Raw genomic sequence first — 259,888 nt, 5'->3', positions numbered from 1 at the left:
AAGAGGCCGCGCCCACTCGAAGCCACTCCTGTTAAGTGGTTGGACGTATCTGCTAGATATGGGCGGGGCCCAAAACTAAGGCTAAATTGTGATTGGGCCTTCACGACGTCCGTCTGCTCGCCGTCGTTTCATTCGTCACCTTACCAGGGGATTAACGCGAAACCCCTCTGCCCCTAATGAATCACAATGGAGACTAAATAGGAGCTCGAGCGACTTCGGGCGTTTTAATTCATGTATGACATAAAGTTAGACTTTTTACAAGTTGCGACGGAAATCGCTCGCATTCACACTTTGACGCGTCGTCCTCGCCAGTGAAAGGGAAGTTGCGGACAGAGCCGCGAAGTGTTCCCACAAGTGTCTTTTTCGAACAAGGAAATCGTCTCCGGCTAACGCTATGTAGCGAGCTAATCTCACTCGTCCGCTCGCGAACTCTGCTAGCTCTCGTCCCCACAGGCTGCGATCGATCCCCTCGCCGAGGTAAGTGCGTCCAAACGAGTTGCGCATACTCCGTTTTACGCCGAGTCAGTGAACCACGAGGAAGAGTTCACACGAAGGCGAGTAACGTCAGCGGGTAGCTGTTGGATCTGGGTCAGTCTCTCTCTCTCTCTCTCGCCATGTCAGTGCGGGGAGGAGGAGCAGGGCAAACGTCCACCGGGCTTGTGTCTTCACCTTCACCTTGCGACTCGCCGACTCGATCGCCTGTGCGCCGTTTAACCTGTCGACTCCCTCCCGTGCAGGCATGACCGAGTACAAACTGGTGGTGGTGGGGGCCGGGGGCGTGGGGAAGAGCGCGCTCACCATCCAGCTCATCCAGAACCACTTCGTCGACGAATATGATCCAACCATCGAGGTGAGAGACCCACTATGAAGTCGTGTCCACCAGTACATCACATACATCTGATGCTTCTCTCACTGTGCCATAACACAAGCTGAGGAGGAAGAAGTGGTGGAAGAAATGCTCACTGATATATATTCACAATGTTCTACCGGCAGGACACGTTTCTGTGTTTGCAGTCGAATTATTTGGAATAAGGAGTCGTATATTCATGAACCTCTGCAACAGCATTGGTGGTGTCTTTTGTGAGGTGTCCATTTGTGTGTGCATGACACAGTGAGCACATGTAATAATTTTGATTCAAAAGTTCAAATGAGTCCACATCAAAGTGTAGAGGTTTTGTCCTTAACTGTTGAAAGTGAATTCGTTCACGCCTGTACGTCATAATTATATGTTACATCATAATAGGGCAAGTTGTTTGGTCCGTGAAATGGTGAAAAATGTTGTTTCCCGAACCCCAAGATGATGTTTTGTTTTGTCCACACACAAAATATTTTTAGTTAACTCACATAGAGCAAATTAACCAGAAATTATTCACATTTAAGAAGCTGAAATTGATAGATTCTTGCCGTCTTTATATTCTGCTGGACAATCTGTAATAAGCATTGGCAGCTTGTACCGTCACAAATCTACAGCATCTTCAAATGCACCAGAATCTGTTTAAATCTGCCAGAACCCTTTCTATTGAATCTTCATTTATAACTGCCAAGTACAGATATAATACAACACTGTCAACTCTACTGTGAAATCTCCTGTCGCTCACAGTGTTGCGTAAACATCACCACCAGCTAATGTTCTGATTTCATATTTGAGGTTTACATTTTTTTTTCATGTTTCAGAGAGTTCATTGCAAGATATTTCATTCAACAAGGTCTTGTTGCTACACGACTTGTCAAAAAAAAACAAAAAAAACAAAAAAAAGCTCTGGAATATGTATGACGCAATCCACTGTGGGATTTCTCGGCAGACATGTTGGGCCCTGCTCGCGAACGATCACGCTCGTGCTGTGTTACAGGACTCGTACAGGAAGCAGGTGGTGATTGACGGGGAGACGTGTCTGTTGGACATCCTGGACACTGCGGGTCAGGAGGAGTACAGCGCCATGAGGGACCAGTACATGAGGACAGGGGAGGGCTTCCTCTGTGTGTTTGCCATCAACAACTCCAAGTCCTTTGAGGACGTTCACCTCTACAGGTGAAGGACACGCTGAGCAAAGAAGTTGACCAAGAATTGTCTATTTCAACCATTGCACCATGCTGTAGCATTGCAGGTTCACACGGTTAATTTCTACGTGGCAACTTCCTGATTAGAAGGAACTGCATTTGCAATTGTGTGTAACTCATTTGTACGTACATGCTGTGAGTGGTTACAAGATTTTCAGCGGATGCCCCCTCTGATTACGAGGGCAGGCGATGGAGCTGGGCCAAGATCTCCGACTGTAACCCACTGTTCAGACATACATCTCTGGGTGGCATACATCTCTTAGGTGCTGTTGCATTGTGTCTCCTCCTCAGAGAGCAGATCAACAGGGTGAAGGACAGCGACAGCGTTCCCATGGTGCTGGTGGGGAACAAGAGCGACCTGAGTACCCGCACTGTGGCGACGCAACAGGCACAGGAGCTGGCGCGGAGCTACAGTGTGCCGTTTGTTGAGACGTCAGCCAAAACCAGACAGGTATTTAGTTTGCATGTTTGATTCATTAAGACATCGGTGTGTAAAATTAGACTTGTATTTCGCAAAATAACATAATTTGTGAATGTGTCAAATGTGCATCCCTCTGTTTTGCAGGGTGTGGAGGAAGCTTTCTATTCGCTGGTACGGGAGATTCGAAAATATAAGGAGACCAACCGCAGCAACAAGAAGAGCAAGAAGAACAATCAGAGACGTTGCTTAATACTATAGCAAACCACACACAGCACCAGCTTCCTTTAAGGCACTTGTTTCAGGCTCCCTCACACACTGCAACTCCTCTGTCACTATGGAGACCTTACAGTACAGCTCCAGTCCAGACAGGGTAGCAGGCAAAATTCATTTTTTACTGCTGTCAGTTTCCGCTAACAGTATGTTGCTACAAGATTCATTCATCCGACGTGCAGTTATCTATGTGAATTCGGCAGGTTGTTGTTGTTTTGTTTGTTCTGATGAACAACCAAATAGAAGCGCTAGTTTTAAGAGGTATGTCTTTCTTTTTGGTGAAGGTCAGCATTTGTGAGAACTTGAATTGCATCCTTGGTAGAAAGGTGTCTTTTCACAAACCTGTGAGAAGTCGTCTATCGATATTTCTGATTATATATAATCCGGCCGGTGTTTTCAGCCCCTCTTGACTTTAAAGGGGCAGTAAGCAATTTTAATCGAAGGGAATAATTCAGGGAATAATTCCTCGCAGTCCACTAGCTGTTGGTTTTGTGTGCGCCGATAAAAATCTGGGTTTTTCGGCACGGACTGCACCACACTACACTAGTGTGCGGTTTCTAAAACATCACATGGCTACTGCTCAGGGGTTTTGGCCTCGTGGTTAGTGCGTCCGTGGGTACCGTCCGAGGCTGTGGGTTCGAGCCCAGACCAGCGTGGTCAGAAAATCAACAACAAACAATCTTTCTCCTAAATCGCTTTTAAGGGTCAAGGGTTCACAGTGGTGCATCACTCCGCTTTGCAGTCACATCAGGTAACGATTTGAATTCAGCTTCGAGGATTCAACAAACTGTTCAAGTGAATTGACTTCGGACTAAATGGGAAAACAGCATTCTATTGATTTGGATACTTTTTTGTTGTGAAAATATTTTGCTTCCAGACAGATTTTCTTTCTGTCTTCCCCTGGTGTTTTTTCATAGGATGGTGTGGGTCCTCTGGGGCTTGAAACACAACAGCAATATAGTTGGGTTTATATTCTCCTCACAAAGATCATATGTTAATGAAAACACTGATGTATGATAGCTTCACCACAGTAACAACATCTTCAAAATTGTGTTCCAGACTCCTTGGTGCACTTAATTCATTTGCTGTAAAGTGTTTATTCTCATAGAATTTAGGATTAGTGCTAGTGCCAGTTCAAAGGTTTACTCAGGAACATGTTTTGTCAGAAACTGAGGAATAACAGTAGTGTCAAAAGATTGGTTGTGATCTGATATAATTCAAAGAATCAGGCGTGCTGTTTGTTCAGCCCACACAGTCGCACTGGATCCCAAAGTCCACTTTACAATGATTTTTTGTGTCAGTCCCAGTGTTGGTGGTGGTTTTAGTTGTGAGTCGTCGTGTCCAATCACAGCTTATGCTACACATAACTCTACCAGATGATGTGTGTGCAAATATCCATATATGGTAATATGTAACCAATGTTTTCACTTAGCAGCCTCACAGTGACAGACAGTCTTGGGATCTTATCGTACTTGATGCTGGGCATAAGCATATTCAAAAGCATAAGCATTTTTTTATAGCAGTGTTTGTCTTTGATAATTACCATCGCTCTTAAATGTAATAGATTTTAAAATTTCTATTTTTGTAGCATACCAGATTTCCCCAATTAAAAAATATCTGTATTAAAGTAACTGCTGTCCACACAATTACTAAAATAATATCAAAGTTCAATGAGCTAGCATTAGCCCAGTTGTATTCTGCTAACAGAACTCCTAATACCCATCTCATCAACTGGACTAAATCTCATTCCTTTGTAGTAAAAAAAAAAACAACCCAAAGGAAACTACAAAAACATTATTTGATCTGAACAAATCTGTTACTGACGGCTATGTTCAATCTGTAATGCACTCTGATGTAACAAACAATTAAACGACTAGCTTTTACATGTTGTCTGTCTTGTTTATCCAAGCTGGATCTTGGTGAATGGGTTTTCAAGAGGATAGAGGTTTTCTCAAAATGGACAATAGACATTACATCCAATTACCCTCATTTTGTGCCATTTAAAGTTTAGGATGACAAGGGTTTTTGTTCTCAGGCACTGATTCAGTGAAAAGAAAGGGATGTGGTTTGAGGTTGGCCAAACATTGACGGTGCAGAGAAAGACAATCTAGTACATCATTTCTGTAAAATAGATTGCATTTTATTTTATTTTACAAAAAAGATACTACTCATTAGAAAATATAGAAATAGTGCCATATACATGTATTCTTACAAGCACTAAAAGACGTAGAAAAAAAACGAGTCCAAAAATGAGGCAAAAGAGGCTTGAGGAGTGTGTGCGCCTCTTTCTCACCATCCAAAACGAGACACCAGCTTGCTCTGGTCATCCAAATCTTTCTGAACCTTCTTCCTCATGTAGAAGATGGGACAATCCCGGCTGTAGGAGAGAAGAGGGACAGCGTTACTGGATTTGAAAGGCCTGCCGGTGTGTGCTCGGCCAGGATCCTGCAATAAACACAGTTATACTAAACACGCGCTCATGTAGTGTACCTGGTGCAGAGCACGTCCTCGTGGAGGGAGCCTTGACAGCGCTGACATTGAGTCCACAGTCTCGAGAAACGTTCCTCCAGTGTGCTTAAGTGAAAGATCTGTAATTCACAACCTAATTGTTAGCAGCACCTTGGACATTTGTTGTCAGGTATCAGGAGCCACTAGCGGGAAATATGACAATAAACACTAGAGAAGCTTTTCTTCAAACATATTCAGAGCTGACACTGTTAGGCAAGAATACAAATGTATTAAAGTGCAGTCATTTAGCATCTTTCCTACCTCTTTTTGGTACAGTTCAGACTCCTTCCTCTTACAGAAATCACACACAGCCCCTGCAATGACACACAATTGTAAGATGTTGCACACATGTACAACTGTACAGACAATGAAGACGAGCTATATACCAAAAGCAAAACATTCTGTTGGGGAAAAAAAGTGTAATCTAAACTCACAGAGGAGACAGAGAAATAGAGAAAAATCACTAAGTGTACATACCGTCCGTCTTGAGCACAGCTTTGCAGCCAATACACGTGCTCCTCTTCTGAGCAAACGCCATGAGGCCGCCGACCTTGGAGGTCAATACAGTCTTACAGCGTGTGTGGTCCCCCTCTGACAGACATCATGCAATCAAAAGCAAAATGATTACACAAACTATGATTAGTCTATATATCGGTGTGTGTGTTTGTGTGTCTTAGTACTCACTGAGCAGGACGCTCTCGGCCTTGCTCTCTCCCAGGATGGGCTCAAATATTCTCAGCAAGGGCTTGGACAGCTGCTGTTCCAGGTAGTATTGCGTGTCAATGGGAATGTTGTTCTCCAGCACATAGATCGGGTCCTGAGGCAACACGTGGAAGAATCAAGATTATTATAAGGATTTAATACTTACTACAAACATGCACATTGAACACAATCAGAGCAGATTCTACAGACCTCTGACTTCATGTATGCTGCTACTCCCTTCGCTGCCTTGATGATGACATACGGAACTCGGTCTCCCAGGTTTGGGGCGCTGCCGGCATCTCTTTTCCTCATCCTGTAACCCATCGGCATTAATGAGTGAGTTCAACCATATGACACACAATATTTTCCCTTGAAGCATTATTTCAAAATAAAATGTCTCTGTGTCTGGTAAACAGTTAATCAGACCTTTCGGCCAGCTCCACGTGTGCCTGTTTGCCAGCGTACTCCTGGGCGGTGCGCGTTAGCTCCTTGGTAATGACCAGCTGGCTGATGTCGATGCGGTTACACAGCAGGTCTGAGATCACTTCTTTGGCATGAGCCACTGCGCCCTGCGGATCCCTGACATCACATCACATCAGCTGCGATTAGATTTACACCGCATTAAAAGCTCTGGTTAAGGTTCAACAAGTTAGGCTGCATCCACATTAGTACGTTTTCATTTCAGAAACGCATCACTACTGCTACTTCCATTGCATGATTCTATTCAGAATGTCAAAATGAAATCAAGAAGGGATGAAATCAAAAGATTACTGAGGAAAATGATGTGTGATGAGAATGTATGTACCGGTCTATGAGTATTCTCTGCAGACAGGTGCCGATAAGGTTCGCCACCAGGGGGCAGTTGTCTCTGCGGACAGTCTCAATGCCTTTACAGTCCATCTTCTCATGTGTGTCTGGACTGGAGGAAAAATACAGGCCTGCGTAGCGCTTCTTGTTGATCAGCAGGTATGGGTAGTACACCTGTGGAGGTGATGAAAAATAAACCCTCATTAGTCAAGAGGACGCCTCCACCTCCCCTGAGTTCCCAAACCCTGATTCACAGCACATCTGAAACAGCCGCCTGACTCCTATATACACATTTGACAGTAAGTGCTGTGGAACGTCTAATTCTTCCTTCGAGTTCAGATTAAACACTAAACAGTTTTCTCCACCCACTGCAGGATCCATGGAGCTAAATTTTAGAAATACCACATAACTGAAACCTAGAACTAGTTCCAGTCATACTGGTCAAAGAATGAAAAATTATATTTTGTTGTACATCAAACACTCAGTAAGTAATTCTACTTACTCAGTAACAGAGAAACAACTCAAGTAGCACAGCGTGCTGATAAATGAATTGGACTGAAATTGTACCTTCTCAAACTCCAATTTGATTGGCGGCGTGAAATGGGAAGACACCCACTCTGCTGCCTCCCTTCCGATATCCATGGCCTCCCTTACTGTTGCAACCCCCAGCTTAACCATTACGGAGTCTGTGTCCCCATAGATTACCTTAACAACAAAAACAAACAAACACATACACACGTATCGGTGTTTCAATTACAGAAAGGAAAAAATCTGTTATGTTGACGGATGTTTGACGTGTAAACCAGAAACAGGGATGTTTCTGTGTTAATGGAGGGCAGCGACATGTATTCCTCACCTTGGCATCACCTTGGTAACCACTGGAAATTGTGTACTTGGACTCCACCAGCTGTTTGGTCTGTTCGATCATCTGCCTTCCAAAACCTGTGACACTCTGGATGAGACGAGAACATGTTTAAATTATGTTTAATAAAGTGTTTGAATCATAGTAGAGATGAGCAAAAACTTCAGCCACATTACAGGCCATGAGTTTCAATGACAAGGAAAAATATTTGCAACTGGCTAAAGCTGCTCATGGAGTTGTCTCAACTCTCTGCAAGGTTGTTGTGTATCTAACTAGGTCAACTGTTCACAAAACAGCATCGAACAGTGTGTTCTAGTTCATTTTTACACCTACAGTAAATTCTTCATTCTATGTCGCTTCCTTCATCTGTTCTGTGGTCTCTCTTTTTCAACTCAAATCTTTGCTCTGCATCTTTGTCGTTTAACACTTGTGCTCTGACTCACTCTGGCAAGAGTGGCAGTAAAAGAGAGACGAGTCAAATAGGGAAGACTTCATTAAGGGTGACTGAAGAGCCAAAATTGTAAACATTTGATAGGTTTAAAAGCGCAACAAAACAATCATATAACCTTTCACCCTGATTTTGAGTGCGTACACAGATTAGTTTTCATAAATCTATTTACCCGTCACATTTGAAAAAACAGGCCCCTTTATGCTTACCGTTGTAATAAAAGTGTAAAAAAAAGGCCACTGTGTTCTTGAGCTGAAGATCGTCCACACTAACAACTGTATATAATCACTGTACGTAAACATAAGGTGCAGGCACTTGTATCAGGTCGGAAACAAGATAGTTATTCCAGAGTTGTCGTGCAGAGTCCAGTGCTCACCTGGGAGATCTCCAGACAGGGCAGCTTGCCCACCTGGGCCCCAGTGAAGCCATACACTGAGTTTGCGCTGATTTTGAGGGCCAGCTGTCGGCCGTCCAGCACCTGCTTCTTGAAGGGGTCCGTTTCCTTCTTCAGCTCTGTTTTGGCCCTGTGGAAAGACAGAGGAAGGAGCTGAGACCGAAGTCACATGGGGCTGATTCATGGGCACACCGACAACATGTTTATCTGCACTCTATCTTTTAAAGATACAAAAATACAATTATTTTCTCATGGGTTTGTTTTGGTACACCCAGTCTGTATTTTCCCAGAGTAAATCTGAATCTGATTGAAGCAAAAATATGTAAAACACTACTTGTGAATCAGAGGAACTAAAAATTAGGCTTAAGCAGTAAACTCAGGCGCCATAGTACTGTAGCTATGCACTGAACTGCTAACTACTCACTTGAGTTGAGCTCAATTTGTTGTTATGATTTATGTAAACCAACTCAAACCTCTTTCTGGCAGACAGCAGGTTCTCCAGGATTTCAGGTAGAAGTCCTTTCCTCACTGAGCTCTTCACAAACCGGTCACCAGTTGGGGTCTTGATGAAGTCCTCGGGTGACAGGCTAAATAAACACAACAACTTCAGTTATTAGTTTGCACAGGTAATACTGGACATAAATGTATTCAAAAATTCTCAGTGTTTCAGGTAAAAAAGTCTGTCGGGAGGTTAAACCTCACATTGTTTAATGAAAACAAAATGCTCACCCTAGTTTCTCGACTGAGCCCTTCTGCAGCAGGGTGGTGTAGCACAGATTGTGAGCCATCATGATGGACGGATACAAGGAGGAGAAATCCAGAGTGGCAATGGGAATGCTGTAATATCTACACAGAGAAGGGGTCATTAAAATAAATATGACAGGCTTGCACTTACAAAACCACTAAGACCAAGACCAGAGAGGAGTAATACACTCACATAAACAAATACTGCACATACCCTTTCTCTGGCTCAATCACAGTTGCTCCGGTGTAGTCTTCTCCTCCTTCAGTCTTTACAACAGGCATGACCAGGTCCTGCTTCATCGCCTAAACGTATACAGACACTTTGAAGTTTTCACCTTTACGTCTACGTGCATCCAGGAACTGACCCGTGTGTTTGCCTTCGTTACCTGTCGCAGCAGCTGAGAGACGACTTTGATCTGCTGTCCCCTCGACAGCAGGTAGGTAAGAGGCACACCCGTCACTCTGGCCATCTCCATGTAGTTAATCACACACATGAGCTTTTGAAGCAGCCGCAGTGGGAGATAGGCGTCTTTAAGGCAGTAGACAGCCAAACGTCTGCGAGTCTGTTCGTTGCCATTCTGCGATTGAGGACACGGGGAGCGAGTGACAACATCAACAACAACTCAATACAAGGTTTTTTAAGGTGCTTACATTGACTTAAAGAAAAATTGCCCAAATGTTTAAATATTGATTTTAGAGGGCAGTTGAAGATGAAGACCTTTTAAAAACAGACAGCTTTCTTGCACCAGCAGGTGCAGGACAGTTACCTGCAGATCAGTGATGATGGAGTGCTGTACATCCTCCTTCTGCTCTTGTAGGAAGTGGAAACTCACTGCATTCAGTGTGTACGAGCGCAGTTTATAGTCCCGGAGAAGCACCTGATAAGATAGACACACCAGTCGATTCAAATTCAGTCTGTCTTTTCCTGAAAACATTCCTATCTAACCAATGCACCGCACATTACCTGTATGGCAGCTTATCTATCGCTTAACTATGATCCACAATAGTACGTACCTGCAGCAAATCAAACTGAACCCGTCCCTCCATGTTAGTGGTCTTGTTCTCTCTGCGGCCCATCTGCTTGCTCTGGAAGTTCAGGTCTCGCAAGACTGACTTGATTCCTCGCACTCGGCCCAAGTAGGGAAACAGATTCACCTGAACACAAAAGGACAACAGGGGACACAGGGATTCTTAGTCCAAACATAAAAGGTAGATATTATTCCTGCTACAGATGCATTTTACAGTGGTAGTTTAGGGATTTTATCTGCCCATAACACTTTAGGCTTTGGTTATGGATGAAAATATTAAATGAATCTGGCTCCATCTCACCTTTAAAGCAGCTGCTCTGTTGAGCAAGTACGGAAAGTCAAAGTTTTGAATGTTGTATCCAGTAATGATGTCTGGGTCTACCGTCCTCAAGAACTCTGCCCAGCTCTGCTCACACAGACGTTACCAGACACAGAAATACAAAACATTAGAAAGGGAAATTACGAAAACATGAAAAGGGTTTGTTTTTTTCCACAGCCTTATTGTAGCGGACATATTTACCTGCAGTAGCTGTTTCTCCTGTGTGAAGCACAAAATTTGAGAGCCTATAATGCTGGCACAGGACTGGAGGGTGAACACAGTGCGAATGAAGGGCTCTTTCTCACCCTGACGCTGGACCATAGACGCTATCTGGATCACAGGATCTTTATCTGCCTCTGGGAAGATTCCTGGACAGAAAAGAGTTCACATCAAATTCAAGCTCTGCATTATTTTTCTATTAGCACTTTGATCAGGCCTTGTTCACGTGTCTAAAACTTGGGCTGGGGTAATAAATTGCACACTTTATAATAAGAATCCCAGAGATAGAGAAAGAACCTCACCTTTTCTTCCAGCACACTCAATGTCAAAGCTCAGGACTCTGAGTGGAGCGATCCTCTGCCAATCTCCCTCTGCTGGGTGACTTATAAAATCTGTCCATCCCACATCCACCTCATACTGACACAGGGACTCCTGAAGGAGGAAAATAGGGCTAGAGACTTTACTGTATATTATTCTCAAGTTCTATATGTGGTTGCATTCTTGTTTTCTTTATTTACTGTAAAGATTATGGTTAAACTCTTAAATATCAAGTCTCCACAACATTTATTTGTCATAAGTGGTAATGACATAGGTTACAATCTATTTTCTATTTTTTTTATTTATATCGGTCAATATGTTGGTATCTGACATTTCCCCTCCCCCCCTAATATCAGTATCAGACTCAATTAAACTCCATATTGTTCAAGCTCTAATAAACAAGACCTACCTTTCCCGGGTAGACAGAATCCGTGTGCATCATGCTCTTCTCCTCACGCACTCTGAACTTGCCTTTGGGAAGTTCAATCCAGCAGCATCCCACCACATCACTGTCTACCATAAACCTGACAACACAGAGAGGTTCATTAAGCTTTAAAAAAATATATAGCATCATATTTAATAATGGTAAGACAATTATTACATCTTTAGTTACAACAAATCCTTGATCACATTTTCAAGACTAAAAGAAGAGATTTCAATCGCGTCCCTGCATATAAATGTAAGCTGGCTTATGATAATATAATAATGTTATTTTAAAATAAACCACACGTTATATGAGTCTGGCTTCAGCCAGAAATATCAGTGAGTAGCGAAGGATTTGAATAGCGTACACACCTGATTTCGAAATCTATGTTGGCCTCGTAGGATTGGTAACTCTGGATGGGAAAAGGTCCAAATTTGAAGCCCTGCTCCAGCAGTCTCTTTGCAGGGGCAATGAGACGAGGCATTGCCATGGTTATCCGCAGAAAATCTAAACTGCACTTCCCATGGTAACCATACATGCCTGTAGGAAAAGAAAAGGGCTTAGATCCACAAATGATGATGAAAGCATAGAATAACTGCATCTTATTTTATCAGTGTAATAAAAAAAACAATGATAACGGCTTAATATTTTCATCAACTTATAAAAGTCCTTTGTAACAAGGATGAGCTTTCTCAGTTTACAGTGAATGGTTCAAAGACCATTAATGCGAGTGTCTCAGAAACATTTTTTACATGCTTCTATAACAACTCAGCAACAATCTCTTGTAAACATTCGGAAAATCACTTGTCCTCACTCTCTTTGTGGGTGATGTCCACAGCCAACACTGTGACGGAGACGTTGTCCTTATTAGAGCGCATGTCCTTCAGCACAACAGAGTTCAATTCTCTTTTAAATTCACCCAGGTAATCCGATTTGAACCCTTTTCGAAGGAAGCAGAAAGATTAAGATCAGGAATTCGCTCAGAAGGATAAAACAGCAATGCCTAAAAATAATTGTATTGAGAAAATATGACAGATACATTTATGTTGTTCCGACCACATCAACATATTAACAAAATAACAACTACTTACCACTTGGTGCTGGAACATAGAAGTAAGGTGCAAAACCGTGAATGTGGCAACAAACGCTGTTGCCGCCGTCCGTCACCCCAAACATCCGAATGATCGGGACTTTTCCCTGCAACTGTCCCGGCATGCCAGCCACCGCAGCCCCTGAGTAACACAACTTTGTTACTTTGAACTTGCATATGCAGCAATGGAGATTTTGTGTAGGAGTATATGTTCTACACTCAAATTTTTAGAACAACTGTGATTCGTTCATTTAAACAAATTTTTTTTTAATTACCAAAAAATCTATGTGAATCTGGAAGGGCAATACATAGAATTAATACCATTATTTCTATACTGTTAACAACCATATATATATATATAATCTTTTAATCCTCTTTGATAATTACCTAAATAATAGTCCAGGTCAATCTGCTGAAACACCAAAGTATCAGATGATGGTTCCAATGAAGGGGCATGAGGCCGCTGCCAGCGAGGGTTAAGGTTTGCAGAGAAGAGTTCGCCTGACAGAACAAGGAGGTAAGACAGACACAGAGAAAAAAAAAATGTTTATTATGCGATTGGTAGAGAATTATCAAAGCTGAATCTACACATTAAGAGTACTTTCCTGGGACGATCGTTCACTAGTTCAATAGTTATTATTGGCACGTAGTTGCATTATTCACACTGCAAAGCAACACTTGCTTCATTTACTCAAGGCATGACTGGATTACTTAACAATACTAAATCTATCCATCCAGCCTACTAAATCTATCCATCCAGCCTGATTTGTTAGAGCTACCATAGAATGTGATTGCTCTACAGGTAGTTAAGTTCTGAATGATTAATTGTGTGTATAGTTGTGCTTATTTAAGAAAATCATAACCATCAGTTTGTGAGCTATAAAGCTCACAGAATGGGTGCCCTGCTACTGTACAGCTTAAGCACTTCATTTGGTTATTGAGTTATGGCGACGGTAAAACTTAACTGTAAGTTATTAGCATTTGTGAAACAGATCTACATGCCATTTACACATATCTATCTCTTCCAATGCCAAGAAAAGCATTTCACTTCTTCCACCAATGACTGGTTGATTATTTCTGTGCAACACTCACCTACAGGAATAACATCATGGCCTGCCTGTCCCTCCGACTCCTCTGCATCCATATCCACTTCGTCAAACATGGACAACTCCTCTTCGAACTGCGACGGACTATCCTCCCACTCACCTGCCGTTTTACCCCGTTTCGCCTGAGACGCACCGCCCACAAAAGGGCCACCATTGCGCCTTTTAAATTCCATGCCTTCGACAAACTCTGTAAGCAGAAGACATGTTAGGGAAGATGATTAGAGAGAGAGAGAAAGAGAGAAATAATCTTTTAATAATTACTATAGAAGGTACTTAATAATAATCCATTAAAGTTAGTGCTTTCGTATATTGAGAACATGGCAGGACTATCAAAACAACAGGTTCATAATATTAATATACACAGTACTACTTTAAGAAGCCAGCTTAAGGTTAGATAGAACAGAAAAGAAACAATGACTTGACTACACTTGTCTTTATATATCTTGTACTGACAACATATGCATATCTTTGGAAGCTGTGCTGGATATGGTGGAATAATGTTAGTGAAATGTGTAAATTACAGTGCTGTCAGTGACAAGTATGTCGTAGGATACAAGATCACAAGAGCAGAATGTCAAGTGCAATTAAACCATAGAGGGAAACATAAACAGGTACAGTATGGAAGGTAAACGGCGGCACAGTGGATGTAATCCTTAATGCATTAAATCCTGCTTTGTGGGGGACATGTTATGGACTGGATGCCATGTGGTTGTACTACTGTGCACATACTGTAGCACATGATGTCGTCCAGAAGGGATGGAACTCGTGTGGTTGTTAGGTTACAGGCACCATCTCCGCTGTACTTAGCCACAGTGCGTTGTAGTTGAGCTATTTCAATCAAGTGCACACACTTACAACATGTTTCTGTTAGTCGTGATGTCTGTGTAAGAGTTAGATTATTCCAGTGGTTAAAGTTGTGTCGAGTTAGCTCAATCCAGGACACCTGCTCTGGTAGCGAGCTAAAGGCAGCGAGCTAGCGAGCACGAGTGTAAACACACAAAACAGTCTCGCGCCAAGGCTCATCGTACCCAACCGGTAGTACTGACCTCTGTCTGTAATCTGCCAACACCACTGCTGCGGGCGGCCGGTGCGTTTCCGACGGAGTTATCAACGCCAAAGTATCAAAGACACTTCTTCGCTGCGACCCCGGTTGACAACAACTCCCGCCACTCTCCTTTAATTTGTGAACTTTCACCGGACGAAAGCGCGGAAAAATTCCTGTTTGGTCACTGCGCCCAATAGAAAAGGAATGGACAGTGACGACACGGGTAAGGCGGAAACTCGGCTACAACAAGCAGGAAGTACGAGGCGACATGGCAATACCTTGAACATTGAGAAGACCGTGTGCTCCCGGCAAAATGACGTTAGAGTGTACGCAGCAGCGAGGGAGGGAAAAGGCTCCTGAGAGCAACAAAGCCTTTTTTTCTAATATATTATGTGATATAATATGATATAATATGATATAATATACATTTTTATTATATAATATAGTTTTGTATTGTATTGTATTGTAATGTAATGCAATGCAATATTATATCATACTATATCATACTATATCATACTATATTATAGTATTATAATATATTACATTATATTATATTACATTATATTATATTATATTATATTATATTATATTATATTATATTATATTATATTATATTATAGATACTGACACTGTCTGTCCCTGTAAGTTGTCACTGCCTTCTGCCATCCCCTCCAGACTTGTGTCTGGAGGGGATGGCAGAGGTCATTTCCCGACAACCACACTAGTTACATCCCTTTAGGACTACATTGTGTGCAGGCCCCTCACTTATTTTCATCAACCTTACTAATATAGAGCCATATGGGTTATCCTATGCACAGGCGTAGCACTTTTGCGGCTGTTATCTTCATTAGCTGCGCGTGTTGGAGGGCTCATTCAGGGAGCTGTTTCACAGATTTGATCAGATCAAAATCACTGAAGACGTCGGTGCAGTGGAGAGTGCAAGGCATTGAATGTCTGCCCAGTGCGCATGTCACTATAAGTGACAAGTTATGTCATCGACGACCCATTTCAATCTTCAATATATTTTTGTTTTTTAAAGAAATAGGAATGTCAAACCACTGCCATTATACAGAATGACAGGTGATAAAAATGAAAGCTTTGCATTTTCAATAGCTCATTCATAAGAGACTGCTTATGTATAGGGCCCAGAATTTGGTATGACACCAAGGATCCCATGTGATCAGGCCTATCCTGGTGGTGGGGTCAGACAGTATAGTGGGAAATAGCTTTAAGGTTAGCCCACCGAGACATGAGGAGGGGCTGGATGTCTTAATGTCACCGGTCATGTTGTATTCTCCGTGACCCTTTAGAGGACATTATAAATAACTGGTCTCCCTCCAGGGGGGGTTGCTCATGGCTGCTCCCCTCTTTTGAATGGATGAAACGACCCTTCACCAACCACTGCAGCTCCCTGTAGCCGCCGCTCAGCCAATCGTGTCGCTCAGCTGCAGAAAACACCCAGTTCCCCCTCACGTCGCGTGGCGAGGGGGCACGCAAAGGAGGCGAGCGAGGCCAATGAGAGCGAAGAGGCTCATGAATAATGTCCCACATGCCCGCTCTTCCCCTCGCATGGCGGCGGGCTGTGGGCGGAGTGCCGTCCCTTAACATGACAGCGAGCGCACCAAACCAATGTGAATCGCTGGCATTTAACCACGGCCGCCGCCCCCCTTTTCCTCCACACGGTTGCCCCGTTGCTCCCGGAACGACCGCGACAGCTGCCGATGTGTAGCTCATCTTCGTGAAGTTGGGACAAGACCGAAGGGTGAGCGCACGTCTGTGTTGTGGGGTTTTGTTTTTTGTTGTTGTTTTATCGTCCACATTGACAGTGGCCGACTACTTCCTCGATAGACGCGGACGCGCACCAGGACTCCGTGTCCTCTGCGCGTGTCCGCCGCTGCGCTGTGTGCCTGATGTCACGTTCGCCCCGCCACTTGGGACAAAACGCGCAGGGTGCATGTTAAAAAGCATAATGCATATTCAGCCGAGGCACCTGCTGTTGTATGCCGTGATACTGTGAACACTTGTGCGTCCCACAAGGCTTGGCCTGGGACGCCGTGGGGGTTCCTGTCCTCTCCCAGACCTTTAGGCCCAGCGTACAGTGCAAATGTTAATGTTCATAAAAGTGGACAAGGGCAGGATGGTGGTTCATTGGTACTGCATAGTAGAACATTAAAGCCTTTTCCCCAAGCAGGTGAATGTATCCCCCGCACTTAGCCCCCAGGGAATCCCGGGGGTCCCCAGAAGTCCAGCTCCACTGTGCAGTGGGACACCAGTTGACTGTCTCCACAGTCATTTACTGGAAGGGGAAGTGTCTCTGTGTTCACCGTGAGTTTGACTTGAAGACGTGCATGTGTGAGCAGGATTCTGACACAAGTTTGCGAGCCAATCATAGTACAAGGGTGATGTGGAAACTTGAAACTGCCAGAGCACATCCTCTGCCAGTAGATGCTTCAGTGAAGTGGGAGACATCTTGTGCCCAGTAGTTAATCTCTGGAAAGTATATATATATATATACACATGTGTGTGTGTGTGTTTGTGCGTATTTTTAAAGATATCTGCTTGTCCATTAATTGGAGATTTTCCAATGAAGGAGAAAGAGTAGTAAATTAGACTTAAAAGGATCTGTGAATGTTAGTGGTGCCATGTGAATGCAGGGAAGACGTCATCAACTTGAACAGCACTCCCCTACGAGGCTCTGGTCTACAGTATCCAGGCTTTTATCAGGTTTGGGCAGTGATGGGCTGAATGTGACGAATCTCGTGTGTGCTCCTTTTATCCACTGCTGTCTGCAGCAGCTCTGCATGGCCATTTAGGAATTTGAGCTTGGCTCACGAGCAGAATATAAGCAGATTAAATTTCTGACAGATCTGCGTACAAATATTATAGTTTTGTACAGGTAGAGGAGTATTTCCCCCGTGTCACTGTCACTGAGTCTGGCGTAGCCCAGTTCTACTCTTTCTTTTTTCTTTTTGTGGTCTTTCACACGCCTCAACTTGAATGGATTGCGTCATGTTTGTGCATATCAGTATTTGCCACATTGTTAACGGCTGGTTCAAGTTTATACCTGATCTGTGCCCTTGTCTTTTGTTAAAGAGGGTTGCATTAATGGGAACTAGTGACATTAATGATGAGAGGGATTTTCTGACATCAAGACTAGCTTGAAAGCCAATCATGGTACATGGTACATGGCACCCAGTAGAGTGCCTTCTTCTGCCAAGGCCCAACAGTCCCCTTAAATCCAATCAAGCTGTACCAAGTTGCTCACATTCACAGATAGCAGTTCTCTAAATATGCCCTTTTTTGCCCTATCTCGCAATGTTAAAGAACTTGATAAGAAATTCCCATGAGCTTCCCCTTGTCTTGATCTGTGCCAAAATTTGGTGGGTTCTTTTTTGCCCCATGTCCCGTCCTTCCACCAAGTTTTTTGTGGATATCTGTTCTGTACATTTTGTGTAATCCTGCTAAAAAACAAACAGACAGGGGTGAAAACATAAGCTCCTTGGTGGAGGGAAATATCAAATACAAACAAGGGGTTCGTTTTAATATTAAATCACCGTATTAAAATGTGAATTGCTTGCACCGCTGGAGACTTTCGTAGCATATTTAGTCAGTATAGTATGTGAAAATGGAAATATCTGAGATCATGTAGTGTGTATATGCAGTTTTCGGGTGCTCCTGTCTCAAGAGTGTGCTCTTTGTTTACCCAGCATGCCGCTTGCTCGAAGCCTCTCCGTCACATCCCTCTCAGGACTGGAGGAGTGGGACGAGGAGTTTGATTTAGAGGACGCTGTCCTTTTTGAAATTGCCTGGGAGGTCGCTAACAAAGGCAAGTGTTTGGATTGTGTGTATTTGTGTATGCACTTGATCTTGAACGTACTTGGAAATAATTAAATCACACATTTAAAAATAGTTATTCTTACTTTAACTTAACTTGACATCAAATGTTTACACAGGTCATTCCAATCCTGTTAAATGTAGTTTTATGAGAGACTTAATCATGGCAATGTGTAATATACATGTACTGTATATATATATATATATATATATATATATATATATATAAATATATGTCTTTGTCTGGATGTTTGCTGCACATGTGAAGTTGGAGGCATTTACACCGTCATCCAGACCAAAGCCCGTCTGACCTCAGACGAATGGGGGGAGAACTATTTCCTGGTCGGTCCCTATGTGGAAAGCAACGTGCGCACTCAGGTGGAGCTGATCGAGCCCACCAACCCTGCGCTGAAGAGGACCATTGACAAGATGAACTCCAGTGGGTGTAAGGTACTACCACACGTACACAGTGAACACACACACACACACAAACACACGCCTTCTGAGTGAAAGTTGTGTGTTCCACTCAAGGAACCCATTCTTACTCCACATGACTGGAGTGATCACAGAGATGAAGTTTGTGAGTATATGCCTTTCAAAGAACATCCTCAGACTCTGCTCAGCCCTCTGTCCCTGACCACCTCAGTAAACACCATGACATTTCCAAAGGTTAAAGGTTGTATCACTGTCTCTCTGTCCTCTCACTCTTTCATAAAGACACACTCCAGAAATAGCTGCCTGTGTGTGTGTGTGTGTGTGTGTGTATGTGTGTGTGTTTGTGTGTGTGAGAGCTAGAGCTAGTTTGTATATTATTTTTAAACCTTTGTGCCTTGTCACTGTGGGAGTGCTGTGGAATTATGTGGTCAAGGCTAGGACTGGTCAAGCTGCAATTTTAAAGGGATAGTGCAGCCTTTTTTAACGAAACCGATCTGGATCACCTTTGAATCACATGAAAGTCGTGTTTTAGTGCGTTGAAACAGCCAGTTCCACTTCAGTCATACTTAAAGATTGAAGCAACATACTTTGATTTGTGATTCTATATCAACAAGACAAACTCCAACAGGGTTAATCTTCTGACATGAGAGACCGTATGAATAACCCATTTAATTACATGTTAAAAATGGTAAAAATATATAACTGATTAATGCTCATAAACATAATAAGAGTTGCTCTTGCAGCTGTTACAAAGTTAAACTTAACGTGTTCCTTTAGTTTTGAGTGGTTTGAACTATTTCTATTGTAAAATGATGGTCCATCAAGTGATTAATCACAAACCATGTGTCATTTCTCATGTATAAGAATCAAACCAGCTATAAAATCAAAGGGGTTAGAAATATAATAATAGTAATAGTAAGGTGTGGCATGAAGTCACTTTTCCGCTTCTCATCCTTTTCTCTGTTTTTTCCCTCCCGCAGGTCTACTTTGGGCGGTGGCTTATCGAGGGCAGTCCCTACGTTATACTGATTGATGTTGCGTTCACTGCCTGGTCTCTGGACCGCTGGAAGAGTGAGCTTTGGGAGTTCTGTGACATCGGCGTGCCTTGGTTCGACCGAGAGGCCAACGACGCTGTGCTCTTCGGCTTCTTGACGGCCTGGCTCCTGGGAGAGGTCAGCGGCTCATGCCAAACATGAAATATGAAATGAAAATGTTTTAACTGTGTTGTTCAGTGTGTGTGTGTGTGTGTGTGTGTGTGTGTGTGTGTGTGTGTGTGTGTGTGTAGTTCACATTGACCCTGTGTTTTCCCTTATCGCAGTACGCAGCTCAGTGTGAGGAGCCTCCACACATCGTGGCCCATTTCCACGAGTGGTTGGCCGGCCTGGGCCTGATTTTGTGTAGACAGAGACAGCTGCCTGTTGCAACCATCTTCACTACTCACGCTACACTGCTGGGACGATACTTGTGTGCTGGAAATGTGGACTTCTATAACAAACTCGCGGAGGTGTGTGTTTGTGTGTGCATACATGTTTATAAGATAAACAGGAAAGAATAGCACTATGCAATATGTTTAATGATACAACAAGTACATAATCAGACAGATAATTTGTATTCTAAGAAGCAATGGATCATGTGTTCAGCAAGCAGTAAAACCTCACTATGCTCTCTGCCGTGTCTCCTTCAGTTCAACCTGGATAAGGAGGCAGGCGACAGACAGATCTACCATCGCTACTGCTTGGAGCGGTCAGCTGCACACTGTGCCCACGTTTTCACCACTGTGTCACAAATTACAGCGATTGAGGCGGAGTACCTGCTTAAGCGTAAACCAGGTGTGTGGACGGGAACTGATGTGTGAAGTTGCATTCAGAAACGCCCTCTTTGTTTCACTCAGTTCTTCTCTACCGCTTGCTGAAAGAGCTGCTCCGGCTGAACTTGGTTTTAATATCTCACTGTTTTTAGTTTTTTTACTGACTGTCTTAATGTTTCGTTGTTTGAATTAAGCTACAAAGAGACTTAATTAAAACAGATTTTTCACTGCCTTCTCTCCGTCTCCATGTCACACAGACATCATCACTCCCAACGGGCTCAATGTGAAGAAGTTCTCAGCCATGCACGAGTTTCAAAATCTCCATGCTCAGAGCAAGAATCGGATTCAGGAGTTCATCAGGGGACATTTCTATGGGTCAGAGACAAAACGACACACTTATCACAACACAGTCCAAACACTCACAGCATGTAAATTGTCTTTGAGCATTATTAAAAGCACTATATAATATACTACACTATAAAAGAACTATATGAATGTAATATGTATGATTATTTTTATCAGTATCAAGATAAGATAATCATTTTAGTCCCACTACAGGAATAGATAAGGCACATCTATAAAAAGGTAAGGAAACATAAGGAAAGATGCAATAGAAGCACAAGAAAATATAAAAAAGAAATGGCATATTGCTTATTAGGGTATTATAGTAAAGAAAAGTTAATTACTGATAATAAATACATTGTCACTGTTCCACTCATCCGTATTATGTGACATGTTTTGGTTTGTCTTGACCATTAGGCACCTTGACTTCAACCTGGACAAGTGTTTGTTCCTCTTCATAGCTGGAAGGTATGAGTTCTCCAACAAAGGCGCTGACATCTTCTTGGAGGCTTTAGCCAGACTCAACTATCTACTGAGGGTAAGTGCGTTTAGGTGTAGTTGTGTCAACTGATAGTAGAAACATTTACGTGTGTGCGTCTGAGGGGGGGGGGGGGATCCCAGGTGATGAAATTTCACTCCATACTACTTTGGGCTGTCGCAGGTCAACCACAGCGATGTGACTGTCGTTGCATTCTTCATCATGCCAGCTCGAACAAACAACTTTAATGTGGAGACGTTAAAGGGCCAGGCAGTGAGGAAACAGCTATGGTGAGGTTTCATTTTATTTTTTAAAAGGTGAAGCATCGAGATGAGGCATCCAAGTAAAGGTGTACACTGTGAGTCCTGAAAGTACCTGAACACGTGTTTTGCTTTTATCATATAACTTTTGCATTCTGGTTATTTTTGTGTCTGACAGGGATACTGCTCAGACTGTGAAGGAACGCTTTGGAAAGAAACTGTATGAGTCACTTCTAGTGTAAGTCGACCACTTTCAGTCCACTACATTAAACCTGCAAGATATGGAATAATCTGTGTTATTACACTATCAAAATCAAAATATAAGAGTTGGTCACACAAAAAATCCCTGTCCCAAATCCAGATACATTACTAACAAATATTTCCTCTATTCAACAATTCTAAATGTTTTATTTAGTGGGCAGCTGCCAGATATATCAAAGATCCTGGACAAAGAGGATTTGACCATAATGAAGCGCGCCATCTTCGCAACTCAGAGACAGTGCCAGCCTCCAATCTGCACCCATAACATGCTGGAGGACAGCGGTGATCCCATCCTCAACTGCGTCCGCCGCATCGGCCTTTTCAACAGTTCTGCTGACCGTGTCAAGGTATGATCCATAAGTAGCCGAACTGTCACAAATATGATTTCTTCTCATCTTTTTAGGTATTTGTGTTTCCTGTCTTGTATTATTTCTTATTAATCCGTTGGGAGGAATCCTAAACACAGCTAATAATGCATACATTTTTAAATCTGCAGTTTAATAATTTGCCAATCACACTCTTTGTTATAGAAGTCACTGAAAAGCATCTCTGTCTGTTAGATAATCTTCCATCCAGAGTTCCTTTCGTCCACCTCTCCTTTACTTCCAATGGATTATGAGGAGTTTGTAAGAGGCTGTCACCTCGGTGTCTTCCCCTCTTACTATGAGCCATGGGGCTACACACCTGGTAGGACACACTGGAATGTTGACCAGGTGTATGCACGTGTGTGTGTATCCATGATGTCAAAATTTTAATTTGATCTTTCCCTTTCTGTCATTGTCAGCCGAGTGCACAGTCATGGGAATTCCATCAATCTCAACCAACCTGTCAGGCTTTGGCTGTTTCATGGAGGAACATATAGCCGACCCCTCGGCCTATGGTGTGTTTTCTTATGTATGATCTTTTAAATTAAAAAAATTCTTGAAAAAGAAAAACAGGGATTACAGATTTTCTCTTTTCCATCATGCTGTTTTCCTTTGCAGGTATTTACATCCTGGACAGGCGGTTTCGGGGGGTCGATGAGTCTTGTAACCAGCTCACTTCCTTCCTGTTCCAGTTCTGCAAGCAGAGCCGGCGTCAGCGGATCATCCAGAGGAACCGCACTGAGCGCCTGAGTGACCTGTTGGACTGGAGATACCTCGGCAGGGTGAGATTACAAATCCCAAAGATGAACTTTATTCATGCAACAGCTCGGAAATGTTAATGTTGTATCTTTTTCCTTTTATTCTGCATCAGTATTACATAGCTGCTCGTCACATGGCCCTGGCTAAAGCTTTCCCTGACACCTACCTATACGAACCTCATGAGCCCACCTCTGTAAGTAAAAGTTTACTTAACATTATTATTTATTCTATTTCAACCCAATGTCAGCTGGGATTGGCTTCAGCCCTCCACGATGGAAGTTAGGTCTTTTCAGCTCCCTCCGCTGACAGAATTGTGATGCTTCTGTTCTCGTTTTCAGGCCTCAGGCTTCCGTTATCCCCGACCTGCCTCTGTGCCGCCATCTCCTTCTCTGTCCCGCCACTCCTCCCCCCGCCACAGTGAGGCAGAGGACAATGATGAAGACGAGCGCTACGACGAGGATCTGGAGGCAGAGAAGGACCGGGTAAACATCCGCCAGCCCTTAACCATGCCATTCAAAAACAAGTCTCCTGCTGTCTATGGGGCCAACGGGAACGGCGATGGTGTCTAAAGCGAGAAAAACTGAGACGCACACACATAGACACACATACAGGACATACAGTATACGCATCACATGCTAAACTTCACTTTGTAAACCTTGATCTGTGGAAATCATTAAAGTCATCCATGTACCATGTAGAGAAGTTGTGAATGCGAGTGATGAATTTAATATTGGCTTGTTGTGAAAGATTATATCACTGTCAGTGTCTTCCCAACCTGTGCATACCTCAGAATTTTAAAAAACATATCTGTAAGTTCAATTTTCTTTCAGTTACACCAGCAGTGAAACCAGTGTCTTGCTTTGTGGAGTGAATGCATGCAGCAGCTAGAAAGGGCTAAACGACAGCTCAACATGGAAAAAAAAATCAGGATTGCTTGAGTACTAACACTGGATAGCATACTGTACAAGCATTGACATAATAATTTAGGATTATTAGGAATCTCTTTAGGAGGGGTTTTATACTTGATTCAAAGGTGGGTCAGAGGAGGGGACACTCCTTTTTTACCAGCATTTCCTCTTTACACATTGAAAACAGGATCAGCTACTTTCCAGCTAAAGACCGATTTAAAGACAGTGTCAGTTGCTCTGAGTATCCACATGTTAAAGCGCTTATTCTTATTACCTGCGTTTGGCTTAAAAGTGTGATTATAATCGGGAGCTTCAAACTCAACTGTCCACCTTTTTTTGTAGTGTTTTTGTTCTGTCTTTTGAAGGCCTTATTTACCACACCACCTCCCAGAATGGAAATAAAATGTAAAAGGCAAATTTTTTTCTCTTACCTTATTGTATCACAGCTTTTCAGTGACGATCATCAATGAACAACCTCACACTCTCTGTTTTTATTTATGTCTGTGTGTGCTTTTGTGGAGATGGATATTTCTGGGTTTGCCTTTTATTTATTTTGTGAAATGAAAAGAAAGGAGAAAGAAAAGAATATTTCCTGTGATGGTAACCAGGTTTTCAGGTGAAAGACAAGATAAATGGGCTGGAAAATCTGTGTTTTTCCTGGAAGAAGGAAAATAGTTTTACCAGGCATATACTCACACACCCTGTAACAGTTTCATTACCCGTTCAAAACTTGCACCGGATTAATTTATAATAAAGTTGAAATATATATGTATACGTACTGCATATACCTGTTAGTGTTTTCAAAATGATAACTTGCTCTTCTTTCTCTGTGTGCATGCAGTTTATTGGAACACAAATAAGGGCTTTCAAAATTCTTGGTAACATACTGATCCAGTGATTCACCACAGACCATCTTATTTATATCTGAATTTTTCTGTGGACCCTCTAGTTGCAGGTTTTCCTCCGGAGTCCTCACCTGCTTCAGCACAAGTAAACTCGGCCCCCGTGACCTTTGCAAGCTGAGAAACACAAGAAAAGTACTGTTTTTAAATACAAATTTCAGTTACTATTTGTTTGGTTCCAATTATACTACATTATACTTCCACTTTACTACGTTTATTTCAAAACATGGCAGATTGATCTATGAGTTGTCATCTATGTTCTACGCTTTGATGCAATTGATTATCAATGATCAGAAACCCCTATATTCAGTAATATATCAGTGAAAGGGCTAATTATCTGCTCTGTGAGTACTTTTGATACTTAAGCATTAGTAGAGAGCAAAATGGATTATGGATTATGAATCCCTTAAATGTTGTATCCACAACAAAGCAGCTGGCAAAAGTTTTCACTGCAGTTAAAATCCACTCCAACCCTGATCAACCTAGTTGAAAGATTTTGTCTGTCTGTAAGAGTGACTGAACCATGACAGAGGTGTGATTAGAGGTGCCTTATGATTGTGCTTTACATCTGGATCTTCGCAAAAGTGTTAGAGAATACAGGACTCACCGAGTAAACTATTCCAGAAGGAGTTGTATGTTGCACTGCCAGTCACAGCTCCAAGTCTGGCTGGATTTCTCCTCACCGTGTGTACTGAGAAGCCATTAAGTCCAGTCACCTCCACCTCCACCACATGATAGTCACTTAATCTGGGGGATAAAGAGGTAGGAAACTGGATGATTCAAGCAAATTCAAAGCAATGAAAGGCTGCATTCGGGCAATCAGATTGACCTATTTGAAACTCACGCCGTGTCAGACACAATCTCTCCCTGAACACCTGTGAAGCCGAGTGCTCCTGCTGCCACCGCTGCTGCTGCCATGGTGTTGACATTGTTAGGAGCCAGTGGGCACAACTCTGCCACCGAGCCTCTGAATAAGACCCGTCTGCCCTCTCCCTCCGCCCAGTCAGAGAGGACGTCTCCTGTCAGCCGGAAGCAGGACGGATGCTTGGACATTCTTATAAACAAAGCCTGAAAACAAGCAGACACAAGGAACACAGTCATGTTTGCCAGAGACATTCATGACCATGTGATGAGTCACATTCAGCCAAATGTTCATGTCACTCAAGCAAAAGCAAAAATCTAATCAATAGTGATGCTCCAAGAGCTGCTGGGTGTCCAATCAGCTTACAACAAAACTTTTTAAGAGTGGCCACTGGATACCTTCCTGTCTTCTTGTGTAACTCCACACTGTATTAGCCCTGTTTTACCTTTAAGGTCCCACTATCATTCAGCCTCTGGATGTCCTGGCCTCCCCATAATGCACCGCTGGGGATGTAGAGTGTCCTCCCATACTGCTGAGCCGCCTGACGCAGCCTCTCGTTCAGATCAGGATCAGAGAGGGCAGAGGGAGAGCCCACCTGAGAGGAGGAGCAATAAAAACAGGATTTACCCATGTTCTTTTAGCACACATTAATTGGCACATCAGGGTTTAAAGTGGACATCTTCCAACATTTATTACCCACAATCAAACATTTCTATTGAAGATGATAAAGGTGACGCTACCTTGGTGAAATATATTCCTTATCAGAGACTACAGTTGTCCAACTGCATTTGAAAATCCTAAATTGAACAAAACACTAACTGTAATTCCTCCTTTGTATAGGAAATTGTAAAGTGATTTAATTAATCAGTACATTTCATTTCATTCTCACACAGTCTAAGCCTAACACAATATGAAACCGCTGTCTCTCAGTGGAGATATCACTTGAGTTAATAAGAAAAATATTCTGAACACGAAAAATGTAAATTGCTTTTGCATTTTCTCACCATGAAATGACACTGAGACAGGAAGTGGAGGCCAAATTCTTTCACTATCTGAGGATGGCATACTTCTACAATCACGTCACATCGCCTGCAAAGCACACAGAGTATTTATTAAAGTTTAAGAATGATGTCATGCAGCATCAGACACCACAGGTATTATAAGATCCTAATAGTGGGTTTTGCATATATATGTATTTAGATTGCTCTGTGTGTGTGTGTGTGTGTGTGTGTGTGTGTGTGTGTGTATTTTTGCACCTGTCTGCAAAACATGATAGATCACCAAGTATGAGCTCATCTGGAAGTAAACCTTTGATCTTGTCCACATTTCTGTTCCAAACAAAAGCCAGAGTCAAACCAAAAGCAGCTCCATCTTTGAGGATCCTCTCCACCAGGTACTGCCCTAAGACACACACACATGCACGCACGCGCGCACACACACACACACACACACACACACACACACACACACACACACACACAATGAATGGATTTAATCAAATCATTCATAGAGTTTGTGATTTGGGTTAGGAGGGGTAATTCCAACCTAAACGTCCATATCCTATGACTCCGATCCTTAGCAAAGAAGAACAGCTGGTTGCCATGTCCTGTGCTGAGAAAGTAAACAAGGTAAGAAAATTCACCTACCATAGGCAAACACACACACACACACATAGACACACACATACATAGGCACAAGAGGCTATCAGACAGGTAGTTCACCCCACACACACACACACACACACACACACACGCACACACACACATACTTGCATTTGACCATACATTTATTGCTCTACTCACCCGATAATATCACTCGCCTCCAGAGCTGTGAGTCTCCAGGCTTGAAGCACAAACACCAGCCCACGACTGCAGGAATTGTGGGAAAGCACAGTGCAAAGTTTAACTACGAGAGGCCAGAGTTAATTATTGTCTGTTCTTCAGCGCATGTAATTATCTCTGCTTAAACAATTAAACTAAACTGTGATCAGACATTAATTGATTCTTAAATTACAAGACTGTACACTCTCCTTCTATAAACATGTTTACATTAATTTTATTTGTCCACATGCGAAATATAATTCATAACATATTGTGTTTTGTTTCATTACAAAAAAATATTTTTTTGGTATGTTGCTGCGCTTGCTTTCTTTTTTTGAAGAAATGTAAAGTAGTATGGCTATCAAGTGAAGAAAACCAATACAATGTGAAATCCATATTTTTCTTTATTTAAATCACAACCTCTACAAATGAGTCATATATTGCCTTTACAAATTTGCTGACAAATAATCCTGTTTAGCAGCAGAACTTTTGCTTACTCATTAAACAGTTTAAGTTTTTAAAGTTTACCAATGTTCAACACGTTTAGATATGTGTAAGAATATGGGGATTTCCCCATACTCATCTATCAAAATCCATGCAAACTGTAAATGTCTTAATAACAATCAAATCAAATGTAAAATTAGAAAACAACCATTATCATATGTGACGTTTGCTTTCCGCAGCTTTTCACCGCCCTCAACTTTGCCCCTTCAAGTGTTGATGTCAATGTATTTCGATTAGGGAGGTCAAAGGTCAGCTGTTTGTCCATGAGAACGCAAAACAGGGATTGATTATCAGAGAGCAATTACACAGTAAGGAGCAGTCTAAAGTTCATTGCTGTGGAATAGCGACAGACTGAAACACACTGCAGATTCGACACGAAGGGAACAAAAGAACAAGGCAAGAAAATTGCGGATTAGATGTGTTTGTAACCAAGAAGAAAAAGGAAGGTGCCTAACAACACAAGTTCACCCAACTGTCCGAGCCTGTGAGAACCCACGCCAGCGCTGACTCTGAGAACATGGACATCCTCGAGACAGCTGCCTATGACAGGCGGAAGAGGAGAAATATGGTAGCTCAAAATCCCCTTTACTGATACTTAGTGATTGGTCAGTATTTGTTTGTATTAGTTAATACTGCCTTTTCAGTTGTGACGTCTCCCCCTCTTTCTCCTTACTCCTCCGTCTCTCTCAGTCCTGTACCCTACTTTTCTTTCTCTTGCCTTTCTTTTTGTCCTCAGCCCTGTACTTCTACATGTGGACTCCTGACTCGCCGGCATCCATCATTGCTGCAGGTGTCAAATCGGCACCAACCCTCCTATTGGCTGCTGCAGTGCTGAGCTGGAATGGAGGTCAGAGTCTCCTGGGCGTTGCGGGAGGACTGCTCTTCTCTGCGGTCGGCGACTGTTGCTTGATATGGCCTGAGCTTTTTGTGCACGGTAAGATCCTGGTCTGTACAGAAGTGAAGCACAATTTGGAATTTTCTAGGTGCAAATTACAACACACTGCTCACTGTTCAGTCCACCACTATTATCACTAGTGCCTATAAAAGCTGCAGATAATTTATTCGGCTCATTTTGAATATGTCCTGAACATCTCATACATCTGTTGCAGGAATGGGTGCATTTGCTGTGGCTCATCTGATGTACTCCGTTACCTTCCTCTCCAGTCGTTATCCAACATATTCTTCCACCTCCTGGACCTTTTTTCTATATTTGATCATGCTCATGATAGGAGGAGGTGCCTACATGTACCTATATCCATTCTTGCAGAAGGCACCAGACTCAGATCTACTAGTTCCCGGTGTGGGGGTCTATATTGCCTTGATTTCTCTAATGGGCACATTAGCTATTAGAACCCGCCACACAGCAACACTGTTAGGAAGTTTGTCCTTCATCGTGTCTGACTTGGCACTGGCTCTGCAGGTTTTCAAGGTCACACCACAACTAAAGCATGGACACATAATTGTAATGGTGACATATTACTTGGCACAGCTACTAATCGCTGTTGGTGATATAAAAGCAGTGGAGAACAAGGAGGATTTTGGAAAATGGAAGAGGTCCTAACAGCATCCCTGTGGCATCCCTAAAATCAGAACAATCTTTCCCCCACTTAGCTATCTGATAAAATCCTGTTAGTACCATTGAATTCTTCTTGAAGATCTTGATTTTTTTTTTTAAAGATCCCATCAAATAAAGGGAAAAAAAGAAAAATAAACTCATCAAGGACAGTCTCCTTCTGGTGCCACTTGATAGCGACGTTTCCAAATTGTATCTCATATTTCAGTGATCATACTGTCACAACAAATAAGGCTATTAGCAAGGCTGAAAGTAGCTTAATCAATATCAGTTTAGAATAACATCTGTACTCTGTGATTTGTTCCAATATTTAAATCAGTGATCTTGTGAAACATTAATGTTTTAGTGTAGGTCGTGCATGTGTTGGTGATTGTTTTCCACATGGGAAAGGGTCATTATATGTATATCAATACTCCTTTTTGTTTTTGGTAATAATAAATAAATACGGTGTAAAAAAACAAAAACAATGATTTCCATAATTTTGAGTCAAATTCTAAAAGACAACTGAAAATAAATGAAAGTACTTTAGTTCAGAGACTTCAGACAAATCTAACCTTAATTACAATTTGATGCACATTGAACTGATATTATGTAAATATTATCATGACATTATACATACGACCTGTGATGGAAATGCTGGGTATAACATTTAAAAACGCACAGGACTGGGGTGACAGCTGACTGAAAAAAAGTATCAGTTATTTACATGGTAAAATCCAGCTCCTGGCGTACATGCAAGATATGGACAGCAACTGTCGTAACAGCTGAGGACGATGCTAAACATCCATGATGACTGTGAAAAATGTTCCGTTACATGGGGTAAATAACTCTTCAGCGATCCATCCCACTGTCATCTGACTGCTGCCCACGGAGACACATCATTCTCAAACGCTCGCAGAAGTCCAATTCTTCCTGTTGTGAACAGAAATATGACTTCAAACCATGTTTTCTGTACAAGGATTAAACCCATTCCAAAACTATGTATATCTTTTCATCAATAGCCTAGAATTTTAAATCATTTTTATACATGGCATCTAGCATAATGCACCTGCTTAGCATGTTAAAATAAACATGGATACAAATCTGTGCGCTTTATGTTTAGACCTACAACTTTACAAAAAACAACTTTCCTTATAACATCTATTCTGCTTGCTTTAGCAAAAGCACAATTTCAGGGTTAAGTGATGACAAACGTTTTTATACAGTCTTGACTTTGTATTTTGCTAATGGCTCCATTCAAACTACCTGACTTTCTTCCTTTCCGTGGAGCTCTCTGGCCCGTTGTTTGAGGAGCTCCTCCAGACCCAGAGAAGGAGTCATGCAGTCTTTGAGAGCCTGTGGACAGTCCTCCACCAGACTAGACAGACAGAGTAACAAGCACGGCCATTATCACTAATGAGAACCATGAATTCATGTAACCTTGTCAGTGCTGACGACTGCTAGGTTAACGGCGCTTTCTTACCAACAGAGGGCACCAAGCACTTGTTCATGGAAAGATGAGTGTGGTGTGCGGAGGACAGATACCAGCTGCTGCACCATACCCATGGAGACAACTGTGTCTGCAGGAAAGATTCAAAAAAAGGAATACGCTTTACATATATCTGACCCAAAATGAACTAGTAAAAGGAATAAGAGAGATAGTGCACCCGCAAGTACAATCTTGGAGGGTTTTTGATGGCAATATTACAGAACAGACCTATGCTGTTTAAATGCCAGTCTCATTCATACCTTTCTGTTCAGGATGTGATGTCAGCAGGTTAAGAAGAAGGAAAGCGGACTTGGTGCTGAGCTTCTCATTCTCTGACTGCATGCCACGCATTAGCACTGAGAAACCATCCAGGGACAGGAACGCCTGGAGTCCTACCTCCTGCTCACGAACTAGACCTAAAGTCACAACAAGTGTGAACTGAAAACCAGTCTGCATGAACTCGCAGACAACTTTCAATCTAGTTAAAAAGTCCAGCAGTGAATTGCTCCAGCACGCATCTACCTGTGAAAGAAATCACATGAGATACTCACACGAGGCAGCGTAAAGGGCTTTCACTCTGACGGTGGGGTTGGGGTCCGAGTCTGTAAGCTGCAGCAGCTTTGGCAGCGCCCCGATGCTGAGCAGGTAGACCTGCACCTGTGGCATGTTCTGAGCACAGGAAGCGATCACCTGGGCAGCACGCCACCGTAGACCACTTTGGACATGAAACAGATACTGCGAGAGGCACAACTCCAGTCCACCCAGAGTCATTAGGTCTGAGAAGCAGAGAGGAGGGGACAGAGTCAGGACAGATAAAAAAACAAACTGCATTCGTGCTCATAACCTCTTTATAGCTATTCCAATTAAAGCGAATATTAAATCCTAAATGGATTATTACAAACCTCTTGCATTGTCCAAGTTCTCACAAAACTCTGACAGCGTCTCAAGGGCCGATTCCCGCTCGTCTTCATCCTCCTCGTCATCCCTCTCCTCCTCTCCCTCCCTCTCACTTTTGCTCACTTCCTCTTTGAGTAGAATCGCCAAGCAGCGCTTCATCTGCTCCACTTCATCCATCTGCCCTTTGCAAACTTCTGCAAGAGCTTCTCTTAGCCACGTTTTCCTCTGGGAACAAAAGGTAAGTAGGACAATGGTTTGTCAGTTCCCTTTGATGCAAGATGGAGGTAATTATGGGTCCCAAAGAAAACCTAGTAATCAACCAATAAGGAGGCAGTTGTCACAGTCTCAACCCAAACTAACATCAAACTCGGTTAACGACACACACATAAACACACAAATGGACAAGAGAAAGGAATTTTCTTTCATTATAGCTTATCTGTAACTGCTTTTGATTTTGTTGAAGTCCAGTGACTGTGATAAACATTTCAAGAAACAAAGGTAAATCGCATCTTACATTGTGTTGGTACATTGGCTTCAAACTGTTCTGACCATGTGTGTCTCATGCTACAACTAAGGATTATTAAATTAACATTTAAAGCTCTTTTTAACAATATCCCACAGCACAAGTTGCCATTTTGAAGTAGCTGTTTTGATCCCTGATTTTCAGTCAGTCAATCAACTAACTGCACACTTGTATTTGTCTGGCTCTGCTCCTGTCAAAGCCAGAATCTTTATGATTCCAATGATAATGTGCAGGAACTCGTACTGCAAGAGTTGAATTGGAGGAAAAAGAAAACAGGTGGAATATATGTTGTTTTTAAAAATCCGACTGTGGTTAGATCCTGAGGTGAACTGGATCCACCAAGGTGTGTGTGTGTGTGTGTGTGTGTGTGTGTGTGTGTGTGTGTGTGTGTGTGTCATCTGTCCAAAGCCTTCTCAGGTTTGAACTCTATAACAACCAGGCACTTACCTCCTCTGACATGGGTTCCAGAGGAGCAGGTCCCTCTGCAGCTGATGCAGCCTCTACTGCCAGCCTCAGGACCCCCTGAAGGTTCGGGGGATATCTTCTGTTCTGACTGTTTTCTGCCATACTGTTTACAGCTGGGGGGGGGGGGGGAATTACAGAAAGTCAGCTTCTTGACTCAATCCACAAGATCACCTCTTTACTCTCCACATCTGACAGGCTAACATTAAAGCTTACTGCGGATAGCATGGTATGTCTATTATTGTCCACTTACCGTGCACACGGGAGTTAATTTGACGGACACAACTTGTAAACAACTTCACTCCTCCTGTAAACCACCGACTGTCTATATGAAGCTGTGATCTCACAAGCACGAATGCACCAGAAGGTTCTAGCCGTTAGCTGATCTCACGAGCGGCATGGAGGCTGCCATGCTGTACCGTAAATCTCCCAGCAAACGGGCAAGAGAAACATGTTCGACCCGTGCTCTTTTCTCACCTCAGGGCAATTTCAGTCTTCACGTCTTCTACGTCAATCCAGTCCTTCCCAATTACAATATAGTAAAACGAGCAGGAGTCGAAAGGAGTCTATTTTACTGTGATTTAATTAGTCACGGAAGCAAAATAACCCATGTTCGTACAATTACGGTAAATCGGTGACGTAAGTACATGCGACGTTCAGAGAGTCACAGTACACATGAGAGGAGTATGTTAAGTGACGCTCAGAAACCGTGAGCAGTGTTCAAGATGAATAAGTACGAAAATATTACGTACTGTTATAATTTGTGTGATTTTTTTATATTTTATAACATGCAGTACATCAGTGATGATGAGAAAATATCAAAACCTTGACAAGTAATTGAAAACGCTAAACTATTTTTCCTTGGAATGTCAAATAGTTGGCGAAAATAATTTTTAGCTCAACCTGTTTTGATATGTTACATATCTTCTTTAATTATTTTTGATATTTGCTTATTAATAATACTATTATGATTGTTGTTGTAGTTTTAGTAGTAACAGTTCATACCTACCGGATGTACGTCTTCTTGTGTAACCCTTAGAGCAGGCTATGTACTGGCGGTGTATTATCTTGACCTTTCCAAGGCCTTTGGTTTGTCTCACCATCGAAGATGGCGGCGCTTCTGGGCTTGCGTGCGTGTTTCTCCGGTAAAACATTTTAATTCTTTGTCACCTTCTGGCTCTGTGAGCTCTTCTGTCAGTTTCTCGGTCGATAGCACGTGTTCGTGTTGTTGTGGGATAAGTTCGCTGCGCTTGTTTGCAAGAACACGAGCAAAAGAAAGAATGATGCAGTCTCTTCCCATAGCAGAGCAAGGTCACGTTACCAATGAGCGTTAGCTAAAGAGGCAACTAGCCACGGATGAGGTCTGACTGGTGGGCGATTATTTAGATAATATTCATATTCAAAGAGTCGAGTCTTCCCTTCAGGCTCAAGGATTTGTTGACTCCATGTTAGCTGCTTCAGAGCTGCTTTTAGCTGCTACAAAATATCTATCTATCTATCTATCTATATATATATATATATCTATCTATCTATCTATCTGTATATATATAATTATAACTTTAGTCCTTCATTGATGGACATTGATCAGCGCAGGTACAGAGCAGCTGTATTTCCCCATGCTAATATCACAGTTTGTAAACATTTAAATGACAGTGATATTTTTACCCTGTTGCTTTTTATTTTATTTGACAATTGCCTAAAGAGATATTACGTTGTAGCTAGTTATCTTTGTATCTATAATGTAATGTGTGTGTGTGTGTGTGTGTGTGTGTGTGTGTGTGTGTGTGTGTGTGTGAGAGAGAGACATCTCAAGGACTGTGGGACATGAATATGTTTTGCAATGAGACTGAAAAATTAAAATGATTATGTCATGGACCTAAAATAACTTCACACAGTTCCAATGCTTGTATTGGGACAAAAACAACAACAACGCACGATCAACTACACTGGATTGTCAAGCCAAATAATATTGTATTTAATTTATTAATATCTGATATTTTAATCCATTCTCCTCAGCCCTTCAGCTTTCTCAGCCAAGCCTCCTGCACAGCTCCTTCAGATTGGTGAGTGTGGACACAAACTGCAGTCTACAGACGGTTCAATGGTGATTCTCTGACAGTCTAATTCCTGGCTTTTGTCTTTGTCGCATAGTGTGCTGTGCCTCTGAGCCGGCGGACCTTTGCTGCAGAGGCGAAGAAGACGTACACCCGAGAAAAGCCCCATGTGAACATCGGAACTATTGGCCATGTTGATCACGGCAAGACCACCCTGACTGCAGCCATCACAAAAGGTAGAATCGACGATGAGCAGGCTTTTACTCACACACCGGCTCAGATGAATGTAACTGCAGCACTTTTAATGATTAAATTCAGTCCAGATTAGACAAGGGAAAGTGAAGACTCCTAAGTTTCTCAGTGTTGAGACATAATGTGACCTCCCTTCCTCAGTGCTTTCTGACGCTGGTGGGGCCAGCTACAAAAAGTACGAAGACATTGACAATGCTCCAGAGGAGAAGGCCAGAGGAATCACCATTAATGCCTCTCATGTAGAATACACCACAGCCAACAGACATTACGCTCACACCGACTGCCCTGGTCATGCTGACTACGTCAAGGTAATCTGCATTTTTCTTGCCAACTGCATCATGGCACCCGACCAAGAAAACGCATAACATGACGCCGCCTTGTATGGTCACTTGAATTAATCAGAATAAGGGCTGCTACCCTCTTTCAGAACATGATCACAGGCACTGCTCAGATGGATGGGTGCATCCTGGTGGTGGCAGCCACCGACGGCCAGATGCCTCAGACACGCGAGCACCTTCTGTTGGCCCGGCAGATTGGCGTCGAGCATGTGGTGGTTTTCATCAACAAGGCCGACGCCGTGGATGACAAGGAGATGCTGGAGCTTGTGGAACTTGAGATCCGCGAGCTGCTCACAGAGTTTGGCTACGACGGCGAGAACACACCCGTTGTGATAGGCTCTGCCCTCTGTGCCCTGGAGGTGAGGGGGGATGCTGGCAGTGATTTGTGAAACAAAGCAGCGAATACTGTGCTGAACTGATGATTGTATCTGTCGTTTTCACTAGAGGCTTACGGCTCTGTCAGTGGGGTTTGATCGATTAGCTGCAGTTGAAAAAATATGACTGATTGAGGTACATTTGAAGCAATGTGATTTGATTATTTTCTTTCTTTGCTCCACCTCAGAACAGAGTGCCTGACCTGGGAGTGAATGCAGTGATGAAACTGCTAGAGATTGTGGATGAATACGTTCCTTTGCCCAAGAGAGAGCTGGAGAAACCTTTCCTCCTGCCTATTGAAGGGGTTTATTCTATTCCAGGTAGGGGGGAAATTCTTACTTACATTGATCTTAAGGGTTAAACTTAATTAAAGAGGAATATTGGTGGTGTATGCTTCTTGAAATACATTTTTTTTGGTAAAAGTTTTCTGTGTATTGCGGTGTTTAAGGTTTACTGGCAAAATATTATGCCTGTAAAATGCTGTATCTCAATATTGCAGATACTTGACTCCTGAGTTGTGATGCACAGAGACAGTGGATGACTAGATCTAAAAAAAAAAGATTGTTTTCTCTGATCCTGAGCGTCATCTACCGTGTCTTTCAGGCAGGGGCACTGTGGTGTCGGGCACCATGGAGAGAGGAATCATCAAGAAAGGAGACGACTGCGAATTTTTGGGTCACAATCGCAGTTTAAAGTCTGTGGTCACAGGTGAGTGAAAGAAAAAAGCAATAAAGTCACAGAGAAGTTTACATAGTTTCATAGAATATGTGGGGAAGCGTCACAAATAAACGGAGGGATGGCAAATAAAAGGTAAACGATCAATTAAAAAGTAGAGAAACAGAATGTGGCCCAAAATGTATGTTACTAAACACATCTGCCGATTGAGTCATTAAAAAAAAGAGTAACACACTCGTCTGAGTATAACAGGGCCTTCAGACTGTGCTACATCATTACGAGAACAAGTCAGGATGCCCAAAAATGTTTAACTGTATGAGCATCAGTGAGTTTGACCTTGCCACCTCTCCTCCACGGCTCAGGTATCGAAATGTTCCACAAGTCCCTGGATCGGGCAGAGGCGGGAGATAACCTGGGTGCTCTGGTCCGAGGCCTGAAGAGAGAGGATGTAAGGAGGGGGATGGTGATGTGTAAACCGGGATCCATCATGCCTCACCAGAAAGTCAAGGCTCAGGTCTGAGAGCACAACAATGTTATCGATTAACTTGCGGGATCTCTGAACAATCAGTGACTCTATTTTTTGATTCATTCTGTTTCATAATGAAACACAAAACTGAATGTATCCAGTAACAGAGACATTTATGTGTGTACATATGTCTGCCTCCTTTGTTACAGGTGTATGTTCTGAGTAAGGAGGAGGGAGGCAGACACAAACCGTTCGTCAACAACTTCATGCCCGTCATGTTCTCTCTCACCTGGGACATGACCTGTCGAGTCACTCTACCTGCTGATAAGGTGTGTGTGTGTGTCAGTATATGGATATTTGTCAGTTAATGTGCAGAAAGTGCAAGTATTAGGCTGTGTTGTACTTTTTGTAGCTACATGAGTGTGATGGTCTCTAATGAGTCATTGTCTTTATTAACTTAGAGATCAAAGAAAATACTCTGACATTTATGGTCATTGTACAATCAGTGTGTTTTCATGTGCTGTTTCAGTGCTGAATTTTGATATGTGAAAGTTGTGGTTGTACAGTGGTTTACATTATATTTTTCTGATAATCCAATATATATTAGTGCGTCTCTGGCGTTGGCATACCACAGTTTCCCCATTGTAAACTGGTGCCGTTTTAAGCATCTTATGTTTGTTAATAATTGTGAAGAGTAGTAATCAATCTTCTGGGTTTCTTGTCCTATTTCAGGAAATGGTGATGCCAGGAGAGGACACATCGTTGGCTCTGACTCTCCGCCAACCAATGATTCTGGAGAAAGGCCAGAGATTCACACTGAGAGACGGAAACAGAACAATCGGCACCGGCCTGGTCACAGACACCCTGACTTTTACCGACGCAGACAACTGCAACTGGGGCTGAAGGGAAACTTCACAAAGAGGGAGGGAGAGCTGGGGAGATTGTGGGATGGGGGGATGGCAAATGAGTGAATTCTAGAAATAAACAAATACATGAACACATGCATAGATAGGACTCGAAAGAATGCATGACTCTGTTGTTCAGTTCCACCCAACCAAAATACCTGTTAAGCACTATGTGACCAGACTGTCATAAATCAAATGTCATTTGTGTAATAAAATGTATTTAATAATAAAATGCCTTGTTGGGGGTTTTGTAGATATTTATCTGAACAACGCACACACACAAAAAAACATTTACAAGAAAATCAAAACAGTTTTGCCGTTACATTCATGCAAAATCATGCATGTCACCTGTATTTGCCACACGAGGGCAGCAGAGAGAAGCTTTCAAGAGCCATCTCGGGCAAGTAGCTGTAGTTGTGATGGCAAACTAATTATTAAATAATGAAATAATCCATACTGCTTTTCAGTATGGTTTGGTACCTGAGAGATGATCGTAAAACTGATTCCTCCAAAAAACGTCATATGATATTCACATAGAACATGAAAACAAAATCTGTGTACCAAGGCCGGCCAAAGAGTCATTGATCGAGGTTTATTCGATAAAACACAAAATGTCTTTGATCCAAATGTGAAATCTGCACAACTGCAAGCTGGAAATCAATCCAGATGGGAAGTACAAAAAACAAACATTCAAAGTTTTATTTACAACAGCCATGTTTGTACATGTTACACTAATAAAGATGGGAATTTCACAGAGACACTTAATGCTTATATACTTATATACTACACAGATAAGAAACGGGTTAATATGGAGTTAATAGACCACAAGCTATAGAGTCAGTATTGCACATCATCCATGTTTTAACATCTTGTGTCCCCATCATAATGTTATTTTTATGTTATGTCATAATATGGGCAACCCCAGATACACCATCTGTCTGTGTCTTGTGAGTTAAAAATAGTTTTTTCTTTTTTTTACACCCAAACAGTCTGTCTTCTGCTCCTTACTTTTTTTGTTAAAGTTTGAAATGAGATATGAGAAGAAGAGATAAGCTGACAATAAAGCAGGACCCGTCTGTCAGATGGCAAACAGCATCAGCCTGAGAGAGACATAATCCTCAAGTGAAGAGATGACATTGACGATTGGGATGTTGCTGAACGGGTTTTGGATCATTCCTAACAGTTTTTGACTGTGGAGTTTAACAGGATCATGTCAGTGTGTTAAGTCAGGCTGACAGGAAGTCCTCCAGTTGCCCTGTGTTTGCTGCAAGTATCTGCGTCCGTGCCTTCTGTAATCCAATCAGCCTGTTGCTGTAATCAAATACTGTCCGTCTGCGTGAGTCAGGATGGGAGCAGCTAGTACTACTGAGTGACGAGCTCAGCTGGAGGATGAGGGTCTCCACAGGCAAAATAACTTAAAGGGATAGAAGGAACAGACAGTAGACACTTGTGTGTACTGGTGGCCAGTGGCACTGGCCTTAACCTGTCACTACACCATTACATGAGATTCAAACCAGCACCAATATCTTTAAACCTGTGAGCCATGTGTGCTGCATCATGTGGAGACAATCTGCTGGCAGTGGGGAGATATTCATGCCACCTCCTGATCAAGCTGCTCCGTTTACATGTTGTTCCTTTTGACGACATCCTCAGAGCATGTAGGCACAGCAGAGGAACATTACAACATGATTAGTTTGACTGCCTGAATATCAGAAGAAAATTCAACATTTAATAATAAGGAATATAATGAAATAGTTCAACTATTATTAATAATATTACAACTCGCTAGATGCAGTTGAAATATAATGTTGTGTAAAATACTAAAATGAAACTTTTATTAAATGTTTATAGTCCAGTTCACATGAGAAATATGAATAACTGAAAAATACATTATTTAGACTACACTACACCGTAGTGTTGAGCGTTTGTATACTGCTTGTAAATATGAAATAAGTGGGTTAAAGTAAACTGCAAACAGATACGACATTTGTCTGTTTGTACATTTTTTGTCCTTTTCCCGTAATTGTCACAAAGTAATGAACAATTCACACGGTCTTCATTGCACAGATTCACTTGGGGCGGTCAGACATGGGTTTCAATTACAGTCTCATCCACCCAGATTCCAAAAAACAGTTTCCTTTCTGTTATTCCTCGTCAGGGCGGGTTTTTTCCTAACAGCGATCTTCCATTCACAAGTTCATTCCTCTAACCTTTAAGCTGTCCACACCCCTCAAAAGAATAATATGAGACTGCCTCAGCTATCTGATTTTGTCTGTGAATGGAAATAGAAACTGCAATGTAATATCATGAAGATTCTTAGATTGGGGGGTTTTACATGCTCTGGCCTGTCCCCGGGCCCAAGGAGGGCAAGATTAAGACATTAGACGCCTCGTCTAAACGGGTGGTTACATTCCCATAAGGAACACATCTTCCATAATTTCCCACATTTTCAAAGTTCATCCATGACAATAATTAACCACATTAGAGATTGCAGATCATATTAAGCCACAGATAGATGGATGGATGGATGGATGGATGGATGGATGGATAGATAGTCGGTACCTGAAAAGTTGAAACTTTGGAGGTGCAACATTTTCACTCATCAACAGCAGAAATTTGCTCTAACGTGACACAACTGATAATTTGTGATTGTTCATAGAAAACCCTGCAAGAATACGATCTACAGGTCTAAAATGTCTGTAGTTATGGCTTGAGGTAAAACCAGTGCAGCTGTTGCGTCATGTTACTTTTCCTCCAGCCTCCTCCTTCTAGCAGCTGAGGGAAACCAGCAAAGAATAGAGCTGCTGCAATTAGGGCCGAATTTTCCTTTCAACAACCCACTCTGCATGTTGGTAGACTGACCCTCCTCGGCTTCATCCTCCAACACAGGAGAGTGGGTGAGAAGCATCCCAGTTTATTCTCGGTGCTCCTTCCATCAGATAGCACATACATCTCAGAGGACGCAGTGCTCTCAAAGTGAGAAATTATACTTTCATTTGGCACAGAGATGAATCCCTGCAATTAATTGCACCAACATCTACTCTCATGTCACTATGAGAGTAGAAATGTCACTATATGGTTGATTTGCTGTTGCCAGAATATTTCCCACTCTTTGGCATTTTAGCTAACAGGTCATAAGTTACATGGTAATTGAATTGAAGTAGATCTTACAGTAATAGCATTATGATCGGATAGACATGGCATATAGATGATAGAACATAATGATTCAGTATTTCCCCTTAAGTAGAATGGTGATTATACATTTGAGAGTTGAAGAGAGTGAAAACAACCTTTGACACTAATGGTAATATCACAGTCAATCTCTGTCATTTATTTTGGTTATTGATTACTGTATGTGTTAAACTTTCTCTGTTTTTTTAGCAACAAAACACCGTGGTCTGATATAAATTAAATTTAGTATCATGTTGCACAAGCTGTTGGCCCACACAGATTTCTAACAATATTTACCAAATCTATTCCTAGTTCTGAGTTTAGTTTCTGTGGTTCAGTGTGTGTGTGTGTGTGTGTGTGATCGAGCGCATGTGATATCTTTTTCCAGTCTTCAAGGTTACAGGACAGGGAAATCACGTGGGACTGCAGAGTCTTGTGTGTACATTTGCAAAGACGTGCCTTTATGATTGCATAAGAGTGAAAGAATACACCTCTGACCCCAACCAGATACCGTCCCACCAAATTACAGCCATAAATTACAGTCCACTTCTCTCTGTTTACCAAACGGCTCCTTCTTTGCCTCCCCGCCGCACTTAGTTATAACTCTATAACAAATGCATTCAGCAGATTCTTACTATGAATTATCACTGTACTTTGTGTCTCACTGCCATGAAGGAAAAGGAAAACTGTTGGCTTTTGTGAAATGTATTTTATTGTGGTAACCAACAGTAGATTCTCTTTTACTTGTCTGTCAATTCATGAGTTGTTGTCTCACACAACAAACTAAAAGGTAAAGGTCAGGTGCAACTGAAGCAGTTTTCAGACATGAAAATTCTGAAAAATTGGGTCTCTGTTGGCCGTTTACATGATGAACACGGCAGGAGTTTGTCAGAGTTACATGTGTTCACAACCGCAGGAAAAATTTGCGAAACATTCAGGCAAGGGGTGACGTCTGGGTAGAGCGCCCACTCGCTCGCTGCGAATCATCTGGAGATCTTCCTGCTGTATTCTCACATTTGTCAGAAATTTTTACTGGGGGGCTGGCAGGAGAAGTTCCGGAGCAACATTTGCAGACGTTTACGTTCCCACAGACAGCCCCTCCGCAAAGTTCAGAAGAAATGTCCGGACTTCGGTGCATGTGTGAAAGCTGCTTTCAAGATTGCTTCAAATGCATTGGAAGACAGCAAGAAGAGGTCAACGTCATTCCGTTCAGCAGATGTTATTTCAGTCCCAACAACAACAACAACAACAACAAAAATTATATATAAATATTTACAATAAAGACCTGAAAAATGTACAAATTAGAGTTCTTCATGCAGAAAGTCCTTGGCCCTGTTCTTGGTGCATACAGCAGTGGAACGTCGCTTGTTTTCTGGAACACGCCCGAGTCAGCAGAATATAAATGTGCTGGAACCTGCTGAAATTGCAGTCCCGCGTGAAAATGAACCCACGTGGAGCTATTAGTTCGAAGATGCGGTGAGTGGAGGGAAAACCAATTCATCTCACCTGGGATGAGTGAAACAGTGGCACACAGACTGACCTAATAACCTAATTACTTGTCCTATTGATAAATTCTATGAGGACATTTTCATTACACTATACTGCACCTAAATCTGGGTTGGAGCTTGTTCAAAGTTCCTGATATTGTCAAGAATCATTAATACGTTGTCAACTATCAATAACTTGAAGAGATAGGATTTAGAGTATATTCTCAGTATGTATTTGGTGTTGTGTGTCAGGGCTTCCCTGTTTGATTCTCTGGATTTGGCCTTCTAACTCAATATAGAGCATAGATGTGACTCGATAGTACTTCACTTTGCATCCCACGGGTCATGCATGTGACAGGGTTTCATTGCAGATGACTTTAATTAGACTCTATTGCCTGTTGGGAACCTTCTGGCTGTTGGTTTTATGTCCTGAGGTCACACACACACACACACACACACACACACACACACACACAAACACACACATAGAGGTGTGTGCGTAACTGTGAAGTGTGTTATTTTTCTTTGGTTATTTTTGATTTTATATTTTTAGAGTCACACTTACTGCACAACATTTCAAAGGAGAAAACATCTGAGAAGAAGTGCAATTGATACAAAACTATGCTATTGTCATGCACTTTATTCCTTGGATTTGCAATTTGAAACGTGGCAGTTTTTTGTATCCATTTGATGCAGCTCAATAACCATCGCAGGGATGCAAAAAATCCCATCTCATCCAATGTTGAGTTTTAGTCTCGCTTGTCTGATGGAGTTGATGGTTCTGCTGGTCCTCCACCTGCTGCGGTAATGTTTTCAGTGGTGTCCTCATGTCAGCAGAATGACAGTCAAAGGGCTCTTCACAAGACAACTGCATTGCCCTGCATTCAAAAACAAGCAAAACAGCCTTGGGTTAAATCTCTGATTCTCTACTGGAAGACATTTGCTCACCTCTAGAAGTGGTCAGTTTATTCACCAGCTCTGATGAGTACTTCATCACTCCCTCTTTCTCTACATCTTCCTCGTCCTCCTCATCTCTGCTGATGAAGGCCAGTTCATTCTCATAGCAGAAGGAGTTGGCACTGGATTTTGGGAATTTTCTCTCCTCCATTTCCTTTGCACTGCATCTAGGGGTGGATGGTACTTCAAATGTTTTGTGAAAGTAGTCATAATCTATCCTGTACTGGTTCTTCTCTTCAAAGATGACAGGCTCAAAGCGGTGACCCCACAAAATCTCAGAGGACAGGTAAGAGCTGCGTGCCTGTGTCGTCATGGCTGTGGCCTCCACCATCCCTTCAAGAATAATTACTATCTCAAAGTCAGATGTTTCCAGATCTTGCTTACTAATGCCAAACAGTGGACTTTCTTCATCAATCTCATGTATGACAGTGAGCGGTGCGACCAGGAAAAGGCGGTCTGTGCCTTTGTCATAGCCCACGTTCATGTCAATCTGGTCCAGGGGGATGTACTCTCCTTCCTCGGTGTAACGGGGCTTGACGAGCTGGGCACGCACATGGGCTTCCACAATGTGGCTCTTCCTTAGATTAGCAACCCGAAACATGAGGCACATCTTCCCATCCCGCAGAGCGATGACTGCGTTGTGGCTGAACAGTAGAGTCTGGGCACGCTTTTTGGGCCTCGCCATCTTCGCCATGATAGCGCCAATCATAAAGGCATCAATGATGCAGCCCAAGATGGACTGAAAGACCACCATGAAGACAGCAGCTGGGCATTCCTCTGTCACACAGCGAGCACCGTACCCGATGGTCGTCTGAGTCTCAATCGAGAACAGGAAAGCTGCAACAAAGGTGTTTACCTGCATGACACAAGGAACAAAACTGTCGTCCCCTTTGTGATGGTCCATGTCACCGTGCAGGAGGCCAATGACCCAGAATGCCAAGCCAAATGTCAACCAGGACACCACAAACGCCAGGCTGAACAGCAGGAACATGTATCGCCAGCGGACGTCCACGCAGGTTGTGAAAATGTCCGACATGTACCGCTGTGACTTTTCATCCATGTTTGAGAAATGGATGTTGCACTGACCAGTCTTGGTGACAAACCGCCCATGGTATTTGCGTCTCGTGTGGATCTTGCAATTGCCAAAGCTGCCCACGGCAGGCATGGTACTTAGTCTCAGGCCTTCTTCTTCACAAGACACGAAGCTGTGGTGGTGGGCCCTTCCCACACTCATGCCTCAGTGGAACACAGCCACGTGGCTTCAGACTGTCAGCCCGGCTCATACAAATCTGACCACGCTCACGGAAAAGGCACTGCTCCGTCCAACACAGACTCAGTGTCAACTGGAATTGAGAGGTGAGGCACAGCCGTAGTTTGCTGCAAAGAAAGCACAGGTGAAATATTAATATACAATGAGTGAATGGGCATTGAAAGGAAAAATGGATACATATATTTACTCTTTTTTTTTTAAGCTAATGATACTGTAACCCCAGGATGATTATCATCCCATGTCTGATATATCATTCATTCATTCAAAAAAATTTTGAAAGCAGCTTCTTGCAGCTGTGGAAAACAACAGTATTTTTGAAAGGTTCTTGTTTGGTTTTCGCCCAAATCACAGTACAGAGTTCTCCAAGTCACGCATGACCTTTTACGGAATGCTGACAAAGTCACGTGCTCAATTGGTAGACTGCTCGATTTGGCATTGATCACGGGCACTCAAAAATCCGATTCATCATCATCTTGTTCAATAAGATGTTCTGTGTCTCTATTTACGACTTTGTGTCGTCCTTTTCGCAGGTTGAGTATGGTGTGCCTCAAGAGTCAATTTTAGGTCAAATTTAGTTCTAATCATTTTTTTTTTATCACTGAGCCAAAGCATGTTGTATTTGTATGACTTAATCATTTTTAAATGTTCATTTTGTAATGACTCTTTTGTTTACTTTCTTTCTAATACCACACTACATTGCATTTCATATGTATCATAGCATATTTTTTATTTTCTTACTTCCTTTTTCTAACCTCCATTTCTCCCCTGCTCTACTGGAAATACTCTGGTATATAAGTTACATTTTTTTCTCTGATCAACAAGGTACAGAAATAGCCAGCTAATCCAATACTCTGCCATTTTATGTGACGGATCTTCTGTTTCCTCCAGCTGGTACAACTATTAGAGTCAGTGATAAGGCTGTGTGATTCCCCTGTGATACTCAATTGGATAATGATATGGGCAGAAAAAAGAGGGGGCATCGAATCGGAATGGAAGAAAACAACCTCAGACACAAATGGTTTGACGGTAAGAATCAATGGGTTCACTTCAGGCACATTAATGGAAATAATATTTTTTGAAAAATTATTGATTGGTAAATACTCATATTTTAGTTTCTATAACAGCATTTCAAGCCGTATTGATAGTGCAAGCAGCAGCCATATAACAAATTATAGCAAGAAGACCTATGATATAAAATGTTCAATTTGGTCCTGTTGACATTTGTGAATGATGCAAGTACGATAAAGTGGCATTTCTATGTTTATATCAAATACAGTCTTCACCTAATCTTCAGCTTGAGGGATCACAAAAGTTATTACAGTTTGTTCTTACGGGAGCAAAATTGTCTGAACTGAATTCGATGACCATTGATGAATAGTTGTCAAGATGTTTTATTTGAAAACACAAATGTCAACCTCATGGTGACAATGGAGGAAAAGTCAGGGGATCGCCAAAATTGTCTAGGGACTGTGAACATATCTGTCAAAACTTTTCATGGAACTTGAGCTACTTGATCTAATAAAAATAATCCTTCTGTGGGAACCATGAATGTCAAAATTGAACCCCAATCCATTTTTGTAGCTGTTGAGATATGTCAGTCATTCTCATAATGATTTGCCAACTTTAGCTTCATTCAGTTTGTTTCTTTCTGCACTTCCATCTTATGTTAACTAATCATTTGGTGATATATCATAGGTTATAAAAGAAGTCGAGGTTCAAGTGTTTTCGCTCTGAAGGGAACTTCACTCGAGTCGTTAAATAAACGCTCCCACACCATCACACTGCAGACTCAAGGGAAGCACTACGAACACATCTCTGCACGTCAGCACAGGGTGACATGTTTCTCTTTTAGGACATCCAGGAACACTGTATAATCACAACATCGGACTGAGGTGAAGCTCCTCAACACGAGTGTTTTTGTTGTTTTTCTTCAAGAAGCAAGAAGCAGTGAAACACTAGACAGTGTACAACAGTGCCGTTAGAGCTGTTGGATGCCATCTTTTATAAAAACCCTCCAAATGGGGTCAGAAGGGCTGCCGTGCAGGTGTCCCACCATGGATACTCTATAGCTATGAATAGAATGACATCTATACCCTACATACACAGCAGGTAATCAAATAGGATGCTGGATGTGTACAGACTGTAGGATGACAATCACTGGTAACAGATTTTTTTCAGTTTTATTTACACAGCAGTTGTTGTTTTTCATTTCTCTAGTTGCTAGGAGGCAGGATGTTAAGTGTCCAAGAGATATTAATATCTAATATTCTTTGCGTCGACTCCTCAGTTCTCCCAGGAGCCGCGCTCTGCCTGCTGGGCTGTGATCTGAGCGCCAGAGCTGAAACTAGTCTGCTTCTCTTACTGCTGTCTAACACTGGTCTCATTGAAAATATATTTGAAGTGAACAATGATAAACTGTCCCTCATTCTAAGGAAGCTGTTGACTACAGTAATGCATTTAAAGGGCTTCCTCTGTAAACAGTAAAGTATTTAAAGGCTTCCTCTCCAAAATGACGAGCAGCTTACCTTGTGTGCAAGTGTTTCTGACAAATGTGGATTTCCAGCTTTCCTTTTCAGTCGTCTAGCCAAACTGCTGCATGGTTCTCCTCGGGCGTGCTTCAGTTCTGTTATGGGTAGAACCACTCTATCCTCCTCAGGCACAAAAGTGGATGTACCTTCATGTCTACGTCTCGTAGTTTCAGCACATCTCTCTCTCCACTCAGTGAGGAGAGCATTACAATCACTCCTGTTGTCAAGTCCTTCAAATTTGCTGCTCGATTGATGTCCAGTTGGTGAGAAACTGACCAGAAATTAGAAAAAATGACTGCAATGAAGCACCAAAATGGCCTGTAGGCTCCGATCCAATCAACAAATCAGCTCCTCACAACTCATTATAGAGTCACGGGCAGTGGACGGTCTCTCTCCTTCCGTGTCTCACACTTTCTTTGCATATCGGCTATCTGATCTTGTTCTGCTGCAGATCCCACTCTGTATCCCACATCAAGTGAACTATTGCTCACTGCTCAGCTCTCCTCCTCCCCCTCCCTTTCACCACAGTGTCACTGTAGATACTTGGCATTTGGAGACTACGTGCTCTTCCTCAACCAAATGTTGCACCAGTGCTGGTCAGCAATGCTCTGAGTCGACAGAACCGGCTGGTTTATTCAGGACGGATGTGATGTGTGCTGGACAGAGCTGAAGTGGCCAGAATATAAAGACATAAGTTTAACCTATTGGGTTCAGTTATGTTTTTAATCTGAAATAGACAACTCCTGGATGCGCAGACCAATGTTTGTAATTGAAACTTTAAATTCACTTTATTTCAGAAAAGCCAGAACAATAGACATTGTTCCAATTCATCCTTTCATTCTGTGTCATGTTTTTATCTTCTAACTAAAAAACTGAACAGATCAGAGAGTGGGTGGTGTGCTTGCCATTTTGACTCATTCAGAACGCAAACCATCTTTTGTTGAACACGCCAGATGATAAAAAAGCCCATGCAGGCCCTTTCAAGAAGAGCATCACTCATTTCTCATCTCATGTGTGTGTACACGCCTGGATAAAGGAGGCAATCTGTTCATTTCTTGTGTATCGCAGTTTCAATGAGAGTCTAGAGCAATGCTAACATCCCCCTGAGATTATATTCATGCACACGATTGCTTTGGGGATGTCATTAGTGCTGCAGGTGTTTGGTTACAAGCCACATTTTGTGCCAGCCCATGTAGGTATTTAGCAGAACAAGTGAATAATGTTGACCGCTGGTGGCATTAGATGAAAAGTCGGGGGCTCACCAAAGTCGGTAGGATTCAATAATCTGGACACTAAGAATATCTGTACTAAATCTCATGGCAGTTCATACGGCAGTTGTTGAGATATTTGATTAAAAAACAAAAAAATGCTCTGCTCAGGAGTTAGTAATTCTTCCCTGAGTTTCACGAGACAGCGCTGATGAATATTTCTAGTACTGTCCCGACCCAGATTCACTGGAGGCCGACCGAGTAAATACATGATTGAGTGTGACACTGCAATACGACGGCGTCCTCGGAAGCAAAGCTTCTGATTACAATAGAAATGATATTTGACCTTTGTGAGTAAGTGCCGTGGATATGCATAGCATATGGGATAGGAAAATGTTTATGAGACATACCTGTGTATTGAGAATCTATCTGAGGTCAAATTGAGCATGACGTGACACTGCAGATCATGTTTGTGCAAATGGTTCCATTTGTTGGGAATGACCTTTCATTGTTGTTTTCATTGCATGAGTGAATCACACTGTTTATAAGATCGAGAAAATATTAATTGAATTAGCTTAAAATGTATTGAATATAACATTTGGTGGAAAGCACATTTCCAACCTTGAAATTCAAAGTTATTTGTTTGTGTTTTTTCTGGCTTTGCATCCACACTATGTTACTGTTACTGTTACTGTTACTGTTTCTGTTACTGTGATGTCAGGTCTGTAAATGTGTTTTGGGTCCAGTTAGGGAATGGAGGTCCAGGTGGGGACGTGAAGTGTGCTATGGGGACAGAGAGAGCCCAGAGCCCGACCAATACCTTGCACCCTGCGAGTTATTTAAAGGTCGTCTCACTGTGGCAGGGCAAAGTGGTCCAAGGCTCGACCACTCTCACTCGACCGGAGCTGCAGCATTTGATCACCTTTCAGATTGTCAGCACACACACACACACACACACACACCCCCCGATTCATTTCAAGTCTTACGTCATGTTGTGGTTGACGCTGTGGGGCACAGGGGACACCAGACGGGGCGGCCGAGGATATTTACTCAAAGCTCAGTCAGACGTGAGCGTAACTGGTTCTGGCAGGACACTCACGGTGACTCTCAGCAGCACTCCTGTTGCTCATGCTCACTGTGGTTCAGTATTCTAAGTCCACCCCCATTTATCTGCATCGTTTTTAAATTGCCTCTTGTTATGGGCTTGCACTTGGAGGTAAGACTCTAACGAAATAAAAAAGTCCATGAGTAAGTTTGAGGGAACATAGTCACAGAACAAGTTTTGGTTCATGAGAGGTTGGACGAGTGAGATGATGCCACGGTCATTCATCGTCTTTCTTGTGTCTTGTCTATTTTACATTGTGGTGCATTACCTCACATACTGAACTGCTGATGATGAAAATAGGAGTTTCTTTATTTAATGTTCACAAGGCGTCAGTGCTGATTCATCGTTATTACACTGACACTTCTGTGTTTCCGGGTAATAAATACCAGTGTGTAAATTTGACAGTAATTGTAAAGTGATTTAATGTCTATTATTTTATTTTGCTCTGATATTAACCTGCTGTTTGACCGATATTACTTGATTATTATGAGCAGATTAGCCACAGGCTTATTATCACATAATTAGTTATTGCTTATAGTTACATTGTCAATTCCAAGATATCCCCACCATACATACAATATCACAGTTTCACCTTGTTCGGTTTCGCCCCAGTGATTTTTTTTCTTCTTCAACTTCTGTGGATAACATTTGTTTAAAATAACAACAGAAAAAACATCTTCTGTTTTAGGAATAAAGCTAACATAGTTGCAAGGACCTCAAACAAAATGGTTGCAGGCCTGCGAAACACAGTGATCAAGGAAGAAGGAGAACAAACACAAAAGTTTAGAGATACAGTAGACTGTTGGCAGCCAACACCGATAAAATCAGCCTGTGAGTGGGGTAGAGAGGCGTCGCTCACCCACCCAACACAAATAAATACTGCACATGCACAAGACACAGGGGTTTTTTTAGGGAGCTGCTCCAAACGCCCTGCTCCAGTTCGGCAATATGCTCCAGAGCAGCCTAATTAACATCCTGTCTCATAATAAAAGTGAAGTGTCCTCACCTTGTGGGATAACACAGGGAGGCCATACAAAAGGGACTGGAGGTTTAATCCAGGTCCCCTAGTTGCAGAAGACAAATATGCACTCAATTTTTGGGGGGGGGGAATGAGATTTTACAGATTTTCATGCAAAAATTGGAGTGTATGGATATTTTCAAACACAAACAGTGTTGTAATCCCCCCGCCAAAAAAGTTTAACACTGTGGTCTGATCTTTGTCAAAAGATTTTCATCAATCCCATTGACTATGATAGAAAGAGAACGTTTTAATACGCAATCTCAATATAATATTTTGAAAGTTTTTAAACATGTGAGTCGTATCACCCGTTTTCTGTTGTTCCAATAAAATTATACAGGATGATTTCTTATGGCCTTTTAAGATGTCAAAATCAAAATAGAAATATTCACATCTTCACATCTGTTTTTGCACATGCTTTCATTGTTGCCAACACATTTTGCTTGCAGCTCATACAAGAGTTGACTGTGTCAAAGTGCTTCCCTGGATAGCAATCAGCCCTGTCGTCCTCATCCTCATCATCTTCATCGTTCTCCCAATGCCGAGGCCTGTGTTGCCTAATTGATGTTTGTGCCAAAATTGATATTCGCCTCAGGTGAACAACACAGCTCTCATCCGTCGTCATGGAAACGCTGACAAATTTGAGTTCAAGCAAACAAGTTGCATGTAGGTCACACGCCTCTGGACCTGGTTTTGTAACAGTGTGATCCAAATTATCGTGGTGAAGCTGGAAGCATACAAAAATCTGTGCAGCTCATGGCTGCTCACGGTGATTTGAAAAATAGAAAACACAGACCTGTGTCACACGTGATGGGGAAATTAATCAGAGCCCAGGTCCTGTCGGCTACAGAGCAAACTGTCTCAAGTGTATTGAAGCAGGCGGTGCTCGCCGATCAGAGCAGCTCCAGTGGTGGTTGCTGCATGTAATTGATCTTTGCATGACTAAATGGGCCACTTATTTTTACAGCCCGAGCAGGTGCACCTGTGTACTGGTGTTTTCACATCGTCCGACTGATCAGTCATGAGGACCGGGGCGCGTTAGTGGGGCAACTCGCCTCAGAGCAAACCCTGCAGGTGCACACACACACAAAGGAGCACAGAAACAGACTGGAATCACTCAGAGTAAATGTAACGTTATTATTAAAAATTCATTGAGAGTAAATTATCTAGAAACATTTATTAAAAACATGTATCCATGACAGTAAATGAGAAGCAGGCCATGAGAAAACTATTTATTGATTAATATGTTAGTCAAAGGTTTTTAACATTAGTTTTAGTTAGCCCATATTTCAGGTACCTTAGTCAGTAGTATATCCACTGAGGCATCAAGATTATGAAGAAGATTTTATTATTATTTCAAATCTAAGCCAGCAAAGTGATGTATTTTCAGCTTTTGCAGAAGTTGTCATTCAGTAATTGTATCCATCTAGTTTGTAGAATAATTTCTAGCTGTGTAGGGTATTTTGGATCTGATATGGCATTGCTCTTGTATAATGGTATCTGATAGTGGCTCAGTGTCTCCTATTTGGTTTCAAATTAGAGTAAAATTTGGTATTAATGTGTCTAAATATAGTATATTTTGGACCAAATATGGAATTATATCCAGTGTCTAATTACAGCATCATTCTAGGTTCATGTATTGACCTTTTTGTTACGCTGCAAAATCTTTTTCTACAATGAGAATGGTTAACAATTTAATTGTGAGATGTTGGAGAAATTAATGTGATAATTAAGGGTGAAGTGAATTAAAATATAGTCTACACAATGACAAAATGAATCTCAAGACAGGGTCCAATTTAGAGCTTCTGATCTAAGCTAATGATTATTTTTTAATCACTTTTTGAATCATTGATTTGAAAAACAATCCAAAATCAAGAAATATAAAAATATTCAGTCTACAATGATATCAAACAGAGAAAATCATCACATTTAAGAAGCTGGAACCAAAGAATGTTCACCATTTTTCCTGACTGTGATGAAATTGTTCATCAAAATAGTTTCCATTGACTCTTCTGACTCATCTGTTACAGCTCAGCTTCAGGTCTTTACACCAAAGGACTTTGAGTTATGATCATTTAAACTCCAATGTCCAATGTGAGGATTGAACTTCCAAGTACAATATTATTCCATTATTTTCGCAATAATAAAAAAAAATTGTATTTATCCTTTCATTTAACCAGGAAAGTCCCATTGAGATACAATATCTCTCCTGCCAGGGAGTCATGGTCAAGGTGGGCAGCAAAGTAAAAAAAGTTTTATACACAAGTAGGGACAGGATACTTAAAACACACAGAACAGACACAGAAACATATGGGAATCAATGGAAAAAAATATTTATGGGCAACAAAAAGCACATGACATTGTTCTATGACTGTTTTTTTTTTTTTTAAATGTAACAAATTTTGACCCTCTTGGATAAAACTATATAAATTCAACTGTCACTTCATGTCAAAACCTGCCTGATACAAAAACCATGTTAGAGAACAATTGAAGACCTGGTATGTTGTTTCAATTATCACAGTAAGCCATAATACCTCAAAGGTGCAGAATTAAATCCATGACGGGTTACAGTAAAAGTCAGCTTTGCTCTTTCTAAGTGTCGGCTCACAACGCCCCACATGAGCGGAGTTTCACACGCACTCGTCACAGGAAAGGAAAGATGAGTGTCTGGTTTTAATGAGGTGTGATATTCCTCTTTAGGAATGTGACTGCAGGGAGCAGAGCAACATCGGGTTCATCTGCAAGGACACGGGGAGCTGTTATAATTTACACAGAAATCGGATCTCTGGAAATAATTCTAGGTCTACCCATATTACTCTTCAGGGGTCATCCGAGGTGAGCAGAAGCCCACCTCTCAGTGATGTGAGGCTCACAGTGTACTCGTGAAAGACAGAAGCAATAGTAAACAATAAGACTGTCATTCGGAAGTTATCGCAAAATGTTTGGGATCTTTGAAAGTAGGGATTTTTCTGGCTCCTCTCCTTCTGTGTGACGGGTGGTATCATGTTGCAGACCCTGCCGAGGACCACTGCTCTGTGCAGACTTGAACAGTGTGTGTTTCACATTAGAGTAGACATCAGCGTTTCCCTGTGTCCCGCTCCTCGTTTGCTGCTGCTCCTCCTGTTGTAAGGTGCTCACATATTTTACAACATAACTGAAATAATTGTAATAACTGTTACAGTAAATAAAGGGTATTTACTGATGCTCTCATAGATATTTCCAATTGTCTTTGGTATTTGGTTTGCAAACAAATGCAAAATGCTTTATTTAAACATACATACATTATGATGACTATTTTCATTTACTCATCAGATAAATAATAACCCCTCAAAATTTATTTTGCAGCTCAAATCATTTTTGGTCATTAGACAACTCCATAAAAGTGATTTTATCTGCAGCAGTAGAATAGATATCAAAGTTTAAAAAGTATAAGAGAGTAAATGTTGTATAACGCTACATCTAGTGGTACAATATCTGCATAACAACTTTTATGCAACTGGTGCAACCCACTGAGATTTAGTTTAATGAAAACGCAAAGTGTGAACATAAGAGCAAACATTTAGAAATGTTAGAGAACTAGTGTTTGCCCTCCCTCTAGTGGTATTCTGATGCTTTCTCTCTATCTATCTCCCTATCACATACACACACACACACACACACACACACACACACATGCTTATCTTTTCCAAACCACGTAGTACATGAACAACAAAACAACACATTAACATTTCAAACAATAAAAAAACATGCACATAATAATAACACATACTGTGTAACAACGAAAGTGACAGACACACATAATAGACAGACATACACACATACTGTACATACAAGCCCTTCTGTATTTAAACTGCACTCGACAAACAGCCGTTTTCCGGTGATATGCAGACTCCAACTTCTGGTCTCCTTCAGATCAAAATGACTCAAATAGCTTCATTCTTTCTTGAACAGAAAGGCCATCCTTCAACCTCTGCAAAGGCACATTAAGGAAAGAAGATATATTTAGAATGATGGTTTAAAAATGGTTCATATGAAGGGAACATTATGCATTTTATCAGTAGGTCTAGCTCTACTTTTTATTGAAAACGTCTACTCTGCATTTTCTTGTGTGCTTGATTACAATTACTTTCTGATGTGTTAACGTTCTTGTGTGCTATTTAACTTACCTTTTCATAAAAACCTTAAGTCTAACAAATCTATAATAGGTTGAAGTTACACATGAACCATATAATTGCAGACATGGATACTTTAATGTATTTGGCAGATGAGTGGAAAACCTTCCTGTTGATGCACCAGCAACTTTTACCTTCGAACTCACTCTTCGGATCTGACCCGTGAGAGATGATTTCTCTGTTTTCCTCAGAAAAGCAGAAATACTTGAGTTTGTCATGGAGCTCTCTGAGAAAATAAGAGTGTAGAAAAGACAGGGGGGTGCTATTAATGGAGAAATTGGACATTCAGTTCATATATCAAGCTATATAAATGATGTGCTGCATGTGGCTTCATATTGAATTTACAACCACGAGAGCTGTCTCTTCTCATCCAACTCTCAGCAAGAGAGCACATTTCCCAAAATGTCAAACTATTCCTTTACAGTGCATCCAAACATTTTATCTCATTAGCCATGTGCTGAAAAAAGACATCAATGTGTGATTGTGTGTGTGTGTGTGTGTGTGTGTGTGTGTGTTTGTGTGTGTGTTATAGGATGTACACAAGCTGAAAAGTGTCTCACTGATGCTCTTTGTTGATACATCTCTGTCTGGAGACCAAGCGGTGGATTTGAAACCTTCACTGAGTGTGTTGACATCATGATGCGTCTCGTCCTGGCTGTTGGTAAAGAGGGCCTTCAGCTTGTTCTGGGCGTAGATTTTGTCCTGTTGCACACACACACACACCCCCACACACACACGCACGCACACGTCGATGTAAATCCCAGAGAAATAGAGAGAAAAGAGTTGCTCTCGCCATATACATAATAAATACAGGCCACAGAAACAACTTGTTTAGGTTTACAATTTACATTGAATAAAGAGTCAATCAATAAATAAATTATCAAACTAACAAATGGAGGAATCAGTCTGCCTGTCTGTCTGTCTGTCTGTTCGGAGATTTCAGTACCATTCGAGCGATCTTCAACTCCTCCCTGAGTGAACAAGCCTCCTGTCGGAGGAACTGCATTTCGGCCTCCCTCGCCCGCAGAATCACCTGTTGCATGATAAAGTGCATCAATGCAGTTATGATTAAGTAAATGATAGGGTTCTACAATAAAGTGACAATATTTATTAGATATATTTATCTTGCCAAATGCATACACAAACATTATCACTTCTTTCTACACAGAAAGTTTTAGGAGAGAGATGTTTAGGAGACTTAATGACAGGGGACATAGATAAGGTTTTTCCAGACACTAACCTCCATCTCATAGAAGTCATTGGTTTGTGCGGCCACATGTGACTGTTTCCCATTTGGCAAGAAACGTAATTGAGGCATTTCATCTGTCGCTCTCTTTAAGTATGACACACACACACACACACACACACACACACACATACACATACACACACACACACACACATACACACACACACACACACACACACATCAATATGTGGATATGTTAAGTCAAAACAAATAAAGAATATTCAGCTTCATCGTCTGAGTAACCTTTGAGAAAATACAAGATTATTAATACCTGCTTGTGTTTGAGCTCCTGGTTTTCTTTTTGGTACTGCGTCGAGGATTTTCTCTCATTCTGCAGCTCTTGGCTCAGCTGAGAGTTTTCCAGGCATGTCTGAGTGTGCTGCACTGACAAGACCTCCAGCTCCTTGTGCAATAACTGCATCTCCTTCCTGTGACAGAGAAGCAGAAGTACAGGTGATGTTGTACACTGAGCAGCACTTTACAAAATATAAATATTTCAATATTTGGTTAAAATATTAACTGGGGAAAATCTCCCACCCCGGCACAGGCTAGTAATAGTAATTACTGATGAATTCTTCTGACAAGTGTTGACACTTCAAGGACCAGAAGAAAATTTATCTTATTCAAGATTCAACACAGCAGTATCAGAGTGGAGCTACAACTGAAGTGATTACTCTGAATCATGGAACTAGTGTCCAAATGCTTTTGGTACTATTATTAAATCTTGATAAAGATTTAAATAAGAATAAAGAGAGCATTATATTTTATTATTTTATTAGAACTTGTGCATGTCCTAATCAGTTGTTCTAGGCATCAACATTCTTCCAACCCATGTAAAAAAACAAAAAAACATATTTGACTCTTTAGTTGCTAGGGTAAAACAAACATTGTGAAAAGATCAGTTAGTTACTCACTCATATTCAATGTGCAGTAGTGTGATTTCAGGGCTCTGCCTGATGTGCTGAGACTGTCGGCTCTTCTCCAGCTCCTGTTTATGGGCTCTCCTCATCGCCACAATTGCTGTAAAAAAAGAAATGTGATGACTCATAAATAAACCTTATCATTCACCACTGTTCTCCTGACTGACGTGATTTGTGTTGATCTTAACTTTAGTTTTTTTTTGTAATGTGAATTGATTCAAACATCTGATGAATGTTCCCACGATCTGTTCCCATGTTATAACGGCGATGTCTTTTATTTGCCGCGGCAAAACTAAAGCCCCTTGTTTGGCAACCACCAAAGTGCTTTTACTTTGGAATGTCTTGCTGAAGAACATTTACCTGCCATTGTGGCAGCGGTCTCCTCCTGCAGCAGCTGGTCTTTCTCCTTGATAAGCGCTGCCACCTCCATCTGATGCTGCTGCTGCATATCGTCGAGCAGCTTCCTGTGCAGTTCCTCCATGGCAGTGCAACCCGGATCCTATGTTGAAATTTAGAAATAGTTCTGCATTAATATGAATCATGTCAATCCAGTTTTGTTCAATCGCACTCGTACAAGAACTGTTTCTTTGCAGTAAATGATTTTTAGTGTTTTGATGAGTCAAGGTTTATATTCAATATAGAACAAATGCACATGAATAACCTTGAAAAGATAAATAAATAATAATTAGTTTGTTATTCATTATAGTATGTTCATAGTAAGTTGCTGCATATTTGTATAATTATTAAGTTGAGATGAGATTTAAGAAATGAAAATATATGATAGGGTCTTTGTTACCTCAAGCTCAAGATTTTTCTGGTAGGCCTCTGTCACTGCCAGTGCGTCGCCTCCAACCATCTGATTCCCAAGCTCCTCTTTTCTTTTTCTGTCCAACACAGCCTGGTCTTGTGGGGAGGAGTTACTTTCAGTGAAAACTGGTGCCTCTGTGCAGGTTTTGGTCTGTTTCTCTTTGGTATAGTGGCCATGCAAGTGTTTCATCTCCTCTTCGTGGATCTGCTGAAGTTCACTTATCTTTTCTTGAAATCTTGTTTCCAGTTGTTGCATCCGCTCCCCGTGATAGTCCTCAATTTTCTGTATGTCCTCCAGGAGCCTCTGGTTCCCATTCTCTACCGATACGATCTTTTGCTCAGCACGCTCGAGTTCTTCTCTTAACTCGCCGTTGTCCTCCTGAAGCTGACATAAGGTGTGATTAAAAGCTTCCTGCTCACCCATTAATGTGGTGTCTCGCTCTTTGCGCAAAGCTTGCAGTTTGTTTTGCAGCGTCTCACACTGGTGCAACTCCTGTTCTAAATCCAAGTGCAACCTCACTGACACATAAATCAATTTTGCCTGCTCCTGCATCCAGTTCATGACCTCTTCTGAATCATCCCCCCCGCTGTAGTCCATACTGCACTCCCTGACCGGTCCGTCAGAGGTCTCCTGGCAGAGTTGGTTTAAGAACTCTGCTCTTGTTTGTAGCCGGGATATAAGTCTCTCTAACCTTTCTGGTCCTTTCATGGCCTCCATCTTTTTGACATCAGATGGATCTTTCTCAACTGGTTCTGTAGCTTCCTCCAAACCACTGCCCTCTACTTTTACTTGCTCCTCATAAGGAGCCAACTCCGGGGGGTTGATGTCTGCCAGATCCACTTGTCGATTATCTACTTTGGTCAGGCTCTCAAATTGCTCCTGAAATTTTAAGGCAGCATAAATGAGCTCGGCTTCAGCACAGACTCTACCAATGGCCGTTTCCAAAGGTTCACCTTTGTCATATTCTGCTTTCATAGACTGAGTCATTTTTTCTGTTTTTAAGGCTAATATTTTGGACATTAAGCTTTTGTACCTGTGTGCCACATCCCCCTCATCTCTTCTTGCTGTTAAGGATAGTTGGCCAATGTCCTTTCGATTCTGAAGGACGGATACCATTTTTTCTACTACAAATAGTTCCCTCATTAAGCACTTCCTCACACTTGCCATGTCATCTTCTGAGGGAAATGTATTAGTGACCTTACTTTTAGCTCTTATGCTACTATGAGCGCCAGCTAATGTCTCATCATTGAGGATTTTGTCCTCTCCTTTGCTGGCATTATATGATTCATGCTGTTGCTTCTCTGCATCTCTCTCTCCTTGCTGAAGGCAGGCGGCAACAGTGGCTAGTTGCTTCTCAAACTGGGCAATATTAATTGGAGAGGCTTGAAGCCGCTCCCTGCAGGCTTGTAAGATGTGCAGAGCGACCTGGAACCTGCCAACCAACACCCTGCAGCGGCTCTCAGTCTCCTGGGCGAAGCGCTGACTCTGCTTGGCCTGACTGTGAAGCAGCAGGCTGAGGTGCTGGGCGGTGGCTCGACTCTGAGTCAGCTGGGAGTAAAGGTGTGGGTCCTGGTAGCTGGTGTGACTCTGGTGTTCCTCCAGCCTTTGCGTGATGTCCGTAAGCTTCTCCTCTGTCACATAAAGCTTACTTTCAAGTAACTGGATCACAGACATAAACCTGCCGGGCTCCTCTCCTGCGCTGGCAGTGTACTGGTAGGACGGGTCAATGGAGCGAGACCTGTTTCTTGAGCGGCTGCCGTCCACCTGGACAACATCTATGCTATTTGAGCTGTTAGACAGTTGATCGCTGTCAATCTCCTTTTGCGCGATGTCATTTACAGTGAGAGGCTCATCACGAGTAGGCTGTGACGACTCAACCTTCAGCTGAGAGGAGGCACAGTTGCAAACTTTCAACACTTCACTCAGCTTCACTTCTGTCTCCTCCAAACTATTGCCCAGGACCTCCATCTTCAACAAAACTTCGCTCAGCTCTTGCTCCTTCCCATCAAGGAGCCTCTCGTATCCTTCTCGTATGTCCTGTGTTTCAGACTCCCATTGCTGCACCTTCCCCAGAGCCACCTGCAGTTCCTCGGAAACTTTTTCATACGAGTGCTCAAGATTGTAGTAATGTGTCTCCTCCGATTTCAAGCGGCTCTGCAGCCTGCTCACCTCTCCGTCCGCCTCAGACAACTGGTTCTGCAGTTCTTGACAGCGGCGGTCAAGCTGCTCTCTCTCGTCTTGAAGTTTCTGTACAGCAGATATTGTACGTGCTAGCTCCTCTTGAAGCTGCTGTTGAGCCTCCTCAATCTCTCTGGTCCAGGTCTGCGTGTTATGCAGGCTCTCCACCTGCTGCTGAGCCCTGTCCAGGCTCTCCTGGAGGTCTCGTGAGTGTTGCTCAGCCTGCTCCAGACTAGCAGCCAAGCTCCTGCGTTCTCTGTCCTGACTTGCTTGAAGGAGCACGAGGTGCTTCTGCAGGCGAGCCTCTTTTTCGGCCTGTGCTGCCTCGTTGGAACAAAGTTGAGTTTTCATCTCTTGGAGATGTTTCTGCAAGCAACCGGCCTCCTGCTGGATATTGTGATAACTCTGCAGCTCCTGCTGCAGCTGTAACAGGCGGGACTCGGCCTCCCTCCTCTGCTCCTCGCTGGTGCTCAGCTGAGACTTCAGGGAGGACAGACAGCGCTCCCACTCCACCTGCTGCTCACGAAACTGACGTCGATCTTGCTCCAGATGAGCTTGTGCAAGTGCTGTGGCATCACCTGTGACCAGTAACTGAGCTTGTTGAGCTAAGAGATCAACTCTCCGCTGTAGTTCAGCTTCCCTGGCCTCCTCGTGACTGCTCTTCTGTGCCTCCAGCTCAGTACGGAGGTCGTGGTTTATCTTCTGCAGCCGCAGTAAAGCCAAAGGTTGTTCCGAAGAGTTTGAATGAAGATCATTCTACAGGACAACAGCGAGCTTTAATTAGGACAACCCCTGCCTTACATGCTGAAATCCTATTTCCTTAACTACTAAAAGTCGTGAATATTTTAGCGTCTTCAGTTTTACAGTACCTGTGGACAAAATGATTTTCTTGATTGTGTCTCTCTCTTATTTTGTAGTTCATCCTGCAGATTCCTGTTTAACTGCTGGAGTCGTGACAGCTCCTTCTGTGTTTGTTCCAGCTGTGGGTAAAAAGTAATAAAAGTTCATTTTTCGTATATTAAATTCTTAATTTCATTTGCGCACTTCTGAATCTTTGAGTTGCTTGTAATTTCCTTCTTGTTATGGCTTTTTCATGAGGTACGAGAAAACAACTTAAACTACGTCATTGTCTTTTTGGGTTGATTTGCATAAACCAACACACACACACACACACACACACACACACACAAACACACACACACACAAACAGACGCGCATGCTCACAAAGTCTCACCTCTTTGACAAGCTGGCCAGTTTGCTGCTGCTCACTCAGCAGTGTTTCCTTGTCTTTCATTGAAACATCTATGTCTGTGGAGAAAATTATTATTGGTGGTAGGTGCAAACCGGAAAAATAATAAGAGTCATACACACAAAGCAGCATTTTACACTCACGAATACAAACTCATGAATTTCAGTATAGGGTTTTATCCACGTGCAACTGACTGATATAAGGAATAAAAATAATAATAATAATAATTTTAAAAATTTAAACTACATTTCTGTACCCTGAAATATAAATAGTAGGGATACATATTCCATTTGTACTTTTTAAATTGTAAAGGCAATTACTGAAAAAAGTGCCTCACCAGTCTGTGTGGTTCCAACAGGAGGGCACTGATGAGAGGAAGCACCGCGGCTCTCATCAACCTGCTGCTGAGGACTGGCGGGAGGAGGAGCAGGGTCTCTAACAGCCGAGCTCTGCTCTTTCTCCAGCTGCAGTTCCATCTCCTGTTCTTCCTGCTGTTGATGTGAATCCTCTTCGCAGTCACTGGTGTTGTGCTCTTGCAAACAACTGTTTGGGTTTTCAGATTTCCTCTCAACCTCAGCTGATTCTGAGTCCGGTTGATGTGACTTCTGTTGAGTCTTCTGCCCTGAAGGGGAGCTGTGAGGATTACAACATCTTTACAAAGGGTCATTCTTAAAGTGCTCATAAAGTTGGCCTTTAAGGATTTGAAGAACTTTATCCAACCCCACTTAGATCCCACCTAAAATTTGTTATGCTGTACTATTAGAAATAAAAGAGTTCTATTTACCTCGTGACCTCAGCTGTGAGACTGGGCCTCACGTTCTTCAACACTGCTTGGACCCAGTTACGTCTCATCCCAGAGGTCATTGCACAGAGAGTATACACACCATCTTTAGTCTGTTAAAAAAAACAAAACAATATTGCATCATCTAATGAAAGATCTGTTGGCTTCAAATGCTATTCTACATTTGTATCGTAGCTTGAGTCATGCTTCCGTCCTCTCTTTCATCCAATATCCAAATAAAAGGTATAATCACATGTTTTATGGTTGTTGTAGAAAATGTGTGTTGCACTAATGAAAGATAAGATGTCCATTAATAATTGCTTCGGTCTCACCTTGGCAAATGTTCAACCTTTGAAATGGCTGTGTCAAGTGTTCCTTCAACATTACCCATCAAACACTGGGCAGGCAAAATACAACAATAATTGCCCTTTAGAGATTTGTGCTGTGTTGCAGATATCCATGTTATATAACAGCAGTAAAGACCATTGACATGAGCCATAAAGATGTGTTTAAGTAAGTCATCATCTTTGTCTTGAGATCAAATAAAATCCAGCCAAGGATGCAAAAAAAATGCAGAGAGATATATGGTTAACTAACTGTAGAGGCAGCAGGGGGTTTTCAAGGAACACTCATGGGACCATACAAAATGAACTGCCACATATGAAAATAAGTACATCACTCCTCCAACATGGATTACAAAAATAGACAACACATTTCCAGAGAGATGACAGCAAGTCATGAAATACAGAGATGTCTTAATGTGAATCAATGCACCCAACTTTTAAGACTCTAACAGTTCGTAAGGCAAAGTAAGCAAAACCAACTTTGTCCAAATTATTACAGACTCAATGCAAAACACAATTGATTTGCTGTCAATACCAGGTCCAAAGTAGCCTCTAAAGAAATGTCTCACGAAACAATGTCCATGTAGACAAGGAAATCCGGCTCGATGCTGTGAATATTGAATGATGCTAACAGATCAATACTTTAATTTGTTATTAATTATCTATGTTTTTGACAAGCAGGTTAACTCAGGGACTGGGTAATTATAGCCACTGCAATATCCACCTAATTGTGGAGGGACCACATGACTGGTTTACAAAATTACTATTAAGACAGATGGCCTGAGATCCTTACACATTAACTTCCTGATATCTGTAGCCTGTGGCGCATCAATTACAGCATCAGCATCAAACAAAATGTACCTGTTCTTTTACTTTGTTGCAGTGTTGATAACATGCTGCAGTAGCAACTGAAGGAGATGAAGACTCTTGATGTTCAGAGGAGCTGCTTGTTCTCATTTTTGCCGCATTATCATCATGACGCAGGTCCTTGTTATCCCTTAATGACAAAAACATAAGAGTAGTGGACAAATTCGATTTTAATGACTGAACATTAATACCATTTTAGTTCAGTGTGAATCATAGCATATTGCAGAACAATAACTACTACAACAACAAACCTGGTTTGCTCTTCAAAGGACGACGTTCGGCCAGCATCCAGGATTTTCTTTTGTGAAGTTTGCTCTTTTTTAACTTGTGAGCTTGGAACTGCAGGGTCTGAATCTGTTTTAGAGACATCAGTAAAGAAAAAAATATGTATGTGAAGCTGTTTGAGATGCTTATTGAGTGACATTGATCATCATTTGCTTAAAAAAATCATTGGAGCATTTTCTTTTTTTGTATTCGTCACCTTTTTTTTGTTGTGATGCAAATTAAGACATGAGCCACCACATGCAGATATTTAGTAATATATAGGATCCCTGCCTGAAATATAATCGAATTCTGATTTGTGCCAGAGAACTGCAAAGAAAAGAAAAGAAAAGAATCATAAATGAAACATGAGTACATTCACCTTGTCTGGTGGATCTCTGGTCGAGTCTGCTGAGGGAGCGGCTGCTTCTCATGAACGGAGCAGCCGTGAGCGAGCGGGTGTGGAGGGACGAGAAGCTCCGGCTGCTGCAGAGGCGGAGAGCTGTTCTTCCTGGGTGAGATGCTTGTCTGGTGCCCTGGGGGGCAACGCTGCCTTGGGGGCTGTGGCTGCTTCTTTTCAAACTGCCACCAACTTTACTGGCACTCGCAGCCGAGTCACTGCCTCTGCTGCCTTGGCTGCTGCTCCTGCCACAGCTGACAACAGGTTTAGACGCACTGCTGTCAGCCTTCTTACCACCACCAGATACTGGTACTGTCAGTCGGTCCTTTGGGAGAGAGAGAGAATGAGAGTGACAGCAGACACTTAGCAGTGACTGTAAAAGAAAAGAAGCCACAAATAGACAGCAGAGACTGCCGTTGTGGGGATGGCAATATTTGGATGTCAAACATCACACCTCCCGCTCACCCCCATCCCACCTTGGACTCTTTGACACATACAATCCAATCACCACTGGAGACAACCTTTTAATCCTCACAAGAGCTCTTAATTTGCTTAAGTGCCATCTGACCGACTGTGATCGAGGACACACACACATTAAACTTAATCACACTTGAGCATCGGGGAGCCATCAGACATGTAGGCTGTCTATTCCAGTCTGAGTAGATGCAACCCGACCGACTGCAGAGGCAATTAATCAGTGGGCGGAGCACACGACAGAGGAATCAATTAGAAGAGGGTTGGAGAGTCCTGACTTAGCGACTTGTGCAGGTTTTAACTGCGCTGACTTGATTTCTGTTATCAACGGCTGCATAAATCAGGTCAAGTGCAAGCAGAAATGTCCCCCCACTCGGAGGTGAACTGCATCCACGTTCAATGAACAATGCGGAACATTTGAAACGTAGCGCAATAATGTTAGATTTAAAAAAAAAAACCAGTTGATATTAGTTACTCTATGCTGCATGGAGCAAGCTGTTAAAGCAGTAAGATGCTGTACCTCAGACTTTGCAAAAACAGATCAGCAAAAGTCGTCTGCCAGTGAGATACAAAACAGATCATAAAAAGGAGCAACTATATCTAAAAAAAAAATTCTGTCATAACAAAACCAGTAAAACTGAACACAATCTGTAGGCCTTTGTTAAGTTTTATTTGATTTTTTTTCACAAAATGAAAGAACAACCTGCGGAATTTAATCAATGGAGACATTATGTATCATCTTCACACTTGCTAACAATAGCTATAGACTTTCTTGGTACATGAAATTTAAGATGTGCAATAAATAAATTGGGCAGCGGTATCTCTGGGAAGATGCCTATTGAGACAAAACTTCTGAGAGTCAAAAGCATCACTGAATAACCTGTCCCGCATTTTCTGAATTCCCAGATGAGTTTGGTGCTGTACTTACCTTTGCCGCTTTCTTCTGCGTAGATGTGTTGGTCTTGGAGTTTACCATGGTCTCAGGCCACCTGCCGATGATGAGATTGAGGCAGTTCCGCATAAATCACCAACACTAAATTCAACACTAAAAATGTTATTTTTCTTATGTGTAAAGTTAATGAACATATTATATAATGGTGCTGGTTGTTTTTCTGTCTTCCAGTACAGGTTGAGACGGTAGAGGACGACAGATACCTTGGTGTTAACATCGACAACACAATGAACTGGAAGACCAACAGCATGGCTGTGTACAATAAGGGGATGAGCAGACTCTATTTCTTGGGGAGCTGATATCCTTCAATGTGTGCTGCGGGAAGTTTGGAAATTTCCTATCTGTCTTTAATGGCCAGTGCACTGTTCTTCACCGTTGTCTGCTGGGGGAGCAGCATTGAGGCCAGCAACACAAACAGACTTAACACACCGATTAGAAAGGCTGGCTCTGTAATAGGCTGCAAGCTGGAGACATTTGAAGTTGTGGTGGAAAGGAGGACACTGAACAATCTGTCATCCATCATGAAAATCCTCTGTTCCACACACTTGACAGACAGAGGAGCTCCTTCTCCAAAAGCCTAACACAGCTTCGCTGTTACAAGGACCGTAACAGGAGATCTGTACAACTACTCACCTCTGTCTGACAAAGGACACTCTGGATTTATAACTCAAATTGTGCCTAATACCTGCTGCTGAAAAAAGGTTCTTTGTGAAGTAATAGGCAATGCATAGTAGCATAATTATTTAAGTACACTTCAGCAACATGCTTACTGTATGATGCTACTAACAATGAACAAAAGATTCAACCTCATTTGGATGAAGTGCTAAATTCAAGTTAGTGATATTTTATGTCCTCATGTCCTGTTAACTCCAATGTTATGGGGTTTTTTTCAAAATGCAAAATCTATATTTCTCTGATTTAACTGACACTGGGTAAGGATTGATTTTACAATTTTATATAGTGAATTAGCTCATTGTATTAGCAGGATGGTGCCATGGAATATATCATGATTTGATTGCCATGTGAGAGTAATCTAGTGGCTGCCAACTGATTCTAAATAATTCTACATCCATCTCTTTCACTTCTCTTTAATATGAAGAGTAAATAGTATAAGAAGACATCCAAAAACAGGTCAGGTTATACATGGACACAATATGTACACTGCAATGTGAGGATACTACTACAGTTATAACTTTAATAGTCCCAGCAATACATTAATTTCCTTGAATTTTCATTTTAACGAGTTCATCTCAGCAGATTATCCTACAAACAGAGGCACTGCCCTACAAATTATATAGCACTGTTTACATCTATCTTTGCATCAGCTAAAAATGAATAAGTTCATTAATAGAAATAAGTGCTGACTTACCTTGGCTTTCTGGACATCATTCTCAGCAGCAAGTGTGCTCCCTCTCAGTCTGTTAAACACCTTCAAATTACAAGGCAGTCTGAACAACAGTGTCCCAAAGAAACACCGACACATACAAGTAATCCAACAGAGTTAACAAACTTCATTAGAGTTTTGTGGGATTAGGACAGCAGCTTAACAGGATTACCACACAGTCATTTTTAGTGAACTTGATGTTCCTACCTTTATTGTCTTGAAATATATTCCTATTCCGTGAAGTCCATGTCAAGATGCTGTATTTTTTTCATGAGCGCAGGACAAAGTAGCAGCAGTTAACACTGGAACTCGAGTATGACTGCGAGGGATCTGACCACTGACTCTGCATCACTGCGACACAGCTGTCGCCATGGATCTGTGAAATGTGAAACATTGTCTTAGATACATCACTTGTCTGTTTTTGTACACCAAGAATTTAAAAAAAAACTGGATTACAGGTCTTGACAGATCATAAACCAATGGAAACATGTAATAATACAGATAAGGTGCATTGATGACAACAGATAGACAGAGCATCCGCTGTCCTCATGCCAAACCACAGCCCTGCTGTTGTTGTTTGAAGACAATCGGGGCCTAATAGGATGTAAGTTTCCTATGGGCTCCTTGCTAAAAGACAAAAACAAAGATCTTCAAGAGGTGTGAACTTCAACACGCTACTCATCCACTGTGTAATGCTAGACACTTCGTCTGACAGCCACATTAATGAAATACATCCCCTAGTGCAGAAAAGCAGAATGTTATGACTTTTAACTGAATATATGGGGGACTATCCATGCTCATCGTCTGACCACTTGTGTCATTGATATCTTTGAGGGCATCTTCACGAAATTTGGGATGTTTTTAGTTTTTTTCATGAAACTGTGCCATTCAAACTATATGTAACTGACTAATATTAAAAATGATCTCAAACCCGCCCCTCTCCGGCAGCGCCGGCGTTGATTGGCTGGGCGTCGCACGTGACCTCACAGCTGATTCCCTCGGCTGGACCGTGTTTTGCTTTGGCAGTTCATAATTTCATGTTAGCCATTTCTGCTCCGCGGTCTCCGTCGACTTTAGCGAAGCAACCATGGCGCAGGCGGCCCCGGCGAACGTGTTCGACGCGAGCAGCTCCCAGATCCAGGTGGAGCACGACAGGAAGCGTCGGCAGTTCGTCATCAGACTGAATGGTGAGTTCGGCATGTAAACATTAGCGTGCTAGCTGGCTAATGCTAGCCCAGCGGTCGGTGTGTGGATGTCTCTCCGCCGCTCGACGTCGCGGTGGTCGTGGCGGTCGTGGCCTCATCGTCGGCGGCTCCAGCTGCTCCTCTCCGACACAGACGCGTTGCTCATTTCCCGTGAGCGGAATGTCAACGTCTCATCGCGTAGATGCTGTTCCGTGTCAGGGACTGAGGCAGGCGTCAGAGCTTGAGTCAAGCTGCTAACTTCCTCGACAGAATTTCCATCAGCCTTGTTTTGTGGTCGGCACGGCCGCAGACACGTCGTCTTCTCCACTCCCTTGTTGAAATCAAACACGCAGCCTGTCAACAGCCGGTCACAAAAGACAAGTCCGATGGACATGTATGAACGTGGGCTCAAACGTCCCAGTGGATTGCCCTCGTGACAACATGGTTCCTCTCGACCCAACCTGTAGAAGAAGCTCGAGACACAGTTGGTTCCCATCCCAGAGTAAAAAGAATTCATTGTATTGTTTTCTTCAGGCCCACATATCGACTGTGGCACTTTACTCTCTTCTCCAATTTGCATTTGCATCGTATGTCAAAGAAAAACATAGGTGCTTTGGATAGTGTGTGTGTGTGTGTGTGTGTGTGTGAGTGTGTGTGTGTGTGTGTGTGTGTGTGTGCTCGCTTGAAAAGGTCAATTTCCTTTAACCTTTCACTGAACTTTATTTTGCTCATATTGGAATTTTATCGGCCAACTTATGGGAAATCTTGTACTCCCTAATATCGATGTCGGCATCGGCCCCCAAAAAGCCATATCGGTCAGGCTACGTGGTATTAAACCAGTGATCCTCTCGTTTTGAGGCGATTGAATGCTCACTGCCTGAAGCTTGCCATGTCTTATTGAGCAGCCACGTTGTAGCATTAAATGTAGTATGGAAGTTGCTCGTGCAGTTTGATAAGTAACTTAGGCAGTTGGCTCACACACAGCTGTAAATCCCCACACTTTATAGTTAATCTAGCATAGAATTCTGTAGCATGTAGTAAGTGTTATTGTAGTTGTCACAGCTAGTTTTTTTTATGAATCTGCTATATAAAATGACACCCTAACTACCCTAACCTCGCACTTTTAAGTATTAACAGTATAAACAAAGTCAAGTTACTACATGCAAGCGGAAGGAAACTGGGTGGGGCGGAGACGAACCTTATACAACCCAGAGAGCTGTAACTTGTGTCTGTCCTCAGGATCTCATGATCGTGCAGTTCTTCTGTATGAATATGTTGGGAAAAAGACAGTGGACTTGCAACACACCGAAGTTCCAGATGCTTACAGAGGGAGGGGAATTGCCAAGCACCTGGCCAAGGTAAAATTCAAAGAGCAAAGAGGAAAAACTTGTGATTTGTCTGTAGCTCAACTAGCTGTAGCTTCAAATAATAATCATGTGTTTTGAATGTTGTTGGTTTGATGTAAATTCCTGACATGAAAGGGGTCTTATTTTGACTTACTGTATATCTTGCAAGCGCACACTTCACATAGTTGAATTCTGAATGTTGTGTTGGGTTCATATGAAATATATTCCCGATAAAGTCCCTGTCAGAGAAATTCAAATGTGGTTTTATGCTTGTGTGATGCAGGCAGCCATGGATTTTGTGGTCGAAGAGGATCTGAAAGCCCACTTGACCTGCTGGTACATTCAGAAATACGTCAAAGAGAATCCTCAGCCTCAGTACTTTGAACATATTTATCAATGACCCCACACCATGGCTCCAACAGAGAAGAGGAGGAGAAAGAGACTCCCAGGAGATAAATACTGTGTGGTGACAGCAGCAGCAGCAGCAGCAGCATGTTTTGAAATTACAGGCTGATATACAATAAAGGACCTTCCAGGCATATTGAGTGAATCCAGAGACAGTGGATCACACAGGGACGATGTCTGTTAGCTGAACGTCGAGTCTCCAGTCCTGTCCACAACACACGGACGCACATTCACCAGAAACAGGAAGTGAATCAGCTGGTCGTGACTTGTAAACATGAGCAAACGAATCAACCAGGACTGAAGCCTGTTACCTCAGAAAGAAACCTCCAGGTTGTATAACCCACCCTCCTCTGAACTCACTGGTTGTGAACAGCACTACAAGATAGCCGACCCAGGTGTCTTTCTCTGTGATGGCTTGGATGGAAGCGGTGATGGCCTCACTGGTGCTCAGATGATGATGACGACTTTTATATCTCAACCCCCTTTTGATATTCTTTGAGTTGGTTATTATTATTTTTATTTGCTTTCCACTCTTAGAAATTGCGTTTCTTAGGGCTGAAATGCTAGTATAGTAGGTTTTTAATGCTAAACGCATCTTTGAAACATCAACCTATTTTTATTTCTTTAGCTATGTAACTGCAAAGACGTATAGGCATACATTTGGCTGGTAAAGGAGTAATAAAAACATTTAAAAATCGTATCTGTATTTTAAACATTTATTTCCCAAATTCTCAATTTGGTTCCATTGTTACTTTGTCCACTTCCATTCTTCCCAGTAACGTAAGCTTTCTGTCCAATATTTGAGTTATAAATTGAAAAGTCAAAGGTTCATTCATTTGAAAACCAAAGAATACAATCTTATGATTCTCATGCTCTGGCGGCATTACCGTTTTCTCCATTGTATGTGTTAAATGTTACAGACACAACAAATAAGGTCTGAAAGCTTTGTCACTGTGGACTTGGATCAATATCTCTGCTGAAACCGGCATTTCAAAAACAACACTGTTATATTCCGGGCATTTACATTCTATGGTGTCAAACCCTCCTTTGTTCTGTCATTTAGGGAAGTGTCACTGAATGGCTGAAGCTTCATGTTTTCTCGTCATCTGATCCATTATTTTCTCTTACACCGCAAGGCCTGTTCAGCCAACCGATGTTAAATGATCAAAGTAACATTTTACTGAGGTTGCCCCCCTTTTTTTTTTTTTTACTATTCAGGAGTTTTTCGCTGCTGACAATCTAAAGTGTTGAGGAGAAAAATACCTCAGGTTACGCTGGCAGGACAGACATCAACGTGCGACGCAGACTATCTGCTTTAATACAAATCCCTTTGTAAAACGTTACTTAAGGTGGCACAAACCTACTGGTAGGCTAAGCTATTCATTTCCTTTTTTTACTTTGTCCTTTTTATTTGTGTATTTTCTTGAAAGGAAACCGATGCTGATCTAACAGTGTTGAGCAGGTTGTTCTATCAAATGAGCATGTGCTGGATGTACCAATCCTTTAAATTGTTTTGTGCTACAGACTTTTTTCCAATTGTTGTTGGATGCAAATAAATAGATCGAATACTCATCACATTATTAATGTCAAAGTGTATGTTTTTATACCAAAAACGTCGGTGATAAAGCAAGGAATGTGGTGTCTTTTTTCAATGTTCCATTAGTTTGGAGAATGTCTTGCTGGGCACTTTTTAAAAATGAACACATTAAATAGGAAATAATTACTACACATACAGTCAGAGATCCATGGATATACAACCTGTGTCTTGATGATGTATATGGTCAACTTCATTAACTCGTGCTAACATCCTGCAATGAAGATCATGCAATAATATTAACACTGGAGTTTTATATATTTGCTGTTTACCTAAGACAATTGTTAAACTCAATGACAGCACGTGCACCGTGTTGGTGTGTTTTGTTGAACCAGGTTTCTTGGTGTAAGTTTTGAAAGGAGCTTACTTTGTCGCCACCTAGCGGCAGTATCAAGAATGGCATGAGCAGAACTGTTATGCATACACTGGGTCAGCAGAACAATGAGCAGTGTTTTTATTTTGGTATTTAATAATTTTAATGGTCTGGGCAGGGGACCATTACAACAAAAATAATGCAGAGGTGAACACGCCACACAGATGGGTAGAAGGAATAGTAATTTTCTCTTGAGGACAGCAGCAGTTCAACTGAGACATTTAAAGTCTTGGGGATTTAACCAATGACAGAACATCTGCTGGTAACTGAAGAAGACGTGCAGTGAGGTGAAGCAGCTCAGTTATATCTCTCATCATGTCACCTCAGTCACATGTAACCTGCTTTCCATATTCTCCAAACACAAAAAATTTCACCTCCCACGGATGTTCAAGAAATGCAAATGCTTGAGTGTCCGAAATAGAAATTTAGGGCTGGTTATCATTGAGTACACAAACGCTGTGTCCTCTGAAGAATTTATTCATGGCTGTGTGGAGGTGGCATTGAGACAGCATTTAGACCTACATACATGCCGGGAAATGGAATGTGCATGAAATATACCCCACCAGTTAACTTGAATGACTGAAAAATACAAATAATCCAGAAGCAGTGGGGGTGGCAGGGTCAGGTTGTAGGGCAAGGTCTGACCTTAGTATCTGGTTCCAGCCAGGGTCAAGAACAACTTTGATCATGCCTGAAGAATGTATTGATTTGTTTGTGTAATGGTATATGTCACGCGCGCATCAAGGAGCTGTTACAATTGTCGCCACTGACCCAGCATTTGATTTCAACTGACCTCAGGTTCTTGGCGAAGCCATTATCATTTTTGCTGCCAACCTGCATCAGGTTTCAGCACGCGAACAGGCAGCTCACACTAGTGCACGGAGAGAGAGACAATATGGGTGAGTAGCCAGAAGGCTGCATAACACGCTTTTACAGAACGACGCACAGGATCGTTATATTAAATACTGTTTACAGTATTTAACTGTGCATGCAAAACTAATGATTTAATGTACGGATGACTCATATCTGGTGATATCCAGTTCCTTGATTAATAATTAGATTCTAATCAAAACGTGCCTCCGTTAATTTGTGTTAGATGTATTTAGAATCTGCTCTGACCTCTCAAACTTCTGTGTACTGCTGTTAAACACGTACAGGCAGGTACTCCGTCGTCACAGCATTATGGGAACGGTAGTCCGCATACGCGCAACAAGTGATACGTCGACGCCATTGACAGACTACATTACCCAGAAGGCTGGGCGCCGTCATACGTCAACTGCAATCACGGTTGTAACTCCAACATGGCGTCGCTGGGAAGGAGGCGCGGTGTCCCAGTAAGCAGGGAGAGGTCAGTTACTCCACATCTTGGCCGTTAAGCGCAATTCTTTCGTTGTTGTGCGTTGTTCTGTCAGTTTCACCACTCGACAGATCCCAAGCGTGAATACCGTTCGAGATTCTGAACTAAATGCCAACGCGACAAGTGGGAATTCTATCCCAGGGTTGGCTAACGTTAGCGGGCTAACGCTCGCCGCTAGCTAACGTTAGCACGGTAACTAACTAGCAGCTCGTGTGATGTTGTGGTTGTTTCACACCAGCTGACCAACTGCGGGAAAAAGTCTGGTCAAACCGCGGGTTGACGCGGGCGCCGGCGTGATGTGCCTCGGCCTACATGCTGCACAGTCCCGGCTGAGCTCACAGTGTTTACTGCCTTTGACGACCTGCGATTCAAGCAAATCGCTCCTCAACTTAGCTGTCCTGTCCTCCAACTTTCTGCCATACAAGCGCGCCAGCTAGCCCCGTGTGTCCGCCGCTCGCACACATTGTGTTGCCTCCTCTGTGAGCCTCACGCCATTTCAAAATGACTTCAAATTCGTTGCTCCCGCAGCCAATGTGCCGCTGTCTTTAAAACCGAATAAGCCTGTTATGTGTTGAGACGTCAGTGTTTGCCTGTCATCCAGTCCACACGTACAGCAAGGCCTCAGGGTGTCCACACATGTCACTTATGTACCATGACAATTGTATTTACTTCTGTAAATATCCCTTTACTGAAGTGTAGGGCTCCCAACATGTTAGTTGATTAATCAACTAGACTATCTGTCAAACATAGATAATTGTTGGAATGTATTTTGGCAAGCTACATATCAAATGGGGTCTTGATAACTGATTCACAACTGTTTAAAGTTTAAAGTGTAATTTCCTATTTGTCTTTGTGTAGGTTTTCGTTTGAAGGTCAGACAAAAGTATTTAGTATTTTTATTCACTTTGAAAACTGACTTTGGTAATTTTGACATTTTGTAATTAACACCTGATACGGTGAAGTCCCACAATATACATTTGTAACAATGGATATTCTATGTTTTTAATTTCATTTAAATCCTTTTTTTTTCTTTTTTATGAATACAATTTCAAATGGTCCTGTTGTAAAAGTGCTCACACTCATTCACCATGTAGTCTGGAGGTCATACATCCACTTTTATGGAACAATTTTTTTCAACTTGACTTTTAAAGTTATGTTTTAAAGAAATTGTAATTTCATAATATTTGTCCCATGTTAAGGGTTATAACCTGTGTGGATACAATATGGTGTTTGTTTCTAAAAAACAATCAGACATATCATTCACTTGTAAATGTTATAGACTACATGTTAGTTACAGTAGTAATATGTAAAACTTAAGTGATATAGTAAATGCTCAGGAATTTCAGTTGAGAAACAATTGAGACAAAATAATCAACTGGGAATGTTTGTCTTTGCTCAAATATGTCCACAAAAATTTAGACTAGTCAGTCTAACACTTTTCAGTCACTGTTCCCTGCTTTTTTGTCTGTGTCTGCACAGGGGAGTGATGGCGGCGACAGACTGCTACATTGTGCATGAGATCTACAATGGGGAGAATGCGCAGGACCAGTTTGAGTATGAGCTGGAGCAAGCACTGGAGGCCCAGTATAAATACATTGTTATTGAGCCCACACGCATTGGAGATGAGACGGCCCGTTGGATTACCGTTGGTAACTGCCTGCACAAGACGGCCGTGTTGTCAGGCACGATCTGCCTCTTGACGCCTCTTTCACTGCCTGCTGAATACTCGCGCTATGTGGTCTTACCTGCTGGCGCCCTGAGTGTGGCCTGTTCTGCCCTCTACGGGATTTCCTGGCAGTTTGATCCCTGCTGTAAGTACCAGGTGGAATACGACAGCCAAAAACTCTCGCGGCTGCCCCTGCATACACTCACCTCCTCGACGCCCGTGGTATTGGTGCGCAGGGATGATGTCCACAGAAAGAGACTCCATAATACGATAGCACTGGCTGCCCTGGCGTATTGCGCCAAGAAGATCTATGAACTCTATGCTGTATGAGTGCACTCTGAAGAGGGTTTAAGAACCACAAGAAAAAGGAAAAAAGCAAACAAAAAAAACAGAACCTATCCACCCCCAGATGTAAGAAAAGTGGAAGTCACGATCAGGCCCAACAGTTAGCTCCGCACATGTGGTGGGTGCTTCCATTTTGAACTTTGATCAGAGGGATATAGTTCAAACTAGAAGGAATTGTTTTTCCCCTTACGTTTCCTTTACTTCTATGTGACGACAACAGTACGTTTACCTCTGTAGTACCCTTGCGCCTGCTCCCCTGTGCCCTCCACCTGCATCCTTGACACAAAAGTTAGCGCACGAGGGTATGGCAGCAGTTCCTCTGGACTGAATCGTGTTGCAGTTCCAATGGACAGACATGTTTTGAGTACTTTTCCCCTTTTCCTGGTAGTTTTACTGTACCCTTTTCTTGCTGATCAGTACATCACCCTTTCATTAAACATTAGGATATTTCAAACTCACTTTTCTGTATTTTATTTTACTTTTTGTTTTTCATTAATTGGATTCTACATTTTGTCCGGTAAGGATATAATGGCAACAACCTATTTGAAATTTTGTCTTGCCTATGTGGATTTTCTTCTGTCTGAAAGATTGCGATCAAGATCCTGAAGAAAAAATATGAACTTTTGAAAAGTTACATTTCACACACGCTTCTGATAATGTACAGTATATAACATTAATGTCAAGGCAAATCATTAAAATTTAAATTTAAAAAATACAACTTGAAGCTACAGATAAGACTTAAAACAACAGATTATAAATTCCTCCTTTCTTGATCATGTTTATCCAGTGAGGCTTTTTATGAGTTGCTGTCTAGATTTGCAGTTTGAAAGTTTTGGAGGAACTGAAGGAAATGCTAATCATGAGATGAATAAAAACAAGTATGGATGAAGTTAAGGATGAGTTGTAATAAAGCAAGAGACTTGCAACGATTGAACATTAAAGGAGATTTAATGTGCGAATTGATTGAATACCCTGAGTGACAGTAATCTTATTAGAGTTAGCACAATAAGAGCTGTTGACTCTTCACAACCTTTTTTTTGCAGATTGAAAAATGTTCTGGTTCTTTTTTTAATGAAACCCTTCTAGAGAATTTCACGTAGATCTCTTAAAAGATCCCTCAAACAGTGTGTCAGAAATAAATTGTAAACTTTGTTGAAAATTTGAAAACGGGTGGTGTTTCAGTAAGTTGTGTCGACATAATAAGCAGAAGTGTAAGGGTCTTTCTCTCACTTTATAAAAATATGTTTTCATTTATGAGTGTTAACAGTGATTTTTACTACTAGGTTGCATAGGGTTCAATTCATGAAAATGTACAATTGTTGACATTGGTAAATGACACACTGTTGCCCTAAAAATAATTAAGGTGCTAACTATGTGCCTCAGTGATTATGCTGATAAAATGGAGAGTTTCTTAATAACTGTACAGTGTATGAAAGCAGCGCCTCAGATGACCGACACCCTGGCTGTTGGCTGAAGATTCAGCTTGTGAACGTGGCTGTGTTTGACCTAGAAAACCACAGGCACCACAGGGTTTTTTAGCCCAAACTTGGCCATTTGGAAGCTGAATCAAATAAATTGCATTTAGTCTTACAGAGCATGCCTAACCTCCCGGGGCCCTTGCCTCTCACGCCACACATGCTTTACAAGATGTGCAGAGACACTTGATGATGATGACGGACAAACGCTCAGAGGGACGGACCCGAGATAACCGAGTTAGTCTGCTGGTTTGCGGCCAGAGCGGACTAATCATCTGTCAGCTGGCCTACTGAAATTGGTGCTTATCCAAAGGAGGATTATTTTGAATTTGTTTTTATGTATTGGCTTTTGAAACTCCCTTTTAATGATGAGACTCCTGGGTGGACAAGAGGTTCCCCATCCACCATAAAGAAGGCACTGTTAATGAGGTCAACATTCCTCTGACACTGACAGTCACTTTTGTGCTCGTTGAATTACTGTCAAGCCAAAAACTCCAACTCCCACAATCCCCGGCGGCGGACAGCCGGAAGCCCTTCAAGGAGTCCGGATGTCGCCGGGGCGTCCTCCTTTCAGACGAGCCCGGAACTTTCCCCGTCACCGACTCACGCTGCTTTTTGTACATCAGGGTAACGCTTCAGGTGAGTCTTGGAATGATTTGTTTATTCTATAACGAACTCGTCGGTTCGATCCGCTGGTCACACAGTTTAAGCTAGCTAACGTTAGCATGAGCGACCCCAGCCATTGACGTGAACCTGCCTGTGCACTGTGCAGCGCAACTCATTGTTCAACTCATCGTGTTTTGTTTTCAGTGTGTTACTTACTTTTATTTTTTTAACATGTATTTAATTTCTGTCATGTGTGTTCTGGTGGAAGGCTAATGTCATAGACACAATCCCGCTGTGCGTCACGACAAGCTGAACGCTTCTTGACGCATTTAACTACCACGTGTTTATATTTTCATATCGTTTATAATACCCGATTGGAAACCAGTCTTATGTACTTTCAGTGATTTGAATCTGGTGAACATGTGAAGTTGATGTCAGATGCTTCAATCCTTGGACACACTCAGTACACACACACACACACACACACACACACTCACACACACTCACACACACACAAACATAGTTTTACCACAGTGACTCAAAATGGACTATTCTACAGTCTGTTTCTTTATGTCTGATACATTTGATGATTGCGTGTGTGTGTGTGCAAGCAGCGTAATTAAATGATCAGGACATTTTAAAATCCACTGTCACTTTGGCAACGGGGCAAGAGAGTGTATACAGCACACATTCTCACTGTGGCCTTTTAAAGCCCGTTTTCATTCGTTTGTGTTCATTTTCTATCCAACCATTTTTTGTACACCATCAGTTACTTTTGAAGGGGGGGGGCAGGGGGATAGCGAGCCATGGAGCGTGTCACGGGAGGAGGAATGCTGCCGCTGGTTTTAGCAAGTGTTGGGGTCTTGCTGTTGTACCGGATACTTGTCCGCCTCAGACCAGGAGCTGCTCTGCAGGATGCTGTGGTGGTCATCACAGGGGCCAGCTCTGGACTTGGGAAAGGTTGGCCTCCTACTCACTCTTTTTCACTTTAACTCAAAATGTTTCATGTCACACTGTTTCAAATTTCATGCATTTGATATGGAGCATAAACAAGTAGGTTGTGTTTCCTGTTTTGTAGAGTGTGCGTGGGTCTTCCACGCTGCCGGTGCGCGGCTTGTGCTGTGTGGTCGAGATGCAGCCCGTCTGCAGCAGCTGGTCCAGGAGCTTACAGCGTGTTCAACAGGCACACAGCAGAAGGTGAAACAATCGGACCATGAATAGATTAATCAGTTAGTTGACATAATTTTTTTCTTTTTGGGACATTTCCAGACCTTATTACAGACAGTGGTAGAGGGATGATATGAAGGAGAGAGGGACAGATGCACCAAGGTCCCTGACTCAAAACAAATATATTTTTACTTAGTGTAGAGGACCTCTTCTCTAAAAGTAGAGCTCAGATATAAAACTAAGGTCACATTTAACATTCCTACCATCACTGTTATCACTCTTTAATTAAGATATTAGAATTATAGAATGATGTGAAACAACTTGAGTAGTTAACTGTGATGTTTTGTTCAACCACCAGACTCATACTCCCAGAACAGTTACCTTCGACTTGGCCGACACAGAGTCAGTGGACAGAGCCGCAGAGCAGATCCTGAAATGTCATGGACAAGTGGATGTCCTTATCAATAATGCTGGAATCAGTTACCGTGGCAACATACTGGAGACCCATCTTTCAGTCCAACGGGATGTCATGGATACAAATTACTTTGGGCCTATTGCTCTAACTCAGGGTTAGTGAGGAGTTTTTGTGGCTTTTGGTTTTCAGATGTGCGTAGTCTTGATACGGTATGATGGTGTCACAGCTCTTTGTGTCGTTTTGGTCACACTGATTAGGAAGAGACACCTTCAGTTTGTGTAGAAGAGCAAGTTTATCAGCACTCACTATTTCCTCCCTGCTCCCTTCACAGCTCTCCTGCCCTCCATGGTTCGCCAGCGCAGCGGCCACATCGTGGTCATTAGCAGTGTCCAGGGCAAGATCGCCATCCCGCACAGATCAGCTTGTAAGTGACCTTTACTTATTCAATTACAATAAACAAAGATCCAAGGTTGATGGGAAATGAAGCAGGACTCTGTTTTTTTAACACTGCGGTCAGATGCAGCCTCTAAACACGCCACCCAGGCCTACTTTGACTGCTTACGGGCCGAGATCGAGCGCTACGGGATTCCGGTGAGCGTGATAAGTCCTGGGTACATCCGAACCAACCTGTCTCTCAACGCCGTCTCTGGGGACGGTTCGAAGTACGGAGGTGAGGAAATGACACATATGTAAACTGTAACAATGACTTGTTAAAGGTGGATATAGCCATGTCACATGTTTGCCCATTTGCAATTCATAAAAAAAGGTCAACAAAGCATTGCATTTAGAGTCTGAAAGACACATTTCCTGTTAGAATTAACAACAAAATCTCGAGTAAAAACTTTTCTGATGTTTTGCATCAGTGTATTATTGTGAGTCGCATGTATGTGCATCTTTTTATTGATGTGGTAGGTTTCCTCACTTCAGCCCATCACTGTCAGTCATGTTGGTTTTGTCAGTTTGGAAAATAAACTTCTGTTCGAACATGGGTTACAAGCCAAAGAAACTAAAGACTTCCCTTCCTACCAAGTCTACTGTGGCATCAGTTGTCAATGATGCATTGTTTCCTGTTTGTGCAACGCCTCTTTCAGTTTTGGATAAAACCACGGCAATGGGTCGGGATCCCAGGGACGTGGCTCAGGCGGTTCTGAAGGCTGTCCGTCAGAGGAGCAAGGATGTGGTTTTAGCAGGACCTATGCCCACCGTGGCCATCTACCTGCGCACACTGTGGCCCGCACTCTTCTTCAAGCTCATGGCCTCTCGTGCTCACAAGGAGCAGAAACCGAAAGATGAATGAGGGCTGACGCAGTGGCCGGTGGGGAACCAGCGACTCACCAGCAGTTTCAGTCACATGGACCAAAACATGAATCTGACTGCGCCGCATGGAGCCCAAATGGACATGCCTTTCTTAAGTAACACTCTTTGCACTTATACTTACCAGTATAAGATGAAATATTCTTTTGGAAAAGATGACTAACTATTGTTTATATGCCAAAGGCCACACTTTTCATGTCAATATTTACGTTTGAACTGGTTTTAACACAACGAACACAAGAACACAACAAGCTGGTTTTATAACCATCTTTATACAGAGGATAAAAACACCTTTTACAAAGTGAACATTTTTAAACAACAGGTTTTTTCCTTTTTTTCAGATGTCATTTTAATATTAAGTTAAACAGAAAACATTTTCACAAATGTTACCAATAAATAGTCCAAATAACAATTTAAATTATGTTACAAAAGCGCAGTGAATACTGGAATTGCCATTTGTACAAATAAATCCCGAAACAAAAAACAAATAAACCAACATGCCAGATTCAAAGACAAAACCTGCTGTTTATTTCTTTATGAAGAATCATCTCCATTTCTGTTCTAGTGTGAGGAGATGAAACCTTGTCAGACGTCTTCATCACAAGAGCTTTTACATTGTAGAGTCAAAGCCCCCAAGGTGCTCGAAGGAGACCAACATTTTTAAACCCTTTTGTGAAATGACCGGAGATCTCCGACAAATTTACACTCACAGAAGGGGAAGTTCAACATGTTGATGAGGCAAAGTGTGTTCAATACTGCATATTGACGATGCTTGTTGGTTGAAATTCGGAGAACATCTGACTGCAGTGAGTCTGTACTCGAGTCCCTGTGAACAACAGCGAAACTGCATGGATGAAGAAACAAAAACTAAGCAAAAAACAAGCATCTATTCGTTGTCACATTCAGATGCTGACGTTAAAGGGATGATGAACGCGTTTTGAAGCCGATCATGTTGACATTAGCCAGTGATCAGTGTCAATGCTTATCTATCTATCAATCAGCTGATTTTAATAGTGATTTGTGAGTTAAAATGAGAGGAGTGTCGACTGCGGCTTAAGTGTTTGACGTCATTATATCCTTCTTACTGCCTGCTCTTGTGGAGTTAAACCAGAGGGAAATGTTACCAGTCGCTTTGAATTCAAAACAGTATCTAAAATGAATACCTAGTTGGTCACATTATGGGCAAAAGGGATCAGGTAAATGTGCAATGTTCTTTTTCTCAGTAGTGGAGTCAAAACACTATTTATTTACCATTTATAACTTAAGGTTATTCAAAATTAGAGCTAAAGTCCATATTTGGGTATTCTGATGACTGCAAGATTAAGTTTCCAGAAGAATAAAGTTCTTATTTCTTAGCAACCTGTTCATGCAACAAACCAACATAAAGGTAATTTCAATTACTTCAAAATTTGATGAAGCCACTGGTGATGGACTTTAAACTCCAATAGATTTCAGCACTAAATTCAAGGGTCTCGGCTGCAGATGATCACAGTTGTAGAGCTACATAGTCTAACAGAAGCTGCCATTTTGCACGTGGCTGTAAGATAATTAAATTCATGTCATGTTCCAAAATGTAACCAATGATATCTGAAGTGACTTGGATGAGAAGCACATTAGTAAATTAGAGGGCATGCGCAAAGGATTTCACTCCTTCATGCTGTGTTGTGGTGTTCTCCACGTTTGCCACTGTAGTAACTGAATAGACTTTATAAAGTTATGTTTTTCTCACTGCCACTGACACCAAAAATCCACCTCCAGCAGCTAGGATCTACACTGCACATTTTGCAGGATTTACACATTTTGGAGGTCAATCTGTGAGCAAAAGACTGGCACGCACACACGCACACGCACGCACACACGGATCAGGAAAAGACATAAAATATTTTGTTCAGATATGGCATCGTATTTTCCTGTACATGAGGTTGTGTTTTGTAAACGCATTTTCTTTTTAAGTGTTTGTTTTTAAAGGGCATTTCACCGTAAAGTTCGGTGAAACCGATGCGTTTCTAACTCGCTGTGAACAATGGTCGAGGTTCACCATTGTTATTGCACTTTAACAAACAGGGCAGGGATGGCTTTTAGGGGCTGGTCTGTTCTCCACAACAGTCTTCTCTTCAGTGGGGGAGCGACCGAGGACCAACAAGTCTCGACACAGAGGCGAGACCCATCCTCCGGCCGCTCCAGTGACTCGTCCTCCAGACGGCCATGGTTCGGTGGGGCCACGTCCTCTCTGCCTTCAGGGCGGTGGGTTGTTGGGCTCTGTCACGGCCAGCTCCTGGGCCAGGTCATTGAAGCGAGCGATATAGTCCACGCTGCTCTCGCTCATCATACAAGCGAGCTGAGAGTCCATCTGCAAACACAACCAAAGAGCTTTCGATGTACAACAGCAAAGGGCGACGGCGAAAGATATGAAAATCTGTTTTGTGCAGCAACCTCTGGAGTTTAAGGTACACAGAAGCCAACATTTAACAAAGTGCTCGAAAATGAACACATTCATTTGTGTTTTCTAACCAAACCATGCGTGGTTACATTTGCCTGCCTAGTTAAATTTTTTTGGTTGTCAACTGAACAGGTTTGTTAGCAGTGAAAGCGACAAACTATATTGATACAAGACTATTTTGGTATCTGTGGTAACATGTTACACTTCAGCGTTCGGCGTGGAGATTTTCACTGATACATCATAACAGGAGTTGAAACAGATGTTGATCTTGTGTCCAATTCCATGTTCTCCATTCCCTCATGGTTTTCTTTGTTTGTCAGCAGGATGGATTTCCACAAAACTTGGTGGAAGGACGGGACATGGGCCAGAAGACAAACCTTTCTCACCCCTTACATATCTCTTATTGACTAACGGGCTGACTTACCTCTGCCACATCGGGAAGGCCACGGGACTGAAAGGAATCATGGGAGTTGCAGTCAAGGAGGCTCGGACCAAGCAAAGCTGTGCCACTGGAGGGGCCGGAGGGGGTGAGGGTGGTCCGCCTCCCCTTATCAGGAGACACCATGCTGGCTGGAAAGAAGCAGAGGGACAGCTCACATGAAGCGTGCAAACAAATCTGTGTTAGTGTGATCTCAGTTTTCCCTAGTCCTCATGCCGATGTGTCCATGGGCAAGACACTTAACCCGTAATTGCCTCTGAAAGGTCTTGTGGCATGAATTTGTGTGAATGTGACAGAAAAAGCGCGGGAAATAGCAATGCTGTATGATTGTGTTTGAATGGATGAATGTGACTTTGAGCTTCAAGTGGTCAATAAGATGAGAGAATTGCTATATAATTATAATCCATTTACCATTTAGAGCTGCAATGCACGATAAACCAATTTGACAAAAAATGAATCGTCTGTTATAGTATCTGTTTGTGGATATTTTACTTTGGGAGAGACAAGACTTACAGAGAAGGCATCCCAGTGTGGAGTCGGACGAGTCGCTGGGGTACCACTGGGGGTCGTGGGTGGGTGATGGGATCCAGCCTCGGGACGGGCTGACTGACGGAGACGAGGTTAAAAGTTTGGAGCTGTCATTGTTGCTCAGCTTGGCTGGAGATAGAGCCGTTTCCTCCCCTGCACCAGGAGATGCAAACACACGCAAATGGTCAATAAGCCTGACAGGTCAGAAACTTTTTTAGTTTTTTTCGTTTGCAAGTTTTACAGAGATAAAAACTTGCTACATAAATGTGGCATGTAGGTTTCAAGCTGGCACGCACCGTAGTGCGCCGAGTTGATGGCAAGCTCGATGATGGAGTCACTGATGTGTGTTTGAGGCTCCCCAGGGGCCAGAGCCTCTTCTGGGGGTCCGGGCAGAGAGATGTCCAGGAGCGAAGCGACACTGGGTGGAGCGAGGAGTGTGTCTCCACCACCGGTCACTCCAGGAGAGGGTGGAGGCAAACCGTTCTGTGGGAAGAAGTGGCACACTTATAGTGGGGCTGCTGAACCTTTAGTATTACTTTATTGGTTATCATCAAAGGAGTTTTCATTGCAACGTGGATGCATATCTGTTGGTGTCCAGCAAGATAAAAATTATTGTAAATTTAAAAGGAGACAAAAGGGACTTTGTTATTATAATTTTTTAATTTAGGGGATAAATTACTTGGGTATTAGTTATAACATAAAATTATTTTGATCCAAAAATCAAATTTGAGTCTTCAACCACAACCTTTGTGTGTGTGCGTGCGTGTGTCCTGACCTCTGGGACATTTTGCTCGAGGAGTCGAGAGTCCGGTTCAGCATCAGCAATAGGTGTGGTGGCGAGAAGAGTGCTGTTATCAACGGAGGGAGAATCCAGACTGCGACAGGGACTGCCAGGGATGATGCCTGCAGATTTCGCTGCCAGGTCAATGGCACCTGAGAGAGTAGAAACAGTTTAGAAACACAGAGGGTTTTTCACACCAACCACAACAGTAGTTGGTGTAGTAGTTCAGCAATTGAACTCAACAACAATTAGAATATAAAAGCTGGGGGGATGGTGAAAATGGCACTTCCTTTGACTGGAATAATGTTCCTTTTGTCAATTTACCCCTGCACAAAGGATTATTTGTTCAAAGCTATATTGAATGCAGGAGATCACGTGGGAGTAAAGTAGGCAAACATTTTTCATATATAACTGATAATGATTATGACTAACTAGGACTCAAATTCAAATAATAATACAGAGAGTCCAAGGAACAGTTTCACATATGAAATTAACTTAATCCAAAAGCTTTCATGTAACAATAGTGTTGATGGCATGTAAGAAGCTGCCATTGGGATTCGAGGAGACACCAACTGTAAATACAGTGAGTCAACAGATTTGTAATGAAGAGGTTTCTAATGAAGAGGTAAACTCGATTTAAATGGTTTTACTTTGCTGCATATGTGCTTGTCTTCCTGTTATGTTGAGGCCATTTAGTGATGGGGCCTTGTCATAAAATATCTCTGTTAAAGATATAATTAAAATTAAATAAGGCAAAAGCTTATCAAACTATATTTAGTCACTGTGACAACAGGATAAAGAGCAACAAGAAAAGAGAAAACTAAAGTCTATCACCATTTCCCTTTATCTTGAATTTGAAATTGTTTTAATGAAACACTAAAATATGTTGTTTAATAGAACCAGTACATACTGGAGAGCTGGCTGGCTGCTGCTGTAGAGCTGGGTGCTGCAGGGGGAACTTTGGAAACGAGGGGGCGGGGGTTTGGAGCCAGGCGAGTGTGGATTGGCCGGAAGGATCCAGTTCCTGAGGGAAGAAACAGGAAGGGAAAAAGCAAGACGTTAGCATAGTTCTTGTTGAAAGAGAGACATTTTATTTAATTATGTAGAAAGAGCACATCAGCTGAATTAATTATCAATATAAATACATAAATAGGCCGATTAAAGGGTTTGTTCAATAACAATTTTTTTTACACTAGACTGTCGGACTTTTCCTTCAGCACTAAGAATTTCCATCCTCTGCCGAAAACATATATTCTCATACATATCTCATCCTGCTACACTGATGACATGTGTGCTAACTGTACCTGTGGCAGAGGAGTTTGAGAGGATGGAGAAGGAGCAGACGTGCTGAGGAGTGTCTCCTGTAGTCCGGGGCAGCAGTGTTCGCTGTGCACAATACAGAAGCAAAGTTCTAGCCCATCGTGACACAGCAACGTGTAATAGATGCACAATTATAACATGAGAAGGTCAAACCAACGAAGATGGTTCACTTGAATACCACTGCGTTGTACCTGAACTACAAGGGGTTTCCGAAGTTGCCTGTTCCGAGGTTTTCTCTGTCTTGAAAAAAGATCCGACTGCATCTACGAGGGGAAAAAATGTCATCTTTACATTTGCACATATTCGTCTGGAAAATAAACCAGTTTAGTCTTTGTACTCGAAAAAGATGTCTTGCTCTGTCTTACACTGATGGAGTCAAGCTGCTGTCTGAAGGCGAGTTCAGCTTCCTTGTTGGGGGAGAACATTCTGTTGTGCCGCGAGCTGTTGGGGGGCAGCGTGGTGGGTACCGCGAACACCCCCCCCTCTGAGTCAGCGCCTGCTGTCGACCCCAGCAGAGAGCGAGGGAGACTGCGTCCACCTGAAGAGGGCGAAGGATGTGAGGAGTAAGATGCTAAGAATATGCTACTCAAAGAACTTTTAAATAGCCAAACACATATGGAACAGGAAGCATTTGCACTTATTACACACAATCGATTCCCATCATCCAAAAAATTAACTAGAGCACCATCAACATAAAAACACATATCAGTCAAAACCCTCCATATCAAAACACCATATCAACAAAATCAGCAGATTGATATTCAGCGTCTGTAGTAATGGCCTTAGAGAATAGGAGCGAGGCCCACAAATACCTGAGGCTCCAGCGTTTGCCAGGTGTGACCTGGCCCCTCGGACAGAGGCCTGCTGCCGGCCACAGCTGGGGCTGCGAACACCAGCTACGGGCCCTTTTCCTGGAGGTGTGAGCACCAGGTTCTGCTCCTCCTGGTGGCTCTTGATCGGTGACGTGGCCGTGGAGCACAGCTCCGGAGCCTGGAGGGGAGGACACGTTAATGACAGCGTCTGTCCCACAAATAATGCTTTTACTTCAATTTAAAGGTGGCAAAGTAAACGTAGTTCACGGCCTGTTCTAGTCCTATAATCAGCTGACATTGTACCAACCTAACTTCATCCATCCATGGAGGATCTGTTGTTGATTAGAGCACTTAGCATTGCAGTTTTGTGAAAATATGGGAGAATGCAGTGTGGCACATGAGGAACACTTGAAAACAATATCTGTTTAAAGTTGCAATTTACATTCATGCCACAGGAATACATACATTCAAAGTCTTTAACCTAAATCAGCTACTTTGTAATTTTTTTGCGAACAAAATGAATGTCGTTGGCAACCAGCAACAACTCGGTGAGAAGTAAGAATTAATCCCTACCAGAGGTTTAGGATTGACCTCAGTGGTCACCAGTTTGAGCAGGCAGCGCAAAACTCTGTGTGTCCTGCTGGGCTTGGCCTGTACCAAGGCTGGTCCGTTTTCTTGGTTGTTGGAAGGGGCCGCAACAGGCTGCCACTCGTACTCGAGCTGCAGCTTGCCAGGCTTTCCGAACATCAGGTATAGCTCAGCCAGGGTGACGTTCTCCGTATCACGGGCACTCCAGCCTTCCTCTCTGATCAGCTCAACAGTCCGCTCTCTGGCTGCCGGTGCAGAGCCCTGCAATGCCACTTCCTCTGAGCCAGTCATCGGCAGTTTGGCTAGAGGAGTGTGACTGGCTTCAGGGGAAGAGGTGCTGGTGTTCTGCTCCTCTTTGCACTGCTCAGACGAGATCTCTAAACCACTACACAACTTCTCTGTGCTTTTGATCACCGCAAATCCACCACTGGGCTCCACGCTAGTGCAGGTCCTGCCCCCCTCAGAGGGTCCCAGCCCAGCTTCCTCTTCTCTGGGAGCCACAGTCTGCTGACAGGGAGCAGTGACAGAAACAGACAGAGGTCTCCTCTCCTCTGCCTTCGCAGAACCGTCTGGTGAAGATTCAGGGTTAGGGGGCTCAGTCCGACGAGTATCACCCAATACAGTCACTAATGCACCAGCAGCAGCAGTACCCCCCCGTCCAGATTTAGCACCAGGCCGAGGTGGGGGCGCCGTGTGGATACCCAGGATCTGGGCAGCTGGCAATTCCTTGGCATTTGGCCGGTTCTTGCCACTTTCTAGCCAGTGTACGGTGCAGGAGGCTTTGGAGTGAACCACCCGTGCCACACCAGGCAGCGTGGTCAAGGTGCTGCTCTCAGCCGGGAAAAGAAAAAGTTCATCAGGCTGGGATTTGCTGGGAGAGGCGGCGTTAGACTGGCTGTTCTCCAGAGACTCCCTCTCCATGAGACTCTTAAGCTGAAACACCAGTGTTAAGGACTCAAACATAACTAACAGTAAGAGGTATGTCTTCTCCAATTCTTTATCGATAAACTGCAATATACAACTGCAGTGGGTTGTATTAAAAAAGACACTGTAAAACAGCGATCCAGCTCACTGTTCCACTGTCACATGATGAATTCATACTATGTGCACCTTTTTTCCTTCAATGAAATGGGATCAGTATTGCTAAGCGTATAATGTGTTAAAGGATACAATGCACTGGTCCTGGTACGTCCACTTCTGTTTCAGATACTCAATGAGGCTGGAAACTTTCCTATGGAGCTCGACCACCATCCTGGGTCAGAAAAGACAATAACAAAAAAGTTTACTTAAAGCTGTTTTCTTACAAGCAGCTGTGGTAAGACAGTGCTGAACAACATTGGACTGGGTAACTTTGGTATTATATACCTAACATATAAAGTTCCTCTAGGTCTGACAAAAGGGTTTACACCACTGTTGGGACTCCTCTCGGACAAAGTCAGACTGACCTGAGGCGAGGGTTGTGGGCTAGACTCTGCACGCGGGCCCAGGAGTGGTTACTGCGTGGTTGGAGCTCCACTGCCACCTTCAGTGGTAGACGCACCGGCTTCTGGTCCTCTTCATCACTCACGCCTGCAAGGACAAAAAGACACAATGAGAACGACTGAGATACATCAACAAAGGACAAGGTTAAGTATTTTTAAAGAGCGAGAACGCTGGCGTCCACCCAGTGGTATTTTGTGACTGTATGTACTAATAAAATCTTAAATCTTAAAGCATTGAAAACTACATTCATGTAGTATTCAATGATACCACATGAATGTTATGTTACAGTTGACAGTGCAATTGATGCATTAGCAGGCAATGAACAGACTGTAACTAAACTCAGTAGTACAAAGCACTGATACAGCTATGAAAATAAAGAGCGACTATGTGGGAGACATGGCAGACACAAGCAGTGGAATTCTGATTTTACATCCGAGATTAAAAGGACATTTCTATAAGTTTGGATGATGTTGAAAAGAAGGGTTGGTGGCAGCCAGCCGGACCAGTCATCGCCATCATCTCCCTCCTGTTCCTCCTCCTCACTTTGCTCCCACAGTGTTACCATGGAAACACCACTAGCCTACACTGCTATTGTTATTGCCAAACCCCCTCTGGCACCCCCCACAAACACTGTGCCTCGCCATCACCGCACTTTGTATTTTCAGCACTGATGTTTGTTTACTCTGCATGTGCAGTATGTGTTGAGTGTCTCACCGTCTGGGTCACAAAGCTTCTTCAGTGCGCGACACATGGGCGCTTTGATCCGAAGGTTCCTCCCTTTAGAGCGCACAGTGGTGGCCCTGGCCAAACAAGCAGAACAGCGGAGACATCTTTCAGTGATTTTAGAGGAGAACTTGTCTGGATCACATTGCACCTTTCAGTGGAGAAGAGGGAGCATGCTAACAAGTTACTAACAAATTAGCTTTAGATAATGGCACAAAGAGTATACTAAAGAACAAGAACATTTAACAAAAGAGCAGCCAGGAAGTAAGTAATATTGTACCATATCACATTTTATATACTATACAATATCTTGAAATTCTCTCCAGGTGATATTAGTGGCCTACTTGTCTTCCTGCTGCTAATGCACTTTTCTTGTATTTGGCATATGTCATCCTGACCTCAAACTTTCTTATACGGAGAATGAAACTTATCTGGATTTTTGTTATAGCCTCTGCATACTGACTATTCCAGATGTGTGCATTTACAAAGACATTATGTGTATTTATAGTGGGCCGTGCATTTTATCCACTGTCCCACGGTCTTACCCTTGCTGGATGAGTTCGTTCAGCTTCGCCACGTTCTTATCATCCATTACTGTCAAAGACAAAACACAAAGCCAGAGAGACGTTTTACGACATCTTCCCATGGGCGCAGCTGTCCCCCATGACTGGGAGCATGCAGCGTTTAATCACATCCCATGTGTCACAATCTAACAGCATGAAAACAACTTCAACAACAACAAAAGACATGCATTCATGAATGTACAAAGCCTTCACTTACAGCCTCCGACTTTTTTGCGTAGCTCAGCATAGCAGATGAGACCATACAGTTCTTGAGAGGATTTCTTCAGCACTCGGGAGTACGCTGAGAAGGAAAGGAGAGACAAGTCACAACTCTGCTGTAGCCAGCAATGCAGGAGGAATGTGTATGTAACATTAAGATAACACAACAGTGACACAGGGAGGGCTTTTTGTAGGGGCTTATCTGACGATATTCTTTCACATATGTTTTTGGATTGTTTCCCTGTTTAACAAGGTGTTACATAAACATTTTAGGGATTGTTAAACTTTAATTTTATTTTATTTGTCCAAGTCAGCGACTGTTGTAAGAGGCACTGTTACAACAAATCCACAAGGCCAGTCCTGATTCAACATGAATAAATTAAGATATCTGAAATGATAGATTGTCCTTGTGTGAAATAAACCAAAACTGCCTTCTCATAATGACTAACAAAGTAAATATTACAAACTTCAGTCCCTTTCAACCCCGAGAACACAAAGGAATGTCATGTTAGGTTTTCTTACTGCTGTAGTGGAAAGCAGGATTGTTGTAAAAAATAATAATGTTGGATGTGGAGCTCCAATTCTCCATACTCAATACTGTTCTACTCTCCAACTGTCAATGAGATTCAGAAAGGTTCCATCTGATTTTGGGCAACAAAGATTTAGGGCAGCTTACCGTTGGCAAAGTCGATGTGTTTGGAGATCTTGTGCCAGGTGCGGTAGTAAAAGTGGCGGACCTGCTCCTTGTTCTTCACCATGTTAGCTGGCTTGCCCCTCTTCTTGTACTTCATTGCAATGTTGTTCTGGATCGCCTCAAAATCCTTCCCATGCTGGAGACCAGAGAAGATGTGAAAAGATACATATGACTTGCATTTTTAAACTTTGTTTCATGTGTCCTATGATGCCTAACATATGGTTATGACAATTTGATATTACACGTTACCTCATAGAGGCCTTCAAAGAAGCTGTTTTTGTCTTCTGCGCTCCAAGACTCCCACTGCCGACGGGCCCTTTTCTGGTTACCGGCTTGTTCCTCCTTCTCAGCCGACCCTTGGCCCTTGGAGGCCTTGGAGACTCCTCCTGTGGAGCTGGCCATCGGCCCCGACTGTCCCACTGCCCCCTGGGAGGAAGAGCCATTCTCTGTGCCTGTGTTATACAGAGTCAAGGAGTCCACAAATCCATCAGTAATGAAACATTTAGAGGAATAACACAACTTAAATATCTGGGTAAAAAAAAATTTAAGGATTGAGCCAAATGTTTTTGGTTGACCACCGGAGCTGTTTTGTAAAGCATGGAAAATAAAATAAACAATTTGAGTTTCTGCTTGGAAGATGTAAAATAATGCCATTACAGTGCACAACCCCCCCTGTGGTTCAGTTTTGGCAAGAAGGCAGGAAAAGCAATCAGTCCATGCAGCCAGATCTACGGTGCACAGGTCCAAAACCAACTCGTGGTGGGCTCCAATGGCCAAGTTTACCCCCGCACACAACACAATGCCAGGAGGCACCGACACAAACACTAAGGCTGTTGCTAATGCAGCACTGCACTGTGTTAAGGCAACTGTATTTTCATCTAATACAAGTATTGACTTAAAAATGCTAATGTGTGTGTGTGGCTCACAGGCACTAACCAAGATGTGTCTCCTTCAAAACAGATGCGTACTAATATAGCATCATATTCAAAATAAGTAACTGGTCAACACTTGATCCCTCTGAATTCATTGGTTGAAACAAACTTGGTCAATGTTCACTTTTCTGAGAACAACACAAGAAATCAACCAGTTTTACCTGTCGGAGAAACTAAGTCAACAACATACAGCATGTGTTTACTTCTGTTGGATTTGAGTCCAGTTCATTTGTGAAAGAATATTTTTTTAATATTGTCACATTACACAGGCGCGCACACTCGTCAAGAATCACTTAAACTAGTTTTGTATCCTTTGGCAAGGACTAAACAGGTACAGGTTTCAGTGACAGGCTTGCCAAAGAACAGAAGCCACCTTAGTTGCTGTAAGTTTCAAACATACTGGACATAAACGCTCCTGCCCCATCCCGCTGCCTCGCCTTTCTTTCACTCTTCGAGGGGTGCGGAGACGGGGGGGACATGAAGACACCGCCTTTTCATGGATGCACTGAATCCAGACAGTTTTCTGTTAGAGTTTATCATTAGGTCATTTGTGATATGTAATCAACAAAGCCAATCCTTCACTATTACAGCTTGACGGGCCTCAAGGCATCTCTAGCTAACATCAGGCTGATAATTTTCAAAGGAAAAATTGTATCTCTTTTTTGTTACGACAAGCGCCACTTAAGCGCCTTGAGTTATTTTTCTCTTCGCTGTTGGTGGCAGTGGCATGTGTGGATTGAACTATTTCAAAAATGCTGCAATAACAAGAGCAATGCATTGTCGGAATTATTGGATGAAGGCAGTGAAACGCTCATTTTTCTTTTCTCTAATCCCCCAAAAACAACAAAAACAAACAAACAAAAAGTACCAAGTGCAAGCAACTCTGGCATGATGCTGTCCTGTTCCCATTCCCATACTGAAGCCTTAAAGACCTGGGACTTATTTCTCCCGCAGTCTGTTCATGCTGACAGTCACAACAGGCCTCGTTGTTAAAGCTGTACAGGAAAGTTTCCAAGAAACTGAATAAAAACATTTTAAAAAGTCAGGTCAAGTCCTCGTTGAAATCTAAGATCTGGCCTGTGACTCTTCTGCCTCTCCAACGCGACAGGATGGTGAGTTGACAGAACAGCATCACAACGTGTCAACATGGTCAGAACCTGAAGAGTTGATCATCACACACACACACACACACACACACCGACGGTACCTTTCGATCTGGCCCCGCCGTGTCCGTTGATGGCCGAGCCGATGGAATCCTTCCGGATCCGTTTGCTCGGAGGTCGAACGCTCGATCGCAGAAAATGATGCTGGTCGTGACACGGAGGGGCGGACTCCGCCGAGGTCTGCGGCTGCGGGGTCGAGCCCGGCCCGGTCCGGTCCGGCGGGGAGGCGGGGAGGAGCGGGGCTGCACCGGGGCTGAGAGCCGTGGCAGATGGATTAAGAATTTCCACTCCGTCGTCTCCCTTTGTACTGCGCTCCTCGCTCGCCTGCTCGCCGCTCTCCTCCTCGTCGCAGCCTTCGGGCTTTCTGGACGGATTCCGCCGCCCATCAACACCGATCCCCTCCCTGGAGCCCAGTGTCATGCTGCCGAAACACATTCGGGGGGAAATGCATCACATCGGGAGCGAGGCGGTGTGAAAAATGAACTTCTAAAGACGACGTTCACTGTCTCTCAACATGGCCGCCGCTGTTTGTTTCAAATCCCCTCTCCGGTCCCGACGAAACAACGCCAAGAATATGCAATCAACGTTTGGAGACAAATTGTATTCAGCTGCCAGAATAGTTCCGTGGCGGGCGCCAGTGTTTTAGCGGGTGTCTTTCGGCTCGAATGGTCAATATGCGGGCTGCAATTTCAACTAAATTCAAATGCGAGCGCTTTTCAGTTTAGCGCCCTGCAGAAACGACGACGAGAACCCCTCGGTGCATTCGACCTCTAAATAAAGTGATAATTTCAAACACAATTTTACCCATTGTCGTACTCTTCGCTGCTGGGCGACGTCTTCTTCCTCTTCACCATGGATCCGATCGGTTAGATTGGCAAATATCGATCAAATTGGGCATAATAACACCGACACCGATCTCTCCGCTTTCTGCCCTCTCCTTGCTCCTGCTTCGACTGAGCTGAACTCTCTGCGCAGTTCAACTGTTTTCATTCTGCATCAACATTACTCAATGCTTCTTTGCAACAAGAAATAAAGCTATAAAAACCGGTGTCAAGCACGAAACGTGCACTGCACGCGAAGCAGATGGATGTACAGTGACACACGTCAGTTGAGCTCATTTGAATCGATAGCTATAGATACTTATATTCACCCGTGTGCAAGTGTGGACTTTGCTTGTCACTACGTCACCATCGCCTGCAGAAATTATATCTGCGATTCAATTTCACACACATCCTGCATTTGTAAAGATTTAAAAAACAAAGTCCAGATGCTAACGTCATCGTCGCCTAATAAAGATAATGAATCATACATCAAAAGAATCAGGACCAGGCGTTATGTGGCCGGTGCACATCAAGACGTGGTGTATTACATGTAAAATAGTGGTGTGTAAACAACACATGATTTATAATAACGTGTTTGATCCATTGTCCTCCACTCATTTGTTCATTTCTGAATGATCAAGAGCAGCGCAGAGGTGTGACAGCAAAAGAAAGTTGAACAAAGAAAGATGAATTGCCAAAGAGCTTGAGCCTTCACTTTCGAGGAATACCTGTCTTTCTCTTTCTCCATCATCCACCGACTTTAAATCCCAAATTTGTGTCATTTAAACGCGAATTCTCAGACACATTCGGCCTCATGTGATAACTGATATAACAACGGTGCGAGAGCCCGAAACTACTAGTGAAGTTAGTTCATGTTTACCTGCTCTCGATGTGATTCACATCTTCAAACTATTGCGATATCATTGGCCGGATTAAACACAAATCTAGCGGATAAATCCAGGGTGAAAATGTTGTAATTACACGTGAGTGTATCTAATGTCAGAGATCTGTTCCACATAGTTGCTTTGCATTTGCCTACTGCAATGTTACAGCTCCAGGAGCTTGGTGGTTTTAGTAGTCTGATGACGGGGCCGGCATTTGACTGCAACGTTAATTATATACGTGTACTGTGATATTGGTTTATGATACTTATAATAACAGCTATCGTATTTTTATAGTGAGATATATAACCTGTTTGCAAGGGTCCTCTCCATTCATACAAGTGAGGGACCTAGCATGGCAGCTGTTGTTGGCTAGCTGTCGTTAACGCTAACGAGCAGTAGCGTTTGAAAAAACTGCTTCTGACATGGTGGTTATTTTTCTGCAGAGCCTCAAATAGTCTGTTAGATTAAAAAAAACATTGGCAAAAGTTATGAATTACCTGCTGCAGAAGCCTGTTGGTAGTATTCACAATCGATACACGGGCTAGCATCACTAGCTGACGGCAGCTCTCCAGCTTGTTGCCGATGACAGTTCCTGCATATCGAATGTCCACGCGACTGGGCACGCCTACGACAACTCGAAAACAATGCTTTCGATTGGTCAGAAATACAAGAGGGCGCCCATTGAAAATTTGACTGACAGAAGACTCCACCAATTGTCAGTGAAAGAGGCACAGCGGAGGACCAATTGCAATTGTCTTCCTGTCATGCCGGAAAAAGTTTATTGATATTTATTTTTTAAATTCAAACCCTCTTTGACACTTCCGTCTTCTAATATTTTTTGTTCTGTCTACAAGCTTTATTTCAACAAGAGTAGATCAGAATTATAGAGGTTTTAAGCGCTCCAGAAACAAATCCCGCCTATAAAGAGATTGACATTTAGATGAGCAAATCAATAGGCAGGACTCAGAGGATGCACTTGAATTTAACATGGCGTACGCCGAAAATCACCCGTTTAAGCGGAGTCAGAATCTGATATTTACGATTGGCAACAAAGCACTGACTATAATCATGGTTAAAAACCACCCAGCTGGAAAGCACACAAAGTATGGCACAAAGGCGTTTCATTCAACGACATCTGCGCTTTATTTTAGCTGCAATCTCGGACTCCATCCACATTACATTAAACTGGGCCAGTCATCTAACATTATTAATCAACAGATGTACAAATCGGAGGTAAAAACATAAATATAGCTTCACTGCGGCTGCAGACACGTGGCGGTTTTATCCCTAAAGTCTGTGATTCATTGAAATACGTAGTTCGTTTTTGGATGGCGGGATGCCGGGTGTCTCGAAACGAGCGCACCGCGTCACTCAGAAGATTGGCGGAGGACCAGTTATATCCCTCTGAGTCCGGAGGGTGGAGCGAAACATTCCTCACTACGGAGAGCGACTGGCCACGCACAGGCAGCAGGAACTCGCTGGTCGCCCAGTTGGCAAACTGACGAAGTTGTCTTCGGAAACTTGAAGGCTCACAAACAAAACCACCATGACTTCGACGAACATGTTTCAGGGGTTGGCTACTGGCTCAAAACCGAGCTCCAGGTGAAGAAATGTAACAGCTATTGTTGGTCTCGTGACCAACAGTGCTTATATTTGGGCTGTAGACAGCCGCTCCGTCAGCTAGGCGCTGAATGTAGGTTAACGTTATCTGACAGCTCTTCATAGATTTTTTTTAATTTTGCGTTTTATTCATATGCAAATGCCTTCGAAAGTAGCTCTCAGCGACGTCACGGGTATGAGACATATCTGTGTGGCGAGTTGGTTTGGGCGTGAGTTGTCTGCCGTTAGCAAACTTGAGAGCCAAGAAATAGCTTTTAAGCTAGCCGTGCAGGCGTTGTCTGCTGCGCCTGCGGAAGTGAGAGAGCCTCTTCAGACTGCTCCTCTTTGTACTCGCCAACAACAACGGCGTCGGGGCCACATTGTTCTAGTAACGGCCGGCCCAACTTACCGACTCGAAAGCGCCAGTCCTCCGGTCAGCCTCGTCAAATAGTCGAGCTCACGTAATGTCGCGGTCCCTCATGACGTCAGAAAGTGCAGTTTAAAGAGTTTTCAGACGTCTGGCGCCACTCCCGCGTATATAATCAAATACCCCGGTATTTTTGCTGCGTTCGCCTTAGCTATCTGACGTCATATAGCCACGACAGTTATAGCCAGGTTACTCAGTGTTTTCTACTTGGCCCTTTTTTGTGTGTGTAAAGACATGACATCAACAGCGGTGTCCACTGTCACATTTGGCAGAGGTTAACTGGGACCTTTAATATATTTTCACAGTATTTGTGCAGTAGTAGTAACATTATATTCAGGTAAACCAGTGAAAATTCAGCTGTTTCTACTAGAAGTCTGACTTTGCCAGAATCACCAGATGTACATGGTAATTGATCTTCATAAGGACAGGGATGTAAAGGTTCTATTATCTTATCTCCTGTAGGGTGTTGCAGCCTCCCGGAGGTGGCTCCAGTAACCTGTTTGGTGGCTACGAGGATGATGCTGCAGCAGTGAGAAGACCTAATAAAATGGCCTCTAAAGTGTTTTCTCCACCAGAGGAGCCCCAGAGTGTACCCAGACGCTCCAACCCTCCAGGTCAGACCCGCCTGTCAGGGCGAATGGATATGCTGAGGCACACCAGTCTAGCCACCTGTCAATGTCCATGGTGTGATACCAGTGACATTAATGGGACGGTTGCAGTTTAAACACTTTCACTGTTCTCTGTGCCTGAATGTGTTACACCACAATATTTGCTCATGTCCCATTAGTCAAGTATGTTATCAGTTCATGAAAAGAAAAAAATGGCCCGATGGTTGCTAAACTCAACACACTTCTTGGTAATGCTTACTTTAGGTGGGAGGAGTAGTGGAATATTTGGGGGAGCTGAACCTCCTGCTCAACCACAGAGACCCATGCCACCAGGTGGATCCTCTAGCAACATCTTTGGGGCTGCTGACTCTGCGCCTGTGCAAAGCCCAAGCAAAAGCCACCCAAACAAGCCAAAGGTAGGCCATGCATCTAGATTTTATATTCCTCCTGACTTAAGTTTTAGTTTTATTATTTAGTTTATTTTTAGTTTATCTGTCGAATCTTGTTGATAATATCCCCTTCAGCCCAAATTAGAAATGTATTTATTTTCTATTCCTCTGTAGAAAAGCCTTGGTCCAAAAGCCAACTAGTTTTTTAATTTATCCTGTATTTTATCTGATAGGAGTTGACGAACCCAGCTACTGTGTCACCCAGTATTTGACACAGTTGTGTGTGTGTATCAAGCAATCTTCTTCATGGCTCAATAGTGTTTGTGCAACGAGAGCATTTCAAAAGTCTCAGATAGGACAAAAATAGACTCCACAGAACCACTTGATTTCATCACCAGCCAATTTGCCAGTTTTTTTGTAAACGTGTCAAAGTCGGTGGTAGTGTTGGTATCCCAGACATCCGTTTGCATGCAGCCTTGCCTAACACGGAAAAAAACAAGTGATGTTTTTGTTGTGGTTGGAAAACTGGAATGTTTTGGAAGATTTAGAAAAATGTTTTTGCAGCTACACATTATTGTGCTATGGTTCTTTTGGAAATGGCTTTCTGCTGGCAGACTGGCGGTACTCACCATTATCAACAGTACTTATGATAAACTCCCTCTCATCACGTTTGAATTAATGATGGGGTGTGACTAGACTGTCTTAAAGCCTGATAGTATGACTTACCCATTTGCCATCCTGTGCCCTAATATCCTGGTTGGCGTAATTTTATTGTTAGTTATTGTTCACTCTGGAGAATGCAAATTACATATTGCGTGCAAAAATGATACATTGTATGCTGAAAAGTAATGTATTTTCTATGTGAATAAAACTAAATTCATCTGGATCCTTGGAAGATTTCAGAGCTGCCAACTCAGTCAAACCACGCGCAGCATTTGGAATTGTCACACGCTAGTTATGACTGGTTAAAGATTTTACACAGAACGTGTTGTGTATATGTTTATACATAAAACTGTATGAAATGGGTTCAGTATTTTCATTTTTGTTTATTCAACCAGGTCAAAGTCTTGTTGGAATGAAAATCTCTTTCAAGTGAGACCTGGTCGATGCTGGTTTCCTGAATGTGTAAATGAGAGACAAGTACTTTCACTCTTTGTGCATTGTAGCAGATCCTTGCTCAGGGAAACTGTGCCATTAGCAGAATTTGAGCAGCCCCTTTGGCATAATGCAGCAAGAGCAAGGAAGCCTTGTGTCAAGTTTTTTTTTGGGGGGGGGGGGGTTCACAATGAGACAACCTTTTATAAACAGCTTTATTGTATTTTTCATTACAGGACAATCTAAATGTGGGACCTGAACCTGAATTACCAAAACCAGGTGAGTTTGTTAAAAGGAAAATATCTACATTAACTCTTTTTGGCAGATGCTGAGTCACTTTAGCATTCAACGTGCCCCTATTAAAGGCTGTGACTTTGCTTTACTACTTTAATCTGGAACATGTTGCTTTCCTCTTAGTCCGCTAGTTGTAATTCTCTTCTTTACTTTATTACTAGTAAATGCCTCTAAAATACTGACATATGTCTTTATTAAAGGATGATCTAATTTACATTTGTATTTCTGTATAATGGAGCTAAGCTGCACCTGTAGAGGCCCAACATAAATCTCACAAAGCCATTTTAACTGCAAACCTTCTGCCATCTATCACAGTGAATTAAATTAGTTTTCTCATTTCATTCATAATTAAACAAGGTGGACTTGCCCATTAGTCCCAGAATCTCCAGTTCAACTGGTTGATTACTGTTATTTTTTTGGGATATGCTTCCCACATGATTCTACGTTAGGTTGGAGACTGGTAGGTCTAACTTATTTCATGTTTACAGAATATTTACAGAGAGTCTGGTCCAAACCAACTGACACCATGTAAAAGGACTTGTGTGCATTACAGCATTTGGTTCAAAAAGTGCATTTTTATATCACAGCTCAACAACCAAAATGAGAGTCAGAGAGTCTGGTCCAAACCAACTGACACCATGTAAAAGGACTTGTGTGCATTACAGCATTTGGTTCAAAAAGTGCATTTTTATATCACAGCTCAACAACCAAAATGGTATATCATCTAAAAGCGTTAAACTCACTTGCGTATGTAAAGATGCTCTGTTTGTCTGTCAACATCTCAGAATTGGCATATTTGTGTATGTTTGGTCTAATTATTAGGTTACAATGATTTTGTATGCAGCAAATAATATTTAAATATTTTAATAATAATCATTATTTTTATTTTTATGATTAAAGGCAAATCAAAGGCTGAATATGTTACATCCATGTTATAGTGGTTTTATCAACATGTGAACTATAATTCTTAACCTGTTAAAATTAAAATGCATCCGTAAAATGCTTTTTTTCTCTCCTCAAGCACCCAAACCCAAGGTCAGCCAGCCTGAGGTGAAGGAAGAAGTTACCCCCCCAGCTCCCGTGCCAGCCAAAGAAGAGCCTCCTACTGTGTCAGAGCCTGAACCCATTTCTTACTCTTCCTCACCTCCCGATGACACTTCACTGAAGAACCACGAGCCTCACCTTGGACCCAAGCCTCGCTCTCACAACAGGGTCCTCAACCCACCTGGAGGAAAATCTAGTGTGGTATTCTACTGATCAGCTGAACACGCCACTCCTCCCTGTTTGTGTCCATAACACTCCTTGTCTGATCCGTGTTAATCTTCTCTCATTCCACACGGTTATTTCACCTGTACATCTAAACCCTGCCCAGGAATCTTGTTCTTCACACTTGATTCCCGGTCAAATGCATCGTCCTCAACTTCTTGCACTTTCTTTCTGTTTTCTGGCTCCTTGCTCTTTGTCTGTCATATTCCTCTTCACCTAGACCTGCTGTCATACAATCAGCTACCGGTCAATCAACAGGCTATGACCATTAGTCACTTTGATTGTGACTTTGTCCAATCTCAATATTGTGGCTACATTTTAACCATTTCTCTGTGAGCATCTCAAGAAAGGTTGAGACATCGTAAGAAGCTTTAAATGATTATGGATTCAAATGATCTGGTGTCACTAAAATCCTCGCACACATTTTCTCAATTTTGTTTTAAGCCTTAATTTTTTTCAGACAGGAGGGGATGGACAGATCTTTCACAATTTGTGATATGTGAAATGTTTCAGGGAGTGCCACCGTTTTATGTGCTGCCAGTTCCTTATTTGATGACAACACAAAATCTTTTGTTTGGCAGTTATTCCAAATAATGCATGTGTTAGACCTTCACAATGATTCAGTAAGCAGAAGCCTTATATCATCTTCAGTGTTCTTTCTTGCCTTGTCCCAAATGTCATGGGGAGAGTTGCTGAAAAATTGACCTCGCAGTCGTTTAAGCAATCGTTTACTCCCAATTACTTCTGCTTCTTTAAAGAAATTCCATTTTGATTTTAATGCCAATGTATTGTGTGCAGGTACTTTCTGCTTTGCCCTCATTGCTTGCTTTATCTGAGAACATGCCTTTTTCTGCTTGGGGTAGGCCTCTGTTTATGTTTTAAATTAAAACGGCTGAAGACAGTGAACTCTGGACAAGCACGTGGCCTACCTGAGTCTAGGTGGGCTCATCGATAATCACCCTTTCGCTCACTTCATGATGCACATTCATGTTATTTTGGTGCCAGCCTGCCCCCAGTGTGTTGATGTGCCTGGCAGGCAATGAGCGCAGCAGAAGAAAGAGAACCTGTGTATTGCAATAAAACTGTTGTTTTGCATTTAGAGTGGGTCTTTTGTTTTTTATATTGAACACTTTTGAGATTAAATTAAAGCTAAAACATATAAGGGTTGTAGTACATTAAATACCTGCTACCTGCAAATACCATGCATACCTTGTTAAATGTTTGTCTGGAGCAGCGTAGATGAGATATACAAAATGTGTCTCTGGTGCTCCAGATTTATAGTTAACTCTCGAATAGCTGACACTGATGCTTTTGTTCTGATTTGCCCTTTGGTAGTACTCTGTGTGCGAGCTGCTTGTTTTAAGTGGGGAAAAAAATAGCCACTTTATGCCTTGGAAGAAAATGTAGTTTTAGCTTCGTTACTACACAATGGAATCTTTCATTTCCTTATTTAAGCAACAGCAGAGAAAACGTTTGTTTGTGTGAGTATACATGGATACTGACATACATGGAGTCCTATTTGTATGTTACCAGGCCATCATACCTTGTAACATGCATATCCTAAAAATGAAAGCCAGACAATAGGCAGAACTGCCGTGTGCAGCTTGTTGGCATGAAAAAAAAACCCTAAGCTATTACATTTGCATGACTTAATTTTGTGATTAACAAGAATGTTGGTCAAACGTAAACATTTTCAGCATTTCACTGCCTCGTATTTACCGAAACAACACGGACAACCAAAGCCGTGTGCTGATCAAACAACAACTGTGTGTACTTCAACTTGGTCGATTTAAATGGTAGTTTCTCTTTGTTTTTTCTTACTTTTAATGGTCTTAATTCATTTGAAATGTTTACTGCAGAAAGCTTGCAGGCCTGCTGGTTTGTAAACTTAAATCTGGAGTTCCCCTTCCAGAGAGGCCAGTCGGACCAGCTGCTCTGACTTCTGTCAGTTTAGCACAAGTCTGAAATGATAAAAAATAATGAGGCTGACGTTTGCATAGTGTGACTTTAGTTTACCTTCTTCAGTTGATCTCTAGCCTGCAGATAGCTAAGTATTTAAGGACTAATCCAGAGGAGAGCCTTTAGTTTGTCACAATTCATCACCTTTTCTATCATAAGGGGAAAAAAACTTTGATAGGTTTTAATATATTTCATATATTTTATTGGAAAGATTTATTGAATATGGAGCCCTCAATGCTGTTTTAATGCTTCATTGACTGTTTTTTGTTCATTTGGTTAATCTTCTCCATGGCAAACAATAGCCCTGATGGTAAAATGTGTTTGTTTTAAACTCAACCCCTTTTATCAAAGTGCTAAGCTATACATTATACATATAATACATTGCATGCTGTCCTATCTGTACAGTCGGGAGGCCGAAACCACCTTTCCATCTAATGTTAGTCTTGTCAGGCCAAAAAATCGTACCTGTACATGGTATTATGAAATGTAACAAGAGACTATCTTCATAAGCATATCCTCTTTTGTCCAACTGTCCATCTCTTTTGCAGAAACAAAGTTAATTTGCTTTGAGTATCTAAACAAATCCGCCCGTCGGAAACTGAATTCCTCCCTGTCTAGATTTCCTCTACACTTATGGTAAGGTGAGACCCTTTTTCGGACTATATTGTTAATTGCAAGCACTCAAAAATTCAGAACTCTGCATCTCTTTATGCAAATATCAAGATCAAGCTGTTGGTGTACTGAAGCCATCATTGATCATCTAAGCCATCATTTATTTCAATTGAGTTGTGCCTCGCTTGCTGTTTGTCAATGCTGACGTTTCAGCTCCATCTTGTGTAAAAGAAATGGCGAGTCATCAACATACTGGGAGCTTCAGAACTTCAAGGAAATGGCTTGGAAAAGCTAACATTACCTATTAACACAATCTGTTTGAAAAGAGAAAAGTTATAACCTGTAAAGATCATGCAGATTCTTGAGCGTCCTCCTAATATTCCTGAATTTCTGCAGGTGATGATGTCTGGCAACCACTTGCACTGTCTTTCGGCTCTGACAGGATGATTGATTCTGTCCTCTGAGGTGCAGTTTGATCAGTTTTCACTGTATAATCAAAGTAAGTGATGTTTTTTTTTCAGTAACAGAACTGTTGACTTGGTTTCTTATGTGGTACGCTACACACAGCATGTGTTCATAAGGATTTAATGTGCATATAATAAAAGTAATCTACAGGAGTGGAGACCGGGCAGCGTTGTGACACTGGATCAGTTGTAATACTGTCAGTTTGACCAGTGAAAAAAGAGATGCAGGGATGCTATCAATATAGTACACTCCCATTTCAAACGTAGTAAAGTAACATTTTTCATCAAGATTATTTTTGGGTTGCACAAAGCCAGCAGCACCCCTGGTGCAGATATCTACATTTGCCACAACTGCAACAGTGATTGAGACAATAAGGAATAGTCACACACACACACACACATCAAGATGTGGATATGTTTTAGGTTGAGGTATTTTTTTTTCTGTCAGGTGGGAAGTATACTAAAATGTAATATTGTCAGTTTGAAAGAATCTTTTCAGAAGCTTCCATGACTTCTGGTCAAGCTGTTGATGTTTATCTCCAGAGCACAGCCTTTTATTTCATTTTTGGAGAGTGCATTGTCATTATTATTAAATTCTAGTGCCTAGTCCTGCTGCAGACTTAGGCCAAGGGACTGATGAAGGAAAAACTACGATTTCAGTTTTTTGGCTTTCAAAATAAAAAATAAATAAAAAGACGTGGCATTCATATCATCATGTAGGGAGATAAATACGGTGCAAATAACGACGACAAATAGGAAAACGCAACAGCAAATCTCAAAACACTTTTGTCACTGAGGCCTCACTGAAAAGATTACTTCCCGTTATCGTTTTTCCATCTTTTTTTTTTCTAGCTTTATTTTGAAATCTCGGTGCGCACTTCCTGGGGTCGCATGTCTCTCTTGACGCAGTCAGTCCGCTCGCTCAATGCAGACGTGGTGACGTCAGGCGGAGTGGGTCAGCTGGCTCCTCCATCTGAACAGCAGGGAGAGCCTCTCCCATAGGGCGACATCACCATCAACGCCCGAGCCTGGCCAACAGCATCGGCAGCGAGGGGGGCGGCGAGACATGGGAGCAACGATGACATAGTGGCCGATCGGGCGTCGGCGACGATCGTGCGGTGGATTATTTATTTGCCTATTTATTAAACGTATTTATTTCCCCCTGCCTGTAATGGCTGGGATCCATGGCTGCGGCTTCTGAGAGGCAGGTGCAATATCATCGACGAAGGCTGCTCGCTCCCCGGCATGGACTCAGCCAGGGCCGATCCACAGGCTGGCCCTCACATCCACTGCGCCGCGGACCAGACGCCCTGTGCGGGGGGAGAGAAATAGCCGAGCCGCTTCTGGGGGCGATACGACGGGCGGCTGGTTGAGGAGGAGGAGGAGGAGGAGGGGGCCCTCTTCACATCGAAATATTACAGCCACTATTATCGATACCGAACTCAAGGTTACGCGCAAACAACAGCCGGCCTCCGTCCGGGAAATCGGCGCTGCTGCATGATAATGGCATTGAGTGTTTTCTTTATTTGATAAAGGACTGACTGAATGTCCCTGTTCCCTCTGCGCTGAGCGGATCCCTACGCGGTGACAGTCTCGCCTTCGAGGCCCGAAACGCTGCTTGAGCGCAGCCTCCTCATCTGCATCCAGCTGCCAACATGATGGAGCTGCAGATAGACGAGGTGGTCTACCAGGACGACTACGGCTCCGGCTCCGTGATGTCGGAGCGGGTGTCGGGCCTGGCCAGCAGCATCTACCGGGAGTTCGAGCGGCTGATCCGCAGCTACGACGAGGAGGTGGTGAAGGAGCTGATGCCGCTGGTGGTGAACGTGCTGGAGAACCTGGACGGGGTGCTGACCGAGAACCAGGAGCACGAGGTGGAGCTGGAGCTGCTGAAGGAGGACAACGAGCAGCTCATCACCCAGTACGAGAGGGAGAAGGCGCTGCGCAAGCAGGCGGAGGAGGTGAGTCTATGGCACCGCATCATCTCCTCCAGCTTCCTCCTCCTCTGTCGTCATGGTTCCTGTCTGAACTGAGCGATTTCATCAGACATGTGACTCATGTTTAGGCCTGTGACATAGGATTGTTGAGCTTATTTTTAGTACCTATGTACTGCTGACACTATTGAAAGTGTCCTCTATGTTGTAAAAAGGGCAACTGATCCTATGATATCATTTAGAAAAAGTTAAACATGAAAGATTTAAACATTACTCGAGGAGTTGCCCACCTCAAGGGCCTGAGAAACACAGTGGAACAATTACAATGTCTGAGATATAAAACAGAAAAAAGTATCAAGTCCTGCGAAATGGAGATGAACAACAGGCTGCTTCTTTTAAATCTCTCTGTTGATTTCCAGAGATATTAGAGAGATACTACACCAGCTGAGCTGAGATGCTGGGGTCAATATGCAGCGCTCACTGTCACAGACACACATCCGTTCATGGATACTAACAGAAAGTTATTGCACAAGTGTAAATACTGTGTGTACCTGGCTTATCTTTTAGTATACGTGCAAATAAACGGTACTCGAAGATTTAAAGTCAACTTCAAATAGTGTCCAATTAGAACTGTGAACAGTTTGAACTTTTATGGACGAGAGTATTTTCATTACACGTTGAACAAGTGCTGCTGCTGCTACCGTTAGGTCCGCTAATGTCAGTATATCATAACTTGACCTGCTTCGGTTTCTACGATTGCTCCTGCTACTTACTGCATTAACTACTAATACCAAGGCTACTACTACCACCAGTGCAACAAAAATACACAAAACTTGGTGTCTTGTGCAGCACTTTATTTTGTATAGCTGAGCAGCACGGCACGAGGTCTCATTTGCAAAGACACAAGCGCACGGTATGCAAACAGAGCCATTACCTGATAGGAGTGTACATTAAATATATGGCGACAAAGGGTCACGCATCCAAGATTTGAAACAAAACAGAGGAATGGTGTATGTGTGACACTCATCGGGCCTTTACATTTGAAAACAAAGCAAGTACAGGGACACAAACAATAAAAGTGGACATTAATATGGTGCTATTGCATTACCGACTAAACTCCACCTCCAGATACTCTTTTTCCCTTTCCTCTGTCTTTCTCTGACCGGCAGGCATCATGAACCAACCTTAATCCTACTCCCATCCAAAGAGGCCTCAGTTTATCACTGGCAGCTCTGTTAGTATCAGCTTAGCTCAGCTTTTATCATCCGTTCTCCCCACTGTGTTTTCTCTTACGCCCGTATGTTTTCTCTTGGAGCTGTTAATTAGAATTTCTGCTGTTTTAAAGGACAGATGTCAACAGGGCAGAGTTTTCTTTTTAAAAAATGTCTTAACAGTGGTGCCAAATAGTGACACTTTAAGTTATCATAAGATACCTGCTACTTACGAGATAATGACTCATAATGACAAAACATCCCATAACATGCACTCAAAAGTAGTGGATGAATCTTATATGTTGTACGTTAAATTTATGTCAATATGTTTGGTCTGTTTAACTTTATTTTTCTTATTTAGCAAGCAAATATTTTGGGCAAGTTCACGGGCACACTCACGCAGAGGAGCTATCAGTATGATTTTCTACTTCTGGCTGCCAAACAGTTCACTGAAGTGGCTTGCTTCTTTGAGTTTCTTTGTCTGGATCCTTCGAGCAAAATATATGTTCCACACCTTCTAAATGATAAGCTTTACATAAGCAGCAGTAGTATTTCAACCACTGCATGTTGTAATATGACACAGTCCTCTTTTTTTCAGTCACTCATTTCTGTATGAGATTATTCCTTGGTTTATCTCTGCCATTCCGGATTCTCATCCATGCAAGGTTATGTTAGGTTGTGTCTCTTTACACATTTGCTCAAAAGAGGTGAAAAATGTATTCAGACAGTTTTGTCCGACTGTGAGAGGAGTGTAATGGGGGATGGGAGGTCGTGCGAGGGGCGGGGAATCATTGGAAATCAATAGTACACAGGGCGCAGTGAGGGAGTCTGGCACTGTAACCCGATTTGTGCTTATGAAGAGCTGAGGCAGAACAACAAAAGCAGAGGGAAAGGAGTCGGAGGACTGAGGTTTTATAAAGCCCAGTGTGAGTGAGTAAAGGCACAGGCCAGACCGGACAGACAAAGGCTATTGAGAAGAATGAGCAGGGAGAGGGAGAGAGAGAGAGAGAGAGAGAGAATCTCAGATGTGGAGGAAAACAATAACACACCCTCCATCAAGAGCGACTAAAATATTGCTCAGATTACAATGTTATTAGGCCTCAGCTAATGGCAAACATAGCCATCCGCTCCCTCTCTGCTCATGAAGACTTCACAAGAAAATCCAGGATTACAGTTATCATAGTGGGCTGATCAAATGCAACCATTTAGAAGCATCTTTGTTGCTGCAGTTTTCTTGTCATGTTCCCACCATCACTCGCTTTGCTGGTTTCACGCTTCTCAGAGTGTGATGACAGGAACAAATCCTGATCATCTCTGCCTCTGCTTTATATGACTGCTCTCACCTTCTCTCCTGACGTGGTTTTCTTTAAGTCAGTGAACACGAAAGACTGGCTCGGTTTATCAGCTCTGGTCCTACACATTCAACACAGTCATGAACCCAACCTTTTCCCTTAAAAACACGTGAAACACGTCTAAACAAAAAACACATACTTCATTTGATACTGCATGTAAAAAAAAAAATCATACTATTGTCAGTAGAAACTGTCTTCAGGTATTTACGCAGGGGAAATGGCCGCAAGTGTGGCAGCATTGCAGTCAGACACACTTAGCTACAGTGTGTCAGGAAAAGCACATTAGCTTCACTCAGTCATCACAAGGCCACTTCATGAATTATTCATAGCGCACCGAATAACGCAATATTCCAGCCCATAAATCTGTATACCATATCATTTTACCAGTGTAATAGGGGTTTTCCACAAATTAAAATGTCCTTGCTGAAAAGACACTGCTGTTTTTTAAACCCGTGCACTGTATCTCTACTGTGCACTGTACCTATGAGAACACATAGGACACATGACTTGGGTTTGACCTAGAGGAGCTTGTCTGTCTTTTTTATCATTGGGTGAATAGATAACATAATTTAAGATAAGATAAGATCAATATTTAAAATACACTAAAAAGAGCAATTAGATATGTACAAAAGTAATAAGGTATGTAACAAGATGACAGGACCACATGCCTAAATATGAATATAAATACTATATACAAGAACAGCAGTAACAGTAATTGCACATGGAGTATGAAATATTGCCCTGTTTGAATTGCACTAAAATTGAAATTAAAAACGAATATTGCACTTTAAAATGTTCCAGTGAATTATTACAGTGGTTATTGAGTACTGGAGAGTGTGTGTATGTGGTCTACTGATAGCAGTGCTGGTTGTAGCAAAATATATACAATGTAACAGGATTGCACATAATCCATTGAATAGCACAGATATAAATGGAATGTTGCATTATGATAATAATAATGATGGATTTTATTTCATGCCACCCTGCTAAACACACAAGGACACCTTATAATACGACATACAATGTCCCCCAGATTGGATTATTTAATGAAGAGATAGAAAAATATTACGCGTATAATCTGATTGTGTGTGTATAATCTGATTTTTCATTTGATGTATGGATGTTTTCAGGTATTGTGCTGGAAGTAAAGGTGCAAAAACAACATCAGCTATTTCTGCTGTTCAGTAGTTGTATTGTACTATATTCAGCTTCTGCTTTCCCTCAGAGGCAGAGAATTCTTCACGTGTGTCAAACAATGCACAGGTTTTTATGGGGATAATTGTTCAACAGTTTTTCCAGGACTTTGGTTGTCTACATAAGTTATTGTATTTGTAGAAGTCTTCAAATGGCAGCATTTGCCTTTTTGTGTGGTACATATCTGCAGCATACTCCTGGTTCCATGGTCTCTCTGCATGCAGAGGATTACGGTATTAAGACTCTGTAGACTTTCTGCACTGGAAAAAGTATGTCATTGTGAACAGCTTTACAAAACTTACAGAGTGTTCACTGTCAGACAAATGGAGATATTTTGTAGATTGCGAGTAGATTCTTTGAGTGAGAAAGCTTTGAAAAGGTGCGTATTCTCACCCGAACACTGAAGCTTTTCCTGAGAGATGATTCCTCAACATTGCTGCTATGATCAAGATCAGAATTACAACTCCATTTCAATTTAGTGGCCACAAGCGTTGTCATTGTAGTACATTGTGTTTCTTTCCATGGTAATTTCAAAGATCCAATCCATGCACAATGTTGAAAACATTACATCATCTGTCACTTTTAGTCTGTGTTTACTTTGAGTCTGGATATTGAAGTCCAGCTCTGTAAAGGCCCAATTTTTGCCCTTGTGTCCTCCATCAGAAATTCATTGAATTTGAGGATGCCTTGGAAGCTGAGAAGAAGGACCTGCAGGTACAGGTGGAGTTTCTGGAGCTGCAGGGGAAACAACTGGAGCTGAAGACCAAGAACTATTCTGACCAGAGTGAGTGCACCGACTTCACACACTGTAATAAACTGCACCCGCAGCACATCTGGCTGTCCAGATCTGGGAAGTTCAGGTCTTAAAAGGTTTATTGATGAATTTCGATTGATAGCGCTGCACAAGCTTTTTTTGATACACATAAAAGAAAATGCAACATTAAACCTCAAGAATATATTTCCATTGTCGTTTTATGGGAGGAAGATGGAAAGGGAAGTAGACACTGTTGTAGGATGTTGTATTTTTAGATTGTTGTAACTGAAACCCTGATTTGCCTTTGTTCACTTCACACAGTTTAGTCTTAACTGTTTTCTTCCCTTGATGTGTTTCTATTTCTCTATGTTTTTCTATCAGGGTTCCACAGTGGAGTTTGCCTAAGCATTTAAAATAATGACAAGCACACCTGAGATTGAACAATGAGTTCTTTTGGATTGTCATCCCCCTTTCTCAGTTCTTTTTCATAGAACTATATTTTCAGCATCATATTTAACTAGTGACAAATATGTGAACAGGTCAACCGGCAAGAATTAGATTCGGTGCAATTTAATTATTACTTTTTTTTCTCTTGCTCCATTCTAATGCATTTCTTGCATTTAAACCATTGTCTGTCCATCTGTCTCTCAGTCACTAGGTTGGAGGAGCGAGAATCCGACATGAAGAAAGAGTACAATGCTCTGCACCAGCGCCACACTGAGGTGAGAGAAAACGCTCCGCCCCAACAAACGTTCATACTCTCAAGCCAAATCCACCAAACACATATGCCTGTTGTAATCAAAGTAATGTTGTAGTAAAGGGGCACACCAATGTTGTTTTTGTTTTTATTGGCCTCATTCTGCAAATCGTATGCTTCGATAAATCCCGGTAATTTCTTTGAAACCCCGGAGAAATGTAAAACAAAACAAAAAAATTATTGCATATTCTTCTTTTTTTCTACTTTGCAATGAAACAAAACAAAAAGCAAAGTGTTCACTGTGGTGGATTACCTGACACAAGCAAGTCTCTGCATATTGTTTTCACACCACAATGAAAATGAGGGAAATCAATGGCAGCCTGGAAAGTACAAAAAATTGAATTTGACCACAAGAAAACAAGATCATATGTATTTTTTTTAAATGGTAAGCATTAAAATAAGTCTGTCAATTGTAGTAAATAAACAGCAATATGCCAAATATCACAGTATGGTCCTTCATGCTCTATAATCTCACAATATGATCCTTTTGGTTCACTAAATATTCATTTATCTAGTAAATACAGTTTATCCAGTATTTTTCTAGTAATCCAAGAGGCAGTGGATTAAAGATTTTGTAATTAAATCACTGTAATTCTTTTATATGCATTTCCTCTTTTCTCACACCTTTTCTGTTTGTCACTGCATCACAGATGATTCAGACGTATGTCGAGCACATAGAGCGGTCCAAAATGCAGCAGGCAGGGACCAACAGCCAATCAGAAGGCACTGGCTGTGGACGAACGTGAGTGTGTGTGTGTGTGTGTGTGTGTGTGTTCATCCATATATCTTTGTGTGGATTTGAATTGTGTCTCTCAACCATTGTCTTGTTGCTGATGTTTCATGTTTACTTCTGAATGTATATATTAGGCTTTTCATGTGCCAACATGCTCATTGTGCCGATGCGGGAGTTTTTTTGTCAGGAGCCATGATGAACAGCGGCTGCATCCCACCAACAGAAAGGAGAAAGAATAATTAATAATTTTAAATCAAACTGACGGCAGGACAAAATTAGACCCATGAGTGTGTTCACGAAAACAAGACAAGGAGTGCGACATCTGGTCCGATTTCTGTAGCTGCATCACAGATTAGTCGCCTCGGGCAACATGTCCACTACACACACACAATATCCTAGATCTCAGCTCAGCAACAATCGAATGAAAGATATCCTAGTCCTGCCAATCATCAGCCGAGTGTGGCGGCTGTTTGCTCGCAATTTGCGACTTTTTGCAGCTCTGAAAAGTTTATCAGTGAACAGCTGATTATCTGAAGCAGTTAAAATGAGAATGAGACTGAGACCAATTTTGTGCAGAGTTGTTAACACTCTGGCAAACTGTTGTAGACTTGGAAAGGTGCGGGGTCGTGTTTACCTGGTTTCATGTGTCACTGCATGTTCCTCTCGCCTGTATTTCTCTAATCACTGTCTGTCTGTCTGCCTGGCTTGCACAGTCAACGCCACACATGGAGGAAAAGGTAAATCCAACATGGTCCCACAACTGTCCCACCTCCTTTTCGTCCCAAAACTTACTTAGAGAAAGAGTTGCTGATGTCCCTAATCATACTCGTCCAATACCTATAACTCCTTGTATAAAAAACTGTTCCCTCTATGTGTTTGCTGATGCTTGGTTCAACTATTTGTTATTATCATTTGAGCATCATTAATGCTGCTTCCTCAGAACAAATTATGAAATGAGGAATGGTCTCCAGGTCATTTGAATGCGATCCATATTTTTCACTTTTTACCATCTATCTCCTCCTTTTCCCCCTCATGTGCTTGTGTCTGTCTGTCAGTTCGTCTGAGTGTCTGCCTGTTAGCCTGTCCTGCTTGATCTATGTCTAAGGAAGATGTCAAGGAGCAAGTAATTATATGTCTTCATTTTAAGACAATTAGAGATAACATAAACAAACAGTGGTCATTTGAGCTGTACATGTCTCATGGTTTGAACAGCAGATGTGAGATTATGTCTCTACTTTTTTCTATATTATTATTTTCTCTCTTTCGGGTCGTGGGTTTGATTGCAGCAGGCGTTTGCTGCCTTTATGCTGGTTTCTTCTAGGTGTTCTGGATACAGTTAAAACTTAGTCTCTTTCTTGCCAAGATTGAATTCAGTTCAGCACATTGATACCTGTCTCATGTCTGTAGGCTAAATATGTTTTGGCTAATATTTTTTTTACATTCATTGAATGAATGGATTCAGGAAAGTCTGGCTTCTGCCTTTCCCTGATATTAAGTATTAATATACTGAATCATTTTCAAAAAACGCTATCAAGTTTATTTGATCTTCTGTTGCATCGTCCTGGAAGTGATCAACAAAGTGTGTCAGTGGCTCACACTCTGACCTTCTGGTCTGCACTGCGGGGTGGCTGGGAGGTTTGAGTCAGCTTAAGTCGTCTGCAATTATAACATGCTTTTGGAAAGAGATATGGTTAATTAAAAGCACAAACCACACTGCTGGTTTATGATGAAGTGGATCTTGAAGTAACATTTGATTTAGACTTGTTTTGTACTTACTTGCAAAAGTCATAGATGCAGCCCCTCCTTATCTCCTTATTTGCTTTTCTGTGCATGCACAGATCCTATGCACGGTTTTATACTGAGGCCCTAGTCCTTGAGATGAAGAGTCAGTAAATGTAATGAATTCATAATTAACAATATGTGTTTGTGTTTCTTCTGCCTGCAGCAAAGCAGAGCGCCCGCCGTCGTTGAGCCTGTACCCCAGCGGCGAGGGCATGGTACGTGGGGGTCTCGGGGGGGCTAGGATGATGCCCGGGAAAGACATCTGGCAGGTCAGCAAGCTCGGCCAGTCTATCTTCAGCTCTGCCTATCAGGTGGGACAGACAGCGGCCATGTCTTCCTCCACGAACCACAACTGCAGCCCGGAAGTGGAAGGGGGAGGGGTCAGCCTTACCGCTGCCCGTCCTGCTAGCCACACCAATGCGGGCCACCTCCCCTTCGCCTGCTTGTGTCACTTTAAAAGAAGCTATTTCACTCACACCAATTGGAAATCTACCCATTTAAGTCTGATTTGTTAGGTATATGTGTTGACGCAAGCAAACAAGGATTTTTTTTTCTTTAGAATTATTTTACTGTGTAATCATGGAGCTTCATGTGTCCTCTTGTTTTACTTTACACTCTTACATTAAGTTATGCCCTTAAGTTTCCAAGTGTTCCAAAAGGTGTAGTGCAGGTGTTGAAGGTTAAAACTTGGTGCCTGATCCTGTCTTCACCATATGATACTCATATAATGTTGTTTGTATCTTGCCCCCATGTCATCATCTCACACCGCCGCTGTACTCCAAGGAGGATGAATCAGAGTCCGACTCAGTGGCAGCCACACCCAGCAGCACAGGAAGCAAGTCCAACACGCCCACCTCCTCCGTCCCCTCCGCCACCGTCACCCCCATCAACGAGGGCTTCGTCCCAAACTCCGAGTTTGATGCGACGCGCACTGGGAACCACAGGAAAAGTGCCAAGCGGCTCAGCCGGAATATGGAGGTGCAAGTTTCCCAGGAGACCAGGAATGTCAGCATCGGTAAGAGATGGCTGCCAAGTGCATCCACGGGTCAAAGAAGATGTCTCACAACCGTCCCTCCCTCCCCAGTGTTTGAATCCTTCCCCTAAAAGGGTGTTTATAGTTTTCTAAAAAGCAGCTGAACTGTAAGTCTTATATTTGTAATTTGTCATACGTCTCCAGGTATGGGAAGCAGTGATGAGTGGTCTGAGTTTCAGGAGATCATTGATTCAACTCCTGAGCTGGACATGTGTGTGGACCACCGTGTGTACGGAGGAGGAAACAGGTGCATTACACGCACGGCACACATCAGTAGTGTCTTGTGACAATCCTGTATTTTATATTAGGTTTTTAGCAACAAAGTTAACTGCGGTCAACATGGAGTGGAGTTTTTTTCTTTACTAAGTTTGGTAATGTATGACAGCAAACATTAGACCATAGAAGATTCTTTCATTCTTTAGCTAAATGTGAAAACATAAATTACCACAACTACAGTTGCCTGGCTTTTAAAAGATAAACATATTACTCCCTCATATGATGTGCTGCCATGGAGTAGATTTATATTTCAATTAACAGAATAAAATAAGATTGCACTCCTATTGTTGAATTTTTTTAATGTGTGTTTCAGCCCCTCCCAGGGTATAGTGAATGAGGCCTTCGGCATCAACACTGACTCTCTCTATCACGAGATCAAAGACGCCAAGTCGGACATCATCGGAGATGTGGACGCAGGAGCCGAGCTGTTGGGTACGAACAGGACTTTGGCTGCAACATCTTTTGCCGGTTTTAAAGGTTCATCTGTAAATGAACCGGTAAAAGTAGAAACAAGTTGTGTCATGAAATCAATAGTGATAACCTTCTCTTTAATGCCGTGGTCAAGTGTTTCGACTTCAAAGGAAATGCTTGAAAATAAAAGTGGATGCATGTGCGCAATGCACAAAGCCAGCACTTGTCTTTGCTTCCGGTTCCTGCAGGGCAGGAGCTTCGTGTGAGGCTGTGTGAATGTGCCCCTGCACTGACTCCAACTTTTTTTTTTTTTACCTTGCATGGCCCACGCTGGAATACACTCCATCCCAGCAGCTCATCCAGTGTCGCTGCACAGTCATGCTGAAAAAAATATACAGTTCAATCCCCCAACCCCTGCTGCCCATTCATACAGTGTTACTTTTATTATTTATTTTATCTTTCTAGTTTGCTATTATTTAATTTATTTTTGGTTGCAGGGCAGAGGCACATTTAACACCAGCCTATTTCAAATGTTTTGGGTTTAAACGGATATTTATTTGTAAAACTTTAATCTATTCTCACATTTATCAGATATTCTGAGTGTAGTTTATTTCCCATTCACAGTTATCGTTTACCTTAAATTTCCTCTGGAAACTCTGGTATTTTGGGTTCATACATTTTGGGAGATTCATTTTTTACAATCTTAATTATCGTAATTGGGTTCCTTTGGGTTTTGATTTAACAATCCCTGAAATAGGAGGGATGGTTTGACCCATCGTCTTGTCCATCTGTTAACCTTTCACCCATTTCTTTTCCCTTTTTATGTGCTTCTGCTGGTGACACCCATAGGCGAGTTCTCAGGTGTGTATCTGAACATGCATTGGTTGGTATCTTTTTCTTTTACTCTCTCGACTTCTTTTCCAAACTCTACATCAGGCAATTTGAAATTTGGAGATTTCAATGACAGGGTAGAGGCACAAAATCAATACACGTGCACTGAAACAGTTTGTCCTTCCGTCAAAGTCACAGTGAAAACAAAATAATCTTAAGTGATTGCCACGTGGGTCTGCATGTCCCATATTAAAAATAACCGCTTTCTACTTTTTATGGTATGTTCCATTGGTTCAGAATGACCCTATAAATACCCTTGGGGCAGTTTCCCACCCAGCCGCATTTTCAAAAAGGAATCATATAATTTCAAAGGCAATATGATCATAAAAAAAAATCTGTTTCACTGCTCCTTTTGAAATGAATAAATCTTATTTAGTGCCACAGAAATCGTTCCCTCCCTTACTTCTTGTTCCAGTCCTTTAGCCCAGCGGCTCTTCCTCACATCCAGACTTTTAAAATGCTTATCAGCATCCTCGCTTCTCTCTTCCTCTTCTTCGTCATCTTCTCTGATCTGTGCCTTTTTCTCTTTCCTTCTTCTCCCTTCCACCTTTCCCCTTTTTCCTCCTCTGCCTCCAGTCCGTGATGATTTCTTCGGTAAGGTGCCCCATGCCTACTGTCATGGTCACTTTTGCTTGTTATGTCATTCCCTGGCTTTGAGCTTTCACATCCCTCTGGTTTATTCTTTGCTTTGTTTTTTATGTGCCACCTTTGCATTTTCACATAACTAGTTTAAGAAAAAAGCCTCAATAATCGTTTTGCTGTGAAAATCATTGTAGACGTGATTCCTGGTGGAGCATTAAAACAAAAATGCTGTTTAGAAAGCAAACGCAGTGTAATCTCATTGTAAAGAGGCAGAACTGTCTAGGAAGAAACAGAAATTAAAGACAAACGCCCGTCTTCCTATGATGAGGGTTACATAACAGAACAAAGTGATGTGTTTGACATATGAACAGTACATCATATAATCACATCTCCAGGCTGCCCCACTCAACACCTTCAAAGTCCAGGATATGAGTGATTTACCTCTGGAGATTCATTTGAATAAACACAAATTGAGATATGTACTTCATTTTTCTGCCTCCTCATTCAGGTCACATATCGCAGCATAAACTTTGCAAAACATAACGTTTTCTAACCCAGTCTTATTGAACAATTTAACGTCTTTTGTAAGTTTTTGACACTAGGTGTATAATAACAACCTCTTTTTTCTGTTTTCCCATTTTTGTTTTCCCTTTTTTGTGTTTTTTACATATTCTTATGTACACAATTTTCTGTGTTGACATTTCTGCTTAAGGTTTGTGGGCTTGGCTCATGTTGCACAATGCTTGCTGCTTCCATGTAAAAAAAGAAATTCAGCTCATTTCTGGCAAGAATGTATTTTGATTAATTTGTTTAACGTTGTCGTGGTTAAGGGATCAACTGTGACTTTTGAATATATGTTCACGTGGGGTGGGATAGTTTCCCTCAATGATATGTTATATTTTGAAATGAAAAAACATTTGCTCAGTACTTGAGCAGTCGAGTAATTGTGATGCTGTTTTTGAAGAGAAAAAAAGAGCAGTTAATAACAGCTTAAATAAATTCTCGTAACCATGTCATTTGATTATTAAACATTATTTTGTACGAAATTTTCTCAACTTGTCAAACAGCTGGCACTTAACCTCGGTTGATAGCCTTGTGTAGCCTTTCAGTCAGTGGAATGATTGATTTGTATAATGTGTGACGATGACTAACAGAGATGGGACTGTGACTGTTACAGGAATGGGCAAGGAGGTGGAGAACCTGCTGACAGAGAACAAACAGCTCCTAGAGACCAAGTAAGAGACACAGAGAGGGGTGTGTGTGTGTGTTTGTGTGTGTGTGTGTGTCAATATTAATTTTCATCCTTATAAACCTTTTACCTTTAATCTAAAGAAACTGCATTTCTGTACAGCATGTTATCACAGGAGTGTGTCTGGACATTACAGCGCCACCTGTGGTCTCCTGTAGCTGGTTATAGTACTTCACTTCCTCCTCTTTCTGCCCTTTGCTTGTCAGAAATGCCCTCAACATTGTGAAAAATGACCTTATTGCCCAAGTGGACGAGCTGTCGGGGGTGCAGGAGGTGCTGAGGGAAGAGCTGGAGGCCGTGAGGCAGTCCAAGAACAAGGTGGACGCCAGAGTCAAGGAGCTGGAAGAAGAACTGAAGAGGTGAAAACACCAAGTTGTTTTATTTAGATTACATGACAAGAAAATAATAAGTTCCTTTGAATACTGTCTGTGGTTGACAACAATAAGACAACAGTGACTTAGCCTAATGTCTTCTTCTGTAATCCTTACCTTAGTGACCCTATGTGACTACCTAACACATACATCCTAGCAACAGACACAGTAACAAGATGGTCTCTTGCTGGTGACTTGAAATGTCTTAATACAGATCCCAGTTATCCAGTGTTGTAGACAGTCTCCAGTTTATTTACAAATCTTAGATTTTAAATGCACTTCTCATATCGACTACTTCCTTGAAACTGTTTTTGTGCTGCAGGTTAAGAGCAGAAGCTCTTGGTGCATCGCGGGACTCCAAGGATGAAGGAGGTGACGATGTGAGTAGATTGGGATCTAGGTCTTGTCGATATCTTCTTTCTTTTTTTACAGATTCAATATATTTCCTTTAGAAACACTGAATCAACATTGTAGAACAACCTTAGAGAAACCATGTATAAGCTGGCAAGAGTGTCTTTCTTGCTGCAAACGTCAGCCTCTAGTATTTTGAGATCTCATGTAATGAAAAAAAAAATGGCACTGTGCTCTCTCGTTCCCAGTTTTCATCACCCATGCAGGATGGCGACATGACCATGACGCAACGGCGGCGATTCACCCGCGTGGAGATGGCCCGCGTGCTGATGGAGAGGAACCAGTACAAAGAGAGACTCATGGAGCTGCAGGAGGCCGTACGGTGGACAGAAATGATCAGGTAGAAGAAAACAGAGATGCTGCATTGGAATCACAGGAAATTAACGACTGTCGGGTTTTAAGTCAAAATAGTGAATACATTTCAAGTTTCCTGATACAGTGACAGTATTCAAGAAAATATACTGGACCAAAAAAGAAAAACAATCCCCTGTGGTTTATATTATCTCTTCTCTGTTTAACTCGCGCCTCTCTGTCTTGTCAGGGCGTCCCGGGAGAGTCCTCAAATCCAAGAGAAAAAGAAGTCTACCATCTGGCAGTTGTGAGATTTGGGTTTAATTAAACTTCTTCAGTACAATTAGAAAATACCTGAAAGAAATGATTTGGAAAAAAACAAATATGTAGAAAATCTAACATCTCCCCCTCTTTCTGGCTCCAACCCCCAGCTTTGCACGTCTCTTCAGCTCATCAGCCAGCCCGCCGCCCGTCAAGCGGCCGTACTACAGCGTCAACATCCACTACAAGTCGCCCTCGCCGGCCGGTTTCTCTCAGCGCCGCAGCCAAACCATGTGTCAGATCTCCACCTCCAACCGCACGCTGGAGTTCTTCCCTGAAGAGTGAGCGGAAACCAGCTTGCATACCGTCACTAAACTTACACCTCACACTGCAGCTTCTACCTTATCTGCTCCCCACGCTGCTTTGGTCTGAACGCCTGGTTGCTCGCTCGCTTGCGGCAGCTTGGACAGTAGAAAGCTTTCGGCAGGTTCCTCGAACATTCTGGGTTTTCATCTTCCATTCAGAGAAATCTCTTCAAGCACAGATATTAAATATTCTGCACACTAAACATATCAGTGCACATGGAACTGGAGGCACGAGCTCCAAGAGTTATTGTAAGTCAATGTCTGAATGTTAAAATGTTCTGTTGTTGGTGAGTAGAGGGAACGTGACCTCCCGCTTCCTTACACACCTTACAGTTTTCACAGTAAAGTATGATTGGAGTGCAGAGTTTGACCTGGAAAGTAAATTTTCTTATTTTAAAAACATCTTAATTTGCGTTTCAGTTTAGTGGGATAAAACATGTATTTTGCTTAAGCTAGAAGTTTAACCACTGTGTTTGCTTTATTTGCATTTTCCTCCTCCACTCTTGATCTTTTCATCTCTTTCTGCCTCCTGCTGCTGGCTGACCAGGCTGCTAACGCTTCGCTTTTCTCTCTCTCTTCCCTCCCTTCCCTCCGTCGCCTGCAGACTGGCCAGTAACGGTGTTGCGTCTCTCCTCAGTGACTCGGCACTCTTGGCCCGCCGAGAGCAGCGGCGCGAACAGTATCGGCAGGTGCGCGAGCACATGCGTCGTGACGACGGCATCATGCAGGCTTGTGGCTGGAGTGTGCCATCTCGCTTCAAACAGGTACACACACAAACCATCCCAAATGGTCATAGACTCCTCCGGGCCTCCACATACTGTACACAACTAAAATACACAAATAACTCTAAATAAATAGAAAAAACTCTTTGTGTTTTCCACCTTGGTTTTAAGCATAAACATGGTTTAATAGCATCAAAGTGCACCTTAGATTTTGCCTGGCAGACTAAGGGGTTGATCCCCATGCAGCTCAAAGGCCCGAGGGCAGAGTGTGTTGGTAGGCAGGCGGCTCTAACTCTGGTCTCCCACAGACTGGAGCTCCGACGGAGAGCGCTCAGGACAGCCCGCTGAAGAGGCAACAGGCAAGTGAGACCGACAGAGTGCCAGCATGCACCTTTACGGTTCTTCTCCCTTTAACCTTCCCCCTAAAACCCACAACCATTAGATCGCAGCTAATAAACACCTGCAAATACATGCAGACAGATACAACGAAGAATACATATCCACACAATGAAGACGACATTTTCTGTACTCCGCTCCATGTGAAGGTTTATATTTTTTGATTCAGCTTTTTCTAAATCAAAATACAACTTTGCTTGGAAAACGTGCATGAACATCAAGGGGAAGCGTTTAATATGAGACATGATATGAATCAGCATCCCTGTGTTTCATACAACTCAAACAAATAACATGTGCAGAGACACACACACACAGACACACATAGCTTATGACTGTGTTTTTTCAACCTCTAACCTCTGTCTGATTCAAACTGCCCCACATACACATTGATGTGGTCATCACTTACTTACTCCTTCTTTTGACTTTGTTGTAGTTCCTACTCTGAAATATATCAAAGTTAGTGAGCAACAGCATGAACTTTGCATTCCTGTGGTATATTTTTAATTTTATTTCTGATGACAACATTACATCACATCAGGATATTTCAGCTACAATAGAGTTTAAACACAAACACTGAATGTGCCTCGATTTTATCAGTGGCCAGTAACATTGGAGATGTGCTGAGGGAACCAGGCAATATAACAATACTTTACCTGTATTCTGAGCACTCATTACCTCTGCTTTTAGATTACGAATGAAAAAGAAGATAATCGCATGAAGAATGTTCCTGTCCCTGTGTACTGTCGACCTCTGGTAGAGAAGGACCCCAACAGGAAGGTGAGATAAGAAGGGGAAAGAACAGTGGCTCCACCACCAGTCACAATAACTTCATGTAACTTCGATAAAGGTTGCTGTGGCATTCAGAGAAAAGAGACGAGGGCAGCAGCTTTTTCCATCCTATTCATTTTTGCACATGCGTGTGTGCATGTGCTTGTAGCTGTGGTGTGCAGCGGGGGTGGACCTGACCGGGTGGAGGGGCGGCAGCCAGGAGTCGGCACCGGGCAAAGTGCCAACAGGCAGCAGCGATCCCTTGCACGCTGAGGAAGATGGAGCCGAGAAGAAGAGCCGTCACAACTCCCCAGAGAAGAGGAAGGTAGATCATCAGTCCCCACTTCAAAGTGATATTTGTTTTGTTTGTTGTTATTTTGCTTTGCTGTCAATGTGTTAGAATAATGCCGTCTACCCTCTCCCTGTCCCAAGTCAAAGGAGCTCCAAGAAACAGACACCATGAGCAGCCGAGTGTGGATACTCACCAGCACCCACTCTGCCAGCAAGGTGGTCATCATCGACGCCAACCAGCCGGGCTCACTGGTCGACCAGTTCAACGTCTGCAACGCCCACGTGCTCTGCATCTCCAGCGTGCCAGGTAGGTCGGGAAACGCTCCTTAAAGCCACAGAGTACCATGAAAACACATCTCACTAAAGGATGTGACTTTTTTTTGCACCTTGTGGTTTTGTTCAGCTGCCAGTGAGAGCGACTATCCAGCAGGAGAGATCGTGTTGGATTCCGGCGATGGTGGTGCAGGGGGAGACGAGGACGCTGGTGGCGTGGAGGGCATGTTGGCTGGTATCACTCTCGTCGGCTGCGCCACCAACTGCAGCGTTGCCCGTAGCAACTGCTCCTCGCGCACCGACACCCCCATTATGGATAAAGGACAAGGTGGGCACATTGTGAATACTCCTGCATATTTATATATATTTATAAAACGGTGAGAATTGCCATTCTATAGTACTCTATAGCACCGTTACTTATTTCAACGGTGTTGTGCTTTAGCCCCCACTGCTCCCCCCATGAATGGGAAAATTCACCCTGCACAGTCTGCTGAGGAAGCCACCGAGGCCACCGAGGTTCCTGAGTCAACAGCCAGCCACGCAGAAATGGGATCGGGACCTCCAGGACCGTTCACTGAGCACGTCTTCACTGATCCCCAGCCTCGTCCAACAGACGCCTCTGACAGGTAGGAGGTCAAAGTCTGTCCATCTCAAGAAAATCATCAGGAATGACAGACAATCAGAAATAAACCTGTGTGCACATTTGATACCTTGAGCACGCCAGCTAAAGATGTCCAGGTTCTTAAAAATATATATATATATATATATATAAAAAATAAAATAAAATAAAAAACCTGTGTATGTCATCTGTCCTCACAGAGGTGCAGGTCAGTCCAAAGAGGAAACATCTCATCATCCAGAGTCAGAAGAAGGAGGTGAAGAGGCCAAAAACTACACAAGCGTAGCCCCCACCATGTGGCTCGGAGCCCAGAATGGATGGTGAGCCTTTCAGCTGAGCAGCTCACAACTTGTTGCCTCACAGAATCCAGAAACACATTATTCCATTTCTTTGTCAAAGTTCACACGGGTAACCACATTCAACTAACACTGTAAAGTTCAGGTCATAGATAAGTTATGAGCTTAAATTTTCACTGTTACGTCTTTATTTTAGTGAAGTAGATATCAGTCAGATGGTGGGCTTGAAAAATACCCAGACAGTGTGGTTGTATCCTCATAAATGTCATGACATGCCTATGAACTGTGCATGTCGTCTGGACTGAATTGGCTGTGTTGTCTGTCAAGGCTCTATGTCCACTCAGCCGTTGGAAACTGGAAGAAGTGTCTCCACTCCATCAAACTCAAAGACTCGGTGCTCAGCCTGGTGTAAGTGCTTGTGGCAGTTCTTTTCTGTAAAATTACAAACAAGGAACTTCAGAATCAGAAAGTCTTTCTATGAATCTCAGTCTTTGTTTGTTTCTCTGACCTCAGGCATGTGAAAGGACGTGTACTGGTTGCCCTCGCTGACGGGACACTCGCCATTTTCCATAGATCAGAGGGTATTTGGCATTTTAAATTTTTTGTCTCAACAGGGCTCCTATGTACCAACATGTCAGGTGGTTCTAGGTAATAAGAAAAGTAGCCCTCGATCTTTAGCCTTACCACCATTCAGGCTCCATGCATCAGACTTGAGCCACTGTTAAAGGGTTTTCACAGGAAAATAGTGGCATTGTTCCCTATAACAGTTTCATTGATCAGAGTTTTCCGGCGTGTGTGTGCGTGTGCATGTGCGTGCGCGTACATCAACAGATGGCCAGTGGGACTTGTCCAACTATCATCTAATGGACCTTGGTCGGCCTCATCACTCCATTCGCTGCATGGCCGTCGTCCACGATAAAGTGTGGTGCGGCTACAAGAACAAGATCCACGTCATCCAGCCCAAGAGCATGCAGATAGAGGTGAGCCATGAATCCACTGTCACAAATGAAACGCAACGATCAGCTTTACATGATATAGTACTTTGTGTTGATGAAGTGATTAATCTTTTTCCTCACCGCAGAAGTCCTTCGACGCCCACCCCCGCAGAGAGAGCCAGGTGCGGCAGCTAGCGTGGATCGGCGACGGCGTGTGGGTGTCGATCCGGCTCGACTCCACCCTGCGTCTCTACCATGCTCATACACACCAGCACCTCCAGGACGTGGACATTGAGCCATACGTCAGCAAGATGCTGGGTGAGATTGTGTCTTGTCCTGACAGAGAAGATTGGATGTTACTAATTTCATGTTTAATGTACATTCTGATTTTCTCACCCGCAGATCTCTCCTTTTTAAAGTAAAATGTATATTTTTATATCCTGTTCAATCTCTCCGGTTGTAGGTACCGGCAAGCTGGGCTTCTCTTTTGTGCGAATCACGGCACTTCTTATCGGTGGAAATCGTCTTTGGGTAGGAACTGGAAACGGTGTGATCATCTCCATCCCACTGACAGAGAGTGAGTTTCATTCATACATTCTTACAACGAGGGCAACACAACGAAACATCTGCCGTCTTTCATGGGCTCTGTTGCAAATAGAAATCCAAAACTGTGACCAAATAGTGACGGGCTGTTGGCGGAGGAAAAAGGAAAATGTCGGTTTAGAAAAAAGATTTGTCTGCAACCTGAATCTCATCAAACATAAACATTTACATTGGTCCTAAAATCCTCTTGGGACACTGTTAGTTCTGACCAGTTATTTTGTGATTCCAACTGTCTGGATATTATTTCAAATGGAGCATGAATTAAGGACCAAGCAGCACCGTCACGTGGTCCTTCCCTTTTTCACTTTAAACTCCAACATTAAAACATACAGTAGGGATATGTGTTCTCCTTCAGATCACGCCCTCTTTTCCCAACCTTCTGTTTTCCTTTCTTCCCTCGATGCTTTCACCTCTTTCACGGAGTCTTGGTCTTAACTATTACTGTTACTGTCCTCTGTCTCCTCTTCCTCTTCCTCCTCCTCCTCCTCCACCTCCACCTCCCGTAGCGGTGGTCCTTCACCGGGGACAGCTCCTGGGTTTGAGGGGTAAGTGGGAGTGGGATCTACCTTTCCTTGCCCGCCTTCACCCGGTCGACCCTCCATGTTTCCCTGAAACACTCTCACGTCTGCGGACCTCTTCTGTAACCTGTTTCTAAACTCTCGTGCCGTGAGGACACACGTCCAAAGCTCTATTCGCCCTGTTTTATCTGCTGATGGTCTCCGAGAGTATTCTGTGCGCAGTGATTTGATTTTCATACTTGTATCAGAACAGTGCTTTTACACGTTGTTGGCTTTGCATGCTAAAGACACTATGTTTGTGTTGCATGTAAGGGACGTGCCTTAGCTGTCTTCTTCTCATTTTCAGTGGATATGTGGAGAAATGTGGATTTTGTGGGTGATTTTTAGTGTTAAGGTGTTGTTAATTGTTTGTCATGCCACCACATATGATTTGCTGGTTGGTTATTTTTTTCCACTTCTGGACTCTCCCTCAGCCAATAAGGTGTCTCCAACATCCTCCGGTGGAGTCATCCACGTGTACGGCGATGACGGCGGATCCGAAAAGAGCAGCGGCAGCTTCATCCCCTATTGCTCGATGGCACAGGCCCAGCTCTGTTTTCATGGACACCGTGATGCCGTCAAGTTCTTCGTCTCAGTGCCCGGTGGGTACGCGGCCTTGTCCGTGTCGGCTGATAACGACAGATAATCATGCTTACTGCTTTTGTTCTGAATTCAGAATGTTGTTTTTAAACTCCTTACCGGCCATGTTTGATTTACACCAAATGTAAGGTAGAATCTGCTTCATCTCACATGTGGACAAATATCGTAAAAAGTCGACTCAAGAGTTTTTCAGACTAAAAAGTAAACCACAATTAAATCTGTGATGATGTAGATGGTAAACAGACGTCAATTGAGGGTCGCTGGGATCTTGATTTTGCATCATTTGATTCAGTTGAATATACTAAGTGGAACAGAGTTCTGTTCTTTTACTCAGTACATCAGTCAAGTTCAATGTTTATGATTACTTGTACCTGAACGTTACACGTCTATATCTAACTACACTCCCTAGTCTGAAATCTGATATGTTTTCTTTTCCCCCCCCCCCTTTCCTGTCAGGCAATGTTCTGGCCACCCTTAACGGCAGCGTGCTGGACAGTCCATCAGAGGGTCAGGGCTCCACAGCGCCCCCGGAGACGGAGGCCCAGTGTGTTCACAACGTACTGGTGCTGAGTGGAGGAGAGGGCTACATCGACTTCCGTATTGGTGAGCAACCACGCCTGCACATAAACCGGACACCACACCGTTTACACCAGCACCATTCCTTAAACTGCATTGTGACAATGGCTTAAAAAAAATTCTTAACATTTCAGCTTTTGAGAATTCTTTGCAACATTTCTTTTAGTAAATAGAGATTAAATAATGTCCCAGTATTTTGTACAGATGTGTATTGCTCGTATGTTGAAGGTATGTCAGCTTCAATGAAAGAAAAAAGAAAATAAATAGAGAAATAAGTTATTATCTCTCCCAAAACATCCGTTTATTGTCCACAGGGGACGGAGAAGACGATGAGACAGAGGAAGGAGAGAGCGGTGGGCCTCCGCAGATGAAACCTGCTCTGAGCAAAGCTGAGCGGAGCCACATCATCGTCTGGCAGGTGTCCTACGTACCCGAGTGACGCCCCATCACACCCACCACCTCCTCCTCCTGGCCCCACAAGCTTCCTGCCACCCGAACCTTGTAATTATCCCCGATCAAGTTAAAGTTCTCCTGGCTCTCAAACGACCCCCCAAGCCGTGTATGGTCCCCTGTAACTATCCCCTCCTTCCCCATCACCTTGTAACTTTAATGCCTTGTAAGGAGCTCCTCTGATCTAGTAATCTGCCTGCCATCCTGTCTGTCCCACTCCCACCCAGGGCATTGTTAACCATCTTCAGGAGCTGTGTAACCCAGCCTCATAACTACCTCCCCTCCTCTGTATCAATCTTATATTCACCCTGTAAGCACACCGTATCTCCTCCTATATATATATATATCTCAACTACCCTGCATCTGCCCCAGAGTTAGCCCTCCTCTTCCTCCATTTAGTTTGTCATCTGTGAAACCCTCACCTTACTGTTCCTGAAGCAAAGCCCAGAGCCCCAACGTGCTACAATTGTACCAAAAAACAACAACAAATCAGTCTGATTTTCCAAACAACAGCCAATCAGCAATCCTTAACCATTCATGGCTTTATATGGATCCTGGTTGATAATGGATGCAGATGTCAGGTGCTTGCTTAGACACCACACTTTTTTTGGCATTAAGATTGTGGCGAATGGTTTAAATCGTTGTCGGTTGAGATATGAAAATAAGTCGTCATGGAACCAACGGAAAGTAAAAATTACTTCACAATTCAGCTTAAAAGTCCGGGTTCTTGAAACCTTTACCTCAAATATTTCTCATCCCATCTTGCCTCTGTTTTAAAGTGTGCTGCTGATTAAGGACGTGTTTTTCATCAGAGTGAAGTCGGTGAGGTCAGAACATGTCTACATGCTTTGAAACATGTGATCGAGGTCGAGGGTCGAGTGCAACGTGTCAAGGGTTCGGTCCAGAACAAATTTCTCTCATCTGACTGGCTGTGGATCGGACGGTTTGGTGTAAAGCAGGCGAACGGTGGCGTGTCGTCATTATGTGTACAGGGATAATTGTAAATCTCCAGACACACCGAAGCCCATCCTCTTTGTTCAGTATGGAAGTTCATGCATTGATCTCTATCTGTGTGGATTAAATATTAAACATATTTGTGTGCTGAAAAACATTAAGTTTGTGTGGTTGCATGCTTCTTACTTTACACAACACTGAAACTTGGTGAACAGAATTTTAAAAAGTTTCAAGTTTAGATTTATTTTTTTGGACAATTTAGATACAATCCACTTTGCATCATTATAGCAGTTTTATAAAAGCATGAATGTGACAAAATGATGGAAAATGAATATCTTTTATTAAAAAAAGATATTGAACTTCATTCTCTCATTATCAAAGCAGGAAACCTATTACACATATTTTAAAATGTATATCCATAATTGCATTCAAGTAGTGATGGGACAATCTGTTTTTACAATCAGAATCTTTACATACAGAATTTGAATTCAAAAAAGGTACAGGAAAATGAAGATCATGAATGTGCAAAAAGGCAAAATGGTTTATGTTAACATCTTGATTTCTTCAATCTTTTGGTTTTCATTACAGAGGAAACATCTACATTCAAACATTTCACACAAATCTCAGCAGAAGTGGAGACAAAACAATAGTACTTAGTACCGATATGGAAAAGGGTGATTTAGTGTACCTTTAATAGAAATTAACCTTTTGGGTTAATTGTTATGACATTTTATTGCATCAAATCCAAGCTTATTGCTTATAAACTGTATACATGACCTTGTGTTCTGCACTTATCAGGAACTACAATGGAACAGAAGGAGACAGTGTCAAGTCAAATTTGTGTCTTTTCGTGCACTTTTGCTTCGTACAATCATTTCACCTCTGAAATGCCCTTCGTACAGATAAAAATGTATTACAGCGAGAGACGCAGCGAGACATAAATGACACTGCATCTCTGCATGTGAGCTGCTGAAGCCAAAACCTTCCTCTTGAGGTATGAGGTGATCCATCTTGTAATGAGGCTAACATAAAATAACAATAACTGCAGACAGTGGATTTGGACCCTTAGTTGTAGATCCAGTGGCTGCAGTTGTCTTCCCAGCAGAGAAGCTCATTCTGACGGAACCACAGAGAGATTTCCCTCTGGGCGCTCGCCACAGAGTCGCTGCCGTGGATCACGTTTCTGTCGACGGAAACACAATCGGGACATTATAGTAAATACTATAGTGTTGTCACTGTTCTTTTAGTTTTCTCCTATGTCTCTCTTAGAAACCTATTCAAGACAAAATGCATCAATACTTTGATTGAATTTTCTTTGTCACTTTGTGTTCCTGTGAAACAATGTCTATATTACCATGGATGCAAAAAGTCAACTGTGACTGCAGCATAAAAATATTAGTTCTGACCTGCCCACTTCCACACAGTAATCGCCGCGGATGGTTCCTGGGAGCGAGTCCGCAGGGTTGGTCTCACCCAACATCTTGCGCGCAGTCTTGACCACATCCAAACCCTGCCACACCTGAGTGAGCAAACAGAAATATACATGACCAAAGCACAAAGGAGGTAAGTGTCACCACACCCTTTACAGAACAGTCACATTGTCTGAGAGTGTCAGCTTTTTCTACCTCGTTAGGCCTTAACATTTTCACAAAATTTGCCTTCATGTTGTAGACTGCTGGAAGTCGAACTGGAGAAATGTCTGCCAACTTTTTTTCCGTCATGCTCGAGTCATCATTTCAACTCAAGGGCTTCACTCATTTCCTGCTGCTGCTGGAGCTTGAACTCTCATGGTGACAAATAACTGCTGTGGTATCATTTAAAACCTCTATGATAAATAATCCATTAACCAGGATAAAGTTGGTCGTGTCCTGTGGAGATAGTATGCCGAGGTGTCTCACCATTGCAACAACGGGTCCTGAGCTCATGTAGGCGATCAGCCCACTGAAAAAGGGCTTACTCCTCAGCTCCGAGTAATGCTCCCTGAGAAGTTCCTCGGATGCCTGAGAATTCAAACACACGCAAGAAGAGACACATATTCAGATTGAAAGCTAATAAGATAATCAAGAGTTAAACTACTTTAGAGTCTCCAGGGAGTGTTTTTACTGGAAATAACAGATACACACATACCTGCATGAGTTTGAGGCCCACCAGCTTGAATCCTTTCCTCTCAAAGCGCTGCACGATTTCTCCCACCAGCTTCCGCTGCACGCCATCGGGTTTCACGGCCAGGAAGGTGCGCTCATTCACACCGGTCCAACCTAGAACCAATCGTGTGGCCAAAAGGAAGAGGAAAGGTCAGAAGTATTGCAGTGAACAGACAGCTGACGAAAAAGAGAAAAAGAATCTCAACTTGCATTCAAAATGGTTTAATCGACATTGAAAGACAGTCGGTGTCATTCACTGTTAGTTCTGCACACACACACACACACACACACACACACACACACACAGGTTAAGCATGAAATTGTCACTTGTTAGTTTCTTAGCCACAGTTTTTTTTTTTTTTATGGTGGATAAACTGTTTCCCCCTCTAGCTGTCTGCACAATTCCAAAAACACACACACTCTCTCTCTCTCTCTCTCTCTCTCTCTCTCTCTCTCTCTCTGTGTCTCTCTCTCTCTGTGTGTGGCCCGAGCCTCAGGGTCCAAGCTTGCTGCATCCAGATCATATTTCATCAGATTCTTCAATCCGTGCACGTTTAACCACCAAGATTTTTTTACGGCCCCATTCGCAGAGCTCGCGCTGCTGCATTAGCCAATCAGCGCTCACGGGCTCCAAACGCGATATTAATAGGACGATGATTCAACTTATGTTCCCTCGCGGACCAGACTGCGGCTGGTGGATTAGTAGCCGACAGAAGTCTGTGTTTGTGCCAAGAAAGAAAGCCGCATGCTGTTAACGTCTGTCGCCAAAAACGCAGCTTGTCTGTCGTTAGTCACACCACCTCACACTTCCGTGCGAACAAACACCGCCTCGGTTAAAAACGACACGAGTTACCGAAGCTCTGTTAAAAGAGTTTTGACGGTTTCCTGCCTCCTCAGTCCCTGTGTAGCAGCTAGCCGAGGCGCCCGTCCGGCGGGTGACTCCCTCTCTCTCACTCGCTGAGCGCTGGTCTGTGAGCAACATTGTCCCGCAGAGGAGCCGTTAATATCAACACCACCAACCTGTCTGGAAGATGTTGGCGAATATGGACAGAAACAGGCAGATCATTGTCGCCGGTAGTGGACGGACGGAGCACACTGCGTAGGGCGGAAGTAGGCGGAGGACGACGGACGGAGCACACTGCGTAGGGCGGAAGTAGGCGGAGGACGACGGACGGAGCACACTGCGTAGGGCGGAAGTAGGCGGAGGACGACGGACGGAGCACACAGCGTAGGGCGGAAGTAGGCGGAGGACGACGGACGGAGCACACAATGTAGGGCGGAAGTAGGCGAGGAGGACGTACACACACACACGTCACCACGCAGGTGACTTTTTGGGAAAAATCACAGCAAATCATCGGCACGTACGGAAACTCATTACTGCCAAGAAGAGACGACCTAGTGTGGACGTGATGAAATGAAATGAATAAAACTACTAGCCACTGTAGGTCACAATTAAGTGCTTACAAGTCAAAGTTTACTTACATATTGCATTATGTACGAAGTCTTGAACAATGACACATTTTAATCATCAATCCTGTCCGCTGAAGTTATCTCTATGACGGCGTATTAGGGCCACTGAGATTTTCAGAATAAAGTCATAATGTCACGGAAATAAAGTCATGATATTAAGACAAAAGTCATAATATTACTAGCCTGAGACCTAGACGAGTCCTGGGAGTTCCTTTATTTTTACTCTTTCCAGAATACTGTCTACCCCAATCACAACGATTAATCTGAAAATGGGCAGGGTTTATACCATGCTGCAGAGAGAAGCGTCTTTTGTAAACCAAGGCTGCTGCCAACGAACAAGCAGCAATGGGTAGGCAACCCCCAAGTGTTCTTGATGGATAGAAAAGGGCACAAGCCCTGAGCTATCCTCCAAGCCCAAGACCATACTACTACGAGCATTTGACTGAAAAGTACAAGATATTTTCAAATCTTTGCCACAAAAACGGCAATACTGGTCCACAGACATTGTGGAATGTGGTCATGTGTCATTTTAGAGGTGGAATGTCGGAAGATTAGCCTGCCGCCTGCGTTAAAATGAGGAATGTGGAGCATCTTGTAAAGTTTTACTTAAGTCAAGGTTTCACTGACTTCATCAGAGTTCCTGCTGCTGCACAAAAAATATTGCATTAAAACTCACTTAGAGTGACCTTATTTGACATCAGATTTAATAGCAATCACATCACACAGATACATGTTACACAGAGAGGCCTGCTTCAGATGAAAACAGAAGAGAATTTATTTGAGTCCATGACAGGCTTTGAGTGGAGGGCTTCGAGTGTGCTGAGACAGAAGAAGTTGACCGCCTCCGTCAACACCGATTTGGTCCAAAACGTCCAAGATTATCGAGTGTTTACACCGCTGTCCCCTCTTTGCTCTGCTTCTCTTGTTCCTGCCTGCGGAAATAGTCTTTGTTGAGCTGGACCTCCCTCTTTAGAGGTAAGGTGGGCTCCTTTGTCAGTACGCTGCCCGTTGCCTTCTTGTGCTGGGCCAGCAGCATGGCCCGGAGCAGGGGTGGGTAGGCGACATAGCGTACCGGCGGCTCAGGAAGTGGCTCAAAGTCCATGAATTGCTGCTCCATGTGTTTGGGAATCAGGCGCCAGTCGTGGTACATCACCTTGTCCACCTCCTTGACCTCACTCTCCTGTTTCCCTGCCAAGCGCAAATTATTTTTTTTTTAAAGTTACCACATTAGAGAATAATCATCACATGTTGTTCATGGTTATATGGGCACAAATGTGCTATTTGTTCCAAGAGCATCACGATCAAAGACGTCTGCAAAGAAAACTACAAGCGGAGTGGTGAGGTATGATGGACCTTGACTAAAGTGTACTGTTAGGTAATGGGAAGTCAATTTGGAACTGTCACTTTTTCATGTTACATTTATTTCGTTGCAAAATATCACCATTTTCTCCTAATGTCACGGAGGTCAGAATACTGTTTCAACTGATTCTGATCACTGCAGGGAACACAGTGCTGTATTATTTACCTTTGTAGGTGAGGACCCCCCATGCCTTGCCATGATCCATGTTCTGTAAACCACAAGAAACCAGGACATGCGTCAGTCTGAGTCCCCACACTCACTTCTACATCTGTTCATCGCGACGAAGCGTCACTGTGAACAGACAGTGGCCCGTGCTCACCTCAGCCGTGTAGTCCACCTTGACCTTGGTGATCTGCCAGTAGCTGGGCTCAGTGTGGTCCTCCAGCCACGACTTGCGGGTGAAGGAGCGGCCCACCCCGAACATCCTCATGCTCGCCAGCAGGGAGAAGAGGCGGCTCTCCTTGCGCACATCGGGCCAGGCCAGCACGGGCAGCATCTTCCCCGTGTAAGGCCGCTTCATCGTGTCGTAGTCCAGCGCGTACCTCTGGGACTCCCGCGGCTGGGACTTGAGCTCCCGGTACGCCCGGATCTTCCGAGCCATTTCTGCGATGAGACGAACTCGCTTTTTCTTCACCATGACTGTGTGATGTGTGACGTCAGGGCAGCTCCTCGGCGAGTCCGGTTCGTCCTGCACGGATGGAAATTAATTTACTTACATTGTGAACTAAGAAAGTAGTTCCCTCTGACTGCTGGTTACAGAGGAAACTGACCTCGGTCAGTGTGTCAGCACGGACTGTGAGCGGAGCGCACGAACACAGACTGACAGCCCGGCTGTGACAAGGCTAGCCTGAGCTAGCCGTTAGCTAGCGTCAAGATGATAAAAGCAGCACTGACGCCAACTGATTTGTTTTAACGGACTGTTGCTGAACTATCGATACTGTTCATAATGTGCAATTATCTATGCAACAATTACCTGAACGTCGATGATGTGTAGGACCAGTTTCACTTGACCTCTCCGAGCAAGCAAGGGAGGACTCTTCCGTTCACGCGGTCCGACTGCAAAATGTCCCGTGTTGACTGCTTGCGTACATTTGTTCCACATGTGTTTATATAAGGCAGCATATTATTATTTTTTCAATAATTTGATGATTCATATACCCGTAACTGATATTTAATAACCTGTTGTCTTTGTGTCTTATCACTACAACAAATAATGATGAAATAAGTTCTTTCTACCCATTTAAATGAATATTAAATGAATTTCTCGACAATATATGTTGTGAAAGATTCATGAAATATGCTTCAAATTGTTTATCGACAGAAAAGTGTTTAAAACCAATATGGGTTATTGAAGATGTATCAATGAAAGCATATTTAATTATCACTACAGAATATTTGGGCTGATTTAGAGATTTTTCTTTTATTTAATAATTTTAGCTGTGTACTGTGTAGCTGTGTATTTTGGATCCATACATGATCGACTTTACTGGTGTGAAAACAAATATCTGTTACTGCCCTGTCATCATTTGGAATCACAGTCATCTATTAGGACCTCAGTTTGTGAGTTATGTCATTAGACATACAGTACAGTGTTATACTTATAATCATCATCACGCAGTTAGGTTTTTTTTAAATACTGTAAAGGCGTGTGCTTAAAGACATTCACAGCCCTCTTTTACCTTGTTCTCTGCCATCAGCACCTTCTGGTCGCAGCACACGCCTTTAACTTCCAACAAAGAAACAAACAAACAAATCTCAAATGCTGCTGTGATTCTGGAGTCAAAAAAGGAATAGTATTTGCATACTTAGCATTCATTTTAATTTCAGCTGAAAATCATGCTGATCGGTTATACAGAAAAAAAGCCATTACAGGCCTTCACATACAATATGTTTAGTATGACATGGTATAGGAGAAACTCTTTGATTTTTTTTCTATTTATAATTATGACAGTAAGAAAAAGTGCTTAGATGCATCAAGGTGAAGACAAGTACAGTGAAGGAAGTAAAAAAAAAAGAAACGTATGCTGGCCTACAACTAACTCCTTTGTGGTTACATTATTGGACAGACTCATTACACAACTGGACAGATTTATGTGCGTCATGTCACTACTCATGACTGATGAGCATCGTCCTCTGGTACCATCACCACTTTTGCTGTGCCAGTGTCTCCATAATAGTGCCCCCATACTTCCTTTCCTACCTACTTAAAACCAGCATCACAGAGGATGCTTGCATTGCATAGTTCCTTAAACGTCTGTGTACATCTACATAAACCAAGAGGAGTAAACATACTGGTGACTGAGGCCGCAGTTGGCAAACTGTGTAGCTTCAACACATAGGATAAACATTATAATAACGACATTGTTGTGGTTTGGTAGTCCCTAACCCCCTAACCCGAAGAAATGGACACAATATTTATACTGTATATGTAACTCTCCTCAATCAATTCAGACCAAAAAAGTATCTTTTAGCCCCACTCAGCCCGTTGGCTTAAAAGGTGACTGTAAAATATCTGTATGTCATGAAAGGTTTGACCAGAAAAATATGTAGCAGACCAGTCAGGCACAACAGTCCACCTCTTTATAGCTAAATCCACATATTCAGTCAGAGCTGAAATCGTTACCAGACAGTAGCACAGTTTTTAAACTGTATTTAGTCATGTATAGCTCTGTTTCAAAATGTGTAACGGCAGGAACAGTAGGTGCAGAAAACAAAGGTTTTTATCATTGAAGTCCAAATCAAATTCGAGCTGACCACCGCAGGTGTTCTGACAGCGCCTAGTCATGTTTCAGGCCGAGAGGGGCTGAGTGTTTGATACCGAAAGGATTTAGCATCGAGTAGGACCTTAGTGAATGCAGTGCAGTTGTTAAGCAAAGGGATTGAACAAGGCCCTGGAAAAAAACAAAAAACATTGCATAAACAGTTCAGTAAAAAAAAATAAAGTTTAACGTTATAAATGCTCATAATGGCATATTTTTTCAATCAAATGAAGAACATTTTCAAAAAAAAAACAGTAAGGTGTAACAGAAATGAAAAGTTATTGAAAAGGTGTGGTGGTCTCATTTGAATGACACAAAACAATGTATATTACTGCTTACATCTTTTAGAAAAAGAGGGAATCTATAAACAATGGGAGACTTTTAAAAGCTGGCGACAGGCCATTGTATTTAATATTTTACTTTTTTCTTTTTTTAAATAATGTGATGTGCAATCTGACGTGCTTCAGGCGTTTGCCGATGATGGCTGTCCCACGAAAGACAGAAAATGATAATTCTTTTGTTGTAGAGTCCCCCACGTTCATTCCTCCCCCTCCAAACACTTTCCACGTATTTGTCAGTTTAAGTTAAGTTTTAAGTCTTTGAGCTGTGACTGGCATAGATTACAAAAATAAATAACAATAATAATAGAAGAATAATAACGGATTCTCACTTTGGAATCCTGCAGATGTCAGTAAAACAGGTAACAGATTACTTTGATAATGCATGGACAGCATTGAGGTTGATAATAATATACATTATTTGCATACAGGATAAAAACACAGAAAAAAAACAATTTTTACAATTATACCATTAAGACGAGCAAAAATTGGCCAGATCTTACTTCAGTGTCACGATGTACAGTATACTGTACCATTTTCGCACAACGTTACTTGTCCCCATCGATGAATGGCAACAAATTAAGTAAGCAAACAAAACAACACCAAATCTTTTCACTTATTACCGAAGCTGGTGTTAGATACTAAGTGGGTGATGAGCAAGAAGACAGGTGAATGGCATGAGAGAAGATCACAGTAACCAAGCGTGAGGGCAGAAACACTGCCCGTCACCTACACACCGCTCTCTCTGTTCAACTGATCCTGGTGATTCTCTTCACTACCATATATCAGTGATGTTGGCAGGTAAGTAACACTAGATTAGATGCCACAGGACAGTAACCTCTGCCAGTGGTTAAGAGGAGGTAGGAGTCAAGCTGTCTAGTCATGTCCAGCGGCATCTTTTCCTCTGACATGCTTCGGGGTCGGACGTACAACCCTCTGAGTCGCTCTCGGAGGAGGACGGTCCAGCCAAGGGAGGGACAGGCAATCTTGAGGGACGCTCGGGCTCATCAGGGGTTTCTTCTGTGGCGCCATTATTGAGACTCAGCACCCAACCCAGTTTATTGTGGAGCAACTGACGGAGGCCTGGTGGCAGTGGCAACACGTCCAAGGTGTCTATACACTCTGGCAGCAGCTGGCGAAGGCGAGCACAGCAGAGATACAGCAGGGAGGTGGGCGCGGAGCAGGACCGGATTACCTTCATGCTGCTTTTCGCTGCCGTGGAGCACGCCATTGGGTAAAACCTCTTATTGTGTAGCTCCGTGGCAGCAACACCTACATCGACAAAGGTGACAAGAATGTAATGTTCATGTGTCACACCTCGTTGCAACACCACACTGCACAGAATCCACACAGAATAAATAGACACACATTCAGTGTGTCTGGAAGGTTATCCAGTTTTGCATGTCTGTGTTGTGTAAGCTATGTAGAAACATGCTCTACATTTCTTTAATGTGTACACGGATATGTTTCATCCATATGGTTATCTTTCCCGATCTTGCAATCGTTACAAATATATCACAGAAATGTATCAAATACAACTGTTAGGTTTGTAAATCCGTACAATGTATCAATGAATACCAGATAGTTTTAATTGTTAATGTCATTATCAAAAATCTGTTTCAACCATCAGTTACAGTCATGGCTACCCAATGACTACATTGTTAGTGCCACGGCATCCATGGCCAAGTACCAGAACTGGTATCAGAAGAGAAATGGATTGCTGCATTCCTACAAATCACTAAGATCCTGTCATTCAAATAGCAAACAACCAGCACTCTGGTCAACAGTGGACTTTGTCTGTACGAACCTATACACTTTCGATTCTTGAAGAAAGTAACTGTGCCGTGCCAAGTGTCCAGGTGGACTCCGATGATGGAGCCCTGTCCAAACCGAGAAGAAAAGTTCATCTTCTCTCCTTTGTGATGCAACAAGCCTGGGAGAAAAGGGCAACCGATGATGTGTAATTCATATAATAAGCATTGTCAACGATCACTGCCACATTTTCGCGCGTTGTGTTGTTCTTACCAGTGTAAGAGAGACCCCAGCTGTCTGCATCTTTTCCCAGCAGGCTGCAGAACGTGTGTCTGTATTTGTCTAGGTTGACATCAGAGGTACCAATGCCAACCATCTGTTCATGAAAAAGTTTAGATGGTTTAGAATAAAAAAAACAGAAAAAAAAGAAACTTGAGCTTCTACACAGCATTCATTAATCCATGGTTTTAGACAAAACGTTTGCTCTACTTCATTAGAAAATAACTTGGAGGTAAGAAACTAGAGGTTCACCATGTCTGTTCCGTACACTGGGGATGTCATCTTGATTTCCCAGAAGTGCTGCCCTTCAGCCAGCTCTTTGGAGCCACGGATCGCAGCTGTGCCACAGCTGTATTCAGAGTGGAAGTTCACTTTGCGATTTTCGCAGCTCAGTAATGTTGCTGTCGACCGGCTGCTGGTATCCCACACCCAGTCGAAATCTGAAGCATCAGAAGTCATTAAATTCAGGTCAATCACACAAGAAGTTCAGTCTCATTTGTTTGCCCGAATATCAAATAACAAACGAAAATATAATCAATTTGTGAACAAATCACAGTAACCAGACATGATATAGTGGCGTTACTCAAGTGACAACACTTATCAAACCAATGATTTTTTTAAACGGGTGTGTCCCTCCATGAGTCACAACCATTCAAACGCAGCAGCGGTCCTTTACCTTGGTCGTCCTCTCCACAGTGGCAGTCTTTAACTTGGTGAAATCCTCGCAGACGAGGGTTGTAGCTGGTCTCAGCCTGGGAGTCACAGCCACAGTAGGACTCTCCGGTGACGGGCACTGCACTGGGCACTGGGGGGACCATCACTGCTGAGAAGTCCGCCTCAGAGTCTGAATCACTGTACTTGGGAGCCACAAGGCAGGGAGAAATTGTAAAATCCTACGTCAGCAGCATTGCTTACGTACAGTAGCTACAAAGCACTGATTTTGGATGTCAGGCTGTTACAAGGAAATTGCAGCAATGAAAAAAACAACAACGTGCAAATCTATAATTTGAAAGTAAAAGGCTGCCATTATTGTACATTCCCTTCTGTGGAGAAATGTCTTGATCTGATACAAAGCATGTAAACAACTCAACTTTTGGCTTCAAGCATCAGACATTGGCTTTAGTTCAAACACTAAAGGCTTTCAGTCTGACAGGGACCCCTGAGGTGAATCTTCCCGGCCTTCTCGTGCTCATATTTCCCTCGTCTACGGTGCAAACAGCCGGCATCACATGACGACAAACATGTTGTTGCACGATCTCGGACCCTTTGTGCCTGTTCAGAGGCTGCGTGCTTACCTCTAGGCGGTCATAGCTCCACTCCTCGCTCTCAGAGGCCAACACGAGTGCCCGGGCGTCCGCGTCCTGCCGTATCCCACCCCAGACATACCTCCACGCACGGCTGTTCCTGCTTCGCCTGGACATGGCAGCAACTCTCTAGTCTCGCTCGTAGAAGGATCTGACAGGCAGATCAGCTTTAGTCCAGATGTTGCAAGAGCAGCATCAGTCCAGCTGCTGAGAGGCGAGATGAAAAACATGGTTATATTAAGAGGTACAGACCCTGAAGACTGAAGACTTCTGGGATAGAACCAGTGAAGCTTCACGCGCTGTCATGTCATCCTGAGCAGTTTACATGACAGTCACTAAGACATAACTTGAGTTATATTAATCTTGTCCTGATTTTAGTATTTATCAAAACAGTAATGTACTTTTTTACAATTTAGAAGTCTTAAGTTTCAACATAGTTGCTTCTTATTTTAACAAAATCTTTCAAGAAATTTTGTTGAGTGCACCGATTTCTGGAGCAACAGTCACCGCAACAACAGACCTTAACAGCAGTAGCACACACATCAACCTGACCACTGAGGCTAATACCAACGAACGGTCACTAGCCGGGTCACGATCCGTGCAGTTGTCACGGCGAGTGGCAGTCGTTTCACCCGACGACGTGCAGGTGTTGTTGTCCGGGCTAGCTGGTTAGCTAGTTAGCCGCCTAGCCTCGGCTAACAAGAGCAGCTAGCGCTACCCGTTGAGGCGCGCACGCATTAACATGTCAGCAGGCGGCAACAAGGTCAAATGCAGAGTTCACGTGTTGTAGATTGGTGTGTGTACGTGTAGCTGCACCGCTGACTAACGTTCCTGCACTCTTTGTGAGCCAAGTGCTGTAAAAAAAAGGGGGGGGGCGTAATAAGTCGAATAGAGTTAGCTAGTGAGTTAGCTTCCGTTAGCATGGTGCTGCTACTAGCCAGGACAAATGGGGCTGCGTTGACATTGTTACCTGTCTGTTGTCCCGGAAGCAGCAAGCAAGTCAACTCGCTGGCTGCACCGCAGAGACGCCGAGGCCACCTACAGCTGCGTGGACGACACACAACGGATGAACGAGTGGCAGACTGAGCTCCTCGTCCCCATGACCCGCTTTACGAGTCCGAGAGTAAACAATAACAGGCTGGCTCTCCCGCCCTCTCTCTCTCTCTCTCTCTCTCCCTCCCGCCCTCCCGCCCTCCCTCTCTCTCTCTCTCTCTCTCTCTCTCTCTCTCTCTCTCTCTCTCTCTCTCTCCCCCCTTCTCTCTCTCTCTCTCTCCCCCTCTCTCTCTCTCTCTCTCTCTCTCCCCCCTCGCTCTCTCTCTCTCCCCCCTTCTCTCTCTCTCTCCCGCACGCTCGCTCTCTCTCTCTCTCTCTCTCTCTCCCCCGCTCGCTCTCTCTCTCTCTCTCTCTCTCTCCCCCCTCTCTCTCTCTCTCTCTCTCTCCCTCCCTCCTCCCCCCCTCTCTCTCTCTCTCTCAATTTTTCAATTTTTTTTCAATTCAAAGAGCCTCATTGCCATGCAAGTTTAAACAACAATGTTGCTAAAGCGTAAACATACAATTGTCCGAACATTCGGACGGAACACAACAAACAGTAACACGAACATCGAGATTGATTTACATTCATTATATTTACACAGTATATACAGTGTGTGTGTGTGTGTGTGTGTGTGTGTGTGTGTGTGTGTGTGTGTAGCACAGTAGCAGAACGCTGCAGGAATTATTCAGGGGATAACATCACATCAATGTGACAATTCTTGTCTTACGTGCACATTCAAATAATCAACCAAAGACATTGCACACTGACTTGATATTGTAAAATGAACACATGATAGTCACAATCAAAATTTGACAATTTGCTTGAATCTGTACTTTAAGCGATCATTTGGACGCCCATAGACTCAGTGTCTATGGGCGTTTCTCAATATAATAGTGTATTGGGTATTGAAAAGCACAACGTTTCCTAAAACATGCTGCTTATTTCTGGCAGATTATCTGTTGTTTATATTACATCTGTTTAACTATATCGTAAAAAATGATATTCTATGAGCTTGTCAAAATACAGGCTTGCTGTTGTTTGATGACTGTCATCATCCTGAATCTTCAAAAAGATTGAACTGCAGTGCATCTTCCCAGAAACAATGTCTGCACTGTGGATAATCCAAAGACTTAGCTGTGAAAAATTTTCATTGGAAATACTTCGTACATGCAAACGAGTATCAGGGACACTCTGATCAAATGTTCTAAGCATGAAAGACACAATGCTTTTCACTTCCATGGTTCTGGAATGGAGGCAGAAGTGTCAAATCCTGGAGATCTGTTTACTTTTCTCTACAAGTGAGAAAATGAACCAACTTCTACACGGCAAGTTTGTATTGTATTGTGATTTAGTGCCCCCTCGTGGTGTGAAGGTAAACTGCATAATTTGAACACAGCCACTGTTGACGACAGTGTCTTGCACAACAGGAGTTACAGATTATAATTCTGAACAGGCTCCACAAGGAAGGAACTCCTCCGGCTCTGAAGTGACTCACCAGTTTGCAGATCCTGTTCAGCACCACCTTTGCTGATGGTGGTGCAGTGTCCACGTGTGTAGTTGTTGGCAGCATCCTCCTGACCAGTGATCAGCTGTTGAGGGTGGAGCAGCTGCCAATTGTAGGTCTCAATGCAGCTTGTCACACCCCAATAATCAAACCACTCATTCCACATGACTGCCTCTTAGGCACCGGAGAGGTTAATTCAAAACACTATCCGTAATGTAACTTACAGAAACAGTTAATATATAAGTAGAAATACATAGCATTTTGATGAACACTTAGCTGATCTATAGCAAGGCCTTTCAGCTTTACCAACTTAAGTTTTTCATTTAGACTGTCATTTGTACCATAAGTTTGACTCATCCCAATATCTGAAATGAAAGGCTTGGCAATGATGTTCTGGAGGAGGTTGAGTTTTATTTGGAAATCTGACAGGCATGGCTGAACAGTGACCTCTCACCTTAAACAAAAATCAAAAAAACAAAAAAGACGGCAGCACTACAGGTAAACGATACAAGTGAATGTCATATTAAACATAAATCCACTCTCACACGTAGACGCAAGTCGTAGACGCAAGTCATACACGCACGCTGCTCACTCACACACACACACACACACACACACACACACACACACACACACACACACACACACACACACACACACACACACACACACACACACACACACACACACACACACACACACACACACACACACACACACACACACACACACACACACACACACACACACACACACACACACACACACACACACACACACACACACACACCAATAATCACACTACATCCAGAGGAATTCCAAGCACTTTGAACAATTACCCACAGTGCATGTAATCTAACTATACACAGATAATTCATATGTATTTTTATGTATATAGGGTATTTTAATATTAACAGTTTTCCATTTAGACAGTTTCATTGAGTCAAAATCTTCATAACTTTCCATAAATAGTGAAAAAAAAATATCTCTTGACAACTCCTGATTCAAAAAATGGTCCCCAAAAAGAACATGAAAAAAATAAAATACTAATGTGCACGATTTTTCAGCAGTTTCAAAACAGAACAATCAAAACCACCAACATAAAACAAAAAATCAGAAGGAGGGGAAAGGGCCAAGGGATAAACATGTATACTCACACTCACAGCACAGACTGGTTACTACATTTACAGAGGTGAAGGGACTCTGGATCACTGTACAGGTTAAGATCAGACAACACACCAGGCAGACTGTCCACACATCATCCCACAACAACCAATACATCTTCATGCCCATTTTGTACACAAAGGACCTGACACAACTGGATGGCGTAAAACAATATGGATAGATCACATCTACTGGGGACACGGCTGTCAAAGTCGACCGCCAACATGTTTCTGTCGCCATCCCATCCTGTCAGACCCACGGGTGTAATGGAAGTAGGTGGAAATCTCCTATTTGTTCTTGCTGCTTTGATGTGGAATGAATGAGATGGTGTTTGATGCAGACACTTATTTTGTAGATAGGATGAGGGCCACGATGAGGCCATAAAGCCCCAGCACCTCGGCGAAGATCAGGATCAAGATCATGCCCACAAAAAGCCGGGGCTGCTGGGCAGTGCCCCGAACGCCAGCGTCGCCCACAATTCCGATGGCGAACCCGGCTGCCAGACCGCTCAGGCCCACGCTCAGACCGGCACCAAGATGCAGGAAACTCCTGTCAGGGAGAGAAACAAGTACTGTCAGTGTACCAGGAAATAGTGTCTGAAACACCCAGCACTCGATTCAACACTGTTCTGTTTTCAGGATCCTCTGCATCAATACACAAGCAACGTTTTAGCAATAACACGCACACTACATATAGATATGGACAGCAATAGAAGATTATGATGCATTTTGGACCTATTACCTTAACTGTAAACCTGTTAAATTAGCTATATTAAAAGCAAATAGGACCACTCACAATTCAATATTAACAATACGCATTGATGGAACGGTGGTTAAAGTGCTGGATATACGTTTTTCTTTCATCAAGTCTCACCCTCATATAAACCATAGTATAAAAGTTAACTGTTAAGTAGTTGTTCAGGAAAAACAGCAATGAGTCAGAGGAAGCAAATGTATTCTGAAGGAGAACTTCAGATTCAAGACCAATGTGTTTTTATCAAAACAGAGAAAAAAGCCCTGTAAATATTGATTTCCTATACACAACATGTTCAGGATAAGTTGATGCATAATTTTGGCTGCTTGATACCTTTTGAAGAATCATTTATTTTCTTAAGCGTAACCTAGCTTTGCATTTTTTTCCCTAAATTGGGCTTCACCTATTAGATGGAAGTAGAAGTTTTTCTCCCACTACAACAGAGCAACAGATATTAAACACATATCAGAGGTTCTTCTTACTTGTAAAGGGTGATTCTCTCAGAAATGTTGTTTGCTATCAGCACAGCCACCACTAGGCCGTAGATGGCGATGATTCCTGCCATGACCACGGGGATGATGGACTTCATGATGAGCTCTGGCCGCATCACGGACATGGCAGCAATCCCCGTGCCACTCTTCGCTGTCCCGTATGCTGCTCCTAGTGCTGTGTAAGAAAGAGAGGAGAGTCTGAATTAAATCACCTGTTCACAGAGTCTTAGCCTTTCACTAACAAATGATTCCTGAAGGAACAGTAAGAAATGTGTTGGCGCCATTCTGTTAGATAATTTACCCAAAATTCCCTTAAATTAGCTCATGACATCTCTAGTCAGGCCACAGACGAGACAGGAGCGTTCATACAAGTGTCTGCACACTCGTGCCGTGGTAAAGCGCACAGTTGGTGCTGTGAATGCAGGTGGATGATCCTTAACACAGCTGGCTGTAAGCTGCTCCACACGCCAGAGAAGGCACGTCGAATCATTTTTTTAACATGCTGTGTAATATTGCAATGAACCAAGATGCACTGATCCAGCACCAGCAGAAAACATGCCAGTGCAAATTTGGCTCTCATGGCACTTTTTTTCATCCATAAGAAATTTAGGATAACAATACGAACTTGCTCTTGTACGAGGCCCAATGTGAGACGAAATGTATGGCGTGTAGTAAACCTGCAGATCATAGATCTCGACTGGCCAATTACTGGTTAGTAAACATGGCTTTGATGGCAACAAGCAATGAGAAACTCTGAAGACAACACAAGCGGACCAAGAAGACCTGCTGGAGCCACGGAAGAAATAAAATCACACAATGTAGCTTTCACCGATTCTCACCTACTGCTGTGGGCGTGTGGACACATTCAAGCGTTATTGTTAATAAGAACTGTGTAAATAAGCAACCCAGCCTTTTCTCTAATAGGATATTTTCTGCAGTCTCTATATTAGCATAAATGAAAAAAGTTTAACATTTCTGATCCGTCCCTTTTCAAAGCATAATGGCCCCACTCTGCACTGGCTGCTTTCCTCGCTGGCGTCTTTTAAAGGTGGTGAACTCACATCCCATTTGATAATAAATAGGGTTAAACAATTTTCAAATGTACAGCTGATGATATCCCGACCGAAGATTGTGGACATCCTCAAGATCGATCGCGATCGTCAGATATCCTCCCCCAAAGTTGGACAACGCACCTCGCCTCAGCTTTACACAGGTGTCAGATCATTTATGCCTGACTGAGTTGTCTTGAATGTTCAGTAAGGATCATCTTTCACGTCTCCTTCACTAAATCTTACATTAGGTCTTTGAGAAACCTCCGAGAAATCCTAGACTGACTCCATTGTGATCACAACTTATGAGACCACAGCAACCAACATGAAGAAATTTACAGAGATGTGGGCACAATGTTTAATGATTCAAATCTGTAAAGCTCAAATTATACTCTCATATCAAAGTGCTGCACTTATGCCTATGATGTATAACAGGTAATCAGGTGTAACTGGTATAACGCAGTCTTCAGGCACACACCAATTACAGAACTTGCCCACCGGTCAATATGCGTCCATGGGGAAAACACTTGATTTTGATTTTTGTTGACAAGTGTTAAGTGTTTAGGACGAGACATGCCTGAGAGAAATTGGTCGATCATTGATAGCTGCTTTGGCACTTTATGCGTTTTTCACGTTAAGCGGTTTTAGAATGCCTCCACCAAAGTTTGTGAAGGACAAACTTGATGAAGTTGCTTTTGCAGAGTGTACACCTCTGGCGCAGGTGGTCAGAAGGGTAAACACACAACTGTAAGGACATCTTGAGTAAAACTCAGCTCTAATTGTGGACAGGCTGATTCAGTTGAGTGTATTAAACACATTGTCATTCTAGATTTAAATTCAGGCATTTATGTACAACAGAACTCCACAGCAACACCTGGCCCTGTGTTATAAAACATTATCAATTTAAAAATAAAACCAAAACAAATTTAAAATTTTAATAAAATAAAGGCACTGGTGTGTGTGTGTGTGTGTGTGTGTGTGTGTGTGAGATCACGACTCCGTGTTGCTGGTACCAAGAGGTATTGCATCTGAGCATCTCTAGATGAATATCATGAGCCCAGTCCGCCACTGGCTGGATGGAAAAACCCATCAAATCACGGAGACAGTCGTCTGTGTCTGCGGGATTTACAGTGTGAGGTCGGCGGATGGAAGTGTGTGACACACGGGGTGCTGCACGTGGATGAGTGCACGGACTTCCCCTTTAATTTCACAGACTGACGCGTGTGGGCCTCTGGCCCTCCTGTCACACGCTTAAAGGCCACCGGGAGACATTTTAATATCAGCAAGCATCGTGTGTATCTTGTAATTCGTGAATTTTTTTTTTTGAAAAAGAAAAACAGATCACAGAGAGCAGCTGCCACCTCAGCAAAAGGCTCTGCGTCACCAACCAGCAGCCCCCAGCGAACACCTTTACAGCGGGACACCGGCGCTCACGGGGAGGCGGTTAGCTCCGGTGCTGGCGGTGTGAGGAGGGAGTGTCGACGGACACCCCCCCCCCCCGCCGCCGCTGCCTCGCATCCCCGGCAGGCGCGTGAGCCGTGACCGACCGAACCGACTGACCCACTCCGACACGGCCGCTCTAGCGACAGGCACCCGCGTCCTCCTCGAACAACATCCATTCGCCATTTCAACGGGAATTCAACGTCCGGCCGAATCTATGACGTCGTCGTGAATCAGCGGAGTGACACGGCGCCGTGGTAGTTACCGCTGAAGACCATGGCCGCAGAGGCTCCCATCACGGCGAAGAAGGGCGCGTACTCGGGGCTCTCCTGGGAAGACATCCTCGCTCTCTTTCTCGGGGGGGACACACGGCTACAAGGCGGACTATCTTCTCGTCGAGGGGGTTGTCCTCTGCCGCCGTCCGCTTGTTCTTGTCGGGGGGCTGGTCGAGACGCGGAGAGCGGGGCGACGACGTAGCTGCCAGCGGTAGCACCGGTGTAGAAGAGGAAAATGGCGAAACGGAAAAAGTCACATGACCAACCACCTCGGACGGATCCATTCGTGCGGACGTGGGGGTGCGCGACGCGGACGGGCTTAAAATGTTTTACCCTTGTGTTTTTATTGCGTCTTCAAATGGCCCGCTTGGCTAGTTTTTTTTTAATTTTATTTAGATAATAACAACCATAACGCAGCGTGGAAGCACAGAAAACCCGCAAAAAATAAGACGTACGTGAGTTTGCAGCGTATGTGCGTTGTGGTATGTTCTGCTGCAAGTGCACCGACTGCGGTTGCAACGCTAGTGGTCGCTACACTACACGCTGGCGTATTAATTGTTACGTGTCAAATAAATAGTACACATCAACCATTAAACAATCTGTTTTCTCTATAGTGGAAAAAAAAATACTACGACAATTAAACAGCGCGGCATCAGAGCCGTTCAGAAAATGCAGTTAGACGGTGTCGATATTCAGGACGTATTCATCTTTTAACACAGCACACGGTGGTGTGTAGTTTTCACCATGGAATAAGCGTGACAGGCTCAGTGTCATTTAAATCAACATTAGACTCCATCTAGGAGTCAAACAAATGAAGATTAACTTGATTCAGTCACAAGGAGACACATCCTGGAGCTGCCCCTGTCAAGGTGACACTGTCAAATGGACACGGTTGTTTCTGGTGTCAGCAAAAGGGACATCTCACCTCACCTGTGTTGTATATAGTTTATATATTAACCCGGTCATATATCCAATTTTTGTTTCATAAAATGTATATTACACTTACAGCATCCTGCTGCTGTATAATGTTGTGGAGGTTTATATTCTGAGGCCAGTTTTGATTTGACTGAGGTCTCTCGCGTAAGACCAACATGCCCTGGATTTTCTAAAATACTAATACTAAGAATAACAATTGTATGAGTTGACTGGAGCTTTGACAGAATTTGAGTGAGATCAAATCAAATAGAAAATTAACATAATGATTTATAACTGATTTTACCTTTGCAGTCAAACGTCACAGGAAATACTGTTAACTTGGCATCAGTAAAGAACACTTTGCATGCTGATGAAGGGCGTCTGAAAATGTCTGTGCACAAATAAGCAATTTAATAGAAAGTTCTGTCACCAGCCAAATGTCTTGTTTAAGTGTTCTTGAGCAAGGCATTAAATCCTCAGCCATTCAATGTGATTACCAGCCAAACATAATAGTATAGGGTCATTATAATAAATCTATATATGGTTTATAATATGGAAGCTTTAATTAACTCTATTTTATCAATAAGCAAAAGACATTTTCTTTGGACACTTGAATTGTACTCTAGGCACATGACTTTACTGTTAAACATCAAATATATTCCACATATTAGTACAGTTCCAACTTTTCAGGCTTAATTTACATTCATTTATGTCTAAAGGCTTGAATTATTTGCAGCCTTTATTCATAAACTTTGATTTTTACATAGTTCTCTTGATTTGCAGCAGATTTATTTTCTGACACCAGTGTCTTTAACGAAAATAATTATAGGGTACAAAATTAGCCTGAGTAAGTGTTGCCGTGGAAACTTGCTGGACATGGAAAATTAAGTTTTACTTCTTACTTATTTACATATAATTGAGGATTGAAGAACAAATTAATATATAGCCCTCAGGATTACTCAGTCATTCAGTAAGAAATACTGTGGAGAGACTACAAGAGACTTTTTAAGTAATGAAAGTAATGAAAGTAAAAGCAGAACAGACAGCTGGAAATGAACTGCATACACATGACTGTCAGCAGTTTCTCCACGTCATATCTTCACACCATAGTTCTGGTCAGAGCTCACTCATGTGACCTGCTCCTGCTTCAAGTTAAATCACCAATAAGAGAATTTGTTACTGTAATTTTCTTTTGTTGCTTGTGATGGGACAGATCCTAAAATGTGTTGTTTTGGTCCAATGCTGTTGATTTCCAATGCATGAAATTATTCCTTTAATTATTAATTGTTATTCTTTTATTTTATCACAGAGGACATTTGGACATTTCCCAGTAGGAAAAGCAACTGCGTAAATACTGTATTTAATAACTGTGACTCTTGATTAGAACAGTCATCTTTAATGTTTTCAGGAACACCGGGCCCTTTGTGGTTCAAGGTCACTGTGACCTCACAAAAAGGAATTCATAAGCTACTAATGGCACAATTGAACACAAATTTAACAAAACAAAATGAAGTGATGACATTTTATATCCAAATGGACATAGGTCATATTGTCTGCAAAAACACTTGCACAGGCCCATCATTCAACACCATAATTCAGGAGCAGATGGGGAAGCTGTGACCATATTTCCAGGCACTTGGACTGGTTGGTGGAGCTATAATACAGCAAGGAGGTAATTCTTTATTATTTTTTTCAGTAAACTTGGTTTCGTAGTGAATAGTAGTGAAAAAAGTTGAGCATACTTATTAAAACAACCAGTATTACAGTGTCAGCTAAGTTTTATATTGTATGTAATTTACCTGTCAGAACATGTACGAATATGTATTAACTGTACTATGTTATTCAATTGAATATAGACAGAGGATTCTTGAATTGCATACAAAAACTTCAACCATAAATTAGATAAAAACTGAAACTGAACTTTGCTCAGCACCATTTTGACATAGACATCAGCAAGTGCTCTGTAAAAACGGAAGTTAAAATAATACTGAGGGTCAGTTTAGACAAGTAGATGTCAGCAGGTCAAGTAGAGGTCAATGACTTCTCTAGTGGAGATGAGACGTTTAGGTTGTTTCTGTACTTTGCAAAGAAACTTCTTCTTGATCATCTTTTTTACTCTTAAGTTATTTGAAAAAAATAAAATAAAGGATGTGTTGCGGAGATCAGAGGCAGGATTGCATTTACAACATGACCAACAAAAGAAAGCTGAACTACACATGTTACAGACACTGTATTTTAATGAAAGGTTAAAATAATACACTTTAATGAAAGCATGAAAAAAGCAGACATAAAAAAAAAAAAAAATCGCCATAAATATGCTACATAACCCCTAAATCACACTTTGCTCTAAGATGATTGAGTAGACGTATCAACAAGGGGCAGCTCAGTGTTTGGCTATACACAAACACAAAGGATATATCTCATCAGCATGAAGTAAAAGTGAAGATATCCCAACTGTGCAGTGGTCAGTCTACATTTGAACCCCAGACTAATGCCTCTCAACACCGTTCAGCTTAAGGCATCTCAGCACACATTGCATACACACACAATCAAACGCATTCACACGTTAAAACTCATACATACAATCAAAAGACACTCATACTCCAGATTTAAGAATTATTTCAGGAGGCGTTTTTGGGCTTAAACATTACTACGTTAACACCCTGATTGCCTTGGGCACAATATGATAATTGTTACTTATCTTAATGTAAAAAAAACATGAATTTCACTGATAAAAAAAACAAGCCTTCCCACTGCTTTAGGTATTCCCATACCTTTGTATCACTTGCAAATGATCCACAGGGTTAAACAGGCCTTAATACACAGTTTAGGCCAGATAGTTTGATCTCAAAAAGAGATAACTGTGTAAGGTTAGATTATTTGACTTGCACTGGCATCCCCTCCCCAGAGCGACACCGTTTTGTGGTCAATGATAAGGGTTTTGTTTCATCACTCGAACACAATTTAAAAATCCAACACGCACACGTGCCTGTGTGACTACATCTGCCAGGCTTTCACACACCAACCCTGCACTCATTCGGTCCATGTCGCAGCACAACTAGCAATTAGGATAGCAATATCAGCAAATGTGTTGTTGTGGTCGCTGGAAGAACACAAAGAACAGAAAAAAAGATAAGGCATCACATGCTACTGTTGGCAAAGCCGTTCGGAGCGATGGCTCGAATGCGGGATAAGGAAGCTACACTGGAACCCTTTAAATTTGAGGGGATGCAACTTTTCAAAGTCTTGGAGAAAGAGGAAGAGCTTCTCTGTCAGTCCCAGCCATTGTCCTTTATCATGTGGGACAGTTCGATGATGTACTTCCCCTCCTTGTATTTCTGACTCAGTTCAAAGGCCTGCTCCTGCAGAAGGAAGGTGCAAAAGAGTAAGCAATAAAGAACATTGGAGAGCAGTTCAAATAAGACTTATACTATGGTTGTGTCTCCTCAGTACTAGTTTTTCAAAAAGAAATATGCCGACAGGCAAAAAAGACAGTAGGAATATGTGTCCTTTACATTTCTAACATGTGAAACTATTGCTTTATTGCCAAATAGGAATTAAAAAACAAACAAAAAAGCATCAACCTGCTGTATTTATACCCATGTGTCACAGTGTACCTTAGGAGTGCACAATCAACACTGTAGCTAAACCATAGGAGTGTGGCTGCTCAAAAATGCAATAAAGGGAGACATATCATAATCATAATTTGGGTTATTATTTGAAAAAAATTAACATGCTCCAATGCTCAGTAAACAAATCAGTTTCCTCATACTGATATCGCAATGTTAACGATGTATCGGCCGGACTACTGACGAGCGTTTTAGGAGCTCCAGGAGCAGTGTCCCTTCACTGCAGACGTTAGGCCTTTTAACTTTGCAGAACTTTTACATACACAAAAAACCTATATAACACACTAGAGGAAAAGGAAAAACTGAAAAAGCATAATATGTCTCCTTCAAATATCCAGCCAACAAAGGTGGCGCGTGGGGACTGTAAGCACTGTGACTGACCATTATGGGACCTCGACTGAATCTTCTAACCCTTCTGCTCACAGAGATCACGCCTCTCCATCGCAGTAAATAAATGAAAGTACCCACGGGTAGGACAGGGCATAATCCTGTGTGATGAATCCATTTAATGCTAGATTGGTGCTATGAGTGGTTGAGAGCTGACGCGGCGCTGTAGATCAAAAACTACGTTACAAGTATGTATAGTGGGGACCACATTAACCGCTTTTATCAAGATGTGAATCCAGGTTAATTGAGAAAAAGAGAAGCTGTATGTGTGCAGGTGTGCTGTGCACGCTTACATATTTCCAGCCCAGCGTGGTGTGACAGTTTTCACAGTAGATGTCGGCCACTGCGTGAAGTCCTGTGAGCAGCAGCCTCTCCTCCGCAGGACCGCAGCCGACATTCACCCTGAAACCAAACCCAGTGTCGTCAAACAACAGCTCTCGTCTGATTCGCAGTAATAAAAATGACTATCTGATCCATGTACTCGGGAGCCCAGTAAAATGTTTTCACTCAATCTTGTGTCAAACTAGTGTCCTTAAACCCTAACCCTAACTCATAAATTGTAAGCTTAACACTTCAAAAATTCCTCTCAGGGGAAAAACGACTTGAGTTCATGAAATAGTGGAGGAGGCCGGAAACCATTTAAGGCTTCAGCTGAACACATCAAGTTTAAACTTAATAGATGCTGCTGATTAAATGAAATTGAGTTATTTTGTTCTTATGTTTAGAGTCTGATTGTCCCTGACCTACTTACCCAGGAGCAGCGAGACTAAGATGAACTCACTCTACTTCAAGGTCCAATCTTCAGGAAAATCTAATTATCTGTTGACAATGTGTAAATATGTCTGATCATGGGAATTTGTTTTTAGGGGGAACTGAACTATTTCTGAAAAGATAGAGGAAAACAACAGAAAAGATCAGAGATCCCCACTTGCGTCAGTGCAACAACATGATTGAAAACAGATGATTGGCTTATGATCTTTAAGTGGTTTATCTCGCTCTTGTAACTTCTCTGAACTAAAAATACGTATAAGAATAGCCACGTTTTTGTATTTCATGTGCCAAAATGTAGACATACATGAAAATAAAATACTCACACAGAGTTGAAGAGGTAGGCTCGGCCCTGACTGCCTTGGAAAGACTGGGAGAGACAGAGGGAAACTTGAGACAAATGTCTTTTAAGTTTTATTTCAGTCCAGTTAATAGTTTTGCTACTTTTTAAACTGTGTGAGAACCGTGGGGCGGAGTATGAGCCAAATTAGATGATCATTAACAACAAAGGGGTGGCAGCACACTCACCTTAGAGATAAGATCATCATGATTGGCCAGATGGGCGCGGCAGTGCACACAACTGTAACGCCGGTGGCAGGAGTCCAGGTAAGCCTGGAATGTCTTGGCCTTTGTCAACTTCACCATGTCTGGGTAAGGGGAAGGGCAGGAGGAAGCTGAATTGACAGTTTGTTGTTCTACATGGTCTATGACTCAAGATACCAACTAGTTAGCCATAAATAAAGATCAATCAGATGCCAGGCAGGCTGCTTTCCTTTTTTTCTTTTTCCAAACAGTGAGGCATTCCAGGTCATCAGACAACTTCTGAAAATAGCAACATGACACTGCCAAGCTTTATCCCAAAATAACCAAACCTTGCTTAAGTAATGCTGGAACAATATGGGAATACTGTACAGTACAAGTCATATAAATATAGAACGTAGATCAAGAGAAAATAACAAAGAAAAAAATTTGAGAGACAAAGTTGATTAATAAAAAAACACGAACACCCATGTCTACCCAGATAAATTAAGCATTTAGACATTTTTAGTCAAAAATACTTTTGCCTTCATCTCATAACTCTGACACAAGAAGTCAAAACTCTCAGGAGATCTGAAAATACTAGAGCTGCAACAATTAATCAGTTAGTCCAAGTGACAGTTTCTAATGTTTGTTATTTCTAGCTTCTCAAATATGATGATCTGATGCTTTTCTTTGTCACAAATGACAGACTTCTTCTTTGTTTTTTGTTTTTTTAAATCTTTGGCTTGTTGGTCAGACAGTAAACGTGTGAGGATGTCACCTTGGTTTGACAAATTATAATCTGCATTCCCCGCAGGGCATTTCATATGTTCTGCATTTCAAAGCAGAAAATAGTAACAATTGGCAGATTAATTAATGATGAGTGTCAGCCCTGAGTGAGTTTCACAGAATTATGACTTGCCAAGAGTATTTGTATTTTTTTTTTTTTACAAATGAATGTACAATAAATACGTGAATTGTCCCACTGGTGATCCAGTCACACGTCTGTGTTGTGGTGGCCGTGCAGGGACCAGCAGATGGGTTCGTGCACATTAACGAGGCAGCTCGCTTCCTGGTTGGCTACAGTTTTGCACAAACAACCCCTCGCTTCGTTAGATGCGATCAGTTAACCCAGATTCGAGCCCTGTCAAACGTGCACAACGACATGTCTGCTTCTGTCCGACACTGGTGTGACCGCCTGTCGGCCCGATGCATGTGTTAGCTGCGGGAGACGTTAGCGCCTCTGACTTTGTGTGTGTGTGTGTGTGTGTGTGTGTGTGTTAGCATGCTAGCTCCGCACAGACACAACAGCAGCTCGGAGCAGCGCTGCAGGACGTTTCCTGGTGTCGGTCGACTCACCTGACTCCACCGAAGCTTGTCACAGTCTATGCAGCGGGACAATGTCACTGACAGCTGAAAACCATCCGGTGTCAGCGGGGTGATGTGGTCCACAGCCGGGGGGGGGGGGGGGGTCTCTAACCACGCGTTGACCGCTCGGACAAAGAAGGCAACACCGTCAAGTCTCTGGACGCTTACCCGCGTCTCTCTCTCTCTCTCTTTCTCTTTTTTAAAGAACCGTCTCTCAAAGCTCCTCCACGGCCTCGTCGTCCACACGGGAGCAGGAGTCCGACAACGCTGGCAGGCTGACAGTGCGGCGGCGGCCACGGCGGGAGGCAGAGTGTGGTTTGTTTATGAAAACAGCCAGAGGAGGAAGTCCGGCGTCTGCAAAACAAACCCGCGCCGACCAATGAGAGCCCCGCGGTGACGTGTAGAATGTGGGTCAACCAATCAGAGTCGTCATTACGTGAACCCTCCATGGCTATCGGAGATATTGTTGGTACAGTTCCACGATGGCTGCTGCTGGATTTTCTTTTTTTCCCTGCTGTTGTACTTGTGGTAGAAGTCTGATGTGGACTGTCTGCAATCAGCGACTCTCATGTTGAAAAGTAATGGTAACTGGGTTCGTTTACTCAAGTACTGTACTTCTCTGCATTATAATCAGTCGATTAATCGATTAGCCGATCAACAACCGGACAGCATTTTTGATAGAAGATAAATGGCTGCTGTTTACACCTTCTATATTTGAGGCTTTTGTATGTCACTCAAAATAGTGAACTGGACAGTTGAATAAAAACAATATGTCATTTTGGTCTGTGGCAAATTCTAACAGACTTCATTTTGAGGCACGTTGTATAGAAAACAATCCAAAATCAAATTATCGATACTGGAAAAAAATGATGAGAGAGATTTAATTCAGAGTTTTTCCTAATGTAGGTTAAACAACCCAGCAGCACAGATCAGCCAGGGCTGAAATCATTAGTGATTAATCAATAAGTACATTGACGAATTGAAAATGAATTGGCAACTTTAATTGATAATTCAGGTTTATCAGGTGTGGACTATGGGCTGGACAAAAGAAAGAAAAAAAGAAACATTGTCACTGTGTCCCTTGGGGTTTAGAAGAAAAAAAAACTTATTGGCAATGCATGGAGGATAATCAATCCATGGTTAAAATAATCATTATGTCCTATAGTTGTAAAAAATTATTAATCACAGCAAAGTCTACCAACTCACTTATTATATAATTATATAAATACAACATTCAGTAAGTACACAACCATGTAAGTAAGTACATTTCCTAAGTATATGTACATACTCTGACTAACATTTTAAGATTTTTTTTTTTTTTACAGCATGGTATCATCACTACTTTCACTTGTTCACTTGTAGGCTCTGAATACTTCCTCATATTGCTTGTGAAAAGAGTGTGTGTACATGATTCAGAGACAAGATTCAGGAAATGCGTTATATCCTTCAACAGGAAGGATGGGGAGGGAGCTTGGTTGTTATGATTTCTTGATTTATTTGCATGTCTGACTCGGGGTGTGTGTGTGTAGAACTGGATTCTTAGAAACACACAGTGGTCCGAACTACCCCTGCTCAAAACCACAATAATGTCGACTAAACCCCAAGATACCTTGAAATATTACTGATGATGTGCCCCGTGTCCTAAGCAGTAGCTATATATCCTTGACTGTATGATCATAAAGGCCTTATTTTCTCTGCTGGGTCACTTATTTCAAACCTTAGCTCATTGCATCAAAAACCTTAGTCTGCACTGATCCACTTACAATATATCCCATTAACTCGCTCGTCACACTGCAAGTCGCAGCCAAATAGGTCAGAAAAATACAGCCTTTGTTTCACTAATAGGCTAGTTGATTATCAATGGAATTTGACCGTGGCCTGGGAAAACAAGGGCACAGGTGTGGTTTACTGCACATGTAAACCCTCCGCTTGTTTGTGCATATATATAGCAGATGTGAGACTGTTTAGAACCCCAGATACATAACACACAGCCTTGGCTCTACACTAACTATGCACTCACCCATTGTACATGGATGTATTTGTTGTATCAGTAATCCTCTTTCTTTACTATAGTTTCTGACGTGACTCCACGTTTGAGTTCCTTTCGACTGAATACCACAAAAATAAAGAATATAACGGCATAACTCCAGGCAGATTGTCCCAGATCATTAATTTCTGAAGCCCAGCACTTACTCAATCCAATCCAATGAAATAATGTCAGAAAATAACACCAGACACTGTCAAAACAAAGTCGCTTTTACTCGCTTCTCATGGGAACTGGGATGTTGGGCGACACAGTGCAGCTGGTTAAATATTCACTCCAGCACTGGTAGATTTGTTGCAAAAAAAACAATGTCTGTCTCTTTAAACGCAGGGCTGTGGTTGGAGGACACAGATATGAACTGATTGCAGATCACACCACAAACAAGTTACTCTATCAACAGTGATTACATTTCAAAATCATAGAGTCGAATGAGGGTTTTGTTCAAACAGCTCTTTGACTAACCCTTGTCATGACTGAGGAAATGGGTCTCGCACTTCTTGTGCTTGTGTTTTCTTTTCTTTTTTTCCCCCTCATTCATCAAAGTTATCACGACTGGATGTGTCTTCGAGGTCAGTCCTGACTTCCGTGTCTGCAGAGGAATTGTGACAGAACAGTCGGATAGTCACTCATCACCCCTGTAGCTCCAACTTCAAGTGCCGCCTTTATGTCCTCGTCTTCATTGCACACAAACAAATGCACCTGCAATTACAGATATAGAGTATTGATCAACCCAGGTGGGATCCTGGACACCAAGGGCCTTCTTTAGCAACTCAAAAACATACGTACAATTGCAATCACCTTGGTATCTCATGACTTTTCCTATAGTTTTAGGAATTGCTCATAAACATGATTCTGAAAAGAAATATATATATCTTGAAGAAAAATTCATTGATTTTATTGTCATGAGTTTGATCTGCGGGTCTGCAAAGGATAATGAAATAAAGCTGATAAAACAACCCACAATGATTAAAGTTAAAATTACCTAGTGTCTTGTCCTCTATGTATATCTCTCCTCATATGTTAGACACTGTATTTCCTCATAAATGTTTTGAATGTTGTTATTTTTTTTGACATGCTCTGTTAGAGGGATCCCTCACTTTTGGCTCACCCTGAGGTTTCTGCCCTTTGCTCCCTGCAAAAAATGTTTGTGTATTTAATCCATACTTGAGCTGAGGGTTAAAGACAGAGGGTGTAGCACCATTTACTGATCATTGAGTTCCACGAGGCAAAATGTGATTTGTGAATATGGGCTATACAAGTAGAATTTGATTTATTGATTAATCTTGAGTGACATTAAGTATCTTGACCACCAAGTAAACCAACATGAATTAAGACCCTGTTGCATCGAGAAGTAACTGTTCGGCCACAGTGTTGACAAGAAATTTATATAACATGATGATATGGTGAAATAATGTATGTTATCAGTGTGATTCTTCTTACTGTACATATATACAGTACACTGAACCTTCATAGTAGGTCCATTCATTTTTGAGAGATTCCTTGCTACTGAAGAAAGAGCAGCTTTCCATTCTGGACTTATGTTTCCTTCTTCAGTTACACAGAAATCATGATGTATTAGGATGTTCTTATATCATATACTGCTCAATCATGGGAAACACATTTCAGTTGTCCATTTTTTGTGTCTTTTTCCTTTTACAGCGGACACTTGACTACTTTTTCCTGCAGTGTGCAGCTCCTTTCCTCTGCTATTATGTGGATGTTGGTGGTTGGTCACCACCTCAGAATTAGCGTTCAAATGCGGTGAGGCCGTCAGCAGCTGACAAAGCTACACCATATGACTTCAATTGTTCTCATGCTCAAACCATTCAGTGACCACTCGAGGCCTGGTGATGGGGGTGACGTCATCCCAGCAGAGATTACTCACATCAGGACCAGGGGTGATGCGTCAGAGACACTCTCAGTGGCTGTATAAACCTTAACTATTTCTCTGTCTATTTAAATCCGGCAGTTAAAGATGCAGACATTTAGCTGCTAAAATCTTATTTGTGTATCTGGAAGATGTTGGGGCCACGAAAGATTGATACATACATACGGCATGTTGGGATTCAATCCAGAGCTGATTAAATTAGACCTACAATAAGTAATTAGTAATTTATATGTTAATGATGATGGCTTCATACCTGAATTCCACGGGCTGCGAGGTGTTTAAAAAGACTCTTCCTCATAGTAACTCTGGAATGACAGCACATGAAAGAATTAAAATTTTAGTCTATGTACAAACTCCAGTTACAATAGAAGACAGAGATGATCTTACTGCTATATTACAATATGTTGTAATCATTTCTTCATGTACTCTGGATGTGATGTTCTTAGAAAATGCTTTTCCTCCAATTTGTCATACTTTTAGTTTTAGTTTTTGTCCCCTAGAAACGTTTGTCAGTGTCTGTCTCACCACCACTTGACAAAAACAAGTCGGCTGTAAGAAAGGCTGCGGTTGACCTTTTAAACTTTCACTCACTTTTGTAACAGCGAGACAACCATCCTGTTCCTCAGGATGCGCTTCTCAGGAATGAACGTCCTTCAGCCACACAGAGAAACAACAAACACATGAAACACATTTATCTTGCACCAAATGTGAGAGAGGAAAAATCTGGGATGGATCAAACCAGATAAATCTACAGCCAAAGAAACGAACATCTCATAATGTGATATGTTAAAGCTCAGATTAAGATGTGAGATGCAGCTATGAAAAAAAGACAAAAGTCCAAGTGTGAGGGTCAACTGACCTTATTGGTAAATGACACACGCCAAGAACACACACTTGGAACCCCGAACATGCAAAGATACACACAAGCATTGCAGCCACACCTGTTGAAGATGCGTGGCAAGTAGAACTGCAGTAAACTCTCGCCCAGCGGCACGAAGGGCAGCAGGCCGCTGTAGAAGAGGAGCAGCAGCAGCACACCTCGACTCACAGTGAAGCTGTACGGCATTGAGGCGTTCTACGAGGAGGCAGAGACACAGGGCTGGGTGCCAACACTGACACAGTGTTTGTAAATGTCATGCTGAAATAGTGTTGAAAAGGTGAAAAGAGCTAATAAAGGTGCACTAAGAGAAGCTTGTATAGATTTTTTTATACGAGAATAATATTTCTGTACAAGTAACTTTGTCTCCCCCAAGTGGTGCAAGTACCATTCGTTGACATTCCTTCATGATGGTGGAGTTCACTGAGGCCCAAACAGTGATCTCCTCCCTGTGGTGGTGTCTCACCAGGTCAGACACCTACAGACAGACAAGAGCGGGTCCCAGATTAAATATGAATCATGAGATATGAGGTTCAAATCCAGTGCAGTAAGCGTGAGACAAATGTAGCTATATCAAATAGTACGACGGTTACAAAACACTCATGCGATGGGCATGACGCTTTTCGTAGAATGTGAGACAAAAGTAATTATTTAAACATTATATAATCATTATGTCTGAGATGGACAAAATATTGAAACACTACACACAAAAAAATCCTTAACTATGACGAGGGCAAAGTGTCTTCAACAGAGGCCTGTCGATCACCACTTTTTCATGTTAAGTCCAAATTGTGAAAGCATTCAATCATATCGTTGCTAAGCACCACAAAACACAAAACTCTGTGACACACCTTCATTAAATATTACACATCTCCAGCCTCACAATGCTGGTATTATCCAGGACCTGACTGACATTTACAGGCTGCTCATATCCATATCCATTCTGTCTGCACCACTGGTAAAACCTGCACAAGACCCAAGGCCCTGAACATTGCAAAACTGTAATATGATCTACTTTAAAAATCAAGTTTCTGCACATGGAACAGAGAGTGAGACAGGGCACACTGGGATATTTCTTTAATATAATCTGGTTAAGTGCTGTGGTTATTTTTATTTTTCTCAGCTATTCTGTACCTTTTCTATCAGCGCGCGGTTGTTCTCTTTGATCTCGATGCTGACTGGCGTCTCAGGGAACTTCTTAAACACGTCCTCAAGCAGAGAAAACTTCCTGTCCGCCCCACTGCTGTAGTGACCTGGAGGATGGGGGGATTGTTAGACAAGACGCCATCACCTCCCGAGCCACGTCTTCATTAAACTGCTTTTTGTTAATGATTGAGAATCTAGACATTGAGATGAGGAACTCACCTGTATAAAATGTCACCTCCAGTCTTTCCTTATACAAAGGCAAATCCTAAAAGAGTTGGAAGAACAGGTATAAAATAAAAAAGGTTAGATTATTGTGTTGGTGATTGGGATTACTGTGAAAAGAATACATCAATTTTTTGATATTCTTGGTTTAATCATCCGCTGCATGCGCTGCAGATTACTGGGAATAAAAAGGATTATTATCATGTAGTCACCAAATAATTTAGAAATCCTGCTGCATGATTCAAGGCATCTCAGATCATTTTAAAGTGAACTTTTGTGTTGGCATGCAGCTTTGCAATTAAACTGAGGTGTATGTCTGAGCTGAAATGTAGGGGAAGGCGGGAAACGTATCCTGATTTGTCTAACAAATCCCTTCCATGCCAACATGTTGGGCTAAAAAAGTAATCCAGAAACACATTGCTTTGAAACAATGTTTGGCCCATGGCGGCGAGAGCTGCTGTCTCCGCGTGACCTCTGTCCTGACCAACGGTCCCGTGACATCCGTCCTCTGACCTGCAGATCGAGTGAGGAGATGGTGACATCGCGTCCTGTCTGCCTTTGCAGATTTTCATCATGTGACACCACCACATGTCCGTCATGCGTCAAGTGACAGTCCAGCTCCAGCATCTGTGTGCCCTGCTCCACCGCACTGCAGACAAATGTGAAGATGGACAAAACATACGGGTGTTTTTTTTTAAAAAGCTGCTCTGAGAGCAGCAGCAGCAGCTCACCTCTTGAGTTTGGTACTCACTGTGTGAACGCCTCCATGGTGCTCTCTATCCTCTCCCCACATCCTGAGAACCAACAGAGGCGTCAGGGTGGATGGTGGCAGCAGAGGAGCCCCAGAAATACAGAAAACATGCACACTTGTCTACGTCTAATAAAAGATGATTGTTATTTCATTTATTTTCTAGGTTTTCAAATAATAGTCATATTACCTACAATTTTACATGAAATCTTTGATATATATATGGAGGCTTAAGTCAATGAGATATTTGCATTATCTTTTTAACACACATCTTGTTGTATTCGTTTTTGCATTTTCACTTTTGCAGAATAAAACATTTTGTGTATAAAGTTACTTAAGAGTTTGTTCAAGGAAGTTTTTTTTGTTTTTACCTTAATCTCCAAATCAATCATTTGTGCTTTAAACCCACATTTTATTTTGGCAAAGCTCCTGTCTGTGAAAGAATTTAGCCTTTAAAATGTGTAACGTTTGTGTAAAAACACAGAACACATCCTCAACTACTGTATGTGCTTGGCTACTGCCAAGTCTCTCAGGGAGCATTCACTCTCTCTTTGAATATTCACTGGCATCCACCTGTTTGCACTGCACAAATCATGACCAGGTTTTGAATCCTGCAGCTTGATCATTTATCCCTGACTGCCTGCTGAGCCCCTTACCTCCTCTATGCGAGATGTGTGTGCAGTAAAACGCTGTTCGTTTCCTCCTGTGGAGAACGTGTGGGTTCTTCAACAGGTACAACGAGGTGAGGGTGTATCCTCCCACCGCCGGGAGGACGAAATACCAAAAATTGCTCATTCCTCCATAAAAAAACCCCCAAATCCGGTGGGCTGATGAAGTTCTCTGCAAGAATCTCACCCGCGGACGTCGGACGCAATCAAAAAGTGTCCAATCCCTCAAGTGTGATCTATCGCTTCCACTGTCAATGCACAGATCCAAGAGCTTGACTGAGGACAACCTGCTGCTCTCTGTTTTCTTTAGGAGATAAGAAAAAAAAACTGGACAGACTGGTAGGACCAAGGAAATGTGTCCCACGAATGTTTCATCACGCAGCTAGAAATTGAGCAAGTCTCTCCTTTACTGGCTCCCACATACTGAAGGCACCTGGAGCCTTCAGAGCAGTAAAAATCAGTTAATGAAGCACCAGCTCAGAGACCAGAGCTGCCCTCACTGCTCTCTCTCTCTTTCTCTCACTGGCCTCTCCCCTGCCTGTGGCAATACTTTGTCCTTCTCTGTAAAGGTATGAATGGCTTTGTGAGTGTATGTGTCATACACCGCATGTTTGTCAACACTTCTCCAGGATTTCTTTTATACTGATTCATTGTATACAGAAGACAGTGTATCTAATTTTTTGGGGAAATCAGCCTCATGACCACCCCGCAGAGGGAAGTGAACACGGAGCCAAGATCAGTTGTTGGCATCTAATGTCCTCTCCAGATTTAAGCATTTAGAGGGAAAAAAAATGTATGGCATGGTATGTTTGACAAAGGGGATGTGGTAGCATGTGGAAATATGTCAACTCAACCCTGCACCCGTGAGGCCAGAAATATTGAAAACAATACACATACAGTTCAAAGTCAGCAGAGTGTGATACTGCATTGTTCAGCCTCAATGACGAAGCTGAACTGTGACAAACAAAGGTGCAACAGGCCCGAGCCCGCTGTCAAACATTACAACAAGCCACGGTTTCCACCAGAACGGAGGAATCTATTCACTGCGGCACAAAGTGACGTTCTACCACTTTCTCACATTTGCAGGTGAAGGATGTGCACACCCCGACCACTCAATAACATTTTCTTCATGCTCAACGTTTTGTCTGCTTTTCTGTTGTTTTCCTGCTGCCCGTCCCTGCTTGGTCTTTGAAGCACATATCAGTGCTGTCATTCCATTCATTCATCAAAGACTGCGGGAATGTCAGGGACGGAGGGAGAAGCCATGCTGAGACATGTTAAACGAAGAAAGTTGGGAAAGCCTAGAAGGAAAAGCCAGTTGACATTCATGGTGAGATGACTCAGTTACATATCCATTCCCACCACTCTCTGACTTTCTTTTCTGACTGGTCTATAGTGTTTTAGTTTTCTCCTGAGATTAAGACAATGTGGATCCGACACCTGACTGACGAGTTTGCAGGAGCCAGAAGCCACAGCATCTCTTGCTCTGCACCTAAATGTTACTCCACTGTACATTTTTTATGTTACATTATTTGAGAAATTCTTCCAACAACAATGTCTTTGTAGCTGTTTTTTTCAGTCACTGTTACAGATAAATACCAGCAAAGCATCTCTGAATATACCAATATGAAATAATATCACTAAACAGCTGCAATTTCTAACTCTAAATAACCTTAAAGCCATGGACTGGTTATGAGAACTGGTTAGGGAGCAAATAGCCCTCCAGCAGGGCTTTAGCCTGGTCAGCCATATTTCTTAAGTTTACCAGAATTCACGGCAAATTATTACTCAAGGCAGTGGAGCGCTCGACTGTGCAAATGATAAACTTAGACCAATGGAGTTTGAATGTAAAAGATGCTAAAGGACCATAGAACAAAAACTATAGACCACTCGAGGACAAAAAAGAACATCCAGAAGGAGTTGCAACAGTATCAGGAAATTTTATTTAATTATATGTATATAATTCTGTTTCTTTGTTAATTGTTTAATTCATAATACCCATAGAATATACAGACTATAACCCTCAACAACTCATATCTCTTTGACAATCTACTTAAATCTTCTTTTAAAATAATTTCTTGTAATATCTTGGAGGAAATAAAAAACAAAAACAAAAAACAAACAAAAAATCCCCCCCAAGTTTCAGAAAGATTGAAAACACTGCCAATAATAATCACGCCCATAAGAGAAATTAGGAGGAAGAAATACAAATAAAAACATCCTAATAATTAAAAAAAAAAAAGATACAACTTTAACTCCCTTTTATGTAGAAAACGAAAGAAAGAAAAAAATACAACAATTCACCAGTATAACAACAATAGCAATAATAAGAACAGCCATTTAAAAACAACAATATCTGATAACAGGCCTCATGACAAACAGGCCTTCAGTCTTGGTGGTACTGTGTGAATGTATGTGGTGTGTTCAAGTGCAACTTTTCACACAGACACACTCCTCGTCGAGAGAGAGAGGACATGTGCGATTTGCCAAACGTGGTCCTCTTGGTTCATTCCTATAGTTACCCAGTGAGATGTCTGGTCTGGTGGCAGGTTGGAGGAAAAAAGAAAAACACAATGCAAGCAGGGCCTGTTTGACTGGTGACCGACTCTACAAAAGGAAATACATGGAAAATATCTGTGTGACTGTTTTTTGTGAAAAAAAAGAAAAACTGTCACACAGATATAAAAGCAAAAGGTAACTGCAGGACCAGGGTCCAAGCTGTGTGGAAAAAATACACACAACAAACACAACACAAAAAGAGCCGTGGCTTTATGTTACTGATGAGCGGGTACACACACACACACACACACACACACACACACACACACACACACACACACACACACACACACACACACACACACACACACACACACACACACACACACACACACACACACACACACACACACACACACACACACACACACACACACACACACACGTGAAACTTAAAGCCGGATGAGCAGGATACGAGACAGGGAGAGAAGGACCGTCCAAAACAACAACAACCTTGAAGAGGACAGAGCGTGGCTGGCAAGACAAAGTGTCGGCGTGCTGATTGAGTCATGTGATTGGAGAAAGTTTTCCTGCTTGTATGACCGGCCATGATCTAGGATTCAGGTGAGACGGTGGGGGGTGATTTTCTGAGGAAAGCAACAGCAAAGTCAGCGATGTGGGTTAGGAGGTCTTCACCAGTCCCACAGTAGAAAAAGCAGAAAAGGGTGAGTACATAAAAACAGGAGGGGAGGAGGACGAGGAGGCAGCCCTTTTTCCTCTTTCTTTTTGTTGTTTTTCTCTTTTGTAGTAAAGCATGGTGAGATCTGGGAGGGTGGACAAAAGATTGGGCTTCACCACATGCACCAATGAAGCCTCGAAAAGATCCCAGAGTGCTGGCTATGGCTTCTGAAAGAACAGCCTACGATGTCAAACAGGCCGATGGTTTTTACTGCGAGAGAGCGAGGCCAGCGAGCGCTGCAGGTTCTGGGTCTTTAAACTGGTCCCGGCGCAACGGGTGAAAATGACTGCAGGCCGAGCTGGTGGCCGAGGTGGACCCCGTGGGTGGCGCTTCCCCCCGAGCAGCAAGTAGAGAGCAGCGAGCAGACACTGACAACTGATGGGAACAACGAACACAGAAAAAGGACATCATGTGCACGAGGAAACATGAACATAGATCTATGAGAAACAGAGACCATCACCCACATTTAGAGAAAAGACATCCTGTGTGTTAACAGGTGGTCAGGACAAACGCACACACACAGGGTAAGGGAGGACGGAACAGGAGCACAAAAAGAAAACCACACGCAGAAGTCGCTTGGCTTTGCACAGAGCAGGAAAAACTATATTCACTCTTCTAGGACATTCCTGGGCTGAACTGTTTTGCTGTTGATTAATCAGTAACATGCAGTTTCCTTGGTCGCCCTAAGGTAGGAGCCCCTTTTTGGACACAACGGAGGAAAGCTAAGCTGCAGCGACAGAGTCCAAAGAGCAGGGGCCAGTTAAATTCAACACTCGCAGTCAACAGTCGTTACGGCGCGCCACAGCAGTTAACATTAATAATGAGGGCTTTCCATTCAGATGAGTGAGGTTCAGGGCCCTGTTACTGTGTGTGTGTGTGCGTGTGTGCAGGCTCAGTGGCGTGATTTACTGGGACTGAATTGATGATCTCACGTGTGCTTTTCCTTCTTTGACAAGTCAAAAACATCTGCTGTGAAAAAGGTACATAGGCCCAAATAACCTTTATCGAAAAAAGCCTGCTGAAAATTGACCGCATTCAAGCGGGGCCGCTTGAATGAATAAGTCGTTCAGGTTGGCGCCTTCATCGTCAGCTAGGTTGCAGCCTGCGTGCACGTCTCACACCATGTGGTTGTCCTGGATCAGGCGACAGCAGACAGGGACGCTGTCCAAAAACAGCAATGCTCAATGGAAATGCTAAAGTCAACCACACCCCCCCCCCCATTTTCCAGATAGGCTATTCCCTAAAAAAGGTTTTGGACATGTAGGATTGAGTGAAAACTAGGAGTAAGAGAAGCCGAGACACAACAGAGGGCTTCAACAGCGCTATGACACAAGTAGTTCACCAGCCAGCTGCTGTGCGTTGGTTTCGGAATGTAATTTCATATAGGAATGTAATACTGACACTGGATCAGCCGTTTGATGTCGGTGGTATGTAATGGACAAGTGATGTGACGAGGCCGAATGTAGAGAATCCAGTAACGTTATACCAGTGTCTCAGGTCGGTACTGATCACTGCAGCTTTGGTGTTTTTAAGCCTCTGATTCTGACAACACGGCGACAATTTGGGGGCTATTTGCAGGATTGCTGTAAGAACCAAACTAAATTGTTTTGACATGGCACAGTGCGCCATTAATGTTCTGGAAAAATGGGGCTTAGGCATCACATTCGCAATATCTGAATATAAACGCGATTTAGAAAACCGTTTTAAATGCGCTTTGCTTCGAACCGATTCGTCCCGAAACACGTAGAGCCTCCTGAAAATAACTGTTCAGATCAGTTTGTCTGCCCTTGATACGAGTTGTAGGTCAAGAGATGTCATTGAGTAAAAAAAGAAAAAAGAAAATTATATTCTTTAGTTGCTCCCAAGCCAAGTTCCTCACATCTCTCTGCCACTTTGGTAAATTTCAGGAATGCATGCATTCATATCAACATCATACAGAGTTCTTTTTTCTGAAACCATAAACAAAAACCTGCTAACATGCCAATAAAAACACCAAATGCTTGTCTCAAAATCAAGTGTTCAAAAATGACTTGCAAATATAAACATACAAACGAGACTCTGAACTGATCCGAAAAAACACAAACAATGGTACAAACGAAAACTGCGACAAGCACACACACACAAAACCAATCTAAAAAAAGGAAAAAAAAGAGGTTTTATATTTTTGTATATACATACACACCCGATTAGCATTTCCGTTCTTTTAGCCCTCGTTTTTTTTCTCAGGTTGTAATTTACATGGAGCCGAGACGAGAGAGTTACGGTGTTGGTTAATACAGTAGTATGTGTTTATATGAGAGGGAGCGTCAGAGAGGAAAGATAGATGAGCGATAGGTGCAGGAGAGATGAACAAGAAAGAGGGGATCGATGAGCAGGGGAGAGGGGGCAGTGAGTAACTGCAGATGGGACGGGGGGGGTGGGACGGGGGGGATTTGACAGAAAAACACGAAAAACAAATATGGAGGCGAGAGGATGGAGAGTCCAACATGGAAAAAACTATAACAGTACGAGTACGACAGACCCTACCACCCCACCCAACCACAAAAATCAAAGTTAAACTTAGCTCTCTCTTGCAGTAGAAATGGAAAGATAAGCAGTTAAATGTTCATATTTCGCGTTTTCTCTTTTTGTTGGTTTCTTGAAGATTCGTTTTTCTTTTTGTTTTTTTAGCATGTCGTTTGGAGTCTTCTTGTTCCGAGCCTCTGCATGGCTTTGTCACGCGTTAGGGCTAAGAAGAAGAAAAAGAAAAGAAGAAACGCTCTTAGACGAAAAATCCAGACTTTGAATTGATGAATATCAAATCCCATTCTCACTGACTTAACATGTTAAAGACATCGTTCTTATCAATTTTTGTAGACTTTGCTCTCATTCCTATCATTTATGATACATTTTGAGTACTTATCGAAGGATGCAGTGGTGATGAAAACTAAGATGAGTGTCCAAAACAATAATATGCTACATGCAAAACTGAAAAAAAGAGAAAAAAATGCAGGGGACTTTTAACCAAGAAGCAGCTCTGCTAAAATCTACCAGCCATGAACAATTGACTGATTAGGTACAGTAATAACTTCCACAGGCAGTTTTAAACTGCCACGATTGGTTCATGTCTGAACAAATGCTTAAAATAATAAAAGACTAATGTCACCACCTTCCCACAGTGAAAGGAACAACAACTAAGTTTAAAAACTAAGGACAAAAGACAAAAAGTTGTGGGGGAAAAAAGGAAATTTTCCCTTCAATTTTGTGTTGTGGGGCTTTTGTCTATCCTGTAAAAATTACTTCAGTAATTGGAACAAATGTCTTCATTTGTTATTCAAATACACAACATAGAATTCTTTGTGGTCTGGAGTGACCCATTCATTTAGTAACGTAAATAAATTTATGTGCCCCTGACATCATGTACAATAAACTTACACAAATGAAATAAAGCCAATTACTGTCCTATTGTATCTGTGTGACAGCAAAGGGGTTCCGTGGCTGTAAAATGTGCAGTTGATGCGTGAATGGCAGGTGCTCCACTGACATCTAGTGTTCTCACATCAACCAATTCAATTCAGACATGGGACGAGACAAAAGCGCGAGTCTCTGTGACAAACATCAGTGCTGTTGATGTTGTTTGGCAACTTAACTTGCTATTCTTTTAAAAAGAGAACAGAAACTGAACTGAACTGTAGGCTGCTGTGAAGGTGTGTGTTTCACTTGTATGTACCCGTATGTCTCATGTGCCCTGGTAGGTTTCCTGGAAACGAGCCGTTTCCTCATAGATCAGTTCCTTCAGCTTCTCCTTGGGAAGGTCGTCCAGCTCCATGGAGAAAGTGAAGGGCTCCTCTGCTACTGGCTGCACACACAAACATAGATTTTACAAACCTTTTCAAAGTCTTGGTGATAAAGCTGAGGAGTGCGTTGTGCCAAATGATTATATCGGTTTCACTGCTCTGCACATAGTTATTCAACTCAACAAAAACAGCAGCAGAAAATATCCGGAGGTGTTTAGAGAGAAAATAAGGCTACTTGAAGGCTACTTTTGTTCAGAAAGAAAATCTTGAACATTACAGAACAATGTCCAAAATGTGCTCAGGATGGAAAAAACAAACCATAACAACAGAAAGCACAAATTTAAGTACGATTCAAAACAAGCTGTACTTTCCATTTTGTTTGAAACTTTCCACTTTGTTTGAAACAAGTGGAAAAAAGATCCACCACTTGCCTGAGATTCAATACATCTCATAAGGTAAGATGTGACTGGAATTACATTCGTTAACCTGGACAACAATAATATTAACTGCATTCCAAACACAGCTAAGGAGATTCCCGGCACAAAACAGAAAGCCTCACAGTAACAGCTTTGCGCGTGGCTGAGATTTTTTTTTAAATATTAAAAAAACAATGACGAACAAGTCCAGTTGCTCCTGATTCAACCCCCTTGTGCATCACAAACATGTTTGAATTAATAAGCCCTTCTGCCATTAACATTTGTGCAAATCTCAATATTTGGCTGACTTGAGCTTGTTATGTCTTTTTCTGAGGGAACTGCATAAACCACTTCAGTCTTTATGCACCGAGCACTTTGTTTATACCTACCTCATCTGTGGGATCATAGTACTGCTCCAGGTAAGGATGAGCCAGGGCCTCTTCAACGCTGATGCGCTTGATGGGGTTAAAGGTCAACATGCGGCCCAGCAGGTCCAAAGCTGCGTTGGATTCATCAGGAGCATTAGTTAGTTCAATCACCAGGTTGTGCAGCAGCATAACATACAACTTTTATATTAACAAGACCCATTTAACTGTATGTGAACAAGTAAATTAACTTTAGGGATTATAGAACAATAATGAAAAATCATGTTATTCCAATATTTTCAGTTGTCATCTCTATAGTATATTATTAATTATATCTTACTGGCTATTAAAAAGAAGAAAAAAATATATTTTATAATAGTTGTTTTAAATTATATTTAAGAAATTTTGTGATCCACTTCTGGATAATCCGGAGTAATCTCTAAACTGGCTTCTCCCAACAACAATAGGTTTATTAGTAAAACATTTTAATAAGCCCAAACAAGAGCTCTGAGTACAGTACTTAACGTATTTAAAGGTCTGTTGTGAAAAATAATCTGTAAACCTATAAATAATAGTATAAGTAAAAGTGAGTTTCGAATGCCTTCTTTAATTCCACTGATCTGATACAAAAGCTGCTAAATCTATAAGTCAAGTTCAATACAGGGCTCAGTAGCTCAACTTCAGCTTCCACCTCCCTTCCTCAGATACATTTTCAAATAAATAAATATGCCTCATCCTCTCACAATCATGTCTACAAATGAGCGTCAACACTGTACCTTTCGAGTCGGCCTTGAAGAAGAGCTTTTCCCAAGGGATCTTGGTTTTTTCGGGCAGGGACTGCAGATAGTTCCTTGCCTTCATGTTGATGATGCAGTTCAGATCTTCTTGAGATGGAGAGCCAAGGATGCCTACACAAAGAGAATAGTAACGGACACACCCTGAGTTTGGCTGCTCATTGAGTTAACATCTTCATCAACACCAAATGACTGAGAACTGCGTCTCACCCAGTATGTGGTTGAGCTGGTCCAAGTAGTGTTTCCCGGGGAAGATCGGCTTGTTGGACAACATCTCGGCCAGGATGCAGCCCACTGACCAGATGTCGATGGACTTGGAGTAGCCCTGAGACACAAACGCACTTGCATTCAACAAACTGAGAAACTACCCAGTCAAACACTAAAACTCCACATCAGACACTCACACGCCTACTGTACCTTTGAGTTGAGCATGATTTCTGGAGCCCTGTACCAACGCGTGGCCACGTACTCGGTCAAAAACCCTGTGTGGTCGTGCTCAGGGTCGGCTATCCTTGCCAGGCCAAAGTCACAGATCTGAGGACGACAGAGGGTCGGAGGTCAGAAACATAAGTCTTCCAGCTGATCACACTTTGTGTCAGATTTACAAGTCAAGCCCCACACTCATAGACTTTTCAAAATTGAACAGCTGACATGGATTAGTAAGGTAAGAGGGGTGGCATCTTCTGCACATGCTTTACACAGCTCTAGAAGTTTGTATTTTTGTGCCACTCCTGTAAACTTTATTTGTCTTTCTTTACTTTTTATTCTTCAGGACCCATTTTGAAGGCTTCTAAATTAATTTTTTTTTGTATTAAATGAACAAATCAAGGAGATCTGGAACGAGGCAGTAATCCAGTAGTGTAACAATGTACACAATGCACAGAGATGTGGAGAAATAGGGGCTGCATCGAATATTTCAAAATCAAGAAGGATTACATTACACATAGTGAAGTGTTATAAACCTTAAGTAACAGTAGTGGCACAAAGCCACAGACATAATGTGTAGCTGCAGTTAGAAGGGTGAGATTTCTTTTCTTCCTGTCCTGGAGTGGAATGTATCAGAAAGCTGCAACACCATGTGCTGCCTTTGTTCTTCACTCCGCCCACATGATCAGCTAATCCAGGGATTGATGGTTGGCTGCCGAGAGCTCACAAGTGTACTCTGAGGCTGAACAACTCACTAAAGTGCAGAGAGAACCTTGACGACTCATTTCAGCCAAAAATAAAATAAATAAAAATACAACCGGCAACAATGGGCAACTCCGAGGCTGGGAATGGTATTTTACCCACCACACTTTAAAAAACAAACCATTTTTTTTTAAATAGGTTCTCAGGTCTTGCAGCCCTTTGCATAATTGAATGTCATTAATTTTGATGCTTAAAACGCCCTCTCTTCAATTGTACGCCATGTTCAGATTCAGTTTCCAACAATTCCTAAAATGTAAGCGGAGAAAGAAGTAACAACGCTAGCACTGGCTGTTGCTGCCAGCTGAGGTGAAGCCAGGGCCGCGCCTCGACACTTTAAACATTGTGCAGCTGTACACCAGATCCTGGGACTCTTTTATGCTACTGGTACCAATGTTTTCATAAACCTAAAGGGGATGAAACATTATGGTTCTAAGCAAACTGAACAGACGCATTTGATTTGAATGCACCAAGTAAAATAAAGAAAATGTCCCGTTATCTCCCAAAAATTAAGTGTACCTTTAATGCATGTCTACTTTGAATCACAGGGAATTATGAATTATGTATATAAAAGTATTTGCACATAGTTTTCTTGTGTGTTCATGTGTACTATCAACAATAAATCCCAAATGAGGAGAAAAAACCTGCAGATAAAAACGGATAGCGAAGTGTGTGTGTGTGTGTGTGTGTGTGTGTGCTCTGACCTTGAGGTCGCAGGTGGTGTTGATGAGCAGGTTGGAGGGCTTGAGGTCACGGTGCAACACGTTGGCCGAGTGAATGTACTTCAGGCCTCGCAGGATCTGGTAGAGGAAGTAGCAGACGTGGTCGTTGCTCAGCCTCTGGCTCTTCAGCAGCTTGTACAGGTCCGTCTCCATCAGAGTCTGCACGATGTAGCTGGGAGCGCGCACGAGTCAAGGAGGACGACAACTGACGGTAGCCAAGGATCGTTCCCTTAACGTTTGTAAATTTTTCACAAGTGGAAACGTATGGAAAAAAAAATCAAGCCAAGCGGTGCTGAATCATACGTCATATTATACTTATGTTTAAACATGTACTCACAAGCCTGGCATGTTTGAGGAGGCAGTGAGGCACATCCTCTATGCCACACTCCCTAGCTCACAGATTTGACTGGCTTCTCGCCACACTGCTTATTTGCAATTTTTCTTGTATCTTGTAGAAAATCTGACAGATTTGAGCTTAATCAGGTTGGTCAAAGACAGTAGGTGCAATTATTGTCTTGCAAATAGTTTGTTCTTAAAATCAAACATGAGAAACCTAAAAACCATAGAAACTGAAATATGTAGCGTCTTATCTGAGAGTTTCTCTATCATGCCACTCACACACACATTTCCTTTGGCAGAATTTTTTTCTTTTTTCTTTCAGCCATGCTTGTGGTGGGGCTCTAGGGATGACAGTGTCAAGGCAATCAAACTTTCAGCAACAACCGGAGGGACTGCCATCTTTCATATCCTGAACTGTAATAACTTTGGAGGTCCCTTAACTTCTCCTCTTTTCAATTGGTCTGATACTTCGCTTTATGACCAAACACCTGCAAAATTAATAACATTTCTACCCGTGCCTTACAACTGCCTCACAGAGCTGCTGGCATTGCTGCAGACCGTTAGACATGTTGATATAAGAGACCCTGGTGTTGGTGTTGTCCCTGGATTTAGTAACATCGATCTTTAATCTGGAGTCAATCGGTACTCAGCAACAACACAAAGTAGAGCGACCAGGCAGATAAAGAGAGACATCACACACATTTCCTTTGCGTTTCTCAGGGGACGGAGCAGCTTTTCACAGAGAAACTGCCGGGGCAGCAGTCAGTCACAGCAGCTCACTGACCAGCCATGCCCACTCTGCAGATAGTCACGGCTGTCTGTCTGAGAAGACAGACCTGGATAACGACATGTTTAATCAAAACAAGCAAATGTTGTAAATTATAAATTTTAAGTTTGACTGGATAAAGATGAAATTAAATATACCTACAGTTTGGATATGTAACTTTCAATATTTGTGCCAACACATAAAACTCATGTTTAACTCTGAAACATGCCAACATATCCACGCTGCTTCAAATGCCTTTTGCTTTAATATTTGGTTCCAACAACTATAAGAACCTGCTGTAAAAACAAAGAATAAATGTGGTCTGTGGAAACTGTAGTTCAAACCAGCAGCTCAGAGTTATTTATATTTCATATGTAGCCTAAATTCAGCTAAATCAATAATGTCTCCGGCAGGATTTCTTCCCTTTTAACTGTCCCATTGAACTCTTTGTCAAGCTGATCTTGAAGCTATGCAGCAAAAGTGTAGTGACTGAATGCTGGATTAATAACCCTGTGTTTATTTGTTTGGTTTGACCTCAGCACACGCCAGACACAGCCTCAATGATTTTAAGACAGGCACAGCAGAATTGCACATCAACAGATGTTTAAATTTACAAAAGAATATTTAATTTGGGTTTTTTATTTCTCCAAATATTTTTTAATTATTCGTGAGATAATTAGTTACATTAAAGCTGCTGATTTTACTTGTGACTGTGCAATGGTGGTTCAGCCTGAAACACGCAAGGATTTTTTTAGCAGAACAACATTAAAATAAGTTTTGGGAATAGGTGACATATGCAGTAACAAAATGCAAGCAAATGCAGAGAGACCCTTTACTGTAAAGCACGAAAGGATACACATCCCTCATGTTGTCAATGTGCCGTGCCCTGAGAATGTCGTTGATGCCGATGATATTCTCATGGTGGAAACGCAGTAGGATCTTGATTTCCCTCAGGGTGCGTTGGCAGTATGTCTGGTGCTCAAAGGGGCTGATTTTCTTGATGGCGACGCGTGAGCTTGTCACATTGTCCGAGGCAGAGCTGCGCAGGGTGGAAAGCACAAAACGGGTGTCATATTACACACCGCATACTTCATACACAATGACTGTATCAGAAGTGGGGATAGTACTAAGCACCAGAGAGGCCACTGCGGACCTGCCAAAGATGCACATGTGACACAAGTCTATTTTTTTTTTTCCCCTGTGATGTTGGGAAGTTCTGTAGGTGTAGACCTGAGTGTAGGTGCAGTGACAGCGTGGTGTAGGTGTAGAGGAGATGGAGAACAGGCAGTGAGAGCAGCTGCGAATGGCGTGTTTAAGGGTCCGTAGCTTTTATGGTCCAATCCCCTTGTATATTTCAGAGGCAAAAGATTATGAAAACCTCTCGAAACCCTTCACCGATTGCCTTACTAGTGGGGAACTGAAAAGCTAGAGGGGGTTTACACTGACCCTCAACAGGAACAGCAGTTGCATCACATCTTTCCTGTGGGTGCAAGCTTTTATTCTTATTGCACAACAACACTGCATGAACTGGGCAAGTTCACATGCCTGTGTGCCTCCCTCATGAAGTGGGACATGAACGGTCACAGCTGTGACAAAACACCCAGTCGCCCGGGTGAAGAGGCTGCTGTGAAATAGGAATGGCTCATTTCCCACCCCTTGGCCCGTTTTCTTCCACTGTACCACCCAGTGGGTGTCGACGGTGTTTACAAACAGCAGAATGCTGCAACGGTGGAATCACATGACCACGACACACACGAAAACAAAAACAGCACCGTGCTGCGCCGTCACGCTCCCGTGTGGAGACGACAGAGTGACACACGCGGATCGCTGCCGCCGAGACGGATGTGCGCGGCCCAGCACCTCGAGCAGCGGCCACTCTGCACATGACACGCGCAGTGGCGTCACACCTGACGGGAGTCCAGCGACTCGACCTCGATAGCGGTGCCTTGGCGCCGATGCGAAGTGCAACGGGGCCGCCTGGACACGTCCTCGCAGGGCTGTAGATCGCGCGCACGGCGATAACACGCGCGCGCGCGCAAAAAAAAAAGAAGAAAAAAAAAGGCCTCGCTACAACTGACCAATCCACTTGCACCCCAGCCTGCTCTGCTGCGGGCTGAATGTTTGAAGAGCTGACGTACACAAATAAATGTGACAGGGGAGACAGTAAAAACAACTGGACGAGAAGACGAGAAAAAAAAACCATGTCTGCAGCAGCAGCAGCAGCAGCAACGACCAAGCTAAATGTGCGGTCAAAATGCAGCCTGCAGCAGGTTTCTGATCAGATAGCAAAGTACGTCCTGCGCAATCACCCCCGATCTTGTTTCCTGTAGCTCGTAGCCACGCCTGTAGCTAGTCGGCTAACCTGCTAACCACAAGACGGTTCTTCTAATGCGACTCGACGACGTCCGGGCGCTCGGGCAGCTGTTTAAAGTGCACACACCGTGACCGCGCTCGCGTCTTCTGCACGACGCCTGTTGCGCACAGCAGCTAGAAATTCGCTGGTTCGCTGTATTTACCAACAAAACAGCGAATGTTAGCTCTGGCACGCCTGGTTCAGGCACCACGGTGGCCCCGCAGGAGTCGACGAGCACAACTCACCACACCATTCCGTACGCCCCCTCTCCGATGTAGGACAGGTTCGTGTAGCGGGGCCCCACGTCGAATAGCTGGCCCTTCACGGACTCGGACGGGGTCTTGGTCCCCGCGGCTCCGGGCGCTCCGTCGTGCGCAACAGTGCAAGCCGCCCCGGCGGCAGAAGCGCTGTTGGAGCCCGCGGCCCCGACCGCTGCGGTGCAGCTCGAATCCGCCATTCTTCCTCTCCAAACCTCTCCGGCTCTGTCAAGAGTGTGTCACCGAGGGATCGCCCGCCGCTCTCAGCACGGTGCAACGTCTCTGCGAGGTTTTGACCGTGCGTATTGTCGGGCTGAGGGGGGAAGAGTACCGACTACCAGGCCCTGCCTCTCTACTACCGGACTCTAAATGGATTTCGTGCGCGAGCGCAGATTTGGCCTCAGCATCGAGCGTAAATGCGCGTGCCAAACTACGGTAACACGGATGCGTTAGATATTCTGTCTACGGTGGCGTGTTTGGGCGGAGTCAAGCCAGCTGACTACGGATCCAAATGGAGGCACCGCCTGTCCAGCTCCGATTTTACAGTGTAACAAGCGCAATCTGCAAAATAAACATGCTGCAGCCATGGGTGGGCGTGCCGATATGTGCTGTACGCTGCCAGCTTTGCCAAGAAGAATAGAATTTATGATTACATTCTCAATGTTCTAAGCGCGGCCTGCACTTTGGGGCAATTATTTCAAAGACACGAGTCAATTATAATAGTTGACAGTAAATCATAATACATGATTGTGCAGCTTTAAATTGTAGGCATATTCATAATTGTCTAAGATTTGGTAAAAAAGAGAAAACCTGTTGTGATAATAAAGAGGGGACTTAAAGGGGCCCATGATTACATCAAAACAGAAATCAAGGTGATGGTATTTGCAGGATTTTGATCTGTCTAAACTTTTCACAATTTCTTTGTCAACCAAAATGCACTCAACAAAAACATTTAAAATCACTCAAACAGACATTCAGAGAAATTCAAAGAAGTCCTCGTCATACATTGGTGATTCCTATTAGATCTTATTTAAAATGGAAATGGACAATTACAGTTTACAGAGCTCACCCAAAGCATACTGCAAGATGAACACTTACTCTCTCCCCCTCTTCATCACCTATCAAATCCATACACTTTATAAAAGCAATAAATGGTCCTTTAATACTTTTTAAACTCTATTTTTACTGTATTATTGTATTTTATATCAATCAAGTATTTAGCTTATCTTAGCACTTTCCCGGAAAAATTGGTCACAACTATGAATTTTCCTCTTTCAACATAATGAACAACTGAAATGTGACTAATTTTCCCTAATTTTAATAGGACTCTGTTTGTTTGGGGGGGGGGGGGGGGGGTAATATTTACTCAATTAAATACATACAATATAAAGTAAATACATACAATAGTGTGATAAAATAAATGCATTTAAGATTCGCCAATAAGTATTTGAACGTGGTCTCCATGGAAACGTGTGCGACTGCTGAAACCGCACCCCTTTTGTGGCGTCACCACGCAGGGCGTTGGACTTCCTGGTTACGGTGCGCTGCATGTTGTGGTTGGTTTGGTGCTGTCGATCGGTTTGTTGGAAGGAATGGTTCATCTCCTTCTGCGGCGAAACTGGATCTGCCGGATGCGTGTAGCGCTCACTCTCTTCGGACTCCCGCTCACCGTTTGCTCCCCCGGAGTTAGGTTTGGACACGTTTATCTCGCTCTCGCTATAGGACTCGTTCGGCTTGAAGCTAACATTGCAATCGATAGTTGTTGTGTGCTGCATCAGCTGATTCTGTCACAAGTCCCCGATCAATGATCAAACATGACAATGATTAGAGGGGGCAGGCGATGTGGTTAAAGTCAATATTACAGTGGCCATAAACCATTTGGACGTGGCTTACCTGTAAAATCAAATTTAAATTCATACTAGTATAAAATGTCAAACAAAATTCAACAAACAACCGTTCAAGGTTTGCTCGAACTAAAAAAAAAAGTACTTAAGCCAACAGATGTGTGTATTGTAGTGTAAACAACGCTCTGGTCCTGTTGTCATGATGATCCCACTGCTCTAATGACAAGCAATAAAGTATTTGGATTCCTCTTGAATATATGTGTTTTTTCGCTGTATGACAGAGGTTTATGTGATGTGAATATTTTTTCTATAATTTTCCTGAAGAGGAGTGGATGTGGGGCGGCACCAGGATCACGCTGCAGCTGCTGCTGCTGGGAAGGCCGAGTGATGCTCAACATGTCTCATGTTTCTTCCCCTGCAGATCTGCCATCTCCTGCTCACCTCCTCATCCCTTCAGAACCAGCCACTCCATCAGACAGATATATTCTAGTGGGTGTAGCCTCTATACGACCTGTGCCGCGACAATGTTGTCTTCAGCCGGGCCTCATGTGAAGTCTAGATGCCCTCAGTATCCAGGATCCAACATCAAGCGGTTTCCGGTGCCTGATGCCAAGGTGGACTGGACTCAGAACTGGCCACAGTATAATCCAGTCAGCTACACTGACCCTTCAGTAGCAAAGAAACCAGCATGGGCGGATCCCGATATTGGGTGAGCAACACATACCTAACATAAAGTGCATCCAGTGTATTTTGATAAAGTGAATTGCAAGTAGAATTAGTTTCCTGGCTGTGAATGATCAGTTTACGCCAACCACCATTGCTTTTTGCTTGATTTTGCAGCTCTTTCTGTCCAAATTTCAACACTGTGGATGCTGCTGTGGACAGGACAAGCTTTGAGGGCAGCTACAAGTTGGAAAAGGGAAAGCCACTGTAAGTTATGGAGCTCCAAGATAAATGGTTTTACTTAGAAAAATGATAGCAGACTAGTGTCGCAGTATCAAGACTGTTTGTATCTATTTAGCTCTGATGGCTAATGTTCTGAACACTTTCTTGAAGCTGATTTGAATCCAGCAGTGGCTGCAAAGAGCTGCTCTCCTTGATGTCGATGCTCTAATGGGATTTGTAGTATTACATAAAATTTTAATGTCAATCAATGGCCGTCATTTAATTAAGCTATAATACTAATGCACAGAAATGCCAGGAAGTCTGGCCACAGTACTAAAGAGTTCTGTGTTACCATTGTGTAATTTTGGAAAACATATGGCTTTAAAAACTGCCAAGAAATAAATGAGAGAATTCCCTGTTTTCTCATCCAGGAATCCTCGTGGACGCACAGGGTTGACCGGTAGAGGTCTGCTGGGACGATGGGGACCCAATCACGCAGCAGATCCCGTTGTCAGCAGGTAAGCTTTTCTATACCTTACACATTGGTATAATCCAGATACTCATTAGCTACAGTTCATTAGAACAGGGAACTCTGTGCCCTCTGCAGTTCATGTATGTCACTATCTGGCAGGTGGAAATTAGATGCCAAAGGTGGGAAGATACATCACCCAGTCTCCAAACGGCCTATCCTGCAGTTTGTGTCCATCAAGAGGAAGGACTGTGGGGAGTGGGCCATTCCTGGGGTCGGTGGCTGATGTGATCTGTTGATTTGCCGGCAGCATTCTTTGCATCCCCTCACATTGACCCCGTTCTGACCTGGTATCAACATCCATCCTGAGAGATCTGATCCCAAGTGGGCATCTCTTAAGTTCAGGCGTTAACGCACCCAAGATGCATTGAGGACTCATTTGAGAACCGATCTCTCAGACCTAGAACCCATGTGGCCACATTATTGTAGCAGTTTGAACACAATTGTGTCCGGGGCCACATTGAAGGACTGTCTACACAACTCTACATCCTCTGACCAGCTGCAGCTTCATATTGAACCAAATCAATTTTGCACTTCTCTGTGCTCATACACTGATTTAATAATGGCCTCTGACCACCATATGATGGTTTCTTTAGCTACGCAAAGTGCATTGATTCACTCAGCCCCGCCTGACAGTAATCTCTCTCTCTCACTTGCAAACAACAACATGATTTGCTCTTCCTGAACAGAAATGACATACATGTTTATTTGCATATAGAGCAGGGAAGTGAGATTCGATCACGCGTTGTTCACATGAGTCGCATTCAGGATGCATTTTAATACCAGGTGTGTGCAGGTGTACTTAAAGTTGTCCACTTAATGCAGTTATCAGATCTCTCAGGATGGATGTCAAGACCATGATAGGCTCGCATCTATTCAAGAATGCTGAGGGTCAAGAAAAATAAATTTACAGCCAAAGCAGTGAGGGGATAGTTCTGGGTATGTAAGTTGTGGCCTGTGACTTGTTAGGTTATGAGTGTGCCCGCGCTTGTGTTGTAGGGGATGGTAGATCCAGGGGAGCAGGTTTCTCTCACGCTGCAGCGGGAGTTCTCGGAAGAAGCGCTGAACTCCCTTTTATCGTCACCATCGGAGAGAGCAAAAATCCATGAGCGCATCACCAAACTCTTCAATTCACCAGGATTTCAGGTTGGCAATTGACCAAGACTCTTTGTTTACTTAAACATTTTAGTCAACAGCTGCTTCTATTAGGAAAACTTAAACATCTTTCTTTTTTTCCCCTTCAGGTCTATAAAGGATATGTGGATGATCCCAGAAACACTGACAATTCTTGGATGGAGACAGTTGCAGTCAACTTCCATGATGACTCAGGTATCAATAATTGGGATGTTTTTTTTCTGTTTAATTGCCACCATTCACATTTTTGCTCTTTAATACATTAGAAATCCAGTATGTCATTCATACGACATTGCCTGCAAACTGTAGACAATTTAAAAAAAATAAAGAGAGATTATTGTTTCCAAGATATTTTCTCTCAGGTGGCAACCAACAGCATTTTTGTGGGACACTGAGATATCTTTGTTGTTACCGTAGGCAACAGTGTGAGTGAGCTGCCACTGCAAGCTGGCGATGACGCAGGACAAGTCCAATGGGTTGATGTTGACTCGTCTCTTGCCCTATATGCAAGTCATTCCCATTTCCTGGAGCTGGTTGCCAAAGAGAGGAAAGCCCACTGGTAACCAGACCAAGACTCTGCTGTGACAAAACAATGAAGGAAACATGAAGAGCATTACTGTGTGCTGAGAACGCTTGTGTAATCGGAATGCATGGCACCTTACTTTATGTACCTCACTAATTTAAACATTATAATCACATTTTTAATTGTGAAACCCTAATAAACAACTCAATCATTTGAACAGATTTACATGATTTACAGTGAATGATGAACATTGTGGATATGCAGTCTACTGTTACAGCAGAACTGATGAAATGAACGGATCTAGCAGGTTGAAAGCTTGGCTGCAATCTGCGCGGAGGACATGGCTCAGCCAATGTAAGAAGGTGTGAAATCGAGCTGCTGTTCGACTTTTTGTAATAGAACAGAAAAGAAGAGAGAAACTGTACATTATCTTGAGAAAAAAAAGAGACTTGAGACTGTAAAAACCAAGATGCTGCTCAGCAGCACACTTCACCAAAAAGACGAGGCTTACCACATTATTTCTACTGGGACAAATTATGCAAATGTATTCAATGATAACAAGGACTCCATTAACCCAGTGAGATCCTGTAAGAACCAACACAATGGGCTGCTGAACATAACACATACAACGTTAATGCAAGAGTGATAAGGGTGCAATCCGGTAGTATATGTGTAGACTGAATATGATGTTTTCATGTGAATAGAAAATTAAGATGTGCTGGAGCTCCTTGCTGAAGTTGAGCCCGGACAGGCTGAGGACAAACACGTTCTCAAAAGGCAACAGTCGGTGGAGGCGAAGGCCATTTCACATGCGACAGCCTGGCCTTTCCAAATGTTCACACAAGGATGTGTCATCTCACTGGTGGGCATAGTTTGCATGAGGCAGGGGACTGTGAATTACGCATTAAGTGGTTTGCATCTGTTAGGATTGCTGATACAAACACAAAAGGCAGTCAACAGCAGACTGACAAGCTCAAATTGGTTGCAGTAATGAGACATGGCTGCATTATCTTAAGCTTCCCACGTCATTTCATATTACATAAATGGTCTGAAAAACTAGTGAGGATGGTCACTAAGGCACCTATGGGAAATGGGAAAGGATGTGGCTGTAATTGAGTTTATTGAGTTGGAAACATAGAAGAAAAATGTCATTGAATTAGGAGCACACCAGTTCTATAGGAGGCACTACAAATCCATCACTGATTAGGCCTTAACATTAGTCTGTACATGACATTCGCCGCTTTTAAGGTATAAAACCAGAACGTTGTACTGTTGAAATCTTACATTGTTACTGTGTGATTTCTTTTAGTTAATTTTATTCACTTTAAATAGTAAAACACTATGAACTCTTGAGTTTCTCCCTTCACTAAACTTATTACATTGTGTGCTGTATTTTTTTTTTGTCTTACAGTGTGGGCAACATTAGCTGTCTTGACTAAAATGTCTCACGGTTGTATCAGCACACCCAACACTAATAAAGGGTCATCTTATATTCTATGTAGACAATTACGCAACTGTTTTTTGGTCCATGTGCTCCTACTGAGCTTCTGTTTTTATAAGCCGTGAATTTTAAATATATATATATATAATTTATCATTTATTTTCCTCTATTAAATGGCCGTGTGCGGCTCATGTACGCGGTCATTACATGCGTGACGCCACACTTCTATCATCGGATGAACTACATTACCCAGAAGCCCGAGCGACAAAAAGAGAAAAGCTTCTCAAGCTGACGACGTGGCCGCGGTACGTCTCGATCCCGTGTGGTGTCAACGGACCGGGGCGATTCAAATAAGGCGGACACACCGGCTTTGCTTTGTTCAGAGAGTCGTGGACTTCAGCTGACATCCTCGGACAACTGACTGAGGAACTTTTGACATAATCACCGTCCAACAATGTCCGGGAAAATTAGGAACCGAAGTGCCGCGAACGCAGAAGCGCTATCCGCCGGCGTTTCCTGCGATGAGCGCATCTTGCGGGATTGCCACCATCTGTACACGGATCCCGACAGCGGTGAGAGGGCTGACATGCAACTTGTTGGACGCTAAAGAAATGACCGGAAGACGCGCCGACAAGGACGCGTTTGGTTAAAAAGTCAATCGAGCAGAGCTGCTTGCCGACTGACTGCAGGCGGGTTAGCGAGCTGAGTTAGATAGTAACGCGATATAGCAGGGAGCTAACAGTTAGCTAGCCACGGGTCCGAGGGCTGACGTTGCGCTAGGCGGCGTTAAAGTTGATGAATTCCGCCAGGCGACGATGTAGCAGCTTTTGTCAACTTTTGTAAAGCCCATTTCGTGTCAGTTTACAAGACGCGGTTGAACCCAATAGAGCACGGGTCCCAGTGGAATGAATGAATGAATGAATGAATGAATGGATGAATGAATGGATGGATGGATGTTTTAAAATACCCACCTTTACTTCAAAAAATAATCAAGCCATTGTTTGAATAACCGATTAAACAAGAAGACGAGCGGCAAACTAGTTTTAAGTCGAAAACGTTGTGAGCCGCAGCCCTTAACCGTGTTCTGTGGCTGCTGCAGGGTTGATGACAGTGGCCGAATCTGTCGGGGTGAAGTTGCTGCCACCAAGGAAAAAGATCAGTGTGATGCTGATGGGAAACCACTCTGCCGGGAAAAGCTCCTTCATCAACTGGTAAATGTACTATGATGCGCACACACACGTGTGTCTCTCAATAGTTGTGAGGACCCCCATTGACATAATGCATTCCCTAGCCCCCTACCCTAATCTAAACCATCACATCTAAATGCCTCACCCTAACCCACACCCTGACCTAAACCCAATTCTAACCCTAACACCAAGTCTTAACCCTCAAACAGCCCCTTGAAGTTGTGAGGCCCGGCCAAAATGTCCTCACAATGATGGTGTAGAGCCAAAATTATTGCTCTCAGCTATAGAAAGACACGCACGCACGCACGCACACACACACACACACACACACACACACACGACACAGTACCAATATCATCATGTTCAAAAGCTGTGACAGGTCCACTGAAGTGCACTCAGTCTCAGCCTGTCCACCCTCCTTTGTGTCTGTGTCATAAAGTTCGATTCCTCTTCTGCACAGACTTCAATACAATTTAGCTGATGAATGCAATCCACAATGCATTAGTGCAGTGTAGCATCTTGCTGTGAATACGTGCATCACTAAAAACATTCTGTTGATTCTGCTGGATAATGTGTCGGTACAGTACATTGCGTGGTATGAGCTGGTTTTCGTGTTTATTTTTGTCAGGTATGTGGAGGAGCACATCCAGCGCACTGGAGTGGCCATTGAGACCCAAGGCTTCAGTTTTATCACGAGTGGACGCAAGAGAGAATCTCTCACAGTGAGTGCTGCAGTATCTTTACGTTTGTGAAGTGTTGGATGAGGTAAACAGAATGTATTTCTCATTCCCAACATCAGCCATTTTCATAGCCATACTGTCAATTGCTCACTGTCCCTTTAAGTTACTTCTTATGAAGTAGCGATTTATTACATGATCCTATGTTAGATCTTCTCCAGTGATTTCAATGATGTCCTGCTGATTTTGCTCTTTTTTTTTTCATTAGGGAAATGCCACCCTTCATCTATATCCACACTTCAAGCCTCTGCAGAAGTTCAAAGGTGATATTTTTGGCTGCTGCCAAGCTCAGCAGAAGTGTCTAAATTGCAGATATGTCGTTGTTTGTCCATTCTTGGCAATTATTCAACCTGGTTTGTGTGTGTGGAGGATGCCGCATTGAACCCAACCATTATAGACAGTGTGACACCATCCCTACAGTTTGATGCTATGGAAACACTGACATAACCATGAGACACCCCCCCCCACACACACACACACACTGAGACAAACTCTAAAAAAATATTCTTTTAGAACATAAGCGTTGGTTGATGTGTCACTCAAAGAAGCATTCAGGTTATTGTGCTGCACATTTGTTCAAGCATAACAGAGGAACTGCCTCATGTGCTAATCTCCTTTGACAGGTGTCTCCGAGTACCTGAGCACAGAGATCTGCACCTCACGACAGAAACGGTTCAGCTTGGTGACATTTGTGGATTCCCCGGGCTTGGTGGATGGTGATATGAAGTATCCCTTTGACGTAGACGAGGTTCTCCTGTGGCTCGGTGTGTTTCCATTAACTGACCTTGACTGCTGTTGTACCGTATCAAGAATCATATCCCTTGTGAAAATGTGCTATGATACAAAATTTTGTGTCGAAATAAGACACAGGTAAACATAATTGTATTGGAAAGTTAGATGAAATGTTCACTCTGTCATCATGCCACCTTACGTTTTTTTGCAGTAAAAATTATGACATTTTATAATAGTAAACCTGATGTTGAAAATAATGGTTATTCCCACTGCCACTCTCAGGTGATCTGTGTGACTTGATCCTGGTCTTCTTTGACCCCATGGGTCAGGCTCTGTGCAAGCGCACCCTCAACATCGTGGAAAGTCTGAATGAGAAACACGGGGACCGGCTGCATTTTTACTTGAGCAAAGCGGACGAGGCTGGGGGAGAGTCGGACAGACAGGTATGCACAGCAACAGCTCAGATTAAAAATTAGTTTTAAGGGCTTCGTATTGTCTTGTCAATGAAAAAAAAAAAAAGTTTCCATGCCTGTAAGATTACAAAAAAGCAGGTCAGAGAACGTCAGTTGAGTAGGCAGACTTTAATGTGGCGTACAACGCATTTGCCTTCACACAGCTTAAAGAATGTCGACCAAACGTGTCCCAGACCATCTCTGAATGTGGTCCGAGTGAGGGGAATATATAACGAGTCACTGGAAAAACTCTCTACAACAGAGAGGACAACACTCGCTCCTTCTCCTCCTGACTTGTTTAGTTATTGTTTTCTCAGAGAGTAATGATGCAGATTGTCCAGGAGCTCTGCAAGCGACCTGGACTCAACAAATGTGGCTTTGACATGCCCACCATCTATATCCCCAATCCTAACAAGGTAAGATCTGCACTTGCATTGAGTTTTTGACATTGATGTCAACTTTCTCAGCTCATACACCAGCTCAGATCACTTGCTTTACAAGCATGCAGTGTCATTCCTCTTAGTTTGATTAGTGTACTGGCTGACATGGAATTTTTTTTTTGTGTTTCTCTTCTCAGCCAAGTCGCTGCGTCAACCAGATTGAGGAGGTTTGTCGTACTGTCGAGAAGACGATTAACCAAACGGTCCAGAATACCCTCAACTCTCTGGAGAAGGACTGTGAGCTCATTAGTGAGGCCATCACTGATACGCTCAGTAACGACAGGTAACCCACATAAAAACTTTACAGTAATGTTACAGACTGTAATGTCATGTAACTGAAGCATGGACCTGTGCAGACATATACCTTAGTACACGTGCAGATTAACGGTGCCCTCAGAGAATAACTTTGACCCCGTGCTCTCACAGACAGACCACCGTAAAGAACCGACGAGCACGCTGCAAGAGCTGCTTCCTGACTCTGCTCGGCTTCAGTGTCCCGATGGCTCTGATGGCTTTACTGGTGCTGGGCGCTCTGTCCAAGGATCTTCTGCACATGGCTCTGGGCCACGAGGGCACAGAGGCGCTCTCAGTCTACCTGGTGAGTGTTCAAGCAAGAGCACATTCACAAAAGAGTCTTTATAGCCATAGAGTCCAATTCTAGAAGCTTTTTTATAATCCACAGACTCCCATAGTGAGAATATTTGACTCCCTCTCCGCGGAGCAGCAGCTTTACACCTGTGGGGGACTGGTCCTCCTCTCCTTCCTCCTGCTCATCATCGCACGCTTCTCCTTCAGGTAGGAGTCAGATCTCGGCACCATCACAGCTTCTTGTCTGAAATGACAGAATTTATTGCTGTACGGTTACCTACTATAAGGAAATTTGACCAATTCTCATTTACTATAATATCCTTAACAGTTTTTGACATTTAATCCATTTTTTCCTTATTTTTTTTCTTTTACTTTTGAATGCTGTCTCACTGTTACTGGATTTTTTTTAGGCCGACAACAATACGTGGGAATTTTAAAGCTTTAGTATTTCTTAGAACATAAACACAGCACACGATCAAACGATCTTTATATTGATCTTTTCCTTCCTCAAAGAATTGTGACAATGTTAGACATCAGCTTTATTTTTTAACAAACCCCTGTGTAGAGTATTGTCATTTTTCCTGTAACTATTATTTTCTTATTTTTTTACTCCTTTTTTTGTACTGCAACATCCTGCAACTGTGACATTTCCGTTTCCCTTTGTGGAACGGAGAAGATAATCTCATTTTAGTTTTTAAAAGGAAGTAGAAACATATTTCCTATCCAGGAGCTTTGGGTTTTTTTTAGTAGTTAGGCAGTTGCATGTGATAATGGCTCTCCATGGATTTAGATCATTGATCTTGAATATTAAAAAACAAAACCTGTAGTTTTCCAACCTTAGCTACTATGACCTTCTCCTACATGTTTCCTAAAAACAAATCAGATCCAAATTCTTGGTGATCGAGGCGTTTCCCTTAAATTTTTTGCAGGACTCAACCAACTCTGTCAGGCAAACAGAGGAGGCAGTTGCAGGAGAAGCTGGAGTATGTTCTGGAGGTGGTCAAAACCAAAAAGGTATCGTGAAAGTGACAGACTCTGAAATGTTATTGGCAATAAATGGGGCTGTAATGAGGTGTGTTTAATGGTTTATTCCTTTCCTCTAGAAAAATCTCTATGAAGAATACCTCCGCCAGAGTGTCAGCGATCAGGACATGGATTTGTAAAGACACATGAGATCTACGCGAAGACACCACATCCCCACAGTGATCCAGGTCCAAGTTTTCCAAGGTTTCTTCCAATCTGTAAACTACACTTTGAAGCACATATAAAAGCTCTGATGCTTTGTATTCTGTAAAACCTGTCTCACTTACTATTTGAGGATGTTTCCTTCTGTGAAACCCGTTAAACCACACTACTTGCAGATAAGAAGGGTTCAGTCTCAAGGCAGATGAACTTTTATTACAGATAACTTATTCGTTGTGAGCATTTATAAACATGTCCTCTGTGACTCTGCTCCACTCAAAGGAACTTGGGCGTGTACCACTTAAAGATATAACAAAAATAATAATAATTCCAATCTATTTATAATATTACTTTATCAGAGAAACTGTATTTTGCTTGAATGGCATATAGCACTGGTTTACGCAAGTCACATTGTATGTGTTACAGACTTTCACCAGCATTTTAAACAGTACTTTGTCTGCTTTGTATCATGAAGTTAGTTTTGGTATTAATGCACAAATTTCAATCATGAACATCTGTGTTATAATATGTAGAATATGCAATTGACCACACAACTCAGACTATTGAAGTAAATGAAGATTGTGAGCCAGTAATCAAACACTGTACCTGTTACCAAATTCAACTTTTTATACTTTTCTGTTTCTACTTTGTGACTGTTTTAACTACAACAAATTAATAAAGAATAATGTTCAGTACAGAAAGTGATCATACTTAAGTGCTTTTATCTTTTTTTTTAATATCAGCATTTTAAAAATGACAGTGATTTGAAACTCTTCAAAAAGGTGTAATGTGGTCAAGTTATGTGTGAAACAAAAGTACAATAATCTGCATCTACAGCAAAGCCATGTATACCCATATTGATGGCAGGATGCATTCCTCTCCGGATTCCAAATTTTTTGATGAAATGAAAATTTTTAAGAGTTGAGTGAATTCTAGGAATGGATCCACATTTTTATGAGAGCATGTAGATGTAAGGACAGATTCATTCTGTGGTATTCCCATTTCAAGTGGGAGACAATAATTTCAGGTTCTGTGCTTTTTGTTTTTAATTTAAAGCCAAGCACAGGAAACTAATTTTCATGCAGCCATGCCATGAAGCAGGTGCAAGAAGACAAAACTCTAAAGGTGCTGCTAATAAACACTTATTTGAAGGTTATTATTTATTTTTGTTTATTTAACATCTGTGTGAATTATTTCACTTATCAATTCTTCAAGCACATTGGATCTTTTCGAAAAGTCAAACCACTCCAAGGTCTTGGCCAACTGGTTGATGCAGTACTAAACCTTTACCACTGGAGAGTAGTATTTCTCTGCTGTATAAAAGGTTGCAGCCATATCTGAAATAGCAGATGTATTGATAATATTGATGTATTCCAGGGAACAGGTGGATAAGAATGAATTATGATTAAAATTTATTTACATTTAATAATTTTTCAAGAAAAGTGGAGGTTGGGGGTAAAGGGTGAGGGGGGAGTTGGGGAGGTTTTGGGGAGAAAGGAAAAGGGTTTATTTGTTTCTCTTCTTCTCATCCTTCTCTCTCTTCTTCATCTCCTTCCTTTCCCTCTTCTCCTCTTTCTCTCTTTCCACTCTCTCCGTCTTCTCCTGCTCCTTCTTCTCTTTCCACTCCTTCTTCTCCTTCTCCTCTGCCTCCTTCTTTGCTTTCTTCTCCTCCTTCTTCATCCTTGCTTTGTCTTTATCTGACATGAATGCGAATTCCTGAAAAGACAAAGAGACAACATATACTTCAGTATTTTCTCTTTCAAAGTCTGAAACTGAATCAAACTTAGAGTACAACCAGTTATTATTCAAATCAAAATGAGCTGATGTGGTGTACCTGGAGCTCCTGGTTTTTCAGGGTGAGGAGTTTGATCTCCTCCTCCATCCTGGTCACTATGTTTCTGGAATACTGCTGCTTTGTGAGAAACTTCTCCTCGGTGTCTCGGAGGTGTTTCTGCAGCTCCTCCATTCTGTGTCTGCTGGCCTCCTGCTCTAACGTGAGACTCTCCTCCAGAGTGGTGATCTTGTTCTGACACTCTGTCTTTCTCTGCAGGATCCTGGATTTAACCGTCTGCGCCTCCGCCTCCTGTTCCTGAACACTTGACTTTAAACTGGGGATTTCATCTCGCTTTTCCCTCCTCATCAAGGCACTGTGTCTTAGCTGTGTGCCACTCTCCCTTACCAGGGCTTTTGAATCCTCTAGAACCTGGACCATGTGGCCAATGTGTTCTTTAACAATTGACAGACTGTATGTTTTTTCATTGATCTGCGATTCCCTCTCCTCCTCCCATTTGCTTCTCAGGCTGGCCAGCTCCTTCCTCAGAGCAGAGTTTTTTGCTGCCAGCTGCTGGTTCTCCCTCTTGCAGGTCTGCAGGGCTTGACACTGGCTCTTAAAGATGTTACTGGGAGTTCGCCCATAACGCTGGGCTGGATCTCCATTGTGCATTTGTCCAGATGACTGAAAAACACAAATATACAAATATTAAAAACACAGTCCCATCCTTTCTTTAGATGCACACAAAAAGACAACTGTTTCACCTTCAAACTGAATCACACAGCTGAATTTAAACACGTCTGCTTGTCACAACAGAGTATTAGGGGCAACTACAGGGGAAAGTAATCTGAGATTTCGAGAATAAAGTCGTAATATTACGAGTATTGATAGAAAAAATTCGATGAAGAAGATCATAATGTGACGAGAATGAGGTCGTAATTAATGTTAACAAAGTCGTAATATTGCGAGAAAAAGTCGAGTACAAAGTCATGATTTAACAAGAAAAAAAAGTCTAAATACTTTTATTATATATTATAAATGTTTTATAATCAAACGATAATAATTTAACAGTCAGTGTCGTAATAATACGAGGAAAAATTAATAAAATCGTAATTTTCACGTTGTCATTTTAGAGGAGTAATATCAAGATCAGCCTGTTAAAATGAACAATGACGAGGGTCTTGTCAGGAGGTTTCACACGGACTTACTTATTTTTGTTTTTTTTGTTTGAGCTTTAGACAAAATATGAAGAAATAAAAGGAAATCTTAGGTGGTCCGAATAAGTTTATCTCTTAACAAAGTTCGTCTTAAAATAATTCCCTGGTCAAATAATCTTACCTCGGCTCTGGAGTTGTTGGTCCTCTCAATGTTGGCAGAAAACACAAACGGTAGGTGATGGAGAAGTTTGTCTTGAGGTTTGCAGAAGTTCGTGTTCAGTGTTGATGGTCCGACTGGTATCGTCCTATTCGTCCCGAATCGCAACATTCTGTCTGACGTCAGGACATCAAAGCCAATACACCTGTTGGATTTGCTACGTGACGTCAACCCCTAACCGCATTGTACGATTTCAGATGGAAACATTCATAAAGCAAGAAAAAGCACAACTACACTTATATCACCAAACATGGCTCATCATACACGGCAAGTATACAGAAATAATGTAATCTAATGTGAATACTTTTGGATTACTTCAAAATCAAACATTGTAAAAAACTGCACCTTGTACTGAAACAAATGGACGCAACCACAACATTTTGAGTTCCACAAATTTACGTTTCAAATCTCTTTAAATGTCTAAAACATTTTTGAATGCAAATAAAAATGCATGTAACATATTCAGCATTTACAAAAAAAAGAAACATGTCTTGCAAGTGGAGCGTTTAAAAAATATTTCTTCCATTTTAAATGTAAATAAAACGGAACGAGGACTCCGTTAACTATAAATCATTAAAAAAAAATTTAAATGAACAAAACTGCCTTCCCGAGGGGAGTAATGTACACAGTAATATATTGTTGCGTAATGTACAGAGGGATATGTTGTCGTAATAGTGTAGAACACAGTAGAACATACAGCATTTAGTTCATCAAACTAGCCTTACAAACAGATGCTGGTATGAACTGCTGGTAAAATGAATAGTGACGTCTGCGTCTCCTCCACGTGTATGTCACGCCTTTTCACGAGTCAATATCATTGGTTGTTATATTTTTTTTCATGATTTTAATATTATAGATCAATGCTGCACATGCTTCCTGTTTACACTGGCACGCGCATGCGCAGTGTACGTGCATGGTCACGTGATATACGTCTACAGGCGTTAAACCTGATATGGAGTTAAAAACGAGACGCAGCAGTATGGATGTGGGATGTCGCCTTACAGGCTGACTCCGTCCCGGACTGGGGATCGAATCTGACAAGGAGTCAAAACGCTCGATTAGATGGAGGTGTCTAAAAACAAAAGAAATGTGGTAGTGTATATCTTTACAGCGCGGTTTACAGTCAATGATGTAGCCTGAGGATCAAACCACCGCAGGTTGAACACTCTCCGGGCAGAGGTGGAGAAAGGCATGCGACAACAGGAAGGAGGTTGACGTGATTTCCGCAGGCTCAGACCGGGGAAAGTTGCTTCCTGAAGTTGACGCTGCGCCGCTGACCGGCTCCACACTAAAGCCAGAAAAGAAGAAAAAAAAAAAAGCCACAAAAAAATGACATCGTCAAGTTCGTCGGACTGTTGGTAGTCGCAGTTTCCCTCGGCGGTCCGCCGGCGGTGAGCTGTCTGCGGCGGGGCGATGAGCTCCAGGAGTGAACACGCAGGTGATACAAGCGGCGGAGTTAAACTTAGACCTGCCTCGCGTCCGACGGCAGCGGGAGACATCGAGGTGACACCGGCCTGCTCACGACCTGCACCCGCTGCGAGGTTCGCGGTCCGAGGCCCGTCGACGTCCGAGCGACAGACGACCTGTAGTTAGCGTCGCGGACCGTAGAAATGAACGGGCGCTGCTAGCTGCTAGCTAACACTTTAAAACTTGCACTGGCCACTGGGGACCTCTGTAAAAACTCTTCATGGCGTTTAATTATGTCAATAGTGTGTCATTGCGAGATTTAAAAATGTCTAATGTTCTTTCTTTTTGAATCAAAGTATCCTGTAAACTGTCGATGCTCCTTCACTGTAGCCAGTCACATTGGACACAGGCGGAGGACGTGCTCACAGATGTTACTTACCTAAAAGTAGCAATACCAGAATAAACACGACTTCATTTCACTTCAAAGTCGTTGCGTTGAATATGTCATTGTAGTTATAAAGTACGTGTCATTATCGTAACGTGCTAAGAATGAACAGTCAGAGTATAATGCAGGGAAACGCCCCTTTCGAGCATAATATTAATCCGTCTCCAACCAGCACTGGATCCTTAATACTGATGAATACATATGCACGTACTGTACTGTTTTATTAAGGTCAAGGTTCAGCAGCAGGCAGTCGTTATTCAGAGTTTCTTTTGTTGCTAAGTTGGTTAAAATAACTTAATCACTGAATCAATAATGAAAGTAATCATTAGTTGCAGGCCAAATATGTTTGATTTAATTGTATATATTTATAATTGGTGGACAGTGTTTTCCAAAGTGGATCTGTGGTCGTTCAAGGTGTCGTTTGCATCATATGTTGATAGGGTTGACTTTTCTCATCAATCTCCAACAATGTAAACCCGTGGTTCTGTGCACTGACACACTCGTATGCAGCGAGGATGCAGTCAGGTTGTTATCATCCATTGCACAGGAAGACGTTTGTGAAACTACAGATTTTTATCTGCCTGGCTGATATCTTTACAGCTTTTAAAGGAGTTGTGTGCCTCAGTCAAGACAAGACACAAAGCTGCTCTGTTGTTTTACAAAAGCTGAACTAATGCAAGGAATAAGAGATGCATCCTGCAAAGTTCACCAACATCAGATGAGTTGTCATCTCTTCTTATTGTTCGGTCATTTTCAGGCCTCGTCCGATTGCTAGAAATGCAGATTCCCTTTAAATCATGTCACCTGGCTGTTAACAATATTCGTGTGACTCCATCTCCTCCTGATGCAAACATCCTCAAAACAACATGATGAAGAGACAACAAAGCATGTTTTTCATTTTCCCAGAGGCGAGCCTCCAGGCCCAGCTAGCCGAGTGCCAAGCTCAGGCCGAACACTGGCAGGGAGTGGCGACGATCTGTGAGCTGAGCAAACAGGAGGAACTGGCAGAGCTGCAAAAACAATGTGATCAAGAGATCCAGTCTCTGCAGGAGGCTCTCAGAGGTCGGTGTGTGTGTGGGGATGTGTGCGTGTGTGTGTGTGTGCGTGTGCCTGTGTGCCTGTGTGTGTGTGTGTGTGTGTGTGTGTTTGGCTGCTTGTGTGCACATGGTCTGATAATGTCACATAATAAGACTTTATAAGATATTAGATTTTTTTGGTAATGAGAGAGAAATCAGAGATTAATAAGTAGAATTTGAAGTCTGTGTGTGTCACACCACAGCAGGATCTCTGTAGTATAATAGGGGCTATAAATACAGTAACAGCATATCACAAATAAAATCCTACAAGGTCATACAAGAAAATATACCTGTGCACATAAAAGATAAGCGACAGCCTACTTTGAAAACAGGTTGGCAACTGATTTTTTTTATCAATTATACATCAGACTGGCTTTCTGCACTGCGATTCGAGGCCTTCAAAAGCTCAAAAGACAAAAAAACCTTATCCATTGTAAAACAAAGTGTTTATTTGAATCTAACCTTGCTTACATTAAGTGCAAAACCAAATTTTGTTGTTTTAACGCAACAAACTATAAATAGTAATGTTTTGTTTCTTAGTTTCCTGTTTGTTCAGTTTGTAATTGAGGCCAAATTGCTAAATAATACTGATTTTGTTGTCTTATTACCAAAAGTATGAGTGTATTGTGGTATTCTTACTTACCATGTGACTTTTATTATCCTGTTGTGTTTACAGAGACAGCAGCGCAGTATGAGGCCAGAATCGCTGTTCTCCAGTCTCAGACCGTGGAGTGGAGGAGAGCCAGTGGACAGAACATGGTCAGTGTTTAAATCACTGTCTTTAATTGTGTCCAGATGTTCCACGACTCAATCCCACCTTTTGTTTATCTCCGTCAGATCGGTGGAAGGAAAAGCAGGATGGATGCTGAAGTCTCCAGTATCGAATCCTCAACATCGATCAACAACAGCCTGGTAGAGGCCGAAGCGACGGCATCGATGGAGAGGATGCACAACCGATCAACAGAGCCCGAGGCAGTGGCAGAAGGAGAAGGGACTGCGCTCACGACAGAGGGGTATTTTTCACTGCGGAACTGTGACTCGGCCTCGTTGTCCTCCTTCTCCTTGGACACGCCCTCCCTGCCCAGAAGACAGCACGCTCAGGAAGACACAGACTCACTGGTGTCCACGGGAACTTTGGTGCCCGAAGCCATTTACCTGCCGCCGGCTGGACACCGGCTGGTCACGCACAGCGACTGGGATGCGCTCAATGCTCAGGTACTCTCCTCTTTATAATGTGTTGTATGATCGACTTTCAGGAACATAGTTTCAAGCTCCTGAAATTTGTTTGCAGGAAAAAACTGATCACGCCTAATGTGTGCCTCCCAGCGTTTTTAACATCTAGAATTTTCCATATTTCTTTTATTCATGAAATTGTATGTAGCAATTAGTCAATATTACGCAAATCGGTTCAGTTTTAATTTAGCTTTCAGCCTGCACTTCACCTGTGAAGAGTGTGCTGTGTGTTTTGCAGGTGTCGGAGCTGCGAGGCGAGGTGAGTCGACTTGAGGCTGAGAAGGAGGAGCTGGAGAAAGAGCTGGACACACAGACCAATCACACACAAAAACAGGTGGGGAGAAAGTATGTGTGTGAGCCAGTTGCACACAGTGTCCAGATCACAACACAGAGTGGTAATGACACCCGCAGGCTTATACACATGTCAATGTGTTTGTTCAGGTGACCATGCTCCAGTCTCAGGTGCAGACTTCAGAGACCCTCCTCCAGGATTTGCAGAAATCTTTTAGCCAATCACAGAATGCGGTCCAGAGCCGACTGGTGAGTGACGTCATTTTCAAGAGCGAGTCCGTATTTATGTGCCTGCATAGGTGTTCAGATTTCAACATTTGTGCGCAGGCAGAGTTTTCGTTTTCTCAGAGGAAGATGTGCAACGAGCTGTCCAGACTGAAGGGAGAAGACGTTGAGGACGAGTTACTGGACTCCGGCTCTTCATTCCCAGCAACACTGCAGGTACTGTCACTGGTTCACTGGTTTTCATTTAATGTGTATAGCTACTGTTCATAGCAGTATGCATCTCCTACTCGTGATGTGGATTTGTCTTCACTGTTGAATTCGCCCGCAGGGGGCGCACTGTGAGGAGCGCCTTCGCATTGAGATCGTCAACCTGAGGGAGCAGCTGGACACCCGGGCAGAGGAGAACGGTCTGTGGATTACATCATTATTCAGACACTTCTCCTTCACCGACTGTCTTGACTGTGACACTTTTTTTTTTGGTCCTCTCTTTTCTTGCTTCCTGCCTCCTTTGACCTGCGTCTTCTGTTATCAGAGGTTTTAGAAGGTAAGTGAACAACTCATGCTTCATTAATAGTCTGGCAGGACAGTTAGTACGTCTTCTAACTGATGCGTGTATTTCTTTCAGATTTATTCCAAATTCACCTGGATTTTTCTTTTTAAAAACACCCGTGTGGTGATTGATTTCTTCTCATGAACTTATTAATGCAGCCTCGCGTGTGTAATTGTGTGTGTGCAGTGCAGCTGTCCAGTCTGAAGACGGAGACGGAGAGGATCCAGGCTCACAAGGACCAGCTGCAGGCTGAACTGGCGGCCTGCCGCACCGAACTGGAAGCCCTGCGGGTGGCGCTCTCTCACGTACAGAGCACCAACAAGGCTCTCAGCAAAGATAAAGTAAATCCAACCTTCGTTTAGCAATAAACTTGGTGTTGACAGTGTTGCCTCAGTGAAGTCCATCGTGACACTGTTTGTGCTGGTGGTGAATCTATTGTGGCACAAAAAATATTATTTATTTGAACCTTATTAATCATATTGCTCAACTCACCTTCAAAATCTTTAGGTTGTTAGTTGGAGTTTGTGTTGAGAATTGGTTTTGTAAAGCTGCAGTTCTCAAAGTTAAGAACTTTAAATTTCAATTATTAATTCAGATTATTTTTCCAAGTTTTAGGAAATTAGTAAGAAATTCATAAATTGCCCATGCACCCCACTGATTTATCCCAGTTGCAGAAGCCAGTAATATTGTTTTCAGCCTCTAAAGAGAGCCTCAATTACATTATTTAGAAAACTAAATCCACACAATTAGTGCTGTGCAATGTATTAATAATGTTGAAATGAAACTCAATATAGCTATAGTTCATATAGCTTTCATTGGGAAATAGTATACATTTTTAAAAATGATTATCAATGGGGGTCACCACATCTGTCATCAAACACACTTGACTTAAATATGATTTCTTCTCTGTGTCAGGCGGCCTTCCACCAACAGTGTCTGGAGCTGCGAAGTCAAGTGATCAGCCTGCGCTCCCAGGTCGACACCAGCCAGACTGTACAGAGGGACTTTGTCCAACTCTCGCAGTCGCTGCAGGTAGGAACCGAACCAGCGAACAATGGTAGAAGTACGCTTGAACGGTGGGGATGGTTAAAAAGGTTGTTTACTGTTTTGGACAGTAGCCAGGCTGCTGGCATTGAGTTAGCCAGGATGCTAATGCTGTCGCTAGTTAATTCTAGGAGCCAGAAAACGAAGTAGGAGCTTCGGTGTATATACTTGTTTCTTCCTCCCGTTATCTCCAAAGTGGTGTTGACAACTTCCTCAGGAGCTCTGAGGAAAAGTATCTGCGTCTTGCTACTGCAGCGCCTTGACGACAGTGACCAGTGGGCATGCAAGTTGTCTGTTGGCCTGAAAGCCTGAACCAAAAGATGGGGAAAACTATTATGACTTGCACAAACTGATCAAATCAGTAGAGCTGCTCCACCAAGACTGTTGCACCATACATTATTGACAAAATGTTAATTTACTCACCCATTTCTCCCCCTCAGGTGAAGCTTGAGGTTATTCGGCAGGCTGAGAGTTTGGAACAAGTCAGGGAAATCCTGGAGGAGGGAGTCAGCGAAGCTGCTTCCTCACCTGCAGACGCCTCGTGAGGTTTTTTTTTTTCGAAAGTCACACTGGAACCAAAGACCATGGACCAAGATGAAATATTCCCAGACTGACCAATAAGGACGAACTAACCACAGCTACATTAAATATAGACAGTGTGGTAGAGTGACGGCTGGAGTCATCACAGCCGGTGCTGCTAGCACAGTATTACGACACTGGAGATTCTCCCAAAACAGAGACGTGATGTTTTTGTTTGTTTCAGAGTTTTTTCTTGTCAGTGACTTATCGACTGTTGCTTAGTGACCAAAGTGATATGTGATGAACTGTGAATTCATTGGTGACACTGTATCTTGTCACACACTCCCCTTTTCACTAGTGACCTTTTTATTTCTGCACTAAAATATGTGTAAATATGTTCTGTTTATAAAACTGACATAACTTCAACAAAAACACTCAACAGTGCAACACACAGCATCTAATATGCAAACTACACACTTCCCTGTCACATGGAAACATTGCTTTTGGAATCTTTGTGAAGAGATGAGGACGTCTACAAGCACAGGATCGCAGTGGAATTAAAATAGACTCTAAATAAACTGCAATTCAGATATGATTTTTATTATATTGAATGGCTTGTTGTCTTTTTCCTTGAGCTTAGTTTAGTTAAATGTTTCTGTTTTTAGTAGCTTTTGGACAGACGCAATCAAATACTATGGTAAATCTTCTCTACTCTCGAATCTGAAATGTCAATAATATGATGTTGGGTCACTGGGAAATTTATGGGACTTATTACACGGTATATTTCAATAAATTAGGATTGAATATACAGTATAATGAGACAGTTTCCAGTTAATATCTCTAAAAAGACTTTCATGGTCTTGAAACTTTATAATACGGCCTACAAAAAAATCATGTATCGAGGCACTAGCCGTAAAAAGTTGGAAAAACCCTGAATTTTGCAGAGAAGATCCAAAATGTTAACTTCATATACAGATGATACAATTTAGTACAAACGTTTTTATACTCATTTAATTTTTCTCAGTCTACAGGAATTTATTTACAGTTATATAGCAGTGTATTGACAAGCTACAGATGAGCTTTTGTTTGAGCAGGGTAGAAAATAATTGAACACAAAGTAGCTTACTTCATACAGATGTTGAACATAAATGCTGTAGAATTCAGTTAAACTCTGATGACTTTGGTTGTCAGTCGCACCAGATCCTCTTAATGTCGTTGACCACATTATAATTCCGGCTGCTGCGGAACAAAAACCTCCATTAACGTCATTAGATTATGTAACAACAGTAAAACACACACTAACCTAACTGAAACAGGAAACTAAAAAAACTGACCTCCAAGTTTGACAGTTTCTTTTAACACATATCTTTATTCTTTAAGAATAGAATAAACACAGAATAGTTTTAATAACTTTAACCTATATATTAATTTCAGTACATACACAGAAAAAATATTTTGCAGCTCTTTTTTATGTGTGTATTTTCAGATGGCTTATGTGTTTTCTGTTCTATTCGCGCCACTCAATGTTTTCATCACATCAAGCGACTGTTGGCAGGCTCGCTGTCAGTGGGAGCGCTCAGCCTGCCCTCTCCATCCTCGGTGTCTCTGCGCTCTCTCAGCTTCATACGCGCTGTGTTGAACTTCTACCTCTAGACTTTCCCTGCGCGAGAAAACAAAAGCTCGTCAGTTATAAGGTAATTGCATGGCAGTGTGCTGAGGTCAAGTGAAAGTGTTAAGTCCATTTGTTTAAGAGAATTGGAAAATAAGTTGGATATTTTAGGGGAAGTACACTAGTCTGGTTAGTTTCCAAGAGGTACAATGCACGCTGTAAAGCTGGTTAGCTTAGCTTATTGCCACCAATCAGCTGGCATGTCTATGTCAGAAGGAAACTAAATCCACTTTCAGCCAAAAGAAAACAAATTGAAACAAATTCACAGTTCATATTTTGTTTCATTCAAGCAGTACTGTATATACAGAGTTAAAGTTTCCATTTTTAACAGGGGGTTATGTGCAGGACTATTTCTTTGCAGGGACTAGTAACTTACTGTCGTTTCTGGTTGCCTGGCAACTGCTGAGTGCCAAGTATTCGTGGTTGAATTAAGTTGAGGAAAAGGGACAAATCTGGCAAACTCAAATGTATTCCTTTTCGTCAATAGACAACGTTACCTGGCAAACTAGCCAAACATCAAAAATTGCCATCTCCATTTAAACTCGGTCCAAACCTTTTCCCCACTTTGTGACAATATCAATTGAAAAAAGTCAATCACTTTCATCTCTTTCAAGTTCCTATGTGAGCAATGTCCAAAAAATATTTAATTTAGTTTTTTTCTTTTAGTAACAGCACACAAGGTCTGTTTTAATAAATAATCCAATTAGCATGAGTGGAGCATGAGCAAAATGCATGGATAGTCCTTTGACTATAGAGACTGAAGCAGGAGGACCGCATGTGCGAACCAGCACAAAATTTTTTCTACTCTACATACTTCTATAATCAAAAAGCTTAAGTAGCATTTTCAAGATTCAAATGATAAAAGCCAACTGTGCAGTACTATATATGATGCTCTGGCTAATTATTGGATTTCTACTGGCAGTTCATGACAGAGTCACAGCCATCCCAACAGATCACAGCTACATCCACAGATTAGTTCAGAAAGATTACAAAGACAAAAATAAAAAGGAAAAGGAAACGTGCACATGCCGAGGGATTAAACCTTCAGCATTAGTCAGGGGGATACCTTGTTTGGTTACAGGGGTATGTAGGAGAGGGAAACAGGTTTAGGCTGGATTGTCAGAAAATGAGAGGTGAAAAAGAGCATCCAAGGAGAGTAACATTAGATACATAGGAAACTGAATTTAAAGGAGAGAAGGTGGGAGAAAAAAATGTCAAGTGTCAAGCAGAAGACAATAGGGAGGATAGATTAAGAGTTAAAATCCATTGAAAGACATCAGAGTGGGAGGTAAATTATTCTACACCAATCAATCACTCAATTAATCAATCAATCCATCCTATTTTACTTTGAAAACATAAAAACGAAGACAGAAGTGGCACAAGTGCAGGTTGTAATCTTCAAGGAGGATGAAGCCTTTTTTTCTTGAATTGTTCTGGGTCTTGTAGACAGAACATCAAGGCAGACATACTGTATGTTTACACAGTCAACATGTTTTGGAATTCTAGCACATGCGATTGTAAACTTAAATAATAATAATATTTATTTAGATTTAAGTTATTTACTGTAATTATGACTGGTGGGACACTTTAAAGAGTACTTTAAAGCACAGTTACAGGAGGCTCTGGTCAATTATGACCATATCCTTGAAAATTGGTATTAATTCATTCATTGTCTTCCCATCTTACTCACCAGCATGATATCATTTCGTCTGGATGAGAATATTTAAGTATTTTTTTACACACTCTGAAGATGATACTGACAGGATAAACAGGTGACATGCTCAGCTTACCCTCCAGATATGTGCGAGCCACGAACTTGAGAAGCTCATCGATGAGGATGACAGGGAAGGAGAGCTTCAGCACCATCAACCACTGCTCCACGTTCAAGTGAGTGAGCTTGAAGATCATCTGTGGATGAGAGCACGTCTGTGTTAAAACTGCAACATGACACGTCTCTGATCAGATTTATTCAGACAGAAATCTTTTCACACGCAAAAAAAACAAAATCAGTAAATGTACAGAATAAATCCCCAGTGGCGGGAAGATCATCTTGATGCCGATGTAACAGCATTGGCACATATGTCGGTCACAAGAACTGTCATCTCAGCAATTTCTGAGCACAAATGTGTCGTCATTTTAAAACGGTGCTGTTTGTTCACCTTTTGTCCTCCAGCGAGCAGCAAATGATGCTAGGATCTTCACTTAAGCCTGATCCTTCCTCTCACTTTTGAAGTCCTGATTTTTTACGGGGGACTAAAGGACTGCAATGTAATTACTTGACTTAATAACTTGGCACTGATGGAAATTTGCTTCAAAGAACATGGGGACTTGAGTCAAGAAATAACGAAGCATCTGATACTATGAGGCAAAGTCATTTTTTCTTTACACCATTTGAGGAGTTCACATAGCTGAGCTGGTACGATTGTGTGCCACCGTGAACGCCTCCTCTGTCAGTAGTCTGGGCTACAGAGCGGTCAGCGATGAGCCTGTGAGCGAGAACGTGGAGGCCGTAGAGGCAGTGTGTATGAGGGAAGAGTGGAGGGGAGATGGATGTGGTGCTGGTGGCCAGACTCACGGGCAGGGGGTCGACGTAGATGATCATGAAGTGAAGGGACATGGAGAGGGTCATGGCACCCACCAGCCAGATGTTGCTCCAGGGGGGCATGCGCAGCAGGGACTGGTTCTCAGACAAGCTGGGGAGGGAGGGAGGAGGAGGAAGGTGGGGTCGGATGGGGGAGGCGGAGGGGTACGTTAATGCGTGTGCGTTGTGGTGAATGCATGAAAATACAATCGAGAAAAATAAAAAGTAACAGGAGATATGCTGAAACGAAGATGTCCTTGACATTTTTTTTTCATGACAATATAATTTGCACCTCTCTGTATTGTCATGTGTTTTAAACATGTTATGTGTTGAATTCATATCATAATCATTTTTGCAATGTCACATTCAGAAAAAAGTAACATGCCACTGTGTAAAACTACAAAAAAGAAAAGTTCAATATGAAAAGTTTAAGTTAACTAAAACTGTGTAAATATGATTAGCAAAATGTTCTTAAAATAGCGGAAGAAAAATTACCCCTGTGAGTTTTGTACCATTAAATATTATATTGTTGGATTATTATTTTATACAGATGCATTACGGAGCAGTTTAATCAATAGAAACCAAAGCTGGCAAATACATTTTGATTAAAAAGTTGGGAGAGAAAATAAGTATAAATTAGTCCAAGATAGAAAAACACAAGTACAAGTACTTCAAATTTGTACTTAATCACTTCACACTGTGCAGAATATCATATTCTTTTCCCATTTACAGTGTTGAGGTGAGTGCTCAGGTGGTAAAACCCACAATGCTATCTGAGTGCACATTGTAGTCAGACCTGTTCAGGGCATTGCACATCTCGATGGTGACCAGCACAGACAGAGCCATGGTCATTGGAGGGGCGGCCTCGAACACGTCACAGCGGATCCCGTCAAAGTCCTCGTTGTCCTCGCTGCATTGCATGAAGTGTGACTGATGGGAGGGGCACAAACACAAATCCTTCAAAGTCTTGCACCGTCACTCAGAGGCTAGGAACCCTGAACCTCTATGTTTGTACCGAGGTGCTGTAGTTTCACATCGTTTTTCTTTGTTAGAGCAGTTTACAGTTTGACAAGGCCCCACAGATTTACATTGCTCATAAGAATCTCACAGATGACGGTGTAGAATACTAACCAGTTGGTGGAAGGAGACCATTGGGCCTTCGTCGCAGTACAGGAACCACCAGGCAGCTGCTGCAACAGTTGCGGCACCAACATATCCTGAAAGACAAAATAATTAAATCTTGAATCAAATCCCAAATCTTGACTCAACGTGGATTGGCTGCCAAAGAGTTTCTGAAAATGCTGTTAGAGAAATCGGTGTTGATTTTAGTGCATGATACCCAAGAGGTAGATTTGTTACCATTCAGATGAAAAGTACTGATCGATGAATTTGCGGTGAACATTAGGAGTCTGATTCTCGTGACTATGGATGTGTTCTAAATGACAACTTTAGTTAAAGTCACCCAAGGCCATTTTTAGACAAAACTTAAGAGAAATCTTTACACTAGAGCTTCAACCACCAGATTATGAGGGATTAATCTGCACTGTCAGTAATATCAAACCACATCAAATGCTGGAAATTGAAGTATTTAGTATATACAAGAGATAACATACAGTGTCATTCCGTGCCTATGCCTCAGTTCGTGGGAGCAAATGAAAAGGTGGATAAGAGTGAAAACAGGATGTGTCTTACCTCCAATGGCCATATATCTGAAGAAGAGCCAGCCAGAGATGAGGGGCTCCTTGGGGGAGCGGGGGGCTTTGCCCATGATGTCCAGGTCAGGGGGGTTGAAGCCCAGTGCGGTGGCCGGCAGACCGTCAGTCACAAGGTTGACCCACAGCAGCTGGACTGGGATCAGAGCCTCGGGCAGACCCAGGGCAGCGGTCAAGAAGATACTGAAGAAGAGACCAGATCATTTTTTCTCAGCTTTTAACATATTTCCTCTTTTTTTTATTTTGCAAAGACTGGGAAATTCTCTCAAGCTGCCCAGAAATATCACCTACAAGGGTCACAACATTATATTATACAAGAATAGTATCCTGCTCTCACCAGACGACCTCGCCTACGTTGGAGGAGATGAGGTAGCGGATGAACTGCTTCATGTTGTTGTAAATGGCTCTGCCCTCCTCAACAGCAGACACAATGGAGGAGAAGTTGTCGTCAGCCAGGACCATCTCAGAGGCAGACTTGGCAACGGCAGTGCCAGAGCCCATGGCGATGCCAATCTCCGCCTTCTTCAAGGCAGGGGCATCGTTCACGCCGTCACCGGTCTTAGTGAAGGGTAGAGGGAACACGGATGAGAGGGGTTGTGTATTAGCCTGAGCTAAGTTACCATATTTTCCTATTGAACAAAACTCAAGCTCAGGTCTACTTCTCACCATGGCAGTAATCTCGTCAAAGCTTTGTAGGACCTCAACGATCTTGGACTTGTGGGACGGTTCTACTCTGGCAAAGCAGCAAGCATTTCGGACGGCTTTCTTCTGGTCGAATGGAGAGAGGTCATCAAACTCACGGCCAGTGAAGGCCTTGTCAGTGACATCCTCATCCTCAGTGAAGATGCCGATACGGCGGCAGATGGCCACCGCTGTGCCCTTGTTGTCACCTACCGAGGGGTGGAAAGAAATTGAGTTTTTGTTATTTTAAGCTTAAGTTTATTAACAATTACATAAAAAAACAACGTCGAAATACGTAGACGGACCTGTAATCATGATGACACGGATCCCAGCAGCCCTGCACAGCTCGATGGAGCCCATGACTTCCTTACGAGGAGGATCGAGCATGCCGACACATCCGACAAAGGTCAAGTCAGTCTGGATATAATAAGGAAACAGAGTTTAGTGTCCTTTGGAGCCACTCACAACTAGGAAAATAGCGAGATTTCCTGACTCAAAATAAATTTAACATTGTTTTATTGACATACAATTCCAGCAGGGAGACACTGTATCATCTCTGTACTGTCTCATGTCTTACTGTTTCCTTTTCTGTCCCCCTCACCCACCTCATAGTCTGCAAACTTAGTCGAGTCCTCCAGGTTCATCTGCTCCCTCCTCAGGGGAGAGTCGCAGGTGGCCAGTGCCAAACAGCGGAGGGTGTCGCGCCCTGTGCCCCACTCCTTGATGACTGACATGATGTTGTCTTTGACTGGCGCGGTCAGGGGTAGACGGGTGGTGCCCACTCGGATGTAGGCACAGCGTTCAATGACGCCCTCTGGAGCCCCCTGATGTCACAGTAATGAAAACCATTCACTCGTCCTCGTTAAACAGATGTTTGGCTCCATTGTAATGTCATAATAGAGTCCCAATGTCTGAACAGCTTTTGCCGATGGCCTTTTGTATATGTCCAGTGTCACGCACTCACTTTGACAAACATCTTGTTTCCAACAGGGGCTTTGCCCGACTTGGCAGGAGAGCAGTAGGCTGACATGGACTTCCTGTCTCTGGAGAACTCCAGGGTGAACTCCTTCCTCATCAGCTGCTTGACCACCTAGTAGGAAGTGAAGCAAAAGCAGGTGAACCGGATGAAAATGATCAAAAATCAAGGTTGTGTCTAGCATATTTAGTCAATATTTATATTTATGTATTTATTAGATCTTGAATGGCAGGTTCTGTGGTCTTGTAACCACTGTGACACATTTTACATGCAACAAGCCATTTAATCAGGATATTTATAATACTTACTTGAATGAATGTTGCCACTAAACTTGAATTAAAATTTTTAAAAGCTTAGGATGCACCTTTAATCTGGACACACATGGACCTATCCTCTGTGTCAGTGAAATGTTTTTGTAAAGGACAACACATTTACATATTGTGTGGGATCTTTTGTAGACTTACAGAGCAGCACGCGTTTGCCCGTTCCACCTTGGACAGGCCACGGACTTCAGTGTTGAACACATTCATCTTCTCCACCAAACAGCTCAGGGCTGTTTCAGTGGCTTCACCCACTTTCTCATAAATACCTTTGGACTGCATCATGGACCGAGAGAGAAGGGAAGGAAAGTGAGGACATTTTATGCTGGTCTTTCGGCAGTCAGTTAAATGCAAGGATAAGTGTCATAAACATAAACTATTCTTGTCTACAGACCTCATTGTAGTCAAGAGAAGAGTCATTGCACAGAGCGCAGATGGTAGCCAGCTCGACCAGTCCGTCAAACTGTCCGCACTTCACAGACATGCCATTCCTTGTACTATTAGAAAACGATAGACAAAAACTTGTAAGTCCAGATGTTGTTCTTCAAGATTGGCATGAATTCTTCACAATTTCTGACACTTACACATCTCCCTCAGGGGTGTACTTTGAGCCAGAGATGTCGAACTGACCGAGGGAAACACTGTCACCTTCCACTTTTTCAATGACGAACATCTGCATGGAAACGTGGCAAAAAACAGTTTCTGCATTAGATCTGCTCTGTTTTTCTGTAATCAGCAGTCTTTGTAGATCAAAAATGAAATGAAAATGAACCCACCTTAGTTACACACATCTGGTTGGTGGTGAGCGTACCAGTCTTGTCAGAGCAGATGACTGAGGTGCAGCCAAGGGTCTCCACAGAGGGCAGGCTTCTGACGATGGCGTTCTTCTTTGCCATACGACGTGTTCCCAGAGCCAGGCAGGTGGTGATGACAGCGGGCAGGCCTGGTGGACACAGCGTAGATGACAACAGGTGAAAAGCATTTTCACAACTATCACAGAAGGAAAGGTAAAACAGGTTGGAAGATGGATGAAATGTTAAAGAGGTGTTCTCAATCAACAACATCAAAAAAAGAGGAGAATGATCTGACATGTCTGTTCATGACCACCTGGACTTTAGGGACTCTGCCATTTGGCAGGCTGACAATAGTGGTGGTCCCAAAACAGTCCTTAACACATCGGTTGGAGCACAACCAAACTACTTTGTTCTCCAGGGGGATTTGTGTGTGAGGGAACTACTTTGTTCTCCAGGGGGATTTGTGTGTGAGGGGGATGCTGCAAGCCATTCAGTCCGGTGCCTCTGCACCCAGAGTCAGGTCTCTGTTCAGATTCTTGGCAAAAATCAACTCCATCACCGTTGGGGAGAAGGCCTGGACAGTGTCCAGCTTAGTGACATTGTGGTGGCATGACTGTTTGCAGATGATGTTGTCCTTTTGGTATCATTGGACTGTTGGCACAGTTTGCAGCTGATTTTGGTGTGACGGGAAGTGTGAGCACCTTCAAATCTGATACTTGTTTTGTTGCAGAGGCAAACTTTTGGTCTTGAAAAGTCACTAAATTCAATTCAATTCCCCCAGAAAGTCTTGAATTTGATGTAAAAATACCTTTTTCTTTCCTGCAATATACACTAACATATATATTTATTTGATTTGTAATAGTCAGTATTCAGGAGACATTATACCCACTGTAAACAACAAGGGTGACAGTAAGACAAGGATGCTACAGTGGATTTGGACACGGCTGTTAGTTAGTTTTTTTCTGTTTTCATTAATAATCAATCCATCCATACGTCACATGCCCCTAAAACCTTTGAACTGATCTCCTGGTAAGTGCTAATAAAAACAATGAATGGATAAATATAATCAAGTCGTCTTTACTTAATTGTACTCTTTCTTATTCTGGAACTTCAAAACATAAATCAACAAAATAATGAGCAAGATCAACAAACTGGAAACCAACTTGACAAAATGTATTTCAACCACAATGTTGTAAAACTGTCTGCGTTGTAAAGATCTATCTAAAGCCAGTGGTCCTCATTTAGTTTTTAATGTACTGGGAATTGCAGCGCCATATGGACGAGCTACACAACATGAATCTTAGATATGATAATCTTCTTGGGCAACCAAATGGAAGTTAATCTGTTGTTTACCTTCAGGAATGGCAGCCACAGCCAGAGCCACAGCAATCTTGAAATAGTAGATAGCGCCGCGGAACCAGGAGCCTCCGTGGACGGGATCATTGAAATGGCCAATGTTGATCATCCAGACAGCCACACAAATGAGGGAGATGACCTGGAGGACAGGCAGTCAGAGGCATGTGTGAGATACTAGTTTGAGATAATATGAGTAACGGGCAGTATTGTATAGTGTTGTGTCGCCCACCTTGGAGAGCTGCTCTCCAAACTCGTCCAGTTTCTGCTGCAGAGGCGTCCTCTCCTGCTCAGTGGCGGCCATCTGGTCACGAATCTTACCGATCTCAGTGGAGACACCAGTTGCCACAGCAATACCAGTGGCTCTTCCAGAGGCAATGTTTGTACCCTAAGAGAGGAAGAACAAACCCATCAGAAGGTTTGGTTCATCGGAAATACCTTGACATCTTTAAGCTTAGTTGACTATTCCTCTTGAGCATTTCTGAGGCTGACATTTGTGGCTTTGGATGCAACGAGTGTTGGATGGATTGTCATTACAAAGACTCACAGAGAACAGCATGTTCTTCTTGTCCTGGTTGACAGCTCGGGGGTCTGGCACAGCATCAGTGTGCTTGATCACACTGACAGACTCACCTACAGGGAATCGCAAGTGTTGGAGGGGGTGATCAAGGAAGGCTGCAGACAAAACAACTTTTTTTTTGGCAGCCGTTTGTCATTTAACACCCACCAGTAAGAATGGACTGGTCCACACGCAAGGTCGTAGATTTGATGGAGACGAGCCTGATGTCGGCTGGCACTTTGTCACCAACTAAATGCACACATGCAAGCACACACACACACACACACACACACACACACACACACACAGAGAGACAGAAATGCACAAAACAAGTTACCTCATCAATATTTTGATTTGAATTTTAAATCTTTCTACTTTATATGCCGTTTTGCAGCTTTCTCCTTTTGTGCAGGATTATAGTTCAAATGCTTCATATCAGTCTGCCTGCAGCATTACAGATGGATGGAGGTATGGAGGGGTGGGGGTGGGGGGGCAGAGTTGATTGACTGGCTTTAGCACTCGGGACGGATATTGTTGTTGTTGAAAACTGATACCACAGTGAGAGTCAGAGGGAGAGGGAGACCTTGGGGGGATTATGAAATGAAAAGAACAGGTGTACAACAAACAGAGGGAGAGGGTGAGACAGAAGAGCGAGTCGATATTAAGTGTATTTATACTCAAGCCTGTGTTTTGTTTTGTTTTTTTCTCTCATAGAAAGTTTCTTCAGTTCCCCTCCACCCACTTTTCTCGGTGACTGCCTTAAAAGGGCCCGCGTTCAATCCCAAGCACATGGTGTATCTGCACACACGTGCATGTGACTTGACTTAAGGCACATGGCTGGACAGCTATTCGGTAGCTTATGGGATGCTGAGATCTCTTCATCGTTTTAAATCAAACCATAAGATCTGGCTGAATTGACAAATTGCAGCCACTTCTTGTTCTTGGCATCTAATTGACAGGTTCTGTGACCTGAAGATTACTGCTGCGAAAGACAAGTCCTCCATGGTTGTGAGTCTTACCGGAAACCTCCACCACATCACCGGGAACGATCTCCCTGGCCTTGATTCTCTGCACACTCTTCCTGTCCGTCCGGTAAACTTTCCCCATCTCAGGCTCGTACTCCTTCAGAGCCTCAATGGCACTCTCCGCGTTGCGCTCCTGTGGCAATAACACACATCCTCATTTTGTCTCAAATCACAAAACTTAGCCAAAAGAAAAGTCAAATAGAAACAAACTGTCAATAGTGCACAAACAGTACAAGAGCTATTCATCACTTGAGAACAGGATGTTAAATTATCAATGAATTGTTATCTTAAATGAGCACTACGTGTGTTTGCACGGTGAGGCGTCCATGTGTCTGAGCAGCATCAAGCTGAACAACAGGTTGATCAGAGAATAATGTTCAGTTCACTCTGTGCTTTCTTCCAAGGCTGTCCTCGACCGCCTCAAAGTGTTAAGCCCAACTTATGCCAACCGCCCTCCCTCTCCCCATTCTCCCCCATACCCCCCATGTGTGAATCCTTGTGCATAGTTTCCAAATGACTACCGCAGGGTTGATATGAACCCCCCCAACCACACACACGCACACACACACACACACACACCAGGCCTGTGGTAACCTGATCGTCCCTCTGTATTTTTACTGTGGATTGCACAGTGTGGACTGTTACGAAGCAGGCTGCATTTTGAGCCTTGAAGGCAGGTTGGGTCCCGGGCCGCCACCACCCCGCCCCTCCTCCCCACCGCCCCTCACCTCTTCCTTCCACTTGCCCTGTTGGCTTAACCTTTCACCTTTTCACCTCCTGCTAACGTCATGCCTCTCATTCTGGCTTCCCTTGAACTTTGAGCATTCAGCCGCAGCTTTGACAGGAGCGTGTGCTCACAGTAAAGGACACGGACTGTGACCAGAACAGGCTTTCGTCATGTTGTGTGATTTATTGTGTGTGACTGTTGCTAAGTTAAGAGTCTATTTAGGTGTGTGTAAAAGACAGAATTCAGGGCAAGGTATGTGTCCTTGTGATTGCCATTGTACCTCTGCGCACGTGTGTGTGTGTGTGTGTGTGTGCGAGCGCTTAATTACCTGCCACACTCCAACGATAGCATTTGCGATGAGGATGAGGAGGATGACGAAGGGCTCGACGAAGGCGGTGACACTCTCCTCACCTTCCTCAAACCAAGCCAGTACCTGAGACAGACAGACAGACATATTACATTTTTATGAAAAGTTCATCTACGTTCACGTGATATTTTCAGCAGACTTGACTGGGCTCAAAAGTCTGAGACCACGATTTACAATTATATAAAAGCACATACTCACATTTGAGAGAAACATACTGTAATAGCAAATGTGTTGCATTTTTACTCAAGAGAGGAAACATAAATCAATTCTAAAAAGTTTGTTGTTCAGACTTTTGTTGATCGACGAATTGATTCATGAAAATGTCTGTATTTTGCTTTTTTTTAATTGATTATGTATCGTGTTTAAGATTATACATGTACTAAGGTGGTGCCAGAGAGCCATTGTGACTTTCACTTCCAAATCCCAAACATTAAACAATGCTTGATTTTTAATGGTTGATCCACAAGCGTGTCTGGGAGCATTGGAGATGTTAATTCGAATGATAATGACTCTTTCAAGAGTCTTTAAGTTTGTTGTGCACTTGTTGCAGAGGGTGACATTGTTATCTTTCACTGCTGCCACAGCGAGGAGCTATTTTTGAGTGATGAACCATTACTGGATCAAATCACATTTCACGCTGTCACCGCTGTGTCTTACGTTATCCTACAGGATGTGTGAAGTCTTTCCTCTACATGTGACTCTTCTTCAAACCTGTAGTCCAACACGTGTTCCCCCCCTCCTGTGAGCGGGAGTCCCGTGTTACTATCACAGATCTGTTTCGGAAAGGCTTCGTGTTGACATTGACACAGATTAGTTGCAGGCCAGCAGAGCACAGAGTTAACCAAGAGCGAGAGGGAGGACTAGAGTCCCCCCACCCCCCCCTCCAATAGCATTTAGCTTTTAGCTCGGCATCCTAATCTTCTGTGTTTGTCCATTTGTCTGCGTTTTAATCTCACATCTTTTCTCACCCTTATCTCAAAATAGGCTGTATTGCTCAGCCTCTCCGGTCTGTCTTCACCCTGCTTCCCTTCAAAGACACAATCGATCTCCAGAATGAGAGTGAGAGCCTGTCAGCACGCTGCGGTGGGAGGACATTCCTGTGTATGAATAGGACGACCATGTATTTCCAGTATTTAGTGTTCTCCCTTTTAGAAACCGTATACGACTCTGAATCTATTGCTCTCGTTTGTCATTGTAACAAACAATGCCATTGTGCAACCCAATCCCTGAACCCCCCCTCACCCCCTGTCTCTCACTCTCTCCTACTGCTGCGAGCCATCCCTCGTTCCTTCCATCCCTGACCTTTGTCCAAGGATACAGTTTCTCGTCCTGGCTTGAGACTTTCTTAAAATAAAGCTTCTGCCATGCGTGCACGCAAACACACACACGCACGCACGCACACACACGCACACATACACACAGAAGGGGCACACGCAGAGACGTCAGACCTTCTAAGGCCATAGTGACAGCTGTACAGGGAGGCCAGAGGGCAGAGATCGAGGATTAAGACAATGTGTCCAGCCTACTCTTCTCCACAAAACTGTTTTTGGAGAGAGCGATGGGGAGAGGAGGAGGGAGAGAGGGATTCCTTGTGTAAATGAGAGTGAGGACATCAGTCCAAGTGTAATCTAATAACTCGGTGATGTGCACGCTGTGTTCGCTGGCCATGCGAGGGGTTACAGAAGATGCAGCTCATCACTGAGGACTTTAGCTCATTAGTTTATTCTTATTACTCCTACAACTTTATCAGCTATTATGTGACTGTGTAGCCTCCTTCCGGATTAGCTGTGCCTAAATCAGACATTAACCTTAACATAACCTAGGTCTGAACATAAACGTCTGATTGGTGGAGCTTGTTCTGGTTGACTTGGGAGAAAGGGCATAAAACTTCCTTTAGTTTCTGAAAACACCTTCTCAGTGGTTAGTTTCAACTGGCAACATTTAGTCATAACAGAAAAAATATCACATTTTTCCCCTAATGCCCCTGAAATACCACATTTCGTGAATATAATAAAGACATCATTTCATGTTGAGTGAAAGGTGATCAGACTCACAAAAGAGATGCAGGCGGCCAGCAGTAAGATCCTGACCAACAGGTCCTCAAACTGTTCCCGCACCAACTCCCAGATGCTCTTTCCTGATGAAAAGAAAGCAACATCAAGTCACACCGTGTTCAAGAATGTGTGATCATATAGTTCACTGCTGTTTAGAAGTGTATGTATTTACATACACAATATAATCTTTATGTTTTTGTGACTTTGCGTGCCTTAATGAACCAACAAGGGTCAAATGGGAAAAGCATTGATTGTGATATTTAATAAGTGATTATTCAATTATGATCATTATTTGTTTCAATGCCTGACCCTTGAATGATCAGTATGGTGTAAAAACTCAAACCACTTTGCCTTGACTTTTGTTTAGGCCGAGTGAACGTATCCAACCGCCTCCTGTAAAGCCACTGGTAGGTCTAATATGCTAGTATGGAGTTTTCCAGAAATGTGTGGTGAAAACATATTATTTGGGTCACCATAAGTATCTCTAAGCCTGGGGCCCACTCTGAACGGAGCAAGAAGCCAGCGACCGGTGTTAAACAAATGACTGTGACTTGTCATCACAGGAAGGGGGGGTTGATGCACTCTGATTAACAGGACATGAGATTTATACATGAGTTATTGAATTATTATTATTGGTGTTTAAAGTGCACTCACCCTCCTCTGCCGGCAGCTCTGTGGGTGAAGAGAGACAAAGAATATTAATAATGCATAAACCCCATTTATCTCCATATGTTTGCAGCATCACACACGCCAAATGAGGGCAACCCAGATTTGACCCTTGAACAATATGAGGAATCAAAACACACAATAAACTTGAACACCAATGACAGAACCCACCATCGCTCACTGTATGAATATCTTGCACATACACACTTGAATGAATTACTTTCGGTAAAGGTAATTTCTAGCAGACTCTCTGACAACACCCAACCCCCGAACAAGGTGTAAATGAATTGTATATAAGTAGCAGCTGTTTGCTCAGTCCTTCTTGTCCCGCTGCCAATTTATGACACAAATATAGTTTCAGCCTCAGTAACTGACCTTTACAGTGACACGTAATTGCTCATTCTGTTATTGTAGTTTGACGTTACTCTCTGTCAACATCCATTTGTGAGCTGAGCTTCTTCACACCAAATACAGTCACTGCGCCCTGGCCGACCATGCAACAATAAGACAGCAAGTTTACCATAATATGCATTTCCTCGAAACCACTTCGTGAACGATGGCTACACGTATGCTTTCCCTGCTCTGTTGGATCCAGGTGCTTTTCTAAAATGCAAGGATTGGGACTATGTTTATAGAATCCAAACTCGAGGTCCACGTACAAGCTTTTTTTCTGGGGGGCTCACTTGTAATTTGCTGCCTTCATTTCACTGGGAGATGTGAGCAAGCAACTGGTGTGATAAATGGATTCACTCAGTTTCAAACAATAAAAAGAATTATCTTCAATCCAAACTAAAACTAGTGGCGGAAACCTGAAACTCGGAGGCACCTGCTGCACAAACATCACTCTCCCTTTGAACGATTCAGATCGTTTCCCTTAATTAGACCATCATCACATAGTCACACACTATGCCAGCTCCTCTATCAGTCCTCGCGAGTCTTCCTACTTCTTCTCCATCTTCACCTCCTCATTCTTCTTCCCTCTGTGTCTGTTTCTGCAATATTATCTTGCTAAACTTCTTACATACACAGTGTCTCCATCTCTATGCCTTCCCAACTCTCCTCCAATGTGCTGATTTGTGTGTGTGTGTGTGTGTGTGTGTGTGTGTGTTCCTCCTCCTGGACACCTCCATCCTGCAGTTTCTCAATCACTTCATTCATCTCTAATCTTTCTTTCCACTCTGCAGTGCTCCATCCAACTCTTCCTTGAGGTCATCCATCCACCCGTTTTTTCTCCCTCACCATTGAAGCCATACTTGTCCAGGTTCTTCTTGACCTGCTCGGGAGACAGGCCAGTTTCTTCAGTGACGCCAAAGTGGGACAGAATGTCCTCTGACTCTTTCATGTGTGCGTTCTCCATCTTCGCTGAAACGGAGAGGCTTCAGGACAAAGGGATAAAGGAAAAAACACAGACAAACTCACATCAGTCTGAGCGGGCAGGCTTGCCTGAAAATGAAATGTAAAAACAACGGAAGCAATGTTCACCCACCACTTTCTTAAAGCGTGGGCCTGGGATTAAAAACTGGCAACCCCCTGTGTTCACGCTTGCTCTCTCTCTTCCCCCCTCTCTCTCTCGCTCTCTCTGGGCTGCTGCTCTCCTCTTGGAGCCCTGGACTGACAGAAAGTGCAACCCGGCAAAGTGTCCGGAAAAGTTTTATACAGATGAAAAAGTGGCCTCATTGGTGCTTGCTCACCATGCACTCAAGCCTCATTGGCTGAGAACATCACAAATAGGTGGGCAGGGATTGCCCTGCGGTAAAGAATAGGCAGGAGGGGGCGGGTGGGAGTGGGGGCAACAACTGCAGAGGGGTCTGCTGCCCGGCAAGCTGGAAATAAGATGTGCATTAGAGAACATGCATGGTCAGGACAATGAGGAGGGGCAACACAATGGCTTTCTGAATGAGAGGTAGGGGACATGGATAGGCACATGACAGGGTACAACTTTGTGTATGTATGTGTGCACATCTGTGGACACGTGTACTCAACAAGTGATTAAAGGACACGTCAAAAAATCTTCGATTATAACGTCAAACCAATGACTTTTCCAAGTACAATCTAGAGCGACTCCAACTTAACCTGAGTATTTCCATTTTATGCTACTTTTGAGTTCTACTCTGCCATATTTATTTATGATTAGGCAGCAGAGGGAATACATGCATGCTTCAGAGGAGAGCCATCTGAAGGGTAGGGGAAGGGCCACTATTTTTCCTCTCCAGTGCACAAGTAAAGAAATTGTGCTGATATCTAGTAAGCACATACAGAGCCTTCACAATTGAACATTAGTGCAGACAAACAAATAAAGTTGGAGGAACGAGGAGAAGAAAAAAGACACAGACGTTTTGTGTGAAGAAGAGGACAGGGTAGGAGATGCAGGGAGACTTTAAGAATTGTTCTGAATCAGATCACTTAAGCTCCATTTTCACTGTGAAAAGCGTGTACAACTGTACTGATAATTATTGGTTTGGAAACAAGTTCAGGTCTGCTATGTTAGGTAAGTTGCTCGTACTGTATATAATTTGACTGGGTTAAATTTGCAGGGCCTTTAGTATACCTTTAGAATATACAATATAATAAGTTGGGAAAAACAGTATGGAATGGTGTCATGCCATGCCACAACTTTCCATTATTTCTCAAATCATATGATTACATCACGTAATGTGAAGTCATGACACCACTCCTTATTCTGTGTTGTCATCATTTCACATTTCATCATCTCACTCTCTCATTCGTTCATTCTTCACCTTGGACCCAACAGTTGATCAAAATATCTGGGGGGGTCATTCACTCTATATGTTCTTTATGAATTTCGAGAGGTACAAGTGGGTCCCCTGAGGTATCTTGTGGGGGTATACAGCAGGAATATGGTCTTCCTGGTCTGTTGGTCTCTGTGCTTATTGGCCTCCATCGGGGTGGATGAGGAGCTGAAAAAACTGTGCTGGGGAGAGAGACGTCTGGACTGTTTCCTCTGACCTGTTGCTGATGGATGGATGTGTCAGTGGATCCATGTACAGTAAATAATGGGAGATGTGAAGCTACAGGGAATAAGGGGGTAACAATCTGTGAACTTGGGTATTGTCTTGAATAATATTCGCCTGTTTTATTATTACAGGGTACAGTACGACCATCAATGGGGCATAAACACAAGCCAAACATGGAAAGCCGAGTATCATCCTTCATCCCGAGACTCTGTCTTGTGTCTCCCTCCAGTCCAGGCGAGCGTTGGTCTGAAAGGCGCTCCACTGTGTGCTTCCCCTCTGACCCGCCGTGCTGTCATGGGCCTGCTGCAGCAGCGCGAAGCTCAAGGTGGCTCACTGACATTTAGCTCAATCTCCCTTAGGGCTCAGGTTACTGTGGCTCATTCTAAGCACTGCTGCTCCAATAAAACACAGCAATGATAATGCTGCACCGCACGCACTCGCACACACACTCACACACACACACACACACACACACACACACAAACGTCAAAGTGCTCTTGCACAGTTCTTGAAACACTAGTTAGGGATCATTACTTGGAAGAGGAGTCAGGTGTGTGTCAGGCATGTCAAGTCATTCGAGCTGTCTGTGGTGAGAGATTAAGTCAAAAGGATGCTTCACCTCAGTGACAGTGACTGATTACCTATTCTGTTGAAAATGACGTAAACGTCTTTTAACAAAATAAAACTGAATTTAAGAGCAAAAAATGTATCTTTAAAAATAAGTTTTTACGTGATGGCACCGTCTCGAAACAAAGTGTTTTATTGGCCTGGCGTTTCCTTCCATGATCAAAAGGAGTAGCTCTACTTTGCTAACCCAATTGTGACTACCAGTCAGAGAGGAAGTGCTGACAGTTTCTTGTTTTCAAGCTGCCAACGCTCACAGAGGTTTGACGTGTCATGTTTTGTGCCGCAATCGTAAACTTGAGGACATTTAAGTCCTGGGATAACACGGACAAATGAGAGGACGCAGTGCTCAACAACAGGACATCCTCTACTGTTGTCTCCTCGGTGCTCTGTTGAGCATCTTGCCTGAAGACTTAAATGACTTAATGTAGTAAATCAGCTCTGATAAAGTAAATATGTTTTCATGATTTAGTGCCTTCTATGTGGATTAAAAAAAAAAAATCTTTCACGAGACACAAATACATTCGTTTTCATTGAACTTTTGACAGTTTGACATTTAAAACTGTTATGTTGCCATTTGATTCAACATCCATCTCCTCACTCTCAAAGTTGAACTCTGTAAGTATAAGTTGCAAAAGTTATGGCAGATAATAACATAACTTTAATGTATATCTGTTCATTTTTACCATTAACATTTTAAAATTGGGAAGCATAATATCCTGCGGTGGCCATCATGTCTGATGTCATAAAAGTGGAAAAGCAAAGACACAACACTTCGACACTGTGACTTTAACTTATTATCCACCTGTTTGTTTTTGTTGTTGTCGTTTTTTTCCTTTTTTTTGCGACCGAGGTCTGTGAACACAATCATCCTTTGCCCTCAAATGATTATGTGCATAATGATTTGGAGCTGGGACGGGGGAAGTGCTCAGTTGTGATGTAACGAGTGTGCGAGTGCTAGTTGGCAGGCAGCTCCGCTTGGGAGGTGGGAACATCAGGACTGCCCGTCTGTGGCCGTTCATCACCGTGATGGATACAGGAAGCACTTTGTGGGAGGAGGACGGGGGCCAAAAGTAGCAGCATTGCAAGCAGCGGTGTGTTTGTGTGTGGTGTGCGTATACTGCATTGTATTATTAGCTGAGACAGGGCAGCTGGGGTTTGAAGTGCCTCACTGTAACTGTACCTATGGCAGCAGTTGTGCTCCTCTGGTATAAATAGTGCAGTGGGCATGTGTGTAGGCAGCTATGACACAATGGCAGAATTTTCGATGTTCTTTCAGGGAGGTTTGAGAATGTGACACCCAGCAGGCGAGGACCCCCTAGATGCTGCACTGAGGCTTGAAGGTTACATCAAGGTGGGTCGTGAGTGTGCAGAGCACTGCCCTGTGTAACAAGGTTGTTCCCCTGTTTGTGTCATGTTTGGAGCCATGTTTATGGCCACCTGATGAACATGAGTCAAAGTCGCCCTCTTTTAGCTCTGTGTTTGGTCTCAACCATCTACTGAGGGAAATACCTGGCCCTTGAGCAGCTCAATTGTCCACTGTGTTCACCGCTTTAATGTCAACAGTTGTTACCGGAGCCATTGGAATATTTTCCGAAAAAGACTGAAAATTGTCTGTGTAACCAAACACAAAATACTATAGATACTATAGATTGCACTCATACTCTTTTTCTACATTGCAAATGTGAATTAAAAATGCAATGTGTTCCCTGAATACACTCCCATGTTCCCACCAATCACTCGCCTGAAATGTCCTGTTCTTCATTTCAGCGGGCGCATGATTCCTGTCCTCTCCTCCACTGGCCTCATCACTTTGCTGCCACGTGCCCTGAAAATCTGTCCCTGGATGTAAATCAAGGCCAGATGCTCTCTTAAGTAAGTGTGTCCCTGACAACATGAAGTGAGGACAAACTCCAGGCTCTCGTGTTGCTCTGTTATGTCACAGAATCTCGGACTGAGTAAACCCCCCACCTCTCCGATAAAGAGCCACTTCCTCCTCAGAAGATCTGTTTGGGCTTTGCGACAAGGATGAGCCAACATATTCACACACAAACACACTTATGTGTAAGTGTGCCAGCTACTTCACTCTTTCATGCTGTTAAATATATATTGGCTTATCATTTATGTCTCAACAAGAAGTGTGGAAACTTGTCTGGGTTGGCCTTAATTTATGAATTACAATCAATGGAAATTAATAAAAAAAATACTGATATCAACATATAACCAAGGACACTCCCGTCCAGGATGTCCTCTCACCCAATGTCTGCTGGGATTGATCCAGCCCCCCATGACCCTCAAAGGATAAGTGGTATAAATAATAATAGAAATTTGTCTCAATGTTTTTTACTTTACTCCATTTGCTTCTACTTCTGTCATGACCGGTGTATATTTAATGTGAAAAATACAAAAGTGATATTGCATTTACCTGTTAAATACACTATGTCAGGGGTGTGGAACCTTTTCCCGATCAAGGGCCTGACGACGTTTATAAAATCGTTTGAGGGTCATACTAAATTATTCAATATACACATTTTCCACTCACTTTTTAAATGCGATGGCTAGAACTGGTGCAGCCTCTGATATAAGATGGTAGTGATGATGATGCTGCTCGTGGCTGGAGTCTCTGCAAGAGTCAGATTTGTAAAGAAGTGCATCAGCATTAAATGGCATAGCAAATATTTTACTCTTCGTGTCCTGAAAACTCGCCAACTTCTGTACACTCACCACCATCTTCAGATGTCATAGCAGGATTTTATATTTGAAGTAAATGCAAAGAATAATAATCGTTTGTCAATTTTTCTCAAGTGCGTCACTATACATTTATTTTTCTTGATAAATGTGATGATGCATGCATATTGTGTTCATCCTGTTTTTTTTCTTGCAGGAAAAGTAATAATTTATTTGTTTTCTGAGTTTCTTTGTTCGTGTACTTGTTGGCTGGATAGGAAGAAACTCTCACAGGACATCCCAGACGCTGGATGCCCCCTTTACCCCTAGACTTTATGAATTGTTTCTAATATTTCATTCAGTATGCTCACGCTTGAGCATTTCCTCATTGAATGAGTTAAAAAAAAAAGTGTTTCAGCATTCCTGAATGCACCTCATAGATCATGACTTCATGTCACAACAATCAGAAAATGCTTATGCTAATGAGACAATGAGCACATGTACACATGGTTTGCCCCTCTGCCCTGCAGTGCATCTCTCTCTGTCAGGTTAGTTGGAGGAGTTTAGCATTCTCGGAGCTTCAGAGTATATTTAACCCTGTGGCTCCCCCGTCGGACGGCCCCGCCATATACGGGCCTGAGCGCGGACAAGCTGTGTGCACAGGGCTGGAGAAAAGGCAACAAGGACAGGAGGATGAACGAGTGAGGAGCAAGATGGAGGGACTTTACTCTGAAGAAGTTCAGCGAGAGATGTGAAAAGGTTCGGAGGACAGAAGCGCTCGATAACAATAATCACCCACTTGCTCGTTTTTTGTTGACACGCTGTAACAGACTCCGCGTTTGGCCTCGTCGTTTCCTCAAGCAGTTTATGTATTCCTCTCGACAAAGTGATGAGGGATACTGAAAGATGCTCCAGCTGCAGGTACAATTGACCTGCATTCGATTGGTTGCTTTTATTATAAAGCCAAAGAAACAAACCCAACTCCTCAAAAGCCTGTGTCAATACTGATGGAAGGCTGCAATCAGAAAAAAACAATGACACACATGTGAGAGAATATAGAAATGTGACCTTGCAGACACAAGTGTCAACATTTCTGAGCATGTCACAGTACGTTCAAGTGTGTGTGTGTGTGTGTGTGTGTGTGTGTGCGTGTGGATGTGTGTGTGAGACAGGCAGACAGACAGTGAAACAGACAGACAGACACAGTCTATGGTATGCATCAGACAGGTGTGTGTGTGTGCGGGCATGCAAGAGTGAGCGCACATGCAAGGGTGTGTGTGAGGGAGTGCGTGCGTGCGTGCGTGCGTGTGTTTGTGTGACAGGTGTTTAGCTGGAATGGTGCTAAGCTTTAAGTGCTGTCCCAACCCAAGCCCTATTCCTGGGGTGCGGGCACGCACACACACACGCACGCACGCACACACACACACACACACACCCGTCACAGTAATGTTGCACAATAAGAATGCAGTTCTTGACACTCTAGTTTGGGACGATTACTTGGAAAGTAAGTCTAAAAAGCCTTTAATAATAGAAATGATTTAGACCGTTTAGAAACATAAAGAATCTAAAAAACTCTGCCAATCAGCGATGAAGGTCTCAAGGTGAGGACAAATAACTATCAACCAACATCAAATTCACTTTTGTCACAGCAGGCACAGACTGAAAAACAGCAGTCTCATTAATTCCTATCCAAGGTGTCACGGGTGAATTGCAGTCAATTTGTCGTATATGCAGGCAAATCGTAGCAGTCAGGCTGATGGCTGAGGGCAGGGCTTCATGGATGTCGACCCCGGGGCCTATAAATCACCTGCAGTATGTGTGGAGCTCCATTATCGCTCCAGAGCTGGAACCAAAAGACCCCGGTGCTGAAAGAGGAGCCAAGTAAATAATATAACACTGAGTCCATCACTGCTGCTCTGGAACAATTCTCTGTGGGAGCTTACGGTGGGCACCCACAGCGTGGCCTTTCAGGAAATGAAATACGGGAGGAGATTTAATATTTAAATGCTAGATTTAATGATTTGCTTCTCAGTATAGGCTTTTTTTTGGTCTTTTATGGTTACTATGTGAAACATTTCGACAATTCTTCTTTGGCCTTGCGGTATATGTGAAACGTGTTTATGCTGACTATAATAGTCTGGAAAATGGATATAATTGACAGTGTAAAGGGTCGCGGCGACAAAGGCCCGCAAAAATAGTTAGCTGAACAGAAGGTCCCATTTCTCCAGAGCCAGTTGACAACACTTCCTATTAATAGGGAGGATTGTCCTTGGGTATTTAAAAAAAAAAAAAAAAGGAGATGGCGTGTGCGAGTGTGTGTGCATGACGAAAGTGAGGCAGGAGGGGATGAAGCTTTCTCAGAGAAGACAGATGGGAAAAAGAAGCTTGTATCACAGCAGCCGTACGCACCACTTACGCTAATGCTTCAGACTTTGTCTTCACTCACTGGCTTGTTTCAATTTATCTTCTTCTCCATCCTCCTTCACACACACTTGATGTCACTTTCCATGTATCTCTGTTTTTGTCTGTCATTTTCTCCACTGTACACACACACACACACACACACACACACACAGGGTCTATTTTTAGCATGCTGTGGGGTTTGAAGGTAGAGTTGTGTCGACCCCTTGTCTCACCCCAGCTCCAGGCCTTACAAGGACCCCCTGGTGGACACGGTTGCCCAGCAACCAGCCGTGTTTGTGCCTAAGCTGTGAAGGTCCAGCGCACAACCTGCACCTGCCCTTCATCATCTTAATTATCAACGTCACCATAACCCCATCTCCTCCATAGCATCATCATCTTTATCATGATACAGTTTGCTAATGGATGGTTACACCGGACTTACCAGTCACACTGTTGTTTTCCCTGCCCAACATAAATTCAGGAATACACTTTGTTATAGAAATACTTGCAAAAGTTAACAGAAATGAGTAGAGCAATGTTATAAATGTTATAATAAGAGCCAAGGCCATGAGCTCTGTCCCCACTGGCCATGTTATGTGTGTATTTAATGATAAAAGCAACACGGACATGGATGCATCGCCCAAAACGATCAAGCATTTAAAAACCCAGTTCACCAGGAATTGAACTGAATTCAATAACTGTAGTTCAAGGCTACCAATAAATATTTAGCATGTTCAACTTTTTAACGACTAATTGTGCCTCAATGACTAAAACAATAAGTCTCTCATATTTGTCAGCTAAACAATAAGAAAAGTGTAAAAACGTTAATATGCTTTATTCATGCATGACCACGTGGCCTAATGGACAAGGCGTCTGACTTCGAATCAGAAGATTGAGGGTTCCAATTCCTACTCTTTGTAGTCTCTAGAGCTGACTCATGTGGCATCACTTAAGGAAGTATATCAGATTTTGCATAGATCCCTCTGGAGCTTTAGAAAGGTTTGTCTTCATCTCATGAACAGTTCTTCCCCAACACCTTTAAACATTCTTTTGAGTTCAGTGTCTTCAGTGGCTCCAGCCGATGATGTCATTGAGGTGTTTATTTTTGGACTAGTAGAAAGCCTCTTTTACAGACTTTGGGTGTGATGTTTAAAAGATGTAATCATTTGTATAACCGCGAGGGTCTAACCAAAGAAAGTCATTGAATTGGATTATGGGATATGTCCAATCCACTCTGACCATTCTCTGTATCATCAGCATTTTAGTCGGATATTACAATTAAGGGAATGTTTTGAATTATAGTTTCAAATGAAAAGACTATTTTGCCCAAGTATAGTGAGAGTTGATGATGTTTTACAATATCAAGCAATTCATAGACATAGCCTCCTGTATACTCAGCTGATATCATCATAATCAAACTGTTGTTGTATCTTGGATGAAAAGTCACATCATGGTGTTGTTATAATATAACCACCACCACCATCATTATTATTATCATCATCATTATAATTCTTATCTCTCTTTTGATGAGTCACTATTTTACCTCATTTCACTCTGATGTCCATCCGTGTCATAAAGTCCCATTAGGTTAATTATCCCACAGAGCCCGAGTGTGATAATGATGGCAGCGCTAGAAGGAGAGTGGAGGAGCAGAAAGGTCGAGGTCATTAGTAAGAGACAGCTGCTGGAGACAGAGTGACATGTTGGGGGAGAGAAGAGGAGCACAAGCAACACTCTCCTTCAAGCAAGAGTCCTGGCAAAAAATCAACAAAGTCTGAGGGCTTATAAGACAATTACACAGAAACAGTCAATAAATCAAAGGTTAAATTGGATGTAATGTTTTTCAAACTAATTAACAGAAAGGAACTGAGCGGAAATTCGGGATGTCTGCATGACATGTGGTGTCATCATCATTCTTTTCATTCATTTTTGCTGAAAACAGCTGCCCTGCCGGTGCTGAAAATAACAGAGCAAAAGTCTGAACCAAAACAGTTGCAGGTTAGAAACATGTATGCAGAGTGAAGTACACGCTTGTTTCACATATCAACTCAGTGTTTGGATCATTGAAATTCAGTATGACCAGAGAACATACAGCATATTCAACACACACACACACACACACACACACACACACTATACTATATTATTGCATTCCACACTACAGGATTATGTTGATGTGATGATTGATTTATTACAGTATAGAAATCACTTACACAAGCTAAAAATAAACCATCTCTATATAATTCAATCATTCGATTTCAAAATCAGCACTTTTCTTAAAAATTTGACAAATGCATAAAATCTAGTGAAGCACAGGACATAGAAATACGTGATCTAAAAGTTACATAATTATTGTTTTTAAGACATCAATAGAAATGTGTAAAATCTCCAACAAAGCATTTCCGGGGAGCAATAAAAATCTTCCACATGCTAAAAAATGTGTAGTGAACAGCCATTCACGATGGACATGATGGCAAAGCAAGGACAGTATAAGTTACTCATAATAGGCTGTAGTTCACATTTATTCAAAGGATGATATATTGTGTATTTAGAGGCTGTATGGATGAACGGTGGATGGCATTGTAGCTGTAACCACTTTCATTTTCATAGAGTGAAATTCATGTCAATTATGAAAAAATATACACAATATATGATATATACATACATAGGATAACCTATTTAAAAATACAATTCTTTCCAGTTTAAAGCCATCAGTAAATATTTCCTCAAAAAAAATTAAGACAAATGATTCTGAAAACAGGTTTCATGCTAGAGTGTTTATAAACACAAAAGAGCTTTAACATGTAATCTCTTAAAAGGAAGAAGTTAATCAGAGTAAATAACTACACAATTAAAAAAAAGAAATAAATGACTTAGAGGTTTTGTATTTGTCTCCGCTCTGTGTCAGACGTTTCATCCCCAAATTGACAGGTAGGTAGAGAAAGATGATGATTGTCAGGCTGGTTTCTATCCTATGTGAATGAGCCTGTAGTGATTCTAACAGAAGACATGTTTTCAATATCAATGTAAAAGAGTGAGTCATTGCATACTCATCCAAATTTCCACAGGCATCAGACCAAGGGTCAGGGGTCAAGGGTCAGGGTCCACACACAGAGAAAGAGAGAGCAAGAGAGGAAACACATTCACAGGGTATAAATAGCTACATGCACATTCACATTCCCACCGTGGTCCAGTTCTCTTTCATTGGCATATGCATCTTTCATTGTTAGTAGCAAATTGTGTGTATAATATCTGGGTAGTAAAAACATGAAGAGTATAATAAGTAGAATACTATATTTAACAGAACGGCTTGAATTTTGTCTGCTGCCAATAGTTAAACTGCCCTTTTAATGTCATTATTATAAAAAAAATGTCTCTGTTTAAGTATCACTAGGAAAACGATCTGTGTGTGTGTTTGTGTGTGTGTATTTGTGTGTGTCTGTGTGTGTCTGTGTGTGTGTGTGTGTGTGTGTGTCAGGTGCCCTATAGGTTGCTGAAGAGTTCATTTTTCTTGGTCCAATCCATGGGTGGGGCTCTCTTGTTGGATCGTTTCTGGTGGGCAAGCTCTTTGACCTGCTGCAGAGTCAGGTTGAGGGCTGGGATGGTCTCTGTCATCAAACCCTGTAGAGTAAAAAAGAAAAGACAAAAGAAGGCGGACAGAGATGAAAAATAAAAAATAATTTTATAACCAAAAACATGGTGCACGTTGTTTTTTTTCTTTCTAAATCGCATACGATTTTGCAGAATGTTTACTGTGACGTACCTCGGGTGGGGTGTTTGTGGTTGGGGTGGTGAGTGAGGTGTTCGAGGAGGCGCTGGACGGAGATGGACTGACTGACAGCTTCGAGTCCCTCTCTGCCTCTTTGGCCCCTCTGCCGTTCACCTGAGAACACACACACACACAAACACACACACTCATCAGCATCATTTTATCTACATATTCTGGCAGATTCCCACATTTTCTCCAGTAAAAAAAATATGGAGGAGGGGAGAAGCGAGGTCAACAGAGAAACGATTGTCCTTATTTCCTGACGCCTCGCAGTACCAGGCCTCTCCACAGGGAGGCAGCCTTGGATTGGAGTTGTATTTTTTCTACTAAGTAGAAGTTTAAAGTAAAGCGCCCATGAAGTGACAAACTGCATTTGCCTTTCGAATCCCTAATTAGTTTGTTGAAGTAAAATTTAAATTAAAGTAGAGAGCAAAAGCAAAAGCATTTTTTTTGCAATGTTACTGTTAAACATTTTATTTAATGACCCATGATGCAGTAGTATGAGGACATCAGAGGTCTTTCTTTGTCATATATTACTTGAGAGAGTCATAGAATCAGTGAAAACTCTGTCCTGTAAATGTGTTGAGAAACTCTTCCTGCTTCTTTCTGTTCCTGTTTGAATGACTCATCCGATCACTCAGCGATCTTCCTGTTCTTCATCCTCTGTGACACTTTGAACAAGCTGATGAAGTTGCAGGAACCGGCCCTTTAAAGTCCACATCTTCCTCCCTCATGGGCGACTACTGCCTGACCCCTCACATCCCTCCTCCTGCACAGCTCCTCAGCCTTTTCGCCAGCGTCTGTTACGCAACAATACGTGGAACATGTAACTTCACTGGTGCACATGGAAAGCCAGGGTCAGGCGTCGCGGAGCGGACGCCAGCCACAGTGGCCACAGTAGTTGAGTTTGGTTTGTGTTCTGGTGTCTTAACACAAGTGTAGTATTGTCTTCACCTATTAACACTGATTTACATAAATGTCTAGAGTGTTCACCAGGGAACAAGACACTCAGGTAACTCAAGAGACTCCCAAAAAGCATTCCTGTAATGCCACTGACACACAGCTGTGTGTGTGTGTGTGTGTGTGTGTGTGTGTGTGTGTGTGTGTGTGTGTGTGTGTGTGTGTGTGTGTGTGTGTGTGTGTGTGTGTGTGTTTCTTGGAATGAACAGTTAAGAATTTTCGAGCGAACGGCTTGGCATTTTGAGAAACACACTTCTTCACTTTCAGGGGGTGAAGTTTGATGCGAAGATTGATACTATTGCCAAGGTGTGGCCAGTGGCCAGTAGCCAGTGGCCCTAACCCCTCCTGTACATACTACAGGAGGATTAACATGAAGCTGCTACATTATCCACGCCTCAGCTCATAAGTGTAGCGGTTGGATTTAATTTATAGAATATAAACTGCAAATTGTGGCTTTGCGGGTTTGGATTATTGTTTTGTGCATACTCTCTGTCCTTGGTCAAACCCTTTTACATAATTCTAAGTAACTGGAGGACTGGCTGGGCGGGGTTTTCTACACCGCACTGCACAATGAACCCCAGAACGTCCAGACAATCACAGGAAAGTGTGTTCAGTACACGTCTCCGTGATTAATAACTCACCTCAACAGCCTCTCAGTTCTCTTATGTGGCAAACCACAAGCGAGATGCAGCGTGTCACTTTGAAACACTGCTCGTCCTTGGCCTGCTGGGTCGAGCAGTTTGTGGCACACGAGGAGCAACAGTGTATTCAAAGCAGGAGGTTGAACTATTATTGTCCTCCTCTCTGCCAGGAAGCAGAGGCTCCTTCGGTGAGGAGGGAAGCGGTCGCCGCGGGAGACCGACAGCTCCACGCACACTTCAAAGTTCAAATCCCACTTTTGGCTTTGCTCTAAAGCTGATTTCCAAATCAAAGCGCCACACATTTTAAAGTGTCATCCTGTATTTCTCTCTCTCTCTACTCTATGTGATATTTTTGTTGCTGGTGAATCTTACCTTCTCCTCCATTCCTCCATTAACGACAGGTTCTGGCAGTGGACCTGCAGGCATGAAAATGACACAAGAATTAGTGGTGCAATCCAAAAAAACTCTTTCTGTCCCTCTCTGTCAGTCGGCATCAATGTCCTCCTGGTCCTCACTGTGTCGTGATACCAGCAGCCCTTCAGTCCTACACTAACTCCACTCTGCTAGATCAAGAGTCTTCCTGCGGCTCACCTTTCATTCCACCAACACCTACTCTATTACATAGCACAGGTATGAGCAGATCATCTATTATTCACTCATGGTTCATCTTCTATGAGATGGTGCTCCTCTTGATCTTCCCTACCTCCCCTCCTCCACTTTCTCCTGTGAAGCCACGGGCCTTCTGCTCAACAGAAATCCACCAACGAAACCACGTTTTTACACTTATACCTGACTTCAAGAGGTGGCAGCTGCGGACAGACATCATCATCATCATCATCAGAGAGGTCTGACACATCTCTTACCTTCCATCCCTCTGATCCTCTGCCGAAAAGTGCTTATAGTTAATAATGAGTTAATATAGCAGATAGAGCAGATAGCAGCTGGTCCTTCAGAGTCAATCCGAGATCCGACTCCTCCTCTGCTCTTTGCAGTGTGTGTGTGTGTGTGTGTGTGTGTGTGTGTGTGTGTGTGTGTGTGCACGCGCACCCCTGACTCTGAGAGTAGCCTCTCCAGGTCCTAACACAGCTCCAGCCTCCAGCCTGAGAGGCCACTTGGAAGAGTGCCTTGGAAACCAAATAAAGGTGCTGTGTGTGTGTGTGTGTGTGTGTGTGTGTGTGTGTGTGTGTGTGTGTGTGTGTGTGTGTGTGTGTGTGTGTGTGTGTGTGTGTGTGTGTGTGTGTGTGTGTGTGTGTGTATGTGTGTTTGTGTGGGTTCATGTCAGAGAGTTAGTGTAGGCAGGTGGCCGCTGAGTGGGCAGCTTGTCAAGTGCATGCAGTTTCCTGGGAAACATGTCATTGGAATCTCTCTGGTTTCTAACGGATCTAACTACAGGTGGTGGAAAATATAAGTGCAGTTACTCAAGTAGTGTCCTTAAAGGTCCCCTTTTTTTCTTTTTCTTTTTTGATATCCAAAACAAGATATATTTGTGCTTTCAAGTAACAAAAAACATCTCAATGTAGTTTCAAATCTACTCCCTCATGCTTCTCTCTGGGAGAACAGGCCTATCGGCCAATCAGAGGAGAGGCTCCGAGCCAGGGCCACAGTGACCTTACTCGCCTCGGCTGCTAGACCCTCTGGGTGGACTGGTACAGTGCCAGAGTGTGTCAAGGGGCAGCCAGGGCGACGTGAACGCAAGCTTTTGAAAAAGGCTGAAGGAAACACTAATAAGAGTTCTTTATAGTGATCATTTAGAAATAGAGGAGATTTCAGGTCAACACTCACTCTGCAATATGAGACCTTTAACTTACAGAGGCTTCCCCTTGCACCCCGGCTGTTCAACAACACACACACACACACACACACACACACACACACACACACAGACACACACACACACACACACACACACACAGACACACACACACACACACACACACACACACACACACAGACCACCTGCCTCAATATCAGCTGCTATGCATTGGTAGGACAGTTGTCAAAAAGAAACCAGATCACAGACTGTACTAGGGCTCCCCCTGGGGGGGGGGGGGTTGGTAGTCATACCAGGTCTGGACCTCATACCTGTGGCAGAGGGCCCTTGAGCAAAATGCTGAACACTAACCACTTACGTAATAGTACGATCATACCTCTTTGTAGAGAGAAGAACGCACCACAATGATGCCTTGAATAAGTTGTGTATCTATTCATTGAGCTTAAAGGTTCATGGATGATGGAATAAGGTCCTCTTACTGGAGGAATGCTGGGACTTTCAGCCACATCTCATGGCCTTGATCACATGCTGGACATGTTATACTTACTCACAATCTCAAGTGATGAAGGTCACAGCATAATGTTGAAAGGTCCAGAACATTTTTGTTGAACTAATCAATTATTGGTTACGATGATTTTCAGGGGAAGCTTTTAAACATTGAAAAATTGTGAGGGCGAGATCTGTACTTGATCGGTGCAATGTCAGTCTCATCTGTCTGATCCAATCTATTTATGTCCAAAGGATTAACTTTCTCTCTACAGGACATCAACGTGAGGTGGGGGGCAGGAAGTGGCTCAGTCTCTCAGTCTGTCTGTGTTTCTTGGCAGAGCGAGAAAGCAGGATATAGTGTGAGACAGACAGAAGCAGAGCCACGAAAAGGACAGGCTTTTAATTTTCAGGAAAGAAAGAGACAACGTCTGGGGTCGAGCACACGTCTGTATCTGCGGCTGTTGACAATGAACACGGAGTGAAATGTTCCGAGTTATTCACTGTGTCCTGGCCGGATGATTGCGGCTGGACAGTAACTGCCTCTAAATGATGTGTGTGTGTTTGTGTTTGTGTGTGTGTGTCCGTCCGTGCGCTCACCAGTCAGGTGTGCCGAGGTGGGGGCCACTTTGCACCTCTTGAAAAAGGCGTCTGACTCGGGGTCCACCACCACGAGCCGCACCACATTCCCGCCAGCTTTGATGGCAGCCACTACTTGTGAATGCGTCTTCCCCTCCACTGACATATCGTTCACCTGTGGAGGGGAAGAAGAGGTTAAATTAGTTTGTTTTCCCCTTTTTTGCCTCGCCTGTCTTTGTTCCCACACACGAAGTGAACAAACTGTTCTATCGCTGTCAGGATTTCTCTCGCAAGATTATCACTTTGTCTGCCAGAGGCTCCGGGGCAGGAAATCCTCTGTGTCCGCACATAAATACATGTACACACATAGAGACACACATTCACTTTCAACCGCTAACTCGCAAGACAAACTCTGATAGTCTATTGTTTAGTTTGTCCTTTCAAATCAAATCCTACCCCTCGTGTTTGCATCTTACTTGGTATTTTTCTGTGTGACACTGTCACAGCTGTACTTTGTACGGTAACTCAACGTGTCAAGTGGCTCCGTCCCCGACCAGCTGAGTATCGTGGGATAAAATCACCATGGGAAAGCATGTAAGAAATGTCTTCAAGTGTGTGTGTGTGTGTGTGTGTGTGTGTGTGTGTGTTTAGGTCATGGGGTGGACCAACACATCTAAGCCAGTCCCACAGAGGAAGCTGGACAATAGCCGCTTGGCCAGTAACAGTATTAACAATGGCAGCCCGCTCCCCACAAAGCCCTGCTCCCCAGTGGGTGGTGTGTCTGCCTGGGGCCCTCTGGGGGACTGGAAACCCCTCACAAGACTCTGTGGTTCTTTTAATCCCTCTGTACTCGCCGTCCTCGTAGCCCTCTTGATTTGTCGATCTCTTGTTCTCTCTGCGCGGTCGCTCACACTCCCGCGCTGGGCAGTAAAATGTCATTCGGGTAGGTAGCGGAAGGAGGCGTGCATGATGGTCCACATCAGTGGGCATCATGTGTTTTAAAAAAACTACTGCACTGAATGAGTCAGAGATGTTCATGTTGAGCTGCCTCTGCTTCTGCTTGCTACAAAAAACCAGTGGGAGAACGATTGGCTGTATGTATAGTAACCACACTGCCGACCAAAACTGTTAGGAGTGCAATGAAAGCTCAGACACGGGATCTGAGGTAGACCTGAAACGACTAGAAAAATAAAATAAAATAAAAAATGCCTTGAAACTACCTAATCTCTCACACACAAAGTCAAGTTGTACCTCAATCAATTTGCAGAGAAACATGATTTTGTGGAACATTACAGTCTTATAGTTTTAAATTTCATTAAAACACTTTGGTGGGCCACGCTGCATACAGACTTGAGTGACAGTTACATCCAAGTCTCCTGATGGATTTAAGACCCCACACAGCGGCTGTTGGTTAACATCACATTCCTCTGAACACACACTTGACAATGGGAAAAGACCCAACCACTCCTGCACTTCTGTGTACAGTATGCACCTGACCTGTGGATTTGGAATACTCTTGTGCTAATATACAACAATTTTATCCAACCACTTTCGGGATAAAAACCCTCATTTTCAATTATAAAACAGCAGATAATGTCTCAATTTAATAACATCTAGGTAAAGATAAGGAGGATCTAATGATGTAACTACAAGACAATGCTTACAAAATGTGTGTCAATGAGTCACACTCTTAAAAAAAAAAAGAATTGCATGTCTGACTACTTTTATTTACTTGACTAATCATTCTTTTGTTTTTGTCTTTCTATCTCATACTTTATGAAGCCTGATTACATCTCACACCGTTCTTCTCTATTTTTATCCCAATGAATAAATGACAACAGGCTGTCTAGAGCGGAAGAATGGCAGACTAAACAGGATATATATTTTCATGGATGTTTGGGGTAACTATAATAACTTCTTATAAAGACTACTCTTTAACAATTCATGGCAGGTAACTTCCTTGAAACTGCATGCGACTTAAATCAGAGCAGTTCATGGGTTGACCCTTAAAAATCGATGGATGGGAGCCTTTCACAGAGGTATTTGTATCAGCATTTATGTTTACTAAAATTAAAACTTTTATTTTACAGAATAAAAAATGCAGAAAAAAAGTGCATTTGCGTAAAAAAAAAAGTTAATGTTTATTTTCTTAATTTTTAGTTCTAAATATTTGGTTGTATTTGTGTTTTCTTTTTATTCATAGTCTCATATAAATGGGATATGTCTCTCCCTCAGTATCAGCCCCCAAAAATACATATCAACCGGGCTTTAATTCAGATGTGTTTTGCATACGACCACAATGTGGCACTTCTTGACTAGAAAATCATCTGACCAGAACCAACAACAATTTTCCTGAAAGTCTCTCTTCATACAGACGTACAGCCCTGTGTGGTCTCACAGTACTTCAGCTGGGACCTCATCAAAGTACCTGAACTATCCTGTCCTTAGCCAGCAGGCCGGCCCTCTCCGCTGGGGAGTCTTCATCCACAGCCCTGATGTACTGGCCCGGCCGCGACCTCTCGCTGTGCAGGTTGAAGCCATATCCGTTCGACCCTCGCTGGATCACACACAGCCGCGGCCGCAGTTCGGTGCTCACCTCCTGAAAGAGGAGAGAAGAGCAGGTAAGTTAATACACTGTATATACATTCAAGTGTATGTCAAAAACATTCGCTTTTAAAAATACCTGCCTGTTCGGGAAGAACAAGAGGCACAAAGATAACAGAGAGCTCCAGGGAATCGTTAACCATGAATATGATGCCGAGGTTGAACATGCAAGTGGCTGCTGCATGCTGGGGTGTTGTGCAGTGTGTTTTTAACAACCATGAGTAAACTGAAGCTGCTGTTTTGACTCCATGTGACTTCGACTGCTCGCCAGGAAGGAAGAGGGACTTTGAGGCATGTGATTGGAGGTCTGCTGGGAAGGTTCGTGGAGAATTTGGGCAGGGGGGGTGGGGGGTTAGAGGAAGGGACTGGTTCCGGTGTGGCCCGAAGCCCTGCTCACTTCAGGCTCCAACGAGGACAATGGAAGCTGGGCGTTGACCTCTGACCACCTCCCCTCGCCCTGTCCCGTCCAGTCGCATTCTGGGATGGCAGGAAGAGTAAGAGCTGTATTGTCATCCAGGAAAAAACTCCAGCTCGATCCCAGAACCCTCCCTTCCGCAGTATGGATGAAGCAGTTTCTTTATTTAGCTGAGGGAGCTTCAGTGGCTTTGTCATCAAAGAGGTCGAAAACGCAGTGGACGGAGCGACATACAGGAGAGGATGAGAGACGTCGCCGGTCAGGGTAATCTTTGTCAGCGTGACCGAATCCGACCTGACACTCCCCTGGCATCAGAACGGCTGCGTGCTCCCTCCCGCCCTCTGTAAACTGAACACTCGAAGACAATGAACAACTTCTATAAATAGAATGAATGAAAGAGTGAATGAGTCACTTTCTACATAAAAAAAATAATGGCAGGAGACTAATTGATAAAGATAACAGCCACCTTAAAGACATAAATAAACTGTGTACATTAGAATAAAGAATAACTGAGGCGGTCTGACTCAACACTTTCTTTACAACCTGACATTAGCAATGAGTGATTGAGTCACTTCACTGTATTGGATGTATGCAAGCCCATTGTGCTATGTTAACACCCCTCCCATGACAACCAAGAATTAACTTCTCTCTTTCTCTCAGTTAAGAAAAGTGACTCTTTTTCCCCCCACCGTTGATCACATTTTGATCCAGTATGGTGGCCCCCTGAGGACAAAAAAAATTGATTCTTTGTCGACTTGTCTATAGATTTTTACAAAGGAGATATTGACGCTGTACGGAATTCCCAACATACAAGTAGACCAAAATCATGGACTGATTCAAAGACCAACATCCGCTAGGGCCAACCCTGCTTTCATGGCTGAAAACATAAAGGACAGAACGACACAGTGTCAAACAGTAAATATTACTGACAGCCGTCTGTTCCCATCACTGACGCAGACTGTGCCATCATTGTGTCTGTCAAGAGCCGGCTTGTGTGTGCTCAACATTAATCCCGCTGATCAGATGTGTTCCTGATAAGAGCTTTCCTCCAACGGGCAACTGATTTGGTTGTCTCTGATTGCTTGTCCTTCAGTTTCTCAAGTGTTGAACGGAAACCTGAAGTAAAACCACCTTCTTTTCTTTGAGTTCTCTGTGAATACAAAAGCACCGACTAAACAAAAAAGCTCTGTCCTTTCAAGTGTTTTCTTTTGGGGGATGTTTAGTTTAGTTGCAGTGGGGCTGAATCACTGACATTTCATTAACTGAACTAACTGAGCTTTCTGTCTTTTACTGCAGATGTCTTGATGCTCAGCACAAAAAGAACCGCAAACGTCCTCGTCAATTATCGTGCGCTGTGGCTGCCGTTAGTCGTCCCTGTGCAGGGGGACAGGGTGAGGGAGGCTCTGGCAGGGACAACAGAGGAGGGTTTGTGTCGCGACAGGAGGGCAGAAGAATCTCCACGCGGGTCTGAAATCTGTGGAATCTGCTGAACACACACAAGCCACGAGGAGAACCGAGGACCCGCTGCTTATCGAATGTGCGCGTGTGCGTGTGTGTGTGTGTGTGCATCTGTCCCGGCTGTGCGCTGCTCGTATCACTTGTTACCAACATCCAAAAAAGTATGCGAATATGCAACTTCTGCCTATAACGTTACGGCAGTTACAAAACAACCGCAGACACACTGGGCACATTAACCAGGCTACATTCAGGGGGACGCGCTGTACAAGCTGATACCATGACTCCTCCACGTTCAATCAGCTGAGGCTCGTGGCTAAAACAAAATGATATACTGAGCCACACAAAAATCTGTGTTCTCTAATTTACACTGAGAACACAAGCACTGTGGTTTCAGGCAGGCTAAGCCTTGGCCTGAGGTCTGCTGTAGTCAGGACCATTTTTATTCTTCTTCCTTCCCTTCTTTGACCCTTTATTTGGTTATGACTCCTCTCCAGTGAGTTTTTGAAATGTGGAAATACAAAACAGACGAAGTATGCTTGCAGCAGGGCCATGAATGTACACTGGACTTCCTTTTGTAGTGTATACACGACAACACCTCACCTAAAGCTCCTATCCATGTTTGAGTATCTATAGTCACATGGAATGTGATATGACATCTCCTTTGGGATACTTGTTAATGAGATTTCTCACTATTTTCCGAGTGTATTGCTTTGATATCAAAGTCACGTAGTTTTCTATCCTGTGCAAAAGTTCCTCTCGGCCCAGAAAAACAGCGTTTTGAGAACAACACGCTCTGTCAGTGACCCAAACTTTCCCTGTGAGTAAGGGAAGTGTTGAACAGGAACTGTTGACACATCTTCTCTCAGTTTGCTTCCCCCTGCGCTCGCTCAACTTCCTGGCATGAAAGAGTCAAATCAATGGCTAAAAAGAAGAAATGTACACATGCACATCTTCCTGGGAAAGGAGGCTTTCATTGGTTAGCATGTAGAGACATTCTAATCCCACAAGAGTGATGATGATGAGATCTGACAAACAAAGCCAGGCCCCGACAAGCCACTCTGGCACGCTGACTAGCACGACCACGAGGAAAATATGACAGATTCACTTGCCGCTCTCCTTACAGAGACATTAACTATGAGATGACATCAGCCTAAACCTGAAAAAGCTGGAGGAAGAGTGGGAAGGACGGAGGAATGAAGGGCTGAGGATGGTTGATGGCAGATGGGATTAAAAAAACAAATTCATTCTTTAATATTACAGATTTTTACATTAGTCTGGCAAACCTGTCTGTGCATTAGTTACTTCTATGGGGATGAGGAGGAAATGCAGTTTGTAAATGCCGTATGTATTCTTCACTCCGCAATGCAATGTGAAATAACTGTGTCATGTGCTGTATGTGACTGTCTCATATCTCTCATACACTGTGCATCACGATAGCATTGTTATCCCCGGTGATAAGTTTCACTGTGACTTCCAGCCCTGAAACAGTTTTCAGTAACACTTTGTTTTGGTTGTGCAACACCGGGCGGAGTTTTACAGTTGAGTCAATAATACTTGGCTTGGTATCAACTTATCCACTGGTGTTTATGTTCAACCGAGAGCAGTCACCATTACTGACAATGTTACACGACTTGGTTTACAAAGTTAGGTAACACTGGGCAGGCCAGATAAAGTGAAACCAGTTGCAGAAAGTGATATTGCCTCATATTTGATTCCACTGAGACAAAAGTCTACTGAACCAACTTCCCTCTAACCTCTGCTGCAGTGAGACAGTTCATTAAGATTCACCTCCTTTCAGGCAGCGGGTGTACGAGTGTCGTTTCCACCTCCACTGCACAGATTTTGGCAACTAAAAATAAGCAGTTGCTTTGAATACTAATCATTCCAATGCAACACCAGGGTCCATTTTAATATTCTCAAAACACACTGCTCAAGGCTTTCTCACAAGACCCACTGCACCTGCTGCTCCAGTTTCTCTATATTTCTTTTTTAAGATGCAGAGTTTACAGGTTTTTCAATCCAGAGACTCGTCGCAGACACGTTTCTGGTTTCCCTCGGGAAGCAGCGAGAACCAAGAGATAAGATCACAAGGCAAAATTCAACTTACAGACATGAACTGCAGCACCTCAAATCACATGTTCTTGCTTAAGAAATAACTCTGTTAACATTATAAATAAATAAAAAAGCAAGAGCACATACAGACAAAAATTACCCATCATGATGCACACTGAGGCCATGTTTCGTGACCGGCTTTGTGAGGCTGCACTTCGGCACAGCAGTGCATAGAGCTAATATGCAAACACGCTAACAATGACACCTGCTTAAATGCCGGTGTTCGGCAGGTGCCCTCTTCACCATGATGGGAATGTGATTAGTTTTGTTGTGTTTGATCATAAACCAAAGAACTGGACAAACTGAAACGTTGACCTGATGGTAGATGAAATAGGATTCATCCTCTTGAGACCATGAACGTCTTTACAAAGACGTCTTTACATGGTAATCCATCCGATAGTTGTTGAGAGATTTCAGTCGAAACCCAAATGGTGGATTGACAGAGAGCCATCCAGTGACACGCCCCTAGCGACTACGATTTAAATGGCACTGGCAGACAGGCTCATCATTTTTGCCTCGGAGCAAGCGACGGGTTAATGTCAGACAACCCAGATTGATTGATTTACATTTCCCACAGCTCTTCAGGGAGCATTAAAGCAACAGATGACCTCCATGATAACCATCCGTCATGTTTATATCCATCGCTGACACAGCCACTGGAGATCTGCATCAGACGGACCCTCCTGCTGATTCAGAGGAGGGCAGTAGCTGCGAGTGATTCAGTCTCTACCGTGGTAGGAGCAGTCTGTGCGCAAAGGAGTGCGATGCCAGAGGCTGCAGCTCCGCCACTCAGCCTAACAGTTACTTCATATTTTCCCCCTGTACTTGGCCGACAACCGATGTGTGACTACAGGCCTTAATAAAGGCGCACACATATGGGACATCTATTACGGCAGGCTTGTGTCATTCCTGCGCGGCTCCTCGTCTCTGACTCAGCTACATACATGTGGAAAAAAAGAAAGGTCACAAGACAAAAATGTCCTTTCCCCATTACGTTAATACCTTACTGACACATTTCAGTTGTTCTTCTTCGATCCGAACAGCGGCGTTTGGCCCCCGTGATAAACGCCAGAGTGCTGCAAATCATCAACTCAGAGCTGCCACACTCAGCTGAGCCCCACTTGCAGATGTCATCTAAAGCAGTCTCTCTTTCATCTCCCCGTATCGCTCTCTCTCTCCTTCTGCCGCTTAATTCTCACCCCTTCTTTCTAATAAGAGAGGGCAGCTCTCCCATAAGTGCGGCCTCTTTGATCAGCATAAAGAATAACCACAGACGTGACACACTGCCAGGCACCACGGTTACTCAGTGACATGACACGTCGTTGGCCTCCGGGTCCTTGTGATTGTCATGTGTAGCTTTCAATGGAAGATTAACAGCCTCAAGGACAGACTTAATAAATGTTTAATGTAAACCTGGTTCCTTTTTAACCACCAGCGGCACAAGTTTCGTCCTCTTGAACGCACGGAGCGCACCACTCTCGCAGGCAGGACAGGGGGTGTTGGGTTTCAAGCTGGACCATTGAACCAGCTGTGAGGCAGGCAGAGGAGGGAACAAAGCACAGTACTGCCCCCCAGCCCTTCCATTTGAGGATGGGACAAACTAGCTCTACAAAAGACACCAAAGAAAGGTTCTGGTGAAGGATTCCATTACAATAGACTCTTAGGGGGGAGAGGCTTGGAAATATAAAAGTAATGCCAGTCATCACAGCAGGGGCAAGGACACTGATAAGAGCCAATGGAGTGGTCTTGATTACCAAAGAGGTCTGGCCTTCCCTGGACGATGCAGGAGGTGCCTTTTCTTTTAAAAATCATTATTTCATTAGATCAGCCCAACGCTGTCTGACAGTTTCTGACCTGTTTCTACAAAGACTCAACAGATTCATCTCCTCAGCCAGTCTTCCTGTCCCTGATCCTCCACCCATGCAGACCTGATCCTTTCACCAGGCTGTCAATCAATAGCGCAGGTTCCTCCATCTACCTTTCAAACACAAAAAACAGTGTTTGATGTAAGAACATGCATTTAGAGAAGGAGGGGAACGCAACACAGAAAACATAGAAGTGAGAACTTGTCACAGTCAACTTCACATTTACCACCGAGGCACACTCTATGAGCTAACACCTCCAGAGGAAGGCGACCAGGAGGAATCACGATCAGGGGCCAGTCAGAGTGCACGGCCAAAAACACATCACCATAAGTCCCTCCCCCCTAGATTTTGTGGATTTGCCACCATTTGAGTGAATGAAAACATACACACTGACAATGTAAGTCTTGGTCGTACCCCATGCATAGCATTTCTGCATTACACAGGGGGAAAGGGGATGGAACAGCAGGGGGCTTGAGTCTATTTCAGGGTGAGCGGCGACTCATTTCCCCCTCCACCCCCGGCTGGGCGCGGCCCTCCGGCTCATTGTCCGGCCTGGGTGGTGAACCTACAGCAGAATGGAGCGGGGAAATGCGCTATGGCATTGTAGAGTCTCCGTCTAGTGTCCCATGAGACCCAATCAGCAGCTAGCCCACCACCCACCCACGTATACACACACACAAACACTCAGGGTTCAGGTTCCAGCCCTGACCTGGGCCACAGTGGCCTTCGCCCGTGTGACAGTGGTGCTGCTGTTCGACCTGACGTCACAGAGACATTTGGTGGGAGTGTGTGATGTGATCTGCAAAGACGAAATATCTTGACATATTGCCACTATCAATTACATTCTCAGCTCCTAATCAATAGACCAATGTAATGTTCTCCTGTGCTGCTCTCTTGATCTTGTGACGCTTTATCTTTCCTTTGCTTGAGACGAAATTGTTGTGCCTTCTGGTGGTTCACGGCTGACATTTAAATGATGGCACATACTGTATGAACTTGTCTTCGAATAAAAAGGCTGAAGCGAAAGCATCCTCGAGGCCTCGGGAGTTTAAGAAACGAACCATATAATCGCAACGTCTACGAGTCTGGCCTGGACCTTTGTTGCATGCCCCCCCCCCCCCCCCCTGCCTGCCTCTTCTGTCTCTCCTCATTTCCTGCCATCGTTGCACTGTCTGCAGTGTATTCAAGGCAAATATGCCCTGAAAACCTTTAATAAAAGACGTGTGCCCTAAATCCATCCCACATATTCACAGACAGTGTGTTTACACTGCAAAACAAATTAACTAATACACTGTTTTTCAGGAGTTTAGAGGTCAACTTGTACCCGACTGTCTTGCAAAACACAGAAAATGATATAAATTGCACTAGTTTTATCTTGGGCGATGTTTTATGATAGTATTGTATCACCAGTTTCCCTGTGATTCCCACCCATAAGACACACAAAAACTTCTAAGCCACCGGACAGAGAAACTGGCCACTCTCTGCGGTTTTTAAGATAAACCAGGATAAATATTAACTATATTGAATATGATTCTGATAATGCTCTCTTTTCCTGATCTCATTACAATAGTGATACACATTATTTCAATGAATATCTTCAGCTGCAATAGATAAAAGAAATGAATAATGAATCAGTTCCCATATTTAATTTAGTCAGGAGGCTGGGAGATATCAATAAAATCTATTTTTTATCTTTAATAACCACATGTGATTATGTAATTTTACATTGTGATATTATATATATATATATATATATATATATATATATATATATATATATATATATATATATATATATATATATATATAGTCTGCTTTGGCAGAATTATATATCTCACAAATTACATCATTACATTATTAAAATACCCTGTAAATCCAAATTTAACATTGGATTAATATTACAAGGGTGATTGAGTTGCAACATTGCCCACATTGCCCTAAAAACTGTAGGTTGAAACACAATGAAGCCCCTGACACCAGCACCACCTCCGCCCCGTCGTGTCATGTGGACAATTTCCCCTTGAAACACACAGTCCAGCATCAACAAAGAGCAGGGAAGGGAAGGGTGACTCCCAAACTCTCTCACACGCAAATGGAAGTGTATACAAGTATACACACACACACACACACACACACACACACACACACACACACAGTCAAATGCACGTACATGAATGCGAAAGCGTTCACACAAAACAAATATAAATTCAACCAAAAAGCCCAAATGTACGTGCAAACGCCAAATCGCATATCTGATCCTGTCAGACACACAAAGACACACACTCCATTACCCAAACACAGCCTGGACATTATGTGGCTTTGTCAAAATGGCTTCAATGACCACCAGCAAACAAAGCAAACTATCAGCAGGAGAAAGTGTTTACTCTGAACCGTGACTCTGTGTCTGCTGCGACGTGCTATTGAACAAACGTCTCAGCAGTTTATCTAGTCCAGTAATACCACAGTTGACTGTCCTTCTCTGAGCTGCCGCACCTCTGCAGGCCGGGGGGGGGGGGGGGGGGGGGGGGTGTCAGGATGAGGCTCGGAGACGATGGGGTGGGAGAATCTTCCACCAACAACAATGACAGGAAATCAGTACAAATGTCCTGTGGTCTGTGCACAGGCCAGGACTCCCACAGACACACACCCCTGACCATCCTGGCTCGAATAGCTGAGGCGGGTGTGGTTGTTGCCTCCTAACGCAACGACAAATAATCACTGAACGCTGACATTTGTTCTATTAACAGAAAGTCTAACCCAGCGGCTGTTCCCGAGGGCATTCCATCAGGTATCGGTGAACGTGGATCTGATAATCGTCGATTGTGAAACTCTCCAAACTCAAGTGATTCTCCCCTGCTGAACGAGATACGACAGACGTGAGACAAGAATTGTCACATGGATGTGATGTGACCCCCTGAATAATTCCTGCAGCGCTCTGCCACTGTGGGGCCACACACACACGCGCACACACACACACTGACGTGACTGTTAATGTGAGCTAAAACCTATTAATCAGAGCACTGACAATCCACACAGAGAAGAGCACACAAACACAGACTGAATCCTCGCACAGCACAACAACGGATGAAGAAGATTTGTTTAGGGATGCAAGTGTCGTCCCACGCTCTCTAAGCAAAGCCGCGGGGGGAAGCCAAAACGTGTGGTGAACGCAGTCTTAGCTTTTAGCTCTTTAATGACTAGGTTTTTATATGGACGCGCAGATTAGAGGAGAGAAAAGACAACCAGCAGAGAGGTCGACTAACAAATCACCCAGTTGTCTAACTTCAGGCATCAATGAGGGACTTCTGAATAGATACTGGATCACATATACATCGATACACACACTCACAGAGAGCCTTACAAACACACAAACACACACACACACTTACTCACTCTTAAGAAAGACTTGCCTACGCACCAAATCTCATCTAGCCACAGTCAATTTCATCTGACACAAGCGCTCCCCCTCTCCTGTAATTAGTGTTTAAAGATTGACTTATGTAAGCAGCCAGCAGTCATAAGGAAGACTCCCAAACGCTTCTCACCCTCACACTCTCCGAGTGAATCACTGGAGGAATCACAGTGTGATGATCGTGAAAAATACATTACAGGGGTCCTAACTGTTTCAACTAAAAGGTGCATTAGTGTTTGAAATACCCCTCCATTTTATTTGGTGTGGTATATTTGAGCAAATGTGGTGTGGTCACAATAGCCGTGACTAGTTCTTCTTCATCAATGAACTAATCTGACAGTTATTTTCTTGATTTCGTCTATTCATAATTTGGTCTAAAACTGTCAGATGAGGGAAAAAAATCTTGGATGTATTGTCAGTTCAAGGATGTTCAATTATTATTACAATATAATCAAAGAGAAGCAGCAAATCTTCAGATCTGAAAAGCTTTTTTTTTATCAATGATCAAAACAATTGCCGGTTAATGTTCCGTCATTCGACTAATCAAGTGATTGACCACTCACTGTCACTTCAGGTCTAATTTTGTCTATAGTTATTATTAAACCACCACCTCAGACACTCGTGCGAAACACTCCATGATCTTAAAAAGACAGATAACGCACAGAAGCTGGATGTAGATTTGTAATGCGAGCTGAGAGAGTCCTGCCGCTTCACTGCATGCCGCAGTCGCAGAGTAAAACATTTTACTGCCCGGTGAACTAAACAACGACCTTTGGAACCGATAATGTGTTTTTGTGTGTTTAGTTGCACAATGACGACAGAGGCTCTTGGTTTCTTCCCAGGCCGGACGCCATGTTTTGACCTTCTTCTTCGCTGCTCATCCATTTTTCACACCATCCCCAGCACTGTCTCACTTTCGCCTACCTCCATCCTCACACATACACAGGCTCCACATGGATAGCACACGCACACACACACACACACACACACACACACACACACACACACACACAAACACACATACACAGGCTCCACATGGATAGCACACGCACACACACACACACACACACACACAAACACACAAACACACAAACACACAAACACACACACACAAACACACACACACACACACACACACACAAACACACACACACACACACACACACACACACAAACACACAAACACACACACACACACACACACACACATATGCACACAACATCAGCGTAACCATGGCAACCTTGAACGAGGCTCCTTGGTTTCCCGAAAGGGCGTTGCTCTTCGAACCCTCTTTTGTGTCGCTTCAAAGCCGAGGCCAGACGGGCAGTGTGCCTGCTAAACTAACGCTGTGTGTGTTACAAGGCTGTACATGAGTGTCTGTGTGTGTGTGTGTGTGTGTGTGTGTGTGTGTGTCTGTCATTGGCCAGGCCACAGGACTGGGGCACAGGAATGCCGGACAGGATGTAGGGAGAAAATTCCAGAACGACTGGAGTCGATGCAAAACACACCCTGAGGTGCCTCTGACTGCAACACGGAGACACAACAGACTGTAAACTGCATCCCGATTCCCTCCAGTCCAATTTACACTCTCACACACTTCGCTGTGTGTTCTTCTGTCCCCAAGTAGCTCCCCCAGTGTCTGAAATCTTGATTTTCTACACACTGATCCTTTATGTAGAGGATAAATTACAAACTAGGGCTCACTGCTCAGCATGGCTTGAACTGCTCTTTGCCCTCCGTGTATCTGAAACTCTGAGAGCCCATGCCGAAATGCAAATGCAAGTGTTGGAAATGCATCTGCTATGAGCGCCATTGTTTGTTTTCGACGGACGCCACTTCCCGCTGGGTTGCGTGCCAGCGTGAGCTGCGCTGCCTCGCCTCCATTAGTCCATCTGCGGCGAGTATCGAGAGTAAACACAGGAACAATCGCTGTATATTCCCAGGACAAACAACACAACCCAGCAGTGCTCAAGTGCTGTGCACAAGAGTGGGTCTTGTGAGGATCTTTATTTAAGTACCAGAAACATAACTCCCAGAGGCCCCGAACGCTCTGGATATGTGAACGCTGTCATTACACAGCTATCATGTAAAAAAGGGGGTGTAAAGAGGCAGCGAGTGGCCACCTCCACGACAACACATCAGACACTGCACTCTGGTAATGACAGTGTGACATTTCAGCCGAGGAGATGGGACATTTATGCTTCTCTTTGAACATCTGGGCTCATGTAAGGACGGAGACTTCACACGTCAGCTCGATCCTTCACTTTTGACCTCCTCTAAAATAAAGGGTAAAATGGTCTCCGAGAAAGGAAAAGAATATTCATGTGGATGTGATGACCAAGCAGACGGGAGCATTTTTTGAGCATTTCATGGAGAAGTGAAAAAGACCACAGGGTCAATCGATGAGTACAGTGACAGAAAATAAATCCACCAACCAATTATTGATTGAAGCCATTTTAAAATTCCTGCTTCTGAAACTGTGAAAGTGTACTGTCATTTCTGAGTCGTCTGATGTTAACATGAATATCTCTGGGATTTTAGTCAGATAACACATTGATTTACACACTGGGAATCTGCGATACACATTTTTATGGTGGACAGTTGACCTCCCTGACCTCCTGTCAGCTTCAGGAAATCACCCCACCCAGAGAAACGTGCACTGATCAGCAGCACACACTGTGCGTGCTTGTTCATGCTTCCACCACCATCACATCACGCAGAAAAAACTGAATTTGGGAAAAAGATTTAGTCCTTTAAAGGCTGCAAGGAACTGTGTACAGACTGGACAGCTCATTGGCTGGATGTGCTCTTCTTCCTCCGGTACCCTCACTCCCACCTACGTATGTACCGAGGAGGGGGAGTCAGGCACGGACAGAAACGGCCTCGGGGGTAAACATCCAGGATGCAGCAGCGAGCGCCACAGATGTTCCAGACTGGAGCGAGACCCTCTCCTCCTCGAGCGCTCTCTGATGAACCGTGGGTTCAAGACTGACAGCTTGGCAGGAGAAAAAGGAAGGCACAAACAGCAACAAGTGGCCATTGCCGAGCGGGACCGTTCCCACAATGTTTCGCAGACAGAGATCAAAGGTTGTGGGGGGAAAAAACATATTTTGTGGGATTCATTTTGGGGCAGATGGCACAAAATGACACTGAGCTTTTTCCTGCCGTTTGATGTGGGGTGTTGAGCAATGTCAGATATGTTGTTGTGGTCGTGGCTTTGGTTGTTTTTTTCCTGTGTGTTTTGTGCGGCCTGTCACTGTTGCTGACTTCAACACTGAAGTTGACTGTAGCAACAGAACACAGAATGACCTGGCAGTTTCAACCTGCTGCTGTTTGAGTGAAACAGTTGCAGGAGGGGGGGAAAAAATATTGAAACTCAAGATATTTGACGGTGTAGATGTGAGTGACAGTTTGAGGTTTACAGCCTCACAGAGGGGTCACAGCTTAGAGGGCTCTCTGTTTTCCTGATCCCACAGCTGAGCCAGGTCTTTTTTCCCTCTCTCTCTCCCACAGCAAATGTCCCTGCCAGCTGACCCTTCCCCTCCGCCTGGCAGCATCTGCAGCAGGGCGGCATGTGGGCGCAGCCGCCTGCATCCCTCGGCCGGGACACAGAGCACCTATTCTCTGTGGCGGGACGCTTCCTGAGCAATGCGTTCAGGGGCGCACCGGTAATGTGAGAACTCGGGTCGCGATGAAAGCGCTATATTGTAAAGAAAAGTGCAGCGGAGGAGGAATCTGGGGATCTGGGGATCTGGAAATGTGATCTGCAGAATCCCCCCGTGCACTTGTTTTAAACTTTGTCCCGGACTCACCTTGTCAGAGCTGATGCTCAGCTGCTTCTCGACGTGCTCGTGGATTTGCCCGTTACTCTTCGGGGCCGGCGTGGACTCCCTGGGTGTCCTGTCCTCCTCCTCCTCCTCCTTCTGCTGCTCCTCCATCACCACCACCACCACCACCTCCTCCTCCTGCTGCTGCTCCACCTCGTCCCGCTTGGCGCGCCGCTCGTCCGCGCAATCTTCCTCCTCCTCCTCCTCCACCACCACCTCTTCCTCCTCCTCCTCCTCCTCTTCGAACGGTACCGGGACGCCGTCGGCGACGTGCTCCTTCAGACACTTCACGTTGTGCTTCTTCAGCAGCTGCTCCGTGTCCGGGTCCACCACGACGAGCTCCAGGCGGCCCGGCGTGGCGCGTATCCGGGACACGACCTGCTGGTGGCTCTCGTTCTCCACGTCGTCGCCGTTCACGAACACCAGGCGGTCCCCGGCGCGCAGCCCCGACGTCTCCGCCGGACTGTCGGACTCCACCAGCCGTATGAACTGGCCCGTCTTGCCCTTCTCCCCGTGGAGGTGGAAGCCGTAGCCGTTGTCCCCCTTCTCCAGCGTGCACAGCCGGGGGCGCAGACACTGGCTTTTGCTCGGCATGGTCTCCAGGCTTCCGTCGCCTTCACACTGCTGCTGCTGCTGCTGCTGCTCAACCTGTGGCTCGTTCACAGTGGGAACAACCAGAAGAGCTGCTCGGGATGCTGCCGAGGAGGGGTGTGTGAGAATGAGTGGTACCCCCGACGAGAAAAAAACCAAAACACATCCAACCCCCGCCCTCTTTCGGGGAGATCAGTCCGTGGGAAACGGTGCCGTGCCAGTGCGCGTCCCACTCTCTCCGGTCCACTTTCTCCGCCGAGGAACCGTCCGACCTGACCCTCGCTGCTGCTGGACTCCTGAGCGGGACTCCTCTCTGTCAGACTGGGGCATGGGGAGGCCCTGACCTGCAGTTAAACTCTGCGTCGTTGTTGCCACTAAAGTAGGAAAAAGCCACTCGCTCAGGAAGAGGGAGGTGCGTTCAGGGAACAGCCCGTGCAAAGCACGAATGGAGGGAGTTGACACAGAACTCTGGCGAAAGTGCACGATGGAGATGATCAGACAGCGGTTGGAATTAAAAATAAACGAGCAGTCTGTCAGAGTTAGTCCCCCCACCCCACTAGTTTTATCCACACATATCTACAGATCTGCAGAAGCACACATCCATGTCTGTGTAGCTGTATAATGTGTCAAGATGTAAACATTAACTGGATGATAATCATAATAAGCATAGGTTTTTTTTTTAACTTCTCAGTATTTTGAAGATCTCAAGCCTCCTTTTGGACATTCAGACATATGAGTGAGTGACATGATCTTTTTTTTTTTTTTTAATAGAGCCTGACAGGAAGCAGCTGAACAGAAGTCTTTGGGCAGGATTTGACTTTTCAGCCCAGAAAGCTTCCAGCCCTGAGAAGAGGACCATGACAGGATATCTCAACACTCTGCAACCTGGAGGTGGAAAGCTACTGGAGCTTCAGTGCTGATAACCCCACAGCACAGGTACCTTAAGATACAAACACACAGGTCTGATATGTTACACATAACTGATCAGGTATTCTGTAAAGGTTTTTGTTGTTGTTGTCCCAAAAGCTGACAAAAGTTAGACTTATTTCTCTTTGGGGATACAATTTGTACTGACACAATAAAGTATTTTTAAAAAGGGGAGAATGTGCAGGCTGCGTAATGTGTCTGCAGTGTGTGACTGCCGTTGGAGAGGAGGCATTCAGGTGCGCAGCCCATATAGTGAATCAATGAACGTGCTCCATGTTTTTAATGTCCACCGTCTTCACCAAGCACATTAATACAATCTCACTGCACCCACAGTACGAACGGAAACTTCATGGTACAGAACTTGAGCATCCGGTGAACCTATATCGAATGAAGTAAAATACATTGGCGTGTGTAATTTAACCTGAACAGTTTACCACCTACTGGAGAATAAACAGGGCAGCTGCTGCCACACAGTGGCTTATCGACCTCAGCACATCCTGTCACTCCCGAACCCATCCTACTCATCTCCCCCTCAAACCTCAACACACACACAAAGACACACAGATGAGACTGACTTCAATAAACCAACACCACATACATTACAAAATATACCTTTTTATATATATATGTATATATATATATATATATATATATATATATATAATATGATAACAAATCACTTTTGCATGGCACCTTGTTATCACCTGCGACAAGAGGGACAAGTGTGACAATGAGCAAGTTGGACAAGCAAAACATTCATAATGAACATTGTACAAAGAATCGAGCTACGCGATGCTGCGCGCGAACAAACAAACACGGCTTCAGCACAGCCTCGACAACGACATCCATCTTTAAGGGAGACACAACCACGTTAGGTACAGGGAGTGATGTGTGCACCTCTGTGTGTGAACGGTCAAAGGAAAACTGCCTGCTGAAGCATATCTATCTGAAAATAATGAGAAGATCGCTTCATTTGGAGCCTGGTGGGAGGATTCTCCAGCACAAATACATGTACAGCACTTCAAATGGAGTTTCACTGGCCCTTATTTGAATGTACAGACAGACACACGAGCACCCTAAAAATGTTGGCTTTATTCTATCTAATAGCAGTACAGATGTGAACAGACGTTTTAGCTACAATCTGACCGTGAGACTGAAGTCCACTTCTCAAACACACTAAATGATCGAAGGATAGGGATAACGACTGTAAGGCCAAAGGGGATTCAGTTCACAGTCTGGTAAAACTGGGATTAAACAAACTGTATGGCAAAATGCTATATCCACACCAACAGTCGTATTGATTGTTCGATATAAAACAGCCATTTACTGAGAGCAGAATGATAAATCCTTTTTTATTCTGTGTCCCTGCAGATGAATATAGCATTTCAGATTGTTACTCCTGACTTGTAGTTTGATACAACTGTCACCACAAAGACCACAAACATTTCTACGCATGACTTAAAAGAGATTTAAATTCACATTTCAGATAAGGGAATGGCGGCCAATCCAGATCCACCTCCATTCAGCCAAAAGTGAAGGAGGCGAAGGCGTCCGCTCCTCAGGTCTGGGGCTGACATTGGCTTTTTGTGTGAGAGCAGACATTTCTACCTTGTTCCCACTCCCTCCCTGCCTCTCTTTCTCTCTCGCTCTCTTTCTCTCTGTACGTCTCCCTCCGCCTGGTGATCAGCATCAGCTACACCGTGGTACAGCAGCCAGGCTTGTGCTTCTGAGACTCGATGTAGTCGTGTATCTGGAACTTGGGCTCATCCGGCTGCTGCGTTGCTCTGTGCCTCAGCTCCCTGCCGGAGAGAGAGGGAGAGGAAGTCAGATACAGAGGGGGTGGATGTGGGGGATTGAGCGCAGACAGGGTGAACAAATAAAGAAAATGAGAAGGGAGGAGAAATAAATCAAACAAGCGAGTGAGGGAGAGAAACCTCCCTCTCTGCTGAGATTTAATCAAGATGCCTCTGGCATGAATCATTTCATCCAACTTGCACTTAAAATACCCAACACATGAAGACGGCAAATCACCGACATCATTTTCTTCCGCCGCTCTTGGAACATGCTGTGCAAATGTAACAAACCCTGTTCATATTTCCTGCCATTCACTGAGAAAAGGTGTGTGGTCGCAAGGAAGTCAGAACATTACACAACAAATCACACAGTTAATGTTTGAGATCCACAAGGAGCCTCGAACGTGCACAACCCCATTATAACGAGTCGACGGGAACAGACATCAAATTAGCTTTAAAAAAAACATTAGGGTGCATTCTCAGAGGGAGGAGAAAAGAAAAGTGTAAAAAGACACAACCCTGAGTAGAGAGAGCAGAGGAAACTCAGATTCTGCAACAACATATTGGCAGTATTTATGAGGCAGATTAAAATATAAACCCTTTATGGGGAACAGCAGTGTTTATCACTCTTGAAGCATGAGCCAGAGAAAACTGAAATTAGAATCCTTTTGGTTTGCTTTGGCCGAGCAGAGGAAGGTAAAAGGTAAATTCAATGGAGAGAACTTCCTCCCCACATTAATCCCCAAGTGTATTTATATTATCTTGTATTTTCACTATCTTTTCTCTGCTAATGGTTTTGACTCATAGTCATTTTATCTGGTTTAATTGGGGTCTAATCTATGATTGTCCACCTGTCACTTCTTTCCACTACGTTGTAACCAAAACACGAACAAACGTTCTGAGACCTTGACTTTAAGCTCAAAATAAAGACACATGATTAATTATCCAATCATTTCCCTAAATCCCTTGAGGGATTTTTCCCTTATTGTCCATTATGTTTACCTAGCTACACTTTAATTAAGAATCCTTCATGCAGTGTACTCTGCAATGAGTAACCTGAATATTGAAAAGGATTTCCCCCCCTATATGTTCATTCAGTCCCTCTGGAATCAGAATACATCATGAAATATGCTACATGGCGAAAAGTATGTGGACAAAGCCATATACAGCAGTGCATGGATTTGCTCCCATTCAGGAACAACAGCATTAGTCAGATTGGTTGGTGACATTGAGTGTATGTGTGTCCAAAAGATGTTTGAGGGGGTGGAGGTCACTGTCATGCTAAAAAAAAGGAAAGGGGCCATTACAAGCAGTTTCACTGTTGTTTAAAATATTATATGCGATGCTATAATATTAAGGTGTATAGAGCCTTTAATTTGTAATTAAAGGCTCTATAGCAAAACCAGGAATGTCATCAGGGCCAGCTGCCTGTAGCGGCCCCAAATTTTATTTATTGATTTTATCGATTTTTTTAAATTGAAGAAAGAAAAGTTTGAGGAAGAAATATTCAGTGTAGTGGAAAACATTTGAATCTCATCTTTCGTATCACAACAATCTGTAACCAAAACGATGATAATCAAGTTGTTATGGCAAACCTTTTTGGCAATTATTGCCTGCAACAGCCTGCAGCCACACTGCAACATTAGCATGCACTTAGTGTCCAACATCCAATATTCAATCCCCTTTTAGCTCTATTTTGTTCTCCACCCACTCCTGGGGTAAATATCTGGCTCTTTAGTTGCTAATGCTTCACTGTGTTCACCAACAAGTCGCCAACTTAGACTTTATGTCTTTTGCAGCAGGTCGTGTACAGATCTGATATGACTTTAAGACTTACTTTGCTATGGCGAGAAAGGCCAGCTCCACATTAACTCCTGTCTTGGCACTGGTCTCCATGAAAGGTACGCCATATTCCTAAGAGGGAAAAGCATTAGAAGAGCAAGCTGAGTGCCAGATGCTGGAAAATAGAACCACGTGGAGACATTATACTGTATATTACCTTCGCCAGCTTCTCTCCTTCCTCTTTCTTCACAACCCTCTCGGCAGCCATGTCTGACTGTTAGCCAGCAGTGGGGAGAGAAAACAAGTCATCATGGCAGAGGTGAAAGGTCACAGCTTCACCGCGCCATTAGCTACAGTCGTGCACTCTCACGTCCGCCTGAACATCCCCTTATCTGGCTGCCCTGCTGAGCCGGAGCTCCGTTTGGACTGATGAGATGTCAGACACCTCCAGCAGAAGAGGCAGCACTCTCACAGACGGATGCCACCAGTCACGCCGGCCTCACAGCAAATGATCTATGCTGAGGCTGTGTGACATCTATGGCCCGGGAGAAGGGCGAGTCCTCTCTGAGCCACCAGAGGGAGCTTTTAGATATATTAGCAATGACTGCTGGTTGCAATGAGACATGAAAAATTTCTCTGCTCATCACCAGCAGCACTGTGAAGAAAATGGTTTCATGCGAGAAAAAGCTCCAAGCAAGTGAACTGTAATTTCCGCGGCGCTGTTTTTATGTAATTTAATATTCTGTCATAACGACCATGTAATACTGGGTGATGAGTACGGATTTAATGCTTTCATGTGTACTTTCAAAAGCAATTATTCTGTGAATGGAGCCACATTATTTTCACTGCAGCACAATTCTTTTTCAAAGACAAGTGTGCACATTAAAATCCATGAAGACACACGAGCACGATTAAGACGGGGTTTCACTTGTGAATGTTAAAATCAGCGAGTGACAGTTCGCATTCCTGCCGGTGATGCACAGTGGAAGCATTTTCTAGCTTTGAAGCATTCTCATGTCTGTCTGAGTGTGATAAGAGTGTGTTAAAATTGTGCTAAGGGACCACTTATCATCCTGATCCTTTTATGTAACGCAAAAAGGAAGCTTCGCTCACCTTGTTGCCGAGCAACATGATGACCACATCCTTCTGGGCATACTCGTGTATCTCAGTCAGCCAAGCCTTCAAAAGTATAAAGACAGAAAGAAACAGGAGGGAAGGGGGGAAAAAAGAGATTGGTCTACAAACAAAACAAATACCTTCTCTAAAAGTCTGCATTTTCCCTTACCCCCCTGTGCTGTGTAATATTATAACCATCATCCAATCAATCGTGGTGGGACTGAGACGCTCTCATCGTTGAACACTTTTATTGCTTTTCATTACTGAAACTGGGAACTGTGTAAACCAAGCAAATGATAACATTGTGTCATTTCCAAAGGGGGCTGTGAGAAAATATTGGAGGCCCCTCGTGGCACTTTGCATGTAAATAGACAGAGTGAAGCATTAAGGTTGAGAGGGGTTAGAAGCAGGAAGTGAAAATGAAGACAGAGCAGAGAGAGAGAGAGGGAGAGAGAGAGAGAGAGAGAGAGAAAGAGCAAAGGGAAAAGTAATTTGAGACAGTCTTACCCTGATATTGTCAAATGATGGCTTGCTGGTGATATCATAGAGCAGAAGTAAGGCTGTGAAATGGCACAGAGGATCAGGTTAGTTGTACCTCCATTGTTTTACTGGTGCACACACATCAACACCTACACAGGGTTTCTATGCACACTAATAAAAACTACATATCTCAGCCAGGATGCTCCCTTACCTACATCCTCAGCCACCACCCACACACACACACCCACACCAACCCACGCATGCATACAAACACACACACACACACACACACCAACCCACGCATGCACACAAACACACAAACACACACGCACACCAACCCACGCATGCACACAAACACACACACACACACACACACACACACACACACTCACACACACACACACACACACACACACACACACACACACACACACACACACACACACACACACACACACACACACACACACACACACACACACACACACACACACTACACTACACTACGAGGAGCTGAAATAATATAAAAAGTAGAGGTTACCCTGGGCGTCTCTGTAGTAGGCGTGCGTTACACTGCGGAATCTCTCTTGGCCGGCTGTGTCCCAGATCTGCATAAAAAACCACACGATGACACATCGGCCAAGTGGGAAAGCCGAACAACCTCACCTGGCCTCATCTCGAACGCCGCGCTGCCAACGACTCGCAGGAGCCTACCACTGTAGTGACTCACATGACGGCGATGCATGCAACAGCATATTGAGTTAAAAATCTCCATTTTAGGTTTTAACCAAAATGTCTAAGCAATAGAGCGAATTTCGCTGCTGGAGAGCTAACCACAGCTAACTGCCTCCGCCTAATTCATTGGTTTTACCCTCTATGGGCCAAGGACCCAGGCTTTTGTTGGGCCTGTTTCATTTTACTATCGAGGTACCGGTTACATCGGGTCAAAGATAATGAAAACAGATAAAGGCAGACTAACTAGCAGAGACGGGAATTGAACATCCTGATTAATCCTTGCAGTAAATCCTGCACAGCTAACAAAAAAACAACTGACCATTATCTGACTTGTTAACACATCTTTTCATATTTTTTTCATGCCACAGAAAACAGCTCACGTCTAAACAGTCAAACAGTTAGAAGCTAAAGCTAATTTACAGCTCTTATCTGTAACTAAAATAAAATTAAAAAAACTTAAATCTTGGTTATTTAGTTTGGTTACCCTCATATTGTAGCCAAATCTGGTTGTAAAGAATAAAAACAGCTTAACTCGCAGCTTAAAGATAAGACAGCCCTATGTACTGTACGTTATAGAAGGTACATTAAATGAAGCCCTCGGATGATTATATTTGAGACATGTAAGACTTTAAACTAGGATTTTATTACCTCATGTTACAGTTATTTGTCGGACAAAAGATTGTAGTATCAAATCTATTTTGGAATTAATCAAAGCATTTTATAACGTTCCAGATTAGTCCAAAAGGAGATGATTTACTTGAGCAAAATTTAAATTGACCAACTCCCACTCGGTGCTGAATGAACAGGTTTTGATGATAGACGTGGTGTGTACCTTGGATTAACAGCATGCTGGCACATAACCCTGCAGGGTCCCTTACACCGCACCGTGTGATGCCAAGTAAATCCCATTGACTGTATTGGCAGTGCAAGCAAGAACAAATTGGGTCAGCTACTATATGTAAAAATGACTTAAAATATCTGTTTTGATTCTATATAATCTTCCAGATGGATTTAGGTTAATAGGCTACATGGCTGCCACAAAGACAAGAGGGCTTGTCATGTGGTGGGTCTGAAATGTTACTTTTGGTGTCAAGCTCTTACCTGGAGTTTGACTTTTAGGTTGTCGACGTCCACCACTTTATTCTACAAAAAGAGAGAAGAGCCGTGAGAGACTGATACTCTAAGTCGCCACGGTGGTCAGAGACTGGGCTGATCTGAAACCAACGACGAACATCGCAGCAGACTGAAGAAAAACGCTCAGGGACTCGGCGTGTGGCAAAAAGAAACAAGACAACTAAAAGTGGCTTTGAATGCTGGCAGAGAAAATAATTTGCAACACCCACGCACCAACAAGGTCATCATGGGATTAGACTTAATTACACAACAGTGAGAAAGACGGCTGGCAGCAAAACAACTGACTCCCCCGTTCATTTCCTTCACCCCCGTACGGGTGCCCTGTGTGTCAACTGTTAAATGATGGTAGTGTTGTGTTAACGTGACCTACTGCAAACAAGCACAACTGCATTTCAACCTTGTACGGCAAAGAAGAGAAGAAGGAAGTGCCACTTGCGAAAGCAGCACTTCCTGAATCACTTCAGGACTTCACGTCCGCGAAAGGTCATCACAAACAGTCCCCTGACAAAAAGACACCTCGGCGAAACCAACCTGCGCAAAGCCATCGCCGGCAGCCCGAGCCGCCACCTGCTGAATGCTCTGCCTTCGCAGAACGGACATGGTTCAACCCCTGCATTAGTTGCCATGGCTTTCCATTTTTCCCCCAATTATGACGCGAGAGGAGCCTGCATGCTGAGTAACTGCTACAAGGAAGCACGCCGAAAATAGAGCAGCCTTGTAGCAGGCTGCCTCTCTCTGTGCAGAGGAAAACATCAGCCGATTGACTCTGCTCCTCTCACATCACTCCATTTCTAAGGAGCGTTTGCCCCCCCGCGCCCCCCGCTCATGAACAAGCGAGAAAAACAAAAGGTAATTGCTTACATTCACAGCCATTCTTCTGAATGACGGGTAAAGCGGCACCTTAATCAAATGAACGCAAGTGTGCATCAGTCACTTCCCCCTTTTTAATGCATTTCATGAATAGAGACCTGTTGCTTTTGCTGAATGGAGGCAAAGGGACACAATAGACAGTCTCCATATACAGCTCTTTACCTGCCAGGCATTCAGTATGCTGCCTTATGTCTACGCCGTCGTCCAAAGAAGACAATACATCCCTTTGATGCAACTAAATTGAATCCTCAAACCACTTAACTCGTCATTAATGTGAGTGTTTTGTCTTGATTGGAGGGAAATGTTTCAGACCACTCACTGTGAGCAGCCCTTGTGCAGTTTTACTTGTCATATATGTAATTTTTTATTGTACCGTTTGCTTCAGTTCTTACTCTTCTCTTTGTACTTACAGTGTTTGCTTTTTAAATTTGCATTATCCTCTTCTTATTTTTCCATTTCCCATGGTTGCTATGCTCCAATCACCAAAGCAAATCCCTTGTATGTGAGAACCTATTTGGCAATAAACACAATTCTGATTGAGATCAGTTTAAATGTTCAGCCCCAGTAGAGGAAGTATAGTATAGCAGTCGCCGTGTGCGTATGTGTGTGTGTGTGTGTGTGTGTGTGTGTGTGTGTGTGTGTGCACGAGGTGTATGCGATAGATAAGAGCTTGTCTGTCAGCAGTGGGACTCCTCCAGGATCGAGTTGAGCTGCAGCCAATCTTTCCAGGCGACGGGGACGTGGGCAGGCATCTGCCAAGACATTTATGAAGCTGCCCACTGAGCCTCGCGGCACAAGTGGTCTGTGAACTTGACTGATTGGTGAGAGGGTTTGTACATTTGGTGCTATCACCGCGCAGTGATGAAGTGTTTCGGTGTGGAAAAAAAGTGATAATTGGTCTGATGTCACGCGAACGAGCGGATCCCTCGTTGCTTTTGTAAACATGGCCTGGTTGTTTTTCCAGATTTCAACATTCCCTCATGAGCGTAACAAGAATATCGCACAAATGACAAAACCATTCCAAGGCTCATTCGTACTGAAATAATACAACAATATTACGAGTCATTCTGTGAGCCAATAGGACTGTTCAACAGGATCTGTCTCACCCTAAAGTCAATTCCGACGGTGGCTATAAAGTTGCCTCCCAGAAAGGCCCCGTCTTTAAAGCGCACCAAGATGCACGTCTTCCCCACGGACGAGTCTCCGAGCAGCATCACCTGCAGAAAAACCCACCACAGGAGAGAGGGACAACAGGTTACAGCGGGGCAAAAAACACGTCGGACTTTCACACGAAGTGGAATAAGAATTGCAAATCCTCAGAGGTGAACGTTGAAGATGAGGAACCAGTGTGCAGCATAAATCCTTTTTTGCCACTGAGTGAGAAGGGATTCTTTTTACAACTGGGATGTCTGTTGCGAAATGTCTTATTTTGTCACAGTCGGCTTTCAGTTAGTGTTGCAGCTCATTAACAATTCAAAAATGATATGGCAAATGCTGCTTCACTAACAGATAGTGCTGTGGTCCACTGTTGACTGAGCTGCCACCAACATGTGACACGCTGCCAGTGCACTGGAGAGGGGATTCAACACGCATGCGGCCAACTCTGTAATTTTACTCCCAGCATCCCCCTTTCCAAAACCAATCCGTGTTATTACAACACATACAAGATGTGTGATCATACAATCCACCCAGTGGCACGGCCAGTGAACCTAATGTCGCTCCTCTCACATGGTGAATCAGCATAAACCGTCTGAATGCAATTCAACTTTCAATTGAAAAACTTTTTCCTATTGTCTGTGAGTCTTTATGGAACAGTAACGGGCGTGTCTGGGCTGCTGCTTTTTTTTATATAAATATCTCACGGGAGGATTCGTGCGGAGCAACAAGTATCTACACCCTCAGCAAATATGTGCATCAGAAAGGGCGGACAAAGCAGCACTCGGGAGATCTGACATGGCTCAGAGACACTTTCTTGATACACATTGGACCATCAGGTCGGTGGCTTTGAGTCTGGCCCCGTCGTGTAGGAACAGCGAGCACGGCCCGTTTAATGCATGGAGACTGGTCAGACTGTGAGCAGCTGATACAGTTGCCAGTTGAGATGAATCTGTCTCTCTTAGTGTCCAGATGTGACACGATGCTGCTGCTGCTGCAGGTGGTTTCTGTTAAACCTGCTGCACGAAAGACACCTGTTCCACGGCAAAGAGAGGAAAACACACACACACACACACACACACACACACACACACACTGCGAGGCGGACATATACACACCTTGAAGGAAACATCATAATACTCGTTAACAGAAGCGCATCTCTCCAGCACGTATTTCGACGTCCCGTTTTTCGCCTGCTTGTCCGTCAACGACGTCTTCCTCGTGGACATCGCAACGACCGGCGCGGACGCGTAGTGCGCGGGCGCCTCGGCTATGTCCGACAGACGTGTCCAAAGAAAGACGCGCGCGGTGTCTGACAGAGAGAGAGAGAGGTCCTCAGTCCCGGTCTCCGCCGCCCGCCTGCAGCCCCGCTGCTCGCATGCTGCGCTCGGCCACGGAATGATCGCCGAGCGCTTCGCGAGGAAAGAGGGAAAAAAAGGAAAACAACAACAACAACAACAACAGCAACAAAACAAATCAGCGCGATGTCACACGATATCGCAGCGGCGATCGAAACTTGGGAAAACAAGCGGCGGCGGCGGCGGCGCTCCGGCGTCTGCACATCCAGCAGCAGTCAAGGAAGCTGCGCGGCGACAAACGGGCGGAAACATTTGTGTGATTTGTGCAGAGCGGAGCGGCGCATGTCGGCGTGGGCAGACGACTAACTGACTGTGCGAGGACGTCGACGGCTCCTGCAAAAAAAACAAACACCGTGGGCTGTTTTTCTCACGTGCGCAGGGCGCCAGCCTTGGACACGCGTCCGTGCCCAAAAACCCACCTGCAGGGGGTCAACCGCTGCAGGGGGTCGACCACCTGTAGCGGACCCGTCCCACAGGACCTGTCCGCTACAGGTGCTGCTGGGTCGGGACAGGTCATGCGGAACTAACTAACACGACCTGTTGGCCTTAAGATGCGTGAAATGTGGACAAACGTGTTATCCGACGAGCGCGTAAAACTGGTTCGCGCGCCTCCGCGTCTTTGCACAAACCTGCTCCGAAAGGGTGGTTTTTCCTCAAATGGCATGATGAAAATGGCATTTTATGCTTTTCCTTTTATTATTTGTGCAGGCTACCTTCTGTAGCAACCCACTGTCGCTCGCTGTCAAGAACATATGATCATGTACGTGCCCCCCAATCCCTACATTTAATAGGCCACATCTAATCTGTGTGAGATGGTTTCACAGACACACTCCATTTCCCCCAGTTCAAGACCGAAAACGACTCTTTTCCTGCAGCAGTTTGTCTCCCCCCAGTGTTCAAGTGGAGAGGGGGAGCGCCCACCCCCCCTCGGTGGAGGTGACAGGCCTGATGACAAACAGGCCATATCATTCAGGTTATATAAGTGATGTGTGATGTCTTGAACAAACATGACCTCATCACTCTGTGACACAGGAAGGTGCAGGCACCACCACCACATGATAAAACACATATTTGTGTGCGAGGAGCCGGCTGAATGGATGACTAGATTCTCAGCAGGGTCACTTGGTGGAAGTTCAGAGTTGTAATATGCACAACGAGGTGAGTCGTTTGAATGTATCAGGTGATGTTAACTGAACTGTCAATCACAAAACCGCACACCAGCCTTCATATGCTTCGCTCTGCCATCTGCATATTTCTCCTGCACGCTCGCTGCTCTTTTACTAATGCGAGAAACCAGGTGACAAGTGAAATAGAGGGAGTGCCTCAGAATGAACAGAGGTGAGAATTTATTGCTCATGCATGAGCCACAACGACAAATGCACACGAAGCAGCACAAAGCTGGGTACGACTTCATCTCGTGTGGCAAAACAAACATCATAACAAAGTGGATTTGCAGGTTATGTCTTACCTTTGACTTTAAATCCAGCTGTAGTAGGTGATTTATTTCTTCTGCAGGGGGTTTTGAACCTTGAATCACACCACCAATGCAAATTCAAAATGGCAAAGCGGATTTTATACTTTCTCCCAGATTTCTGGCTCCTCCATGCTGCTCCGATGGCAGTGACACAAAGCCGAAGTTATCACTGTCACAGAAGAGAAAAAAATAATGCACTGAATGGGGCGAACTGTTTCTTTTTTTTCCCCGTTTGCCTCCACTTGCCACACAGTGTAAACCCCCTCCCCACGTGTCACCGAGCAGAAAATCTGCCTTGTTTAGAAAGAGCTTTGTTACAAACATCCAGCAGCAAACAGCCTGCCGCCATGGCATTCATTAGTGCTGCTCTCTTCACAGTAATTTAATCATAGCAGAGGCATCATTAAATATAATACCCCCTGTCACACACACACACACACACGCACACACGTGTGAGTGTGTGCTGAGTGTTGAGGATCGTAATGAATGCAGTGAGAAGATGCACCACCCCATACTGGACTGATTCATGCTGCACTTCACTGACTCACTGCGAGAGTCAAACGCTCCACAACAAGGAGCCAGAGAACATTTGCTCGGCTGCTTCGCTATGTCACGACTTCGGCACAAACAGTGTAAGTGTCGTGACGTCAACGGCAACGACGGGAGGGGAGTGGTGGCGGGGGAAGAGGTCGAGGGAACACAAGAGAGCACAGAACACACTCATCAGGGCGGGGAGGACAAGGGGGCGAGGACTCACCATGAAGCCGAGGCCGACGATGGCAGTGAAGGAGGCCGGGGTGAATTTGCCCTGGTCGTCCTGAACCAGCAGAGAGGCCACTGTCCCCCACGAGGATCGTCTGCAGAGGGAGTCACAGAGAGAGTTGACCACATGAGGCCACGAGGGCACGTAGTGTGTAGGTTACTGTATGTGTTCATCTGCTGCTCTGTGGCCTGAGATGTCACGTGACAGCTTCAGGTCTGTAAGAAG

The 259,888-nt window shown here is 43.1% G+C and overlaps 29 protein-coding genes and 1 long non-coding RNA gene across 60 annotated transcripts; 12 read left to right on the top strand and 18 right to left on the bottom strand.

Annotated features, from left to right (window-relative positions):
- The first annotated feature begins 148 nt into the window (after positions 1 to 148).
- zgc:55558 (GTPase KRas) lies at positions 149 to 4,632 on the top strand. The gene is made up of 5 exons (XM_035614861.2): positions 149 to 477; positions 738 to 850; positions 1,851 to 2,029; positions 2,350 to 2,509; positions 2,624 to 4,632. The coding sequence occupies exons 2-5, from the start codon at positions 740 to 742 to the stop codon at positions 2,735 to 2,737; spliced, it is 564 nt and encodes a 187-aa protein (XP_035470754.1). The 5' UTR covers positions 149 to 477; positions 738 to 739; the 3' UTR covers positions 2,738 to 4,632.
- A 232-nt stretch (positions 4,633 to 4,864) lies between these two features.
- Positions 4,865 to 14,984, bottom strand: pold1 (polymerase (DNA directed), delta 1, catalytic subunit). Its single transcript, XM_035614858.2, has 27 exons — positions 14,765 to 14,984; positions 13,705 to 13,905; positions 13,000 to 13,113; positions 12,614 to 12,754; positions 12,337 to 12,462; positions 11,894 to 12,062; positions 11,508 to 11,622; positions 11,083 to 11,212; positions 10,763 to 10,929; positions 10,544 to 10,648; positions 10,229 to 10,369; positions 9,982 to 10,092; positions 9,601 to 9,792; positions 9,429 to 9,517; positions 9,200 to 9,316; positions 8,944 to 9,057; positions 8,453 to 8,600; positions 7,623 to 7,718; positions 7,334 to 7,471; positions 6,765 to 6,940; positions 6,386 to 6,538; positions 6,170 to 6,272; positions 5,942 to 6,074; positions 5,735 to 5,848; positions 5,519 to 5,571; positions 5,240 to 5,337; positions 4,865 to 5,126 (listed from the first exon to the last, which is right to left on the bottom strand). The coding sequence occupies exons 2-27, from the start codon at positions 13,889 to 13,891 to the stop codon at positions 5,039 to 5,041; spliced, it is 3,318 nt and encodes a 1,105-aa protein (XP_035470751.1). The 5' UTR covers positions 13,892 to 13,905; positions 14,765 to 14,984; the 3' UTR covers positions 4,865 to 5,038.
- Positions 14,985 to 16,295: 1,311 nt separating this feature from the next.
- Positions 16,296 to 24,984, top strand: gys1 (glycogen synthase 1 (muscle)). The gene is made up of 16 exons (XM_035615119.2): positions 16,296 to 16,525; positions 18,471 to 18,589; positions 18,866 to 19,047; positions 20,013 to 20,204; positions 20,351 to 20,536; positions 20,717 to 20,861; positions 21,097 to 21,214; positions 21,599 to 21,719; positions 21,843 to 21,949; positions 22,098 to 22,157; positions 22,335 to 22,527; positions 22,741 to 22,867; positions 22,965 to 23,060; positions 23,164 to 23,327; positions 23,417 to 23,497; positions 23,643 to 24,984. The coding sequence occupies exons 2-16, from the start codon at positions 18,472 to 18,474 to the stop codon at positions 23,871 to 23,873; spliced, it is 2,121 nt and encodes a 706-aa protein (XP_035471012.2). The 5' UTR covers positions 16,296 to 16,525; position 18,471; the 3' UTR covers positions 23,874 to 24,984.
- A 149-nt stretch (positions 24,985 to 25,133) lies between these two features.
- On the bottom strand, positions 25,134 to 28,974 carry aspdh (aspartate dehydrogenase domain containing). Of its 2 annotated transcripts, XM_047328073.1 has the most exons (9): positions 28,898 to 28,974; positions 27,779 to 27,844; positions 27,522 to 27,587; positions 27,233 to 27,377; positions 26,981 to 27,065; positions 26,422 to 26,571; positions 25,959 to 26,182; positions 25,722 to 25,861; positions 25,134 to 25,231 (listed from the first exon to the last, which is right to left on the bottom strand). In XM_047328073.1, the coding sequence occupies exons 3-9, from the start codon at positions 27,577 to 27,579 to the stop codon at positions 25,194 to 25,196; spliced, it is 840 nt and encodes a 279-aa protein (XP_047184029.1). In that variant the 5' UTR covers positions 27,580 to 27,587; positions 27,779 to 27,844; positions 28,898 to 28,974; the 3' UTR covers positions 25,134 to 25,193. The 2 variants fall into 2 exon arrangements, with proteins under 2 accessions (XP_047184029.1, XP_047184030.1); XM_047328074.1 differs by lacking the exon at positions 28,898 to 28,974 and having other exon boundaries at positions 27,522 to 27,582; positions 27,779 to 27,850.
- On the top strand, positions 27,524 to 30,853 carry tmem86b (transmembrane protein 86B). Of its 2 annotated transcripts, none has more exons than XM_047328075.1 (3): positions 27,524 to 27,604; positions 28,991 to 29,234; positions 29,410 to 30,853. In XM_047328075.1, the coding sequence occupies exons 1-3, from the start codon at positions 27,539 to 27,541 to the stop codon at positions 29,859 to 29,861; spliced, it is 762 nt and encodes a 253-aa protein (XP_047184031.1). In that variant the 5' UTR covers positions 27,524 to 27,538; the 3' UTR covers positions 29,862 to 30,853. The 2 variants fall into 2 exon arrangements, with proteins under 2 accessions (XP_047184031.1, XP_035471019.1); XM_035615126.2 differs by lacking the exon at positions 27,524 to 27,604 and adding an exon at positions 28,727 to 28,868.
- Positions 28,183 to 33,638, bottom strand: hspbp1 (HSPA (heat shock 70kDa) binding protein, cytoplasmic cochaperone 1). 2 transcript variants are annotated; one of them, XR_004785914.2, is made up of 9 exons: positions 33,477 to 33,638; positions 33,209 to 33,339; positions 32,244 to 32,463; positions 31,893 to 32,117; positions 31,602 to 31,757; positions 31,336 to 31,432; positions 31,119 to 31,230; positions 30,580 to 30,785; positions 28,183 to 29,247 (listed from the first exon to the last, which is right to left on the bottom strand). XR_004785914.2 is itself a non-coding variant. In XM_035615120.2 (8 exons), exons 2-8 carry the CDS (start codon positions 33,326 to 33,328, stop codon positions 30,705 to 30,707), a joined length of 1,011 nt encoding a protein of 336 aa, XP_035471013.1. In that variant the 5' UTR covers positions 33,329 to 33,339; positions 33,477 to 33,638; the 3' UTR covers positions 30,379 to 30,704. The 2 variants fall into 2 exon arrangements, 1 of the variants encoding a protein (XP_035471013.1); XM_035615120.2 differs by lacking the exon at positions 28,183 to 29,247 and having other exon boundaries at positions 30,379 to 30,785.
- Positions 33,639 to 34,262: 624 nt separating this feature from the next.
- tufm (Tu translation elongation factor, mitochondrial) lies at positions 34,263 to 38,520 on the top strand. The gene is made up of 10 exons (XM_035616250.2): positions 34,263 to 34,368; positions 35,240 to 35,286; positions 35,375 to 35,513; positions 35,671 to 35,837; positions 35,957 to 36,226; positions 36,430 to 36,562; positions 36,846 to 36,950; positions 37,280 to 37,431; positions 37,593 to 37,712; positions 38,116 to 38,520. Exons 1-10 carry the CDS (start codon positions 34,332 to 34,334, stop codon positions 38,284 to 38,286), a joined length of 1,341 nt encoding a protein of 446 aa, XP_035472143.1. The 5' UTR covers positions 34,263 to 34,331; the 3' UTR covers positions 38,287 to 38,520.
- Positions 38,521 to 42,148: 3,628 nt separating this feature from the next.
- Positions 42,149 to 48,192, bottom strand: kcnj12b (potassium inwardly rectifying channel subfamily J member 12b). Its single transcript, XM_035616509.2, has 3 exons — positions 47,699 to 48,192; positions 43,920 to 45,280; positions 42,149 to 43,824 (listed from the first exon to the last, which is right to left on the bottom strand). Exons 2-3 carry the CDS (start codon positions 45,135 to 45,137, stop codon positions 43,804 to 43,806), a joined length of 1,239 nt encoding a protein of 412 aa, XP_035472402.1. The 5' UTR covers positions 45,138 to 45,280; positions 47,699 to 48,192; the 3' UTR covers positions 42,149 to 43,803.
- A 4,808-nt stretch (positions 48,193 to 53,000) lies between these two features.
- On the bottom strand, positions 53,001 to 68,705 carry LOC118288954 (nuclear mitotic apparatus protein 1-like). Its single transcript, XM_047327955.1, has 19 exons — positions 67,279 to 68,705; positions 67,057 to 67,116; positions 65,664 to 65,724; positions 64,244 to 64,586; positions 63,852 to 63,954; positions 63,595 to 63,730; positions 62,393 to 62,502; positions 61,946 to 62,241; positions 61,594 to 61,667; positions 61,229 to 61,339; positions 58,170 to 61,115; positions 57,734 to 57,872; positions 57,368 to 57,473; positions 56,725 to 56,881; positions 56,445 to 56,537; positions 56,151 to 56,237; positions 55,765 to 55,906; positions 55,339 to 55,430; positions 53,001 to 55,002 (listed from the first exon to the last, which is right to left on the bottom strand). Exons 2-19 carry the CDS (start codon positions 67,074 to 67,076, stop codon positions 54,946 to 54,948), a joined length of 5,073 nt encoding a protein of 1,690 aa, XP_047183911.1. The 5' UTR covers positions 67,077 to 67,116; positions 67,279 to 68,705; the 3' UTR covers positions 53,001 to 54,945.
- On the top strand, positions 68,065 to 71,586 carry natd1. Its single transcript, XM_035614386.2, has 3 exons — positions 68,065 to 68,258; positions 69,495 to 69,613; positions 69,885 to 71,586. Exons 1-3 carry the CDS (start codon positions 68,159 to 68,161, stop codon positions 69,999 to 70,001), a joined length of 336 nt encoding a protein of 111 aa, XP_035470279.1. The 5' UTR covers positions 68,065 to 68,158; the 3' UTR covers positions 70,002 to 71,586.
- Positions 71,587 to 73,223, bottom strand: LOC118288374. Of its 2 annotated transcripts, XR_004785858.1 has the most exons (3): positions 73,093 to 73,223; positions 72,767 to 72,844; positions 71,587 to 71,814 (listed from the first exon to the last, which is right to left on the bottom strand). It is a non-coding gene; the product is annotated as an uncharacterized LOC118288374 (long non-coding RNA). The 2 variants fall into 2 exon arrangements; XR_007029864.1 differs by lacking the exon at positions 73,093 to 73,223 and having other exon boundaries at positions 72,767 to 73,053.
- tmem11 (transmembrane protein 11) lies at positions 73,169 to 76,285 on the top strand. Its single transcript, XM_035614385.2, has 2 exons — positions 73,169 to 73,321; positions 74,810 to 76,285. The coding sequence occupies exons 1-2, from the start codon at positions 73,275 to 73,277 to the stop codon at positions 75,324 to 75,326; spliced, it is 564 nt and encodes a 187-aa protein (XP_035470278.1). The 5' UTR covers positions 73,169 to 73,274; the 3' UTR covers positions 75,327 to 76,285.
- A 1,043-nt stretch (positions 76,286 to 77,328) lies between these two features.
- On the top strand, positions 77,329 to 80,836 carry dhrs7b (dehydrogenase/reductase (SDR family) member 7B). Its single transcript, XM_035614384.2, has 7 exons — positions 77,329 to 77,455; positions 78,192 to 78,382; positions 78,501 to 78,619; positions 78,948 to 79,158; positions 79,336 to 79,428; positions 79,522 to 79,674; positions 80,096 to 80,836. Exons 2-7 carry the CDS (start codon positions 78,229 to 78,231, stop codon positions 80,299 to 80,301), a joined length of 936 nt encoding a protein of 311 aa, XP_035470277.1. The 5' UTR covers positions 77,329 to 77,455; positions 78,192 to 78,228; the 3' UTR covers positions 80,302 to 80,836.
- Positions 80,572 to 95,341, bottom strand: cramp1 (cramped chromatin regulator homolog 1). Of its 2 annotated transcripts, none has more exons than XM_047327958.1 (20): positions 95,205 to 95,341; positions 93,047 to 93,423; positions 91,157 to 91,359; positions 90,890 to 91,043; positions 90,212 to 90,295; positions 89,977 to 90,025; positions 89,423 to 89,508; positions 88,672 to 88,795; positions 88,397 to 88,478; positions 87,212 to 88,159; positions 86,639 to 86,816; positions 86,192 to 86,364; positions 86,018 to 86,089; positions 85,811 to 85,892; positions 85,417 to 85,530; positions 84,501 to 84,658; positions 84,022 to 84,208; positions 83,711 to 83,878; positions 83,183 to 83,328; positions 80,572 to 82,668 (listed from the first exon to the last, which is right to left on the bottom strand). In XM_047327958.1, the coding sequence occupies exons 2-20, from the start codon at positions 93,420 to 93,422 to the stop codon at positions 82,555 to 82,557; spliced, it is 3,498 nt and encodes a 1,165-aa protein (XP_047183914.1). In that variant the 5' UTR covers position 93,423; positions 95,205 to 95,341; the 3' UTR covers positions 80,572 to 82,554. The 2 variants fall into 2 exon arrangements, with proteins under 2 accessions (XP_047183914.1, XP_047183912.1); XM_047327956.1 differs by lacking the exon at positions 95,205 to 95,341 and adding an exon at positions 93,807 to 93,989.
- A 786-nt stretch (positions 95,342 to 96,127) lies between these two features.
- Positions 96,128 to 101,486, top strand: jpt2 (Jupiter microtubule associated homolog 2). Its single transcript, XM_035614589.2, has 5 exons — positions 96,128 to 96,309; positions 97,196 to 97,347; positions 97,606 to 97,757; positions 99,062 to 99,104; positions 100,141 to 101,486. The coding sequence occupies exons 1-5, from the start codon at positions 96,254 to 96,256 to the stop codon at positions 100,374 to 100,376; spliced, it is 639 nt and encodes a 212-aa protein (XP_035470482.1). The 5' UTR covers positions 96,128 to 96,253; the 3' UTR covers positions 100,377 to 101,486.
- Positions 101,487 to 104,307: 2,821 nt separating this feature from the next.
- Positions 104,308 to 127,479, top strand: mapk8ip3 (mitogen-activated protein kinase 8 interacting protein 3). Of its 15 annotated transcripts, none has more exons than XM_035614579.2 (34): positions 104,309 to 105,381; positions 109,775 to 109,895; positions 110,517 to 110,587; positions 111,273 to 111,364; positions 112,069 to 112,092; positions 113,301 to 113,352; positions 113,921 to 114,152; positions 114,315 to 114,417; positions 114,760 to 114,878; positions 115,707 to 115,718; positions 116,325 to 116,342; positions 117,508 to 117,565; positions 117,786 to 117,938; positions 118,273 to 118,330; positions 118,550 to 118,701; positions 118,903 to 118,959; positions 119,084 to 119,254; positions 119,883 to 120,042; positions 120,309 to 120,359; positions 121,084 to 121,173; positions 121,334 to 121,489; positions 121,597 to 121,762; positions 121,859 to 122,056; positions 122,171 to 122,354; positions 122,548 to 122,667; positions 122,971 to 123,051; positions 123,157 to 123,224; positions 123,475 to 123,623; positions 123,725 to 123,896; positions 124,042 to 124,155; positions 124,688 to 124,726; positions 125,173 to 125,340; positions 125,795 to 125,941; positions 126,229 to 127,479. In XM_035614579.2, exons 1-34 carry the CDS (start codon positions 105,076 to 105,078, stop codon positions 126,351 to 126,353), a joined length of 3,987 nt encoding a protein of 1,328 aa, XP_035470472.1. In that variant the 5' UTR covers positions 104,309 to 105,075; the 3' UTR covers positions 126,354 to 127,479. The 15 variants fall into 15 exon arrangements, with proteins under 15 accessions (XP_035470471.1, XP_035470480.1, XP_035470472.1 ...); XM_035614573.2 differs by having other exon boundaries at positions 113,301 to 113,406; XM_035614582.2 differs by having other exon boundaries at positions 104,310 to 105,381; positions 119,916 to 120,042.
- A 56-nt stretch (positions 127,480 to 127,535) lies between these two features.
- Positions 127,536 to 130,632, bottom strand: nme3 (NME/NM23 nucleoside diphosphate kinase 3). Of its 2 annotated transcripts, none has more exons than XM_035614590.2 (5): positions 130,483 to 130,632; positions 129,446 to 129,576; positions 129,217 to 129,318; positions 128,725 to 128,837; positions 127,536 to 128,501 (listed from the first exon to the last, which is right to left on the bottom strand). In XM_035614590.2, exons 1-5 carry the CDS (start codon positions 130,526 to 130,528, stop codon positions 128,384 to 128,386), a joined length of 510 nt encoding a protein of 169 aa, XP_035470483.1. In that variant the 5' UTR covers positions 130,529 to 130,632; the 3' UTR covers positions 127,536 to 128,383. The 2 variants fall into 2 exon arrangements, with proteins under 2 accessions (XP_035470483.1, XP_035470484.1); XM_035614591.2 differs by lacking the exon at positions 130,483 to 130,632 and adding an exon at positions 130,316 to 130,458.
- Positions 130,633 to 131,619: 987 nt separating this feature from the next.
- On the bottom strand, positions 131,620 to 133,384 carry mrps34 (mitochondrial ribosomal protein S34). The gene is made up of 4 exons (XM_035614588.2): positions 133,266 to 133,384; positions 132,612 to 132,980; positions 132,458 to 132,500; positions 131,620 to 132,120 (listed from the first exon to the last, which is right to left on the bottom strand). Exons 2-4 carry the CDS (start codon positions 132,927 to 132,929, stop codon positions 131,822 to 131,824), a joined length of 660 nt encoding a protein of 219 aa, XP_035470481.2. The 5' UTR covers positions 132,930 to 132,980; positions 133,266 to 133,384; the 3' UTR covers positions 131,620 to 131,821.
- Positions 133,385 to 134,088: 704 nt separating this feature from the next.
- spsb3a (splA/ryanodine receptor domain and SOCS box containing 3a) lies at positions 134,089 to 139,903 on the bottom strand. Of its 4 annotated transcripts, none has more exons than XM_047328292.1 (8): positions 139,695 to 139,903; positions 139,245 to 139,578; positions 138,716 to 138,931; positions 138,097 to 138,277; positions 137,673 to 137,860; positions 137,415 to 137,517; positions 137,197 to 137,322; positions 134,089 to 136,661 (listed from the first exon to the last, which is right to left on the bottom strand). In XM_047328292.1, the coding sequence occupies exons 3-8, from the start codon at positions 138,839 to 138,841 to the stop codon at positions 136,270 to 136,272; spliced, it is 1,116 nt and encodes a 371-aa protein (XP_047184248.1). In that variant the 5' UTR covers positions 138,842 to 138,931; positions 139,245 to 139,578; positions 139,695 to 139,903; the 3' UTR covers positions 134,089 to 136,269. The 4 variants fall into 4 exon arrangements, with proteins under 4 accessions (XP_047184248.1, XP_047184249.1, XP_047184247.1 ...); XM_047328293.1 differs by having other exon boundaries at positions 138,716 to 138,928; XM_047328291.1 differs by lacking the exon at positions 139,245 to 139,578 and having other exon boundaries at positions 138,716 to 138,928.
- Positions 139,904 to 141,652: 1,749 nt separating this feature from the next.
- atp6v0ca (ATPase H+ transporting V0 subunit ca) lies at positions 141,653 to 146,679 on the bottom strand. The gene is made up of 3 exons (XM_035614644.2): positions 146,424 to 146,679; positions 143,661 to 143,844; positions 141,653 to 142,974 (listed from the first exon to the last, which is right to left on the bottom strand). The coding sequence occupies exons 1-3, from the start codon at positions 146,497 to 146,499 to the stop codon at positions 142,770 to 142,772; spliced, it is 465 nt and encodes a 154-aa protein (XP_035470537.1). The 5' UTR covers positions 146,500 to 146,679; the 3' UTR covers positions 141,653 to 142,769.
- A 2,888-nt stretch (positions 146,680 to 149,567) lies between these two features.
- Positions 149,568 to 154,360, bottom strand: ypel3 (yippee-like 3). The gene is made up of 5 exons (XM_035614646.2): positions 154,011 to 154,360; positions 152,661 to 152,779; positions 152,459 to 152,502; positions 151,658 to 151,766; positions 149,568 to 150,710 (listed from the first exon to the last, which is right to left on the bottom strand). The coding sequence occupies exons 2-5, from the start codon at positions 152,775 to 152,777 to the stop codon at positions 150,621 to 150,623; spliced, it is 360 nt and encodes a 119-aa protein (XP_035470539.1). The 5' UTR covers positions 152,778 to 152,779; positions 154,011 to 154,360; the 3' UTR covers positions 149,568 to 150,620.
- A 638-nt stretch (positions 154,361 to 154,998) lies between these two features.
- Positions 154,999 to 162,113, bottom strand: gdpd3a (glycerophosphodiester phosphodiesterase domain containing 3a). Of its 2 annotated transcripts, none has more exons than XM_035614642.2 (10): positions 161,601 to 162,113; positions 160,948 to 160,990; positions 160,710 to 160,845; positions 160,194 to 160,239; positions 159,963 to 160,081; positions 159,217 to 159,306; positions 158,893 to 159,026; positions 158,543 to 158,602; positions 158,205 to 158,256; positions 154,999 to 156,762 (listed from the first exon to the last, which is right to left on the bottom strand). In XM_035614642.2, the coding sequence occupies exons 1-10, from the start codon at positions 161,737 to 161,739 to the stop codon at positions 156,634 to 156,636; spliced, it is 948 nt and encodes a 315-aa protein (XP_035470535.1). In that variant the 5' UTR covers positions 161,740 to 162,113; the 3' UTR covers positions 154,999 to 156,633. The 2 variants fall into 2 exon arrangements, with proteins under 2 accessions (XP_035470535.1, XP_035470536.1); XM_035614643.2 differs by having other exon boundaries at positions 160,928 to 160,990; positions 161,601 to 161,739.
- Positions 162,114 to 163,532: 1,419 nt separating this feature from the next.
- mapk3 (mitogen-activated protein kinase 3) lies at positions 163,533 to 176,308 on the bottom strand. The gene is made up of 9 exons (XM_035614530.2): positions 175,812 to 176,308; positions 174,070 to 174,252; positions 172,091 to 172,280; positions 170,619 to 170,735; positions 170,412 to 170,526; positions 170,184 to 170,315; positions 169,432 to 169,541; positions 168,560 to 168,688; positions 163,533 to 167,578 (listed from the first exon to the last, which is right to left on the bottom strand). The coding sequence occupies exons 1-8, from the start codon at positions 176,021 to 176,023 to the stop codon at positions 168,569 to 168,571; spliced, it is 1,179 nt and encodes a 392-aa protein (XP_035470423.1). The 5' UTR covers positions 176,024 to 176,308; the 3' UTR covers positions 163,533 to 167,578; positions 168,560 to 168,568.
- On the top strand, positions 175,400 to 180,955 carry nudt9 (nudix (nucleoside diphosphate linked moiety X)-type motif 9). 3 transcript variants are annotated; one of them, XM_035614532.2, is made up of 8 exons: positions 175,400 to 175,503; positions 178,089 to 178,376; positions 178,508 to 178,597; positions 178,984 to 179,070; positions 179,184 to 179,295; positions 180,081 to 180,227; positions 180,326 to 180,410; positions 180,633 to 180,955. In XM_035614532.2, the coding sequence occupies exons 1-8, from the start codon at positions 175,415 to 175,417 to the stop codon at positions 180,776 to 180,778; spliced, it is 1,044 nt and encodes a 347-aa protein (XP_035470425.1). In that variant the 5' UTR covers positions 175,400 to 175,414; the 3' UTR covers positions 180,779 to 180,955. The 3 variants fall into 3 exon arrangements, with proteins under 3 accessions (XP_035470425.1, XP_035470424.1, XP_035470426.1); XM_035614531.2 differs by lacking the exon at positions 175,400 to 175,503 and adding an exon at positions 177,334 to 177,513; XM_035614533.2 differs by lacking the exon at positions 175,400 to 175,503 and adding an exon at positions 177,357 to 177,508.
- Positions 180,956 to 182,448: 1,493 nt separating this feature from the next.
- si:ch211-11k18.4 lies at positions 182,449 to 188,207 on the top strand. Its single transcript, XM_035615042.2, has 12 exons — positions 182,449 to 182,751; positions 183,279 to 183,390; positions 183,995 to 184,088; positions 184,312 to 184,366; positions 184,727 to 184,867; positions 185,118 to 185,278; positions 185,605 to 185,703; positions 185,865 to 186,010; positions 186,154 to 186,325; positions 186,410 to 186,522; positions 187,245 to 187,329; positions 187,419 to 188,207. Exons 1-12 carry the CDS (start codon positions 182,634 to 182,636, stop codon positions 187,476 to 187,478), a joined length of 1,356 nt encoding a protein of 451 aa, XP_035470935.1. The 5' UTR covers positions 182,449 to 182,633; the 3' UTR covers positions 187,479 to 188,207.
- Positions 188,203 to 190,859, bottom strand: LOC118288684 (trichohyalin-like). Its single transcript, XM_035615043.2, has 3 exons — positions 190,607 to 190,859; positions 189,332 to 189,952; positions 188,203 to 189,213 (listed from the first exon to the last, which is right to left on the bottom strand). Exons 1-3 carry the CDS (start codon positions 190,751 to 190,753, stop codon positions 189,004 to 189,006), a joined length of 978 nt encoding a protein of 325 aa, XP_035470936.2. The 5' UTR covers positions 190,754 to 190,859; the 3' UTR covers positions 188,203 to 189,003.
- On the top strand, positions 190,817 to 198,038 carry rabep2 (rabaptin, RAB GTPase binding effector protein 2). 2 transcript variants are annotated; one of them, XM_035615039.2, is made up of 12 exons: positions 190,817 to 190,909; positions 193,401 to 193,556; positions 194,247 to 194,329; positions 194,408 to 194,785; positions 195,042 to 195,137; positions 195,245 to 195,343; positions 195,422 to 195,535; positions 195,648 to 195,726; positions 195,852 to 195,863; positions 196,056 to 196,210; positions 196,785 to 196,901; positions 197,354 to 198,038. In XM_035615039.2, the coding sequence occupies exons 1-12, from the start codon at positions 190,840 to 190,842 to the stop codon at positions 197,456 to 197,458; spliced, it is 1,464 nt and encodes a 487-aa protein (XP_035470932.2). In that variant the 5' UTR covers positions 190,817 to 190,839; the 3' UTR covers positions 197,459 to 198,038. The 2 variants fall into 2 exon arrangements, with proteins under 2 accessions (XP_035470932.2, XP_035470933.2); XM_035615040.2 differs by lacking the exon at positions 190,817 to 190,909 and adding an exon at positions 191,577 to 192,080.
- Positions 198,039 to 198,428: 390 nt separating this feature from the next.
- atp2a1 (ATPase sarcoplasmic/endoplasmic reticulum Ca2+ transporting 1) lies at positions 198,429 to 214,563 on the bottom strand. Of its 2 annotated transcripts, XM_035615038.2 has the most exons (26): positions 214,403 to 214,563; positions 214,156 to 214,292; positions 212,905 to 212,922; positions 212,251 to 212,333; positions 210,158 to 210,262; positions 209,097 to 209,235; positions 208,246 to 208,326; positions 208,066 to 208,151; positions 207,751 to 207,906; positions 207,519 to 207,660; positions 206,148 to 206,314; positions 205,956 to 206,044; positions 205,766 to 205,868; positions 205,516 to 205,647; positions 205,040 to 205,165; positions 204,681 to 204,899; positions 204,381 to 204,492; positions 204,061 to 204,284; positions 203,732 to 203,952; positions 203,375 to 203,577; positions 202,814 to 202,899; positions 202,479 to 202,612; positions 201,677 to 201,794; positions 200,892 to 201,009; positions 200,168 to 200,212; positions 198,429 to 199,092 (listed from the first exon to the last, which is right to left on the bottom strand). In XM_035615038.2, the coding sequence occupies exons 2-25, from the start codon at positions 214,271 to 214,273 to the stop codon at positions 200,208 to 200,210; spliced, it is 2,985 nt and encodes a 994-aa protein (XP_035470931.1). In that variant the 5' UTR covers positions 214,274 to 214,292; positions 214,403 to 214,563; the 3' UTR covers positions 198,429 to 199,092; positions 200,168 to 200,207. The 2 variants fall into 2 exon arrangements, with proteins under 2 accessions (XP_035470931.1, XP_035470930.1); XM_035615037.2 differs by lacking the exon at positions 200,168 to 200,212.
- Positions 214,564 to 223,751: 9,188 nt separating this feature from the next.
- slc9a3r1b (SLC9A3 regulator 1b) lies at positions 223,752 to 246,424 on the bottom strand. 2 transcript variants are annotated; one of them, XM_047328026.1, is made up of 7 exons: positions 245,720 to 246,424; positions 245,471 to 245,689; positions 232,220 to 232,390; positions 229,813 to 229,966; positions 227,328 to 227,371; positions 225,349 to 225,468; positions 223,752 to 225,206 (listed from the first exon to the last, which is right to left on the bottom strand). In XM_047328026.1, the coding sequence occupies exons 1-7, from the start codon at positions 246,077 to 246,079 to the stop codon at positions 225,069 to 225,071; spliced, it is 1,206 nt and encodes a 401-aa protein (XP_047183982.1). In that variant the 5' UTR covers positions 246,080 to 246,424; the 3' UTR covers positions 223,752 to 225,068. The 2 variants fall into 2 exon arrangements, with proteins under 2 accessions (XP_047183982.1, XP_035470563.2); XM_035614670.2 differs by having other exon boundaries at positions 245,471 to 246,424.
- A 1,651-nt stretch (positions 246,425 to 248,075) lies between these two features.
- Positions 248,076 to 257,845, bottom strand: zgc:112183 (uncharacterized protein LOC550410 homolog). Of its 2 annotated transcripts, XM_035614671.2 has the most exons (9): positions 257,187 to 257,748; positions 256,020 to 256,130; positions 254,011 to 254,052; positions 252,716 to 252,782; positions 252,202 to 252,254; positions 251,692 to 251,757; positions 250,796 to 250,852; positions 250,634 to 250,710; positions 248,076 to 248,802 (listed from the first exon to the last, which is right to left on the bottom strand). In XM_035614671.2, exons 1-9 carry the CDS (start codon positions 257,295 to 257,297, stop codon positions 248,697 to 248,699), a joined length of 690 nt encoding a protein of 229 aa, XP_035470564.1. In that variant the 5' UTR covers positions 257,298 to 257,748; the 3' UTR covers positions 248,076 to 248,696. The 2 variants fall into 2 exon arrangements, with proteins under 2 accessions (XP_035470564.1, XP_035470565.1); XM_035614672.2 differs by lacking the exon at positions 254,011 to 254,052 and having other exon boundaries at positions 257,187 to 257,845.
- Positions 257,846 to 259,888: the final 2,043 nt, after the last annotated feature.

The sequence above is a fragment of the Scophthalmus maximus genome, chromosome 17, assembly GCF_022379125.1.
Source record: "Scophthalmus maximus strain ysfricsl-2021 chromosome 17, ASM2237912v1, whole genome shotgun sequence".
NCBI classification, from domain to species: domain Eukaryota; kingdom Metazoa; phylum Chordata; class Actinopteri; order Pleuronectiformes; family Scophthalmidae; genus Scophthalmus; species Scophthalmus maximus.
The sequence above is the reverse complement of the archived record's forward strand: the minus strand, read 5'-3'. Positions and strand labels throughout refer to the sequence as shown.

What these genes read in the sequence shown, in the direction of transcription:
- zgc:55558 (XM_035614861.2), top strand. Translation starts at nt 740, where the DNA reads ATGACCGAGTACAAACTGGTGGTGGTGGGGGCCGGGGGCGTGGGGAAG. An exon ending in AATATGATCCAACCATCGAG is followed by an intron (nt 851 to 1,850) that starts GTGAGAGACCCA and finishes GCTGTGTTACAG; the next exon opens with GACTCGTACAGGAAGCAGGT. An exon ending in GAGGACGTTCACCTCTACAG is followed by an intron (nt 2,030 to 2,349) that starts GTGAAGGACACG and finishes TCTCCTCCTCAG; the next exon opens with AGAGCAGATCAACAGGGTGA.
- pold1 (XM_035614858.2), bottom strand. Translation starts at nt 13,891, where the DNA reads ATGGAATTTAAAAGGCGCAATGGTGGCCCTTTTGTGGGCGGTGCGTCT. An exon ending in CCATGATGTTATTCCTGTAG is followed by an intron (nt 13,114 to 13,704) that starts GTGAGTGTTGCA and finishes TTGTTCTGTCAG; the next exon opens with GCGAACTCTTCTCTGCAAAC. An exon ending in AACATAGATTTCGAAATCAG is followed by an intron (nt 11,623 to 11,893) that starts GTGTGTACGCTA and finishes CTGTGTTGTCAG; the next exon opens with GTTTATGGTAGACAGTGATG.
- gys1 (XM_035615119.2), top strand. Translation starts at nt 18,472, where the DNA reads ATGCCGCTTGCTCGAAGCCTCTCCGTCACATCCCTCTCAGGACTGGAG. An exon ending in CGGCCTGGCTCCTGGGAGAG is followed by an intron (nt 20,205 to 20,350) that starts GTCAGCGGCTCA and finishes CCCTTATCGCAG; the next exon opens with TACGCAGCTCAGTGTGAGGA. An exon ending in TCTATAACAAACTCGCGGAG is followed by an intron (nt 20,537 to 20,716) that starts GTGTGTGTTTGT and finishes TGTCTCCTTCAG; the next exon opens with TTCAACCTGGATAAGGAGGC.
- tmem86b (XM_047328075.1), top strand. Translation starts at nt 27,539, where the DNA reads ATGACTCCGATCCTTAGCAAAGAAGAACAGCTGGTTGCCATGTCCTGT. An exon ending in GTGCTGAGAAAGTAAACAAG is followed by an intron (nt 27,605 to 28,990) that starts GTAAGAAAATTC and finishes CGTCTCTCTCAG; the next exon opens with TCCTGTACCCTACTTTTCTT. An exon ending in GCCTGAGCTTTTTGTGCACG is followed by an intron (nt 29,235 to 29,409) that starts GTAAGATCCTGG and finishes CATCTGTTGCAG; the next exon opens with GAATGGGTGCATTTGCTGTG.
- aspdh (XM_047328073.1), bottom strand. Translation starts at nt 27,579, where the DNA reads ATGGCAACCAGCTGTTCTTCTTTGCTAAGGATCGGAGTCATAGGATAT. An exon ending in GAGATTGTGTCTGACACGGC is followed by an intron (nt 25,862 to 25,958) that starts GTGAGTTTCAAA and finishes TTTATCCCCCAG; the next exon opens with ATTAAGTGACTATCATGTGG. An exon ending in CTTCTGGAATAGTTTACTCG is followed by an intron (nt 25,232 to 25,721) that starts GTGAGTCCTGTA and finishes TGTGTTTCTCAG; the next exon opens with CTTGCAAAGGTCACGGGGGC.
- hspbp1 (XM_035615120.2), bottom strand. Translation starts at nt 33,328, where the DNA reads ATGGCAGAAAACAGTCAGAACAGAAGATATCCCCCGAACCTTCAGGGG. An exon ending in GAACTTGGACAATGCAAGAG is followed by an intron (nt 32,118 to 32,243) that starts GTTTGTAATAAT and finishes TCTGCTTCTCAG; the next exon opens with ACCTAATGACTCTGGGTGGA. An exon ending in AGCCCTTTACGCTGCCTCGT is followed by an intron (nt 31,758 to 31,892) that starts GTGAGTATCTCA and finishes TTGTGACTTTAG; the next exon opens with GTCTAGTTCGTGAGCAGGAG.
- tufm (XM_035616250.2), top strand. Translation starts at nt 34,332, where the DNA reads ATGGCGGCGCTTCTGGGCTTGCGTGCGTGTTTCTCCG. An exon ending in CTGCCCTCTGTGCCCTGGAG is followed by an intron (nt 36,227 to 36,429) that starts GTGAGGGGGGAT and finishes GCTCCACCTCAG; the next exon opens with AACAGAGTGCCTGACCTGGG. An exon ending in TCACTCTACCTGCTGATAAG is followed by an intron (nt 37,713 to 38,115) that starts GTGTGTGTGTGT and finishes GTCCTATTTCAG; the next exon opens with GAAATGGTGATGCCAGGAGA.
- kcnj12b (XM_035616509.2), bottom strand. Translation starts at nt 45,137, where the DNA reads ATGAGTGTGGGAAGGGCCCACCACCACAGCTTCGTGTCTTGTGAAGAA. An exon ending in TGAAGTACTCATCAGAGCTG is followed by an intron (nt 43,825 to 43,919) that starts GTGAATAAACTG and finishes TTTTGAATGCAG; the next exon opens with GGCAATGCAGTTGTCTTGTG.
- LOC118288954 (XM_047327955.1), bottom strand. Translation starts at nt 67,076, where the DNA reads ATGATGTCCAGAAAGCCAAG. An exon ending in GCAACAAAGTAAAAGAACAG is followed by an intron (nt 62,503 to 63,594) that starts GTACATTTTGTT and finishes TTTTTTTAACAG; the next exon opens with ACTAAAGATGGTGTGTATAC. An exon ending in CTACTGCACATTGAATATGA is followed by an intron (nt 56,882 to 57,367) that starts GTGAGTAACTAA and finishes TCTCTGTCACAG; the next exon opens with GAAGGAGATGCAGTTATTGC.
- natd1 (XM_035614386.2), top strand. Translation starts at nt 68,159, where the DNA reads ATGGCGCAGGCGGCCCCGGCGAACGTGTTCGACGCGAGCAGCTCCCAG. An exon ending in GTTCGTCATCAGACTGAATG is followed by an intron (nt 68,259 to 69,494) that starts GTGAGTTCGGCA and finishes GTCTGTCCTCAG; the next exon opens with GATCTCATGATCGTGCAGTT. An exon ending in TTGCCAAGCACCTGGCCAAG is followed by an intron (nt 69,614 to 69,884) that starts GTAAAATTCAAA and finishes TGTGTGATGCAG; the next exon opens with GCAGCCATGGATTTTGTGGT.
- tmem11 (XM_035614385.2), top strand. Translation starts at nt 73,275, where the DNA reads ATGGCGTCGCTGGGAAGGAGGCGCGGTGTCCCAGTAAGCAGGGAGAG. An exon ending in GTCCCAGTAAGCAGGGAGAG is followed by an intron (nt 73,322 to 74,809) that starts GTCAGTTACTCC and finishes GTGTCTGCACAG; the next exon opens with GGGAGTGATGGCGGCGACAG.
- dhrs7b (XM_035614384.2), top strand. Translation starts at nt 78,229, where the DNA reads ATGGAGCGTGTCACGGGAGGAGGAATGCTGCCGCTGGTTTTAGCAAGT. An exon ending in GCCTATTGCTCTAACTCAGG is followed by an intron (nt 79,159 to 79,335) that starts GTTAGTGAGGAG and finishes CTCCCTTCACAG; the next exon opens with CTCTCCTGCCCTCCATGGTT. An exon ending in GGACGGTTCGAAGTACGGAG is followed by an intron (nt 79,675 to 80,095) that starts GTGAGGAAATGA and finishes CGCCTCTTTCAG; the next exon opens with TTTTGGATAAAACCACGGCA.
- cramp1 (XM_047327956.1), bottom strand. Translation starts at nt 93,856, where the DNA reads ATGGTGAAGAGGAAGAAGACGTCGCCCAGCAGCGAAGAGTACGACAAT. An exon ending in CGGCGGGGCCAGATCGAAAG is followed by an intron (nt 91,360 to 93,046) that starts GTACCGTCGGTG and finishes TGTATAACACAG; the next exon opens with GCACAGAGAATGGCTCTTCC. An exon ending in CACACTGGGATGCCTTCTCT is followed by an intron (nt 83,329 to 83,710) that starts GTAAGTCTTGTC and finishes GCTTCTTTCCAG; the next exon opens with CCAGCATGGTGTCTCCTGAT.
- jpt2 (XM_035614589.2), top strand. Translation starts at nt 96,254, where the DNA reads ATGACTTCGACGAACATGTTTCAGGGGTTGGCTACTGGCTCAAAACCG. An exon ending in GGCTCAAAACCGAGCTCCAG is followed by an intron (nt 96,310 to 97,195) that starts GTGAAGAAATGT and finishes TATCTCCTGTAG; the next exon opens with GGTGTTGCAGCCTCCCGGAG. An exon ending in CAGACGCTCCAACCCTCCAG is followed by an intron (nt 97,348 to 97,605) that starts GTCAGACCCGCC and finishes TGCTTACTTTAG; the next exon opens with GTGGGAGGAGTAGTGGAATA.
- mapk8ip3 (XM_035614573.2), top strand. Translation starts at nt 105,076, where the DNA reads ATGATGGAGCTGCAGATAGACGAGGTGGTCTACCAGGACGACTACGGC. An exon ending in CATTATGGATAAAGGACAAG is followed by an intron (nt 122,057 to 122,170) that starts GTGGGCACATTG and finishes GTTGTGCTTTAG; the next exon opens with CCCCCACTGCTCCCCCCATG. An exon ending in CCAAGAGCATGCAGATAGAG is followed by an intron (nt 123,624 to 123,724) that starts GTGAGCCATGAA and finishes TCCTCACCGCAG; the next exon opens with AAGTCCTTCGACGCCCACCC.
- nme3 (XM_035614590.2), bottom strand. Translation starts at nt 130,528, where the DNA reads ATGATCTGCCTGTTTCTGTCCATATTCGCCAACATCTTCCAGACAG. An exon ending in TGGGCCTCAAACTCATGCAG is followed by an intron (nt 129,319 to 129,445) that starts GTATGTGTGTAT and finishes TTGAATTCTCAG; the next exon opens with GCATCCGAGGAACTTCTCAG. An exon ending in TACTGTGTGGAAGTGGGCAG is followed by an intron (nt 128,502 to 128,724) that starts GTCAGAACTAAT and finishes TTCCGTCGACAG; the next exon opens with AAACGTGATCCACGGCAGCG.
- mrps34 (XM_035614588.2), bottom strand. Translation starts at nt 132,929, where the DNA reads ATGGTGAAGAAAAAGCGAGTTCGTCTCATCGCAGAAATGGCTCGGAAG. An exon ending in AGGTGGACTACACGGCTGAG is followed by an intron (nt 132,501 to 132,611) that starts GTGAGCACGGGC and finishes TGTGGTTTACAG; the next exon opens with AACATGGATCATGGCAAGGC. An exon ending in GGGGGTCCTCACCTACAAAG is followed by an intron (nt 132,121 to 132,457) that starts GTAAATAATACA and finishes TGCGCTTGGCAG; the next exon opens with GGAAACAGGAGAGTGAGGTC.
- spsb3a (XM_047328292.1), bottom strand. Translation starts at nt 138,841, where the DNA reads ATGTCCAGGCGAAGCAGGAACAGCCGTGCGTGGAGGTATGTCTGGGGT. An exon ending in CTGTGGAGAGGACGACCAAG is followed by an intron (nt 137,861 to 138,096) that starts GTAAAGGACCGC and finishes CTGATGCTTCAG; the next exon opens with ATTTCGACTGGGTGTGGGAT. An exon ending in CAGTGTACGGAACAGACATG is followed by an intron (nt 137,518 to 137,672) that starts GTGAACCTCTAG and finishes TTTCATGAACAG; the next exon opens with ATGGTTGGCATTGGTACCTC.
- atp6v0ca (XM_035614644.2), bottom strand. Translation starts at nt 146,499, where the DNA reads ATGTCTTCCCAGGAGAGCCCCGAGTACGCGCCCTTCTTCGCCGTGATG. An exon ending in TGCGGCCATGGTCTTCAGCG is followed by an intron (nt 143,845 to 146,423) that starts GTAACTACCACG and finishes TTTCTTACACAG; the next exon opens with CACTAGGAGCAGCATACGGG. An exon ending in GAGAGAATCACCCTTTACAA is followed by an intron (nt 142,975 to 143,660) that starts GTAAGAAGAACC and finishes TCTCCCTGACAG; the next exon opens with GAGTTTCCTGCATCTTGGTG.
- ypel3 (XM_035614646.2), bottom strand. Translation starts at nt 152,777, where the DNA reads ATGGTGAAGTTGACAAAGGCCAAGACATTCCAGGCTTACCTGGACTCC. An exon ending in ATGATGATCTTATCTCTAAG is followed by an intron (nt 152,503 to 152,660) that starts GTGAGTGTGCTG and finishes TGTCTCTCCCAG; the next exon opens with TCTTTCCAAGGCAGTCAGGG. An exon ending in GCCTACCTCTTCAACTCTGT is followed by an intron (nt 151,767 to 152,458) that starts GTGAGTATTTTA and finishes GTTTGGTTTCAG; the next exon opens with GGTGAATGTCGGCTGCGGTC.
- gdpd3a (XM_035614642.2), bottom strand. Translation starts at nt 161,739, where the DNA reads ATGAGCAATTTTTGGTATTTCGTCCTCCCGGCGGTGGGAGGATACACC. An exon ending in ACCATGGAGGCGTTCACACA is followed by an intron (nt 160,846 to 160,947) that starts GTGAGTACCAAA and finishes ATTTGTCTGCAG; the next exon opens with TGCGGTGGAGCAGGGCACAC. An exon ending in TCGCAGCCCGTGGAATTCAG is followed by an intron (nt 156,763 to 158,204) that starts GTATGAAGCCAT and finishes CTGTAATTGCAG; the next exon opens with GTGCATTTGTTTGTGTGCAA.
- mapk3 (XM_035614530.2), bottom strand. Translation starts at nt 176,023, where the DNA reads ATGGCGGATTCGAGCTGCACCGCAGCGGTCGGGGCCGCGGGCTCCAAC. An exon ending in GGGGCGTACGGAATGGTGTG is followed by an intron (nt 174,253 to 175,811) that starts GTGAGTTGTGCT and finishes CACCCTGCGCAG; the next exon opens with CTCTGCCTCGGACAATGTGA. An exon ending in ACACCACCTGCGACCTCAAG is followed by an intron (nt 170,736 to 172,090) that starts GTCAGAGCACAC and finishes TGTCGTCCTCAG; the next exon opens with ATCTGTGACTTTGGCCTGGC.
- nudt9 (XM_035614531.2), top strand. Translation starts at nt 177,416, where the DNA reads ATGGTTCATCTCCTTCTGCGGCGAAACTGGATCTGCCGGATGCGTGTA. An exon ending in GCAGATCCCGTTGTCAGCAG is followed by an intron (nt 179,071 to 179,183) that starts GTAAGCTTTTCT and finishes ACTATCTGGCAG; the next exon opens with GTGGAAATTAGATGCCAAAG. An exon ending in GGGAGTGGGCCATTCCTGGG is followed by an intron (nt 179,296 to 180,080) that starts GTCGGTGGCTGA and finishes CTTGTGTTGTAG; the next exon opens with GGGATGGTAGATCCAGGGGA.
- si:ch211-11k18.4 (XM_035615042.2), top strand. Translation starts at nt 182,634, where the DNA reads ATGTCCGGGAAAATTAGGAACCGAAGTGCCGCGAACGCAGAAGCGCTA. An exon ending in CGAGGTTCTCCTGTGGCTCG is followed by an intron (nt 184,868 to 185,117) that starts GTGTGTTTCCAT and finishes TGCCACTCTCAG; the next exon opens with GTGATCTGTGTGACTTGATC. An exon ending in ATATCCCCAATCCTAACAAG is followed by an intron (nt 185,704 to 185,864) that starts GTAAGATCTGCA and finishes TTCTCTTCTCAG; the next exon opens with CCAAGTCGCTGCGTCAACCA.
- LOC118288684 (XM_035615043.2), bottom strand. Translation starts at nt 190,753, where the DNA reads ATGTTGCGATTCGGGACGAATAGGACGATACCAGTCGGACCATCAACA. An exon ending in CCAACAACTCCAGAGCCGAG is followed by an intron (nt 189,953 to 190,606) that starts GTAAGATTATTT and finishes TGTGTTTTTCAG; the next exon opens with TCATCTGGACAAATGCACAA. An exon ending in TGAAAAACCAGGAGCTCCAG is followed by an intron (nt 189,214 to 189,331) that starts GTACACCACATC and finishes TTGTCTTTTCAG; the next exon opens with GAATTCGCATTCATGTCAGA.
- rabep2 (XM_035615039.2), top strand. Translation starts at nt 190,840, where the DNA reads ATGGAAACATTCATAAAGCAAGAAAAAGCACAACTACACTTATATCAC. An exon ending in TCTGCAGGAGGCTCTCAGAG is followed by an intron (nt 193,557 to 194,246) that starts GTCGGTGTGTGT and finishes TTGTGTTTACAG; the next exon opens with AGACAGCAGCGCAGTATGAG. An exon ending in AACTCTCGCAGTCGCTGCAG is followed by an intron (nt 196,902 to 197,353) that starts GTAGGAACCGAA and finishes TCTCCCCCTCAG; the next exon opens with GTGAAGCTTGAGGTTATTCG.
- atp2a1 (XM_035615037.2), bottom strand. Translation starts at nt 214,273, where the DNA reads ATGGAGAACGCACACATGAAAGAGTCAGAGGACATTCTGTCCCACTTT. An exon ending in TGATGTGGTGGAGGTTTCCG is followed by an intron (nt 208,327 to 209,096) that starts GTAAGACTCACA and finishes GTGTGCATTTAG; the next exon opens with TTGGTGACAAAGTGCCAGCC. An exon ending in GGACCAGTCCATTCTTACTG is followed by an intron (nt 208,152 to 208,245) that starts GTGGGTGTTAAA and finishes GATTCCCTGTAG; the next exon opens with GTGAGTCTGTCAGTGTGATC.
- slc9a3r1b (XM_035614670.2), bottom strand. Translation starts at nt 246,079, where the DNA reads ATGCCGAGCAAAAGCCAGTGTCTGCGCCCCCGGCTGTGCACGCTGGAG. An exon ending in TGAGCATCAGCTCTGACAAG is followed by an intron (nt 232,391 to 245,470) that starts GTGAGTCCGGGA and finishes CTCCTCTTTCAG; the next exon opens with GAGGTGAGCACCGAACTGCG. An exon ending in CACCTCGGCACACCTGACTG is followed by an intron (nt 227,372 to 229,812) that starts GTGAGCGCACGG and finishes TCATGCCTGCAG; the next exon opens with GTCCACTGCCAGAACCTGTC.
- zgc:112183 (XM_035614671.2), bottom strand. Translation starts at nt 257,297, where the DNA reads ATGTCCACGAGGAAGACGTCGTTGACGGACAAGCAGGCGAAAAACGGG. An exon ending in ATTATGATGTTTCCTTCAAG is followed by an intron (nt 256,131 to 257,186) that starts GTGTGTATATGT and finishes GTTTTTCTGCAG; the next exon opens with GTGATGCTGCTCGGAGACTC. An exon ending in AAGGAGAGAAGCTGGCGAAG is followed by an intron (nt 250,711 to 250,795) that starts GTAATATACAGT and finishes TTTCCCTCTTAG; the next exon opens with GAATATGGCGTACCTTTCAT.